General features: G+C 38.1%; 1 protein-coding gene across 1 annotated transcript; it reads right to left on the reverse strand.

The window, feature by feature from the left end:
* Positions 1–29,747: 29,747 nt before the first annotated feature.
* On the reverse strand, positions 29,748–192,799 carry KCNIP3 (potassium voltage-gated channel interacting protein 3). Its single transcript, XM_053718189.1, has 8 exons — positions 192,372–192,799; positions 92,108–92,232; positions 90,864–90,933; positions 63,382–63,452; positions 61,947–62,054; positions 50,717–50,821; positions 50,572–50,634; positions 29,748–30,336 (listed from the first exon to the last, which is right to left on the reverse strand). Exons 1-8 carry the CDS (start codon positions 192,472–192,474, stop codon positions 30,289–30,291), a joined length of 693 nt encoding a protein of 230 aa, XP_053574164.1. The 5' UTR covers positions 192,475–192,799; the 3' UTR covers positions 29,748–30,288.
* Positions 192,800–282,500: the final 89,701 nt, after the last annotated feature.

Below are 282,500 nucleotides of genomic sequence, written 5' to 3' on the forward strand. Positions count from 1 at the left end.
AAAGCAAAGAACATGTAAACATTGGGTATTTCTAAACTCAGGACAAAATTTTGAAACTATTTAGCATGGATGTTTTTTGGTGGTTGTAGATGCGTAAAAGAGATTTTGGGGGTCAAAGTTGGAAAAAGTGTGTTTTTTTCATATTTTATATATTTTTTTATAGTAAATAATTAGATATGATGAAAATATTGGTATCTTTAGAAAGTCGATTTAATGGTGATAAAAAAAATATAATATGTGTGGGTACAGTAATTGAGTAAGAGGAAAATTACAGCTAAACACAAACACCGCAGAAATATAAAAAAAAGCCCTGGTCCCTAACGGTAAGAAAATTGAAAAATGATCTGGTCACTAAGGGGTTAAAAAATAATAATAATAGTTATATATATATATATATATACACTTTATAGCTATATTTTTTGACTGTTAAGCACATAATTGACTTCACAATAATGAGCATTGTCTTGAAAGTGATATGATAACGTTTTATTATAGCATAAATCCCATTCATTATAGTATACATATCAGATATTCATAATGATATGTGTAAAACACAAAGGTAAATTTATTTTATGTGTCAAAATTCTTTTTTTATAAATATATTTTATATCTGTTAAGCACATAGTTGAATTCACAATAATAAACATTGTCTTGAAAGGGATAATATGATAATGTTGTGTCACAACATGAATTCCATTCATTAGAGCATAAATATCAATAACTTATAGGTAAAACACATACTGTAGGTCAAAAAAATTTGAACCCAATTTTTTTTTGTTATCGCTATATTTTATTTCATGTTAGGCACATAGTTAAATTGACAATAATGAGCATTTTCTTGAAAGGGATAATATGATAACATTGTGTTACAACATGAATTAATTTAATTAGAGCATACATATCAGATACTTATATTGATATGTGTTAAACACATAGGTAACATTATTTTGGTGTCCAAATTATTTTTATAGATATATTATAGTTATAGGAATGCAGAGAATTCAAATAATGTTTGGATGTATAGCATCATTTTTAATGTATTTGAATAAAATTAATTTATAGCTTTTTTTTACGGTCTGTCTATAGTGTCTTATCATTAAAAATATGATCTTTATAGGGACATTCTACTTGTAAAATAAATAAATTATAAGAGAGATAATGGCTTTATTACACATTTTAAAGTTTCACATCATCAATACTCTATTGTTATTTGATTAGGTTTTAACTAAAGTGACAGAATTGTTAAAAATAAACTTTAATGATCCAGATAGGGCAACACATTTTAATCAACTTTCAAGTGACACAGTTCTCTCGTGGCTTTAGTGTTACCTTCTCTGGCACATCCTCTGACCCTTTACCACTTTCTGTTCGGGTACCACAAGGCTCTGTCCTTGGTCCCCTTCTCTTCTCAATTTATACATCATCCTTAGGTTCCTTAATACAGTCCAATGGGTTTCAATACAATTTGTATGCTGATGATACACAAATCTACATCTCTGCACCAGATCTATCCCTTTCCTTACTAACTCATGTCACTAACTGTCTTTCTAATAGTTCATCCTGGATGTCCTCTCACTACCTTAAGCTAAATCTCTCCAAAACTGAGCTCCTTATTTTACCCCCTTTTTTCAAAATCCCTACCCAGCAAATTTCTCTAACTGGTGATAATAACATCATTACCCAAACCCACATGCCCAATGTCTTGGGGTCACACTTGACTCAGATATCTCTTTATTCCTCCCATCAAGTCTTTGGCCAATTCTTGCCGCCTCCACCTTAAAAACATCTCCATATGTTCCCACTCCCTCACACAAGACACAACTAAGACTTTAATCCACTCTCTAATAATTTCCTGCCTTTACTATTGTAACTACATCCTCTCTGCCTCCCTAGTTGCTGTCTATCTCCCTTACAATCCATAATAAATGCTTCTGCCAGGCTGATCTTCCTTACACATCACTCCTCATATTCTGCACCTCTCTGCCAGTGCTGTAATGAAAAACAGGAGACAGCACAAATCCGACTCAAGGTAGTATTTTAATAGATAGACATATCCACACGCTAAAATGTGCAACTCACAAGAGATACAGATGACATCAGCCCCAAACGAATAATACAATCATTCAAGAGATCACAGCAAGTTGCTAGCGGAAAAGTTCCTTAGACCAAACAGTCAGAGATTCAAACGCTCCCGGCTTGTAATCAGCTGTATACGTCACATGGTGAATTTTTCCTTCAGCTACGGATCCTCAGAATGACCAAGACAAACTCTACGCGTTTCGCCGGTGACACCCCGGCTTTCTCAAGAGTACTTCTCTGCCAGTCCCTTCACTGGCTTCCTCTAACCTCCAGAATAAAACATAAAATCCTGACTATAACTTTTAAATCTCTCAATAACACTGCTCCACCCTATATCTCCGACCTAGTTTACAGATACTCGCCATCCCATTCCATTCACTCTGCTGCTCATGACCTCCATCTCCCAATCTCTATCCCCTTGAACCCCATTAGCATGTAAGCTTTGAGCCTAGCTGCTTTGTAGGTCACTCTCATGAGAGATGATTTACAACAGTGAAACTCTTGGCAGAGCCCTTTATACTTTGTCTCTCATAACTGTCACCTTGCATATTAGACCCATGTCTTCAGCGTTGCAGAAACTGTTGGCACTCTACAAATAACTGATAATAATAATAATGCAATTTTATTATTAAATTTGATTTTTTTTCTCTTGGTATTCTTATTTGATATATAAACCTATGTCAGTCCATATGCTAATTCCAAAGTTCATTAGGGCCGCCTCTAATCTCGGCTATAGGACTTTAGTTCATATGAGCCATATAGATAACATTGTACTCACACACATGGAGTTACCTACGAGTCATCAATAATTGTCTAAAAACCATTTATGTAAAAATAACTCAAATAAGGGTAAAGTCTAGATACAGGGCAATTACAGAAATAAAATATATAGTAATATAACCGGTTTAGTTAAAGGGACAGTCAAGTCCAAAATAAACTTTCATGATTCAGATAGGGCATGTAATTTTTAACAACTTTCCAATTTACTTTTATCACCAATTTTGCTTTGTTCTTTTGGTATTCTTAGTTCAAAGCTAAACCTAGGAGGTTCATATGCTAATTTCTTAGACCTTGAAGGCCTCCTCTAATCTAAATGCATTTTGATAGTTTTTCACCACTAGAGGGCATTAGTTCACGTGTTTCATATAGATAACATAGAGCTCATGCACGTGAATTTACCATTGAGACAGCTCTGATTGGCTAAAATGCAAGTCTGTCAAAAGAACTGAAATAAGATGGCAGTCTGCTGATGCTTAGATACAAGGTAATTACAGAGGTAAAACAAGTATAATTATAACTGTGTTGGTTATGCAAAACTGGGAATTGGTAATTAAGGGATTATCTATCTTTTAAAAAAACAAAAATTCTGGTGTTGACTGTCCCTTTAAGCAAAACTGTGGAAAGAGTAATAAAGGGATTATCTTTCTTTTATAACTATTATAATGATTTATTTTACCTTTCACTTTAAACATCTACTAACATCAATATTATTTACATTATTTAGAAAATTATTAATTATAGACAATCATTGCTCACTGTAACAGTTCAACAATGGAGTAATAACATTTTTACTTATAATAGCACCCGTGAACTATCGCTGTGTAGCAGTGTAAAACATTCAAACATCTGTCTGCGGGGTCTTAGAAAATAGCACATGCATTTGCCAACCCTGCTTTACCTTTATGTAAATAGAACAAAATCTTTTTTTTTTTTTTTCTAAATTCTTTTAAAATTAGATTTTAAATTGCAAGCACTTTTTGAATTATTAAACTGTACCTTTGAGTTGAATGTCCCTTTATTTAAAAATTTTTATTTCAAGTTTGCTCCTTTTTGGTTTCTAGCAAGTAATTTATAATTTAAAAAAAAATTATAAATCCATAACGTGAGGCCGAAAAAAATATTAGAAATTTTGATGTGAGTTAGTGTAGGACCCAGGTAACAGAGTGGGCCATCGCAAGGCACCTGGGTTTATCAGCATTTGGCCAAAATTATCAAGTAATATTTTTTTTTTTTTATGTTTTTTTTTTTTTTAATCAACATCTTTTTTGGGTAAATATGAGAAGAGTATGTACCACATTATAAATGTATTTTATGTTTTGACCAAATGTAACTAACCCTTCTCTTTCTGAAATATAGTTTAATTAAAATAGTTGAATACATATATTTGTATTTGTTTAAAAGTGTATTAATTTTTTACTTTTAATCTGTCACACATATCTAGTTCAAGAACTTGTCATCAACAAGTGAAAAAAGAAGACACACTGTATACTATGGGCTAGATTTATTAAAGCTGAGGCGGACAGGGGCGCGTATACGCGCCCCTGTACCCTCAGTTCGCCTGTGGGGGGGCAAAATTACCCGCAGGTATTCGCCATTGCACATGAGCGCAATTTTGCACTTGCGTGCAATCCCGTCCCCTGCCCGCACACAGCCAATCACGCGCGGGCAGGAGCTGTCAATCTCCTCTGTCTGACTAGACCGAGGAGATTGAATTTCACCACATTAGAGGTGGCAAAGAGGTTAGGGAAGCGGCGGTCTGGTGACCGCTGCTTGATAAATGACGGCGAGCATGTTCTTGTTTATTGTGTTATGTTGATGTCAATGTAATACATGTTGATTTATTTTTTTAATTGTTTTTTCAGCGACTACAGACACGTTGCATATTGTAGGTTCACAAACCATATACATGGGCACCTTGGACCTAGATTAACCCTTTGAGTGCTAATGGCGGCTCTGAGCCGTCACAGAGTTTTCCACTCTGGTGCTAATGAAGGCTCAGAGCCGTCACTAGCACTCTCCTACCTTGAGGGAGATCTGGGGGCTCCCAACCGCTCCTACCCCGGCGATTGTGCCTGTAGAGTGACAGGCATCGCCGGAGCTTCCCGTTTTGCGTGGTGACGTCACGCGCAATAACGTGATGACATCACCGCACAACTTTATTTATACTTAACAATGTTAAGTATAGGAGCAGGGGGCATGCTGCTTAGAAGCCTGTATCTCAGGCATCTAAGCAGCTACAGACCCCCAAGACCCCCCATTGTAAAGGTAATGGCCTAACCTTTCCAAAAGTGTAAGTCTTGGGGGTCTAAAAAAAATTGTTAAAAAAAACTTAAAACAGCTTAGCACCCAGGTGGGAAAGTGCTTAGCACTCAAAGGGTTAAGATACATGAACACTACCCTGCGCCCAATAATTGATATGTAGGATTCGGCTATGCTGATGAAGAAGGACCTGCATCTGATTTGATATGGGACTGAATGTTAATTTACATCTTATAGAAATTATTACATTACAGCGTTAAAAAATCTATAATTGTTTGTCAAGATTGCAATCTGTTAATATTGTTAATTATATTGTTTTTTTAATATTAATACATTAGATAGCTGTAAAAGGTTAACGCTATATACACACACACACATATATTTATATATATCTATATTACAAAATTACTGATTGATACTCATTTTTTTTACATACTATTGTATTGAATTACATTTATAGACTTTTATAAAAACAATGGCTTAGTCTTTGCGAATAACCAAAATTTTGAATAACAAAAATGATAAAATCACACATTCAATAATAGAATTTAGAATGTGCTTGTGTCTACAAATATATAAGACATTAACCAAAAATATTTATATGTTTAAAATTTTCAGCAAAAGTTTACAAATCAGTAAGATGTAGATATTTTTAATACACATTTAACAATTTATTAAAAATATTATATTATGGCGAAAACTCTAGAATTCAAAGTCCTCAATTGTGTGAGAATCTTGATCTTTTACTCTGAAATAGCAATGCTTTACTTTATGTGCAATATTGTCTGGAAGTGAATCGTTCCAAGATTACCAAGTGCTATCAAGGACATCAGAAGCTAGACGTTGCACATAGCATAGCATAAGAAATATACACTCAGCGGCCACTTTATTAGGTACACCTGTTCATTTGCTTAGTAACACAAATTGCTAATCAGCCAATCACATGGCAGCAACTCAAAGCATTTAGGCATCTAGACGTGGTAAAGACGACTTGCTGAAGTTCAAACCAAGCATCAGAATGGGGAAGAAAGGAGATTTAAATGACTTTGAACGTGGCATGGTTTTTGGTGCCAGATGGGCTGGTCTGAGTATTTAAAAAAACTGCTGATCTACTGGGATTTTCAAGCACAACCATCTCTAGGGTTTACAGAGAATGGTCTGAAAAAGAGAAAATATCCAGTGAGCGGCAGTTGTGTGGACGAAAATGCCTTGTTGATGTCAGAGGTCAGAGGAGAATGGGCAGACTGGTTCAAGATGGTAGAAAGGCCACAGTAACTTAAATAACCACTTGTTGCAACCAAGGTATGCAGAATACCATCTCTGAATGCACAACACATCGAACCTTGAAGCAGATAGGCTACAGGAGCAGTAGACCACACCGGGTGCCACTCCTGTCAGTTCAGAACAAGAACCTGAGGCTACAATTTGTACAGGCTCAACAAAATTGGACAAAAGAAGAATGGAAAAACATTGCCTGGTCTGATTAGTCTCGATTTCAGCTGTGACATTCAGAGAGTAGGTTCAGAATTTAGGAGATATTTTCTTGGTACACGTTGGGTCCCTTAGTACCAATTGAGCATTGTTTAAATGCCATGGCCTACCTGAGTATTGTTGCTGACCATTTCCATCCCTTTATGACTACAGTGTACTCATCTTCTAATGGCTACTTCCAGCAGGATAATGCAACATGTCACAAAGCTCAAATCATCTCAAACTGGTTTCTTGAACATGACAATGAGTTCACTGTACTCCAATCACCTTCAAAGTCACCATATCTCAATCCAATAGAGCACCTTTGGGATTTGGTGGAAAGGGAGATGCTATCATGTCAATATGGACCAAAATCTCTGAGGAATGTTTCCAACACCTTGTTGAATCTATGCCATGAAGAATTAAGGCAGTTCTGAAGGCAAAAGGGGGTCCAACCCGGTACTAGCAAGGTGTACCTAATAAAGTGGCCGGTAAGTGTGTGTGTATATATGTGTGTGTGTGTATGTATATATATATATATATATATAAACAGTTATTGGTGGTGCAGCACTCACAGTAACAATCAGTAATCAACAATCAGTAGCTTCTGACCAGAGTGCACTTTAAATCCAATATACACAGTTAAAAAATGAAAGGAACTTACCGGGTCTTAACAGCAAACAAGATTTTACTTTATTAAGGTGACGTTTCAGGTTTTATCCTGTCCTCAAACCAACATCAAACATACACGCATTACCTACCAAACTTAAATACAAACCTAACCCCCACCCGCAGCGCTGTCCGTGGTATACCCGAAACCACAGCAACCACGTGGTGCATCTCCACGTCATCCGTTGCTATGGTGACCGGACGCCATTCGGCAGTCCTGGTGAAATTAAAATTGAATACATTAAATAATTCAAAACAAAGGAGACAATAGTAGGTTAATATCCATTATGCTATACAGCAGCGGGATGTCATAGATCTGCCACAGATACAAAAATCAAAGAAACAACATAAGGACTAGATTAAGATTCAGTTGGCTAAGCCAATCACCACACAGTATGTAGCCAATGCCCTTAAGCAAAAGACAGCTGTAAAAAGCTACGGAATATCCCAAATATACTCCAAAGGTTGCAATGGACGGATACTAGTGCATACTTGCACTCAAATCGATTCGTCCTAATGGCAACCTGGATTATGAAGTTCCCAAAGTAATATATCTAGTACAACGCTATCATAAAAAAGGCATATACAAAAACCACATATATAAAAAAGAGAGAGGGGGAGAAAGAACATGTAAGAGAATGCAGTCAAAAAAACAATCTAAAAAACAGATTGTGCAATATTAACCCTACAGGTGTGCCTCAAAATACAGAGGTACCCTCATGCAACCTATAATTAAATAATGCAGGAATGACCTATCATAAAATGAATGGTCAAAAAATTGATGGCCCAAAAAAATCAGAAAAAAAATATAAATGCTGCAAAAATAAATACTAAAAATAATAATAATAATAAATACTGAAAAAATCACATAAAAAAAATTAATTATGAGCAAAAAATGTATTTTGTAAATTATATAATAAAAAAAAAATCATCATCAGTAGCAAAATAAATCAATATCGGAAAGGCATGAAAAAAATTAAAAAAATGTATCCAATGGATCAAGTCCTCTCACAAATAACAATGCCAATCAAGGTGGACATTCAGTCCTTGGGGTGCCATGGTGCCCAGTTCAAATATCCATCTGGCTTCTCGTTGAAGCAGCATCTTGGCACGATCCCCTCCTCTAGGTGGCACAGGTATGTGGTCGATAATTATATATTTGAGGTCGGACACTTTGTGATTAGCTTGAACAAAGTGCCTGGAAAAAGGCTGATCCGATGTACCCTTCTCCAAGGCCGTTCGCTATCCTGGTGCGCAGGTCGCCCACAGGCTTTCCAACATAAAATAATCCACACACAACGTGTAGAAGATATACTATGAATTGTGTGGTGCAAATCACTCTATGCTTGATTTCATATTTTTTGTTGGAATATGGGTGTCTGAAAGTTTTTCCAGTGGAGAGCCCTCCACAGGTGGTACAGCTTAGACAGCGATAACACCCCGGTTTTGTTTTGAGACAGGTATCTTTAGTATAGCACTTTATTGGATATGTTTGAATAAGTTGGTCTTTTAGAGATCTAGCTCTGCGTATCCAATCATTGGAGGAGGTTTCCCATATAGTGGGAGCTCCCTGTCAGTAGTTATCAAAAAACAATTCTTCCTTAAGCAGTAAGCTATAATGTGTTTATCTATATCAAATGTAGTAGTGAAGGTCAATCTATCTCAATTGATTTCCTCCCTCTTTGGTTGGAGCAGGGTTTGTTGGTTGGTTTTGAGCATATCCAGCTTGATCTCTTTTAACTGCTTATGCTTATATCCCCTCTGAAGGAATTTCTTTTCCATTTCATCTAGTTGCTTGACCATAAGCGGTTTATCTGAGTTGTTTCTCACAGTGCCCTTGAATTGTGAAATCGGCAAGGTTTTTTTAAAGCTGGAGGGTGACAACGGTCTCTTTAGTAAAAAGGGTAGTATGTAAACATCCATCTTTCTTAAAAAATCCTGAGATCAAGGAAGTCAACAGTAGTCTTACTGTATGTCATTTTAAATTTGAGTGATGGATGGGCTAAATTCAGGTCCTCAAACCAATGGGTTAACTCTGCCTCTGTTCCTTTCCAAAGCAGGAACAGATCGTCAATATAACTTTTTTGAATAGGGTAACATGTTTGTCTGCTAATAGAGAATTTGCCCACCGTCTCAAATTCGACCATAAATAGATTGGCATAGGTGGGTGCCACGTTCAAGCCCATGGCCGTCCCAGCTGTTTGCAGAATGTTTTCCCTTTCAAAACAAAAATAATTCATCTCAAGGCATACCGTAAGTAACTGTATAATGGCACCCATTGGAGGGCCAACATACGGGTGCCAAGCAAGTTGTCTAGTAACTGCCCTTATTCCTTCTGCATGTGGTATGATGGTATAAAGACTGGTTACATCCAGTGTAACCAGTATAATTTCATCTCCAATCTCAGACATCTGTTTGAGTATGTTGATCATTGACCCTGAGTCGAGCAAAAATGTATCCATATTCCTCACAAGTGGTTGCAATAGATGGTCAAGAAAGGTGGCAATCGATTGAAGGAGAGGCCCTATAGTGGACACTATTGGTCTTCCCGGCAGCATATATATGACTGGTATCCTTGGATACTCCACAGTCATATACGCTTTAGCATCCTTATCCAGGTAATCCATGTCATATAGATTTTGTAGCATGGTGTCCAGTTTCTTTTTGAAAATCATAGTAGTAACACCCCTGAGCTTCTTGTATGTATCCATATCCTCTAACTGTCGCATTATTTCTCTGTGGTATTCTGTGTAGTCCTGGATAACGATTGCTCAACCTATGTTGGCCTTCCTCAATATGATCGATGGATCCTCCTGAAGATTCTTTAGGGCAGTTCTTTCACCATGTGTGAGGTTATGCCTATACTGGCCTCTTTTTTCATGAATTTTGCTGGAGTCCTGTAAGAGAAGTCTGGAGAAAGTTTTGATCGTAGGGTTGTAGCTGTTAGGGTCAAATGTGCTCTTCTTTTTAAGTGTCCTCTCAGGTTGATCATTACAATGTTTTCCTGCAGCCTTAAGGTGCTTAAGGTCCTAGTGAACTTTTGCACGTCCACAAAAAGATCAAACTCATTGCATTTTGTAGTTGGTATAAACGATAGTCCCTTATTGAGGGCACTTAGTTCATTTATGGAGAGCAAACATTGACTGAGGTTCACCACTAAGGTCTCATTGAGCGACCTCTCCTAGGTGCTCTGGGTGGTCTGTTTAAACCCCCCCCCCCCCCACCCAGCCTGGTATGGTTTCACTTCTGTCCCCGTTTTTTTTACCTTGTAACCATCCCTCTTCTATTTTCAACTTCAGATACTGTGGCATTTATATTCGGGACATCTGAGTCTGAGCTATTCCCCGAACTATTCACTGACCCCATGGGTCTGCGTCTGTTATATTGCTGCCTCCATGGTCTGTTGTTACAATATTGTATTCTCTCTGCTGGGCTCAATTGCCATTGATATACACTCTTACTCTTGTAATAATTTGTTACATCATCCAATTTTCCATTTTTAAAAGCAATTAATTCGCCCTCATACTTGTCAATATCCTCTTTTAGTTTGGTAATCCAGTTCTTTTCTGTTTCCAATTCCAATTTTGGTAAATTGATTTCTTCATACTTGGTTACCTCCACTTTATTGATTTCCAGTAATCTGGAGACTTCTTCCACAACCAGTAGAACCAAATCCAGACTACATTTTTTAATGTTACACCATTTAAGGCAAAACTCCGGATTGTTTCTGCCTATGGTGGGAACATTCCTGATCCTAAACCCACTTGGGATGTATTTTTTTTTTTTGGGTTGGTATTCCGATAGATAGGATCCATGCAGCGTTAGATCAATGTTCTTTCTTTTTAGCTTAACCAATTTCTCATAGATTTGAGTAGTTTGCTCAGTAATAATCCTTGGTGGAATTGCAGCAAATCTAATACGTGATGCATCCTCCTCTGTAAAGAAGAATTCCTCAGCACCTTTAATTATATCCTCTGATTCTGTTGTATCATCTCATTCTGCCATAATTGTAGTGTGTGTGTCACACTACAAAAATAAAAGTTTAAAAAAAACAGTAGTTGGATAGGGGAATCACAGATCCTGTATCTTTAACAATTTGTACTGGGTGCTAGTACAATAGTAATATAACAGTCATTGGTGGTGCAGCACTCACAGTAATAATCAGTAATCAACAATCTGTAGCTTCTCACCGGGTCCTAACTGCAGACAAGATTTAACTTTATTAGGGTGACATTTCAGGTTTTATTCCATCTTCATACCAACATCAAACATACATGCATTACCTACCAAACTTAAATACAAACCTAAACCCCACCCGCAGCGCTGTGGGTGGCGTACCGAAAACCACAGCAACCATGTGGTGCATCTCCACATCATCCGTTGCTATGGTGACCGGACGCCATAGCAACAGATGACATGGAGATGTACCACGTGGTTGCTGTGGTTTCCGGTATGCCACAGACAATGCTGCGGGTAGGGGTTAGGTTTGTATTTAAGTTTGGTAGGTAATGCGTGTATGTTTGGTGTTGGTTTGAGGACGGGATAAAACCTGAAACGTCACCTTAATAAAGTAAAATCTTGTCTGCAGTTAAGACCCGGTGAGTGCCTTTCATTTTTGAACTGTATGTATATATATATATATTTATATATATATATTCTAATCTAAAAACTTTTTGTTTTTTATTATTAAATTATCTATATTTTTTTCTTATTAATTTGTAGATGGTATGGAATATATAACATGCCACTTACTTCACTAATTCAGTATTTTCTTTCATACTCTTTTGCATAATAACAATAAGTATGGCATTGATTTATCTCTTTTTGTCTACACAGGTTTTACTTTGAGTTTATTTCCAATAATTGATTAAATCAACCCTAAAATGTAAACCTTGTGGAATTCCAGTCTTTAATCTAAAGATCAATAGATCTCTTGTTTACTTAGGTATTGTTCTAAATCACCTCCTTTCTGATTTAATGTAATTTTCTCTATTATATTCCAAGATTCTGTTCTTCTATTATGTTGTTCTAAAACATTTATTGCTATGGGCGAAATTCTCTCCTCTTTTTTTACTACTCTCAATGATAAAAGATTATATGATATTGGATAAATGCTCTCTGATTTTTTTTTTACTTCACGTGTTGTTTTCCCTACATACCGTAGGTTGCACTCAAAAACATGTTATGAGATACACAACAATTTAAGTTCTGCAATTAAGCTGCAATTGCAATATTTTCACCAGTAGCACTAGATGAAACATTGCTACCAGTTTTTACATATTTACAAGCTTTACAGTTGGTGAATCCACATCTATATGTACCTTTCACTTCCAACCATGAAAAGAGTGTTCTATTTCTTTTTGGTACAGTTGGTAAAACCATATTCCCTATTGTTTTTCCACTACGAAAGGAAACATTGCAGCCCTTTTTTACTATGTTCTTCAATTTCTCATCTGCTGCCAACATAGTGATATGTCTGCAAACTATATTACATATTTGTCTATATTGGGTGAAAAATGTGTAGTTAATGTTATTTAATCTGTGATGTCTTTATCTTTGTATTTCTCTTTTTTTCTATATTTAATTAGTTTTTTTCCTATCCATTGCTATACTTTATATTTGGCATTTTTTATTGTTCTTTTAGTGAAACCCCTATCTTTCAAATGTTGTTCTAATGTAGCTGCCTCCTGCAAGAAACAATAAGACATGTGCAATTCTTATAACTTATACTCCATAGCAGGTCTGATCTGGTGTAGTCAGGGATATTTGCAGAGACTAGGTAAGGTATAGGTAGCCCAAAACCAATCAATGCTTGTATTCAGCAGCTCAGAAAGTACGCCTCGGAATGATATATAATGATAAAAACAGGTATATTTAATAAAACCAGTAAAATCAATACAATAAAAAGTCTTACAACGCGTTTCTCGGATTTACCGTTTCATCAGGTGAGATGTTAAGCTTAGCTGTTCAGAGCCTTAAATATCCTTTAGCAGCATTCCTAATTGACCCATAGTGTACACCTGTACTGTACTGGCAGGATAATATTGTCTACGTGATAAACCAAAAACATATTTCTATATTTAAATAGTCTAAAACGCTAAGATATCCATACTGTCCACACTGACAGTATTTATCATTGCACAAGCAGTTCTTTGGTAGGAGTTATCAATACTAAATGTGGTGCACATGCGTAGTGGAATGCGTGTCCACAACTAAAGCTGGATCTATCAGTAACGCAGATAATGAAATAACAAATTACGGACAGATATCCCTAAATTCAAAATTTAAGAGATTGTGGTATCTTTAATTTGTCTTTGCATAAACTAACCAATGAAGAGATAGCTATTCTAGGTAGAGGCTTATCTTTTTGTCCATCGAATGAGCATACAATTTTTCAATTATTTGTAGACCTAAATAGGTTTATACGTAAACTCACATTACAGAAATATTTTTAGAATAACAAAAATCCAATAGTAATGATCTTCCCATCATTACAGACAATATGGGTAAAAAAGAGATCAGAGGACCTCTTAAATTGGGACCCTGGCTATTTAAATGAATATATGTTTGAGAGCTATATATACTCGGATCTAAAACTCCCATCAGAGTTTAATCCAATTAAATTAAATTAAGAAAAACTATTAAAGGGACAGTTTACCTGAAAATGTTTATTGTTTAAAAATATATACAGTATAAGCCCTTTATTACCCATTCCCAAGTTTTGCGCAACCAACACTGTTATATTAATATACTTTTTACCTCTGCAATTACCTTGTATCTAAGTCTCTGCAGACTGCCCCTTATTTCAGTTCTTTTGCACCAATATGTGTTTTCATACTTTGTTGATTCCCTATTATGCATTTTGAGGGTATTTTAGTTTTTTTCTTATAAATGTTTATTTAGTCTGTACAATATAAATATTTCTCTGTTCCTACATATAGTCTATTGGAAAGCTGCAACAACTAATTGATGATAATCGATTATGAAAATAATTGTCAACGAATCTCATAATTTATTAGTTGGTCTGCAATTAGTTGGTCTGTGCACCAGCTGCCTCACTCCACTGAGTTCCTGCACATGGTATTGTGTTTTATGGTTATGCCCTTAGCCTAAAGGTCTACAGCCCAATACTTTTCACTTTTTTGGGACTGTATAAGTTTACAACTACTCCTGGCTTATGAGCAACCCAGAAATAAAATCGGAGTCATAATTTGGATTGTTTATATTACTGTAAATAAGGTGATTTGGGGACTATGTTTTGCATGATATAGTGCCGAGCTTGTTATTTACACCTAGCCCTAGCTTGATGGGTTTGGTTATTTGAATTAATGTGCACTTTTATTTGCTTGCACAATTATTAGCGGGTTGCTTGCTATTGCTGATTATATGTACTGTATAGATAAATGTGTAAGGCTTTGTCCTGTTATTGATATAAAGTCCTTAATGCTTTTGACTTTTCCTGTTTTTTTAATTAACTGTAATATGTACCATATTCAACCTCTATAAGTATATAGTATATATAAGTATATTTTAAGAGCTGACTAGACATTTTCCCTAACCTTATAGCTGGTTATTTACCATTGCATATAGATATTCAAGATATTTTTATGTTAGAATGAAATCCAGGCTTACTTTAAGAGGCCCCTTGCATTGGTGGAGCTAACAAAGATATATATATATATATATATATATATATATATATATATACCTGTGTGTGTATGTATATATATATATATATATATATATATATATATATCTCGGTGAAATTGGCAAAACCCTACTTATGCATCTCAGGCATTTCAACACATTGTGATGCTTATTTGTGTATTCTTACCCAGAATTCCCTGTCCAATTGCTCAACTTCTGCCCTGAAGATGTTTCACTAAGAAATAGCAAACATTTTATTGTTAACAAATTATTTCAGAACAACCCATTATTAAATGTGTAATAAAATGTAAGAAATGTTTTTAACCTCTTTGCAATGGTCCTCATACCCTGTACATCCACTGTCACAAGGGTCTCCAGGGCTGTAGGAGCATGGGTCTTGGAGGCTTGCAGAAATAGTGTGGTCTCACCGATGTCGGGGAGATCCATGTTTCTACAGCCCTGGAAGCCCTTGCAATAGCCAATGTACAGAGCACAAAGCACATTGCAAAGGGGTTAATGACAAAAAAATTGTGATCTTTGCACGTCTACTATATACGCTATGAGAAAAAGGTGAAAATGGTTTTCAAGTGGTTAAGGTTGCTGAATTTGATCAATTTGAAAATCAGGCAAAACTTCTTTTGAAAAATGTTTTCTGATGAATTGGAATACTGCTGTTGAATTCTCTCAATGTGAAGTATTGATGAAGTTTTCACAATGCAAAGAGATAACAAAATTAGAACACTATGTGAAACTCAGGATTACTAATAGATTGTAATTAATTACCTTCCAACTGTCCTGCTTAATGCTGGACTTTCACAAGTTGGGACGTCTGCTTGTTGTTCCTCCTGCAGCTTTTCCAATTGAGGCAATTTTTTTATTTTTTAGGGACTGCCCCAGATCCCAGACTCCACACAAATCCACCCACCTCTGGTTAACCACTCACAAGTCCACCTCACCAATGGCCTTAAATTTAAAAACCCTGTGAAAAACAATGTATATTTTGCATTGCTCTGATATTTTAATGGATTGGAATGGACCCCACTGAGTTAATTTTAGACCCTGCATTAGCAGGTCTCCTTAAAGGTCTGTTTTTAAAAGAGTGTTTATTTATTTTTTATTTTTTTTAAAGTGCCATTACATTCTTTTCTGTGTAACATAGTAACATAGTAGATAAGGTTGAAAAAAGACTGAAGTCCATCGAGTTCAACCTATACAAATCTAAAATACTTACAAAAAGCTCCAGTTAAGCTTAAATAACCCCATTAAAATGTGACCCATTTAATACTAGCAATCATATCCATGAATTTTGTTTATATACAGAAATTTATCCAGACTATTTTTAAATGTATCTATGGTATTGGCATTCACTACCTCCTTTGGTAATGAGTTCCACAATTTTATTGCTCTTACAGTGAAAAAACGTTTCCGTTGCAGGAGATTAAATCTCCTTTCCTCCAACCTTAAATTATGACCTCTTGTCAGAAACAATTTTCTTGGAATAAAAACAGCTTCTGCCATCTCTGTATATGGGCCTTGAATATATTTATATAAAGTAATCATGTCACCTCTCAAGCGCCTTTTTTCTAAAGAGAACAGACCCAGTTTGGCTAGCCTCTCCTCATAGGTTAATTTCTCCAATCCCCTTATTAGCTTTGTGGCCCTTCTCTGAACTTTTTCTAGTTCTGCAATATCTTTTTTAGCAATCGGTCCCCAGAACTGCACTCCAAACTCAAGGTGAGGTCTTACCAGGGCTTTATATAATGACAGAATTATGCTTTCCTCCCTTGAATCAATGCCTCTTTTAATACATGCTAGTATCTTATTAGCCTTTGAAGCCGCTGCCCTGCATTGTGCACTCATCTTTAGCTTGTTATCTATTACTACTCCCAAATCCCTTTCCTCCTGTGTTTGGCTAAGTCTTGTCCCATTTAAAAAATACGTAGCCTGCTTATTTTTACTTCCAAAATGTAGAACCTTACATTTTTCCGTATTAAATCTCATTTTCCATTCACTTGCCCATAGTTCTAATTTTAGCAAATCCCTTTGTAAAGAGAGTTTGTCCTGCTCTGACCTAATGACCTTACTTAACTTAGTATCATCTGCAAAAATAGAGATGTCGCTATTTAATCCTTGCTCCAAGTCATTTATAAAAATATTAAAAAGAACAGGGCCCAGTACTGATCCCTGGGGGACGCCACTGATTACCTTTGTCCAATCTGAGTATGATCCATTTACTACTACTCGTTGCTCCCTATCTTTTATCCAGTTATTTATCCATGAGCTAACATTTTCAGCTATTCCCAGTCCCTTAATTTTGTGCATTAATCTCTCATGTGGCACTGTATCAAATGCCTTTGCAAAATCTAAGTATATCACATCAACTGATTCCCCTTTATCTATATTTTTACTTACTTCTTCGTAGAATCTAATTAGATTAGTTTGACATGATCTATTTCTCCTAAAGCCATGCTGATTAGAACTCATAATCTTGTTTACACGAATATGCTCATCAATATAATCCCTTATAATCCCTTCAAATATCTCCCCCACTAATTCTATTAGATTTTTTGGAGGGCTGATAGAAAACAATTTAAAGCTTGACTTACCTGTATATAATATAATTATACTTTGGCAACATCACTTTTATAATTATACATCAATTAATCAAATCTGACAAAAGGTAAAAAAAACAGTCCATACCATGGGGCTGATTTAACATGCCCCGAATGGTGCCTAATGTACCCGTTTCCGCACAAGTCTTCAGGCTCGCCAGAAACAGGAGTTAAGAAGCAGCAGTCTTAAGACCGCTGCTCCATAATTTGTCCGCTGTCTCTGAGGCTGCGGACTTCAATCCGCCTGATTAATATGCTCTGGCTGATTGATACTTGCTGCTAGCGGCCGATAGGCCATGAATCTGCATGGGGCGGCATTGCACAAGTAGTTCACCAGAACTGCTTGTGCAATGATAAATGCTGACAGCGTATGCTGTCTGTCGGCATTTAGCAATGCAGGGCGGACATGATTCGCTATAGCGAATCATGTCCGCCCAGGGTATTATAAATCTACCCCCTTGTATTATTTCTGTATAAAGGCTGCTTAAAAACAACTGATAAATATCCGTATCATACATTCATCATACCTAGAGGCTCTTTTAAAGAAATATCTTGGTAAGGGACTAATGACATAAAGCTCTCTGCTCAGATGAGCTGATAATAAATGATCCTACAGTGCTGCAAGGTCCCTCACAAGATTTTAAAATAGCAGATTTTGGTACACTTCTCTAAAGGGACATTCCCTGCATTTCTAAATGTGAAAAAGAGACAAGCCCAGTGCAATATAGCACTGCATGATATGAGAGTTCTGCTATATGTATGCTCTGTGCTTTGTATTTTATATTACTTTAGACTTCAAATTAAGTTTTATTTCATTTAAACTTTACACTTTCTATTTGATATTTTTAATGCATATAGATTCTGTATAGAGCAGGGTATTTAGGATTATGATTTTACAAATTCTGATTTTGCTTTGACATTCTCTGTGTAATGTTAACACAGTAGGGTCATACTTTTTATTTTTATGTGTATCTTTTACAAATTAAATTGCACTTTGTATTTCTTCTACTTTTCCAGAGAGCTTCATTAATTTCTATGGGCCCAATGATCAAATATTTTCTAGTTTTGAGAGAAATTATTGTGCAAACAGGGGCTGAACTCACTGAATTCTCTAAGAAGAAGGATGGACTCTGGAAGTCCCAGAGAAATGAGAGATGTCTTCCATAGAAAGTAATGAAGCTCTCTAGGATACAGAATTTTACAGGGAGAGTGAAGTTAACAGGAGAACATCTGGGACTGATATAAAGGGGCCAATTTATTAACCCCTGTATGCTGCCTTATGCAGTTGTTTCTGCATGAGCTTTCAGGCTCGCCGGAAACAGGAGTTAAGAAGCAGCGGTCTTAAGACCGCTGCTCCTCAACTCGTCCGCCAGGCGGTGAACAGCAATCAGGCCGATTGGATATGATTGGGTTGATTGATACCCCCTGCTAGAAGCCAACTGGCCGCGAATCTGCAGGGTGCGGTATTGCACAAGCATTCCACGAGAAATGCTTGTGCTATGATAAATGCAGACAGAGTATGCTGTCTGCATTTATCGATGTGCGGCGGACATAATTCGCTACTGCGGATCATGTCAATCCGTTCAATGATAATTCAGCCCCATAGGCTCAGTTTTCAGGAAATACAAATTAAAGTGAACTGTTTTCACTACAGTTAAACTTGCATTTGCCTCTATTCAGTATATGTTACTTTTCTGTCAGTTAAATAAGTGTATTGGGAATTTTGAGCATACAGCTGCTGATATAATTCAGTGAGACCAGCTTGTGTAAAATTCTTACAGCATTTTATGAGAATTGTGAGATGTGACAGACCCCTCTGTCAGTACTGGAAGGGTTAACTTTGTTCAGCTTTGAGAAACTATTTTCTGAAAACAGGTTTCCTGACATCAGCTATTGTTTACTGTAATTAAGTTTAAGTGATAAGCGTTCACATTGTTTAATCAGACTGCCAGGTGTCAATAATGCTATTGTATCCTGTAAAAGGGCGTCTTCCCTCTATCTAATGTACTATACTCTTCCAATCCCCCACCTAGGGAGTGTCAACCAGGTGGGAGACCTGCATAAATACTGGGCATATAGCCCTCAATAAAACACATTCTGTTTTACCCTCAAGATGGAGCTTGGTCTCGTGTTTGGGGGGAATTAACTGGGTTTGAGTGTTGCTGATCCTATATTCAGGGCATCTTTCATCAGGTATTAACCCTTGATATCCGGGTTATACCATAACAACTTGTGGCAAGCGATGGGATGAACCTCATCGCCCAGAAGAGCTACCCTTAAAGACCTGCTAGAACAACTGGGCCGACAAGCCAGTAACCTCAGGAAGAGGGAGATTATTACAATACTGACCGAGATGGACGGGGTACCAGGGCCCGAAGGAACCAATGAGCCCAGCATATCAGACAGAACCCCCAAAGAAGCAAGCTTTGACCGGGCGGTTAAAATAAGACTGGCACATTATGGCCCCAACCCGTCTGCCGAAATTATCGACCGGGTCATAGCAGCCGTGGAGGCCAACCTACTTCGCCAAAGCGGCGCTGCAGCAACCCAAGTCTCAGCAACCCCAGTGGAAAAGAGAAAGGTACATTTTGCAGCTTTTAAAAACTTTCTGGAAACAGAAGGAGAGATTGATGGGTACCTTGCGGATTTTGAGAGGCAATGTGCCCTACACAAGGTACCCGCAGAGGACTGGGTCACAATATTACCCGGAAAATGATCCGGCCGGACCAGCGAGGCTTTTTGGGTCATTCCGGATGAGGAAGTCAGGGATTATAATGCTGTAAAAGAGGCGCTGCTCTCCAGGTATGCAATTACACCGGAGGCATAAGGAGGCAGTTCAGAGACACTGTTAAACTAGCTGGAGATTCCTACGTTGAGTGGGCATGTAAGGTGCACCGCACAGCAGCTCACTGGATGGCGGGGTGCCAAGCCGTATCTGGGGAAGAGGTGCTGCAGCTATTCCTGTTGGAACATTGCTTTGACAAGTTATCAGCAGGAGTTAGAGGGTGGGTTCGGGACCGTAAACCCTCCACCCTGCATCAAGCTGCTCGTCTGACAGATGAGTATACGGATGCCCGCAAACTGGACACTGCTACCACTAAGCCCCCTGCCAGAGTGGAGTACCGACCCACAGTCACCCCAGCAGCTACCAGTTACCAACCCCCGGCGCACTGTTCTACCACACCACCTCCAGCCACAAACTATCCTCAGACAGCCTGGTTCAACTCACGGGACTACTCACAACCTATTCGGTGCTTTGGATGTAAGCAACTAGGGCACAAAAGACCAGAGTGTACCCTAAACACAGCGAACCAAGCACAGTCCTGGAGGAGACCCGCCGGCGGAAACCCACGTAACCCTCAGCCTGCTGCCCACTGCGTAGAGGAGGAAGAATGCTGGGGCATCCTACATGAAGCAGATCCCATGTAAGCTGCCCACTGGGATAACCGACAACAGCACCGGCAACTGGTTAAAGTGAATGGGAAGGAGGTCAGTGGTCTACGAGAAACTGGTGCTACCATGACCTTGCTCCAAAAGAACTTGGTGTCCGAGAACCAGCACACCGGAGACACTGTGGCTGTGAGGGTAGCAGGGGGCGCTGTGTTCCGCCTACCTGTTGCCCGTGTACATATGGATTGGGGAGTGGGCTCTAGACATGTGAATGTGGGGATCATGAAGGACTTACCAGCTGATGTTCTCCTTGGAAATGCCTTGGCCCCCCTTGTTTCTGCCTACTCTCCCATGGGTCCCACCGATGTTAACCCTGTGACTACCCGTGCCCAGATCCGTGCCACCGAGACGACCCACCTGCTGCTAAGCCCCAGGACGCTGAGCTCAGTAAATCTCTATCCGCTATTGATACGTGGAAGTCCCATTACAACGCGGTGATGAAGGAGAAGAGTCAAGTAGAGGATGAAATGGTCACGTCAAACAATCATGTAACAGTGCTAGCGGGAGAGAAGAGGAGCGCAGAGGAAAAAGCGCGTTTAGAACGGGAATCTCTGCTAGACAAGCTGCACCGACAGACCACAGAAAACAACCAGCTTCAGAGTGGAACATGAAACAGTAAAGACAAACTTAGCGACACTGGAGGAAAAGCTGACGCTGGCTCATAGTGAGGTGCAGCAACTCAACTTACGTCAGTATGAAGGGCTTGTGGATACCTATAAAGAGCAGGTACAAAAAACTCGTAAAGAAGCCGATGAGATTTGTCTCCAACTGGAAAGAAGCGTCTCTGAAAACAAAAACTTGAAGGACTGTTTAGCCCTGGTCTGGGCACTGAAGCAGTTGAACCCTTATTTATACGGACAGGAATTCTCTCTCATAACGGGAATGCAGATGGATTGTCCCGACAAACTGACATTCCTACCACCTCCTAGTCCGGTCATCCCCAAGTTGACCCGCCAAAGGGTCAAGCCGGGTCTGCCGGAGTGTCCCACCAGTAAGGGAGCCGTGTGACAGACCCCTCTGTCAGTACTGGAAGGGTTAACTTTGTTCAGCTTTGAGAAACTATTTTCTGAAAACAGGTTTCCTGACATCAGCTATTGTTTACTGTAATTAAGTTTAAGTGATAAGCGTTCACATTGTTTAATCAGACTGCCAGGTGTCAAGAAGGACTCCCTTGTTTTCTTGTGTTTAATTGTTTATTTGGTTAATTAATTTAATCCTATTGTATCCTGTAAAAGGGTGTCTTCCCTCTATCTAATGTACTATACTCTTCCAATCCCCCACCTAGGGAGTGTCAACCAGGTGGGAGACCTGCATAAATACTGGGCATATAGCCCTCAATAAAACACATTCTGTTTTACCCACAAGATGGAGCTTGGTCTCGTGTTTGGGGGGAATTAACTGGGTTTGTGTGTTGCTGATCCCGTATTCAGGGCATCTTTCATCTGGTATTAACCCTTGATATCCGGATTATACCATAACATGAGAGTTTCAGATATACCCTAGGAACTCCGCTGTTGAGCGCAGGGAACACCCATGCCCCTTACACTTTCTGAAGCTGACAGTTTTATTTTACAATAGAGCAAATGCAAACTGCATTGCAATTTGAAAAAGATACACAAAAATATATAAAGTATGATCCTACATTTTTAAAGTAACAAAGAAACTTTTAAAACATAATCAGAATTTGTAAAATACAAAAGAGAAAGTACGAAAGTTAAAGAGATACTAAAAGCAATTCTTTTCTTTCATGATTCAGATAGAGGATGCAATTTTAAACAAATTTCTAATTTACTCATATTATCAATTTGTCTTCATTCTCTTGCTATCTTTATTTGAAAAAGCAGGAATGAAAGTTTAGGAGCCGGCCCGTTTTTGGTTCAGAACCCTGGATAGTTCTTGCTGATTGGTGGCTAGATTTAGCCACCAATCAGCAAGCACTACCCAGGTACTGAACCAAAACTTTCATTCCTGCTTTTTCAAATAAAGATATCAAGAGAACGAAGAAAAATTGATCATATGAGTACATTAGAAATTTGCTTATTAAAATTGCACACTCTATCTCAATCATGAAAGAAACAATTTGAGTTTAGTATCCCTATAAATCTAATTATATTGAAAAGATCAAATCTGTAGTGTAAAGTAATAAAAAGTACAAAGTATAAGTGTGACAAAACTCTTATTTAATGCTTTGCTATATTACACTGGTCTCTCCTTCACTTACAGAAATGCATGGGATTAGATATCTGTCAGTGCTGGAGGTTCATTTTAGACTAACTTGTGTAAGAGAGCTTTACAGGAGGCATCTCTCATCTCTCTGGGACTTCCAGCTTCAAACGTATTCTTATAACATTTACTGAGTAGCTTTACCTGCTGCTTTTCTTTTTTTAAATGACCTAAAACCTATTATTTAGGAGATACCTTTCATTAGTCATATATATTATTTTCCATTAATTAAAGGGACATGAAACCCAATTATACTCTTTCATGATTTAGAAAGAGCATGCAATTTGAACAACTTTCCAATTTACTTCTTGTATCTAATTAACTTCATTTTCTTGGTTTAAAACCATATCTAAATAGGCTCAGTAGCTACTAATTGGTGGCTGCACATAAATACCTCATGTGATTGGCTCACCAATTTCCTTTGCTATTTCTTCAACAAAGGATATCTAAAGAATGAAGTAAATTAGATAATAGAAGTAAATTGTAATGTTAAAATGGTATTCTCTATCTGAATCATAAAAAAGGGTTTCATTCCTCTTTGATTTTTATTTGTGGCAATATACCTTTTTCATTTATGCACTCACCATTCACCGATACAAAAACACAAAATAAATTCATTGCATTTATTTTCTCCATTTATTTTATTAAAATATACAGTGATTGACCACCAGGTGCTGACACACATTCGAGTCATGTAGCTGTGTGAAGAGTGCATATAGGAGATTAATCTCTCCTTACAGCATGCATCCATTCCTATACATACCCTTAGGGGGTCTAGTGCAAATTCCCAGCAGACCTGGGGTGGGGAACAATTACCAAAACCCACAGACATGAAGAAAGATGAGAAATTGGTAAAACTGAGTAAAACTTTATATCTTTAGCAGTGTTCTTCATTTACTATAAAATGTTCCAACTCTAAAATCTTGACATGAGAAATGACTGCATTTTGACATATTAATATTGAAATGTGGCTCTGGAGTTAACCTAAATATCACCCGACAAGTGCTAATGAAGACGTACGCGTGCTCCGGAGCTGCCCATTTAAAAGGAAATTAAATTTCCGAAATTAATGTTTACTTATCTGTAGCAAAAAAACATTATTATTATTATAATTAATATTATTAAGAATTTGCTTCATTTCTCAGTAATTTGTCTTTTACATTTTTAGTTTTTTCCACTTTCATCCAGAGAAGCTGTAGTGCAACAGGCGGAATTCAGAACTATGACCCTGCAACATTTTATATAGTGATTTTTTGAATAATACAGGAGTTCATTTACATCTCATTAATTTACCTCAGCAAATGAGATAAATTAAACATTCTCAAGAGTATTTTCAAGGAGCCTGTCCCTGGACTGCAACAGAATTCAGAATTTGCTAACAAAATGACAGTTTAAAAACATGTATTTAGTATGCAGATTTTTTTTTTTTTGCAAAGTTAATTGCAGATACATACATTTATTAAAAATAACATCATTTTATATTGAGGGAGGTTTCTGTTTTTTGTCACTGCAGAGGCATGGCGCAAAAGTAGGATAATAAAACATTTATTTATATAACATGTTTCTTTGTAAGTGGGCAGTAGTGCATGGGATATCGACAGTGCGGATCAGGTCCGACAGACCTCGCTGAATGTGGAGAGCAATACGCTCTCCATATTCAGCATTGCACCAGCAGCTCTTGTGAGCGGCTGGTGCAATGCCGCCCCCTGCAGATTCGCGGCCAATGGGCCGCCAGCAGGGGGGTGTCAATCAACGTACTCGATCGGATTTAATTGCGGCGATGTCTGTCCGCCTGCTCAGAGCTTTAGACTGCCGTTTCATAACTGGTGTTTCTGGCGAGCCTGCAGGCTCGCCAGAAACACGGGCCCTCAAGCTTAATTAATACAGTTAATAAGACTTCTACACCTGTTGTGTTATTCCTTTTTCCATTTTTCTTTGGTCGAATGACTGGGGATTATGGGTAGGGGAGTGACACTTAACAGCTTTGCTGTGGTGCTCTTTGCCTCCTCCTGCTGGCCAGGAGTGATATTCCCACTAGTAATTGAATGACATTGTGGACTCTCCATATCTTAGGAAAGAAAACATGATATAACTGACTGAGATCATGAGAGGTCTGTAGCAGGCTCATATGTACAATTCCACCCACAGGATGCCTCATGCCTGCATTGAGTTTTGTGCTTCAATAAGAGAAGTCTCCCCCCTTCTTATATTGACTTTAAAACTTAATTTCCAAAAATCATCTCCTTTCTGTGCACCATAAAGAATAAACTATAATCATTCAAAATGAAGTACGTTATAAAACTATGTCAGAGATCTTATTTTACCAAAAGTGAAGGGTTCATAAGAATCTTTTACATTGGACCTCAGATCCATCACATTATGACGGTATGCAGAATTAATGGCAGAGGGAAAAAAATGAGCACTAACAAGGCATATTATTGGTTAAAATGTAACATTTGTGTACAGAATATAATTGTTTGATCCTTAATCCCATTTAGATTGAATAGGATTGAAGGCTTTCATGACATCCTAATGGTTTAAATAAACATTAAACTGCTGGGTGCAACTACAATATCATGGTTACTCCTCATCATGCTATTTGTTTTTTCTCCAGCAATCATCCTCAGAGATACTCTCATGTTTTAACCTTTTTACAGCTGTCGGTTGGTCATGCTCTACATCTTTATACTGGGAGCCGCCATCTTGTAACGTAGGTACTATACTTGCACTCTGTGACAGAAGTGGGGTGCATTAAAAAATCAGTGATGTTACAGCTGCATTGCACTTCACGATAGCATGCATGATAGAAGCAGGGGCTTTATATTTTTACAGTGGCTGCATTGCACTATATTACGTGTGTGACCTATATTTACATATATACTGTGTATAGATAAAGATACATACATTTATCTCTACCATATATACTGTGTATAGATACAGATACATATATATATATCTACACATATATACTTTGTATAGATACAGAGAGAGAGAGAGATGCAGAGAAACAGAGAGAGAGATAGATAGATAGATAGATAGATAGATAGTAGTTTGTAGTAGCCATATTAGTCCAGTAGTTGAGTATCAAAATAATTGCAGTATGCAGTAACACCTTTTTTTATTTGACTAAAATTACATAGTAAAAGATAAGCTTTCAAGATTTCTCTCTTCGTCAGGTCGGAAGATTAGTATTGCTTCAGACCTGAGGATTCGGAACAGAGAAATCTCGAAAGCTTGTCTTTTACTATGTAATGTTAGTCCAATTAAAAGGTGTTACTGCATACTGCAATACTCTTGTTATTTTGAGATATATAATGTAATGTTTAAACTTGTGTAAAAACTGAAAATATGTTAACCTCTTATTCTTTTTTTTGTGTACTCTAAACTGAAATGCTCAATGAAGCTTGAAAAAGCTGGCACCATCACTGATCTGTGCCACAGGGTGCAAGAATATGTCAGCTCCAAGATGGTGGCATCCAGTATAAAAATAAGGAGCTTCACCAATTGGCACTTCTGATGAGTTAAAACAAGAAAATGATTCTAAAGAGAGCTGTGTGATAATGTAGGATATCACTGAGGATCAGCAACATTTTCATTGTAGATGAACCTACAGTTGCAGGGCATTCCCAGAGTCTTTAAACCAACACTAACAATCTTGAAGGGACAATGTACTGTAAATTTTCTCCACTATGTGTTCCAAATGATCCATTTTACCCCACTGTATTACATTGTCAACAAATAGCTCCTTTATTTTAATACTTACCTATACATGAAATAGGAATACTGCTGTATTCTTTATAGAAAAACTATGTAAACAAGAGAAGCAATACAATTTTAATTTTCAATTGTTCTTTCTTAAAGGGACAGTCTAGTAAAAATTAAACTTTCACGATTAAGAAAGGGAATACAATTTTTAACAACTTTCCAATTCACTTTTATCATCAAATTTGTTTTCCTCTCTTGATATTCTTTGTTGAAAGCTAAACCTAGGTAGGCTCATTTGTTAATTTATAAGCCCTTGAAGGCCACCCCTTATTTCAATGCATTTGGCAGTTTTTCTCAGCTAGCGGGTGTTAGTTAATGTGTGCCATACAGATAACATTGTGACCACGCCCATGGAGTTACAAATGAGAGGGCACTAATTGGCTAAATGGAAGTCTGTCAAAAGATCTGAAATAAGGGGGGCAGTTTGCAAAGGCTTAGATACAAGGTAATCACAGAGGTAAACAGTATATTAAAATAACAGTGTTGGTTAGGCAAAACTGGGGAATGGGTAATAAAGGGATTATCTATCTTTTTAAACAATAACAATTCTGGAGTAGACTGTCCCTTTAAGTATAGGCTATTGTATATAGACAGAGAGATATGATAAGAAGGAGTTTGTTTTTAGAGAGATAATATTAGGAGGTCTGCTCTTCCTGCCCGCTCAGCCCAATTAAATGGAAAAGTTATTGAGAACAATGGATTGAGGCTTCCCTGAGAAAAAACAGCTATTTCATATGCAAAACTAAACCCATATCAGCACTATCCCATAATTTATACCCTGCACCTAGTATAACAAATCATCAGGAACACATTAAGGGGAAACCAATTTTACAACACAATATCCCTTTAAGTTAAAGGGACACTGACATAAAATGTAAAATGTTGTAGAGTGAAAATTATGCTTAATAAAACTATGAACTGCTATTATGTTATAAAAAATAAAATGTGATATTACAGTTCTCATCAAAAATCAACCTCTGGTGATTGAAAAAAACACTCAATATATAGTTTTTTAAATATAAATTTTTGCAGTTAAAAGCTGCAGATGTCATGAGTTTTGCTTTTTCGTTATATAAAGCCAGAATCTACTGCATTATTACATAGTCCCTAGAAAGAACCAATAATTATTTCAAAATACACATTTTTACAGAAAAAAATATACATTGTGTTTATGTCATATTATCGGGTAGTATTTAGTATAAAGAATAATAAAATAGTGATACAACATTTCACTTAAATTATCTAGACATGTAAATTAGCAGGTAGGGATGGTCAAATTTTACAAATTAACTTTGGGAGAATAATTCAAAACTCTGTAGTTTTTAAAATTTTCCCCCTCAAAACAAATAGATTTTGATAATGGTTTGAATATTTTTTTTTTCCCCTTGAAAGATGTGACCATAGGACCCTATAAAGACTGTAAAAGAAACATAGGTCATACAACCAAAAACTTCAGTCATGTCCACAAAGATCAACAGGGGCATTAACCCCTGTACGTCGCTGGTCTTTCTATGGGGGTGCCGTTTTCAATAGCGCGGTCTCACCGCCAGCGGCGAGTCCATGCTATTTTAACAAGCCTTCCGGAGGGAGGGTCTAATAGCACGGGCAAGACCTGCACTATTATAGCCAGACAATCCCTTAATGACCAGCGGCGTACAGGGTATGTTGCGGCCATTAAGGGGTTAAACACGTTGGCATTGTAATATAAAATGTGTAATTATGAGTAATAAATAATTTCTGCAATATACAGCACTTTCATGACTTATTCTGTCTTCTTTTCCTGTAGTTTAATTCTGAAAAGTGTGTGGTTTCTAATTCCTGTTAGAAGTGGACGTGCAAACTCCAGACACTGCTTTACTCCACACATTCATTGGCTGCAAATTCTAGTGACTCATTTATAGCTGTCTTTTATTGGCCTTAGTAGAGAACATTAGTTGCTTGACAAATTTTATTTAAAAAAAAAAAACGTAAAGAGCTCTTGCTTTTATGTAAAAATTGTGTTTGTGTGTTTGTCCCATGCTCCTTACAGAGGCAAGCAAGCAAATTCTGTAACCTGCAAATGTTGTAAATCAAATTGCTAGTTTAGGCAATTAGCAGCATTTTATAAACAATTACAAATTTTGTTTTTTAGCCTTTCTAGGTAAACATGGAGCAAAGCACACTTTTTGCACAAAAAACAAGAGGTGTCAAATGTCCCTTTAAATGCAGCAGATAAAGAGCCAACCATACATAATTTTAGAAGCCAGGTAAAGTTATTTTAAAATGAATATTGTTTCTGGCCACTATGAAATGGCTTCCAAGCTCTGCCCATTGATGACATCACGATCTGGGCTGCGTATGGCGTCCAATCACAAAAGGCTTACTAGTTGGATTCAACAGACTGTCAATGCTATTCAACAGAGTGCATAGATGCAGCCCAGATCCTGATGTCATCAGTGGGCTGACCTTGGACGCCATTTCAAAGTGGCCAGAAACAATATTCATTTTAAAATAACTTTTTTTACTGTACTGTAAAAAAAACAGGAACATGCATTGTCAAAAAGTAACACCAACATAATAAAATAAAACTGGTACAAATGTTTTTAAAAGCTGCATTGTGCCAACATTTGATGTATGGGATATAACAAAAAGGCCAAATGGTAATGGCTAGGTATGAAAGAAAGGTTGCCAATTCAAAAATGTTGGCATCTCATTCTATTTAGGTAAGTCTATAATATTGGCCCAAACAATATCTGTGTTTGCTCATTTTTCTGTTATTGGTATCTGCAAACATAACCCACCCCGGCTGCAACATGGGAATATAGACATTTATTATATAGGATATTCTGTGTGCACAGCTTTGGTGGGAAATTTGGCAGGTTACCAGGAAGACCAGACGACAGCACAACTCTGAGAACAAGATGTACAATTATTTAAAAAACCAAACAACCCCCCCCCCCAACTTCATGCTTGTTCATCCAGCCATTGGGGGGAGTGATTTTCTTCTTCCGTAAAAGGTTCTAAAGGATGGGAAATCAGGCAAGAGCGGCTTTCTGTAAAAATCCCTGATTGAGAATCCTGGCCCTTGCAGTGATAAATGTGCTTCTTTTTCTCTATGTTAATAATGATATAAAACAGTCCTTATAAAGGTGAGCTTGTTGTGGTGAGGAGCATGAATCAGTGCAAACAGGCAGGCAGTAAGAAGGATCCTCAGTTCCCTGGGAGAGCGATTACAACACCATCCGTCAATTGTTTGTGACACAAGGAAAAGGTGGTGCTTGTGATCTGTGTTTGGAGACACTGTAGTGGGTGGGTCCTTTCTAGTGCTGGCATGAGCAGATTTTCATATTCTCTTCTAAATGACGTTCTCAAATAACTGCATGGACATCATAATATTCTCATCCTGTTGAAAAAAGGTCAGATATAAGCAATAAACTGAGCTTTTATCTATACAATAACACTCTACACATTCACAGTGACAGCACGCAAAGCCAGATGATTTAAAGGTCTCTATTTCTCCAACATTGGTGTGTCCGGTCCACGGCGTCATCCTTACTTGTGGGAATATCTCTTCCCCAACAGGAAATGGCAAAGAGTCCCAGCAAAGCTGGCCATATAGTCCCTCCTAGGCTCCGCCCACCCCAGTCATTCTCTTTGCCGTTGCACAGGCAACATCTCCACGGAGATGGTTAAGAGTATGTGGTGTTTAGTTGTAGTTTTTTTTATTCTACTATCAAGAGTTTGTTATTTTAAAATAGTACTGGTATGTACTATTTACTCTGAAACAGAAAAAGATGAAGAATTCTGTTTGTGAGAGGAAGATGATTTTAGCAGACAGTAACTAAAATCGTTTGCTGTTTCCACATAGGACTGTTGAGATGAAGTAACTTCAGTTGGGGGAAACAGTTAGCAGACTTTTCTGCTTAAGGTATGACTAGCCATATTTCTAACAAGACTGTGTAATGCTGGAAGGCTGTCATTTCCCCTCATGGGGACCGGTAAGCCATTTTCTTAGTCTCAAACAGAATAAAGGGCTTAATATGGGCTATAAAACTGGTAATTCACACTTATAAACTTGGGGAACATTTTTTAACGTCAGGCACTGTGTTAGACACCTTTTCCAGTCAGGAAGGGCCTTCCCAGTTGTAGGCTGAGCCTCATTTTCGCGCCATTACTGCGCAGTTACTTTTGAGAGCAAGACATGCAGATGCATGTGTGAGGATCTGAAAGTGGTTGGAAAAGTTCCTAGAAGGCTTCATTTGGTATCGTATTCCCCCCTGGGTTTGGTAAAGTCGCAGCAAAGGCTGTAGCTGGGACTGTAGAGGGGTTAAAACTGTAACCGGCTCCGGTTTCGTTATTTTAAGGGTTAAAGCTCTGAAAATTGGTGTGCAATACTTTGAATGCTTTAAGACACTGTGGTGAATTTGGTAAATCTTGAACAATTCCTTCATATTTTTTCACATATTCAGTAATAAAGTGTGCTCTGTTTAAAATTTAAAGAGACAGTAACGGTTTTGTTTTAAAACGGTCTTTGTGCTTTATTGACAAGTTTAAGCCTGTTTAACATGTCTGTACCTTCAGATAAGCTATGTTCTATATGTATGAAAGCCAATGTGTCTCCCCCTTCAAAATTGTGTGATAATTGTGCCATAGCGTCCAAACAAAGTAAGGACAGTACTGCCACAGATAATGAAGTTGCCCAAGATGATTCATCAGATGAAGGGAGTAGACATGGTTCTACATCATCTCCTTCCGTGTCTATACCAGTTTTGCCCACGCAGGAGGCCCCTAGTACTTCTAGCGCACCAATGCTTATTACTATGCAACAATTGACGGCAGTAATGGATAACTCCATAGCAAATATTTTATCCAAAATGCTTACATATCAGAGAAAGCGCGATTGCTCTGTTTTAAACACTGAAGAGCAAGAGGGCGCTGACGATAATTGCTCTGTCATACCCTCACACCAATCTGAAGGGGCCATGAGGGAGGTTTTGTCAGATGGGGAAATTTCAGATTCAGGAAAAATTTCTCAACAGGCTGAACCTGATGTTGTGACATTTAAATTTAAATTAGAGCATCTCCGCGCACTGCTTAAGGAGGTGTTATCTACTCTGGATGATTGTGACAACCTGGTCATTCCAGAAAAATTATGCAAGATGGACAAGTTCCTAGAGGTTCCGGTGCACCCCGACGCTTTTCCTATACCCAAGCGGGTGGCGGACATAGTGAATAAGGAGTGGGAAAGCCCGGCATACCTTTTGTCCCCCCTCCTATATTTAAGAAATTATTTCCTATGGTCGACCCCAGAAAGGACTTATGGCAGACAGTCCCTAAGGTCGAGGGGGCAGTTTCTACTCTAAACAAGCGCACTACTATTCCTATCGAGGATAATTGTGCTTTCAAAGATCTTATGGATAAAAAATTGGAGGGTTTGCTTAAAAAGATTTTTGTACAGCAAGGTTAACTTCTGCAACCCATTTCGTGCATTGTTCCTGTCACTACAGCAGCGTGGTTCTGGTTCGAGGAACTGGAAAAGTCGCTCAGTAGAGAGACTCCATATGAGGAGGTTATGGACAGAGTTCACGCACTTAAGTTGGCTAATTCTTTTATTTTAGATGCCGCTTTGCAATTAGCTAGATTAGCGGCGAAAAATTCAGGGTTTGCAATTGTGGCGCGCAGAGCGCTTTGGCTAAAGTCTTGGTCAGCGGATGTATCATCCAAGACAAAATTGCTTAATATCCCCTTCAAGGGTAAAACTCTCTTTGGGCCAGAATTGAAAGAGATTATCTCAGACATCACTGGGGGAAAGGGCCACGCCCTCCCACAAGATAGGCCTTTCAAAGCCAAGAATAAGTCTAATTTTCGTTCCTTTCGTAATTTCAGGAACGGACCGGCCTCTAATTCTGCATCCTCTAAGCAAGAGGGTAATGCTTCACAGACCAAACCAGCCTGGAAACCGATGCAAGGCTGGAACAAGGGTAAGCAGGCCAAGAAACCTGCTGCTGCTAACAAAACAGCATGAAGGAGTAGCCCCCGATCCGGGACCGGATCTAGTGGGGGGCAGACTCTCTCTCTTTGCTCAGGCTTGGGCAAGAGATGTTCAGGATCCCTGGACGCTAGAAATAGTTTCTCAGGGTTATCTTCTGGAATTCAAGGAACTACCCCCAAGGGGAAGGTTTCACATATCTCATTTATCCTCAAACCAAATAAAGAGACAGGCATTCTTACATTGTGTAGAAGACCTGTTAAAGATGGGAGTGATACACCGAGTTCCAATGGCGGAACAAGGAATGGGATTTTACTCAAATCTGTTCATAGTTCCCAAAAAAGAGGGAACCTTCAGACCAATTCTGGATTTAAAAATCCTAAACAAATTTCTCAGAGTACCATCGTTCAAAATGGAAACCATTCGAATGATTCTACCTACAATCCAGGAAGGTCAATTTATGACTACCGTGGATCTAAAGGATGCGTACCTACATATTCCTATCCACAAAGAACATCATCAGTTCCTAAGGTTCGCCTTTCTGGACAAACATTACCAGTTTGTGGCCCTCCCATTCAGGTTAGCCACTGCTCCAAGGATTTTCACAAAGGTACTCGGGTCCCTTCTAGCGGTTCTAAGACCGAGGGGCATTGCAGTAGTACCATACTTGGACGACATTCTAATACAAGCGTCGTCCCTTTCAAAGGCAAAGGCTCATACAGACATCGTTCTGGCCTTTCTCAGATCTCACGGATGGAAGGTGAACATAGAAAAGAGTTCTCTGTCTTCATCGACAAGAGTTCCCTTCTTGGGAACAATAATAGATTCTTTAGAAATGAGGATTTTTCTGACAGATGTCAGAAAGTCAAAACTTCTAAGCGCTTGTCAAGTTCTTCATTCAGTTCCACGTCCTTCCATAGCTCAGTGCATGGAAGTAGTAGGGTTGATGGTTGCAGCAATGGACATAGTTCCTTTTGCGCAAATTCATCTAAGACCATTACAACTGTGCATGCTGAAACAGTGGAATGGGGACTATACAGACTTGTCTCCAGTGATTCAAGTAGATCAGAAGACCAGAGATTCACTCCGTTGGTGGCTAACCCTGGACCACCTATCCCAGGGAATGAGCTTCCGCAGACCAGAGTGGGTCATCGTCACGACCGACGCCAGTCTAGTGGGCTGGGGCGCGGTCTGGGAATCCCTGAAAGCTCAGGGACTATGGTCTCGGGAAGAGTCTCTTCTCCCGATAAACATTCTGGAACTAAGAGCGATTTTCAATGCTCTCAGAGCTTGGCCTCAGCTAGCAAAGGCCAGATTCATAAGATTCCAATCAGACAACATGACGACTGTTGCTTATATCAATCATCATGGGGGAACAAGGAGTTCCCTGGCGATGAAAGAAGTGACCAAAATAATACAATGGGCGGAGGATCACTCCTGCCACCTATCTGCGATCCACATCCCAGGAGTGGAAAACTGGGAGGCGGATTATCTGAGTCGTCAGACTTTCCATCCGGGGGAGTGGGAACTCCACCCGGAGATATTTGCCCAGTTGACCCAATTATGGGGCATTCCAGACATGGATCTGATGGCGTCTCGTCAGAACTTCAAGGTTCCTTGCTACGGGTCCAGATCCAGGGATCCCAAGGCGACTCTAGTGGATGCACTAGTAGCGCCTTGGACCTTCAACCTAGCTTATGTGTTTCCAGCATTTCCTCTCATACCCAGGCTGGTAGCCAAGATCAAGCAGGAGAGGACCTCGGTGATCTTGATAGCTCCTGCGTAGCTACGCAGGACTTGGTATGCAGACCTGGTGAATATATCGGCTCCACCATGGAAGCTACCTTTGAGACAGGACCTTCTTGTTCAGGGTCCATTCGAACATCCAAAGCTGGTTTCCCTCCAGCTGACAGCTTGGAGATTGAACGCTTGATTCTATCAAAGCGTGGGTTTTCAGATTCTGTGATAGATACTCTGGTTCAAGCCAGAAAACCGGTAACTAGAAAAATTTACCATAAAATATGGAAAAGATATATCTGCTGGTGTGAATCCAAGGGATTCCCATGGAATAAGATAAAGATTCCTAAGATCCTTTCCTTTCTACAAGAAGGTTTGGATAAAGGATTATCTGCGAGTTCTCTAAAGGGACAGATTTCTGCCTTATCTGTCTTACTACACAAACGACTGGCAGCTGTGCCAGATGTTCAAGCATTTGTTCAGGCTCTGGTTAGGATCAAGCCTGTTTACAGACCTTTGACTCCTCCCTGGAGTTTAAATCTAGTTCTTTCAGTTCTTCAAGGGGTTCCGTTTGAACCTCTACACTCCATAGATATTAAGTTGTTATCTTGGAAAGTTTTGTTTTTGGTTGCTATTTCTTCTGCTAGAAGAGTTTCAGAGTTATCTGCTCTGCAGTGTTCTCCGCCCTATCTGGTGTTCCATGCAGATAAGGTGGTTTTGCGTACTAAGCCTGGTTTTCTTCCAAAGGTTGTTTCTAACAAGAATATTAACCAGGAGATAGTTGTACCTTCTTTGTGTCCGAATCCAGTTTCAAAGAAGGAACGTTTGTTACACAATTTGGACGTAGTCCGTGCTCTAAAATTCTATTTAGAAGCTACAAAAGATTTCAGACAAACATCTTCTCTGTTTGTCGTCTATTCTGGTAAAAGGAGAGGTCAAAAAGCGACTTCTACCTCTCTTTCCTTTTGGCTTAAAAGCATCATCCGATTGGCTTACGAGACTGCCGGATGACAGCCTCCTGAAAGAATCACAGCTCACTCCACTAGGGCTGTGGCTTCCACATGGGCCTTCAAGAACGAGGCTTCTGTTGATCAGATATGTAAGGCAGCGACTTGGTCTTCACTGCACACTTTTGCCAAATTTTACAAATTTGATACTTTTGCTTCTTCGGAGGCTATTTTTGGGAGAAAGGTTTTGCAAGCCATGGTGCCTTCTGTTTAGGTAACCTGATTTGCTCCCTCCCTTCATCTGTGTCCTAAAGCTTTGGTATTGGTTCCCACAAGTAAGGATGACGTTGTGGACCGAACACACCAATGTTGGAGAAAACAGAATTTATGCTTACCTGATAAATTACTTTCTCCAACGGTGTGTCCGGTCCACGGCCCGCCCTGGTTTTTTAATCAGGTTTGATGAATTATTTTCTCTAACTACAGTCACCACGGCACTCTATGGTTTCTCCTATTTTTTCCTCCTGTCCGTCGGTCGAATGACTGGGGTGGGCGGAGCCTAGGAGGGACTATATGGCCAGCTTTGCTGGGACTCTTTGCCATTTCCTGTTGGGGAAGAGATATTCCCACAAGTAAGGATAACGCCGTGGACCGGACACACCGTTGGAGAAAGTAATTTATCAGGTAAGCATAAATTCTGTTTTCCCCTGGTGAAATGATCTGAAAGCTTAGGGGCGTATACTGCATTTTCGTATGGGGAAGAGATGCATATATTACAAAAGTGCACAATAAAATTTGTATTTTTTTAAATCTTACATACCGAATAATTGAACCATTCACACAAAAATAAACGGGAAAAGAATTGTATTGTTAAGGTGCATCAAAAATTGTAACAAAATTATTTACCAAAAAACGTATTTAATCAAAAACATAAAATTTATAGGTAAGATACAAAGAAATATATCATATAAAATATGCACAGCGTAAATCGTAATTTAAGTACACTGGATGCACAAAAAAACACTCAAAAATTTGTAGTTATAAGTACAAAATAAAAAGTTTGATTGTTGGGTTTTTTTTTCCGGAACTTGGGCTGAACATTGGCGTATATGAAATTCTCTCTAATTCTAGTGTAATTCTGTAAAGATTTTTGCACTACAGATCTCGCTGTTTTTTCTCAGCATTTAGAATGTGGCTTTTCTCAAAACACTTAAAATACTTATGACCCAATAACACATACATATAAAAATATAGGTGATTATAAGATGCTATTTGCAGAAAGCAGCGTAATGTGATTTATATTGGCTGCTATCTTCATTCTAGGGAGCAAAGTGTCTCTTTCCAGTGAGCTCTATTATTATGACAAGGAGACATCTCGCCACTCCTAGGGACTGTCCCATTTTGATGGTAAGTCTACAAGGGCAGCCCTTGCAAGGGGCAGCGTGAAAAAACGCTTCTGACCTGGCGAAGTTTAGATAATCGGGTCCTTAGTGTTACGTGCATCACTAATGTGGATAGGTCTGAAATGGTTCTTCACTCTCTCCACTTCCACCTTCCCCTATTATAATTCCATATATAGGGCTAGATTTATTAAAGCTGAGGCGGACAGGGGCGCGTATACGCGAGTGCAATTTTGCGCTCGCGTGCAATCCCGCCCCTGCCTGCGCACAGCCAATCAAGCGCTGGCAGGAGCTGTCAATCTCCTCGGTCTGACTAGATCGAGGAGATTGAATTTCGCCACCTTAGAGAAAAAAAATATTTAAATGGTAAAGTATAAATCTTGTTTTCTTTTACGTTCTATTGCAACAGCACATGATAATAAATTCATACTCAGCTTGAATGGAACAAAGGAATCAGGAGGACCAGCCTCAATGTAGACTGTAAAACCTATTTGTTTATTTTTTTACCAAATGTAGCTAGTTTTTTAAGTTTTTCAATCATATCAAAGAAGCTGCTTTACATGGTTGTTTCCTCATTCTTACTAGGGATGGGCGAATGTGTACATTTCCGAATTCGAATGTTAGAACGAATATTCTTAAAAATTCTATAATCAAATGCTATTTACAGTTTTCGAATGTCACCTTGGAATTCGAATGTTTATAATTAGATCGAATGTCCACATTCGAAATTTCAAATTTAACATTCTGTTTAACAAATACTAATCAGAAGTTTAATAGTTCATGTGGTAGGGAATCTAGTAAATTGATACATAATAGATACAAATATATCAATTTGAATGTTTCTATTTTGATTGAATATTGCATAATTTGAATATTACATTTAAATAAAGCATTATAGAAATACTATTACAAATATATACATTTTTCGAATTTGAATATTGCATAATTCGAATATTACATTTAAAGAAAGCATTAGAAATACTATTACAAATTCAAATTTTTTGAAACAAATATTTTCTAATGTAATCGTAAAATTAGAAACCGAACATTCGAAAAGCGAATGTTAGAATGTTATGTAAACATTTGAAATTCGATTAGAATGAACGAATGTGTTAAAATTAATTCATTTTTCGAATGTTGCGAAACATTCTCCCAACCCTAATTCTTACCTTGCATTGAAAAAGTCAATTTTTTTTGCCACCCATTGGCTACTTAGAAGGTTGTATTACAAGACCAAACATACTGCTAGATTACAAGTTTTGCATTATGAGTGAAAAAGCAGCGTTATGGCTCTTTTTCACTACCGCTGGTATTACGAGTCTTGCAGGTTTAGCTGCACCGCACACTTTTTTGGCCGTAATGCAACGTAACTACCACAGCTTTCAAAAAGTCATTTTTCAATGGGACTTCCATAGCGCCGGTATTACGAGTTTGCCTGTCCGGCCAAACAGTGAGAGGTACAGCCTATACCGTCAAGATCCATACCGTAAACTGAAAGTCAGTAGTTATGGGTTTTGCACTACAAAGCTGTAGCATAAAACTCATAACTAAAGTGCTAAAAAGTACACTAACACCCATAAACTACCTATTAACCCCTAAACCGAGGCCCTCTGCATCGCAAACACTAAAATAAAATTATTAACCCCTAATCTGCTGCTCCAGACATCGCCGTAACTAGAATAAACATATTAACCCCTAATCCGCTGCACTCACGCATCGCAAAGACTAGTTAAATATTATTAACCCCTAATCTGCTGTCCCTAACATCGCCGCAACCTACATTACTGTTATTAACCCCTAATCTGCTGCCCCAAAATCGCCACCACTATACTAAAGTTATAAAACCCACTAACTTTAATATAATTAAATAAATCTAAATAAAAATTACTATCATTAACTAAATAATTCCATTTAAAACTTAATAACTGTAAAATAAACCCCAAGCTAGCTACAATATAACTAATAGTTACATTGTATCTAGCTTAGGGTTTATTTTTATTTCACAGGCAAGTTTGTATTTATTTTAACTAGGTAGAATAGTTACTAAATAGTTATTAACTATTTACTAACTACCTAGCTAAAATAAAGACAAATTTACCTGTAAAATAAAACCTAACCTTACACTACAATTAAATAAATTACATTAATGAAATACAATTAACTAAATTACAAAAACAAACACTAAATTACACAAAATAAAAAAAAATGTATCAAATATTTAAACTAATTACACCTAATCTAATAGCCCTATCAAAATAAAAAAGCCCCCCCCAAAATAAAAAAAACCTAGCCTACACTAAACTAGCCCTTAAAAGGACCTTTGCGGTACATTACCCAAAAGAAATCAGCTCTTTTACCTGTAAAAAAAAATACAAACAACCCCCAACAGTAAAACCCACCACCCACACAACCAAACCCCCCAAATAAAATCCTATCTAAAAAACCTAAGCTCCCCATTGCCCTGAAAAGGGCATTTGGATGGGCATTGCCCTTAATAGGGCATTTAGCTCTTTTTCCGCCCAAACCCTAATCTAAATATAAAACCCACCCAATAAACCCTTAAAAAATCCTAACACTAAACCCCGAAGATCCACTTACAGTTTTTGAAGACCGGACATCGATCCTCATCGAAGCTGGCAGAAGTCTTCATCCAAGCGGCTGAAGTCTTCATCCAAGCTGGCGGAAGTCTTCATCCAGACGACATCTTATATCTTCATCCATCCGGCGCGGAGCGGTTCCATCTTCAAGACATCCGGCGTGGAGCATCCTCTTCTTCTGACAGCTCTTCAAGAATTAATTCTCCTTTAAATGATGTCATCCAAGATGGTGTCCCTTGAATTCCGATTGGCTGATTTTATCAGCCAATCAGAATTAAAGGTGAACAAATCCTATTGGCTGATGCAATCAGCCAATAGGATTGAGCTTCAATCCTATTTACTGATCCAATCAGCCAATAGGATTGAGCTTGCATTCTGTTGGCTGATTGGAACAGGTTAGGTTTTATTTTACAGGTAAAGTTTTATTTTACAGGTAAATTTGTATTTATTTTAACTAGGTTGCTAGTAAATAGTTAATAATTATTTAGTAACTAGTCTACCTAGTTAAAATAAATACAAACTTGCCTGTGAAATAAAAATAAAACCTAAGATAGATACAGGGTTTATTTTACAGATAAGTATTTAGTTTTAAATAGGAATTATTTAGTTAATTATAGTAATTTTTATTTAGATTTATTTTAATTATATTAAAGTTAGTGGGTGTTAGGATTAGATTTAGGGTTAGGGGATTATAACTTTAGTATAGTGGCGGCGGCAGATTAGGAGTTAATAAGTGTAGGTAGGTAGCAACGACATTGGGGCGGCAGATTAGGGGTTAATAAGTGTAATGTAGGTGGCGGCGATGTCGGGGGCGGCAGATTAGGGGTGTTTAGACTCGGGTTTATGTTAGGGTGTTAGGTGTAAACATAAATTTTCTTTCCCCATAGGAATCAATGGGGCTGCGTTACGGAGCATTACGCTCATTTATTGCAGGTGTTAGGCTTTTTTTTAGCCGGCTCTCCCCATTGATGTCTATAGGGAAATCGTGCACGAGCACGTAAAACCAGCTCAAAACAGCGCTGGCATTTGAATGCGGTATGGAGCTCAATTTTGTTCAACGCTCACATATTGCCTGCTAACTCCAGGTTTTTGCAAACCTGTAATAGCAGCGCTATAAGGAGGTGAGCGGTGACAATAACTTGCAGGTTAGCACCGAGACGCTCGTAACGCAAAACTCGTAATCTAGCCGATAAAAAAGAAACGTATTTATAGTTTTGAAGGAGAATATTAACTTGCAAAATCATGCTATGCTTCAATGCAAAAAAGCATGTTGAAATACTGAATGCACCTTTTGCATTGCATGACCAAATATATATCTGTATGTCAGGCTATAGGTATAACATTTAGTGGTAGCCCTAAGCCTTAGGCATATAGTATGAGCAAACATTGATTTTCAAATTATTCTAGCGCTATAGAGCCCTAGAATAGTTTTTTTTTACTGGTAAGCACCATTAATGCCATAGTCATTCCCTGACATCTCAGAATGGCAAATGTACTTCATATCAATTCACCACCATGAGTAATCCAAATTATCAATCAAGACAGGCAGTGGATGATACTGATAGGTCCTACATGACTATGTCATGCTATGTGATGGTTCTCCAAACCGGTCATCTTGTTAAATTCTAACACTATTTTCTCAGATTTAAGATTTATTGAGTCTATTCCTTTGCCAGTGCTTAGATGCCATGCTTACTGAGTCCACAGTACTAAGGGTTTCTCTGAGATGCTGATATGACCTGAAAGGTAGTATAGAATCTGGATGATTTAGTAACATTGATAGAAGAGAAAATGTGGAATTTTATAATATATATTCTGTTACTCTGCTTAGCCTTTTTATCTGGTTTGTACATTATCTACATATATTTGATTGACAGGCAAAAATGTGCATATTGTGGACACAACAATCAGACTCATGCACAGTTGGCTTCTGCCGGTTACCTCATAGTTATTCCTATCTGCTGTATGATACCTGGTTGATAATATACAAAAATATCACAAACAAATAGAATCAGATAAGCTTTGTATTAATCTTGATTCACCCTACACTGTATATAATGATTTAGAGTAGAAAAGTTTATATATGCCCCAGAAACCTTCTGCTACATGCATTATTTGTATAGTTAAATAAAAGACATGTGCATTAGTTTTCGGAAGAACCAAAGAAAGTAAGGAAAATGGCATTTTCGGTTGGTAAGTATGCTGTCTCTATGATGCAAGCAGGAATTATCCAATGGTTGCAAACCAGGAAGGAGCAGCAGAATAGATTGACAGTTTCTCTCAGCCTGTCAGTGGAAGCCTGTGACTTTTTCTAGCCAACCAGCTTTCTCAGAGAGGGAAGTGAAAAGGTTATTTGTAGACCAAACTCCCTGTGCTTTCTGAGACCATCAGACTGCACACAATGCGACAGATGAACAAAGAATGCCCCTAGAACAATGGACTAATGAGTTATCCACCAGGAAAGATATTGTCTTGCTCTTAAAGGGACAGTATACTATAAAATTGTTTTTCCCTTAATGTGTTTCCAATTACTTATTTTACCAGCTGCAGAGTATAAAATGTATGAGATTTGCTTTTTAAGGCTTATTTGTGTATATGAATTAGCTGATTTTGTGTTTTGAAGCCACAACCTAATAAAATGGGTTGAGCTTGTAGGTATAATCAGATTTGATTACTTTATCACATTGTGTACATATACCTGCTTCTTTATCTTATATCTGTCCATAAACCAATCACAAATACTTGGAGAGAACAATGGAAAATTAACATTTTATTACCTTATCTCTTCTATAACCCACTGGGAGTGTAATTTCTTCTACTGGCTGTGTAAACACAGCTTGGCCTCGAGACCAAAATCTTTCAGGATGGGTGGGGAACCCACAGGCTAAATAAACTAATTCACATGCCAATATAAGGTTAATGGAAATACTTGTAAATAATTTAATACACTCCAGCAGGTAAAGTGGATCATTGGGAACAAATTGAAGGGGAGAAACATTTTGAGTAAACTGTCCCTTTAAATCCAGAAAGATTTTCTTCAAAAGCAGAGTATAATCCCTGCAACACTGACGAAGCACACAAAGCTGGAGACGTGTAATGTGAAACTGAGCAAATGGAATATCATCTGATGCTGCTATTATCAAACCTAACACCTCCATGCAAAGAGCTACAAGGAGAAAAGGAACTGATAGAAGATTTTAACAAGCTGAGAGACGTTTCAGCATTCTTTGTTTTGTCAAGGAAAGCCTCATGGATAATTAATCCATTATGACACCTAGGAAAGTTACCCTTGACTGACAGAAAAAGAACTCTTTGGAAAATGAATTCTCTAACCATGCTCTTAAAGGGACAGTCTACCATAGAATTGTTATTGTTTTAAAAGATAGATAATCCCTTTATTACCCATTCCCCGGTTTTGCATAACCAACACAGTTATATTAATATACTTTTTACCTCTGTGATTACATTGTATCTAGGAACCTTCTTCCAGCCCCCTGATCACATGACTGTGACTGTTTATTATCTATTGTCTTAAATTTAGCATTGTGTTGTGCTAGATCTTAAATAATCCCCTGTGCCTGAACACAGTGTTATCTATAGGGCCCACGTGTACTTTCTGTCTCTTTGTGTTGAAAAGAGATTTAAAAAGCATGTGATAAGAGGCAGCTCTCAAAGGCTTAGAAATTAGCATATGAGCCTACCTATGTTTAGTTTAAACTAAGAATACCAAGAGAAAAAAGCAAATATGATGATAAAAGTAAATTGGAAAGTTGATTAAAATTAAAAGTTCTATCTGAATAATGAAAGTTTAATTTATACTAGACTGTCCCTTTAAAGAAACCACAAGAGTCTGTTGGTATGAGGTACTGCTAAATGTAAAGATGGAACCTTTACCAAGATATCATCCAGGTAAGGAATCTTCCCCATCAAACGTTCTGTATCGGGGGCCGCACCTTCATGCTGACTTAGAGGAGGTAGCTTTTTTAGACTGTTCAGATTTGAATTTGGCTTCCAGGAAAATCTGGAAGAGCCCTGTTTCTAGGTGGAAGAGAAGGACTTTTGGTTTCTAGATTGGACGAAAGGAATAAAAACACCCTGATCTTACCCTTAGACTTCTTGACTTGAAGAAGAAAAGTTTCTTTACCTCCAGTCACAGTAGAAATAGTAGCATCCAGACCAGGCCCAAAATAAAATTTATCCTTAAATAAGGTGAGACAAAAGTCTAGATTTAGACCATGTCAGCTGACCATGATTTCAACCACAAGGCCCTCCTGGTCAGGACTGCTAATGCCTTATTTTTGCAATAATCTAAATAATGGCAACAATAGCAGTATTCGTTTTGAAACTCTCTCTCAGCAGATTCATCTGAAAACTGCTCAGATAAGCTATCAAACCAAAGAGTAGAGGCTGCAGCTAAACAAGTGATACTAATCGCTGGCCTAAAAAGGAAATCAGCTTGCTGAAAAGCCTTCCTATGAAAGGACTCTAACTTCCTGTCTAAGGGGTCTTTGAAAGAAGTACTATCCTCAAGGGGAATAGTAGTATGTTTAGCCAAAGTAGAAATAGCACAATCCACCTTAGGAATAGTTTATCAAAGCTTTATGTAAGTAGCAGGTAAAGGAAAATGTTAAAGATAAATTTAAAGGGATACCAGAATTAGACCACTCTTTAGAAATTAATTCAGAAATAGTAACCAGAATTGGCAAAAAAAAAAACAAACAAAACAGGGACTTAGCAGTAGGTTTAAAAATACACCGACAAAATAAGCACCTCTTGAAAGTATTGAAAATCCTACCCCCTTCACAAATAAGGCAAATGTTAACGGTGGAGTGCAATGCAGCAACTAAATAACACAGCAGGGAAAATAATAAAACAAATAACACAGCAAGGAAAATAATAAAACACGCTAAAAAGTGTAAAGCGACATGCGTTAACCCGGCACAGCTTGGGAGAATGGAGGGGAATAGAAAAAAATGGCAAGGATAGATAAAAAGCTTATAAATAGTGATGTTGCAAACTTAAAATTTTCGGTTCGCGAACGGCGGACTCGAACTTCCGGTATCGTTCGCGAACTCGCGATCTGTGCGAACCGCCATTGAATTCAATAGGCAGGCGAATTTTAAAACCTACAAGGACTCTTTCTGGCCACAATAGTGATGGAAAAGTTGTTTCAAGGTTACTAACACCTGGACTGTGGCATGCTGGAGGGGGATCCCTGGCAAAACTCCCATGTAAAATTACATAGTTTATGCAGAGTCTGCTTTTAACCCATAAAGGGCCTAAATCACCTAACATTCCCAAATTGTTTGCAATAACGTGCTTTAAAACATCAGTAATTTTGTCGTATCTATCAGGTAGTGTAAGGGTTACGGCTGCATCACAGTGACAGAGCAAACTCCAAGTGTAACGCACCGCAATCAACCACAAACAGTCCACTTGCAGAACCACGAGATAGGTAGATTTGATAGATACATAGATTACATAGCTCAATCGATGCAATATACATACGATCGATACACTGTACATAGCTCAATAGATGCAATATACATTTGATAGATACGAATTACATCGATCAATAGATGCAATATACATTTGATAGATACGAATGTTATCAAATCAAAGATGCAATATACATTTTATAGATACGAATGACATCAACTAAAATATGTAATATACATTTTATAGATACGAATTACATCGATCAAAAGATGCAATGTACATTTGATCGATACGTTTGTTAGTTCGATCGATTTGATATATAAATAAATGGATTTGAAATATATATAATTTCCCTGACAGAGTATAACAATAAGACATGTGGTCTGTGACCCGTGGTGTGTAAAGTAGTACTATTCTTAACATTTTACTACAACCTGTTACTCCCCCAATCGGTTGAGGTCTATATGGCCTTCATTTTTGGAACCGGGAGATGGAAGAAGATGATTGTTCTGTCCTCCTACTTCAAATTTGTCAGAAACACAAGTGGCTGTCTCCAAACAGTCCGGACAGAAGATAGATAGATAGGATAGATAGATAGATAGATAGATAGATATACATAGATTGATAGTTAGATAGAATCGACAGAAGAAAAATAGATAGATTTTTTAGATATATAATTACCCTGATAAAGTCTAATAATTAAACATGCGGTCTTGGACCCAACTAGGTTGTGTTAAGTAGTACTATTCTTCGCACTTTCAGCCATGTAACTCCCCCTATTGGTGGAGGTCTATATGGCGGTTATGATTACCCTGACAAAGTATAACAATAAGACACGCGTTCTGGGACCCATGGTAATTTTGTTGTGTTAAGTAAAACTTTTCTTATCACTTGAATCCCTCTTACCCACCCTTTTGTTGGAGTTCTATATGGCCTGCATGATTAGCCTGACAAAGTATAATAAGAAAACATCTGGTCTGGGACCCATGGTAACTAGGTTGTGTTTAAGTAGTACTATTCTTAGAACTGTAATCCCTATTATTATCGGGGGAGGTCTATATGGCCTGCCTGATTACCCTGAAAAAATATAATAATAAGACATGTGGTCTGGGACCCATGTTAACTAGGTTGTGTTTTAAGTAGTACCATTCTTAGCACTCTAATCTCTGTAACTCCCCCTATTTGGGGAGGTCTATATGGCCTGGATGATTACCCATACAAAATATAATAATAAGACATCTGCTCTGGGTCTTGGACCCATGTTAACTATGTTGTGTTAAGTAGTAATGTCCTTAGCATTTTAATAGCTGTTACTCACCCTATCGGTGGCGGTCTATATGGCCTGCATGATTACCCTTACAAAATATAATAACAAAACATGCGGTCTGGGACCCATGGTAACTAGTTTGTGTTAAGTAGTAATTTCCTTTGCATTTTAATACCTGTTAGGGGAGGTCTATATAGCCTGCATGATTACCCTTACAAAATATAATAACAAAACATGCGGTCTGGGACCCATGGTAACTAGGCTGTGTTAAGTATTACTCTTCTTAGCATTTTAATACCTGTTACTCACCCTATCGTGGGAGGTCTATACGGCCTGCATGATTACCCATACAAAATAAAATAAGACATCTGCTCTGGGTCTGTGACCCATGGTAACTAGGTTGTGTTAAGTAGTACTGTTCTTAGCATTTTAATACCTGTTACACCCTGTCGGAGGAGGTAAATGCAATTCAAGGACACTAGGAGACTCAATACTGACAGTCAAAACAGTGATGCTTGACAATTTTTGCAATACTGTTAAAAGAAATATGATTGCTGGGAATAATTGGCTAGGTGGGCCTGGCACACAGGCTGCAAGGCAGGAGGAAAGTGCAATTCAATGGCACCAGCAAACTGAGGATTCAGAACAACACTTACCAAAAATTTTATTTTTTAATTATTAAGAATACTGTGACAACAAATATGATTGGTGTAAATATTTTTCAAGTAGGCCTGGCACACAGGCTGCCAGGCAGGAGTAAAATGCAATTCAATGGCACTAGGAGACTGAATATTTGCAGTCCAAAAAATTATGATTTTTATTTTTTTATATACTGTTACAAGAATTATGATTGGTGCCACTAATTGGCTAGTTGGGCCTGGAAAACACGCTGGCAGGCAGGAGGAAAGTGCAATTCAATGGAACGAGCAAACTGATGATTCACAAGCGATCAATGGAATTTTAAAGATTAACAATACTTTTACAACAACTAGGATTGGTGGCACTAATTGGCTAGTTTGTGCCTGGCACACAGGCTGTCAGGCAGGAGGAAACTGCAATTCAATGGCACTAGTAGACTGAATATTTGCAGTCCAAAAAATTATGATTTTTAATTTTTTTGATACTGTAACAAGAATTATGATTGGTGCCACTAATTGGCTAGTTGGGCCTGGCACACAGGCTGGCAGATATGAGTGGTGGATGGTAGGTAGGGCAGCAATTTAACACAGTATGCTGTGTAAGTGACAAAAACACAGGCCTGATAGAAAATTAAGTTAGATTACACTAGCAAAATATTTTAAAATTTTAGATTTTAATATTAAAATTATGTTAAGAAGTACAATGCACATATGAGTGGTCGCACTGGCTGGCTGCTACGTAGGGCAGCAATTAACAACAGTATGCTGTGTAAGTCAGATAGACAGTTAGACACAGGCCTGATAGAAAATAAAATTAGATTACACTAGCATAATGATTTAAAGACTTTTTTGGGGGAATTTAAAGAAAAAGGTTAAGCACATACATATGAGTCGTGGCTGATAGCCTTGGAAGGGCAGCTATTAAAAACAGTAGGCTCTGTAAGTCAGATACACACACGCCTGATAGAAAATACTATTAGATAGATTACACTAGAAAAATGATTTAAATTATTATTTTGGGGGGGAAATTAAAAAAAGGTTAAACACATATGAGTCGTGGCTCATAGACTAGGGAGGGCAGCAAGTAAACACAGTAGGCCCTGTATGTCAGCAAAACACACAGGCCTGATAGAAAATGATATTAGATTACACTATCAAAAAAATTTAAACTTTTTTTTTTTTATATTTAAATTAAGGTGAAGAAGATATGAGTTGTGGCTGCCTGGCACAGACCAATTAACCAAAAGACTGAAAAAATGAGGTATATTAATGCTGAGTGAGCCTGGCAGACACAGGCCTGATAGAAAATGTAATTAGATTACACTAGCAAAATTATTATTATATTTTTTTTTTAATTTAAAATTATGTTATAAACGGATATTAACACTGGTGGCTGGCACAGAGCAATTAACCAGAGTATATGCTGTGTGACACAGGCCTGATAGAAAATGAAAAAAAATTACACTAGCAAAATAATTAAAATTTTTGGTTAGTTAAATTTAAACTAATGTTGTTAGGGAGATATCAGTGGTGGCAGTAATCACAGCATATGCTGTGAGCCTTAAACACACAGGCTGAAAGCCAGACAAATGCTAATAAAAATACGGAGAAAAAAAAAACGGCACGAAATATAGCCCTAAAAAGGGCTTTTTGGAGTGCTGTCCTTGCAGCAGAGATGAGTGGAGTCCTTCTGGACTGTAGTGGACACTAAAAACACTAGCCTAGCTATGTATTTCCCTATAATGTCAGGAGCACAAACACAACACGTCCTCTCACTAAGTAAGCAAGGTCGTTATGAGTCTAAAATGGCGGCTTCCTTGTAGCTGGGAGGGTCTGTGAGGTGAGTGTCTGATGTTGATTGGCTCTAATGTGTCAGACGGCTGTGACATACAGGGTCAAAGTTTCCTCAATGATGACACATAGGGGCGGATCAAACATCGCCATGTGTTCGCCCGCAGCAGCGAACGCGAACAAGCTATGTTTGCTGGGAACCGTTCGCGGGCAACAGTTCGGGACATCACTACTTATAAAGTTAAATATGTGCAGACAGCCAAAGTGCCCAAACTAAATAGCCTACATGTGCAAAACCTAAACGTACTAACTAAATAGCCTACGCACACAACAACAAAGCGTCCTAATTAAATAGCCTACACGCACAAAGCTGTACCGCTCTAACTAAATAGCTTATGTGCGCAAAGCCGAAGTAAGCTAACTAAATAGCCTACACATGCTAAACCAAAAAAAGCTAACTAAATAGCCTACACACACGAAACCGAAGCGTACTAAATAAATAGCCTGTGCACCTTAAACCTAAGCACGCTAGACAGCACTCTCTAACAAAGCCACCACAAGCACATGTGAATAACGCTCCAAGACTAAACAGACGTGCGCAATACAATGCCGACATGCACGATCCAAGCAAATGCGCACAAAGCAACTAAACACTGAATGCAGCAACAGCCGAACGCGAACTAACACAAGCTAAAAAATATATAGCAATAAAAAAGAAAATGTGTATTTAATAAAACTAGGACATTGCCAATCATAATTCCCATATATAATATAAAGGGGAATTAAAATGCTTGTAATAATAGTCCCCTGGCTATGATGTACAACATTATATGTACCTATTAATAGCCTATAGGCTATGTGAGTGCCAACCCATTTAAACCAATTAGTTAGCCAACAGGTTCTCACTACCAGAACTGCAGATCAAACCGCTTCCAGTAGAAAGCCAATCGTATAATGACGATCCGAAAGGGGGAGGCTAAGACTTGTGATAGTCCTGTAACTTACACCCACTGGGTGTAATTGTGCAACTACCCAATACTCCTTAAAGTTCCCTCTGTCTAAAGAGTAGCTCTCTGAAGAGAAAATGGCCCCTTAAAATCGGCCTAAGAAACCCTCTCACAGAAGAAACATCTAGACTAGAGCACCTCCATTCTTCACCTTAATCCCGCAGAGGTAAAGATATGACTAGTTTACCAGTGAGGGAGGAGAGAAGTGCTCTTGGAGCTTTGGGCATCTTTATCTCCTCCTAGTGGCCAGGAATGGAATTCCCAAGAGTAATGGCTTGTTTACTCTCACCACCTTTATGAAATATTTTTTTTTTTTTTTAACATTTTTATATAGTGCTATTTCATACGCATGCTATAACTTTTTTGAGTTTATTGTCCCTTTAAGGGCTATTAATTGGATGATTGCCTTTAGGATTCTTACTATGGGATGTATTAAGAGACATCATATAGAGGTGAATTAGAAGGCCTTTTTAGTCAAAAAAATGATGACATGCTCTAATTCGTTAGAACATATAATTTTATGGCTATTTACCCTAAACTGAACACTACTGGTCCAGAGTGGAAAAGACCACTGATCCAATCAGCACTGCTAGTTACACATCTTAGTCGTACAACTAGCCAGCAGCAGTTTCTGCTCGGGACCAGCTGTACTCTGCGGGACCAGAGCAGCATTTCTACTGTGTGTTTAATCCCTATGCACGGGTAAAACACACAGCAGTGTAGGGTGATAATCTTAAAATGACATACAAATTAAAGCATATCATTGTTCAACTATAGCGGCCCTTTAAGATTGAAGATAAGAGATAGAAGAAAATATATTATATACCTTTTGACAGGTCTCCAGAAACTCATCAATGGTCACTACTCCATCATGATTCCGGTCCATCTTCTGTAAGAAAAAAGGAATGACAAGACGGTATAGGGGGAAATAGGGCAGTTGTCAGGTATGCAGCATAGGGAAAACGGCTCACCTGGAAGAACCTCTCCACGTGCTCTATGGGGGCATCTTCCCTAAGCATGGGATAAGTATAACGTCCCATCATATCATAAATAGATTTCATTATAGCCAGCATCTCCTGTAAGAACGAATAAGAGATCACTAAAGCTACTCACAGAGAGGAGTGTTAGTTAACAGAAATTCTAAGATGTTACTATTAGTTTATGTATTCTATTTTTTTAAGATTTTTACCAGTTTTAAAATTAACGCTGTATATACTCTGGAATGAGCACTCCATTTGTCACTGTGTTATTAAAAGGGACATAAAAGTGCAAAAAGAAAATATTCTAATGCAGGGCTCGACAAACCCAGGAGCCAGGGAGCCACTGTCTCCTAGAATTTTACCTCTGGCTCCTAAATTTTGGGGTTATTCTCCATATATCTATATAGAAATACCACTGTCTGGCTTCTAAAAGTTTGTATGTCTTCTACATATTCTTACTGGCTTCTTTATTTTAAACAGATTTGTCGACCCTTGTTCTAATGCATTAGAACATTTTATTTTTGCACTATTGCTTGCATATAACTATATGTTTAAAGGGACATTAAAGGGACATGAACCTCATTTTTTTTTCTTTCATGATTTCGAAAGAGAATGCAATTTAAACAACTTTCTAATTTACTACTATTATCTAATTTGCTTCATTCTCTTTGCTGAAAAGCATATCTAAATAGGCTTAGTAGCAGCTGATTGGTGGCTGTACATAGATGCCTTGTGTGATTGGCTCACCCATGTGCATTGCTATTTCTTTAACAAAGGATATTTACGGAATGAAGCAAATTACATAATAGAAGTTATTTGGTATGTTGTTTAAAATTGTATTCTCTATCTGAATTATGAAATAAATATTTTGTGTTTAGTGTCTCTTTAACCCCTGCAAGGGAATGGAACACATAGTTAAAGTCAGCTCCAGAGCAGCAATGTACTGCTGAGAGTTAGCTGAATATATCTGGTGATCCAATGAAAAATGGCATTTCTGTGTGTAGTCACCAATCAGAAGATAGCTCCAAGAATTGTATTGCTGCTCCTGAAGCTTTTTAGAAATGTTCTTCAACAAAGGATGCCAAGAGAATTACAAACTTTTGAAACAGAAGTCAATTGAAAAGTCTCTTTAAAGTATATTACTTTTAGGAAGGTTTTGACCGGGGCACACAAATATTTTTGTATGGAACTGGTCAGCAATGATTGCACACTAAAAAGAACTCCTCAAAATAAAATTAGATTATAATCACATTTATAAAAATTTATATAGGAAATTTGTTACTATTAACTAATTTAGTTTAACTGCATATACTACTCAAATTTACAAAATGTGCAAGAAATACACATGCTTAAAAGGACACTAAACCCAATTTTTTTCTTTCATGATTCAGATAGAGCATGCAATTTTAGGCAACTTTCTAGTTTACTACTATTATCAATTTTTCTTTGTTTTCTTGCTATCTTTATTTAAAAAGCAGGGATGTAAAGCTTAGGGGCTGGTCAATTTTTGGTTCAGAACTTGGGTCATGCTTGCTGATTGATGGCTAATGTAGCCACCAATAAGCAAGCACTATCCAGGGTGCTAAACCTAAAATGTCAAATAAAAATAGCAAGAGAACAAAGAAACATTGATAATAGGAGTAAATTAGAAAGTTGGTTAAAATTGCTTGCTCTATCTGAATAATGAAAGAAAAAAATTGGGTTTAGTGTCCCTTTAACTACCTAGGGCCCAATGATCTAAAGGTCTCTTGGCTGGCGAGATTATTTAAGAATGCTCGCCAGTACTTACCCTGGTGGAATGATCTAAATCCACTTTTTACCCTGAAAACGTGTCTCGCTAGGGGGCGAATACTGCATTTTCGTATGGGAAGGAGATTCATATATTACAAAAGTGCAACTTTCTAATTAACTTCTATTATCAATTTCTCTTTTATTCTCTTGCTATCTTTATTTAAAAACCAGGAATTTAAGGCTTAGGAGCCGGACCATTTTAGGTTCAGCACCCTGCAAGCGTAACTCAGGTGCTCCTAAGCTTTACGTTCCTGCTTTTACTATATAGATACCAAGAGAATCAAAAATAATTGATAATAGGAGTAAATTAGAAAGTTGCTTAAAACTGTGTACTCTAGTAAAAAATGGAAAATGAGAACTCTGCCAACCATTATCGAAGTCAAGAATTATCTAAATAAACAATGCATACTAGAACAAAAAGATACAAATATTGACAAAGAACCGGATATAAGAACATTTTTTAATAAATGGGCAGTTTTTATAAAAACATTTCAAGAAAGGGAAATTGATTTCTTGATTTTCCCATTTAAGAACTCAGAAATAGTTCTTCTTGGCATTTGGTAACTGGAGATAGAGAGCGGTGAATAAAAATCCCCCTCTCTCTAGTCCTTTTCCTCCCCTTTTTTTTTTTTTTTTGTTGTTGTTGTGGTTTTGTGTGGCTGCATGTTGTATGGTGTATTGTTATGGCCTGTCTTAATTAGTGGTGACTACTGCCACATCACCAGTCTAGACCTTGACTATAAAATTTGACCTTATACCTAGATTTGGATAAGGAATTCACTATGATGATAGGAAGAGTAGGGAACATCTTAGAGTATATATAAAAGTGATCCTGCTGCGAGATCTCAAAGTTCTCAGCTATCATAGATGAATCCTGGTCTGCCTCTGTTACAGAGGTGGGTACCGACTATTAGCCCTTACATTCACATAATATCAAGTCTTTTTTTCTTCTCTCTTTCTTCTTCTTTCTCCTTTTCCACTTATATATTGTAAAGGTCATAATGATTGAGAATATTATATACAGGGAGGCCATAATGATTGAGAAATTGTTAGGATAGGAAGTTACAAAAAAAAAAAGGAAAAATCCTCCTGCAGAGTATACAATGTAATTTAGAGAAACCATGTTTATATTGATAAATATTTCTGTTGGTAATTTCATTTGATTTCTCTGCTGTCTGTTTTGGGCCCTGCGTGGCGCCAATTATGTTTTTTCTTTTTCTCTCTGTATGAACTGCTGGATATAAATAAAAGTTTAAAAAAAAACAACAAAAAAAAACAAAAACAAAAACTGTGTACTCTATCTAAATCATTAAAGAAAAAATGTGGGTTTAGTGTCACTTTAAGTACACTGGATGTGCAAAAAAACACATAGAAATTCGTACTTATAAGTGCAAAATACAAAGAGTAATTGTTGTTTTATTGTAAAATGGGCTGAACATAGGCGTTCCATGGGTGTGTATGAAATTGTCTTTCCAATCCCAGCGTAATTATCCAAATATTTCCAGCCTACAGATCTCATTGTTTTTTCTTGCAAACTAAAAGGTGGGGAGGTTGTGACAAAATACTCAAAGTCAAAATTAAACTTGCATGATTCAGAAAAAGCATGACATATTAATACACTTTCAAATTCACTTCTATTTTCAAATGTGCTTCATTCTCTTGGTATCCCTTGTTGAAAAAGAATATGCACATATCTTACACTAGTGGGAGCTAGCTGCTGATTGGTGCCTGCACACATTTGTCTTTTGTGATTGGCTAACTAGATGTGTTCAGCAGCCAGTAGTGCAATGCTGTTTCTTCAGCAAAGAAAATGTATCAAATTTGATAATTGAAGTAAATTGGAAGGTTGTTAAAAATTGTATGTTCTATCCAACTCATGAAAAAAAAAAAAGTGGGGTTTCTTGTCCCTTTAATACCCTAACAGAAGAATACATGCATACACATAAACTAGCGCAATGCTCACTTCGCTCTATCCAACAAAGTTTCCCTTTCCAGTAAGTTCTATTACTTTCCTCACCACTCACAGGAACTTCGCCTTTTTTAAAGGGACAGTAAAGTCCAAAAAAAACTTTCATGATTTAAATAGGGCATGCAATTTTAAACAACTTCCCAATTTACTTTAATCACCAATTTTGCTTTGTTCTCTTGGTATTCTTAGTTGAAAGCTAAAACTAGGAGGTTCATATGCTAATTTCTTAGACATTGAAGACTGCCTCTAATCTGAATACATTTTGACCACTAGAGGGCATTAGTTCACATGTTTCGTATAGATAACATTGAGCTCATACACGTAAAGTGACCTAGGACTGAGCACTGATTGGCTAAACTGCAAGTCTGTCAAAAGAACTGAAATAAGGGGCAGTCAGCAGAAGCTTAGATACAAGATAATTACAGAGGTATAAAGAATATTAATATAACTGTGTTGGTTATGCAAAACTGGGGAATGGGTAATAAAGGTATTATCTTTCTTTTTAAACAACAAAAATTCTGGTGTTGACTGTCCCTTTAAGATAATTTGGCGAGGGCAGCTACTGCAAGGGCAGCCATGACAAAACAAGTCTGATTCAGCAAAGTTTAGATTATCAGGTCCCTAATCAGAAGTGTGGAACTACTTTTTCAATATCAAATTACTGTTTAGTTTCTGGTGCTGAGAGCCACACAGAAACATTTGTCAGGCCGGATGCAGCCCGTTGGCTGTAATTTTAATTACTATGGCCTCTATTTATCAAAGTCTGGCGGACCTGATCCGACAGTGCGGATCAGGTCCGCCAGACCTCGCTGAATACGGAGAGCAATACGCTCTCCGTATTCAGCATTGCACCAGCAGCTCACAAGAGCTGCTGGTGCAACGCCGCCCCCTGCAGACTCGCGGCCAATCGGCCGCCAGCAGGGGGGTGTCAATCAACTCGATCATACTCAATCGGGTTAAATTGAGGTCTTTAGACCGCTGCTTCATAATTGGTGTTTCTGGCGAGCCTGCAGGCTCGCCAGAAACACGGGGCCTCAAGCTCTATCCGGAGCTTGATAGATATGCCCCTATATCTTAAAGGACCATAAAATACAGCAGAATTGCATAATCAACAAATGCATTAAAAATAGACAATGCAGTAGCACTTACTCTGAATTTTAAAGGAGCAGTAGATTTTTTTTCTGGCAAATTTTAAATTGTTTTGCCCCCTGTATCATATGACAGCCATCAGCCAATCACAGACTCCTATACGATTACACTGTGAACTCTTGAACATGCTAAGTAGTAGCCATTGCCTCAGAAAGTGTGCATACAAACAGACTATTCGCAATTTGATAATGGAAAAAAATCAGAAAGTCTCCTAAAACTGCATGACCTATCTGAATCATGGAAGTTTAATTTTGACTTTAGTGTCCCTTTAAAGGGACATATAATCCAAAAATGTTCTTTCATGATTTAAGTAGAACATACCATTTTAAACAACTTTCTAGTTTACTTCTATTATCAAATTTGTTTCATTCTCTTGGTATCATTTGTTGAAGGAACAGCAATGAACTACTGGTTTCTAACTGACCACATGGGTGAGCCAATGACAATCGGTATATAAATGCAGTCACCAATCAGCAACTAGAACCTAGGTAATTTGCTGCTCCTGCGCTTACCTAGATAAACCTTTCGGCAAAGGATAACAAGAGAAGGAAGCAAATGTAATAATAGAAGTAAATTGGAAAGTTGTTTAAAATTATATTCTCTGTCTAAATCATGAAATAAATATTTGGGGTTTCATGTCCCTTTAAGTCTGTGTTTTAATCGACCTTAACATACAAGGTAAAGGTTTGTTTGTGGGTCTTGTTTATGTGATAAAGAGGATAGACAATTGTATACTAAATTTAGGTGTCAGAAATAAAGGATTTTATATATAGATTTCTGTAGAATAATTACAAAATGCTAAAAGCTATAAAGAGTTATCCTTATAGCCAATGGCTAAAAGTGTCATGCAGTCCTTTGTTATTGTTTCCACCTGTGCTAAACCCTCATTACTGTTCTGCATATATAGGCTTTCTTAAAGGGACATGAAAACCAAAAATGTTCTTTTACGATTCAGGTAGAGCATACAATTTAAAAAACTATCGGCTAGATTTAGAGTTTGGCGTTAGCCGTCAAAACCAGCGTTAGAGGCTCCTAATGCTGGTTTTGGGCTACCGCTGGTATTTAGAGTCAGTCAGGAAAGGGTCTAACGCTCACTTTCCAGCCGCAACTTTTCCATACCGCAGATCCCCCTACGCCATTTGCGTATCCTATCTTTTCAATGGGATCTTTCTAACGCCGGTATTTAGAGTCTTGGCTGAAGTGAGCGTTAGAAATCTACCGACAAAACTCCAGCCGCAGAAAAAAGTCAGGAGTTAAGAGCTTTCTGGGCTAACGCCGGTTCATAAAGCTCTTAACTACTGTGCTCTAAAGTACACTAACACCCATAAACTACCTATATACCCCTAAACCGAAGCCCCCCCACATCACCGCCACTCTATTAAAAATTTTTAACCCCTAATCTGCCGACCGCACACCGCCGCCACCTACGTTATCCCTATGTACCCCTAATCTGCTGCCCCTAACACCGCCGACCCCTATATTATATTTATTAACCCCTAATCTGCCGCCCCCAACGTCGCCTCCACCTACCTACAATTATTAACCCCTAATCTGCCGACCAGACCTCACCGCTACTATAATAAAGTTATTAACCCCTAATCCGCCTCACTCCCACCTCAATAACCCTATAATAAATAGTATTAACCCATAATCTGCCCTCCCTAACATCGCCGACACCTAACTTCAAGTATTAACCCCTAATATGCCGACCAGACCTCACCGCTACTCTAATAAATGTATTAACCCCTAAAGCTAAGTCTAACCCTAACCCTAATAAATTAACTCTTATTAAATAAATTATTCCTATTTAAAGCTAAATACTTACCTGTAAAATAAACCCTAATATAGCTACAATATAAATAATAATTATATTGTAGCTATTTTAGGATTTATTTTTATTTTACAGGCAACTTTCAATTTATTTTAACTAGGTACAATAGCTATTAAATAGTTATTAACTATTTAATAGCTACCTAGCTAAAAGAAATACAAAATTACCTGTAAAATAAATCCTAACCTAAGTTACAATTAAACCTAACACTACACTATCAATAAATTAATTAAATAAATTAACTACAAATAACTACAATTAAATACAATTACATAAACTAACTAAAGTACAAAAAATAAAAAAAGCTAAGTTACAAAAAATACAAAAAAAGAAGTTACAAACATTTTAAAAATATTACAACAATTTTAAGCTAATTACACCTAATCTAAGCCCCCTAATAAAATAACAAAGCCCCCCAAAATAAAAAAATGCCCTACCCTATTCTAAATTAAAAAAGTTCAAAGCTCTTTTACCTTACCAGCCCTTAAAAGGGCCTTTTGCGGGGCATGCCCCAAAGAATTCAGCTCTTTTGCCTGTAAAAGAAAAATACAACCCCCCCAACATTAAAACCCACCACCCACATACCCCTAATCTAACCCAAACCCCCCTTAAATAAACCTAACACTACCCCCCTAAAGATCATCCTACCTTGAGTCGTCTTCACTCAGCCGAGCCACCGATGGAACCGAAGAGGAGATCCGGAGCAGCAGAAGTGATCCTCCAAGGAGCGCTGAAGAAGTCTTCCATCCGATGAAGTGATCCTCCAGGCGGCGCAGAAGAAGTCTTCCATCCGGGCGATGTCATCTTCCAAGCGGGGTCTTCAATCTTCTTCTTCAGGATCAATCTTCATTCCGCCGACGCGGAACATCCTTCTTCCCCGACGGACTACCGACGAATGAAGGCTCCTTTAAGGGACATCATCCAAGATGGCGTCCCTCGAATTCCGATTGGCTGATAGGATTCTATCAGCCAATCGGAATTAAGGTAGGAAAACAGCCAATAAAATGCGAGCTCAATCTGATTGGCTGATTGGATCCTGAAGAAAGAAGATTGTAGACCCTGCTTGGAAGATGACATCGCCCTGATAGAAGACTTCTTCAGCACCGCTTGGAAGATGACATCGCCCGCATGGAAGACTTCTTCAGCGCCGCCTGGAGGATCACTTCATCGGATGGAAGACTTCTTCAGCGCCCCTTGGAGGATCACTTCTGCCGCTCCGGATCTCCTCTTCGGTTCCATCGGTGGCTCGGCTGAGTGAAGACGACTCAAGGTAGGATGATCTTCAGGGGGGTAGTGTTAGGTTTATTTAAGGGGGGTTTGGGTTAGATTAGGGGTATGTGGGTGGTGGGTGTATTTTTCTTTTACAGGCAAAAGAGCAGTTTTCTTTGGGGCATGCCCCACAAAAGGCCCTTTTAAGGGCTGGTAAGGTAAAAGAGCTTTGAACTTTTTTAATTTAGAATAGGGTAGGGCATTTTTTTATTTTGGGGGGCTTTGTTATTTTATTAGGGGGCTTAGATTAGGTGTAATTAGCTTAAAATTGTTGTAATATTTTTAAAATGTTTGTAACTTATTTTCTTTATTTTTTGTACCTTAGCTTTTTTTATTTTTTGTACTTTAGTTAGTTTATGTAATTGTATTTAATTGTAGTTATTTGTAGTTCATTTATTTAATTAATTTAATGATAGTGTAGTGTTAGGTTTAATTGTAACTTAGGTAAGGATTTATTTTACAGGTAATTTTGTATTTCTTTTAGCTAGGTAGTTATTAAATAGTTAATAACTATTTAATAACTATTCTAACTAGCTAAAATAAATACAAAGTTACCTGTAAAATAAATATAAATCCTAAAATAGCTACAATGTAATTATTAATTACATTGTAGCTATCTAAGGGTTTATTTTACAGGTAAGTATTTAGTTTTAAATAGGAATAATTTATTTAAGTATAGTGTAGTGTTAGGTGTAATTGTAACTTAGGTTAGTTTTTATTTTACAGGTAAATTTCTCTTTATTTTAGCTAGGTAGCTATTAAATAGTTAATAACTATTTAATAGTTATTGTACCTAGTTAAAATAAATTGAAAGTTGCCTGTAAAATAAAAAAAAATCCTAAGATAGCTACAATATAATTATTATTTATATTGTAGCTATATTAGGGTTTATTTTACAGGTAAGTATTTAGCTTTAAATAGGAATAATTTATTTAATAAGAGTTAATTTAATATTTAATATTAATATTTAACTTAGGGGGGTGTTAGTGTTAAGGTTAGACTTAGCTTTAGGGGTTAATACATTTATTAGAGTAGCGGTGAGGTCCGGTCGGCATATTAGGGGTTAATACTTGAAGTTAGGTGTCGGCGATGTTAGGGAGGGCAGATTAGGGGTTAATACTATTTATTATAGGGTTTTTGAGGCGGGAGTGAGGCGGTTTAGGGGTTAATACATTTATTATAGTAGCGGTGAGGTCCGGTCAGCAGATTAGGGGTTAATAAGTGTAGGTAGGTGGAGGCGATGTTGGGGGCGGAAGATTAGGGGTTAATAAATATAATATAGGGTCGGCGGTGTTAGGGGCAGCAGATTAGGGGTACATAGGGATAACGTAGGTTGCGGCGGTGTACGGAGTGGCAGATTAGGGGTTAATAATAAAATGCAGGTGTCAGCGATAGCGGGGGCGGCAGATTAGGGGTTAATAAGTGTAAGGTTAGGGGTGTTTAGACTCGGGGTTCATGTTAGGGTGTTAGGTGCAGACTTAGGAAGTGTTTCCCCATAGGAAACAATGGGGCTGCGTTAGGAGCTGAACGCTGCTTTTTTGCAGGTGTTAGGTTTTTTTTCAGCTCAAACTGCCCCATTGCTTCCTATGGGGGAATCGTGCACGAGCACATTTTTGAAGCTGGCCGCGTCCGTAAGCACCGCTGGTATTGAGAGTTGCAGTGGCGGTAAATATGCTCTACGCTCCCTTTTTGGAGCCTAACGCAGCCCTTCTGTGAACTCTAAATACCAGCGGTATTTAAAAGGTGCAGGGAAAAAAAAGCCAGCGTTAGATACGCGGGTCGTTACCGACAAAACTCTAAATCTAGCCGTATCTATTTTACTTCTGTTATCAATTTTGTTTTCTTGTCTTGGTATTCTTTATTGAAGGAGCAGCAATGCACTAATGGGAACTAACTGAACACATTGGTAAGCCAATGATAAGAGGTTTATATCTGTAGCCACCAATCAGCAATTAGCTTACAGCCCCTGAGCCTATCTAGATATGCTTTCAACAAAGAATACCAATAAAACAAAACAAATCAGATAATAGATATACATTAGAAACTTGTTTAAAATTGTAAGCTCTATCTGAATCTTGAAAGAAAATGTTTGTGTTTCGTGTCCCTTTAATACATTATATACAAACAGTAAAATGTCCTTCACCTGTATATGTATCATAGAGCCACTTGCCTACATTGAGGCCAATTTATTAAAGGTCTTGCGGACCTGATCCGACAGTGCGGGTCAGGTCCGCAAGACCTCGCTGAATGCGGAGAGCACTACGCTCTCAGTATTCAGCATTGCGCCAGCAGCTCACAAGAGCTGCTGGTGCAACGCTGCCCCCTGCAGGGGGGTGTCAATCAACCCGATCGTATTCTTGTCCACCTCATCAGAGCAGGCGGACAGGGTTATGGAGCAGCGGACTTTAGACCGCTGCTTCATAACTGCTGTTTCTGGCGAGTCTGAGGACTCACCAGAAACACGGCCCTTCAAGCTCCATTCGGATGTTTAGATTGGTATACACATGGCTATTGCACAAAACACATGCTTATCCTAGGCTCCCTGGAGATGCCAAAAATCTCAAAAAGTATGATGCAGTCTCCATTGATTATGGCCAGTTAGGATTAACTATAAGTGGGTTTATGTTCAGTTCTAAGCAATCACTGTGTAGTATTGGAAGATGGGTTAGACAATTAAAGGCATACAGAAGGACCGTAGAGTCCAAATTAAACTTTCTTGGTTCAAAAAGTGCATATTATTTTAAACAACTTTTCATTTTACTTCTATTATACAATTGTCTTTGTTCTCTTAGTATACTTTGTTTAAAAGCATACCTAAGTAGCTCAGGAGCATCAATGCACTGTTGGAGCTAGGTAATTGGTGGCTGTACATAAATATGCCTCTTGTCATTGCTGCTCCTGAGCCTACCTAGGGTTACTCTTCAAAGGATACCAAGAAAACAAAGCAAATTTAATCAAATAAATAAATTGATAAGTTGTTTAAAATTGCATCCTCTATCTGAATGTCCAAATAAGTTTCAAGGGAATATGGGAGAAGCACAATGGTTACAGTAGATACATAGATAAATAATGTATATTGCAATGTTGTTTTCTTGCAATGAGTTAATAGAGAATCATGGTATGACAGGATATATTAGGAATCACAAATTTACAGAAATTACAGTTGATGACCTACAACCTAAAGGCAAAAGATGCAGAATGTCTCGACTTACCTCCTTAGTAATGTACCCATCCTTATTAATATCATACAGGTTGAAGGCCCATTTTAACTTTTCGTGGACAGTCCCCCGAAGCAAGATGGACAACCCAACAACAAAATCCTGTGAAGCACAAAGAAAATGTGACTTTTTATCCTCACTCCTTATGCCAAATACTACTAGAAGAGATGGTAAAATAATGGATAGAGAAATGTATATTTTACAGAGACATTCAATTATTTTGTTACATACTTAATCACTGCATTTAACATTTTATTTTTTAGCACAATTTGTATTTATTTGCAGTCGATTGACACACCCATTGAAAAGCCTCTTGAGTCTCTCTTACATTATCTTATTTGCTGTAGTCAATTAGGGATCAGTATAAAAGAGCTACTGCTCTAATCAAGCAATCACTGTGCAGCTTGCGGGAGGGTCAGGGTTATAAATTCCACAGATTGCATTCCAGACTTTCTGGGAGGAGTGAATTTTGAATGACAGGAAAAGCAAATTGTAAAGTTGTTTCATTAAAGAGCCAGTGTACTGTAAAATAGTTTTTTCCTTAATATATTTCCAGCTGCAGAGTATAAAATGTATATGAAAATGCTCCTTTAGGTTTATTTGATTTTATAAAATAGTTGTTTTTTCTCTTTGAAACCACAAATCATTAAAATGGTCTGAGCTTGCAGGCATATCAGATTGAATTATCTTATCACTTTACATAAACACAAATGATTTCTTATGTTACATTTTGAATTTTAATATCCCTTTAGGAAAGATTCTAACCAATTGGCCCATGTAGTGCTCTAAAGAGTTTAACCGTATTTAAAGGGACAGTCAAGTCAAACTTTCATGACTCAGATAGGGCATGCCATTTTAAACAACTTTCCAATTTACTTTTATCATCAAATTTAAACCTAGGTAGGTTCATATGCTAATTTTTAAGCCCTTGAAGGCCGCCTCTTATCTCAGTGCATTTTGACAGTTTTTCCACAGTTTGACAGTGCTAGTTCATGTGTGCCAAATAGATAACATTGTGCTCAACCCTGTGGAGTTATTTATGTGTCAGCACTGATTGGCTAAAATGCAAGTCTGTCAAAAGAGCCGAGATAAGGGGGCAGTCTGAAGAGGCTTAGATACTAAGGTATACAAAGAGGTTAGTTATGGAAAACAGGGGAATAGCTAATAAAGGGGTTATCTATCTTTTTAAACAATATCAATTTTCAAGTAGAATGCTTGGGATAGCATTATGGCTGTGCTGGGCTTTACATAATTTTCTTACATAATTTATATTTTAAACATACAGACTATTTTTCTGATAAAACAAACAAACAAACAAACAATTTACTCCTGAACTTTAATAAACCCCATAATAATAGTCAGTCTGTTCTCATTTGTTGGCCCTGGGAGAACATTTTTTTTTCCTTTATCCATCTACTGTAAGGGTTACCTCAAATCGGATGGCGCCAGTCCTATCTAGGTCGAAGGCGTTAAAAAGGAAGTGTGCATACATGGAGGCATCTGAAAGAACAAAACAGAACTGAGATTATAGGATTTTAGTGTGAATGGATTGTATTCAATTTCATGATAAAAGAGAAATTTGCTTTGAAAAGAGAAGGAATAACTATATAACTCTTGAAGCACCGTCATCACATTTATAATAAAAAGACAATGCAATCACCCTTCATAGTATTGTTTAATTTCCCTGTCTCCTGTATCATGTGACAGCAATCAGCCAATCACAGACTCATAAACGTACCTCCTTTGAACTCTTGCACATGCTTAGTGTGAGTTGGTGCCTCAGAAAGTATGTATATAAAAAGACTGAATAACTTGATAAACACATTTGTTTTGTTTATTCTGTTATTTTTTACAATTTATATTTGCTTTGAATCAGTGTAACTGGGTGCTCCTACTCTTGTACTATAATAATAATAATAATCATAATAATAATATTAAAGATTGAGGATTTTTTAAATTTATAGTCAAAAAAAGATATTTCAGCATGTCATTTTAAAACCCTACACCTCTATGTTTAATCACCAGCAAAGGAGAACTTCTAGTCCTGGACAGAAACTGCCGCTGAGCTGGCTTCTGTGACTAGCAGGGGTTAAACATATAGAGGTGCAGGGTCGCTAGTCGCAAAACTCCATTTATATAGCCTATAAAGTTTTTAGTTTTTTTTAAAGTATAGTTTTTTTGTTTTTTTTTAAATAACATTGCGCTGATTTTCAGACTCTTAACCAAGCCCCAAACCTTTAGGAGAATACTGATGAATACCTACTCCAGCTTGCTCCTGTTTGTGAAAAGAGTCTTTTCATAAGCAGGGGAAGGGGGGAGGGGATGTTTGCTTTTTTTGCTATAGAACCACTTGCAGTGGGTGTTCCAGCTAACCTTTTTAACAGTGATAAACTGGAAGCTTCTATGTAAGTTTTTAAACGGTTTTATACTGGATTTTTAGATCAGTATCTGTGCATATTATTCCCTATAGTAGTGTCTATTACATGTAGTTATATGAAAATTGGTGTATACTGTCCCTTTAACCTTTCATGATTCTGATAGAATATTTAAAAAAAAAAAGATAAGGGGATTAGAGTTGGAGAATGGACACCGTTGGCCTATATTTTAAGAGCAGAGGCAGCTTTGGAGTCAGCTGCCACTTCTAGTTAAGTAGTGGTTTTAAAACCACGGATTTCTAACCTCTCTGACAGTCAGAACTCAATGATCAGGTGATTGACAGGCCCTAGTCTTGAGCAGGGGTGGAGCTGCACAAGAACTTTCTTATACAATAATAAATGTGGTCAGTGGGATGAAAGGTGTTCACTGCCCACTCGCCATAAACACAGGCTTACAGGTTCCCTAGCTGGAAACCATGTCTGTCCATACAATTATAAATATGGCCTATGAGTGAAATGTTATAGGATATTGTGCTGGAAAGTCAAGGTTAAATACAGGCTGAGAGCTGTGTATAGATCCAAAAGCTAACATATATTAAAGGGACAGTGTACTGTAAAATCGTTTTTTTCCCTTTATGGGCTAAATTACAAGTGGCTCTCAATTTTTTGATCCGTATTACAAGTTAAAAGTAAAAAAGTTAGCTTGCTAGTGAAAAACTCAGGTTACTTTAGGACATTGAATATTGCAACTGTTCTAACATCTTCTCCCCAGAGAGTTCTATAGGGTACACTAAAAAAGAAATTGATTAGTTATAGCGCCCGCTTACCCAACATAGAATTTGACGGTAGATAAGAACCAAAAAGGCCCATCAAGTCTACCCATATGTTACTTTTTCCTTAGGATAGCCTTATGCATGTCCCAGTCATTTTTTAATTCCTTTACAGTCTTTGTGTTTACCACCTCAAATGGAAGTTTATTCCATGAATCCACCACCCTTTCTGTAAAAAAATGCTTCCTCAAATTTCTCCTGAATCTGCTACCCTCTAACTTTAGATTGTGACCCCTTGTTTTTGCATTTATGTTTTTGTGAAAAATGCTTTCAGCTTCTACTTTATTAAGTCCCTTCATGTATTTGAAGGTTTCTATCATGTCACCTCTTTCCCTTCTATCCTCTAAACTATGCATATTTAGATCATAGAGTCTTTCTTTGTACATCTTTCTGAAGATATGGTCTCCAGAACTGTACACATTATTCTAGATTTGGCCTAACTAATGATCTGTAAAGTGGCATAAGAACCTTATTATTTCTGTTACTATTACCTCTCCCAATGCAACCAAGTATTTGACTGGCCTACTGCTTAACAAATTTTAAATCATCTGAAATAATAATTCCCAAGTCCCTTTCTTCTTTAGTTACAATCAGTAATGTACCATTGAGACTATAATTGGCCTTTGTGTTTTTGGATCCTATATGCATAATTTTGCTCTTGGTAATATTAAATTTCTGATCCCATTTATTTGACCAGTCCCCTAGTTTTTTAATATCACTGTTCATTTGATCAACCCCTCCTGGAACATCAACTCTGTTACAAATTTTTGTATCATCAGCAAACAAGCAAACCTTCCCATTAAAGTGATGGTAAATTCTCACAAACTGCTAAACATATTTGGAAAGGTCTTCTCCTAACTAGCATATCGACATGCTTATTTATTACCCAAGTCATCTGTACACTAAATAAATCTCTTTTTATTCATGCTACATTACGTCATGGAATGCAGCCTCTCTCTCCGATCTTTGATTTGGGTTGAGTGACAGCACTTCTATCCAATCGGAGCATCACCATGCGCCCCATGTTAATTGATCACAGCACGCTCCCGTACTTGTGACTCTGCGATCAACTTGAAATGCGCACGCACAGCTCCTTAGGCTATTTGTGCAACAGAAGCAGTGATGCAGTTGAGCAAATAGGGTAAGGAGTTGCGCACGCGCATTTCAAGTTGATCGCAGAGTTCCAAGCACGGGAGCGTGCTGTGACCAATTAACATGCAGCGCATGGTGACGCTCCGATTGGCTAGAAGAGCTGCCACTCAAATAACCCAAATAAAAAATAGGCGAGAGAGGCTGCATTCAATGACGTAATGTAGCATGAATCAAAAGAGATTTATTTAGTGTACAGATGACTTGGGTAATAAAAAAGCATGTCGATATGATAGTTAGGAGAAGACCTTTCCAAATATATTTAGCAGTTTGGGAAAATTTACCATTACTTTAAAGGGACATGAAACCAAAAAAAAAAAATTCATGATTCAGATAGAGAATATAATTTCAAACAACTTTCCAATTTACGTATATTATTTAATTTGCTTCTTTCTCTTGTTATCCTTTGCTGAAATGTTTATTTTGGCCAAGTTCATGTGCAGCAGAGAACCTAGGTTCTAGCTGTTGATTGGTTGCTGCATATATAAACTGATTGTCATTGGCTCACCCATGTGTTCAGTTAGAAACCAGTAGTGCATTGCTGCTCCTTCAGCAAATGATACCAAGAGAATAAAACAGATTAGATAATAGAAGTAAATTAGAAAGTTGTTTAAAATTGTATTCTCTATCTGAATCATGAAAGAAAATGTTTGGGTTTCACGTCCCTTTAAGCCCACTTCCAATATCACTTATGAACATGTTAAACAAAACAGGCCCAAGAACTGACCATTGAGGAATGCCACTAGTAACTGACGCCTCATTTGAATGTACTCCATTAATTGAAACCCTCTGCCGTCTATCTTTAAACCAGCATTCTACCCACTTAACAATCTTAGCCTCTACTCCAAGGTAATACAATTTGTGAAAAGTTTGTTGTGTGGGACAATGTGAAATGCTTTGCTAAAGTCTAGATAAGCAACATCTACGGCTCCTCCTTTGTCTATTTATTTAGTTACATGATCAAACAAATCAATTATATTAGTCTGACATGATCTTCCGGCAGTGAAACCATGCTGTCCTTTGTCTTCTAAGTTATTTGTCTGAAGGAAAGACACAAGTCTTTTCATTAAAAGAGTTTCCATTAATTTTCTGCAATTGAGGTCAGACTGACTGGCCTATAGTTAGCCGAATCTTCCCTACTAACCTTTTTATGAAAAGGGACTACATTGGCAAACTTACAGTCTTTTGGAACAACTCCTGTTAGAAGTTACTGATTAAATAAATCAGCTAATGATCGAAGTTCTCTTAGAACCCTTGGATGAATATTATCTGGACCCACAGACTTATTTACTTTTATTTTTTTAAAAGCCCTCGAAACCTCTTCCTCTGTAAAAAGAAAAGTAATACTCACATTATCATTTACAGTAACATGCCTTAATATAATCTCACTAGCTTTACCATCTGTTGTAAAGACTGAACAAAAGTAATCATTTAAACAGTTTGCTATTTGTTTATCTTCTTCCACTACTCTATCATCATTCTTGAGTCTTACTATCCCTCTGTTAGTTTTTCTCTTTTCACTGATATATCTAATGAAGGATTTATCACTGTTTTTTTTTTACAGATTTTTCTATTTTCTCTTCTGCATCAGCTTTAGCCTTTCTGATTAACTGCTTTGTCATCTTTTGATGGGTTCTCCATTTTTCCTTATCCTCTTCTGAGCCAGTGAGTTTGAGTTTTTAAAGACTGTCTTTCTTGTCTTAACTGCTTGTGCTACTTCTCTTGAAATCAGAAAAATAAAAGGAGAACAGCACACCTGATTATGGGACATGGAGTAAGATTTGACAAATCTTAGTTATCTAAATAGACATATATATAAAAGTACTCCAGCCACCTTGTTAAAAGACCTTTATTCTCATCAGTGGGGTCAAAAAATTACAGTTTCAACGTTTCAAGCCTGCAATAGGCTCTTAGTCATGTACACTGATTACATGTAGGTTTGTACCTTTTATACCCTCACCTGTTTACTACAGAGTTATAGGTAACATCATAGTGAAATCTATTGGTAACATATTGCTATTGCATCTTCATTCAGCTTCAATGTGAACCCTTGATGTACTATACTCAAAAGTTAAAAACACAAGTAAAGTAAAACTATTATGTACAATTTAAAAAAACTAAAATATAACACAACAAAGTATATGCTTTTTACCAAAATAAATTCCAATCAAAATCTCTATTGAGACCTTTGGGTGTCATTGTGTCCAATTTATTTATCCAGTACATCTCCCTCATTTTAAGAAGGTGTTCCCTGTCACCTCCCCTCCTGGGTACAGCTACATGTTCGATCATTTGGAACCGCAGCTGACTGATGTTATGTCCCCTGGAGAGGAAGTGAGAGGAAACAGGTGCTTCTTTATCCTTCCTTCTGATTTTTGACTTATGCTCTGTAAGTCTCTCTCTATCCTCTCTACAGGTCTCACCAATGTAAATTAGGCCACATGGGCACTTAGATATATGACAAAAGTTGATCTGCAAGTAAGGTATTCTCTAATAGTGATGTCGCGAACCTAAAATTTTGCGTTCGCAAATGTCTGCGAGACAGCGAACCGGGCGAACCGCCATTGACTTCAATGGGCAGGCGAATTTTAAAACCCACAGGGACTCTTTCTGGCCACAATAGTGATGGAAAAGTTGTTTCAAGGGGACTAACACCTGGACTGTGGCATGCCGGAGGGGGATCCATGGCAAAACTCCCATGGAAAATTAAATAGTTGATGCAGAGTCTGGTTTTAAGCCATAAAGGGCCTAAATCACCTAACATTCCTAAATTGTTTGGAATAACGTGCTTTAAAACATCAGGCTGGAACTAGTGGCACGCTGGCCTGGCAACTAAAATTAAATAACAATAGCAGACTGATGTAGAAGTTTTTATTTTTTAAATTTACACTAATGTTCCCTTAGGCCCTTACACAGGCTGGCACTAGTGGCACGCTGGCCTGGCAACTAAAATTAAATAACAATAGCAGACTGATGTAAAAGTTTTTTTTTTTTTAAATTTACACTAATGTTCCCTTAGGCCCTTACACAGGCTGGCACTAGTGGCACGCTGGCCTGGCAACTAAAATTAAATAACAATAGCAGACTGATGTAAAAGTTTTGTTTTTTTAAATTTACACTAATGTTCCCTTAGGCCCTTACACAGGCTGGCACTAGTGGCACGCTGGCCTGGCAACTAAAATTAAATAACAATAGCAGACTGATGTAAAAGTTTTTTTTTTTTAATTTACACGACTGTTCCCTTAGGCCCTTACACAGGCTGGCAGTAGTGGCACGCTGGCCTGGCAACTAAAATTAAATAACAATAGCAGACTGATGTAAAAAAAATTTTTTTTAAATTTACACTAATGTTCCCTTAGGCCCTTACATAGGCTGGCACTAGTGGCACGCTGGCCTGGCAACTAAAATTAAATAACAATAGCAGACTGATGTAAAATTTTTTTTTTTTACAAAAATTACACTAATGTTACACCAGATATAAGTGGTGGAAAACAGAGCTATTAATCACAGTATATTATGTGGGCCTGACACACAGGCCTGATGGAAAAAAATTTACACTAATGTTAAGCAGATATCAGTAGTGGCACAGAAGAATTAATCACAGTATATGCTGTGAGCCTCACACACAGGCTGACAGGCAGGCAAATGCAAATAAAATTAAAAAAACACAAAAAAAAAAAAAAACGACTGAAGTTCTAGCCGTAAAAAGGGCTTTTTGGGGTGCTGTCCTTACAGCAGAGATTATATGAGTCCTTCAGGACTGTAGTGGACACTGAATACACTAGCCTAGCTAACTATTTCCCTATAAAATCAGCAGCAGCAGGACTAAATGTCCTCTCACTAAGAATGCAGGATCGTAATGAATCTAAAATGGCTGCTGCCCAGGAGCTGGGAGGGTCTGTGAGGGAGTGTCTGCTGCTGATTGGCTGAAATGTGTCTGCAGACTGTGAGATACAGGGTCAAAGTTTACTCAATGATGACGAATAGGGGGCGGATCGAACATCGCATATGTTCGCCCGCAGAGGGTCTGTGAGGGAGTGTCATATGCGGGCGAACATATGCGATGTTCGATCCGCCCGCTATTCGTCATCATTGAGGAAACTTTGACCCTGTATCTCACAGTCTGCAGACACATTTCAGCCAATCAGCAGCAGACACTCCCTCACAGACCCTCTGCGGTCGAACGCGAACAAGCTAAGATCGCTGGGAACTGTTCTCCGGCGAACAGTTCGCGACATCACTATTCTCTAATCTTAAATTTGTTACCATTGGTTAGATGGAAGAAAAATTCACCTTTTATCATTGATCCACAGTGGCTACAATTGAGGCATGGATAACAACCAGTCTTGGTATTACCTATTGTTTTTTGTATGGTCTTTTGTTACTCCCAATATCTGCATATACCAATTGGTCCTTAAGGCTTGTATTCCTTTTTATGGCTGTCATTGCATATTCTTAAAGGCCCCTATTTGTGGGTTGCATTCTCTGATTATGTGCCAATATTTTCTTACAACCTGGTTAATCTTACGACTGAGTCCATTGTATTGGGTAATGAAAATTAATCTCTCTTGTTCATTCTCCCTATTTTTCTTTGTATATGTTTTAGTGTCAGTTTGAATCACATTTTTTAATTGATCCTCTATAAGTTCTGGTGGGTAACCTCTTTCTGTAAATGTATTTGCCATTTCTTTTAGCCTGAGCTTACATTTTGTTTCATCAGTCACTATGCGCTTTACCCTTAGAAACTGGCTTTTTGGTATAGCTTTAAAAGTGTGGATGAAAGCTGCCATATTCTAGTAGATTGTTTTGTCTGTGGGTTTGACATGTAGATCAGAGTATAAAAAAACTATTAACTGTGTATATATGTGTCCAAAAAGTTGATCCCTATTTCATTCATTTCTAAAGTGAATTTGAGACCCTGTACTGCATTATTAAGATCTTCAACAAATTCTACTAGGGTACCAATGTCGCCCAACCACGCACAAAATATGTCATCTATGTACCTCCACCAGGAGGCACCATAGAGTAAGAACAACTTATTGGAGTAAACAAAATGCTCCTCAAAGTTGCTCATGAAAATATTTGCCTATGTGGGGGCGACGTTGGAACCCTTGGCAGTTCCCTGTCTCTGCAGATAAAAAAGTGTCCATAAAGAGAAAATAATTGTTGTGTATTATAATAATTAAAAGGTCTGTCAAAAATTGGATCTCTCCTGATGTGTATTGACTATTTGATTTTAAAAGGCTCTCCACTGAAGAAAACATAATTTATGCTTACCTGATAAATTTATTTCTCTTGTAGTGTATCCAGTCCACGGATCATCCATTACTTGTGGGATATTCTCCTTCCCAACAGGAAGTTGCAAGAGGATCACCCACAGCAGAGCTGCTATATAGCTCCTCCCCTCACTGCCATATCCAGTCATTCGACCGAAACAAGACGAGAAAGGAGAAACCATAGGGTGCAGTGGTGACTGTAGTTTAATTAAAGTTTAGACCTGCCTTAAAAGGACAGGGCGGGCCGTGGACTGGATACACTACAAGAGAAATACATTTATCAGGTAAGCATAAATTATGTTTTCTCTTGTTAAGTGTATCCAGTCCACGGATCATCCATTACTTGTGTGATACCAATACCAAAGCTAAAGTACACGGATGATGGGAGGGACAAGGCAGGAACTTAAACGGAAGGAACCACTGCCTGTAGAACCTTTCTCCCAAAAACAGCCTCCGATGAAGCAAAAGTGTCAAATTTGTAAAATTTTGAAAAGGTGTGAAGCGAAGACCAAGTCGCAGCCTTGCAAATCTGTTCAACAGAGGCCTCATTTTTAAAGGCCCAGGTGGAAGCCACAGCTCTAGTAGAATGAGCTGTAATCCTTTCAGGGGGCTGCTGTCCAGCAGTCTCATAGGCTAAGCGTATTATGCTCCGAAGCCAAAAGGAGAGAGAGGTTGTCGAAGCTTTTTGACCTCTCCTCTGTCCAGAGTAAACGACAAACAGGGCAGATGTTTGACGAAAATCTTTAGTAGCCTGTAAGTAAAACTTCAAGGCACGGACTACGTCCAGATTATGCAAAAGACGTTCCTTCTTTGAAGAAGGATTAGGACACAATGATGGAACAACAATCTCTTGTTTGATATTCCTGTTAGAAACCACCTTAGGTAAAAACCCAGGTTTGGTACGCAGAACTACCTTGTCTGAATGAAAAATCAGATAAGGAGAATCACAATGTAAGGCAGATAACTCAGAGACTCTTTGAGCCGAGGAAATAGCCATCAAAAACAGAACTTTCCAAGATAAAAGTTTAATATCAATGGAATGAAGGGGTTCAAACGGAACTCCTTGAAGAACTTTAAGAACCAAGTTTAAGCTCCACGGGGGAGCAACAGTTTTAAACACAGGCTTAATCCTAACCAAAGCCTGACAAAATGCCTGGACGTCTGGAACTTCTGCCAGACGCTTGTGCAAAAGAATAGACAGAGCAGAGATCTGTCCTTTTAAAGAACTAGCTGATAAGCCTTTGTCCAAACCCTCTTGGAGAAAGGACAATATCCTAGGAATCCTAACCTTACTCCATGAGTAACTCTTGGATTCACACCAATAAAGATATTTACGCCATATCTTATGGTAGATTTTCCTGGTGACAGGCTTCCGAGCCTGTATTAAGGTATCAATGACTGACTCTGAGAAGCCACGCCTTGATAGAATCAAGCGTTCAATCTCCATGCAGTCAGTCTCAGAGAAATTAGATTTGGATGATTGAAAGGACCTTGTATTAGAAGGTCCTGCCTCAGAGGCAGAGTCCATGGTGGAAGAGATGACATGTCCACTAGGTCTGCATACCAGGTCCTGCGTGGCCACGCAGGCGCTATCAGAATCACCGATGCTCTCTCCTGTTTGATTTTGGCAATCAGTCGAGGGAGCAGAGGAAATGGTGGAAACACATAGGCCAGGTTGAAGAACCAAGGAGCTGCTAGAGCATCTATCAGCGTTGCTCCCGGGTCCCTGGACCTGGATCCGTAACAAGGAAGCTTGGCATTCTGGCGATACGCCATGAGATCCAGTTCTGGTTTGCCCCAACGATGGACCAGTTGAGCAAACACCTCCGGATGGAGTTCCCACTCCCCCGGATGAAAAGTCTGACGACTTAGAAAATCCGCCTCCCAGTTCTCTACGCCTGGGATGTGGATCGCTGACAGGTGGCAAGAGTGAGACTCTGCCCAGCGAATTATCTTTGAGACTTCTAACATCGCTAGGGAACTCCTGGTTCCCACTTGATGGTTGATGTAAGCCACAGTCGTGATGTTGTCCGACTGAAATCTGATGAACCTCAGTGTTGCTAACTGAGGCCAAGCTAGAAGAGCATTGAATATTGCTCTTAACTCCAGAATATTTATTGGGAGGAGTTTCTCCTCCTGAGTCCACGATCCCTGAGCCTTCAGGGAGTTCCAGACTGCGCCCCAACCTAGAAGGCTGGCATCTGTTGTTACAATCGTCCAATCTGGCCTGTGAAAGGTCATACCCTTGGACAGATGGACCCGAGAAAGCCACCAGAGAAGAGAATCTCTGGTCTCTTGATTCAGATTTAGTAGAGGGGACAAATCTGAGTAATCCCCATTCCACTGACTTAGCATGCATAATTGCAGCGGTCTGAGATGCAGGCGCGCAAATGGCCCTATGTCCATTGCCGCTACCATTAAGCCGATTACTTCCATGCACTGAGCCACTGACGGGCGTGGAATGGAATGAAGGACACGGCAAGCATTTAGAAGTTTTGATAACCTGGACTCCGTCAGGTAAATTTTCATCTCTACAGAATCTATAAGAGTCCCTAGGAAGGAGACTCTTGTGAGTAGTGATAGAGAACTCTTTTCCACATTCACTTTCCACCCATGCGACCTCAGAAATGCCAGAACTATCTCTGTATGAGACTTGGCAATTTGAAAGCTTGACGCCTGTATCAGGATGTCGTCTAGATACGGAGCCACCGCTATGCCTCGCGGTCTTAGAACCGCCAGAAGTGAGCCCAGAACCTTTGTAAAAATTCTCGGGGCAGTGGCCAACCCGAAGGGAAGAGCTACAAATTGGTAATGCCTGTCTAGAAAGGCAAACCTTAGGAACCGATGATGATCTTTGTGAATCGGTATGTGAAGGTAGGCATCCTTTAAGTCCACTGTGGTCATGTACTGACCCTCTTGGATCATGGGTAGGATGGTCCGAATAGTTTCCATTTTGAATGATGGAACTCTGAGGAATTTGTTTAAGATCTTTAGATCCAAGATTGGTCTGAAGGTTCCCTCTTTCTTGGGAACCACAAACAGATTTGAATAAAATCCCTGTCCTTGTTCCGTCCGCGGAACTGGATGGATCACTCCCATTACTAGGAGGTCTTGCACACAGCTTAGGAATGCCTCTTTCTTTATCTGGTTTGCTGATAACCTTGAAAGATGAAATCTCCCTTGTGGAGGAGAAGCTTTGAAGTCCAGAAGATATCCCTGAGATATGATCTCCAACGCCCAGGGATCCTGAACATCTCTTGCCCACGCCTGGGCGAAGAGAGAAAGTCTGCCCCCCACTAGATCCGTTTCCTGATAGGGGGCCGTTCCTTCATGCTGTCTTGGGGGCAGCAGCAGGCTTTCTGGCCTGCTTGCCCTTGTTCCAGGCCTTTGATTTGGCCCTGTCCTGAGGAAGGGTATGACCCTTGCCTCCAGTAATGTCAGCAATAATTTCCTTCAAGCCAGGCCCGAATAAGGTCTGCCCCTTGAAAGGAATGTTGAGTAATTTAGACTTTGAAGTCACGTCAGCTGACCAGGATTTAAGCCATAGCGCCCTACGCGCCTGGATGGCGAATCCGGAATTCTTAGCCGTTAGTTTAGTCAAATGAACAATGGCATCAGAAACAAATGAGTTAGCTAGCTTAAGCGTTCTAAGCTTGTCAATAATTTCATTCAATGGAGCTGTCTGGATGGCCTCTTCCAGGGCCTCAAACCAGAATGCCGCTGCAGCAGTGACAGGCGCAATGCATGCAAGGGGCTGTAAAATAAAACCTTGTTGAATAAACATTTTCTTAAGGTAACCCTCCAATTTTTTATCCATTGGATCTGAAAAAGCACAACTGTCCTCAACCGGGATAGTGGTACGCTTTGCTAAAGTAGAAACTGCTCCCTCCACCTTAGGGACCGTCTGCCATAAGTCCCGTGTAGTGGCGTCTATTGGAAACATTTTTCTAAATATGGGAGGTGGGGAAAAGGGCACACAGGTCTATCCCACTCCTTATTAATAATTTCGTAAGCCTTTTAGGTATAGGAAAAACGTCAGTACACACCGGCACCGCATAGTATCTATCCAGCCTACACAATTTCTCTGGAATTGCAACTGTGTTACAGTCATTCAGAGCAGCTAATACCTCCCCAAGCAATACACGGAGGTTCTCAAGCTTAAATTTAAAATTAGAAATCTCTGAATCAGGTTTCCCCGAGTCAGAGATGTCACCCACAGACTGAAGCTCTCCGTCCTCATGTTCTGCATACTGTGACGCAGTATCAGACATGGCTCTAACAGCATTTGCGCGCTCTGTATCTCTCCTAACCCCAGAGCTATCGCGCTTGCCTCTTAATTCAGGCAATCTAGATAATACCTCTGACAGGGTATTATTTATGATTGCAGCCATGTCCTGCAAGGTAATCGCTATGGGCGTCCCTGATGTAATTGGCGCCATATTAGCATGCGTCCCCTGAGCGGGAGGCGAAGGGTCTGACACGTGGGGAGAGTTAGTCGGCATAACTTCCCCCTCGACAGAACCCTCTGGTGATAATTCTTTTATAGATAAAGACTGATCTTTACTGTTTAAGGTGAAATCAATACATTTAGTCAGTGATGTGCGCTGACTTCAGAGGCTGGTGAGGCAGTGGCTAGGAATCGGATACGCCTTCATTCTTTAGATATCCTTTGTTGAAGAAATAGCAATGCACATGGGCGAGCCAATCGCATGAGGTATCTATATGCAGCCACCAATCAGTAGCTACTGAGCATATTTAGATATGATTTTCAACAAAGGATATCTGGTTTTCTTCATTCTTTTGATATCCTTTGTTGAAAATCATATCTAAATATGCTCAGTAGCTACTGAGCATATTTAGATATGATTTTCAACAAAGGATATCAAAAGAATGAAGAAAGCCAGCTATTAGATGTAAATTGGAAAGTTATTTAAAATTGCATGCTCTTTCTAAATCATGAAAGAAAACATATGGGTTTCATGTCCCTTTAAATGGTGTCTTGGAAAACTGGTCAACTTAGTAAACATGATGATTTTAGTCTAAAGGATTGTAACAGAAACTCTTACCAGATAACACAATGCTTGCTCTGATTAGGAGATCTAGAAATCCAGGCCCATTAAAATATGTTTAAAACATACTTTTTACTTTAATGCTGCAAATTATACTTATAGATTCCTTCATTATCATGGATCTACTTTTTTTGTGTGACTGTTGCAATGTAATTTCAAACATGTGAGAAATATCAGGGAATATAAATAGGCACCAAAGTATGGTGCCTACTGCCTAATCCAATTTATATTCCCTGATATTTCTCACACATGCTGCCTTGAAATTACATTGCAACAGTCACACAAAAAAGTAGATCCATGTCTGATCTCATAGAAGAATCATGGGATGGGAATCGTGAATATAGATTTAATACTAACAATATATACTCTGTCTCTGGATGAGCATTTTTGTCTTAGTATCATGATGAGACACAGGTAATTGGTGGAGTGCAAAAACACATTTTATTTGTAGCTTGAGCAAGTTGAGCTTCAGGTTCAACTCTAGTATATATATATATATATATATATATATATATATATATGGTACATGACTGTTCATATCTTGTTATTATTTGACATGACTATGCCTACTTATGCTATCTGGAAATTTAAAGGGACATGAAACTCAGTTTTTCTTTTGTGATTCTGATAGAGCATACAAGTTTAAGTAATTTTAAAATTGACTTCTTCTATTAAATTTGCTACATTCTTTTGGTATCGTTTGTTGAAGGAGCAGCAATGCACCATTGAGATCTCGCTGATGACATGTGGTAAACCAATGTCAAGAGATATATATCTTCAACCACCAATCAGCCGCTAGCTTCAGTAATGCATTTCTGCTCCTGAACCTATCTAGGTATGCTGTTCAACAAAGGACTACAATAGAGTAAAGCAAATTAAATAATAGAAGTAAAGTGGAAAGTTGTTTAAAATTCCATGCTCTGTCTCAATCATAAAAGAAAATATTTGAATTTACTTTAACCTTTAAATTTAAAATTTCTATCATGCATATAAAAATTAATTTTATTAAAATATTGTTTTGCATAAATATAGGTTGATACAGACAGACAACCATACACACATATATTTATATTTCCTCAGTATAGAAACATGTCTTACAGAAAGAAAATACAAAACATGTATTACATTTTAAAATAACCCCTCTAAGATTCATAACAGGAAAAAAAAATGACTTTAATGCCCTCTAATAGTACAGCCTATATTGTAAATAATTGTTATACTACATAATTCACAAGATATGTCATGTGCTGTGCCCTTGTCTTGCTGAACTGGTTTTCTTTGGTATATTTCATAACACACAGACATAAAGACACTTACACACACACACACACAGACATAAAGACACACACACACACACACACACAGACATAAAGACACTTACACACACACACACAGACATAAATACACTTACACACACACATACATAAAGACACTTACACACACAGACATAAAGACACTTACACACACAGACATAAAGACACTTACACACACAGACATAAAGACACTTACACACACAGACATAAAGACACTTACACACACACAGACATAAAGACACTTACACACACACAGACATAAAGACACTTACACACACACAGACATAAAGACACTTACACACACAGACATAAAGACACTTACACACACACATAAAGACATAGACACTTACACACAGACATAAAGACACTTACACACACACACACAGACATAAAGACACTTACACACACACACACACACACACAGACATAAAGACACTTACACACACACACACATAAAGACACTTACACACACACACATAAAGACACTTACACACACACACACACACAGACATAAAGACACTTACACACACAAAGACACAAACTCTCCCCACACACTGGTCATTACCCCAGTGGCACCATCACAGTTCAACTTGTTTAATAGAGCAAAGACCAAAGTACTATTTATTCTATTTATTTATTTTTTAAGAAAGGAGCACATTTAGCTGACCTTTTAGCTTCCTGGTGCAATTAAACTTAGTACTAAGTCCTAAGTATGCTCCCCTTTCCCCGGTCTTTTAAAACACACATTCTCATTATCTGCAGTGGAAAAAGGCCATAAAACAGCAGAAAGAAAGAAAAAAACACAACAGAGCATTTTTTTAAGTAATTAACATACCTCCTCTGTCTTCTCCGTGCTGAAAGCCCAACCCCCTGCTGCTGTCTTCACAGCTACGTTCTGGCAGGAAGTTAGCATTAAAAGCAAACAAGCTCCACACAGTCCAGCTGTCAAAGGCTCTACCGGGAGAAGTGTAGCAGCTGTAATCCCTGCACTTCTCCCCAGCCATAGTGCCTAAAGTTTTATCACAGCTCAGGATGACTCACACAAACTGGGCTCATTAAAAAGGCTCTATTTTTCATCTGGCCAGGATTTTCTTACCGCTAACTAACTGCTCCATACTAATACTTTCCTCTGCAGGTTTTACAGTAGTTGTCACCTATGCAGACCGAGTGACTGAGTCCCACTACTAAGAACCACTTGCTGGCCCCCCAAGCAGCGTTTTCTTATCCGGTGCAGCAGCAAGCAGAGCAGCTCCCTACCATCATGAATAGAAAGCTGGCCAGCAAGATGCACAGTCTGAATGGAGTATTTGGACACAGCTTTCTATTTATGATGGTAGGGAGCTGCTCTGCTTGCTGCTGCACCGGATAAGAAAACGCTGCACAACACCAGCTTAGTAGCACTCAAGAACTCACTGTCTGTGACTGTTGATTATTCATGACCCACCCGCCGTCCATCACCTACCTCTGGCTACTACGCCGGCTGACCACTCCTCTCCTAGTCTCCCCCTGAGAGTCCTGACTCCTGACCTGACTGAGGCTGACATTCCAGACAACTCACAGTGTCACACAGTGCACGTCTCACACAGCCACTGACTCTGACTGAGAGCACTCACTGACTGACTGCAGCACTTGTCTTCAATGATCCTCTCTGCTGCTCTGAAGACAACGGACATGCATAAACACCTGACCTGCGCATTGCGGCTGCGCAACTATTTCCCGCCCGGCAACTCAGCCTAGAGACTCAGACATAGTGATGTCTGATTGGCTGAGGGGCGGGCAGGCAGGGCTCCCGAGGCTAGCCTCCGGTGTGAGCAGTTATGGGCAGCAATAGAGACTGCTGCATTAGCTATTATTCCCCACTGGGTGGCAGTCTCTAAAGCAGCCCATAACATAAGACAGTATTACATTCACATTGCGCAATGGAAGGATAGCTGGCCTCTACCTTCTTGTACAATATGAATGTATTACTTAATATTACGTAGTTTTCTTTTTAAAACAATAAATTGCAATAAAATAATGAATTTGGTGGAGGGGTGGGGGGTAGGGGGGTCACCTTTTCAGATGGAAAAAAAAATGAAAAAAAAAAAAAAAAATTCTTTTTTTTATTTTTTTATTTGTTTATAAAAAAGGCTGTAATTCCCACATTGGCCAGGGGAAGCACTGCCTCACCTGCCTCCAATGAATGCACGTCACTGCATTTAGTACACATTCTCCTATGGGGCTCCACCATGGCTTTCAAACATAATGAACAAGTAGGTTCCTCTGTGTCAGACATGTTTAAACAGACTAGCAATGAGACTAGCAAGCTTGGAAAACACTTTAAAACAAGTTTACAAGCAATATAAAAAACGTTACTGCGCCTTTAAGAAACACAAATTTTCCCAAATTATTAAATAACAGTGAAAAAATGCAGTTACACTAACGAAATTTTTACAGTGTATGTAATAAGTTAGCAGAGCATTGCACCCACTTGCAAATGGATGATTAACCCCTTAATACCAAAAACAGAATAACAAATGACAAAAACGTTTCTTAAACAGTCACAACAACTGCCACAGCTCTACTGTGGCTTTTTACTTCCCTCAATACTACTTTTGAAGCCTTTTGAGCCCTTCAGAGAAGTCCTGGATCATGCAGGAAGAAGCTGGATGTCTGTGTCTGTAATTTTTGCTGTGCAAAAAAACGCCAAAATAGGCCCCTCCCACTCATATTACAACAGTGGGAAGCCTCAGGGAACTGTTTCTAGGCAAAATTCAAGCCAGCCATGTGGAAAAAGGCCCCAATAAGTTTTATCACCAAACATATGTAAAAAACGATTAAACATGCCAGCAAACGTTTTAAAATACACTTTTATAAGAGTATGTATCTCTATTAATAAGCCTGATACCAGTCGCTATCTCTGCATTTAAGGCTTTACTTACATTACTTCGGTATCAGCAGCATTTTCTAGCAAATTCCATCCTTAGAAAAATATTTTAACTGCACATACCTTATTACAGGAAAACCTGCACGCTATTCCCCCTGTGAAGTTACCTCACTCCTCAGAATATGTGAGAACAGCAAAGGATCTTAGTTACTTCTGCTAAGATCATAGAAAACGCAGGCAGATTCTTCTTCTAAATACTGCCTGAGATAAACAGTACACTCCGGCACCATTTAAAAATAACAAACTTTTGATTGAAGAAATAAACTAAGTATAAAACACCACAGTCCTCTTACGACCTCCATCTTAGTTGAGAGTTGCAAGAGAATGACTGGATATGGCAGTGAGGGGAGGAGCTATATAGCAGCTCTGCTGTGGGTGATCCTCTTGCAACTTCCTGTTGGGAAGGAGAATATCCCACAAGTAATGGATGATCCGTGGACTGGATACACTTAACAAGAGAAATACCACTTGTATGTTTTATGGAAGTATAAAGACTACATACACCCAGTAAGAATAATATACACTTATTACCAATATGGCCTAGACCTTTCATTTTGGTTACAAAATCATTAGTGTCTCTTATGTAGGAAGTAGTTTTTATCACCAAGGGTTGTAATACTTGATCTAAAAAAATAGCAATTTGTGCATAAATATACCCCATAACTGCCACTATGGGGCTTCCTGGGGGTTTATTTGGATTTTTGTGAATTTTTGGGAGCACGTATGTTACTGGTCTTATTGGATTTTTTTACTATCAATGAATTTCTAAAGTTATCTGTAATGATACCAATTTTAACAGCTCTGTTAATAACAAATTAAATCTCTTTATTGATTTGGATGGTTGAATATCTTGGTAGGTCTTGATATACCTGCTTATCTGCCAACTGTTTTTTAATCTTGTCTATATAATATTTTCTGTTCTGTACAGCCACTGCTACACCGTTGTCCGCCTTTTTAATGGTGATATTTTTATTGTTTTTTAAAGAGTTTATTACTGGTTGGGCCTTTTTCTTTTTTGTCACACATCTCTTTTTTTTTCTTTTTTAAACAAATTGTCAATTTCTCTCTGTACTAAGTCCATGTATGTTTATTTTGACCCGCAATACCATATTTTTTCATGTCCTAAAATTTAATATTTTAGGACTCCAGACTGAGTCTCGTGTATTAGAAAAGTATATTTTGGGTTTCAATTTTCTAAAAAATTTTTGCAAATCCAGTTGAGTTTAAAAAAAAATCACAATAATCACCAAAACAAAATGATAAACCCGTATTCAATATATCAATTTCTTGTTTACTCAAATTGTGCTCAGAAATATTATGTATTAAACTAACTTATTTTTTCTGCATCGCCTCATTAGAATGTGTACTAAATCCAAATACAGTATTGCTCTTATGTGTATCAACATCAATATTCACATCAGTAATATCAGTTGTTGTCATAGTCCCATTATTTAGAGACATCTTGTGACAAATAATAAGAAAGCCCAATTAGCAATATACTCCTCGAAAAATAATAAGAATATCATTATAAAGGAAGCAGACAAGGGCGGGGCGGTAGTTGTGCAACATAAAAAAGATTACATTGATGAAATTAAAAAACAATTGGCTGATAAACAAATATATCAAGAACTATTAGGATATCCAACTATTCAAATTAATAAGGAGATTGAATCTGTTGTTACCAGAGCTGTTAAAATGGGTATCATTACGGAAAATTTTAAAAATGCATTACTAGTAAAACATCCAATTAGACCGGTAATTTATGTACTTCCCAAAATACATAAAAATCCCAATAAACCTCCAGGACGCCCCATAGGGGCAGACATAAGGTCCATTTTTGCACAAATTGCTATCTTTTTAGACAAAGTATTACAAACTTTGGTGGTAAAAACTACTTCCTATATAAGAGACACTAAGGATTTTCTAGCAAAGATTAAAGAATTGGGCCATATTGGTAATAAATGCATATTATTCTCTCTTGATGTATGTAGCCTTTATACCTCAATAAAACACACAAGTGGTATCTCTTCAGTAGAGAATCTTTTAAAATCAGAAGGTGAATATACATCGGGAGAGATCCAATTTTTGGTAGATTTGTTAACTATTATATTACACTGCAATTATTTTCTTTTAATGGATACTTTTTATTTGCAGAAACAGGAAACTGCCATGGGTTCCTACGTCGCCCCCACATATGCTAATATTTTCATGGGCAACTTTGAGGAGCACTTTGTTTACTCCAATAAGTTGTTCTTGCTCTATGGTGCCTCCTGGTGGAGGTACATAGATGATATTTTTGGTGTGTGGTTGGGCGACGTTGGAACCCTGGTAGAGTTTGTTGAGGATCTGAATAACACAGTACAAGGCCTTAAATTCACTCTGGAAATGAGTGAAACAGGAATTAATTTTCTAGATACTCATATATATATATGGAGAATGTTATTTTACATTCAGACTTATATGTTAAACCCACAGATAAAAACAACTTATTAGAGTTTGGCAGCTTCCATCCCAATAACACCTTAAAAGCTATTATTAAAAACCAATTTCTGAGGGTTAAGCGCATAGTGACTGACGAGATCAAATACAAATTGAGATTAAAAGAAATGTCTGATAAATTTAAAGAAAGAGTATATCCATCAAAAATAATAGAGGGACAATTACAAAATGTAATTCAAACTGAAATTATAACACATGATAAAAAAATAACAAAAGAAATAAAGTTGATGAACAAGAGAGGCTAATTTTTATTACTCAGTATAATAGACTTAGTCCCAAAATTAATCAGATTGTGAGAAAATATTGGCATATAATTAGGGACTGCAATCCACAAATAGAAGCCTTTAAGAATATGCCAATGACAGCATTTAAGAGAAACAAAAGTCTCAAAGACCAATTGGTCTATTAAGATATTGGAAGTAATAAGAAAATTACACAAAAAACAATAGTAAGTACCAAAACTGGTTGTTACCCATGCCTGAATTGTAGCCACTGTAGATCAATGATCAGAGGAGAATGTTTTTATCATCCGATCAATGGTAACAAATTCAAGATTAGAGAGTTTCTCACTTGTAGATCAACATTTGTTATCTATCTAATCAAATGTCCATGTGGTTTTATTTATATTGGCGAGACCTGTAGAGAGGCCAGAGATAGACTTACAGAACATAAGTCAAACATTAGACGTAAAAATAAAGAAGCGCCTGTTTCCTCTCACTTCCTCTCCAGGGGACATAACATCAGCCAACTTCAGTTTCAGGTTATTGAACAAGTGGCTGTCCCCAGGAGAGGAGGTGATAGGGAACACCTTATAAAAATAAGGGAGATGTATTGAATAAATAAATTGGACACTATGATACCTAAAGGTCTTAATAAAGACTTTGATTGGAATCTATTTTTGTAAAATGGCATATATTTGTTGTGTTATATTCTGTTTTTTTAAACAAATTGTATATAATGGTTTTACTTTACCTATGTTTTTAACTTTAGGAGTTTGGTACATTAAGGGTTAATATTGGAGTTGAAAGATGTAATACCAATATGTTACCAGTAGATGTCACTATAATGTTACCTAGAACTTTGTATTATCCAGGTGAGGTTACAAAAGGCACAAATCTGTATGCAATTAGTGTACATAACTTAGAGCCTATTGTAGGTTCGAAAAGTTGTTCCTGTAAACTTTTGGACCCAACTAAATGAGACTAAAGGTCTTTTAAACAAATGTGGTGGGTGGCTGAAGTGCTTGGATGTATGATCACTTGGATTGAAAAGATTTGGCAAATCTAACTTCGTGCCCCACAAACAGGTGTGCTGTTCTCCTTCCTCCTTGATTCCCTTTCTCAGTGTCTGCTTATCTGGAATTTCTTCTTGGATGGCCTCTCACCACATAAAAATCAACATGTCCAAGACTGAGCTTCTTCTAATCCCCCCCTCTAATTCTACCCCGGTTTCTAACTTTTCAATCACTGTTGGTGACACCACTATCTCCCTATCACCCCAAGTCCGCTGCCTAGGAGTTACACTTGACTCCAACCTGTCCTTCATACCCCACATCCAATTGCTCTTTTCATCCTGTTGCAACTACCAACGCAATATCTCCAAAATTCGTCAGTTTCTGATTGCTGAAACTTCTAAGCAACTAATCCACTCCCTAGTAATTTCCTGAGTTGACTACTGTAATAACCTACTAACTGGCCTCCCTCTCTCCCGCCTCTCCTCTCTTTAATCCATCCTAAATGCCTCTGCTAGGCTAATCCACCACTCTCGACATTCTGTATCTACTGCACCTCTCTGTGAGTCCCTTCACTGGCTCCCCATTCACAGCAGAATTAAATTCAAAATTCTCACCCTGACCTACAAAGCCCTTATCAACGCAGCCCCCCCCCCCACCTGTCCTCACTCATCAACAAATATACTCCAGCCTGCTCCCTAAGACCAACAATTACCTGCTCCTTGCATCTTCTACCATCACCACTAGACTACAGGACTTCTCTCGTGCGGCACCAATCATCTGGAACACACTTCCTCGAGCTGTCAGACTTTCCCCTAACCTTTTCTCCTTTAAATGCTCCCTAAAGACCTTTTTGTTCAGGGAAGCCTATCTCCAAATCAGTAACAAATCAATTTCACTTGCCTAATAGCTGCCCTCATCTAACTCCACACTAACATAATTCTCACTATTGCAGTCCCCATCTCCTGTTTTTCACCCTCCTACCCATCTAGATTGTTCCCACAGGAACAGGGCCCTCAATTCTCCCTGTATTTGTTTGTTAAACTTTGTCTGCTGTCTTTTATATTGTACTGTACTTTTAAATTTGTACCCATGGACAGCGCTGCAGAATCTGATGGCGCTTTATAAATAAAGAATAATAATAATAATAATGAGTTGTTATATAAGTTAGTGTTTGCCTTTCTATCATCTGGAACCAGTCTTCCCATTCTCCTCCAACCTCTGACATCAACAAGGCACTTTCGTCCACACAACTTCCGCTCACTGGATATTTTCTCTTTTTCGGACCATTCACTGCAAACCCTAGAGATGTTTGTGCATGAAAATCCCAGTTGTTAAGCAGTTTTTGAAATACTTAGACCAGCCCGTCTGGCACCCACAACCATAAAACTTTCAAAGTCACTTAAATCCCCTTTCTTCCCCATTCTGATGCTTGATTTGAACTTCAGCAAGTCGTCTTCACCACATCTAGATGCCTAAATGCATTGAGTTGCTGCCATGTGATTGGCTGATTAGCAATTTGTGTTACCAAGCAATTGAACAGGTATACCTAATAAAGTGGCTGCTGAGTGTGTGTGTGTATATATATATATATATATATATATATATATATAAATATCTATTTAAAAATAAAAAGATTTTTTTTTTTGTATGTGAAGATCATAGGAATTTAAAGTATTTATATTCAAAACACATTAGAATTTGACTAAAAATGAAATTGCATGTTAAAGGGTATTTGATTGGAAAGGGCTCAAAAGTGTAATGAGTGTAATACTTTATTTTAATAAGGAAAAAATGGAAGCAGGCACTGCAGGTTAGAAAAAATGATAAAACTTACCTTTATTGGGACAGATTAAAATATACAGGGTTTCCAGACAGAGGGCAGACACATAGACAAGGTCAGTCTGACACGTTTCACGCCCCCTAGTGGCGCTTATTCATATACTGGCATGAGATAGTAAAGGCAACCAATTTATACCTAAGATGCAAATCAATTAACCCTTATTACTCCAGCTTGTTAAATGAAAACATATCACAAAATTGTTAAAAACAGCAACAATAAAAATATGATTGCATTGAAGAGGTGTAATAATACCCATAATTTACTACTCATGTTACACGTATCTGTAAGTGAACTAGTAAAATAGCTGTAAATTTCAAATATTGGAACTGCATACATTAAGACTGTTTAGAGATATGAGTTGTTTAGGGAGTCAAGTAACTAATAAATAATAACTAATGTGGTACATTAGTGTATTTTAGGAGAAGATAGCTAATATAATGTAGCTACAACAGTCAGTCTATAAAAATACACATGTAAAATTGTTACAAAACTACAATCGCTAAATGACTCAATTAAAGAATGCCAAATGCCAGACTTAATTGTGGAGGCCACATGTGGAACATGTTGTAAAGAAAGGACACACTATACAAAAAATACAATAAATATATACAAAAAAAACAAAAACATTGTTAAATAGAGGCCTTGGTCTCTGTCTGTTTGCATGTTTGCAATTTGTATACACTCATTCTCATGTTGAAGTCTGTTGAACTCAGTACCGGGTATCCTACATATAGTATTCAGAATGGTGTACAGAACATTTGTTATGAATGTTTGTTTTTGTTTTTTGTATATATTTATTGTATTTTTTTGTATAGTGTGTCCTTTCTTTACAACATGTTCCACATGTGGGCTCCACAATTAAGTCTGGCATTTGGCATTCTTTAATTGAGTAATTTAGCGATTGTAGTTTTATAACAATGTTACATGTGTATTGTTATAGACTGACTGTTGTAGCTACATTATATTAGCTATCTTCTCCTGAAATACACTAATGTACCACATTAGTTATTATTTATTAGTTACTTGACTCCCTAAACAACTTATATCTCTAAACAGTCTTAATGTATGCAGTTCCAATATTTGAAATTTACAGCTATTTTACTAGTTCACTTACAGATACGTGTAACATGAGTAGTAAATTATGGGTATTATTACACCTCTTCAATGCAATCATATTTTTATTGTTGCTGTTTTTAACAATTTTGTGATATGTTTTCATTTAACAAGCTGGAGTAATAAGGGTTAATTGATTTGCACCTTAGGTATAAATTGGTTGCCTTTACTATCTCATGCCAGTATATGAATAAGCGCCACTAGGGGGCGTGAAACGCGTCAGACTGACCTTGTCTATGTGTCTGCCCTCTGTCTGGGAACCCTGTATATTTTAATCTGTCCCAATAAAGGTAAGTTTTATCATTTTTTCTAACCTGCAGTGCCTGCTTCCATTTTTTCCTTATCATTACCCACGGCCTGATCTGCCGTTATGCTATGACACTCCAAGTTGCAGTAGTAGCAGAATGTATTTTTGATGAGTAGCTCCTTTGCATGCATGGATCGATGGTCTGACTGTGTTCCGGATACCCCTGTCTTCTACTTTATTTTAATGTGTTTTTAATGTGTTTTGTTTTTTTATTTTGACTCTCAGACTTTACTTCAGGTCTCAAGTGGCGCTAAATGCCAGCGCTATTTAGTGCGATTAAAACTTTAGGTTGTACTAGAGCAGTGTCAGCTGCGCTAACCCATCTCTGGTAAAGGGGATTTACCATGGACTTGTAATATCAAGTTGCAAAAAAAGTGCGGCCCAGTGGTACTGCTTATCGCAACCTGCACTATCATTGGTGTGTATCTTGTAATCTGGGCCTTGTGTTTCCAATGACTTGTTATACCAGCTGCAGAGTATAAAATGTATGAGAAATTGCATCTTTAGGTTTATTTTTGTGTATTAAATAGCTGGTTTTGTTCTTTGAAACCACAACTCATTAAAATGGGTTGAGATTGCAGGGAAATCAGATTTCCTAACTTTATCATATTCTGTACACAGACATGCATTGTTTTATTAGTTCTTTGTGTATACCATAGCCTAATACTCCTGATGCCTGATGATCAAAATCTCTCTACTTCACATCCAGAACTGTACATAGCTCTCAAGCTAAAATTATTTGACTGACAAGACATCTTAGATCATCTCACCAGAGAGGAGAGATTTAGATCAATAAGCCCCTTAGAGAGAACAATTAAAAATGAACATTTTATTACTTATCTCTCCTACCTCCCACTGGGAGTGTCATTTCTTCTGCTGGTTACGTTTACACAGCTTTTCTATACCCAATACATAAAAGGGACAGTAAATTCATAATTAGACATTCATGATTTATATTGAACATACAATTTTAAACAACTTTCCAATTTACTTCTACTATTTATTTTGGTTCCTTCTCTTGTTATCATTTGCTGAAAGATTTAGGTAAGCTCAGACGCAGCAAAAAACCTAGGTTCTAGCTGCTTGCATATATATATACCGATAATCATTGGCTCACCCTATGTGTTCAGTTAGAAACCAGTAGTGCATTGCTGCTCTTTCAACAAATTATACCAAGAGAATGAAGCAAATTTGATCATAGAAATGTTGGGTTTCATGTCCCTTTAAGTTTAGAGACTTTCAGTATACGTAGGGACACCACAGACAAGAGCAGCTATTACAAATGCTGATATAAAGCTAAATGATCTATTTGTCTACAATGTAATACACTCCAACAGGTAAAAATGGATCATTGGAAACAAATAAAAGAGAGACAAATTTGGGTTAACTGTCCCTTTAACATATTTCAATGAGCCAGCAGCTCTGCGGAGAGGATGTGGTAACGTAAAATGCAATTATTATTATTATTATTATTATTATTATTATTATTATTATTATTATTATTATTATTATTATTATTATCAGTTATATGTAGAGCGCCAATAGCTAAAGACATGGGTCTAATATGCAAGGTGACAATTATGGGAGACAAGGGGATAGAGGGCCCTGCCAAGAGTTTCACTGTTCTAAATCTTCTCTCATGAAGGTGATCTACAAAGCATCTAGGCTCACATGCCAAGGGGGTTCAAGGGGAATGCTAAAAAATGAGAGAAACTAAAATAGGAAAATGTTAGTGTATATTATATGCATCCCTAAACAGTAGAGTCTTTAAGGATCGCTTGAAAGTTTGAAAACTAGGGGAGAGTCTTGTAGAGCGAGGCAGAGAGTTCCACAAAATAGGGGCCAGTCTGGAGAAGTCCTTTAGATGGGAATGTGAGGAGGTAACAAGAGAGGAGGAGAGAAGGAGGTCATGAGCAGAGCAAAGTGGATGGGCGGGAGAGTATCTGAAGACTAGGTTAGAGATATAGGGGCCTATCTATCAAGCTCCGAATGGAGCTTGATGCCCCGTGTTTCTGGCGAACCTGCCGGCTCGCCAGAAACACCAGTTATGAAGCAGCGGTCTAAAGACCGCTGCTCCATAACCTGTCCACCTGCTCTGAGCAGGCGGACAGACATCACCGCAATTCAACCCGATTGAGTACTATCGGATCAGGTCCGCCAGACTTTGATAAATAGCGGCCATAGGGTGGAGCAGTGTTATTAAGAGCTTTAAACGTTAGCGTGAGGATTTTAAGTTTCATTCTGGAGATTAGAGGAAGCCAGTGAAGGGATTGGCAGAGAGGTGCAGAAGATGAGGAGTGACGTGTAAGGAAGATCAGCCTGGCAGAGGCATTTATTATGAATTGTAAGGGAGATAGGCGGCAGCTAGGGAGGCCGGAGAGGATGGAGTTGCAAAACTCAAGGCTGGAAATGATGAGAGAGTGGATAAAAGTCTTAGTTGTGTCTTGTGTGAGTAAGTGGCACATTTTAAAGATATTTTTGAGGTGGAGGTGTCCGGAAGTGAAAGAGAGATCTGATTCAAGTGTGACCCCGAAACATCAGGCATGCGGGTTGGGGTAATGATGTTATTATCAACAGTTAGAGAAAGTTGGAGGGGGGGGGGTAGGGATTTTGGAAGAAGGGGGGAAAGTAAGAAGCTCAGTTTGGAGAGATTTATAATAATTAATAGTATTTGTATATTTCTGCATATCTTTTTATACATCGATACAGAAAGTCAGCTACGGAGCACCATTGCACTTATACTAAATAGATGAACACAACTGGTAACGAGCTGCTACACACATGCTACCTCTGATTGGCTGACCAGCCATGTTTAGCAGTTGCAGTGCTCCCTTTATGGGGGTTAAAGACATTGATGCATATTTGATTGAGCTTTATCTTTCTTTAGATTAAGTGTAGCCTAGGGTGATTATTATTGCCATATATGGGTTAAATATACAATATATGCAATGTTCTGGCCTTTTTTTTATTTATTACATACCTCCCTGTGGAAAGAACTGTGCGTAAATTAGCTTGAATGTGTCTTCATCAACCAAACCACTAGGGCACTCCTGGAAAAAAATCAGACTGTTAAATAAGTTGCATTACAGACAAAATGGAATGTTTTATAGGCAGATAATGGAACTGGCAGATTAATTTGGCTGAATCACAAATCTATATGAAACATGGTCCCTGTCACATTATAGAAACAGCAAAACTAGCTGTCAGGACATGAAAAAGAGAAAAAAACTCAACCAGAACATAAGAAGAGAAATTCTGAAGCAAATACACCAATAACAGTAATGACTTGCAGTGTTTACTTAATATATATGTCATACTGACAGATATTGAGACAGACAGAGATTTACAGACAGAGAGTTAGGTGGATAGATAGATAGATAGATAGATAGATGATTGATGGAGTAGATAGATAGCCATATAAAGACAGGCAGGTGGGGGGATTATATATACATCTATCTCACTCACTCACTCTATCTATCTATCTATCTATCTATCTATCTATCTATCTATCTATCTATCTATATGTCTATATATATCTCTATATATCTCTCTATCTATCTCTCTAACTATCTCTCTCTCTATTTCTCTCTCTCTCTCTCTCTCTCTCTCTCTCTCTCTCTCTCTCTCTCTATCTATCTATCTATCTCTCTATCTCTCTCTCTATCTATCTCTCTATCTCTCTCTATATATCTCTCTCTATCTCTCTCTCTCTATCTATATCTCTCTCTCTATATATATATCTCTCTCTCTTATAATGCAGGTTGAGGGCACTCACAGGTGTGACAAGTAGATACAAAGTTTAATTTATGAAAACCACATAATATCATATAAACAATTGTAATTTACTGAACTTTTGGAGGTAGCACCCGGGCATATACTTGGAAGGTATTAAGTGAGCGCATGGCAACTAGGATTTATATATATATAAGTCCAGGAGGGCCCACACTCTCACTACAAAAATGCCAATGACCAGGGTTTAGTCCAATGGTTGTAGATATTGCAAAAAATGGACAGCACTCACTGGATTTCAAAGAAGTGAAAGACTTATTTATTTTGTGACGTTTCGGGGACTTGCTCCCCTTCCTCACATACACATACATACTATATTATATATATATATTGGTGAGTAGATAGACAGACAGATTGACAAATAGAAACACAGGTTAATAGATAGGTAGATAGATAGGTAAACAGACAGTCACAAAGACAGACAGGCCTGCTTACATTTTTGAAACCTCTGTACAAGGACTGTAGCTCCTTCTTCGTGAATTTGGTGACAGACTGGAGTTGTTCTAGTCCTTCTGGCTGGTGACGTACAGTGGAGAGCTCCAAGTCACACTCACTGCTATCTGTAAGAAAAAAGACGCAGTCTTCAAACAGTCCAAAAGCACCAACATCTAGACCTCTGTCCTGTGTATCACTATTTATGCAAAACACAAGTACTTTATAATCTCACATCTAGACCTCTTATTATTTTATTATTTTTTTCAGGTATTTGAAAAGCGCCAACAGATTCTGCAGAGCTATAAACATAGGCGGTATACAAGATAACATTTATAGGGATCAAATGGGTAGAGGGCCCTGCCAAGAGCTGCACTGTTGTAGTCGGCTCTTATGAAGGTGATCTATAAACAGCTGGGCTAATAAGCTTACATGTTTCAGGGTTTCAAGGCGATAGAAATGGAGTTAGGAAATGTTAGTGTTGGTTGTAAGCATCCCTGAACAGTAGAGTCTTTAGGGAGCGCTTGAAGCTTTCAAAACAAGGGGAGAGTCTTGTGGAGCGAGGCAGAGAGTTCCACAAGATGGGAGCCAGTCTGGAGAAGTCCTGTAAACGGGAATGTGAGGAGGTAACAAGAGAGGAGAGGAGGAGGTTGTGAGCAGAGTGAAGGGGATGGGAGGGAGAGTATCTGGAGACAAAGGTCTGAGATATAGGGGGGAGCAGTGCAGTTGAGGGCTTTAGATCTCAGAGTCAGGATTGTGCGTTTTATCCTAGAGGCAAGAGGAAGCCAGTGAAGGGATTAGCAGAGAGGTGCAAGCAGATGAAGAGCGACGTGTAAGGAAGATGAGCCTGGCAAAGGCATTCATTATGGATTGTAAAGGTGCTAGGCGGCAGGTAGGAAGACCAGAGAGGATAAAGTTGCAGTAGTTGAGGCGGCAAAGGATGAGAGAGTGGATTAAAATCTTAGTTGTGTCTTATGTAAGGAAATATCTAATTTTAGATTTTTTTTATGGTGGAAGCGGCAGGCTTTAGCCAAGGACTGAATGTGAGGAGTGAAAGAAAGATCTGAGCTAAATATGACCCCAAGACATCGGGCATGTGGGGTAGGGGTAATGATGGAGTTATCGACAGTTATAGAGAAATGGGGGAAGGAGATTTTGGAAGAAGGGGAGAAAATAAGGAGCTCAGTTTTGGAGAGATTTAGTTTAAGGTAGTAAGATGACATCGAAGATGAGATATGAGAAAGGCAGTTAGTGACACAGGTTAGCAAGGAAGGAGATAAGTCTGATGCAGAGAGGTAGATTTGGGTGTCATCAGCATACAAATTATATTGAAACCCGTGGGACGGTATTAAAGGGACACTGTACCCAAAAATTTTCTATTTTAATTCATAAAGAGCATGCAATTTTAAGCAACTGTCTAATTTACTCCTATTATCAATTTTTCTTCGTTCTCTTGCTATCATTATTTGAAAAAGAAGGCATCTAATCTTTTTTTTGGTTCAGTACTCTGGACAGCACTTTTGTATTGGTGGATGAATTTATCCACCAATCAGCAAGGACAACCCAGGTTGTTCACAAAAATGGGCCGGCATCTAAACTTACATTCTTGCATTTCAAATAAAGATACCAAGAGAATGAAGAAAATTTGATAATAGGAGTAAATTAGAAAGTTGCTTAAAATTTCATGCTCAATCTGAATCACGAAAGAAATTTTTTGGGTACAGTGTCCCTTTAAGGAACCTAATGGTGACGTATAGATTGAGAAGAGAAAGGGACCGGGGAAAGAGCCTTGCGGTACCCCAACAGAAAGTGGTAACAGGGCAGAGGATGCCCCAGAGAAGGCTACACTAAAGGTACGGTTAGACAGGTAGTAAAAGAACCACGAGAGAGCTGTGTCACAAATGCCAAAGGTTTGGAGCAAGAGAGGGTGGTCAACAGTATCAAAGGCTGCAGACAGATCAAGGAGGATAAGCAGAGAGAAGTGGCCTTTGGATTTTGCTGTAAGTAGGTTGTTGGTAACCTTAACCCCTTAAAGAGACACTGAACCCAAATTTTTTCTTTCATGATTCAGATAGAGCATGACATTTTAAGCAACTTTCTAATTTACTCCTATTATCAAATTTTCTTCATTATCTTGGTATCTTTATTTGAAATGCAAGAATGTAAGTTTAGATGCCGGCCCATTTTTGGTGAACAACTTGGGTTGTTCTTGCGGATTGGTGGATAAATTCATCCACCAATAAAAAAGTGCTGTCCAGAGTCCTCAACCAAAAAAAAAGCTTAGAAGCCTTCTTTTTCAAATAAAGATAGCAAGAGAACGAAGAAAAATTGATAATAGGAGTAAATTAGAAAGTTGCTTAAAATTGCATGCTCAATTTGAATCACAAAAGAAATTTTTTTGGGTTCAGTGTCCCTTTAAGGACCACAGCACTTTTCCATTTTCTGACCGTTTGAGACCAAGGCTATTTTTGCATTTCTACAGTGTTTGTGTTTAGCTGTAATTTTCCTCTTACTCATTAACTGTACCCACACATATTATATACAGTATTTCTCACCATATTTTCTTACCATTAAATGGACTTTCTAAAGATACCATTATTTTCATCATATCTTATAATTTACTAGAATTTGTTTTATAAAATATGATGAAAAAAACACACTTTTTCTAACTTTGACTCCCAAAATCTGTTACACATCTACAACCACCAAAAAACAACCATACTAAATAGTTTCTAAATTTTGTCCTGAGTTTTGAAATACCCACATGTTCTTTGCTTTTTTTGCAAGTTATAGGGCAATAAATACAAGTAGCACTTTGCTATTTCAAAATTACAGATAGTTACATTGAACACTGATATCTGTCAAGAATCCCTGAATATCCCTTGACATGCATTTTTAGAAGACAACTCAAAGTATTGATCTAGGCCCATTTTGGTATATTTCATGCCACCATTTCACTGCCAAATGCAATCAAAAAAAAAAAAAAAATTGTTCACTTTTTCACAAACTTTAGGTTTCTCACTGAAATTATTTACAAACAGCTTGTGCAATTATGGCACAAATGGTTGTAAAAGCTTCTCTGGGATCCCCTTTGTTTAGAAATAGCAGACATATATGGCTTTGGCGTTGCTTTTTGGCAATTAGAAGGCCGCTAAATGCTGCTGTGCACCACACTTGTATTATGCCCAGCAGTGAAGAGGTTAATTAGGTAGCTTGTAGGGAACTTGCAGGATTATTTTAGCTTTAGTGTAGAGATCAGCCTCCCACCTGACACATCCCAACCCCTGATCCCTCCCAAACAGCTCTCTTTCCTCCCCCACCCCACAATTGTCCCCGCCATCTTAAGTACTGTCAGTAAGTCTGCCAGTACTAAAATAAAAGGTATTTTTAAATTTAAAAAAAAAAACATATTCTGCTGTGTAGGATCCCCCCTTAGCCCCCCACCTCCCTGATCCCCCCCCCAAAAAACAGCTCTCTAACCCTCCCCCTCTGCCTTATTGTGTGCCATCTTGGGTACTGGCAGCTGTCTGCCAGTACCCATTTTGCCATAAAATGTTTTATTTTTTTATTTTTACATATTTTTCCATAGCGTAGTTGCCCCCCCTCAATAACCAACCCCCCACCCCCTCCCAGATCCCTTAGATAAATATTTCCTCCCTCCCGTCTCCCACTTTATCGTACAATTGTGCCATAGTGTAGCATGCCTACCTGCTTCCGCCCCCGCCTCCCGTGCACACTCCCGGCATCCCCGAACATGATCCCGCCCCCCTCTATCGCACAACCTTCGTTGATGGCCGCTAGGGTTGAAACCCATTCCTTAAAATACAGAACACTTATAAGTTACACATGCTGCAGGGTGGAATATAAATTGTGCTGTCCAGAAATACAATACATGTTCCTCCCTGCACGCCTTGCAGCATGTGTAACTCATAAGTGTCCAGAAAAACATGGCTGAGGTGGCAACCCTAATGGCCGCCCACTTGCCTCCCTGAAACGGTTCCCACCCACCAGCGATTGTGGCCATTGATGTACGATGCAGAGAGGGCCACAGAGTGGCTCTCTCTGCATCGGATTGCTAAAAAACGTTATTGCAGGATGCCTCAATATCGAGGCATCACTGCAATAACATGAAAGCGGCTGGAAGCGATCAGGATTGCTTTCCCCGCTTGAAAACACTAACGACGTACAGGGTGCATCCATGGCCATTAACGACCGTTTTTTTGTAGGACGTACCCTGTACGTCATTGGTTGTTAAGGGGTTAACGATTACTGTCTCTGTGGAGTGATGGGGGAAAAATCCAGATTGCAGTGGGTCAAGGAGGGAGTTTAATGCAAGAAAATGGGATAGGCGTGCAAATATTAACTTTTCAGGAAGCTTTGAGGTAAGAGGGAGTAAGGAAATAGGGTGGTTGTTGGATGGGGAGGATAAATCGAGAGAAGGATTTTGAGGACAGGTGTGGCCAGTGCATGTTTTAGAGATGAGGGAAATCTACTGGTGCTGAGGGAGAGGTTGAAGATGTGTGTGAGTATAGGGGTAAGGGTAGAAGAGAGGGAGGGGAGTAGCTGTGAGGTGATGGGGTCAAGGGGACAGGTAGTGAGATGAGAAGTCAATGTAAGGGCAGAAACTTCTTCCTCAGTAACAGGACCGAAAGAGCTAGATTTATGGCTAAGTTGTCTTTGGATAATTGCAAGCTTTTGAGAGGGTGGGAGACTGGTAGTATGTAGAGAGGTTTTCAGTGGTGATATTTTAATATACATATGCATAATTTGAAGTATTACTACACATAAATCTTTTTTCATTTTTGCGAACACACAGTGTATTTTGTGTAAACACGCTTTAAAGACAGGGAAGTTGCAATCCCCATTATATCCTATGGGAGACACATTGCTATTCGTCAGCACAACAAGGTTCAGCTCACATTTTTAGAATATAGCGACAGACTGCGAGCCTGGCAAACCCAAACAGGCCATTTCTAATCGGTCTGTCAATGTTTTGAGCATCGGGGGCTTTGAGAGAACAATGGAAAATGAACATTTTTGTATCTCTCTGTCACATCCGAATTGGGAGCATGATTTAATCTAAACCTTCTAGTTTTTCTATAAGCAGTACGGACATTTTAAGTATAGATGGGGATACAGCAGGTAAAATCAGCTATTTAAAATGGTAAAATAAAGGTAAAGGAGTTGTTTGTAAATAAAGTAGCACGTTTTACCAGATAAAATAGATTATTGGGAACACATTGAAGGAGAGAAAAAAAATTGCAGTACACTGTCCCTTTAAAATGCAATTTGCACTAATTTTCCAACCATTGACTTTCTACAACTTCGGAAAAGCCAGGTGATTTGTTTCCTGCTGTTTAACATCATATTATACTAACTAATAATAAGTGTTCTGGATTCACAAATGAATCATGTTAGAACACATGGGGGCCGCTGTAGCGGATCATGTTTCCCGCACATCGATAAATGCTGACAGCAAATGTGCAATGCAACCCCCTGCACATTCACAGCCAATTGGCCGCTAGCAGGAGGTGTCAATTATCCCGATGACATCCAATCGGAATGATTGCTGTCCGTCACCTCAGAGGTGGCAGACGAGTTAAAGTGAAAGTAAATACTAGCGTTTTACAAAAAATTTTTTTGCTAAGAGGTGACGTTGTCACCTCTTAGCCAATAGCCGTGCGGTAAATCCGGCTCCCATGGGCGCCAAGCTGGATTTACCGCATGGCTATTGGCTAAGAGGTGAAAACGTCACCTCTTAGCAAAAAATATTTTTAGCCGTGGGCTGCTGTAGCAGCTAAGAAGGACAATCAGTTAAAACAAATAAAGGAGCTTTCTACATGAAGTATCTTATACTTCATGAATGAAAGTCCCCTTTATTTGTTTCAAAAGTCAATCCTAGTGTTTCACTTTATGGAGCAGCGGTCTTAAGAGGAACCTGAAACTCCGGGGGTAGATTGCAGCATCGGCTGCTTGATAAATCTACCCCATGATATCACTTGCACGGTGCTTTTAGGGGCCCAATGAGTTAAAGGTCTATGGGCTGGCGAGATTATTAAAGAATGCTCGCCAGTCCTTCTATTTCCCTGGTGAAATGATCTAAAGACATTTTTTACCCTGAAAACAGGGTGTCTCACTAAGGGGCGTATACTGCATTTTCATATGAAAGTGCACATTAACATTTATATTTTAAACATCTTACAGACAAATAATTGAACCATTCACACAAAAATAAGCAGGAAAAATTGTATTGTTAAGGTGCAAAAAAAAAAATTGTAACAAAATTGTTTACCAAAAATCATATTTTATCAAAATCATTAAATTTGTATGTAAATTACACAGGAATAAATTATATTAACTATACACAGCGTAAATCATAATTTAAGTACACTGGATGTGCAAAAAAAACCCCAAGAAATTCATACTTAAAAGTATAAACTACAAAGTGTAATTGTTGTTTTGTCGTAAAATGGGCTGAACATGCGCGTATATGAAAATGTCTCTCTAATCCCAACGTAATTCTGTAAAGATTTTCACACTGCAGATCTCAGTTTTTTGTCAAAATACTTTTAATTCTAATAGATAAACACATGCATAAAAAATATAGGCGATTATAAAATGCTTTACACAGAAAGCAGCGTAATGCGATTTATATTGGCTGCAGGATTTAGTTTTTCAAGCGCGCCCCCTGCTCACTGCTAACTTCGCTCCCTTTCCAGCGAGTTCCACTTCTTTCAAAGAAGACATCTCAAAATTAGTAAGTAAGCTTCCCTCTGCTACATATTCTGTTATCAAAGTCTCATGGTCCAGATAGGCTTTTTTTAAACCTACGATTAAAGGGACACTGTACCCAAATTTTTTCTTTTGTGATTCAGATAGAGCATGCACTTTTAAGCAACTTTCTAATGTACTCCTATTATCAAATTTTCTTCATTCTCTTGGTATGTTTATTTGAAAAAACAAGAATTTAAGTTTAGATGCCGGCCCATTTTTGGTGAACAACCTGGGTTGTCCTTGCTGATTGGACAGCACCAATAAACAAATGCTGTCCATGGTTCTGAACCACAAATTTGCTGCCTCCTTAGCTTAGATGCCTTCTTTTTCAAATAAAGATATCAAGAGAACGAAGAAAAATTTATAACAGAAGTAAATTAGAAAGTTGCTTAAAATTGCATGCTCTATCCGAATCATGAAATAAAAAATTTGCGTTTAGTATCCCTTTAAGGCAGTTATGGGCCAAAACGTGTAGATGCACCCCTAAAATGTCTGCCATCTATTTGTTGTTTTTTTAATCCATCTGTTTTATGTACACCATGTTAACCCTTTTAATGATACCAATAAATAGGATTTTTAGCAGCTCTGTTTTTTTCTTTTGACTTTGTTTTTTTTTTAAACCTTGTCCACATACCCAGAATATGGCTACAAAACAGGAAATAAAGCACATTTGTTTCTTTTCCTTTAAGAACAGTTTATCTTAAATACAAAATAAATTTATAAATCATCCAACATTTTTTACAGCTTTTGTTTTTGTTTAACATCTTTGTTGCCTTCTGATATAACAAAAAGCAGTTTCAAGACCTGCAGGAGTTAAAGGGACAATCAGGTTAAATTAAATTTTCATGATTCATATACAGCATATAATTTTAAACAACTTTCCAATTTACTTCCATTGAAAAAAATGTGCAGTCTTTTATATTTACAATTTTTGAGTCACCAGATCCTACTGAGCATGTGCAAGAATTCACAGACTATACGTATATGCATTTGTGATTGGCTGATTGCTATCACATGGTACAAGGGGAGTGGAAATATACATAACTTTGAAATTTGTTATAAAAAATCTACTACTCATTTGAAGTTCAGACTAAGTGCTATTGCATTGTCTTGTTATCTTGCATTTGTTGATTATGCAAATCTAATGTGTTTACTGGTCCTTTAAAGGAGCATGAAAAATAACATATTTCTTTCATATAGAGAATATAATTTTAAACAATTCCCAAATGTGCAGCCACCAACAAACAGCTTACTACTCAGAATACTTAGGTATGTTTTTCAATAAAGATTGACTGAAGAAAATCAGATAATAGAAGTAAATTGGAAAGTTGTTTAATGCCGCTTTAAAGGGACACTGAACCCAAATTTGTTATTTTGTGATTCAGATAGAGCATGAAATTTTAAGCAACTTTCTAATTTACTCCTATTATCACATTTTCTTTATTCTCTTGTTATCTTTATTTGAAATGCAAGAATGTAAGATTAGATGCCGGCCCATTTTTGGTGAACAACCTTGGTTGTCCTTGGTGATTGGTGGATACATTCATACACCAATAAGAAAGTGCTGTCCAGAATCTGAACCAATAAAAAAAGCTTAGATGCCTTCTTTTTCAAATAAAGATAGCAAGAGAACGAAGAAAAAATAATAATAATAGGAGTAAATTAGAAAGTTGCTTAAAATTGCATGCTCTATCGGAATCACAAAAGAAAAAAAAAATTGGATTCAGTGTCCCTTTAAGTTTCTCACCTACTTTACCACCAACCCTGACTATATATAGGCAGTAAAACCTCTGGGCTGGCAGAATCTCCTAAAAAAAGCTTGTAGTTTGCATAGACATTGCTGAGAAATGTTTTTACTAAAATGTAGTAAGGCACAGCAACAGTACCTCTTGTTTCTGATAAGGGGCCATATATGCATGTGTACATCTGTTTAAAGGTTTAAAAAGCTTGCATGATATTATAATAATTCTCATTATTTATTTAATATAGTTTTCGCATGTGAGTGAATAGATATCTGTGTGCTGCATCTGTGTACAATCTGATGTATGCAGCAATGTATGGGTTAATATGAAAACCCTATGAAAGGTTAAACACACATGTATTGAATGAGCATGATTAAAATGATACTAAAACAATTTTTTTTCTCCCATGATTCAGATAGAAAATGCAATTTTAAGTAACTTTCTAATTTACACCTACTATAATTTTTTCTTTGTTTTTCTTGCTATCTTTATTTAAAAAGCAGGAATTTAAAGCTTAGGAGCCGGCTTATTTTAGGTTCAGCACCATGGATAGCGCTTGCTTATTGGTGGCTACATTTAGCAAACCAATAAGCATGCATAACTCTGGTTCTGAACCAAAAAGGGGACGGCTCTTAAAGGGACATGAAACCCAAATTTCTTCTTTCATGATTCAGAAAGAGCATGCAATTTTAAACAAATTTCTAATTTACTTCTATTATTTAATTTGCTTCCTTTTCTTGTTATCCTTTGCTAAAAGGTTTATCTAGGAAATCTCTGTAGCAGCAAAGAACCTAGGTTCTAGCTGCTGATTTAGTGGGTGCATATGTATACCGATTCTCATTGATTCACCTATGTGTTCATTTAGTAACCAGTATTACACTGCTGCTTCTTCAACAAAGCATACCAACAGAATGAAGCAAATTTGATAATAGAAGTAAATTGCAAAGTTGTTTAAAACTGTATGTTCTACCTAAATCATGAAATAAAAAAATTGGGTTTTATGTCCCTTTAAGTTTAAGAAAAAAAGTATAATAGGAGCAAATTAGAAAGTTGCTTAAAATTGCCTGTCTGAATCATTAAAGAAAAAAATTGGGTTTAGTGTCCCTTTAAGGGAGAATATCCCAAAACGTTGCTTGATTTTTGCTGTACCTGTTAAAGGGACATTAAACACTAAATACATGTTAGATAGAAAGATGAATTCACAGGAAATATTAGTCTGAGAATAATATGTAGATGTATTTTTTAAAGATTAATTACCATTTTAAATATTGACAAAATAAGTATAAAGTGTAAGGGGCCTATTTATCAAGCCGTCAACTTACTTGCATTCGACGGCACCAATATGCTCGCCTAAGATCGCCAAACATCGCTGCTGCGGACCTGAATACGCTCTCCAAAGTTACCAAAAAAGCTGTCAAAAAGCCGCGCACCAAGAACGGGGCGATGAGCAGCGGACTGTTGTTAACTAACATTCATCGATCTCGCTGCTCTTTGGCTTTTTCCCAGCTTTATTGGTATACTGTCACTAAACACCCACACTATACTACACAGTTTTACCCCTATCCCGCTGCTCCCGGACCCCGCCACACCTAAATAAAGTTATTAACCCCTAAACTGCTGCTCCCGGAGCCCACCGCCACACTAATAAATTTATTAACCCCTATCCTGCTGCTCCCGGAGCCCACCATTATGTTATTAACCCCTAATCTGCCGCCCCCTACACCGCCACCACCTACATTATGTTATTAACCCCTAATCTGCCGTCCCCCCCGACACCGTCGCCACCTACATTATACTTATTAACCCCTAATCTGCTGTCCCCAACATCGCCGCCACTATATTAAATTTATTAACCCCTAAACCTAAGTCTAACCCTAACACCCCTAACTTTAATCTAATTTAAATAAATCTAAATAAAATTCCTATCATTACCTAAATAATTCCTATTTAAAACTAAATACTTACCTATAAAATAAACTCTAAGCTAGCTACAATATAACTAAATAAATAAATAATAAATTTTTATTTTGCAGGCAAGTTTGTATTTATTTTAACTAGGTAGAATAGTTATTAAATAGTTATTAACTATTTACTAACTACCTAGCTAAAATAAAGACACAAGTACCTGTAAAATAAAACCTAACCTAAGTTACAATAAAACCTAACACTACACTATAATTAAATAAATTAACTAAATTAAATACAATTACCTAAATTAAATTAAATTAAAGTTTGAGCTGAAAAAAAACCTAACACCTGCAAAAAAGCAGCGTTCAGCTCCTAACGCAGCCCCATTGTTTCCTATGGGGAAAAACTTCCTAAGTCTGCACCTAACACCCTAACATGTACCCGAGTCTAAACACCCCTAACCTTACACTTATTAACCCCTAATCTGCCGACCCCACTATCGCTGACCCCTGCATATTATTTTTAACCCCTAATCTGCCGCTCCGTACACCGCCGCAACCTACGTTATCCCTATGTACCCCTAATCTGCTGCCCCTAACACCGCCGACCCCTATATTATATTTATTAACCCCTAATTCCGATCAGCCAATAGAATGCAAGCTCAATCTGATTGGCTGATTGGATCTGCCAATCGGATTGAACTTCAATCTGATTGGCTGATTCAATCAGCCAATCAGATTTTTCCTACCTTAATTCCGATTGGCTGATAGAATCCTATCAGCCAATCGGAATTCGAGGGACGCCATCTTGGATGACGTCCCTTAAAGGAACCTTCATTCGTCGTTAGTCCGTCGGTGAAGAAGGATGGCTCCGCGTCGGCTGCTTGAAGATGGTCCCGCTCCGTGCCGGATGGAAGAAGATAGAAGATGCCGTCTGTATGAAGATGTCTGCCAGTCCAGATGTCCTCTTCTGCCCGGATAGGATGAAGACTTTGGACCCTCTGGAGGAGCTCTTCTTGCCGGATAGGATGAAGACTTCAGACCCTCTTCTGGACGGATCGGTGATACCCGGCGTGGTGAAGATAAGGTAGGGAGATCTTCAGGGGCTTAGTGTTAGGTTTATTTAAGGGGGGTTTGGGTTAATTAGGGGTATGTGGGTGGTGGGTTGTAATGTTGGGGGGGGGGTATTGTATGTTTTTTTTTACAGGCAAAAGAGCAGAATTCTTTGGGGCATGCCCCGCAAAAGGCCCTTTTAAGGGCTGGTAAGGTAAAAGCGCTTTACAATTTTTATTTTAGAATAGGGTAGGGCATTTTTTTATTTTGGGGGGTTTTGTTATTTTTTTAGGGGGCTAAGTAGGTGTAATTAGTTTAAAATTCTTGTAATCTTTTTTTATTTTTTGTAATTTAGTGGGGTTTTTTTTTGTAATTTAGTGTTTGTTTTGTTTTGTAATTTAGTTTAGTTGATATAATTGTAGACAATTGTAGATAGTTTATTTAATTTATTTATTGATAGTGTAGTGTTAGGTTAATTGTAACTTAGGTTAGGATTTATTTTACAGGTAATTTTGTAATTATTTGAACTAGGTAACTATTAAATAGTTCTTAACTATTTAATAGCTATTGTACCTAGTTAAAATAAATACAAAGTTGCCTGTAAAATAAATATTAATCCTAAAATAGCTACAATATAATTATTATTTATATTGTAGCTATATTAGGGTTTATTTTACAGGTAAGTATTTAGCTTTTAATAGGAATAATTTATTTAATAAGATTTATTTTATTTCGTTAGATTTAAATTATATTTAATTTAGGGGGGTGTTAGGGTTAGACTTAGCTTTAGGGGTTAATACATTTATTAGAGTAGCGGCGAGGTCCGGTCGGCAGATTAGGGGTTAATAATTGTAGGTAGGTAGCGGCGACGTTGGGGGGGCAGATTAGGGGTTAATAAATATTATGTAGGGGTCGGCGATGTTAGGGGCAGCAGATTAGGGGTACATAGGGATAATGTAGGTGGCGGCGGTGTGCGGTCGGCAGATTAGGGGTTAAAAAAAATTAATAGAGCGGCGGCGATGTGGGGGGGCCTCGGTTTAGGGGTACATAGGTAGTTTATGGGTGTTAGTGTACTTTAGAGAACAGTAGTTAAGAGCTTTATGAACAGGCGTTAGCCCAGAAAGCTCTTAACTCCTGGCTTTTCTCTGCGGCTGGAGTCTTGTCGTTAGATTTCTAATGCTCACTTCAGCCAAGACTCTAAATACCAGCATTAGGAAGATCCCATTGAAAAGATAGGATACGCAATTGGCGTAGGGGGATCTGCGGTATGGAAAAGTCGCGGCTGGAAAGTGAGCGTTAGACCCTTTCCTGACTGACTCTAAATACCAGCGGGCGGTAAAAACCAGCGTTAGGACCCCCTAACGCTGGTTTGGACGGCTAACGCAGAACTCTAAATCTAGGCGTTAGTTTTTTTATTTTGACAGGAAAGTTTTAATTTAATTTAAGATAGGGAAATAGTCATTTTAATCTAAAGTTAGGGGGGCATTAGGTTTAGGGGTTACTAGTTTAAATTAGTTTATTGCAATGTAGGGGGCTTTTGGTTTAGGGGTTAATAGTTTAATTTAATATACTTCGTTGTGGGGGGCTTTCGGTTTAGGGGTTAATAGGTTTATTATAGTGGCGGAGGTGTAGGGCTTAATAACTTTATTATAGTGGGGCGATGTGGGCGGACGGCAGATTAGGGATTAATAATATTTAAATAGTGTTTGCGATGCGTGAGGGCGGCGGTTTAGGGGTTAATAAGTTTATTATAGTGGTGACGATGGGGAGCGGTGGAGTAGGGGTTAATAATTTTTTTTAAGTGGCAGCGATATCGGGAGCTGCAGATTAGGGATTAATACATTTATTATAATGTTTGCGATGCGGGAGGGCCTCGGTTTAGAGGTTAATAGGTAGTTTATTGGTGTTTAGTGTACTTTGTAGCAGTTTAGTTATGAGCTTTATGTTACAGCTTTGTAGCGTAAAACTCATAACTACTGACTTTAGATGGCGGTACAGATCTTGTCATTTTAGGCTGTAACGCTCGCTTTTTAGCCTCACCGCAAAACTCGTAATACCGACACTATGGGAATCCCATTGAAAAACGTCATTTTTAGGAGTGCGGGACTGATGTTGCGGTACAGGCTAAAAGGCTTGCGGTACGGCTATACCGACAAGACTTGTAATGGCGGCGGAGCTGTTTTAGCGCTGAAAATACCATATTTTCAGTATTAAAAGACGAACGCACAAACTTGTAATCTAGGTGAATAACAGCTATAACTATTAAAACTAAATGTTACAGGAGATATCCTAATCATTAACAATACATAAAATAGCCATTAAACATAGATATAGCACCAATCACTTTCCTTTAGTGAGCTCCCACACTGATTAAAGCATCTGACAGCTTTGTATAACGTGGGAGTGCGCTACAGTAAAATAAATGGCGCATTGTAAAACAAATGCTGCAGCTGGCAGCTTTATATAACGTGGGAGTGCGCTACAGTAAAATAAATGGCGCATTGTAAAACAAATGCTGCATCTGGCGGGCAGACATTTAAGGGTGAACAGAGGTCTTTCTTAGGGGGCCAAAATCTGGTTAAAATGTTGTACACAAAAGTTGAGTGCCACAATGCTTTCTTTCATTTTAAAAACACTGCTCAATAATGTAAAAAACAAATTTACTGTTACTACAATGATTATTACAGCAGTAATAATGTTAGTTATTAATATGGAAAGTCCACCTTTTAGGGGAACACAATCAATTAGCAAACAAATGAAATCTTTGTCAGAAAGCAGAAATGCATAACTCCATAGAATCTATAGGCTAAAGTGGGTTTCCATATCCCTTTAAAGGGCCATTATAGTGGACACATTACATGCTCTAATTCATTATAGCATGCAATTGTAACACTAGGGACCCTGCAATGCTATGGGGCAACAACCGCAAAGAGGTAAAACACATAGTTAAAGGGACAGTCTACTCCAGATTTGTTATTGTTTAAAACGATAGATAATCCCTTTATTACCCATCCCCAGTTTTGCAGAACCAACACAGTTATATTAATACACTTTTTAATTCTGTCATTATCTTGTATCTAAGCCTCTGCAGACTGCCCCTTATTTTAGTTATTTTGACAGACTTGCATTTTAGCCAATTAGTGCTGACTCCTAGGTATCTCCACGTGCGTGAGCACAATGTTATCTATATGGCACACATGAACTAACACCCTCAAGCTGTGAAAAAAAGGCGACCTTCAAGGGTTTAAAAATTAGCATATGATAAACATTGCAAGTAGGCGCGATGGTGTGGGTTAGTGGACATAGCTGCACTTTATAATGGCGGCCCGGCTTACAGTTGCTGGAGCTGTGCTGCTGTTCATATACTGCGGCTGCTGCAACTCACATCTCTGCTTTAGCTCTTTAAGCCCTCAGTAGCTGTACCAATGTATAACACCAATTCCTTGAGGTTTTAAGATGTTTCAAAAGTGTATTGTTATAAGTTTGCATATGTATACTAATAGGGTTGTACTCTATCCTGTCTATAAGGTCTAACTGTTCTTAGCTCAGCTCTCTGTTATCTTATGTGTTCACTGTGGGGCTATTGTTTGGTATAGATTAACATGTTAGACAGTATTGTTCATGTAAGCGCTGTTCCCTTTGCCCAATTATGTTCTAGGTTTCCTATGATTACTAGTATGGGAACTTTTTCCATAGCAGGTGGAGCCTAGGCTCACACTAATTGTTTCTTGTTTATTCTTCCCACTCTTCCTACTACTAAAGTATAGAATAAGGCACACATATATTTACTTAAAGGTATGCTATGTTAAGTTCCAGTGTTTTGCATGAAGGATGTTAATGTACATAGCGATCAATTATGATATCAATGAGGATCCAGCTATCCATGTAGAGATCACACCCTTTACAGTTCAGGGACACTATAGAGTCTGATTTGCTGATCCCTACCACTCTGAATCCTCCTAAGGCTTGGGTGTCTGCAGCCGAGATACTTGAACCTTTCCATGTTTACCCCCATAGTCGGGATTGGCAACTTATATACAGATAGGAGACCAAATAAATAGAAGGGTAAAACCAATATTCACCAACAGCTATCTGTATAAGCCCCTGCAATTAGCCCCAGATTTTTGCTCATCATCAAGATCTATATACCGTTATGTGTAATCTCGTATTTGAGTAATCAATATGTGTATTAAGGCAGGCTGGTCCTGTATTCTGCACAGTTGCCCTACTCATGGTACCAGAGCTAAGCTACATAACTCTCGCCAAATTTAGTCATCAAGATTTATTGGGCTCTGGTATGTTGGGTTCTGCACTGGCCCAATGTGCATTTAGTCCTCTTTACGCATACCCTAGCGACCCATATGTTTAGAGGACTCATTACATAGATACGGTGCCTTGCTTTATCTAAGCATGCTTTCCTTGAATTTTAATATTGCAGTTACTCTTGCCTTTTTTGGAAGGTATGGCTTCTGAACATATTTGGCTTATCTTACTAAATTTACCACCTCCTCCTCCCCCCCTCATAATACACTTCCTTGATTGGGAGAATTAACTACGCGGTCTCTCTTACTTATACCGCACCCTAACCACCTTGTTTATGAGCATATCTTGCAGCATAATATTCCAGTGACATTATTTCCCCCTTTCCAATTTTAGCTATGTGATAAAATAACAAAAATTCTGAGGTTACATCATTGAGATCCATAAGTGGTCTCCTCTACATCAAATAGCCCTCTGTAAATCTTATTGTACTACCTGATATGGGGTCCTGGAGAGGCCTCCTTAATGGAATAGACGGCTTTGTTCTTTTTATTGGCATGTCCTTTTTAAATTGTTTCATCTTCTGCTGTGAACCTATAACACACTAACCTTTTTCCATATAGTTAGTAGATATTGCTCATTGTATGTGTAACTATAATATTTAACTTAGGGTTTGCATTTCTGTTATAATTATAAGATATAACTTGTTATGAGCATGATTGGAATGCAACTGTATGATGCTGTAATGCTTATTATGTATGTCATTTTTCCTCAATAAAAATATTTAAGAATGAAAAAAATAAAAAATTAGCATATGAACCTACCTAGGTTTAGTTTTCACCAAAGAATACCAATAGAACAAAGCAAATTTGATGATAAAGTAAATTGTAAAGTTGTTTAAAATTGCATGCCCTGTCTGTTCCTTTAAAGTTCCCCTTAAGGGAATCAGAGAACTGCTTAGTCAAAGTAAATGGATGCTGACCAACTCAGCAGTGCTTGCTGCACAACTGAGGGGTTAAACACATATCATTTCAGAGTTGCCAGCGTTAAAATGACTAGCTAGCCTGGATTATCATAGTCCTACTGTATAAGAATACCCATCCAGTGACAGGGTCTTACTGAGTCGATGCAGCTTCACTTAAAGAGTCAGTTACAAAATAATCTTGTTAAGACTTAAAGGGACATGAAACCTAAAGCTTTTCTTACATGATTCAGAAAGAATGTACAATTTTAAACAACATTCCGATTTGCTTCTGTTATTAAGTGTGCTTCAGTCTTTTGGTATCCTTTGTTGAAATAGCAGCAATGTACTACTGGGAGCTAGCTGAACACTTCAAGTGAGCCAGTGACAAGAAGCAATTATGTGCAGCCACTTATCAGCATCTATCTCCCAGTAGTACATTGCTGTGCCTTTAATATGATACAGAGAGAATTAAGCATATTAGATAATATAAGTCAATTAGAATGTCTTGCTTTATCTGAATCATGAAAGGCTAGTTTTTACTTTACTGACCATTTAACCTTAACCTTTAAGTGAGCACAATTCAAATGTTTGTTTTTTTTATGAGCTGATTCATTAACCCCTTAAGAACCGGACTGCTTTGGCTATGTTGTACGTTAAAGGGACAGTCTAGGCCAAAATAAACTTTCATGATTCAGATAGAACATGTAATTTTAAACAATTTTCCAATTTACTTTTATCACCAATTTTGAATTGTTCTCTTGGTATTCTTAGTTGAAAGCTTAACCTAGGAGGTTCATATGCTAATTTCTTAGACCTTGAAGCCCACCTCTTTCAGATTGCATTTTAACAGTTTTTCACCACTAGAGGGTGTTAGTTCACATATTTCATATATATAACACTGTGCTCGTGCACGTGAAGTAATCTGGGAGCAGGCACTGATTGGCTAGACTGCAAGTCTGTCAAAAGAACTGAAAAAAAGGGGCAGTTTGCAGAGGCTTAGATACAAGATAATCACAGAGGTTAAAAGTATATTATTATAACTGTGTTGGTTATGCAAAACTAGGAAATGGGTAATAAAGGGATTATCTACCTTTTAAAACAATAAAAATTCCGGTGTAGACTGTCCCTTTAAGTACAAGTAGGACATTGCTGTTTCAAAATATATATTTTTAAAATGTATCAATAGTGTAACACTGTTATCTGTTATAGATCTCTGAATCACACCCCACTTGTACATATTTTTTTTAAAGTATACAACCCATATTTTGACACTTTCTATGTAGCCATTTTACCACCAATCTTTGCCAAACTTCACATAGGTCATTTCTTTGTTTGATTTTTTTTCCACATACATTGCCATTAAGGTATAATTCACAGATCCTCTTATGTGTTGCTGCCAAAAAATACACTAATATGAGTCCAGCAAGCAACAGCAATATCTCCTGAGTACAGTGATACCACCCATGCATAGGTTTGTCGGGTTGTTTGGGGGCTAAAAGGCCACTTTTGGCAGGTGCGCATATCCTTTTTCCAACTTGGAATTTTGACATGTAGTCAACCTGCGCCCATGTCCTATTTGGGACATTTTTGAAGCCGGCCAATGTATTTTACCACCATCAAACTATATATTTTTGAAAAGTAGAGAACCCAGGGTATTTCAAATGGTGGTATTTTAACACTTTTCATGCACTGAATTTACCACCAGCCTTTATCAAACTTTTGGGTAGTATTTTTTTGTGTGTTTTGTTTCACACACATTTTTGCATCCCCCAGTTAAAGGATTACTTTCTGTTATAATTTTTAAGCTAAACAACTAACATATTAAAGTTAATAAACATTAATTAAAACCTACTGACCTATATTTTCTCCAAAACGAAGTTTCATAACGTTCTAAAAGTTATATCTTTTATTCGCCGATGATGTCACGTTATCCTGCCCACTATTTTCAGCACTGCATGTTCAAAATACTTAAACCAATAACTTTGTGTTTAAAGCGCCATTTTGAAACCTAGGTATTGTAAACGGATTGGTACAGAGCAAAGGATACCCACGGAGTGGGTTTGGAAAACAATTAAATTTGCAGACAAGATTTCTGACATACGGTAGAGATATGTTCATGAAATGCTATTGATAAAAAGCGTATTTGGGGTAGTTAGTTAGTAACAGGCATAGAAAATATTTACTTATATTTACTTACAGTGGCCCTTTAATGTTACCATCATGAAAGTATATATTTTTAGAAAGTAGACATGCCAGAGTATTGTATATGTGGTGTTTTAACTTCCTTCCCCCAACCATTGTGCTAATAACATTTCAGAGAATGGTAATTTTTTAATTCTGCTTTTTGATTTTAGCCAGCCGGTTATATGTTACTGACAGAAAACATTTTAACTTTTTAAAGAACAAATGCTCAGGTATCAAATGCACCTTTAGCAGCAAGCTCTAAACTAACTCCTGCAAAAAGGATTTAACTGGACATTTGGGGGAAGGAAACTGACTAACTAAAATTTGCAGATTTCAAAAGACACAAAGTAAAAAAATGAGAAACAATTATTATAAAAAGGTATACTCTGTGTGGTAGAGCTTAAAACAAGTTCCAATACACAGTCCAGGTTTTGAAGGGCAATCAGGACAGTAAAAGGGGGTGTCTGTCCTGTTCCTTTTTTTTGTAACAGACTCTGCAACGTTTCTGGGGATTGTCTTTTTTTTTTAGCTGGCAGTATCTTTCTGGTTAGGGCTGACTGTAGGCGCATGCAGCAGAAAGCTGGAGCGGCAGGCACAAGAGGATTTGAGCATCGGTGCAGCTGCATACACTGCTCTCTTCAGTCTTGAGGCTGTGTGATTCATCTCACAATGTATCCATGCAGCCTTGGGCAGACAGCATCACATCCAGTCTGCTGGTCCCCTTAACCCTACTCTTTCTGCTGTGGCCCTAAGATCAACTAACTGATGTTTGTTAGGGGAACAGTGCTTTGCAGAAAGGTGTCAGTGGGAAGAATAAGTAAGTGCACACACGCCCCTCCCCCATGCAGCATTGTCTACTGCAGGGTGAGAGGGAACTTGTTCCTAGCAAAGAAGTGACATGTGCTGCTGTGGCTGATGTATAGTGTCATGCTGATACTTCACACATTAAGGTAAGGTTTATTTTTATAGGTTTTTTTTCTCTCTGTCTCAGATTTTACAGTTACCATAGTAGTTCTGCTGTTCCAGTCAGTTGGGTAAACTCATATTTGTCTGCACCTCCATGCTTCCTCTTCAGTCTTTACCTTGCTTGCTCATGTTGGCTGCCCTAAATCTCTTTAATCAGCTAACCTCACACCAGAATCACATTCAAAAGCATATTAAATTAATCCACAGTGGAGGAATTTATATATTTATTTACTTATTAGTACTGCATAGGTCCAGTTTCACATATTGCAATTTATTTCATTTTTTTAAAATGATAAGCCCAGCAGTGGATGATCCACTGCTGGGCTAATACTTTAAAAAAATAAAAAAATAAAATAAAATTGATTTAGTTGTTTTTTGGGATGTTGGGGTGGAGAGCAAAATTGCATGGGGGTGGGGGTGGGGGGGCAAGAAAATGTTTGCCCAGGGTCCAGTCAATATTAAAGACAGCCCTGGCTCCATGCGTTCCACTCAATCCCCCATGCAGTTTAATAACCCCCACCAGTTCTGCATCCCCCCTTTAGTGATACCGCATAAAGCTAGAAAGAACAAAATAAAACTATTTATCAAAGTTATATAAAAAAGCACTTGCTGCAAATGTCCAGGGTTAGCTCTCAGGGGCATTATATCAAGTATCTCTTAATTATCACTGCATTATCTAATCGCCCAATTAACTCTTTAGGGTATATTTAACATTGTGCGAGCGCACATGATACAATGTAGCGTGTCATGTCTGCTGCACATCGATAAATGCCGACAGCATATGCTGTCGGCATTTATCATTGCACCAGCAGTTTTTGTGAAACAGGGGCATCATGCTTTGAGGACGGGTAATCATAGAAACATAGATATTGACGGCAGATAAGAGCCATAGGCCCAGCAAGTCTGCCCGACCTTACCTAACAGTATAAACTTATCTAGTTCGTAGGATAGCCTTATGCTTGTCCCATGCATTTTTAAAGTCCCCCACAGTGTTTGTTGCTACTGAGGAAGTTTATTCCATTAATCATTCTAATGTAAATCGTAATAGCGCTCAAATGATCACATTTACTTTCAACTTGTAATATGAGCGGAAAACCTGATGCAAACAAACTGCCGCGATAAACCCCTTATAGCTTGCGCATAACTGTTAACGTGCCACCTGCATCTTTAAATAAAGTAATTATGTTATAGATATAATAGTGTGTGATTCAGGCCATGTGCCACAAGCTTCTTGCAATCTACCCTCAATGAGGTAGTAGCAACAAGAGGTAGTAGCAACAAACACTGTGGGGGACTTTAAAAATGCATGGGACAAGCATAGGGCTATCCTACGAACTAGATAAGTTTATACTGTTAGGTAAGGTCGGGCAGACTTGCTGGGCCTATGGCTCTTATCTGCCGTCAATATCTATGTTTCTATGTTTCTATGAGAACTGAAGTTGTATCTAGTAAGGCCTACAAATGCCTGCTGTGGCACAATAGAAAGGAGAGCATCTGAAAAAGGCTTTGAACTTTCTAATTTACTTCTATTATCTAATTTGCTTAGTTTTCTTAGTATCTTTTGTTGAAAAGCATACCTAAGTAGACTCAGAAGCTGGGAGATAGCTGCTGATTTGTGGCTACACATATATACCTCTTGTCATTGGCTTACCGATGCTCCCAGTATTGCATTGCTTCTCCTTCAATAAAGGATGAATAAGATTGAAGCAAAACTGACAACAGAAGTACTTTTGAAAGTTGCTTAAAGATGCATACTCTATTTGGCCCTGCTTTAAGAAGTTTGAAAGCCTTTCTTATGACACACTTTCCAGCAGGCTCTATAAAAGGAATCACTAACATTCTCTTAGCATTTAAATGACCCGGTGTTACCATCAGTAGCTCACCTTTGGTTCTGGTCTGCTTGTATTGTGTATCTACCTACAGAACCAGCTGACCTAACCCACTTGTTGCATCGACTTGCCTATAATGTGGCTCTAAAGTGTATTTTTGTTCTTTGGGCATAGGGGTCAAGTCCTACAAAAAAAGTGTGGGAACTCACCAAGACTTCCACCCCCTCACAATTAATATTGTTTTACACACACATTTACATACACACTCACAAACACACACCGTATTTATATGTTTATAATCTATACACTTTGATTAATGAAAGGAAATTAAAACCAATGAAGGGTTGAATGGTTGTCTTTGGGCCTGAGACTTCTCCTCTGTCACAGAGTCTCACCTACTTAAGGTGCAATAGTCCTCTTTCTGCTGAGGGGAGCTAAATAACCCCAGAGCAAGCCACACAGAAATGTAAGTACTATATGTTACACACAGTGCGGGGTGATCACACAGCAGGACCATGGACAGGCTTGCATTTAGTGTATTGTAGGAAGTGTTACTGCTCATTACTAGAGAATCTCACTATCCCTCTAACCAGACTGTGCTCCAGCTACTCCCACCAGCAGCAGCAGTATTTACTGAAGTGCTTTTGTTCTCTTTCTAGGGGGAACTTAGTTCCACCTGCAAAAATAGTGCAGGATCTCCGTTCCCATGCGTTCCTGCTTGACTTGACCCCTGGGTTTAACAATACATTTTGGAGTATTTACTGCTTATATGTAGGATTGTACTCCCTCGGGACTGCAAACATTTATTTTTAGGACTAAAAGATGTACTTAATATGACAATTTATTGTATGAAACACAATTAGTTCTTTATTAAAAGCTGTTGATTTGTTTGTATTTTAAATAATGATGTTTTATTAGCATTATACTCTTAAACATAGTATCTAGATAATTAATTCATCAAATAGTATCTAATACATTTACAACAGTATATAATAGCATAGAAAAGTTCTCCATCTTACCTTTTTAGCTTTTTTATTACATCTGATTGCTATTGTGACTGGTTAGTTTTCATCCTTGTGATTTCATATCATTTGATTTGATTATAAGTAGCTTTTTTCATGTATGTTAAATAAAGTCATGTTTAAAGGGACAGTTCACCCAAACATTTTCTCCCCTTTAAATTATTCCCAATGATCCTTTTAACCTGCTAGAGTGTATTAAATTGGTTACAAGTAGCTCCTTTACTCCTATTTCAGCATTTGAAATAGCTAATTTAGCCTGTGGTATCGCCACCTATACTGAACAAATTAATACTGGAGTATAGGCTATTGAATAGCCTAAGTATTCACAGCCAGCAGAAGAGATTACACTCTCAGTGGGATGCACGATAGTTAACTAAATAAATGATCATTTTCCATTGTTCTCTCTATGTATTGAGCTTTGGTGTTCCAGCCAAATAAAAGATAAGGAAGCAAGTCTGCTTACACAAATTTAGAACATAATGAGATCTGATATCACCTTTAAAGGGACAGTCTACACCAGAATTTTTATTGTTTTAAAAGATAGATAATCCCTTTATTACCCATTCCACAGTTTTGCATAACCAACACAGTTATAATAATACACTTTTAACCTCTGTGATTATCTTGTATCTAAGCCTCTGCAAACTGCCCCTTTTTTCAGTTCTTTAGACAGACTTGCAGTCTAGCCAATCAGTGCCTGCTCCCAGATAACTTCACGTGCACTAGCACAGTGTTATCTATATGAAATACGTGAACTAACACCCTCTAGTGGTGAAAAACTGTTAAAATGCAATCTGAAAAGAGGTGGGCTTCAATGTCTAAGAAATTAGCATATGAACCTCCTAGGTTAAGCTTTCAACTAAGAATACCAAGAGAACAAAGCAAAATTGGTGATAAAAGTAAATTGGAAAATTGTTTAAAATTACATGGTCTATCTGAATCATGAAAGTTAATTTTGGCCTACACTGTCCCTTTAAGTTCAACCCATTGTAATAGGCTGTGGTTTCAAAGCACAAAATCAGCTACTTCATATACACAAATAAGCATGAAAATTGAATTTCTCAAATATTTTATACTCTGCAGTTGGTATAACAAGTCATTTAAAATACATTAATGGAAAAACAATTTTACAGTGTACTGTCCCTTTAAGGCTGCAGCTATTGGTTCATTCAAACATCACCATTTAAAGGGACATGGAACCAAAATGTGTCTTTCATGATTCTGATTTTTTAAATTTTAATTTTTTTCCCCAACTTACTTGTATTAGCAAATTTGCTTTGTTCTCTTGGCATTCTTTGTTGAAGAGTAAATCTAGGTTTAGGAGAAGCAATGCACTACTGGGACCTTGCTCATGACTGGTGGCTGCACATATATGCCTCTAGTCATTGGCTAACCCAATGTGTTCAGCTAGCTCTCAGTAGTGCATTGCTGCTCATGTGCCCTACTTAGATTTATTGCTCAACAAAGTATACCATGAGCACAAAGTCAATTTATTTTGTTCTCTTTACATCCTTTGTTAGACAGCATACCTAGGAGAGTGTTTGGGTCTACCCCACTGAATCAGCAGCATTTGCAACAATGTTTGTAGCAATATGTCAACACTGGTGCCATAAAATGCTACATTCATGCTCCTGGCCTACATAGCTTTACTCTTCAACAAAGGATACAATGAGATCAAATGAATTGCATGCAGTATCTGTTTAATAAACGTTTACTTGTGACTTGCCCCTTTTGCATCAACACCTTTGGAATCTCTGAAATTGTTCAAGGGGGGCGAAAAAATAAAATACCCAGAGCATAATAATTTTAGTAGCAGCATGTACAGCAGGAGATATTTGTTTGCTGTACACATTAATAAGTACAGAATGACAGTTCTATGTTGTGCTGAGAAAAATAGCCCCTCCCAGTCACACCCACGATGATGGTCCAGACATGCGCCTAACTACCCAGTAAAGCTCTTGGCCAATGGAACTCCACTCAGCCCCAAACAAGATGACTCCACCCATATATCACTCAAGACTCCTTCCATGAGCACAGAATGACTTCACCAATTCTCATCAATTCTCAAAAGCATGACTTAAAGGGACAGTGAACACCTTGTAATAACAAAACATGTCTGTTGTGCTGCTAAAGATAAAGAATAGCCAGGTCTAATTCAATTGCCAAACTCCACCCAACATTTGTCTAATTTGGAGGAGCCAATTTGGGCTTTAGTTTACATTCAACCAGGCTAACCACTGTCATAAAGTTAGTATAAAATGTATTTATTTGCAGTTGTTATCTGGTAAAGCAAATTAAGGACCGATATGTAGCAGGGTTAGGCATGAGACCTCAGCAGGATGCATTTCAATTTGTGAATATTAGAAATTCCTCAATTTTCAGAGCTAAATTGCACATAATGAGGGCTAAATAAATAATGAAAATATATTGCAAAGTTGTTTCATTATGCACAAATAAACATAATACGTCTCAATGGGGTATATTTATCAATGTGCGAGCGGACATGATACGAAGTAACGTATCATGTCTGCTGCACATCGCTCCACATTGATAAATGCCGATAGCATACGCTGTCAGCATTTATCATTGCACCAGCAGTTCTTGTCAACTGCTGGGCAATGCCGCCCCCTGCCGATTCCCGGCCGCTAGCAGGGGGTGTCAATCAACCCGATCATATTCGACCGGGTTGATTTCTGTCCGCCGCCTCAGAGCAGACGGACAAGTTATGGAGCAGCGGACTTTAGACTGAAGGCTCGCCGGCAACAAGGGGCCTCAAGCTCCATACAGAGCTTGATAAATATGCCCCAATATGTTTACTGTTCCTTTAAAGAGACAACACCCATTTTCATATAATAGACACTACTATAAATGAGAATATGCACAGATACTGATATAAAAAATCCAGTATAAAACCTTTTAAAAACTTGCTTAGAAGCTCCTAATTTAGAACTGTTGATGAGGTTAGGCTGGGACACCCACTGAAAGGGGCTGGGTAATTAGGAACAGCAGGCCCTCCCCCCTCCCCTGCATATGAAAAGACCCATTACACAACCAGGAGTCACTAGACTTCAATATACATCGAAAACTTTGGGACTTGGTTAGGAGTCTGAAAATCAGCACAATGTTATTTCAAAAAGCAAAACTATACATTGTTACAAAAACATTCCCAGATAGGCTTTATAAATGGATCATCTACAAAACATGTATGCAAAGAAAAACGAGTGTACACTTATATCATAAATGTATATAATAAATGTATATAATAAATGTATATAATAAATGTAGAAGTGTTTTTTTGATTTTTTTAAATCTTCATAAAATGACCATGCTGTTATAAGGAAATTGAGATAGAGAAAGGTTATACTTTGGAGAGGAGTTAGGTAATATTAGCTACATATTCTAAAGCAAAAAAAAAATAAAAAAAAAATAAAGACTGCACACAAATTTTAATCTTAAAGGGAAATGAAACCCCAAATTTTTCTTTTGTGATTCAGATGGAGCATACCATTTTAAATAAAGTTTCCAATTGACTTCCATTATCAAATTTTGCTTCGTTCACATCATATTCTATGTTGAAGAGATACCTGCTGCCATATTGTGCTCTTGCAGATGGATAACATTCTTGCAAAACTGCTGCTATATAGTGTTTCAGAATTGGGCAGGCGCCTAAGCATATTTTCCTGCTTTTCCACAAAAGATACCAAAAGAATGAAGATACATTGATAACAGAAGTAAATTAGAAAGTTGTTTAATATTGTGTGCTCTATCTGATTAATGAAAAAAAAAACATTTTGGATTTGATATCCCTTAAATTGGTTTCTTCACGGATACAATTCAGTCACAGAAACTTGCACACTATCCCCAACATTATAAGAAAAAAAATAGGTCCCATTGTCTATGATCATGAATTAACTACAATAAAGTTGTGGCCGATCTATATCCTGCTAGCAAACTGTTTATTACTTCAATACCCAAAGAGAGTAGGGGTCTCTATCAACGGCTATGAGTAAGGCTTAGGCCGAAACGCGTAAGCCGCGTGCTACAAGCTCCAGCACCAATCTTTATTTTCTTTCTCTGCTTTTTACCCGGGTAATGTGTACCCTTCACTTTGGTGATATTGTGATTGTCCGCTTTTGGATTTACAAATAAAAACACATTCAACTGCTGCTGCTCGTGTGCTTCTCACTTCCTTTGTATGATTGCTCTCTATCAACGGACCACACCAGCAAGAACCACAAATTTCTCAGCGGTGAAGAGCCACATAGGTGATGATACAGCAAATGACTTACATTTGCTTTAAAAACATGACAATAATATCTGGGGGAATAGGATGCACAGATAATTTCTTAGTTCTGTAAACATATTAATTGCCTGTCCAGACATACTTCTGTTGATAGAATTAAAAAAAACAACAGCAGCACTCCAAAGGGTAATAATTACCAATCCTTTATTGCAGCCAAAAGAACAAAAGAAGCAGCAGCGACGTTTCGGACTACATGTCCTTAATCATGCTATAGCATATGCATAGCATGATTAAGGACATGTAGTTCGAAACGTCGCTGCTGCAGTGCTGCTTCTTTTGTTCTTTTGGCTGCAATAAAGGATTGGTAATTATTACCCTTTGGAGTGCTGCTGTTGTTTTTTGAATTCTTGGATATTGTGCAGTGCCCTGTTACAGCTTGCACCCAATATTACTACAGTGTGTGCTGGACTTTCTGTGTACTTTGGATACTTCTGTTGATAAACATGGTTATGTTTATTTCATTATGTAACTTCCATTGCCCCCCCCCCCCTCTTTTTTTGGAGATTTTCTTTGCCAATACAGGTTATTCCAGGTCTTGTCAGGCAATTTTGAGTAGAATTTAACTCTTGATCATCCTATCCAAGGCCGATTCACTGCTTCTATGTCTCACTCCCAATATTTCCCAGAGGACTTCTGGGACTGGAAGGCCTACAATTTGTGAGGTTGCCATGGAGCCATGACATATAAGGTGGAGTTGTGGATGTTCCATTTGTGGGTTGATTGTTTAATGGATGGGATTGGGTGGTCGTCGGCTGAGTTGGCATGGGATGTCGGTGGTCCCTAGTTTTACTATGGAAACTGGGAAGTTCAAAACAAAAGGAAAGCGGTAGAGTTCCTAAACCACCACAATAGGGTCACACTTTAAAAATTAAATCCTACAGCCAATATAAATCAGATTACTCTCTTTTTAGAGTACAGTATCTTAACAATCCCCTCTATTTTCATATGCAGTTTTTTTTAATGAGGATAATACATGTTTTGAGTATAATGACACAGTCACGTAACCTTTTAGTTTTCAAGAAAAAAACAGCGAGAACTACAGGGGGAAATGTTTAGAGAATACTCCAGACCTGGAGGAGAAATTTCACCTACTACCATGGAACGTCCCTTTTCAGCACACTAGCAGAGATAAGGGGACTCATTTTACAATAGCAAAAATAATATGCTTTGAATTTTGTGTTATAAATAAGAATTTCACAACATTTTTTGCATGTGCAGTGTATTTTTATTATGATTTCTACTGTGCACCTTAAATATTTTTTTCCTACGTAATTTCAATACAAATTTAAGTTTTTCCATAAAAACAAAATGTATGCTTACCTGATAAATTTCTTTCCGGACATGGAGAGTCCACAACGTCATTCCAATTACTAGTGGGAATATCACTCCTGGCTAGCAGGAGGAGGCAAAGAGCACCACTGTCTTAAATAAGGGTGGGGTAGTGGACTCTCCATGTTTGGAAAGAACGAAATTTATCAAATAAGCATTCATTATGATTTCTTTCCTAAGACATGGAGAGTCCACAACGTCATTCCAATTACTAGTGGGAACCAATACCGAAGCTAGAGGACACAACATGAATAGGGAGGGAGAACAAGACAGGCCGACCTAAATAGAAAGCACCACCGCTTGCAGAACCTTTCTCCCAAAAGAGGCCTTAGCCGAGGCAAAAGTATCAAATTTGTAAGATTTGGGAAAAGTATGCAGAGAGGACCAAGTTACAGCCTTGCAAATCTGCAAGATTTTATTTTTGAAAGCCCAAAAAGAGGAGAAAGCCCTAGTGGAATGAGCTGTAATTCTGTCAGGAGGCTGCTGACCAGCAGTCTCATAAGCAAAACGAATTATACTTCTCAACCAGAGGGAAAGAGAAGTAGCGGTATAATTCTGATCCTTTCTGACTGGGCAAAATCCTTAGTCGCCTGTAGGTAGAATTTTAGAGCATGCACAACATCCAAGTTGTGCAACAGACGTTCTTTATGAGAATAAGGATTAGGACAGAGAGAAGGAACAACAATTTCCTGATTAATATTTCTATCCAAAATCACTTTAGGGAAACCCCAATTTAGTATGAAGAACTGCCTTATCTGCATGAAAGATAAGATAAGGCGAATCACACTGCAAAGTTGAGAGTTCCCGAAACTCTCAGAGCAGAAGAGATAGCAATAAGAAACAAAACCTTCCAAGGTAACAACTTAATATCTATGGAATGCATTGCCTCAAACAGAGCCTGTTGCAAAACTTTAATAACAAGGTTAAAGGGACACTGAACCCAAATTTTTTCTTTTGTGATTCAGGTAGAGCATGCAATTTTAAGCAACTTTCTTATTTACTCCTATTATCAAATGTTCCTCATTCTCTTGGTATTTTTATTTGAAAAGCAAGAATGTATGTTTAGATGCCGGCCCATTTTTGATGATCAACCTGGGTTGTCCTTGCTGATTGGTGGATAAATTCATCCACCAATACACAGGTGCTGCTCAGGGTCTGAACTTTCTTTTTCAAATAAAGATAGCAAGAGAATGAAGAAAAATTGATAATATGAGTAAATTAGAAAGTTGCTTAAAATTGCATGCTCTATTTGAATCACAAAAGAAAAAAAACTGGGTTCAGTATCCCTTTAAGGCTACAAGGGGGAGCAACAGGCCTGATTCTGACCAGGGCCTAACACATCCTCCAGACGCTTATGTAAAAGAATAGATAATGCAGAAATCTGACCTTTCAGAGAACTGACTGACAACCCTTTCTCCAGACCTTCCTGGAGAAAGGACAAAATTCTAGGAATCCTGACCCTACTCCAAGAGAACAATTGTGAGCTTCCACCTCCTTCATGGATAAGGAACTCCCTGGTGGTTGATGTAAGCCACTGAGGTGATGTTGTCCTACTGGAACCAGATAAACTGGGCTAAGGACATTTGAGGCCAAGCCATCAGAGCATTGTAAATGGCTCTCAACTCTAAGATGTTTATGGGGAGAGCAGACTCCTCCCAAATCCATAGTCCCTGCGCCTTTAACGAGTCCCAGGCTGCTTCCCAGCCTAGCAGGCTGGTGTCCGTGGTCAAAATCACCCAGGAAGGTCTCCGGAAGCATGTGCCCTGAGATAGATGCTCCTGAGAATGCCACCATGGGAGAGAATCTCTTGTCGACTGGTCTAGATCTATCCTTTGAGTCAGATCCGAATGGTCTCCTTTCCATTGTCTGAATATGCATAATTGCAGAGCTCTCAAACGTATTCAAGCAAAGGGAATGATGCCCATGGAAGCGACCATCAGACCAATTACCTCCATACATTGAGCCCCTGATGGCCGAACAGTAGACTGTAGAGAGAGGCAAGAAGAGAGAATTTGGGATTTCCTGACCTCTGTCAGAAAAAAATTCATAGATAGGGAATCTATTATGGTCCCTAAGAAAATCACACTTGTAGCTGGAACAAGGGAACTTTTCTCCAGATTCACTTTCCATCCGTGGGAATGTAGAAAAGACAACAAGATCTCTGTATGAGAGTTTGCTTGTTGAAAAGATGGCGCCTGAACCAATATGTCATCCAGGTAGGGTGCCACTGCAATTCCCGAGACCTGTCCACTGCCAAGAGAGCCCCCAGAATCTTTGAGAAAATTCTGGGAGCTATGGCAACTGGCAAGGCCAAACGGAAGAGCCACAAACTGAAAGTGCTTGTCTAGAAAAGCGAACCTCAGGAATTTGTGATGATCCATGTGGATGGGACAAGGAAGATACGCGTCCTTCAGGTCTATGGTCGTCATGAACTGACCCTCTAGACCAAAGGAAGAATGGAATGAATGGTTTCCATTTTGAAGGACGGTACCCTGACAAATTTGTTGAGATACTTCAGATCTAAAATGAGACGAAAAGTTCCCTCTTTTTTGGAAACCACAAACAGATTTGAGTAAAATCCTAGACCCTGTTCTCTTAGTGGAAGTGGAACAATCCTCCTGAATGCAGTCCAATAATGCCTCTCTTTTTACCTGATCTGCAGATAATCTTGAGAAGTGGAATCTGCCCCTGGGAGGAAGATATTTGAATTCTAGTTTGTATTCCTGAGATACTATGTTCACAGCCCAAGGATCTGGAACATCTCATATCCATTGTTGACAAAACAGGGAAAATCTGCCCCCCACCTGATCTGATCCTGGACCAGGGGCCGACCCTTCATGCTGACTTAGACTCAGCTGCAGGTTTCTTTGATTGCTTCCCCTTGTTCCAAGACTGATTGGGTTTTCAAAAATACTGCTCCTGCTTGGAAGAGGGAGAGGAAGATTTTTTGACCTTTGAAGTTAGGAAAGAACGAAAATTACTTTGACGTCCTTTAAGTCTGTTCTTCTTGTCTTGTGGTAGAAAAGACCCTTTTCCACCTGTAATATCAGAAATTATTTGTGCTAGACCAGGTCCAAACAAGGTTTTACCCTTGTATGGAAGTGCCAGAAGCTTGGACTTGGAGGTTGCATCAGCTGACCAAGATTTTAGCTACGGGCTAGGACAGTGAAGTCAGACATCTTGGCTCCCAGTCTAATAACTTGCATGTTAGCATCAGAAATAAAGGAATTGGCTAGTTTGAGAGCCTTAATCCTATCTTGGATCTCCTCTAACGGAGTCTCAAATAAAATTGATTTAGACAAGGCATTGCACCAATAAGATGCAGCACTTTCTACTGTGGCAATACGAACTGCAGGTTGCCATTGAAGACCCTGATGAACATACATCTTTTTCAAATAAGCCTCCAGCTTCTTGTCCATTGGATCCTTAAAAGAGCAGCTATCCTCTATAGGGATCGTAGTCCTCTTCTACTTTAGGCACCGTGCACCATGAATCTTTAATGGTGTCAGCAACAAGAAACATCTTTTTAAAAACGGGAGACGGGGAGAAAGGTATACCTGGCTTCCCCCATTCCTGTGAAATAATCTCCGTCACACGGTCTGGAACAGGAAATACTTCCACAGAGGAAGGAACATCATAGTATTTATTAAGTTTACTAGATTTCTTAGGGTTGACAACGACAGAAGTATCGGAGTCGTCAAAAGTAGCCAATACCTCCTTTAACAGTACACGAAGGTGTTCAAGCTTAAATCTGAAGTTTACTTCTTCAGTATCAGATGAAGGAATTATACTGTCCAAAACTGAGATTTCACCCTCAGAGGCTACCGAGGTATCCTTCCAAACAGACTTAGGAGGGAGGACAACCTGCATTGCTGCAGACGAAACAGACACCTTACACTCTGAAAACATTTTAGATTTCCTCTTGCGCTTCCCCAACATGGGAAAAGCAGATAATGCAGCAAATATCAGAGCAGCAAAATCTGATAGCACATAAACTCCTCCAGGAGGCTGGGAGGAACAGCAGGGGACTGTATGTGACGCCATTGAGGCTTGGGATGTTTGAGGAGAAAGCTGTGGTATTGCCTGAACAGCATCATCCTGAGAGACATTGGGCTCAGAGGGCAACAATCTATCTTTATATTCAAGAGTTCTAGCTAAGCATGCAGCACACAATTACATAGGCAAAACAATCTGTGCCTCAAGGCATAGTCAGTATTTGTCAAAAGACACAGAGTCTTGCTCCATGTCCATAATAATCAATAAGAAACCCCCAAAATTAATTGAGAAATTTTATTAAATAATTTTAAATTGGTACTGTCACTTTAAGTACCTCAGAGCATTTAACACTACTTATCGCAAGCTAACAAAAACTAAATCAGGACCTCCACACCTCAGCCTGACAGAGGTGTCTTACCTGACCTCCATTTTGAAATATGCCAAAAAGAAACAGAGAGCTCTCCTGACGAACGAGAGAACCCCAGAGATGCCGGCAACAGAGAAGACGGTGCTCTGCTTAACATACTGAAGCAGAAAAGCTGGTCACATGACCTTCCGGCTAGAAACTGCGCAGCTAAAATAATAAGTGAGCTTTTCTAAGAGACAGTTTCACCACAACAGTCCCTGGCACATAAACTCCTCCTACTATTCATAAATCCATATGAATATAAAATATATGAGCCACAAAAAGGAACACAATGAGGGAAATGCCTTATTACAAAATAAAGACATAACCCCTTAGTCCCCACTTCCACAGAGGAAGCATTAGTCACAATACAGTGTCTGCACCCTGCCTATAAATATGCTGTATAAAGGATACAACAGCATGTCCCAATAAAAGTTGCAGATATTCTTCATTAAGTGCAAGTCTCTACCTAAAACTGCTTAAAAGTCACCACTACTCTACTGAAGATATTGACGTGGACTCAGCTAAACCCAAATCCTTGCTTGCAGGGAAAAGTACCCCAAAAAGGAATACATTTGTTCAGACACCAAACTTCACCTTCTCCATTGGCAGAGGCAAAGAGAATGACTGGGGATTATGGGTAGGGGAGTGACACTTAACAGCTTTGCTGTGGTGCTCTTTGCCTCCTGCTGCTGGCCAGGAGTGATATTTCCACTAGTAATTGGAATGACGTTGTGGACTCTCCATGTCTTAGGAAAGAAATTAAAGTTTTACAGAACAATAGTGTTACAGTTTTTAATGAGATTAAACGCTGGTTTTGGGCTACCGCTGGTATTTAGAGTCAGTCATTAAAGGGTCTAACCCTCACTTTGCAGCCGCGACTTTTCCATACCGCAGATCCCCTTACGTCAATTGCATATCCTATCTTTTCAATGGGATCTTTCTAACGCCGGTATTTAGAGTCGTGTCTGAAGTGAGCGTTAGAATTCTAACGACAAAACTCCAGCCGCAGAAAAAAGTCAGGAGTTAAGAGCTTTCTGGGCTAACGCCGGTTTATAAAGCTCTTAACTACTGTGCTCTAAAGTACACTAACACCCATAAACTACCTATGTACCCCTAAACCGAGGTCCCCCCACATCGCCGCCACTCTATTAACATTTTTAACCCCTAATCTGCCGACCGCACGACGCTGCCACCTACATTATCCCTATGAACCCCTAATCTGCTGCCCCTAATACCGCCGACCCCTATATTATATTTATTAACCCCTAATCTGCCCCCCTCACCGTCGCCTCCACCTGCCTACACTTATTAACCCCTAATCTGCCGAGCGGACCGCACCGCTACTATAATAAAGTTATTAACCCCTAATCCGCCTCACTCCCGCATCAATAACCCTATAATAAATAGAATTAACCCCTAATCTGCCCTCCCTAACATCGCCGACACCTAACTTCAAGTATTAACCCCTAATCTGCCGATCGGAGCTCACCGCTATTCTAATAAATGTATTAACCCCTAAAGCTAAGTCTAACCCTAACCATAACACCCCCCTAAGTTAAATATAATTTAAATCTAACGAAATAAATTAACTATTATTAAATAAATTATTCCTATTTAATGCTAAATACTTACCTGTAAAATAAACCCTAATATAGTTACAATATAAATTATAATTATATTGTAGCTATTTTAGGATTAATATTTATTTTACAGGTAACTTTGTAATTATTTTAACCAGGTACAATAGCTATTAAATAGTTAATAACTTTTTAATAGTTACCTAGTTAAAATAATTACAAAATTACCTGTAAAATAAATCCTAACCTAAGTTACAATTAAACCTAACACTACACTATCAATAAATAAAATAAATAAACTACCTACAATTATCTACAATTAAACCTAACACTACACTATCAATAAATAAATTAAATAAAATTCCTACAAATAAATACAATTAAATAAACTAACTAAAGTACAAAAAATAAAAAAGAACTAAGTTACAAAAAAATAAAAAAATATTTACAAACATTAGAAAAATATTACAACAATTTTAAACTAATTACACCTACTCTAAGCCCCCTAATAAAATAACAAAGACCCCCAAAATAAAAAAATGCCCTACCCTATTCTAAATTACAAAAGTTCAAAGCTCTTTTACCTTACCAGCCCTTAAAAGGGCCCTTTGCGGGGCATGCCCCAAAGAATTCAGCTCTTTTGCCTGTAAAAAAAAAACATACAATACCCCCCCAACATTACAACCCACCACCCACATACCCCTAATCTAACCCAAACCCCCCTTAAATAAACCTAACACTAAGCCCCTGAAGATCTTCCTACCTTGTCTTCACCATGCCAGGTATCACCGATCGTTCCAGGCTCCAAAATCTTCATCCAAGCCCAAGCGGGGGCTGGCGATCCATAATCTGGCGGCTGAAGAGGTCCAGAAGAGGCTCCGAAGTCTTCATCCTATCCGGGAAGAAGAGGCGATCCGGACCGGCAACCATCTTGATCCAAGCGGCATCTTCTATCTTCATCCGATGACGACCGGCTCCATCTTGAAGACCTCCACCGCGGACCCATCTTCTTCTTCCGACGACTTTCCGACGAATGACGGTTCCTTTAAGGGACGTCATCCAAGATGGCGTCCCTCGAATTCTGATTGGCTGATAGGATTCTATCAGCCAATCGGAATTAAGGTAGGAAAATTCTGATTGGCTGATGGAATCAGCCAATCAGAATCAAGTTCAATCCGATTGGCTGATCCGATCAGCCAATCAGAATTTTCCTACCTTAATTCCGATTGGCTGATAGAATCCTATCAGCCAATCGGAATTCGAAGGAACGCCATCTTGGATGATGTCCCATAAAGGAACCGTCATTCATCGGGAAGTCGTCGGAAGAAGAAGATGGGTCAGCGGTGGAGGTCTTCAAGATGGAGCCGGTCGTCATTGGATGAAGATAGAAGATGCTGCTTGGATCAAGATGGTTGCCAGTCCGGATCGCCTCTTCTTCCCGGATAGGATGAAGACTTCGGAGCCTCTTCTGGACCTCTTCAGCCGCCAGATTATGGATCGCCAGCCCCCGCTTGGGCTTGGATGAAGATTTTGGAGCCTGGAACGATCGGTGATACCTGACATGGTGAAGACAAGGTAGGAAGATCTTCAGAGGCTTAGTGTTAGGTTTATTTAAGGGGGTTTGGGTTAGATTAGGGGTATGTGGGTGGTGGGTTGTAATGTTGGGGGGGTATTGTATGTTTTTTTTTACAGGCAAAAGAGCTGAATTCTTTGGGGCATGCCCCGCAAAGGGCCCTTTTAAGGGCTGGTAAGGTAAAAGAGCTTTGAACTTTTGTAATTTAGAATAGGGTAGGGCATTTTTTTATTTTGGGGGTCTTTGTTATTTTATTAGGGGGCTTAGAGTAGGTGTAATTAGTTTAAAATTGTTGTAATATTTTTCTTATGTTTGTAAATATTTTTTTATTTTTTGTAACTTAGTTCTTTTTTATTTTTTGTACTTTAGTTTGTTTATTTAATTGTATTTATTTGTAGGAATTTTATTTAATTTATTTATTGATAGTGTAGTGTTAGGTTTAATTGTAGATAATTGTAGGTAGTTTATTAATTAATTAATTTATTGATAGTGTAGCGTTAGGTTTAATTGTAACTTAGGTTAGGATTTATTTTACAGGTAATTTTGTAATTATTTTAACTAGGTAGCTATTAAATAGTTCTTAACTATTTAATAGCTATTGTACCTGGTTAAAATAAATACAAAATTGACTGTAAAATAAATATTAATCCTAAAATAGCTACAATATAATTATAATTTATATTGTAGCTATATTAGGGTTTATTTTACAGGTAAGTATTTAGATTTAAATAGGAATAATTTATTTAATAAGAGTTAATTTATTTCGTTAGATTTAAATTATATTTAACTTAGGGGGGTGTTAGTGTTAGGGTTAGACTTAGCTTTAGGGGTTAATACATTTATTATAGTAGCGGTGAGCTCTGATCGGCAGATTAGAGGTTAATTATTGTAGGTAGCTGGCGGCGACGTTGTGGGGGGCAGATTAGGGGTTAATAAATATAATATAGGGGTCGGCGGTGTTAGGGGCAGCAGATTAGGGGTACATAGGTATAATGTAGGTAGCGGCGGTATACGGAGCGGCAGATTAGGGGTTAAAAAATATATGCAGGTGTCAGCGATAGCGGGGGCGGCAGATTAGGGGTTAATAAGTGTAAGGTTAGGGGTGTTTAGACTCGGGGTACATGTTAGGGTGTTAGGTGCAGACATAGGAAGTGTTTCCCCATAGAAAACAATGGGGCTGCGTTAAGAGCTGAACGCTGCTTTTTTTTCAGCTCAAACTGCCCCATTGTTTTCTATGGGGATATCGTGCACGAGCATGTTTTTGAAGCTGGCCGCGTCTGTAAGCACCGCTGGTATCTACAGTTGCAGTTGCGTTAAATTATGCTCTACGCTCCCTTTTTGGAGCCTAACGCACTGAAAACCCAGCCCTTCTGTGAACTCTAAATACCAGCGGTATTTAAAAGGTGCGGGAGAAAAAAAGCAAGTTTAGCTAACGCACTCCTTTGGCCGCCAAACTCTAAATCTAGGCGGTAGTGTGCACATGCCTGCAGCACTACATGACAAGAAGTAGTGCTGCCATCTAGTGCTTTTGCTAATGTATAGCATTCTTGCAAAACTGCTGCCATATAGTGCTGCAGCCATGTGCACACTCCTGAACTCACCTTCTTGCTTTACAACAAAGGGTAACAAGAAAAGAGAAGTAAATTGGAAAGTTGTTTAAAATTGTATGTTTTATCTGAATCATGGAAAACAAAATTAGGTTTTATGTCCCTTTAAAAGCAGGAAAACACCCCCTTGCAAGACACACTGTTTTCAAGGTAAACATTAGTTACAACAGGGACTGGCGAGATTTCTTAGAGAATCTTACAAGCCCAGTGAGCTTAAATTGACACTTACCCCGATTTTTTTTCTTTCATGATTCAAATAGAGCATGTCGCCATTTTAAGCAACTTTCTAATTTATTCCTATTATTCATTTTTCTTTGTTCTTTTGCTTTCTTTATTTGAAAAGCAAGAATGCAAGCTTAGGAGCCGGCCCATTTTGGGTTCAGCACCTAGGTTCCGCTTGCTGATTGGTGGATAAATGTAGCCACCCATCAGCAAACGCTATCCAGGGTTCTGAACCAAAAATGGGCTGGCTCCTTAGCATAGATTCCTGCTTTTTCAAATAAAGTTAGCAAGAGAACAAATATGATAATAGGAGTAAATTAGAAAGTTGCTTAAAATTGCATGCTCTATCTGAATCATGAAAGAAAAAAAACAGAATTTATTCTTACCTGATAAATTACTTTCTCTTGTGGTGTATCCAGTCCACGGATTCATCCTTTACTTGTGGGATATTCTCCTTCCCTACAGGAAGTGGCAAAGAGAGCACACAGCAGAGCTGTCCATATAGCTCCCCCTCTAGCTCCACCCCCCAGTCATTCAACTGAAGGTTAGGAAGAAAAAGGAGAAACCATAGGGTGCAGTGGTGACTGTAGTTTAAACAAAAAATGATTACCTGACTTAATCGCCAGGGCGGGCCGTGGACTGGATACACCACAAGAGAAAGTAATTTATCAGGTAAGCATAAATTCTGTTTTCTCTTGTAAGGTGTATCCAGTCCACGGATTCATCCTTTACTTGTGGGATACCAATACCAAAGCTTTAGGACACAGATGAAGGGAGGGAACAAGACAGGTACCTTAAACGGAAGGCACCACTGCTTGTAAAACCTTTCTCCCAAAAATAGCCTCAGAAGAAGCATAAGTATCGAATTTGGAAAATTTGGAAAAAGTATGCAACGAAGACCAAGTCGCTGCCTTACAAATCTGTTCAACAGAAGCCTCATTTTTAAAAGCCCATGTGGAAGCCACTGCTCTGGTAGAATGAACAGTAATCAGTCTCATAGGCCAAACGGATGATGCTTTTCAGCCAAAAGGAAAGAGAGGTAGCAGTCGCTTTCTGACCTCTCCTCTTACCAGAATAGATAACAAACAAGGAAGATGTTTGTCTGAAATCCTTAGTTGCTTGTAAATAGAACTTTAAAGCACGAACCACATCAAGATTGTGTAACAGACGTTCCTTCTTCGAAGAAGGATTAGGACACAGAGAAGGAACAACAATTTCCTGGTTAATATTCTTGTTAGAAACAACTTTAGGAAGGAAACCAGGTTTGGTACGCAAAACTACCTTATCTGCGTGGAACACCAAGTAAGGTGAATCACACTGTAAGGCAGATAACTCTGAGACTCTTCAAGCAGAACAGATAGCTACCAAAAACAAAACTTTCCAAGATAACAACTTAATATCTATGGGATGTAAAGGTTCAAACGGAACCCCTTGAAGAACTGAAAGAACTAGATTTAGACTCCATGGCGGAGCCACAGGCTTATAGACAGGCTTGATTCTGACTAAAGCCTGAGTAAACACTTGAACGTCTGGTACCTCTGCCAGACGCTTGTGTAAAAGAATAGACAGAGCAGATACCTGTCCTTTTAAGGAACTAATCCTTTCTCCAATACTTCTTGGAGGAAAGACAGTATTCTGGGAATCCTAATCTTACTCCATGAGTAACCCTTGGATTCACACCAACAGAGATATTTCCGCCATATCTTATGGTAGATTTTCCTGGTGACAGGCTTTCTAGCCTGAATCAGGGTATCTATAACTGACTCAGAGAAACCACGCTTTGATAGAATTAAGCGTTCAATCTCCAAGCAGTCAGACGCAGAGAAATTAGATTTGGATGCTTGAACGGACCCTGTATTAGAAGATCCTGCCTCATTGGCAGTGTCCATGGTGGGACAGATGACATGTCCACTAGGTCTGCATACCAAGTCCTGCGTGGCCACGCAGGCGCTATCAGAATCACTGAAGCCTTCTCCTGCTTGATTCTGGCGACCAGACGAGGGAGAAGGGGAAACGGTGGAAAAACATAAGCCAGATTGAAGGACCAAGGCGCTGCTAGAGCACCTATCAATACCGCCTTGGGATCCCGGGACCTGGACCCGTAGAGAAGAAGTTTGGTGTTCTGACGTGATGCCATCAGATCCAACTCTGGAATGCCCCATAGCTGAGTCAGCTGGGCAAACACCTCCGGATGGAGTTCCCACTCCCCCGGGTGAAAAGTCTGGCGACTTAGAAAATCTGCCTCCCAGTTGTCTACTCCTGGGATGTGAATTGCTGAGAGATGGCAGGAGTGATTCTCCGCCCACCTGATTATCTTGGTTACTTCCGTCATCGCTAGGGAACTCTTTGTTCCCTCCTGATGATTGACGTAAGCTACAGTCATGATGTTGACCGACTGAAATCTGATGAATTTGGCTGCAGCTAGTTGAGGCCATGCCTGAAGAGCATTGAATATCGCCCTCAGTTCCAGAATGTTTATCGGGAGAAGAGTTTCTTCCCGAGACCATAAGCCCTGAGCTTTCAGGGAGTCCCAGACCGCACCCCAGCCTACCCGACTGGCATCGGTCGTTACAATGATCCACTCTGGCCTGCGGAAACATATTCCCTGAGACAGGTGATCCTGAGACAACCACCAGAGAAGAGAATCTCTGGTCTCCTGGTCCAACTGAATTTGAGGAGACAAATCTGCATAATCCCCATTCCACTGTTTGAGCATGCATAGTTGCAGTGGTCTGAGGTGTATCCGAGCAAAAGGGACTATGTCCATTGCTGCTACCATTAATCCGATCCATGCACTGAGCTACAAATGGCCGGGGAATGGAATGAAGAACTCGGCAAGTAGTTAAGAGTTCTAACTTTCTGACCTCCATCAGAAATATTTTCATTTCTACCGAGTCTATTAGAGTCCCTAGGAAGGGAACCCTTGTGAGAGGAGAAAGAGAACTCTTTTTGATGTTCACCTTCCACCCATGAGACCTCAGAAAGGCCAATACAATCTCTGTGTGAGACTTGGCTCTTTGGAAAGACGACGCCTGAATTAAGATGTCATCTAGGTAAGGCACCACTGCTATGCCCGCGGTCTTAGAACCGCCAGGAGGGACCCTAGCACCTTTGTGAAAATTCTGGGAGCAGTGGCTAAGCCGAAGGGAAGAGCCACAAACTGGTAATGCTTGTCCAGAAAAGCGAACCTGAGAAACTGGTGATGATCTTTGTGGATAGGAATGTGTAGGTATGCATCCTTTAGATCCACGGTAGTCATATATTGACCTTCCTGGATCATTGGTAAGATTGTGCGAATGGTCTCCATTTTGAATGCTGGGACTCTGAGGAATCTGTTTAGAATTTTTAGATCCAGGATGGGTCTGAAAGTTCCCTCTTTTTTGGGAACCACAAACAGGTTTGAGTAAAAACCCAATCCTTGTTCCGCGATTGGAACTGGGTGGATCACTCCCATCGTATGTAGATCTTCTACACAGCGTAAAAATGCCTCTTTCTTTGTCTGATCTGCAGACAGACGAGAAATGTGGAACCTTCCCCTTGGAGGAGAGTCCTTGAATTCTAGAAGATATCCCTGGGATACAATCTCTAATGCCCAAGGATCGTGTATATCTCTTGCCCAGGCCTGAGCAAAGAGAGAGAGTCTGCCCCCTACTAGATCCGGTCCCGGATCGGGGGCTACCCCTTCATGCTGTCTTGGTGGCAGCTGCAGGCTTTTTGCCCTGTTTACCCTTATTCCAGCCCTGGTAAGGTTTCCAGGTTGCCTTGGGCTGTGAAGCGTTACCCTCTTGCTTTGCAGCCGGAGAGGATGAAGCGGGGCCGCTCCTGAAATTACGAAAGGAACGAAAATTAGCTTTGTTCTTTGTCTTAAAGTACTTGTCCTGAGGGAGAGCATGGCCTTTTCCCCCGGTGATTTCTGAAATAATCTCTTTCAATTCAGGCCCGAAGAGGGTCTTTCCTTTGAAAGGGATGTTCAAAAGCTTGGATTTTGACGACACATCAGCCGACCAGGACTTTAGCCATAGCGCCCTGCGCGCCAAAATGGCGAAACCTGAATTTTTTACCGCTAACTTAGCTATTTGGAAAGCGGCGTCTGTGATAAAAGAATTAGCTAGCTTTAGAGCCTTAATTCTATCCATAATTTCCTCATATGAGGTCTGCGTCTGGAGCGAGTCTTCCAGCGCATCAAACCAGAAAGCAGCTGCAGTAGTTACAGGAATAATGCAGGCAATAGGTTGGAGAAGAAAACCTTGTTGAACAAAAAATTTCTTAAGTAAACCCTCTAACTTTTTATCCATAGGGTCTTTAAAAGCACAACTGTCTTCAATTGGTATGGTTGTGCGCTTAGCAAGTGAAGAAACAGCCCCCTCCACCTTAGGGACCATCTTCCCGAGAGAGACCCTAGTGCTTAGAGCCGGCAAAGAGAATGACTGGGGGGTGGAGCTAGAGGGGGAGCTATATGGACAGCTCTGCTGTGTGCTCTCTTTGCCACTTCCTGTAGGGAAGGAGAATATCCCACAAGTAAAGGATGAATCCATGGACTGGATACACCTTACAAGAGAAAATGGGTTTAGTATCCCTTTAAATCATTGGGCCCTTTGTGCAAGTTCATCTCAGAAGAATATTTATAACTGAAGCAAAATAAGAGATGACAATTACTGGAAACCAAATATTTTTAACTCAGTTAAATGTTCAGATTTTATTTGTTTTTTAATTTAATGAGAAGAAAAGGAGCATGAGTCTTAACTAGGTAGAATCATTTTCCCCTATTTAAGAAAGTCTGGCGGACCTGACCTGACAGTGCGGATCAGGTCCGCCAGACTTCGCTGGTGCTGCTGGTGCAAAGCCGCCCCCTACAGACTCACGGCCAATGGGCCGCCAGCAGGGGGGTGTCAATCAACCCGATCGTACTCGATCTCTGGCGATGTCTGTCCGCCTGCTCAGAGCAGGCGGACAGGTTATGGAGCAGCGGTCTTTGTGACCGCTGCTTCATAACTGCTGTTTCTGGCGAGCCTGCAGGCTCGCCAGAAACACAGGGCCTCAAGCTCCATTCGGAGCTTGATAGATAGGCCCCACTGTGTTTTGATGGGTGAGCAGAAAAGAGGTGGGTACTAAATAAGGAATAATCTAAAGCTCTAGCAGATGGAATAGGTGGTAAGAGAGAGCTTCTGATAGGTCTTCGTTAAATGACCTGTGAGTGGAAGGTGAGAGGTGAGAGAGCAAAGTTAGTAAGAAAAGAGTAAAATGAGAGGTCATTTGGGATTGGCTGACCATGAGGATTTGCAGGAAGTACATACATGATACAGCTTATTAACAGCTACATTTAAATAGCTTTTAACTCACATTTAACCATCTAGGCAATATTTCCAAGATTTGTACTTTTCTGAGCGCTGACATCACAAATCAAATAATCCACTCCCTTGTTATTTCCCGACTTGACTACTGCAATAACCTACTCGCTGGCCTTCCTCTTTCCCGCCTTTCTCCCCTTCAATCCATCTTAAATGCCTCGGCCACCTTTCCCGTCGCTCTGTATCTGCTGCACCTCTCTGCGAGTCCCTTCATTGGCTCCCTATTCACAGCAGAATTAAATTCAAAATTCTCACCCTTACATACAAAGCTCTCACCAACGCCGCTCCCCTCTACCTATCCTCTCTAATACACAAGTATACTCCAGCCCGCCCACTAAGATCCAACAAAGACCTGCTCCTTGCATCCACGACTATCACCTCCTCTCATGCTAGAATGCAGGACTTCTGTCGTGCATTACCTACCCTCTGGAACACTCTCCCTCGTGTTGTCAGACTTTGCCCTAATCTTTCTTCCTTTAAATGTTCCCTGAAGATTTTTCTGTTCAGGGAAGCCTACCACCCAACTAAATAATAAATTAATTTCACTTACCTAACATTTCCCTCATCTAACTCTGTATTAACATCTTTCTCAATCTTGCAGTCCTCACCTCCTGTTTCTCAACCTCCTACCCTTCTAGATTGTAAATTCCCATGGGAATAGGGCCCTCATACCCTCCTGTATGTGTTTGTAAATTTTGTCCTGTCTCTTACAAGTCTTATACTATTTTATTTATATGAATTGAATCCATGGACAGCGCTGCAGAATATATTGGCACTTCATAAATAAAGTATAATAATAATATTTTTTTTCAGGAAAAAAACAAAACTTCACAATGTCTAAATGCTGCTCTTTAAACACAGTTCAATAATTCTAAAGCTGAGGTCAAAGAATTGCTTGTTCAGGACTCCCAACCGCATAATGCAACAGAATGCTCCTCATTCATTCTCCATACTAAAACCCACAAAGGATGAGCTTCTGAGGTGACACTGCACTTTGTGCAGCTTTATGTAAAGGACAACCCTCTGCTTACATTATTAATAATAATAGCATTAATGCACAATGCAGGGCAGCGGCTTCTAAGGCTAATAAGATACTAGCATGATGCAAGGGAGGAAAGCATAATTCTGTCACTATATAAATCTCTGGTAAGACCTCACCTTGAGTATGGAGTGCAGTTCAGGGGACCGATCTCAAAAAAAGACGTTGCAGACTTAAAAAAAAAGTTCAGAGAAGGGCCACAAAACTAATAAGGGGAATGTAGAATTTAAGCTATGAGAAGAGGTTTGCCAAACTGGCGGCTAGATTACGAGTTCTGTGCTAGCCTTAAAAAGCAGCGATGAGAGGTCCCAACGCTGCTTTTTAACGCCCGCTGGTATTACGAGTCTGACAGGTACAGGTGTACCACTCACTTTTCTTCCGTGACTCGAGGCTACCGCAAATCCCCTTACGTCAATTGCGTATCCTATCTTTTCAATGGGATTTGCCTAACGCCGGTATTACGAGTCTTGGAAGAAGTGAGTGGTAGACCCTCTCCTGTCAAGACTCCTACAGCATTTAAAAGTCAGTAGTTAAGAGTTTTATGGGCTAACGCCGTAACATAAAACTCTTAACTAAAGTGCCAAAAAGTACACTAACACCCATAAACTACCTACTAACCCCTAAACCGAGGCCCCCCACATCGCAAACACTATAATAATTTTTTTTAACCCCTAATCTGCCGACCAGACATCGCCGCCACTTTAATAAATGTATTAACCCCTAAACCGTCGCACTCCCGCCTCGCAAACACTAGTTAAATTTTATTAACCCCTAATCTGCCGTCCCTAACATAGCCGACACCTACCTACATTTATTAACCCTTATTCTGCCACCCACAACGTCGCTGCTACTATATTAAATGTATTAACCCCTAAACCTAAGTCTAACCCTTAACCTAACCCCCCCTAATTTAAATATAATTTAAATAAATCTAAATTAAATTACTAATATTAACTAAATTATTCCTATTTAAAACTAAATACATACCTATAAAATAAACCCTAATATAGCTACACTATAACTAATAGTTACATTGTAGCTATTTTAGGATTTATTTTTATTTTACAGGCAACTTTGTATTTATTTTAACTAGGTAGAATAGTTATTAAATAGTTATTAACTATTTAATAACTACCTAGCTAAAATAAATACAAATATACCTGTAAAATAAACCCTAACCTAAGTTACAATTACACCTAACACTACTCTATAATTAAATAAATTACCTAAACTACCTACAATTAAATACAATTAAATTAAATAATCTAAATTACAAAAAAAAACACACTAAATTACTGAAAATAAAAAAGAAATTACACATTTTTAAAGAGAAAAGACGTGCTGCTACAGGGAAGAGAATGGATAAGGGGAACAGACCAACTCCAAAAATATGGGTGTGTGGAGCCAACCAAAAGGCGGAGGACTACCGCAAAGACTGAGGCAAAAAAGGAAGGATGGCTACTGAGCAACAGATAAAAAATCAGTTTATTCCGCTAAAAAGAGAAAGACACAAGTCAAACAAGGGTATTAGCTATTTAACATGTTTCGCGCAAACAAGCGCTTACTCATAGATGCTAAATGCAAGTAAAGACAGCTGTTGCATTTAAAGGGCAAGGCACCAATGAAAAAATTGTCTGTTTGGTGACGTAATTAGTAGATGTCACACAGGCTCCTAATCATGATTTAAAGTGCCCACCCTCTATAAATGCAAAAGCTTGCATATTAAAAACATACACATATTACTTGTGAAGGAATGGCAATACTTGGCACATAAAAAAACAGTTGTATATATGTATATAAATGCAAATATAAATACACATAATTCAAAAGCAGTATACAGGATATTAAAGATTGTTCTCATAACAATACATAGAGTATTTAAATACAATACATTTAATAACGCATGCAACCATCTGTGTATAACAAAGTCATATTGAAGTATGTATACATGTTAATCAAAATGGCACTGATGGTGATGGTGATGAATAACAGTTCATAGAGTACACGTGTATATATATATCTATATGAGATAGGTAAACTTTGGGAGTAGGATATTATTTATACATCCATATGTGCCATATTTGCCAATTGTACTGTATTTTCTATTACTATGTTTTCTATAACCTGATTACACCATTTACTTTGCTGTCCTCTATGAACTGTTATTCATCACCATCAGTGTCATTTTGATTAACATGTATACATACTTCAATATGACTTTGTTATACACAGATAGTTGCATGCGTTATTAAATGTATTGTATTTAAATACTCTATGTATTGTTATGAGAACAATCTTTAATATCCTGTATACTGCTTTTGAATTATGTGTATTTATATTTGCATTTATATACATATATACAACTGTTTTTTTATGTGCCAAGTATTGCCATTCCTTCACAAGTAATATGTGTATGTTTTTAATATGCAAGCTTTTGCATTTATAGAGGGTGGGCACTTTAAATCATGATTAGGAGCCTGTGTGACATCTACTAATTACGTCACCAAACAAACAATTTTTTTTCATTGGTGCCTTGCCCTTTAAATGTAACAGCTGTCTTTACTTGCATTTAGCATCAATGAGTAAGCGCTTGTTTGCGCGAAACATGTTAGATAGCTAATACCCTTGTTTGACTTGTGTCTTTATCTTTTTAGCGGAATAAACTGATTTTTTTTATCTGTTGCTCAGTAGCCATCCTTCCTTTTTTACAAATTTTTAAACTAATTAGACCTAATCTAATCCTCCTAATAAAATAAAAAATCCCCCCAAAATAAAAAAAATTCCCTACCCTATACCTATAGGATTGAGCTTGCATTCTATTGACTGTTCCAATCAGCCAATAGAATGCGAGCTCAATCCTATTGGCTGATTGGAACAGCCAATCGGATTAAACTTCAATCCGATTGGCTGATTGCATCAGCCCATAGGATTTTTCCTACCTTAATTCCGATTGGCTGATAGAATCCTATCAGCCAATCGGAATTCAAGGGACGCCATCTTTGATGACGTCACTTAAAGGAACCTTCATTCAGTCGTCGGCCGTGGACAGAAGAGGATGCTCCGTGTCGGATGTTTTCAAGATGGACCCGCTCCGCTCCGGAAGGATGCCACATGGATGAAGACTTTTGCCGTCTGGAAGACCACTTGTGTCTGGCTGGGTGAAGACGGCTAGGTAGTGTGATCTTCAGGGGGTTAGTGTTAGGTTTTTTTAAGGGGGGTTTGGGTGGGTTTTAAAGTAGGGTTGGGTGGTGGGATGTAATGTTGGGGGTGGTATTGTATTTCTTTTTTACAGGTAAAAGAGCTGATTACTTTAGGGCAATGCCCTGCAAAAGGCCCTTTTAAGGGCTATTTGTAATTTAGTATAGGGTAGGATTTTTTTTTTATTTTGGGAGGATTTTTTATTTTATTAGGGGGATTAGATTAGGTGTAATTAGTTTAAAAAGTTGTAATTTCTTTTTTATTTTCAGTAATTTAGTGTTTTTTTCATAATTTAGTTTATTTAATTTAATTGTATTTAATTGTAGGTAGTTGAGGTAATTCATTTAATTATAGAGTAGTGTTGTTAGGTGTAATTGTAACTTAGGTTAGGGTTTATTTTACAGGTATATTTGTATTTATTTTAGCTAGGTAGTTATTAAATAGTTAATAACTATTTAATAACTATTGTACCTAGTTAAAATAAATACAAAGTTGCTTGTAAAATAAAAATAAATCCTAAAATAGCTACAATGTAACTATTAGTTATGTTGTAGCTATATTAGGGTTTATTTTATAGGTAAGTACAGGTGGCCCTCGTTTTACAACGGTTCAATTTACACCATTTCAGAATAACAACCTTTTTTCCAGTCATGTGACTGCTATTGAAAAGCATTGAGAAGCAGTGCATTGATTAAAATAGCCAGTAGGTGGAACTGTCCGCTTGTGTTGCAGTAAAGACAAGCAAGCTGAAATTAATCAGTTTAACCAGACCTGAGCCATCGAGCAGATTTCAAAGGAACAAGAACTTCCTGTCTATAAATCAGTCCAGATTGGATTGCATAGAAAGAACTGTTTGCAGAAAAATGCAAGTGAAGTCTGTGTTGTGTGATTATTTTATTAGGTTTATAATGCTATTTAGCAAATGTTTTTGTTCATTTAACTTAGTTTAATTATATATTCTGTGTTGTGTAATTATTTTATTAGGTTTATAATGCTGTTTAGCATTTAAAGTCTTCATTTCAAAGCTTTAAAAATAATGTTTTAGGTGTTACTTATGACAATTTTGAGAGGGGCCTGGAACCTATCTCCCTCACTTCCCATTGACTTACATTATAAACTGGGTTTCAATTTACAACGGTTTCGATTTACAACCATTCCTTCTGGAACCTAACCCCGGCGTAAACTGAGGGCTACCTGTATTTAGTTTTAAAAAGGAATAATTTAGTTAATATTAGTAATTTAATTTAGATTTATTTAAATTATATTTAAATTAGGGGGGGTTAGATTTAGGGTTAGACTTAGATTTAGGGGTTAATAGCTTTATTATAGTGGCGGTGACATTGGGGGCAGCAGATTAGGGGTTAATAAATATAATGTAGGTTGCAGCGGTGTCCGGAGCGGCAGATTAGGGGTTAATAATATAATGTAGGGTTCGGCGATGTTGGGGGCAGTAGATTAGGGGTTAATAAGTATAATGTAGGGTGCGGCAGTGTCCGGAGTGGCAGATTAGGGGTTAATAGTATAATGTAGGTGTCGGCGATGTCGGGGGCGGCAGATTAGGGGTTAATATGTGCTGGTATCGAGGTGAGATGTGGAGCTAAATTTTGCTCAATGCTCACTTTTCTGAGGCTAACGCAGCCATTCAGAAAACTCGTAATACCAGCGTTGTTTTAAGTGAGCGCTGAAAAATAAAGGCTCGTTAGCACTGCACGGCTTTACCGACAAAACTCGTAATCTAGCCGTGGGTTTCTTTAATCTAGAAAAAAGGTGCTTGAGAGGTGACCTGATAACTTTATATAAATATATTCAAGGCCCATATACAGAGATGGCAGAAGCTCAGTTTATTCCAAGAAAATTGTTTGTGACAAGAGGTCACAATTTAAGGCTGGAGGAAATTAAATTTAATTTCCTGCAACGTAAACTTTTTTTCACTGTAAGAGCAATCGAATTGTGGAACTCATTACCTAAGGAGGTAGTAAATGCCAATTCCTTTGATACACTTAAAAATGGTTTAGATACATTTCTGTCTAGAAACAGAATTCAGGGATATGATTGCTTGCGTTAAATGGGTCACATTTTTTAATGGGATCAATTTAAGCTAAACTGGAGCTTTTTTTATAAATATATTAAGATTTGTATAGGCTGAACTCGATGGCCTTTTTTATTTTTTTTTACTATGTTATTTTATATTTGTCTATATATATTAACACACACATATATATGTATATTACAGTATATATATATATATATATATATATATATATATATATATATATATATATATATATATATGGGGTGTGTGCCTTGGTGCATCATTGACAATATGCTTTAAATTTACTTCATGAGATTTTAAAGGAAATTATATATAATTTTTGTTTGTTTCATCTCAAAACAAAATTAATGCTTACCAGATAAATTCATTTCTTTCCTGGCAGGGAGAGTCCACGGCTTCATTCTTTACTGTTGGGAAATACAACACCTGGCCACTAGGAGGAGGCAAAGACACCCCAGCCAAAGGCTTAAATATCTCTCCCACTTCCCCTATCCCCCCAGTCATTCAGCCGAGGGAACAAGGAAAAGTAGGAAAAAACATCAGGGTATAAAGGTGCTAGAAGAAAAACAAAAAGGGAGCCACCCAAACAAAGAATAACTTACGGGCTAGGGGCGGGGACTCTCCCTGCCAGAAAAGAAAGGAATTTATCTGTAAGCATATATTTTGTTTTCTTTCCATAAGGCAGGGAGAGTCCATAAGGCCTCTGGAACTTCTAGCATAGACAGGACCTCCTTCAGTAAAAAACATAGATGTTCAATTTTAAATCTAAAGGAGGGTTCTTCCACCAGAGGAGATTTAATAATAGAAGTCTCCAACTCAGATAGTTCACCCTCTGATGCCACAGAGGTTAACTCATCGTCGGATAGCTGGGACATATAAGCTAGATCCGATTGGAAATTAGATGAATCTAAAACAGGAGAACTGTTTAACTTTTCTCTTATGTTTCCCAGAGATAGGTAGGGCACTCAGGGCCACGAACACTGCCAGTTGTAACTGCGTGGTAAAGTCCGCAGGAAAAAGGCCCCCTCCAGATGGAGAAATAGCAGTGCCGTGAGGAACTGCATGTGAAGCGGTTAGGGTATAAAGGGTAGTAATCTCTCGGTTCACAGAATCCTGACTGGTTGATGGCTCAGAGGGACTAACAGTGGTAGGGTTAATAGCAGATTTAGCTCCCTTCTTAGACTTTAAATCATTACCCAGGCAATTGGAACAAAATTGAACAGGCGGGCAAACCACGACCTCCCCACAATTTAAGCAATATAAGCAGGAATTATTAAGCACCTCCATAGTAGGTATGTAATCCCACAGTAGAAAGAGAAAAGCAATACAAAAATAAGTATAGAAATGCACCTTTACAAAACCAATGGCTGGGACACTCACTACCTCCTAAACCCAGACAAGTTATCAAGAAACACTCCTCAGGAGTGCATCAGGATCATAAGGAAGTGAATGAAGCCGCAGCCAGTCACATGGTGCACACGGCAGGACCTCCCCTGCTATGAAAAAGTGCGCAAAGCTATTAGGAGCTGCGCAACTCACAAAACTGAAAGTGAAACCTGCCTGTTCCAGCCAAAAGTACACAGTCTAAATGAGCCCTGAAAACGTTCTTTACAAATGTTAAAGCAGTATATAAACTCCCCAAACTGTTCCCAATAAACTCCCACTGAGGAGACATTAACCCTCGATCCTACTGAGATATAGAGGAGTCACATTGTGACCCTATATAAGGCGTCCCTGCTATATGAATAACACAGACTTACCCTCCAAGATCCATGCTGTGGAACAGATACAGCCTCTCAAGTGTGACAGCCTTGTAGCGATGCTCTGACAGGGACCTGAGTGGAAAAGCAAGCAGTGTAACTCGTTAACACTGATTTCTCTGGAGTTGTTAGATAGACAGTCTGGATGGCTTCGCAGAAAAACTTTCCCTGCATCTCCAGACTCACTAACGTTCATCAATAATCTCACTGAGAGGTTTATATGATTACTTAAAACGCCAGTCCTCTCTTGAAGGGAACATACCCATTAAGGACTATCCGAATCTTCTGACACTTCTCTAGTGAAGAAAGGCAAAGAATGACTGGGGGGATAGGGGAAGTGGGAGGGATATTTAAGCCTTTGGTTGGGGTGTATTTGCCTTCTCCTGGTGACCAGGTGTTGTATTTCCCAACAGTAAGGAATGAGGTTGTGGACTCTCCCTGCCTTATAGGCTATTCCTACTGTTTATAAATATTCTTTTAGTCTTGTCATCTTTATGGAGGCTAAAATACCTAGGTATGCACTATTAAAGGAACACAAAAGCAATGTATTAAGTTTATCATATCTTTTCCATTATTGTTATACTTTACAGGACGCCCTTAAGTTTTAAATATTCATGTCTTGCACGCACATGTACAATACTACCTCAGTATCTCTCTTTTTCTCTCTTTTGACAACTAGCACCCAATAGCACTTGACTGATACAGCCTTTGATCGGGTGTATTGGCCACAGCTTGCACTTATAAAAAATATCCAAGAGGTGAATGCCATTTAAAGGCTGCACAAAGTGGTTATGCTCCACTTTTAAGCATGTACATCATCGGGCAATTGGTCACTGATTGTGGACCCACAGTCTGGGGGGCCCTGCTACAGCCCATCCTAACCGGGACTGGTGCTCTTGCAGCTGGTAGCGATGGCTTGGTTTGCATAGCCTGCTAAACCATTTATGCACAGCTGGAGTGCTTCCACACAGCAGGGATGGGGGATTAGGATGCAGACCATTATTAGCTGTAGCTACACAAATCCATTTTGATCACGCAGGGTCAGGGTCGCTATCAGCGGGTAAAAAGGGGTCACTCATTTCAGAGGCCCCGGGCCCTGCCTGTTGGCACTGTTCCATCATGATTTCGATGCAGCCCACTTCATGATTTTGTATATGCACAGCTGTTTCCCGCTACGCAATGTGAGAAACTGCTGTGCACATTCAAACTCTTGACACCTGGTTGGCCTGCTATTAGTACTATTGGGTGGAATCCATGGAGAACATTCACACCCTGCATATCTGTAAGAGCCGCCATTCCATAGTTTTGCGCCACATCCTACTATTCCGCCTGTCCCTTTTAAACTGTTTTTGGGTGTGGTTTAATGGGACATAAACCCCCAAATTTCTCTCATGATTCAGATAGAGCATAGAATTTACCTTTAATATCATTTTTTCTTGTTACCCTTTGTTGAAAAGCATGAAGGTAAGTTCAGGAGTGTGCACGTGTCTGCAGTACTATAAGGCAGCAGTTTTGCAACAATGTTATTCATTAGCAAGAGCACTAGATGGCAGCACTGGTTCCTGTCATGTTGTGCTCCAGACTTGTGCACGCTACCTACCTAGATTTCTCTTCAACAAATAATAAAATGAGAACAACGCAAATTTGATAATAGAAGTAAATTGGAAACTTTTTTTAAAATTGCATCGGAATCATGAAAGGAAAAAAAATGTGTTTCATATACCTTTAAGACTGTGTGCATTGTTTGACTTTGCCAGGCCTTTCAAAACTGTGTGTGAGCTTTTCTTTTAAAGCTGTGTGCACTCTGTGTGTGCCTGTTCCATTAAGACAGCGTGCATGTGGTGTGAGCTGTCCCTTTAATGCTAAGTGCACTGTATGTGTTTGTGCATGCTATGATTTTTCCCTTTAAGACTGTATTTGGGTGTGTTTTAAGGCTCTGTGTATTGTGTTAGTGTGTCTGTGCCTTTATGGCTGTGTGTGCTGTGTTTGTATGCCTGTATTATTAAGACTGTGTGAGTGTATTGTAAGCTGTTTCTTTAAATACTGTGTGTGTTTGTCACTTTAAGACTGAATGCCCCTTTATTTAGGTGTGCTTATAAGACCATGTCCCTGTCCCTTAAATACTGTGCAAATTGTGAGCTGTTCCTTTAAGGCTGTGAACCTTGGGTGTTTGTGGATCTGTACCTTTAAGACAGCGTGCATGTGGTGCAAGCTGTCTCTTTAAAAGCTGTGTGTGTGCACCTCTGTCCCTTTAAGACCGATCGACCCTTTAAGGCTGCGTGTGTTGTGTGCGGATGGACACTATGATCTGTCCCCTTAAGACTGTTTGTGTGGTGTGAGTTGATCCTTTAAAGATTGTGTGTGTGCGCCTGTCCCTTTTAGACTGTGTGGGCATGTGGCAAGCTACACTGTGTAAACATTCCTGGGACTTGCCCCTTTAAGACTGTGTGACCAGGCAGCGATCTGCCCTTTTAGGCTGTGCTGTGTGAACATTATTTCCTCAGCAGTTTATATAGTTAAGGCTGCTTAAAGACTTTTTGTACAGTAAAACCATTCTCCAAGAATGTACTCACTGGATATTTTTCCACAAAACACAATGTTTATTCCTTCAAATTTAAAATATTATGACCGTATAGGCATAATGTTTTCATGCCGCACTCGCATCTTTCTCTAATGCCATACATATTGTTTTTCACCAGGTAAAAACCAATCTGTATGGCATTTGAGAAAGGTGCCTGTGTGGCATCAAAACGTTTTATGGGAAAATATCCAGTGAGCGCTTTCTTGGAGAATGGTTTTGTATTTGAAGTGTTGGAACTATTTATAATAATAATAATAATAATAATATAATAACTAGTATTTATATAGTGCCTTTCTCCCAGTGGGACTCATTGCGCTTTTTCAGCTCTCGTTCTCGGAATTAACCAAATCGGCAGCTGAAAAGTAATAGTTGTTATTATAGTGGATAGTGCAGGTGTATAATTTAATTTAGGTAATAGATTTCATGTTGGATAACGCTCAAGTGCAAAGCTGGAGTGCAAATTTGTAACATCCGTTCATGAGTTATTGATTGTAAAAGGCAGAGCTCAAAATAACACATCTTGCTTTATCAGTTGTGGTCTATTTGTTTTCTTAGCCATAGTGAGCCAATCAAATGACAAGAGATGGCCGGTTCTAGAATTTGAGTTCCCAGTGTGCTAACCTAGATTATTTATTTATTTAGATTTTAACGTTTTTAATTAAAGGGCCACTGTAAGTAAATATTTTCTATGCCTGTTACTAACTAACTACCCCAAATTCGCTTTTTATCAATAGCATTTCATTAACATATCTCTACCATATATCAGAAATCTTGTCTGCAAATTTAATTGTTTTCCAAACCCACTCCGTGGGTATCCTTTGCTCTGTACCAATCCGTTTACAATACAGAGGTTTCAAAATGGTGCTTTAAACACAAAGTTATTGGTTTAAGTATTTTGAACACTCAGTGCTGAAAATAGTGGGCAGGATAACGTGACATCATCGGCGAATAAAATATATAACTTTTAGAACGTTATGAAACTTCGTTTTGGAGAAAATATAGGTCAGTAGGTTTTAATTAATGTTTATTAACTTTAATATGTTAGTTGTTTAGCTTAAAAATTATAACAGAAAGTAATCCTTTAACCAGCATTTTGCTGGTTTCCCTTAAAATTATGAAATTATATTCAACAAATCACCACTAGAACTTCAGTTAGCTTTTAAAGGGACATTGAACACTAAATACATTTAACACACTTCCCTTTATTAATTTATTATGGGTGCTGCCATTTTGGAACCTAAGTTTCACTGCAGGTATCTGAAGGATTATTACACATGTGCAAACATACCAGCTCTAGAATGCAGTGAAAGCCAGTTTGCATCATGGCGGGACTCATGACTAAAGGGAAGAGGGGAATAAACTTAATACTGTGCTTATAAAATGTACTTAATGGTTAATATTCCTTTAAAATGTCAGTTTCTGGATCAGTTACAAGTCATTACAACACAAACATCATGCTAAATACTACAATAAATTGTATTTTACAAATCTGAAACATCTGCATCATTAACATCCATTCAAGGGGCAGATTTTAATAAATAAATAAAATATTTAATTATGTGTAGTAAAACAACTTTGCAATATACTTTTATTAGTTATTTCCCACCTTTTCCTGTAATTCTGACAACTGAAAGTCTACATGACAGGCTTCAGAAGCTTAAAGGGACTCTGAACCAAAATGTTCTCTTTCATGATTCAGATAGAGCATGACATTTTAAGCAATCTTTCTAATTTACTCCTATTACCAATTTTTATTCGTTCTCTTGCTATCTTTATTTGAAAAAGAAGGCATCTAAGCTAAGGAACCAGTCAATTTTAGGTTCAGACCCTGGACAGCACTTGTTTATTGGTGGTGGCTAAATGTCAGCCAATCAGCAAGAAAAACCCAGGTGTGAACCAAAAATGGGTCGTCTTCTAAACATACATTCTTGCTTTTCAAATAAAGATAGCAAGATAATGAAGAAAAATTGATAATAGTAGTAAATTAGAAAGTTGCTTAAAATTGCATGCTATATCTGAATCAAAAAAATTTGGGTTTAGTGTCCCTTTAACCCTTTGAGTGCTAGCGACGGCTCTGAGCCGTCGCAAATTTTCCCAGTCAGGTGCTGACGACGACTCAGAGCCGTCACTAGCATTCACCCACCTTGAGGGCAATCTGGGGGCTCCCATCGACTCCAACCCCGGCGATCAGCCTGTATAGTGACAGGAATCGCCGGGGCTTCACGTTTTGCGTGGTGACGTCACGCGCAATGACGTGATGACGTCACCACACAACTTTATTGAAAAGGTACAATGAACAGTATAGGGAAATGGGGCATGCTGTTTAGAAGCCTGTATCTCAGGCGTCTAAGCAGCTACAGACCCCCAAGACCCACTGTTAGAAAGGTAATCGCTGAACCTTTACAATGGTATAAGTATTGGGGTTCTCAAGAAAAAAATACAAAAGTTAAAAAAATATATTTAAGAAAATAAAATATAAAAAACCCTCAAATCCAGTTTAGCACCCAGGTGGGAAATTGCTTAGCACTCAAAGGCCTAGATTTGGAGTTCGGCGGTAGCCGTCAAAACCAGCGTTAGAGGCTCCTAACGCTGGTTTTGGCCGCCCGCTGGTATTTGGAGTCAGTGATTAAAGGGTCTAACGCTCACTTTTCAGCCGCGACTTTTCCATACCGCAGATCCCCCTACGCCATTTGCGTATCCTATCTTTTCAATGGGATCTTTCTAACACCGGTATTTAGAGTCGTTTCTGAAGTGAGCGTTAGAGCTCTAACGACAAAACTCCAGCCGCCTGAAAATAGCAGGAGTTAAGAGCTTTCTGGCTAACGCCGGTTCATAAAGCTCTTAACTACTGTACCCTAAAGTACACTAACACCCATAAACTACCTATGTACCCCTAAACCGAGCTCCCCCCACATCGCCGACACTCGATTAAAATTTTTTAACCCCTAATCTGCCGACCGCCACCTACGTTATACTTATGTACCCCTAATCTGCTGCCCCTAACCCCGCCGACCCCTGTATTACATTTATTAACCCCTAACCTGCCCCCCACAACGTCGCCGCCAGCTACTTAAAATAATTAACCCCTAATCTTCCGACCGCAAAGCGCCGCCACCTACGTTATCCCTATGTACCCCTAATCTGCTGCCCCTAACACCGCCGACCCCTATATTATATTTATTAACCCCTAATCTGCCCCCCTCAATGTCGCCGACACCTGCCTACACTTATTAACCCCTAATCTGCCGAGCGGACCTGAGCGCTACTATAATAAAGTTATTAACCCCTAACCCGCCTCACTAACCCTATCATAAATATTATTAACCCCCTAATCTGCCCTCCCTAACATCGCCGACACCTACCTTCAATTATTAACCCCTAATCTGCCGACCGGAGCTCACCGCTATTCTAATAAATGGATTAACCCCTAAAGCTAAGTCTAACCCTAACACTAACACCCCCCTAACTTAAATATAATTTACATCTAACGAAATAAATTAACTCTTATTAAATAAATGATTCCTATTTAAAGCTAAATACTTACCTGTAAAATAAATCCTAATATAGCTACAATATAAATTATAATTATATTATAGCTATTTTAGGATTAATATTTATTTTACAGGCAACTTTGTAATTATTTTAACCAGGTACAATAGCTATTAAATAGTTAAGAACTATTTAATAGTTACCTAGTTAAAATAATAACAAATTTACCTGTAAAATAAATCCTAACTTAAGATATAATTAAACCTAACACTACCCTATCAATAAAATAATTAAATAAACTACCTACAATTACCTACAATTAACCTAACACTACACTATCAATAAATTAATTAAACACAATTCCTACAAATAAATACAATTAAATAAACTAGCTAAAGTACAAAAAATAAAAAAGAACTAAGTTACAAAAAATAAAAAAATATTTACAAACATAAGAAAAATATTACAACAATTTTAAACTAATTACACCTACTCTAAGCCCCCTAATAAAATAACAAAGACCCCCAAAATAAAAAATTCCCTACCCTATTCTAAATTAAAAAAGTTACAAGCTCTTTTACCTTACCAGCCCTGAACAGGGCCCTTTGCGGGGCATGCCCCAAGAATTTCAGCTCTTTTGCCTGTAAAAGAATAAATACAATACCCCCCCCCAACATTACAACCCACCACCCACATACCCCTAATCTAACCCAAACCCCCCTTAAATAAACCTAACACTAAGCCCCTGAAGATCTTCCTACCTTGTCTTCACCATCCAGGTTCACCGATCCGTCCTGAAGAGCTCCTCCGATGTCCTGATCCAAGCCCAAGCGGGGGGCTGAAGAGGTCCATGATCCGGTCAAAGTCTTCATCCAAGCGGGGCAGAAGAGGATCTTCCATCCGATTGAAGTCATCATCCAGGCGGCATCTTCTATGGTCTTCCATCCGGAGCGAAGCGGCAGGATCCTGAAGACCTCCAGCGCGGAACATCCATCCGGACCGACGACTGAACGACGAATGACTGTTCCTTTAAGGGACGTCATCCAAGATGGCGTCCCTCGAATTCCGATTGGCTGATAGGATTCTATCAGCCAATCGGAATTAAGGTAGGAATTTTCTGATTGGCTGATGGAATCAGCCAATCAGAATCAAGTTCAATCCGATTGGCTGATCCAATCAGCCAATCAGATTGAGCTCGCATTCTATTGGCTGATCAGAACAGCCAATAGAATGCGAGCTCAATCTGATTGGCTGATTGGATCAGCCAATCGGATTGAACTTGATTCTGATTGGCTGATTCCATCAGCCAATCAGAAAATTCCTACCTTAATTCCGATTGGCTGATAGAATCCTATCAGCCAATCGGAATTCGAGGGACGCCATCTTGGATGACGTCCCTTAAAGGAACAGTCATTCGTCGTTCAGTCGTCGGTCTGGATGGATGTTCCGCGCTGGAGGTCTTCAGGATCCTGCCGCTTCGCTCCGGATGGAAGACCATAGAAGATGCCGCCTGGATGATGACTTCAATCGGATGGAAGATCCTCTTCTGCCCCGCTTGGATGAAGACTTTGACCGGATCATGGACCTCTTCAGCCCCCCGCTTGGGCTTGGATCAGGACATCGGAGAAGCTCTTCAGGACGGATCGGTGAACCTGGATGGTGAAGACAAGGTAGGAAGATCTTCAGGGGCTTAGTGTTAGGTTTATTTAAGGGGGGTTTGGGTAAGATTAGGGGTATGTGGGTGGTGGGTTGTAATGTTGGGGGGGGGGTATTGTATTTATTCTTTTACAGGCAAAAGAGCTGAAATTCTTGGGGCATGCCCCGCAAAGGGCCCTGTTCAGGGCTGGTAAGGTAAAAGAGCTTGTAACTTTTTTAATTTAGAATAGGGTAGGGAATTTTTTATTTTGGGGGTCTTTGTTATTTTATTAGGGGGCTTAGAGTAGGTGTAATTAGTTTAAAATTGTTGTAATATTTTTCTTATGTTTGTAAATATTTTTTTATTTTTTGTAACTTAGTTCTTTTTTATTTTTTGTACTTTAGCTAGTTTATTTAATTGTATTTATTTGTAGGAATTGTGTTTAATTAATTAATTTATTGATAGTGTAGTGTTATGTTAATTGTAGGTAGTTTATTTAATTATTTTATTGATAGGGTAGTGTTAGGTTTAATTATAGCTTAGGTTAGGATTTATTTTACAGGTAAATTTGTTATTATTTTAACTAGGTAACTATTAAATAGTTCTTAACTATTTAATAGCTATTGTACCTGGTTAAAATAATTACAAAGTTGCCTGTAAAATAAATATTAATCCTAAAATAGCTATAATATAATTATAATTTATATTGTAGCTATATTAGGATTTATTTTACAGGTAAGTATTTAGCTTTAAATAGGAATCATTTATTTAATAAGAGTTAATTTATTTCGTTAGATGTAAATTATATTTAACTTAGGGGGGTGTTAGTGTTAGGGTTAGACTTAGCTTTAGGGGTTAATCCATTTATTAGAATAGCGGTGAGCTCCGGTCGGCAGATTAGGGGTTAATAATTGAAGGTAGGTGTCGACGATGTTAGGGAGGGCAGATTAGGGGTTAATACTATTTATGATAGGGTTAGTGAGGCGGATTAGGGGTTAAAAACTTTATTATAGTAGCGCTCAGGTCCGCTCGGCAGATTAGGGGTTAATAAGTGTAGGCAGGTGTCGGCGACGTTGAGGGGGGCAGATTAGGGGTTAATAAATATAATATAGGGGTGGGCGATGTTAGGGCAGCAGATTAGGGGTACATAGGGATAACGTAGGTTGCGGCGGTTTACGGAGCGGCAGATTAGGGGTTAAAAAAAATATGCAGGGGTCAGCGATAGCGGGGGCGGCAGATTAGGGGTTAATAAGTGTAAGGTTAGGGGTGTTTAGACTCGGGGTACATGTTAGAGTGTTAGGTGCAGACGTAGGAAGTGTTTCCCCATAGGAAACAATGGGGCTGCGTTAGGAGCTGAACGCTGCTTTTTTGCAGGTGTTAGGTTTTTTTTCAGCTCAAACAGCCCCATTGTTTCCTATGGGGATATCGTGCACGAGCACGTTTTTGAGGCCGGCCGCGTCGGTAAGCAACTCTGGTATCGAGAGTTGCATTTGCGGTAAAAATGCTCTACGCTCCTTTTTTGGAGCCTAACGCAGCATTTGTTTGAACTCTCGATACCAGAGTTAAATTTATGGTGCGGCCAGAAAAAAGCCCGCGGAGCGTTAACAGCCCTTTTACCGCCAAACTCCAAATCTAGGCCAAAGGATTCTTAAAGGGATATGAAACCCAAACATTTTCTTTCATGATTCATATAGCACATGTCATTTTAAACAACTTTTTAATTTAAAACGACTATTTTGAAATATTCTCTTGATATCTTTTGTTGAAAAGCAGGGATATAAGCTCCGGAGTATGCACATGCCTGGAGCACAATATGGTAATAGTTTGCAAGAATGTTATCTATTTACTTGAGCACTAGATGACAGCACGGTTTCCTGCCTACCTAGGTATCTATTCAACAAAAAATATCATGGGAACGAAGCAAATTTCATAATAGAACTAAATTGGAAACTTTTTAAAATTTTTATTCTCTGTCTAAATCACAAAGGAAAATGTTTCGGTTTCATATCCCTTTAACCCTGCCACATATATTTTGGCTTCAGCAGAGATTATCAAACAATGAACTGCAAAACAATTTATATTTTGATGACATATTAATGACTGAGGTTAGTTTTGTCTACTCCAAATAAGGCAAGCGATTGATGGAGTTTGGCTATTGAAAAACAATTGCAGCATTCAAGATGGTAATGCATTCAAAACATTTTTACAACTCATATAGTATGTTAAAGGGATAGTAAACACCAAAAATGTTATTGTTTAAAAATAAAGATAATCCCTTTATTTACCATTCCCTAGTTATACATAACCAACACCGTTATATTAATGCACTTTTTACCTCTGTAATTATCTTGTATCTAAGCCTCTGCAGACTGTCCCCTTATCTCAGATCTTTTGGCAGACTTGCATTTAAGGTAATTCGTGCTCACTCTTACATAACTCCACGTGAATGAGCACAGTGTTATTTATATAAAACACATGCACTAATGCCCTCTAGCTGTGAAAAACTGTAAAATGCATTCAGATAAGAGGCGGCATTCAAGGGCTTAGAAATTAGCATATGTGTCTTCATAGGTTTAGCTTTCAACTAAGAATACCAAGAGAATGAATCTAATTTGATGATAAAAGTAAATTAGAAAGTTTTTTAAAATTAAATACCCTATCTGAATCATGAAAGTTTAATTTGGACTTTGCTATCCCTTTATTTCAGTGTTTCTCCATTCTGATTCTCAGGGCTCACTAACAGGCCAGATTTCCAGGATTGCCTTGGAGAGAACAGGTATCTTGAAAATTTGGACTGTTGGTGTACCTTGAGTATGACCAAACACTTGGAGAGCCATTGTCAAATGGCAAATATGTGTACCCACCAATATATTAATTATTTAATTTTCTATGGTGACTTACAAGGGACAGTACAGTCAAAATGAAACTGTAATAAATCAGATACATCATACAATTTGGTCTAAACTTTATTAAGACCCAAAATTTACACAGGTGCAGACAATGCTCTAAAGTTCTGTTTCTGCCACTATATTAACATGGTCTGGGGTTCTGCGTTTTATTTCAGCCTTATACAATTGCTTACTATGCTGTAAAGGTTTACCACACACTCTCTCTAAACAGCAGCAGTAATGGATGTCTGCAAGATCATTTTGTGCAGGAAATGATTGTGCTAAGGTGGGAGGAGGAGGGTTATTGAAAGCTTGCAGGTTTGGAAGGCTTATCCTGTCTGAAGAACAAATCTGAGTTTTGAAATCTCTTTAACTTGAACAGAAACACTTGCAGATTGGAATTACTTTATATATATATGGAGCATACAGTATCTGTAAAGGTATTACTAATTTACAAACACATAGGGATTGATCATAATCTTGCACTTGTTTTTGTAGATTTCAAATCCTCAAACGGTATTGTCAGTGATCACAATCCCAAAATGTCTGTGCTGTTAATACCGATCATGCTCAAAATGATTACCTCACAAACCAACTCAGTATCTGTGTTGTCAGTCTCCCTAATGCAAATGCATAAGGTTAAAGGGACAGTCTACTTGAAAATGTTAATTGTTTAAAAAGATAAATATTCCCTTTATTACCCATTCCCCAGTTTTGCATAATCAATATTAATATACGTTACCTCTGTGATTACCTTGTGTCTAAGCCTCTACAGACTGCCCCCTTATCTCAGTTCTTTTGACAGACTTGCATGTTAGCCAATCTGTTCAATGTTAACTATATGGCACACATGAAGTAGCACTGACTAGCTGTGAAAAACTTAAAATGCAATGAGATAAGAGGCAGCCTTTAAGAGCTTAGGCATTAGCATATGAGCCTACCCAGGTTTAGCTTCCAACAAATAATACCAAGAGAACAAAGCAAATTTGACTATAAAAGTAAATCGGAAAATATTAAAAATTGCATGTCCTATCTAAATTATGATCATTTTGACTAGACTGTCCCTTTAATGACAAACACAATGGCAATTTCAGGGGTTTAGTGACTACATAAAAGGTAGGAGATACTGTATGTTGATTAGTCCCTTTTAATAGTGTGTAGTGATACTAATAGGTACAATAAACCTTTTGTGTCCCAAAACTAAAGAGGTATGTGTGAATTTATTTTTAAAGGGTTTGAACAGGGGCATTATCATTGTAGTCATTAGTGGACATGTGTGTTTGGTTATTGATTTAGCTAATTATTATTATTTGTATTTTTTTATTTTTAATTAACTTATCAGGTAGAATTTGTTTGGTGACATTGCTTTCAAATGTCATCCTATATCTATGGTGTAATGTCAGTGTTTTGCCCATGTGCAAGTAAAAATTGAACTTTTTAATAAACTGTAAAGTGGTGTCTGGGAGTTTATCAAGTCCCTTTAGCTGGTAAAGAGTCCTGTAAATGTCCTGTAAAAGGGATGTGAAACCCAACATTTTTCTCTCATGATTCAGATAGCGCCTTCATTTTTAAATTGACATAAAACCCAAATTTGTTCTTTCATGATTCAAATTGATCATGCAATATTAAACAACTTTCCAACATACTTCTATTGTTTCCTTTGCTTCATTCTCTTGGTATCCTTTGTTGAAGGAGCAGCAATGCACTACTGGGAACTAGTTGAAAACCAATGATTAAAGGCATGTGTATGCAGCCACCAATCAGCAGTTTTGTGACTCTATCCAAGTATACTTTTCAAGAAAGGATACAAAGAAAGTTAAACAAATTAGATAATAGATGTAAATTAGAAAGTTATATAACATTGCCTGTTCTATCTTAATCATGGAAGGAAAAAAATTGGGCTTTATGTTCTTATGTCCCTTTAAACCTCTAGTGTCGGGGTTAACGTGTCTACATCGGAACAACTGTTCCGATGTAAACAAATTGAAATCTTGCGATCGTGCACGTGATCACGAGATTTGAATGATGGGATCACGTCAGGGGGCGTCCCTATGATGCTAGGCGCGCCCTCCAGACTGTGATCCCATCAGGGAAGTGCCAGTGGCTTTAGGAAAGCCAAGCGGTTAGGACATTATATTCCGTCCAACGGCGCTAAAGCCCAGCAAAATTCGGATGGAATACAACGTCCTAACGGTGTTAAAAGGTTAAACAACATTCCAATTTGCTTCTGTTATCAATGTTGCTTCATTCTCTTGGTATACTTTATTGAAGGAGCAGCAAAGCACCACTGGGAGCTAGCTGAACACATCAGTAAGCCAATGTAGAAAAGGTATGATCAGTCAGTGGTTTGGTAAGATCTAACATAATTACTAAGATAGTAGGTATTAAATTAGGGAGATAGCCCCCCACTTAAAAATTCCAGGCAATAAATCACACAGGCTAAAAGACTTTTTTTACATCAGGTTAGATCATGTGCTTATTATGTTAGATCTAACATGCAAAAGGTGGTATTAAAGGGACATAATACTTATATGCTAAATCTCTTGAAACTGATGCTGCATAACTAAAAATCTGACAAGAAAATATCACCTAAACATCTCTATGTAAAAACGGAAGATATTTTACCTCAGTTTACAAATGTAAGTGCTCTGTAAACAGTTATTCTTCAGCTGCTGTCAGCTGCATTTTGAATAAAATAAATAAAACAGCCAATCAGCTTCATCATTGCTCATGTCACACTTTGCTTTACTGTGATCTTATGAGATTTCATAGTAAACGTGAATGACTGCTGCACATGCAAGATGCAAGATCCCTTGCAAGTCTCTAGTCCTGGGACTAGCATCCAGATTGGCTGCTTAAAGTACTTTTGCAATAGGATGTGGCTGCTGAGGAAATGTTGAGGTACAATATCTTCCTTTTTAACATAGAGATATTCAGGTGATATTTTCTAGTCAGAATTTTATAACTATGCTGCATCACTTTCAAGTGCTTCAACATTTGGGTATCATGTCTTTTTTTAATAGGGAGTCTATATGTATTCAAATATAGTGCCAGCCCCTCATAACAGACAATTAGACAAAAAATTTGGTCAGGTATGATCATTCAGTTGTTTTGTTAAATCTAATAGGTATTAAATTAGGGGGGCTAGCCTCCACTTCAGGCTAATTTATATATATTTTTACATCAGTTTAGATTAAGTTTTTATCACACACAAAAGCTGGCATTAGTAATCATATTGTAGGAGCCTCTATGTATTGACTATGGGGTGCCCATTAGGGCTCTGGCAAATGGATAACATTCTTGCAAAACTGCTGCCATCTTGTACTCTTATAGATTTAAAAGGCTCCCAATTCAATACCTAATATCTCTGTAATTATATTAAATCTAACAAAACAACAGACTGATTATACCTGATCTAACAAATATCTATCAAATGATATAACTTTTTTTATGGGGGCTAGAACCCCATATATAAAAGCTTCATGATATGATTATTAATAATTAATCCCATTTTAATACCTAATATCTCTGTAATTATGTTAGATCTAACAAAACAACTGACTGATCATACCTGATATAAGAAATATCTAGCAAATTAAATAACTTTTCATCCAAAAGTTAAGACGTTAGCCTCCCTCCAAATTAAAGGTAATACCCGCTTTTGCTTATTAGATCTAACATAATAAACATTTAATCCTAACCTGATCTATCAAAGATCTATCAAATTATATAACTTTTTGTCCATTTTTTTGTTAAGGTGGCTAATTATTAATACCGCGTCTTGTATGCTAGATCTAACAAAAACAATTGATCTGGCCTGATCTAACAAAGATCTAACCAACTGAATGAAGTTTGTTTTAAAATTTTCATTTGGGCGGGCTAGGCGAACCCGGCTGAGGTTAAAAAAAAGCCCCCAAAGATTTGGAGAGATTTCTTTTTGAACCAGTGAGTTTTTGATCATCAGACCATAGTGAGATACAGTGTAGGAGGATTTTTCCTATTTACAATTGCTGTGAAAAGTGTGTTTTCAAGAAGAATTTGCAGGCAGAGACTTGCCTTCCTCTCTTTGGTCAGGATGGTAAAGGATAAAACCTTTGAATGTTTGTAATTATCCCTACCTTTATGTGATCAAGTGTGCTTTATTTTCAAAATTATGACAAGACATATTTACCCTAAACGTTATTAGATTTGCTGAAGTAAGACCATGTTATTGTTGGTCACTAGGTTATGGGATATCCCGTATTACAACAATATTAGAAAACTGCATGATACGCAAGCATACAGAATCTCCCAGTACAACCTAGCACCGATGACTGCAGAGTGTCATCTTTCATTGTGCCCTCCCAGAGGGATCTTTACCTTTCTGCAATTCTGCATCCCCCTGCCTAAATATAGCCCAAGCAGCAGACTGGGGGCTAGATATATGCAGCTGAGTACGTGGGACCCAGATAGAGTTTCCCTCGTAAAGTGACGCATTGATACAAGAGAAGATATGAGAGGGAGACCCTCTCTGGAACTTAAAGAAACAGTGTTCTGCAGAAATGTATAACCTTTAATGTTTTCCCAATGATCTATTTTACAAATAAATCCTTTACAGTTATTTTGTCATTTGAAACTACTAGAAATTTCAATACTGCAGTAAAAACTAGAGACATCAGAAGAAATCCACCTACCATGGGAGAGGGGAGATAGAAAAAGTCCAACCCTTTTATAGAGAGTTCTTGTATCAGCTTTAAAATATATTTAAAATATATAAAATATTAAATAAATATATTAATAATTATTTTAATTTTTAGAGCATACAGAGGAGTTCTCAGTAGTGTTCATATGTCTTAACCTCGTTATGGCAGCAGTGTTTGTAACTATAGTTATACATATAGTGCTTAAGACACGTGCACGCTCCTAAGCCTTCCTCAGTATGCTCTGGTGTAAAAGAGATAGTAAAGAATAAACATAAATATAGAATCATAGAATAAAGGGTCTCAAAATTAAGGTAATAAAATGTTTAGAAAATAAAGAACGTCCAGACAGTTCGTTTCTTAAAAAACAACAAAACACTACTCCAAGTTAAAAAATGTGAACAAGCAGTATCCTCACAGAGAGAGCGTAACGCCAAGAAACAGCAGTTATGAAGCAGCCTCTGAGGCTGCGGTCTGCAATCCGCCCCGATCCTATACGGTCGGGCTGATTGACACCCCCTGCTAGCTCTGCAGGAGGTGGCATTGCACAAACAGTTCACCAGAACTGCTTGTGCAATGTTAAAGGCCAACAGCGTATGCTGTCGGCATTCAGCGATGTCTGTTGGACATGATACAGCGTATCATGTCGGACAGACATTGATAAATCGGCCCCACTGCCTTTTCCTCACACACTCTAGTGCACTAACACACTCACACACACTTTCTATTTCTCTCTCTCTCACACACACACTTCTCTCTTTCTCACACACACACAAAGACACACACTCACACTCTCACACACTCTCTCACACACACACTCCTCTCTCACACACACACACACTCTTACACACTAACACAGACTCTCTCACACACACACATATACACTCACTCTTTCACACACAGACTCACAGACACACACAGACTCACATACACACACAGACTCACACACACACACTCACACACACACACACACACACACAGAAAGACACTGTTTGGGTCATTCCCAAACAGGTGGCAACCCTAGGAGTGCTGCATAGTGATTCACAGGCACTGGTCAAAAGAGAGAACACTTCTGATTGGTCACAGCAAAGTAGACTAGTCATGCATATTCAAGAGCCTTTTATTTTGTATAAAGATATTTTGCAATATGATGCTTAATTGCTGACCTAAGAAGTCTATATACAAATTATTTTAAAGGGACAGATTAGACAGTAGTATTGTTGGGGTTGTACAGACCCTGCATACTAATGTGGGACAGCTACTACTAAGCAAATGCTGCATTAATGTTTTTCTTTAATGCTAAGATCAGCAACACTTGTTACACCAAACTCTGTGCCATTATGGGACCTGAGCTAATCAGTGACTGTGTGCATGTATCAGGTGTGTGCATGGCACTGATATAAGACTAAAAAAACATTTACGGGGACAATAAAGTCAACATTAAACTGTTATGATTCAAATAGAGCATGCAATTTTAAACAACTGGTAGCCTTTGATGAAAAACATACATAGGTAGGCTCAGGAGCAGTAATACAGTACTGGTAACCAGCTGCTGATTGGTGGCTGCACATAAATCCCTTTTGCTATTGGCTCTGCCAGTGTGATCAGCTAGCTCCAGTAGTGAATTGCTGCTCCTTCAACAAAGGATACTAAGGGTCTGATAATCTAAACTTTGACAGATCAGTCATGCTTTTTCATGCCGACCCTCGCAGGGGCTGCCCTGGTTGAATTATCATAAAAAAGGGGCAGTCCCTGCAAGTAGCAAGATGTTTCCTATTGATAGTAACAGGGCTCACTGGAAAAGGACACTTCCCTCCGTGTAGCGAAGTTAGCAGCGAGCAGAGGGCGCACTTTAAAAATTAAAGCCTGTAGCCAATATAAATCACATTACGCTGCTTTCTGCGTATAGCATCTAATCACCTATATTTTCATATGCATGTGTTTTTCTATTAGGGTTAAGTATTTTGAGTTTTTCTAATTAAAAACAAATTTAGCTCTGACTTAGAAAGGGCTCAGTCGGTGGAATTTTTCCTCACAGATTTAAGTTACCTATTCCTATTTGTAAATCTATTTACAATTACTTGTTAGTTGTACTTTGCTTTTAACTATAAATCTGTGGCAGGAGGTATTAGCGGTTAGGAGATTACTTAAACTCAAATTGGGCTATCTGCCTTTAACCACTAACCTCTTGTATATAGTATACTTTGCCCTACCCCCACCTATTCTTACTTTAAATTGTTCCTAACAAGGAGAATATACCCAGATCTCTTTTTCTGGGTTTAGCCTTTTTCTAGGGGGTTTCTTACACAAACTATGAATATTCAAGGTGATATAGCTAATCGCCAGCAAAAAAGATTACAGGAATTAAATTCACTTTTTAACACACCTAATAGTGAAAATATAAAAATCAATGAAGAAGAGTTGAATAATGTATTGTGCAAATTACATCAGACCTTACATAAGCAGTCTAAAAGGTGGTGGAATTGGCATTTTTTCGAAAAATATGCAGAAAAAAACCTAATACCTAGAGGGTTAAGAATGAAAGTATTCCCTGCCTTTACCCTAAACAATGAAGATCTAGTGAAACAATGGGAAACTGCCTTAACTGAATGTTCGCTAAAACTAATCCAAATTCTAATAAAACATGACAAATTAGAGCTCACCAAACTAGACACTGAAATAGAGGAATATAACACCCAATTGTCTAAATTTGATGAAAAATTTGATTACAAAGCAAAATATGATAAATATCAACATGAGCTAGACAAATTAGAATTGGAATTAGTAGCAAATAAAAAACAGAAACTCCAACGAGACATAGAGGATTTTCAAAATCAGAGAATATACCGTTGGCGTAACAATCATACATCCAGATACAGATCCAATAGATACATAGTACAACAAACTGATAGCAGTGCTGAGAGTGAATCTGACATTTCGGATAATGAGGTAGAGATAAGTAATCCCAACCAGCACAGTAACAGCACTGATAATGTCTCCCAATCCACTAGACCCAAGACACACAGTGCAGCACAATCATTAAATACATCTTCCTCTTCTTTTTTAGTCCAAACCCCACACAATCCAACTCCTCCTATATCGCAGACCAATCACACAATACCCAATTCACGGGGGAACAAAAGGAAATTCACAGGTCCGACACGTCAATCCACCAGGAGGAGGGAATTGAGTCCCTTCTCCAAAATCAGGATGACAAATTGAGGGTCATCAATCTATCAGATCACATACTGAATCAAGATCATATAGCTGTACTATCAAAGGGATTATCTTTTTGTCCAGTGAATTCCCTTAATAAGTTTGAATTAATAAAAGACATACACTTATTTTCACGTAAGCTGATGTTAAAAAAGATATATGCCTATAATCCCAACGTTTTAGATACAGCAGATTTGAGTACAGTTGAAATTTTAGAACAACTCAGTGATGAGGATATGATTAACTCTAATGATGTAACCGTGCCTGACTCTAATACGTGGAAAACCGCACTTAAACCAAAATCCAAATATGTTCCCTCCATGTCCAATTCACCTGAAATTCAGGTATTTTGTAAAATGGTCTGCAACCAAATTGAACAATTGCCTGTTATTCGAAAGAATCACAATTTGACAACATCAGAATTCAAAGCTCTGAATGAGATTGAATCGTGGAAAGATGTCACCATAAAACCGTCTGATAAGGGTGGAAATGTGGTATTATGGCCATCTAAAATGTACACAGATGAAGCCTCAAGACAGCTTTCTAATTCCACATGCTACAAACAATTGATTTTTAACCCTCAAAGCTCATACCTGGTGCAATACAATAACTTAGTCAAACAAGCTTGGGCAAATAACATCATTACAAATACTGAGAAAAAGTACTATAGATCATCCGAAAGTCGCCACACTATACTTCTTGCCAAAGGTGCATAAGAATTCCCAGATACCCCCAGGTAGACCTATCGTTTCTGGGAATGACAATCTAACAGAAAATGCCAGCAGATATGTTGATCAAAGGTTAAGAGAGTACCTAACTACATTACCTTCATATGTACGTGATACTATGGAGGTACTACAAATATTACAGAACATACAGCTATCTGACGATATGTGGTTAGTCACTGCAGATGTCGAGTCACTTTACACAAACATAAGACATACTGATGGAATAGCAGCCATCAAGTATTTTCTTTCATCTAATACTAATGACAATGAAGACCACAATACATTTGTAATCCAACTACTGCAGTTTGTCTTGACACATAATTTCTTCACCTTCAACGATAGGTACTACCTACAGACGCAAGGTACCGCGATGGGTACAGCTTGTGCACCTACGTATGCCAACCTGTTCCTGGGGCATTGGGAACTATTTGATGTCTTTTCAACCGAATTACAACAGTACACTGATCACATCCCGCTATGGATAAGATATATAGATGATGTCTTATTCATATGGGAAGGGACATCACAGGAATTGGATCAGTTCATGATGAAAGTAAACATGAATAATAAAAACATCAAATTAACATATTCAGCAGATCAGCACAAAATTTCCTTTTTGGACATAACCATATTCAAAAAGGAAGATGGTTTTGTAAACACCACTATCTATCGTAAAGAAACAGCGACTAACACACTGTTACATAGATCTAGTGCTCATCCACCATGCACCCTTAAGGCTATCCCCTTTGGGGAATTTCTGCGTCTAAGACGCAACTGTTCCAGTATCGACATATATCTCACAGAAAGCAAAGCCCTAATGGACAGACTAATAGCACGAGGCTATAGTAAGAAAGCAGTCAAACGAGCCAAATACAAGGCCCTAAACATTCACAGAGATAATTTACTCGTCCCAAAGATCAAAAATACGAGTGAGTCCAATCCAAGACTAATCACCACATATAACCCACAAATGTCAGAAGTAACCAAAATAATCAATCAACACTGGAAAATATTACAAAATGACCCCTCTTTGAGAGAAACTATTGGTGACAGAATCTCTATTGGGTACAAAAGACCCACAAATTTAAGGGATAGACTCGTATCCAGCCACTATGTGAGATCCTTCAAGAAAAAGGATACTGACCCAGGGATGTATCCCTGTGGTACTTGCTCTGCTTGTCCATATGTAAGGAAGTCCAAAACCATCCAAGATAAAAATGGTCATTCATACAATCTAGCCTCCCATTTCTCATGTAGAACTATTGCGGTTGTATATGCTCTCTTCTGCCAATGCAAAATGATCTATGTTGGCATGACAACCCGTGAGATTAGGGTGCGTATCCTTGAACATGCTAATAATATAAAAAATGCTAATAAGGATGAAGCACGTGGCAGGAAATTAACATCAGTCGCGAAACACTTCCAAATACATCATAAGTGTTCCACTGCCAACCTAAAATACATGGTAATTCAAAAAGCCTCACTAGGAATACGAGGAGGCAATCTGGAAAAAACATTACTTAAACTCGAATGTAAATGGATTTATCGTTTAAATTCTGTAAAACCAAATGGCATGAATGATTTCAATAATTATTTTGTATATCTGTAAGCAAGGCACTGCAGCACTTATACTTTAAATCGTTTCTTTTATCATTTGCCATAGATCTATGGCTCACTCTATGACCCTCGTATAATCACTTAGGGCTAATTTAATTCACAGATCCCACTCCAAGGTAAATACATCCCTCACTTCATTATTTAATTCACAATGTTGTATATATAAAAATTATTATATATTTGTAAACCTTTAAAGCTATTTTCTATATACACTAAGACATGTTTGTTTCACATTTTTTGTTTCTCCTTCAATTCACTTTCCACAGTATTATTTTGATTCTTCATGAGTACACCATCTATTTATTTCACCACCTTCACCACAATACCACCAGATTATATAATTCAAACCAATATACATAATATACAAGTGATTACTCAACCAAGTTGCCATTCAAAGCACTTATAGTATCCAGTGTGAGCACAATCCATCATATTGCCTGCAAAAAATACACGCAGAACATACCTGAAAAACTAATACCCAATAGTAATAAAATATGGTCATTCTCTACACATATATTTTAATGAATATATATTACATCACACCAGTGTAGAAAGTAATATCTTCAATATCATCTCTAATATCAATGCACTTCCTAACCAATAGTGGTAATATTATTGAAACTCCTACGGAGGTAATTTTGATCTCTGTATAATCGCTCATAGGACGGTTTGATTTCATAAGCCGCCTATTTGGCATAAATCTGGGGGGTATACTATGCGTCCTCACTAACATGTATATAATAAAACATATGATAAGCAGTAGTGCCCAATGATAGCGTTATACATCACGTTCTGGCACACCTCCCATAACTAATATAAACATATGGGAAGTCTATCATCCAATAGAGAAGATAAAAGGTCTAATACTCTGACACTCCCCGTGTGACCTAACGCTCTGACACTCCCCCTGTGACCGAATATAAATATATGGGAAGTTCAGCATTTAATCAAGTTGATCATTCTCGTTCTTTCATAACAATGATAGATTGCCAGCTGTTGATAAATCCTATAAGGGCTATCCTGTATTCTAGCATAGGTTGTTGTTCCGCCATATATTAATCTCTTAATTTTTGAATGTAAAAGGCTGACAATGAACCGGTATTCAGCAGATGCTTGGCGCAACTTCTTTGACATTATACAGTGGAGATGTATCGAATTTATCCGCCCATGAAATGCGGTCTTGCTCGGCAGTAACTGTTCTATGTAATCTATCAATATGTTTAGATACCCGGCTCAGTACAAATATGGAACATATGTTCAAGGCCATCATCCAATGAGGGCTGCAGCAGTGATGTATATGTAAACAAACACGCCCGCTTCTGACATCACGCTGACGTCACGAACCACTACCTCCCATTCTACCCTATCGCTAGTCATTTTTGTGATTGACATTCTCATAAGCCAATAATAAACTGACTATTGGCAATCAGGCATATCCACTCAATAATCGAGGAGGGTCTTAAAGACTCATAAATATGCCATTTTGCAGCGGCTCCACACCCCTCTGAGGAAGCGTTTTTTGTGAAACGTACGTCAGGGGTCCTCTGGGATAAGCTTTGTCTTTCCCTTTTTTAATTTGCTCACCTTTGTTGGTCTGGTTAATTGCAGCTTTATAAACTTGGTAAAACTTAAACTTAAAATAGCCCTCGGATTGTAAGGGCTTAGCCTATATTTATTATTTTGCTGCAGATACCTTTGATGCTGATTTCAGAATAATTTAATAATCCTAGCTCAACTTAGGTGCAGTGTTTTTAAATCGTAGCTCTTGCTAAATGTATGTGTGGTTAAATATATTTTCTTAATAAAGTTTAGTGTATGAATGGACAAGAAAAACATTTTTTCTAATTAAAAACAAATTTAGCTCTGACTTAGAAAGGGCTCAGTCGGTGGAATTTTTCCTCACAGATTTAAGTTACCTATTCCTATTTGTAAATCTATTTACAATTACTTGTTAGTTGTACTTTGCTTTTAACTATAAATCTGTGGCAGGAGGTATTAGCGGTTAGGAGATTACTTAAACTCAAATTGGGCTATCTGCCTTTAACCACTAACCTCTTGTATATAGTATACTTTGCCCTACCCCCACCTATTCTTACTTTAAAGGATACTAAGGGTCTGATAATCTAAACTTTGACAGATCAGTCATGCTTTTTCATGCCGACCCTCGCAGGGGCTGCCCTGGTTGAATTATCATAAAAAAGGGGCAGTCCCTGCAAGTAGCAAGATGTTTCCTATTGATAGTAACAGGGCTCACTGGAAAAGGACACTTCCCTCCGTGTAGCGAAGTTAGCAGCGAGCAGAGGGCGCACTTTAAAAATTAAAGCCTGTAGCCAATATAAATCACATTACGCTGCTTTCTGCGTATAGCATCTAATCACCTATATTTTCATATGCATGTGTTTTTCTATTAGGGTTAAGTATTTTGAGTGTTTCGAGAAAAAGCTCTCCACCTTTTAGTTTGCGAGAAAAAACTGAGATCTGTAGTGCGAAAATCTTTACAGAATTATACTGGGATTAGAGAGACAATTTAATATACGCCCATGTAACGTCCATGTTCAGCCCATTTTACGAAAAATCAACAATTACGCTTTGTATTTTGTACAAATTTGTAAGTGATTTTTGCGCATCCGGTGTACTTAAACTTCGATTTATGCTATGCATATTTTATCCGATTTATTACTGTGTAATTAACGTACAAATTAAAATTTTTGAAAAAATATGGTTTTTGATGAAGAAAGTTGTGACGATTTTTGATGCACCTTAACAATACAAATCATTCTTGTGTATTTTTGTGTGAATGGTTCAATGATTTGTTTTGTAAAATTTTTAAAGTACAGATTTTTGTTGTGCACTTTTGTAATCTATGCATCTCCTCCCCATACCAAAATGCAGTATACACCCCTTAGCGAGACGCCCTGTTTTCAGGGTAAAAAGTGGCTTTAGATCATTCCACTAGGAAAATAGAAGTAATGGCGAGCATTCTTTAATAATCTCGCCAGCCCAGAGACCTTTAGATTATTGGGCCCTAAGTGAATGAAGCAAATTTGATAATAGAAATAAATTGGAAAGTTGTTTAAAATTATATGCTCCATCTGAATCATGATATAATTTTTTTTTGTTTCTTGTCCCTTTAATGCAGCTTTTATGAAAATACAGTTTACATTTCTATGTTCACTGCAATAGAAAACAATTGACTTCAATGGCCAGTTTGTGTATATATGCACAAATCTCAGAATGTATCATATGGTTCCAGCATAAAATCCCAAATAAGTCACTCTTAAACAGAACCCCACACTCTCAGAACTAGGGTTGCACCGATACCATTTTTTTATGACTGAGTACAAGTACCGATACTTGTTTTCAATTACTCGCCGATACCAATTACCGATACTTTTTTTTTAATGTCATGTGACAGTTTACCAAGCACAATACAGACTAATTATTTAAGATTCCTTCTTTATAATTATAAAGGGCTGATATTATGAAATAATAAAAAAGTTCACTGAACATGTTTATAAATAAAAAATATTACAATAAAATATTAAATTTAAAGGGGTGATACAATGGGGTTGTAGGGCTGTTATATAATATCAATCTGACATTTGTATGGAGGTTCGACTCTAAGTTGAACAGTCTTTCACTTTCCACACTACTGCATGGGGCAGAAAGATATTTTTGGGCCATTTTTGCCAGAGCTGGAAATCTGTTTATTAACTGCCCAGTACTTCAGGGGGTTGTCTGAATCAGGTACAGTGATCTCTACTACAATAATACAAATAAGAGCAATTTGTATTGTCAGAACAGTAGTAAACAATTTTTACTTTAGTGTCCACTCCAGTTTAAAATGCAATGGGAACATGCAGTTTGAAAAAACGCCACAAGATAGCATATGGGTAGGAAGTAGAGGTATCGGTTTAAGTATCGGTGCATTTGCACGAGTACAAGTACTCATGCAAATACTTGGTATCGGTACCGATACCGATACTAGTATCGGTATCGGTGCATCCCTACTCAGAACCCCACACTGTTATCTCTGAAATTCATAAATTCTGCCCTAGTAGTGGACCTACTCAACAGGGAGATCTGGTGCAAACATTGTTTGGGGCCACCCAAAAGGTAACTCTGTATAACGATTTTGAGGATAGATAAATAGGTAGCTACTCCTAATATTAAGAACTATAATCTGGCATGTCTGGCTAAAATCACTATGGATTGGTTAACTGAAGCCAACCATGTTACAAATTATAAAATTGAAGAAGCCATAATTGCTCCATATTCCCTTAAAGCCATATTACACACAAGCTGTTCTAAAAATCTCAGAAATTTCACTCTTAAACATACTATCTATAATGTTATATTAGCATGGAGCAAGGTATGTAAGCTTCTGGAGGTAAACAATATGTTTTCTAAATGTCTACCCATTAGAGGAAACCCTGACTTTGAATCTTGGCACACGTTTTTGGTTTTTAGATCATGGTCCACCAATAATCTGAATTTACTTATACAGCTACTAGACCCAGTAACTAAACATATTAGAACATTTGAGACATTGTCTAAAGAATACAACTTGGACAAGAGATTGTTTTTTGCCTATTTACAAATTAGACACTACATATATGATCAGAAATTTAATGAAGAAAATGCATGGATGCTGGGTCCGCTTGATACAATTATTGATAGATATCATACAGGTAATCATGCATTAACATATATTTATAGAGTTTTAGCCTTTATAGAGGCAGATAGTAGAGTGGAGAAGCTCTATATGTCATGGAAGCGAGACATCCCAGGAATTAACCTTGATTTCCTCCAAAAAAGCTTCAGCAGGGTCATGCAATATTCATCTAATATAGTGATAAGAGAAGCACACTATAAACTTCTGAATAGAGCTTATCTTACATCTAAAAGAATTGGAAAATGGAATACCCAGGATATGGGTTGCTATAGATGTAGCTTTCCATCAGCGGATTTATTTCATGTTTTATGTCTGTCCGAAAATCCAAAAACTATGGAAGCAAATAGAATATTGGCAAAATAGATTTCTCCCGCTTAGACTAATTCTTGAACCCATACATATTTTATTTTTATCTCTAGAGGATAAGGCACAAAATAAATCATTGATTATCACAGCAATATTATTAACCATACAGATGATATTAAGAGCCTGGAAAGATAAGCAGGCCCCTAGTATTGCCTCCTTTGTTCATAATATAAGATATCAAATGTTATTGGATCAGCATGATCCTCTGATCTTTGAAGAGAACAAGTTAAAAAGGTTTATGACAAAATGGGACAATGTAATTCTTGACCAACCAAGGGAGGCTCAATTACAGCTCTTAGGCCACTTTCGTAAGTCACCGATGTTCTTGCAACTGATATTAACAGACAAATATCCTGCATTTTGGGGGCGGCATCTATATTAAGGGGGGAGGAGGAGGGAAGGGGGGGAAAATGTCCTTTTTTAAATTTTTTATTCTTCTTTCTTCTTTTTTTTTCTTTTCTTTATATTTTATTTTGCTCTCATAAAAGATAATGTGTGGTTAGAGAATTTACAGAAATGTGAACAATCATTTGATTTGGCTTTGAGCTGATAACTGAAAAAATCTTTCTTTACTTGCGCTATTTTTTTTTTCCTCCCAGTTAGTTATTAAGCTTATTATACAGATGTAAAAAGAACAACTGTATTGACTATTTATAGTTGTTTTTTATTTATTTTTTGTTTTTCCCCTCTGTTCTCAAATTTATAGTTAAAAAATTCTTAAATGTTTAATTGTAAAAGTGTATATGATAATTGATTGGAGACTATACAGTAGTATGAAAAAACAAACAAAAACATCTGCTTTGGTTTGACTTGATAACTGAAATAATTTCTTTTTTTGTGTTATTATTTCTCTTGTTAAGTGTATCCAGTCCACGGATCATCCATTACTTATGGAATATATTCTCCTTCCCAACAGGAAGCTGCAAGAGTCCACTCACAGCAAAGCTGCTATATAGCTCCTCCCCTAACTGCCATATTCAGTCATTCTCTTGCAAGCCTCAACATAGATAGGAGGTTGTGAGAGTCTGTGGTGCTTTCTACTTAGTTTATTCTTCAATCAAAAGTTTGTTATTTTTAAATGGCACCGGAGTGTGCTGTTTATCTCAGGCAGTATTTGGAAGAAGAATCTGCCTGCGTTTTTCTATGATCTTAGCAGACGTAACTAAGATCCATTTGCTGTTCTCACACATTCTGAGGAGTGAGGTACTTCAGAGGGGGAATGGCGTGCAGGTTTTCCTGCAGATAAGGTATGTGCAGTAAAATATTTTTCTAGGAATGGAATTGACTAAGAAAATACTGCTGATACCGAAGTAATGTAAGTAAAGCCTTAAATGCAGCGATAGCGACTGGTATCAGGCTTATTAATAGAGATACATACTCTTGTAAAAATGTGTTTTAAAACGTTTGCTGGCATGTTTAATCGTTTTTTAACAAATGTTTGGTGATAAAACTTATTGGGGCCTAAGTTTTTTCCACATGGCTGGCTTAAATTTTGCATAGAAACAGTTTCCTGAGGCTTTCCACTGTTATAGTATAAAAGTTACAGTTGGTGCAGTTAAAATTACAAACAGTGACATTCAGCTTCCCTCAGCAGTCCCCTGCATGCTATAGGACATCTCTGAAGGGCTCAAAAGGGCTTCAAAAGTAGGAGCTGTTATGACTGTTTAAAACATATTTTTCGTTTTGTTAATCTGTTTTTTGTATTAAGGGGTTAATCATCCATTTGCAAGTGGGTGCAATGCTCTGCTAACTTGTTACATACACTGTAAAATTTTTGTTAGTTTAACTGCCTTTTTTTCACTGTTATTTCAAATTTTGGCAAAATTTGTTTCTCTTAAAGGCACAGTAACGTTTTATATATTTGCTTGTTAACTTGATTTAAAGTGTTTTCCAAGCTTACTAGTCTCATTATTAGTCTGTTCTAACATGTCTGACATAGAGGAAGCTCTGTGTTCATTATGTTTTAAAGCCATGGTGGAACCCCATCTTAGAATGTGTACCAGATGTACTGATTTCATGTTAAACAATAAAGATAATTTTTTGTCTTTAAAAACATTATCACCAGAGGATTCTGTCATGGGGGTAGTTATGCCGACTAACTCTCCCCACGTGTCAGACCTTTTGACTCCCGCTTTAGGGACTCACGCTCAAATGGCGCCAAGTACATCAAGGGCACCCATAGCGTTTCTTTACCAGGGGATTCTGTCGAGGGGAAAGTTATGCCGACTAACTCTCCCCACGTGTCAGACCCTTCGACTCCCGCTTCAGGGACTCACGCTCAAATGGCGCCAAGTACATCAAGGGCGCCCATAGCGTTTATTTTACAAGACATCGCAAAGGTGGTGAATAATATTCTGGCAGCAGTATTAGTCAGACTACCTGAAATTAAAGGAAAGCAGTTAGCTCTGGGGGTAGATACAGAACATACAGACGCTTTAAGAACCATGTATGATACTACCTCACAATATGCTTAGTCTGTGGGTGATTTTTTTTTTTTTTTGACTCAGGGAAGATGATTTAACCTGATTCTGATATTTCTACATTTAAAATGTATGCTTGAGAACCTCCACTTGTTGCTCAGGGAGGCTTTGGCTGCTCTGAATGAATGTGTACAATCGCAGGGCCAGAGAAATTGTGTAGACTGGATAAATAATATGCAGTGCCGGTGTGTACTGATGTTTTTCCAATACCTAAAGAGGTTTACTAAAAATTTTTTTAATAAGGAATGGGATAGACCAGGTGTGCCGTTCTCTTCCCCTCCTATTTTTTAGAAGAATGTTTTCTAATAGTTACCACCACACGGGACTTCTGGCAGACAGTTCCTAAGGTGGAGAGAAGAGTTTCTACTCTAGCTAAGCGTACCACTACCTCTGACGAGGACAGTTGTGCTTTTTAGATCCAATGGATAAAAAATGTTTATTCAACAGGGTTTTATCCTGCAGCCCCTTGCATACATTGCTTCTGTCACTGCTGCTGCGGCGTTCTGGGTTGAGTCTCTTGATGAGGCTTTACAGTTAAGCGACTCCATTGGATGAATATATTTGACAAGCTTATGCTAGCCAATTCCTTTGTTTTCTGATGCCTTGTTCATTTGACTAGACTAACGGCTAAGAATTCTGTTTTTTTACTATACTGGCGCGCAGAGCGCTATGGCTTATATCTTGGTCAGCTGTCGTGACTTTAATAAATAAGCTACTTAACTTCCCTTCAAGGGGCAGACCCTATTCGGGCCTGGTTTGAAGGAGATTATTGCTTATATCACTGGAGGAAAAGGTCATGCCCTTCCTCAGGATAGGTCTAAATCAAGGGCAAAAAAAAAAAAAAAGTCTAATTTTCGTACCTTTTAAAAACTTCAGGGCAGGTGTGGCATCCTCTTCCTCTAAGGCAAAACAAGAGGGAATTTTTGCTCAGTCCAAGGCGGTCTGGAGACAATCGGACCTGGAACAAAGATAAGCAGGCCAAGGAGCCTGCTGCTGCCTCTAAGGCAGCATGAAGGAACGGACCCCTATCCGGTAACGGATCCTATAGGGGGCAGACTTTCATTCTTTGCCCAGGCGTGGGCAAGAGATGCCCAGGATCCCTAGGCATTGGAATTTATATCCCAGAGATATCTTCTGGATTTCAAAGATTCCCCCCCCAAAAAAGGGGAGATTTCGCCTTTCACAATTATCTGCAAACCAGATAAAGAAGGAGGCATTCTTACATTGTGTACGAGATCCATCCAGTTCCAAGAGAGGAACAGGGACAGAGTTTTTACTCAAATCTGTTTGTGGTTCCCAAGGAGAGGGAATCTTAAACAAATTCCTCAGAATTCTGTCATTTAAGATGGAAACTATTCGTACCATCTTAACTATGATCCAGGAGAGTCAATAGAGGACTACAATGGATTTGAAGGATGCTTATCCTCACATTGTGATGCATAAAGATCACCATCGTTTTTCAGGTTTGCCTTTCTAGTCAGGCATTACCAGTTTGTAGCTCTTTCCTTTGGGATATCTACAGCCCCAAGAATCTTTATGGAGGTTCTGGGGTCGATTTGGCGGTCCTTAGACCGCGGGGCATAGAAGTGGCCCCTTATTTAGACGACATCCTGATACAGGCGTCAAACATCCAAATTGCCCAGTCTCATACGGACGTAGTACTGGCATTTCTGAGATCACATGGGTGGAAAGTGAACAAGGAAAGAGTTCTCTATCCCCAATCTCAAGGGTTTCCCTCCTAGGGACTCTGATAGATTCTGTAGAAATGAAAATTTATCTGATGGAGTCAAGGTTGTCAAAGTTTCTAAATTTCTGCCATGTTTTTTTCATCCCATCCGCGCCCTTCGGTGGCTCAGTACATGAATGAAATCGGCTTAATGGTAGCGGCAAGGGACATAGTACCGTTTGCACGTCTACATTTCAGACCGCTGCAACTATGCATGCTCAGTCAGAGGAACGGGGATTACACAGATTTGTCCCCCTGTTAAACCTGGACCAAGAGACCAGAGATTCTCTTCTCTGGTGACTATGTCGGGTCCATCTGTCCAAGGGTATGACCTTCCGCAGGTCAGATGGGACAATTGTTACAATAGATGCCAGCCTTTTAGGTTGGGATGCAGTCTGGAACTCCCTGAAGGCTCAGGGATAGTGGACTTAGGAGGAGACCCTCCTTCTAATAAATATTCTGGAACTGGGAGTGATATTCCATGCTCTTCAGACTTGGCCTCAGTTAGCAACTCTGAGGTACATCATACTCAGTCGGACAATATACACGACTGTGGCTTACATCAGCCATCAAGGGGGAACAGAAGTTCCCTAGCGATGTTAGAAGTCTTACAATAATTCACTGGACAGAGACTCACTCTTGTCTATCAGCTATCCATATCCCAGGTGTTGAGAACTGGGAGGTGGATTTTCTAAGTTGTCAGACTTTTCTTCCGGGGGAGTGGGATTTCCTCCGGAGGTCAAGACCAAGCAGGAGAGGGCTTTGGTGTTTTTGACAGCGCCTGCGTAGCCACGCAGGACCTGGTATGCAGATCTGGTGGACATGTCATCCTTTCCATCACGGTCTCTGCTTCAGAGACAGGTCCCTCTACCTCAGGGTCCTTTCAACCATCTAAATAGAATCAATCTGAGATGGACTGCCTGGAGACTGAACGCTTGATGTTATCAAAGCATGGCTTCTCCGAGTCAGTCATTGATACCTTAATACAGACATGAAAGCCTGTCTCTAGGAAAATTGAACATAGATATGGTGTAAATATCTGATTGTTATGAATCCAAGGGTTACTCATGGAGTAAAGTCTGGATTCCCAGGATATTATCTTTTCTCCAAGATGTTTTTGAGAAAAAGGGTTGTCAGCTAATTCCTTAAAAGGGGGCAGATTTTTACTCTGTCTATTTTTTTTGCACAAGCGTCTGGCAGGTATTCTAGACGTTCAGGCATTTGGTCAGGCTTTGGTTAGATCCAAGCCTGTGTTTAAAACTGTTGCTCCGCCATGGAGCTTAAACCTGATTCTTAAGGTTCTTCAAGAAGTTCCGTTTGAACCTTTTTTGTTCCATAGATATCAATCTTTATCTTGGAAAGTTCCTTTTGGGTAGCTTATTCCTCGACTCGTAGAGTCTCCAAGTTATCTGTGTTACAATGTGATTCTCCTTATCTGGTCCTTCGTACGGATAAGGTAGTCCTGCGTACCAACCTGGGTTTTTTCCTAAGGTGGTATCTAACAAGTACATCACTCAAGAGATAGTTGTTCCATGCTTGTATCCTAATCCTTCCTCAAAGAAGGAACGTCTATTACACATTATTGGACGTGGTTTGTGCTTTAAAGTTTTACTTACAAGCTACTACAGTTTTCATCAAACGTTCACCTTGTTTGTTGTCTATTCTGGACAGAGGAGAGGTCAAAAGACTTCAGCAGCCTCTCTGTCTTTTTGGTTAAAAAGCATAATTCATTTAGCTTATGAGACTGCTGGACAGCAGCCTCCTGAAGGGATTACAGCTCATTCTACTAGAGCTGTGGTTTTCACTTGGGCCTTTTTTAAATGTGGCTTCTGTTGAACAGATTTACAAGACGGAGTCTTGGTCTGCGCTTCATACTTTTCAAATTTAACAAATTTGATACCTTGCTTCTTCGGAGGCTATTTTTGGGAGAAAGGGTTTTTTACAGGCAGTGGTAACTTCCGTTTAAGTACCTGCCTTGTCCCTCCCATCATCCGTGTACTTTAGCTTTGGTATTGGTATTCCATAAGTAATGGATGATCCGTGGACTGGATACACTTAACAAGAGAAAACATAATTTATTCTTACCTGATAAATTTATTTCTCTTGTAGTGTATCCAGTCCACGGCCCGCCCTGTCACTTTAAGGCAGGTAATTTTTTCATTTGAACTACAGTCACCACTGCACCCTATGTTTTTTCCTTTCTCTGCATGTTTTCGGTCGAATGACTGAATATGGCAGTTAGGGGAGGAGCTATATAGCAGCTTTGCTGTGGGTGGACTCTTGCAGCTTCCTGTTGGGAAGGAGAATATATTCCATAAGTAATGGATGATCCGTGGACTGGATACACTACAAGAGAAATAAATTTATCAGGTAAGCATATATTATGTTTTTCCTGAGAGTTAGTTATTGAGCTTATTATACAGATGTGAAAAGAATAACTGTATTGAAAATTGGAATATATATTTAAGTTATAAGTGGGTTTTTCTTGCTTTCAAATTTATGGTTAAAAAAAAATAAAAAAAATAAAAAAAATAGGTAGCTACTCCTGCAACCTGCACTAATAAAATGCTCACCTGTATTAGGATTGTACACATTCTGCACAATCCTATTTATAGACTGACTGCTATGGGGCCCCCCAGCCCTTGGGCCCTGGTGCAACTGCACCTGCTGCACCATGGTAGTTCCGCCCCTGTTTTGCCCCATTAAAATAGTTCATGATGAACTACAATACCTAGGAATCACTATCAAACCCCAGATCAGGGACCTTGTTGAGGCTAACTAGGGACAACATTATTAGTCTATATCTTCGCTAGGATGCATCAATGTGGTTAAAATTAATGTTCTACCTAGAGTTCTCTATATCTTGCAGACTCTTCCCTTGACACCTCAAATAGAATCCTACATCTGGCAGGGTCTGAAACCCAGAGTCAACAGGCAGACCCTTTACAAATCATGCAATGCAGGGGGGCTTAGACATCCAAAACTTGCACAGCTACAAACAAGCCACCCTGCTCCATTGCATAGCCGTGATATTAAAAAAGACCAAACATTCCATGTCTTCAGGAGTGGAAGACACATGTCACTAAGCTCTTGCACCTGGAAAGATATCATTACCTCAAACTGGGTAAACCTGATATCCATGAAGTTATGAGACTAACATGGGAGGGTTTGCCAATTTAAACCCCTCCCTCAACATGAGACAACTCTTTAAATTGGGGCACTGGGCTCACCCATGCCCTAGATAAATGCCCCTCCACACACTTGTCCTCTACCGCCCGCATCCTCCGCATCCCCCCCCCCCCCATACCCTCCTATTGATATTCCTTTTTTTCTCTATGTTTCCAGGCAGTTGCAGCCTGGCTGTTTTATAGACAACAGTTATTTATAGTTGAATGTAATTTTCTTCCTTAGCATACAGATTGTATTGTTTACAAAATGTTTAAAATTATTGCAAGCTACTTACAAGGCCCCTATACTCCATGAAGGTCCCCACCTCCGCTTCCTTGACCCCTCACCGGGGCGAAGACAATCATCCACTTCTCATGAGTGTATAAGAAGCGGGATCTCAATAGACTTACAATATTCTCCATGTACCCACCTCCGATGTTTTATAATTTTGCAACCATATCTCATGTTTCTTGAGTATTACTGGCTTGATCACTATGTATTGCAGACTTAATTAGCTTGCATTTAAAAAAAAAATATTCAAAGTTAGAGGAGCCTATAACAAATGTCTGTCCGACATGATCCGATCAGCGGATCATGTCCGACAGACATCGCTGAATGCGGAGAGGAATACGATCTCCGCATTCAGCATTGCACCAGCAGCTCTTGTGAACTGCTGGTGCAATGCCGCCCCCTGTAGATTTGTGGCCAATCGGCCGCTAGAAGGGGATGTCAATCAACACGATCGTATTGGATCGGGTTGATTTCATGTGATCTCTGTCCACCTCCTCAGGCGGACAGGTTATGGAGCAGCGGTCTTTATCAAGGTTTGCTAGAAACACGGCCCTTCAAGCTCCATAAGGAACTTGATAAATGGGCCCCAGTGTCTCCATTGTCAACCAGAAACTCTGGACAGAAATACAAGCATAAGAATGCAAATTAAAGACAGATTTTTTTTTTAATGTAATTAATTACACAATTTATTTTAAAACTTCAAGTCTTTTTTTGAAGAGTAATTAAAGGGATCAAGCAAGTGTAGGGCAAGGGAAAGCACTGAAGATAGAAGTGTCGTTAAAGGGACAGTCTACACCATCATTTTTATTGTTTATAAAGATAGATAATCCTATTATTTCCCATTCCTCAGTTTTGCATAACCAACACGGTTACATTAAAGGGACACTGTACCTAATTTTTTTCTTTCATGATTCAGATAGAGAATGCAATTTTAACTTTCTAATTTACTCCTATTATCAATTTTTCTTCATTCTCTTGGTATCTTTATTTCAAAATCAAGAATTTAAGTTTAGATGCCGGCCCATTTTTTGTGAACAACCTGGGTTGTCCTTGCTGATTGGACAGCACCAATAAACAACTGCTGTCCATGGTTCTGAACCACAAATTGGCTGGCTCCTTAGCTTAGATGCCTTCTTTTTCAAATAAAGAAAGCAAGAGAACAAAGAAAAATTGATAATAGGAGTAAATTAGAAAGTTGCTTAAAATTGCTTGCTCTATATGAATCACAAAAGAAAAAAATTGGGTTCAGTGTCCCTTTAATACACTTTTTACCTCTGAGATTACCTTGTATCTAAGCCTCTGCCCCCTTATTTCAGTTCTTTTGACAGACTTGTGTTTTAGCCAACCAGTGCTGACTCATGAATAACTTGACGGTAGTGAGCACAATGTTATCTATATTGCACACAGGAACTAGCGCTGTCTAGCTTTGAAAAACTGTGAAAATGCAAAAGAGGCGGCCTTCAAAGGCTTAGAAATCAGCATATGAGCCTACCTAGGTTTAGCATTCAACAAACACCTAGAGAACAAAGCAAATTTGATGATAAAAGTAAATTGGAAAGTTGACCTTCAGTACAATAGGGATGTTTATGTCCCTTTTATGAATACACCTGCTTTTAAAGCACAGATCTGTGGCACATCCGATGGTAGAAATAAATGCATAAGCTAAAGGGTTTGCCCATTGCAGAGAACTATACAATAATGTATTTTAATCAAAAATGTATATGCATTGTGCTGTCATTTATAAATATTACAGTATTTAAACTAATTTATGTTATAGCATCTGGCTAAAAATTATCAAGCTTTTGCACTGGAAACAAGAAGCTTTACAGGAATGTAAAAAATAATAGAATCTCCTAATGTGTTAAAGAAATTTTAGGATTACACTGTTGCTTGCAAAGAACTATGGGCAAGATTACAAATCGCACGTTATGATTTTTCTGTGTGCGATATGGTCTTTTCGCAATCAATTTTCATTGCGCAGGTATTGCAAGTCTTGAAAAATCATGATTGCGCGTGTGCATTTGCCTTTACTGCAACAATCCTTTCCGCGCTTGAAGAGCTGTAGTTAGAGGGACATGAAACCCAATTTTTTTCTTTCATGGCTTAGAAAGAGCATGCAATTTTAAACAACTTTCTAATTTACTTCTATTATCTAATTTGCTTCATTCTCTTGATATCCTCTGCTGAAAAAGCATATCTAGATAGGCTCAGTAGCTGCTGATTGGTGGCTGCACATAGATGCTTTGTGTGATTGGCTCACCCATGTGCATTGCTATTTCTTCAACAAAGGATATCTAAAGAATGAAGCAAATTAGATAATAGAAGTAAATTGGAATATTGTTTAAAATTGTATTCTCTACCTGAATCATGAAAGAAATTTTTTGGGGTTTAGTGTCCCTTGAATGGTTTTGCGCAACATAAAAGTTTTATGAAACACTTCAAAGTACATTGCAAAGTACACTTACACTCATATTAACACTGTCTAATAAAAATTATTTTAAAAAAATATTGCACACAAAAGGGGTCAAAGATATGCGATCTCGGGTGTTAGAAAAAAAAAGCAGACGCAGGGATTTTACATTGACATACAGTACATACACATACACACAGAAACATGGATTTATATGTATACAGATATGTTTAACTATGGAGATAATGAAAATATTTCACATTACAATGTTATGCACATCAAACAAGATCTCAGAGGGATTTTCGAAGAGATATTCACATATAGATCTCGAGATATCTAGACATATATATATATATATATATATATATATATATATATAGTGATGTCGCGAACCTAAAATTTTGCATTCGCGAACGGCGAACGCGAACTTCCGCAACTGTTCGCGAACGGGGCGAACCGGGCGAATCGCCATAGACTTCAATAGGCAGGCGAATTTTAAAACCCACAGGGACTCTTTCTGGCCACAATAGTGATGGAAAAGTTGTTTCAAGGGTACTAACACCTGGACTGTGGCATGCCGGAGGGGGATCCATGGCAAAACGCTTATGGAAAATTACATAGTTGATGCAGAGTCTGGTTTTAATCCATAAAGGGCATAAATCACCTAACATTCCTAAATTGTTTGGAATAACGTGCTTTAAAACATCAGGTATGATGTTGTATCGATCAGGTAGTGTAAGGGTTACGCCCGCTTCACAGTGACAGAGCAAACTCCCCGTTTAAAGGGACAGTCTACACCAGAATTTTTATTGTTTTAAAAGATAGATAATGCCTTTATTAACCATTTCCCAGTTTTGCATAGCTAACACATTTATAATAATATACTTTTAACCTCTGTGATTATCTTGTATCTAAGCCTCTGCAAACTGCACCTTTTTTCAGTTCTTTTGACAGACTTGCAGTCTAGCCAATCAGTGCCTGCTCCCAGATAACTTCTCATGCACGAGCACAGTGTTATCTATATGAAATACGTGAACTAACACCCTCTAGTGGTGAAAAACTGTTAAAATGCAATCTGAAAGAGGTGGGCTTCAAGGTCTAAGAAATTAGCATATGAACCTCCTAGGTTAAGCTTTCAACTGAAACGCACACGTGTGAAGGAAACTGACTGCTATTATTTAACACAGTCAAAAAAGTGTTGTTTTTTTTAACTCTACACTACTGTTACACCAGATATGAGTTGCACTGGGGTGACACTGTGCCCTGGCAGGCAGGCAGGCACTGAAACGCACACGTGTGAAGGAAACTGACTGCTATTATTTAACACAGTCAAAAAAGTGTTGTTTTTTTTTTAAATCTACACTACTGTTACACCAGATATGAGTTGCACTGGGGTAACACTGTGCCCTGGCAGGCTGGCACTGAAACGCACACGTGTGAAGGAAACTGACTGCTATTATTTAACACAGTCAAAAAAGTGTTGTTTTTTTTTTTTAAATCTACACTACTGTTACACCAGATATGAGTTGCACTGGGGTGACACTGTGCCCTGGCAGGCAGGCACTGAAACGCACACGTGTGAAGGAAACTGACTGCTATTATTTAACACAGTCAAAAAAGTGTTGTTTTTAAATCTACACTACTGTTACACCAGATATGAGTGGTGGCACTGGGCAAGTGGGCACAGTATACGCTGTGAGCCTGACACACACGCTGGCAGGCAGGAAACTGCAATTAGATTACACAGGAAAAAAAAAAAGCAGACTGATGTTCTAGCCCAAAAAAGGGCTTTTTGGGGTGCTGTCCTTACAGCAGAGATCAGATGAGTCCTTCAGGACTGTAGTGGACACTGAATACACTAGCCTAGCTATCGATTTCCCTATTAAATCAGCAGCAGCTACACTGTCCCTCCACTCACTAAGAATGCAGCTTCCAAATGAATCTAAAATGAATGCTGTCCAGGAGGTAGGAGGGTCTGGGAGGGTGGGTCTACTTCTGATTGGCTGGAATGTGTCTTCTGACTGTAAGGTACAGGGTCAAAGTATTACTCAATGATGATGAATAGGGGACGGATCGAACATTTCATATGTTTGCCCGCCGCGGCGAATGCTGGGAACTATTCGCCGGCGAACTATTCGTGACATCACTATATATATATATATAACTATTCATAAATATCTCGCTATAAATAGATATATCAGTCCAAAAATCATCACATATATAGAGAGATATTTATTTATAAATAAATAGAACATATTTCATTACGAAAACATTTTTGCAATATGAAATGTTCGCATTTTCACATACACTTTCTGAGGAGATAACATCATGGGCTATGCGCAACAGATTGGGGTTTTAGTGGGGTTTTTTTCCTATTGTCTTCTCTATTGACTTCTATGGGGAATATCTGAACGTGCACGTGATTTGGCTGTTTAGATTACGCTGCTTAACACGCGTGCAAAATATGTTATTTTGCAACTAGTAATAGCTGCACAACCCCAAATGCGAAAAAGCCATAATGTGCGCAGAGTTTTCGCAACTGATTTGCAGTGCGACTTGTAATCTTGCCCTATATGTTTAACCACACAAAGGGTTAAATGAAACATCAAACTCAGCTCCAGAGCAGCAATGCAATGCCAAGTTGAACACGGTCAGTGAGCCAATCAGGAGGCAGTATATAAGCATAGCTGCGAGTCACTGGCTGTGTTCTGCTCTAGAGCAAAAGTGCATTATCACTAAACTAAAACCAAGTACAGAAATAAAGTGGTTAGTACTTTAGCATAGGCTCTTAGCAATGTGGTGAAACTACAAAAAGCTAAGCTTCAGCAATAAATTACTGAGCACTGATGAAGTTTTAACAAGCTAAATGGAACTACTCAAGTAACCCAATAGTGTAGATATTAGCATAAATAATAAGCACAAACATATTACTAATAATGTGATTTTTTTTAAATAAAAGTATAGTGATATAGTCATGGTCAATATTATTTTTCACTGCAGTTGTGTGTTTTGATTTTGTGCACCTGGAAATGTGCTGCCTCTAGGCCAGTGTTATTCAACTCCAGTCCACATATAACAGGCCAGATTTTCATATGTTAAAGGGACATGAAACCCACATTTTTCTTTCATGATTTAGGTAGAACATACAATTTTAAACAACTTTCCAGTTTACTTCTATTATCAAATTTTCTTCAAAATGTTATGCTCTGTCTAAATCATGAATGTCTAATTATGACTTTGCTGTCCCTTTAACTAGAGCACAGGTTAAATAATCAGCTGATTGGTGAGGGCATGTTAGTAACCATGGTTACTGATCAGCTGATAACCTGTGCCTAGTTCAGATATAATAAAAATCTGGTATTTGAGGACTGGAGTTGAGAAACACTGCTCTAGTCTAGACCTCTCCCCCCCAACAATTTTAACTCATATTTGCTTCATTTATTTCTCACAATCGGACACCAGAGACACATGGGGGTACTAGGCACTCCCCACTAGACAACAAGAGATTAAATAAATGTAACATCTCAGTGCTTTCAAATGGAAAGACATTACACTAAAAAGCTGCTCCTCAAAATATGCTGCCCGCCTATATCCTGATGCCCTAAACACACCCTAGTTTACCTAGAGTCAACTGTAACCCCGGTACAGTGAAATAATGTTTTTTTTTTTCTCATTATTTCATAAACTGATGCAAGATCAGCCAGGATTCAGTAAAGGGTAATGATACACTACAGCTCACTATGGGCTGGATTCTCAAAAAATTGCCGCCATCATAAGCGTATTTTCTGGGCCCTATATTGTAATGTAAGTGTCTTTCCGTCACATGAAGAATAATAGTGAAATTCCTTTAGTGAGATACACAGTTCCTAAAGGTGTCTTTAAAACCATCCCTGAGGGGCCTCGTAATACTGACAAGACATATTGTAGAATCTTACCAGACCAGAGAGCTTTAGAGAATTGGGTCCTATGAGGCTTCTGTAAAAGGAGAGACACACTCAAATAATGTAAGTTTCATGCAATGATGGATTTGAATTTTGAATTCTGAGCAATGTAATGCATTTAGGAGTATCGTTTTTAAAATATATGATTAGTTTTTTCTGTGTATTATTAATTTCACAATGTTGATGAGTAAGTTGATAAAAAGCATTCCTTGAGTCTGATTCAAATGTTATCATAGCCATGACCATATTCATTATGTCTTTCACTTCTCTACGGAACTGATTCTCAAAAACTCTCCACAATGGTGAGGAACCATCAGATTATTTTACTGAACTTTATACAGGAAATAAGTGTCTCTCCTTCACTTAAAGAATATTAGTGAATTCCCCTTAATGAGATACACAGTTTCCAAGGGTAGAAATTACCTTTAAGAAAAGTTACAGAATTTGCTTTTCAGCACCTTTAGGGAGTGTAGAACAAGCAGGAGTGTTTACTATCCATAAAAAAGCTTATAGTAATATGCGTTTTCCAAAGTTAATTCCCAAATATATTGAGCAATATGTTAAAAAATAGTTTCCACTGAATAAAAAAAATGAGTTACCACTTAGTATATTATAGATCTCTTTGACAGCACCATATAAGCAAATTAATGTACATTACATGTGTATGTGTGTGTTTTTTTTCTTTTAATTCCCCTGAATGAAAATCCGTTTTAGAGGAAGAAGCACAGTACTCTGGGAGTTACATAGAATTCTATCATTTGTAATGTACTATTTCCCTCTCAGTATTGTGCCACTGCAGTTCTGGACTCTAATTCCCAGCATGCATTATATAATGGTGGGGAGTGAGCCTCCTGGAAGGCAGAAAGACCACTCCCACCACTGTATTATGCATGATGGGAATTAGAGTCCAGAACTGCAGTGGCACAATACTGAGAGGGAAATAGTGAACTACAAATTCACTATTTCCCTCTCAGTATTGTGCCACTGAAGTTCTGGACTCTAATTCCCAGCATGCATTATACAGTGGTGGGGAATGAGCTTCCTGGAAGACAGAAAGCCCACTCCCATTACCTTTTTTAGCAGCAGCAAAGAATAAGGTATTGCATTAATGGCAATGTGATCTGATTCCTTATACTCATATACTGGAATAGTTTGTTAAAAGTTTTGCCAATAGCACAAAATGTACATTTTGCATATCTTAGGTAATGTACTGTTAGTAATTTTAGGCTTTATATATACAGGTAACTTGTGTTGGTTCCTCTTTTGTACAATGTTGATGATGTTTTTCTTCTTTATAACTTTATAATGCAACAGATCAAATAAACAAAGCACTAAATAATATATAAAAAATATGCTCTTTCTATTTTAATTTTTAAGTTAGGAGTCTGGATAAAGACAATTATTTTCTTACACCAAAAAAATAAAAAAAATGTGTAAACATATTAAAGTTTAGCATATAGTGACTCCAAAATTTATAATTTTGTAAACTAGGACTAGTAGCATTTTGAGATTTTCAACTCCTGAGATATATAACAAATAAAGTCCACAGCACCCAATCTCCAGAATATTCCTAATAATTTATTCCAGCATCATGGCAAAAGACAGCAACCAGCAACGTTTCGGGTTATTCACGCTTAATCATGCTAATACAGAGTACCTGTGTGTTGCTCCTTATATACCGCCTACATTAACTCTTTAATTACTTACACATTACATATACAATTAATACTGCCACCTAGTGGTCAACTTTACAAAACACTTTTATACAACAATGTTAAAAAAGTTTTTTATATAAAAAACTAAATGTTTGCCCAACAAGATAGAATTTATTACACATAATTTATGTTTTTCTTAAACAAAATTCAGGGGTATCTTTTCAAAGAATTTATTTAATTTATAGAAATACAGACATGTATATTTCCCTATTGAGTCCCTTGGGGTGTAAGGTCTCCAATTTATCAATCCAAAATGATTCCTTTCTTTTTAACAATAGTTCCCTGTTACCACCTCTTCTTAAAGGGCCCATGCTATCTATAACCTGCCATCTTAATTGAGATACATTATGCCTTGCTTCTAGGAAATATATATATGTTACGGGTAAAGTCAGATAAAAGTGTAGATGGGCGAATTACAGTACATCGGGCTTTACCCACAGTCACTTGGTTAATGTCCATTTTACCCGAGTAATCCTAGGATTACCCGGGTATAACGGACATTACCCAAGTGGTTTTGGGAAAAGCCTGATTAACTGTAATTCCCTCATCTACACAATTTTTTTTGCCTCTGCCTGGGGGATTAAAGGGGTGCGCCCACCGATCCTATGGCATCCACCCCAAGTGAACCTTGGGGAATGAGGTTTACAAGGGGGCTTTGCCCCACCTTGAACCCCCCCAGGCGGAGGCAAAAAAGATAGTAAAGATGGGGGAATTACAGTGCATGGTATATATGTTTGATGCAGTGACTCGATCACTCTGAGGAGATTTATGATCTTACATAAGGCTTTACCCACAACCGCTTGGGTAATGTCCGTTTTATGCGGGTAATCCTAGGATTAACCAATATCTGACTTTACCCATAACATATATATATATATATATATATATATATATATATATATATATATATATATATCTTTCTATATGAATATATCTCCTTGTTGTCTAAGCTAAATACATAAGTATTTAACAATCAAAAAATAATTTCCGTCTTTCAGGGTAAGTAAGCATTTTCTTTCTCAAAGATCTCTGGTTGCTGTGTAAATGGTTATTTAGCTATGTTGGAAATGCATTATATTGATTACCTTCCTTAGCAAGCATCTTGATAGTATTTACCTTGAGAGTTTAAACCTTTTGAACATATATTAATGAAAATAAGGGATTATCACATTTCTTCATGGGGACATTACTCTGTAGAAGATACAGTATACTTTTATTTAAAATATGCGCTAGTTATAAAATCTAGTAACTGCTTTACCAACAATGAGAACTAAAAAACATATCGCTCTGCAACTGTAAGCAGCCAGCTTATTTGGATATGAAGCAAATAATTTTTTTTCCCTATGGATAAGGGATTTTTCCTGTGACACAGCCTCAAGGGCTGAGAATGGCGCAATTTTTATTTAAAGGGACAGACAACACCATAATTTTTGTTGTTTAAAAAGAAAGATAATCCCTTTATTACCCATTCCTCAGTTTTGCATAATTAACACGGTTATATTAATTCACTTTTTACCTCTGTGATTACCTTGTATCTAAGCCTCTGCAAACTGCCCCCTTATTTTAGGCTTTTTGACAGACTTGCATTTTAGCCAATCAGTGATCACTCCAGGGTAACTTCATGTGCATGAGCACAATGTTATCTATATTAAACACATTAACTAATGCCCTCTAGTGGTCAAAATGCATTCAGATTAGAGGCAGTCTTCAAGGTCTAAGAAATTAGCATATGAACCGCCTAGAATTAGATTTTAACTAAGAATACCAAGAGAACAAAGCAAAATTGGTGATAAAAGTAAATTGGAAAGTTGTTTAAAATTACATTCCTTATTTAAATCATGAAAGTTTTTTTGGGACTTGACTGTCCCTTTAAGAGAAAAAATAAGAAAAGGAATAATTAAATAAAAATATGAATTTTAGCAGTTTGGCAGTAGATACGTTGAATATGTTTCCAGTAGAGATAGTACAGTAAAATTAAAAAAAGGATATGCAAAAGGTTATTCTGACTTCAGAGTTTAGCATTTTTTTAGGGACTGAGGCAGATTGTAAAATCGATAGGCCTGTTGGTCTATATATGCCATCATTTTGTTATGTTTTAATAGAATTCAAGTATTTTAGATACACCTTAAAGGGACAGTCTACACTGTCTAAAGATAGATAATCCCTTTATTACCTATTCCCCCGTTTTGCATAACCAACACAGTTATATTAATGCACTGATTACCTTGTATCTAAGCCTCTGCAAACTGCCCCCTTATTTCAGTTCTTTTGACAGACTTGCAATTTAGCCAATCAGTGCTGGCTCCTAGGCAACTCCACGAGCGTGAGCACAGTGTTATCTATATGACACACATGAACTAACGCCCTCTAGTGGTGAAAAACTGTCAAATTGCATTTAGAAAAGAGGCGACCTTCAAGGTCTAAGAAATTGACATATGAGCCTACCTAGGTTTAGCTTTCGACTAAGAATACCAAGAGAACAAAGCAAAATTGGTGATAAAAGTAAATTGGAAAGTTGTTTAAAATGACATGCCCTATCTGAATCATGAAAGTTTATTTTTTACTAGACTGTCCCTTTAAGAGGTATTTTTCTAAAAATGGTTATTTGTTCCATAGCTTTATGGAAACTTATCTCCTGTACCCTGAAATGAACCCACCTCTCTATTCAATTTCCAGCACTTCAAAGTAATAACTGTACTCATTTCACTTTATTATAAAGTCCTGCTCACTTTATTTTTTTACTAATTTCACTTTTTCTGTTTATTTAACCCTATACACAGTGGTTTGTTAAGTGGGCTGGATAATCAAAGATCAATGATTGTGTAAATAAAAAGGTTACAGTCTTAAAGGGACATTTTAAGGCAGACAGAGTATTGTATTACCAACTCTAACTTATTCTGTGTTGAACTCCCACAAAGGAAGCGTTGCAGCTTCCAAGGAGTACATTGATAGTGATTGGTTTGCTATGTGCTAATTGTAATTGGTTGACAAACCATGCTTGCGGCTCCTGACTTTACCTATGTGTTTAAAAACATATTTAAAACCTTTGCCAGGGTTACACAAATACTGAATTACAGTCATTAATGGACAGATTACATGCTCTAAGAGTAAGAACGTCTTTTTTTCACAAGCATGCTTAAGAATGCTTAAGATAGAACTTTCTTAAACACATTTTCGATGTACTTTTCTTTGTTTTCTTGTTATGCTTTGTTGAAAAGCAGGAAGGGGAGTTCAGGAGTGGGCACGCATCTCCAGTACTATATGGCAGCAGTTTTGCAACAATGTTATACATTAGCAAGAGCACTAGATGGGAGCACTATTTCCTGTCATGTAGTGCTCCAGGCATGTGCACGATACCTATCCAGATATCTCTTCAACAAAGAATAACATGAAAACAAAACATTTGATAATAGAAGTAAATTGGAAACGTTTTTAAAACTATATACTCTATCTGAAAAATGAAAGAACAAAATGGGGGTTTCATGTCCCTTTAAACAGTAAATACATGCTAGACATAATGATGGTTTCAAAGCAAAGATTAGCTTTAGAATTGCATGCAGATATATGTTTTACAATTATATTAGTTGATTAAATATTGCAAATATTAAAAGGTTTAGTTTCTATAAAGTAATGTCCATCGCCATGTTTGAAATAGTTTTCTATTTATCTCTGTTTGTGCAAACAAGGCCGCGTGGAAACACTTTTAGCTAACCCTATGTACCACATGGCCTTGCTTGGACAGTGTCTTCTATTGCCTGTTTTATATCTGTAGCTTATTGTCCTCAGCAGGAAAGATAGACTAGGGGTAACTTAAAGGGACATGAAACCCATTTTTTTCCGTTCATGATATAGAAAGAGCATGCAATTTTAAACAACTTTCTAATTTACTCCTGTTATCTAATTTGTTTTATTTTCTTGATATTCTTTGCTGAAAAGCATATCTAGATAGGCTCAGTAGCTGCTGATTGGTTGCTGCACTTAGAAGCCTCATGTGATTGGCTCACCCATGTGCATTGCTTTTTCTTCAACTAAGGATATCTAAAATATGAAGCAAAATAAATAATAGAAGTAAATTGGATTGTCGTTTAAATTTGCATTCTCTTTTTGAATCATGAAAGAACATTTTTGGGTTTAGTGTCCCTTTAAAAAGGGACATTCCAGCCAAAATTGGAATCCACATAGATGCAGTTCATTTTTGTAATATAAATGTATTAGAAAAAATGCTTCTAATAAAAGTTATAGCTGTTTGAAATGTGTATTTAAGTATGCACCGTGCACCAGCATTTTAAACGCAGCATTTGCTCAGAGATCTTGAGGTGCTTGAACTATCTGGTAATGAGTCAATTTGTCAATTGCTGAGCAGCTTCGGTATTTAAAATGCTGGTGCACTGAGAATATCTAGCTATGCTTCACATGCACGTGCAGAGAAAAATGTTAACACTAAAACATTGATAGCTTTTACCAGAAGCATTTTTTGCCAATACATTTATATTGCAACAAATATGTTTCTGTTCAAAGATGAACTTCATCTAGGTGCATTTATACTTTGGCCCCAGTTACTTTATCAAAATTTAAGGGACACTGAACCCAAAATTTTTCTTTAGTGATTCAGAAAGAGCATCAATTTTAAGCAACTCCTATTATCATTCTTTCTTCATTCTCTTGCAATCTTTATTTGAAAAAGAAGGCATCTAAGCTAAATTTTTTGTTTCAGTACCCTGGACAGCACTTGTTTATTGGTGGGTGAATGTATCCACCAATCAGCAAGAACAACCCAGGTAGTTCACCAAAAATGGGCCGGCATCTAAACTTACATTCTTGCTTTTCAAATAAAAATACCAAGTAAATTTGAAAGTTGCTTAAAATTGCATGCTGTATCTGAATTACGAAAGACAACAATTGGGTTCAGTGTCCCTTTAAGTGGAATTGAAAAAAATAAAAATAAAAAAATTCACAGTTAAATTAGAGGAAAAGGTGCAAAATAAATAAAGATTTTATATTACATTCTTATACTATTTAATATCTCTTAATGTAACAAGAAATGGAACATATTGCTTTTCCCTTTAGAATACCTTCCAACCTAGTGAAACTATTCCTGACTTCTATCAAGGGCTTGATTTATCAAGCCTTCTTCTGCTCTTCGACTGTGGGTTCTCACAAGTGAACCTGCAGTCCTTATTTATGAAGCAGCAGTCATCAGAGCGTTGATTCCGATTCTCTTCTCCAACTCTTAGGTAGAGAATTTCAATCTCCCCAGTCTCGTCTGACCGGGGAGATTAACAGCTCCTGCCCGCGCGTGATTGGCTGTATACAGGCAGGGCGCGTTGTTGCACAAGAGAGCAAAATAGCGCTCTTGTGCAATGCTGAATTCCGCCAATGGAATCCTGTCCACCAGAGGCGAGCTGCGATGGACAGGGGCGCATATGTACGCCCCTGTCCTCTGACGCTTGAAAAATCAAGCCCCAAGAGGCATCATATACAGGCTATCAGGCTCTCAATTCATTTGATACAACTGAAGCATGTCAATTAAACATTAACTTTTAATGTTAGGTTATTTAGAGGGATATAAAAGCCAACATTTTTATTTTATGATTCAAATAGAGCATGCAGTTTTAATCAACTTATCAATTGATATCTGTTATCTGATTTTCTCCTTTCTGGTGCTATCCTTTATTGGAAAGAATAGGTAGGCTCAGGAGCAGGAAAGCACTACTGATTGTTGCTGATTGGTGGCTGCACATATATGCCTCTTGTTATTGGCTTCCCTGATATGTTCAGCTAGCTCCAAGTAGTGCATTGCTGCTTCTTCAACAAAGGATACCAAAAGAACAAAGCTAATTTGATAATAAGTAAATTAGGAAATAGTTTAAAATGTTATGATCTATCTGAATCGTGAAAGAAAAATGATGGGTTTTATGTCCCTTTATCTAAAATGGTAACCTACCTGTTTTTTTAGTCATTATGTTCTTTAAAGGGACATGAAACCCGAAAAATTTCTATTGTGATTTAGGTAGAACATACCATTTTAAACAACTTTCCAGTTTACTTATATTATCAAATTTGCTTCATTCTCTTGGTATCATTTGTTGAAGGAATAGCTATGCACTACTGGTTTCTAACTAAACACATGGGTGAGCCAATGACAATCGGTATATATATATGCAGCCACTAATCAGCAGCTAGAACCTAGGTTCTTTGCTGCTCCTGAGCTTTCCTAGACAAACATTTCAGCAAAGGATAACAAGAGAAGGAAGAATATTAAATAATAGAATTACATTGGAAAGTTGTTTAAAATTGCATGTTCTGTCTAAATCATAAATGTCTAATTATGACTTTACTGTCCCTTTAATATGTATTTTTTTTATCTGTTGACTATGTCCATTTTAACCTCTCTCTCCCACTGTTTTAAATCTAAGTACATCTACTTATTAATATTTGTATATTTTATGAACTGCAGCTGACAAGGTCATTACTAGAACAATCAGGCATCAGAGCAGGAAGGAAAATAGATTTATGAGTTTTCACTGTTTATATAGAGGTGCACAATTAGTAATGCACTGAATACTTTAGTGACCTAAACAGATAAATCATGGTAAATCCTGCAATTGAAAACCAGAAATACTGAGTATCGTAAATGATCTAAGATTATTTTCTGTATATCTTCAAAAGGGTCAGGTTTGCAAGGACAAAACTCTGTTTCCTGCCTTATGAACAAGGTGTATTTAAGTGTAAAGTGGACATATAAAAGTATTGATCACGGAATAAAAATGAGTGTAGAGTTCATGATAAATTAATGCTGTATAAATGTATTTACTGTGATTAACTTCTTAAATCTACCCAGATCTCTGCAGCTTTTTATTTACTCTTTTTTAAAAACACTCAAAGACTTTAGCAATCTAAAATCACAAAGCAATTCGTAACAAATAATTGTTCTAAGTCTGCTATTGACAACCCATTTCTATATTCTATTTAAAAAGATATCAATAATTGACATTAATTTCCCTCTCGTGTTTGCCTTGGTTTTTAGGGAGTTAAATACTCTTATAATAAATTTGTATTTTTTAGGATATACAGATGTATTTCTGTTATTTAGCTAAGGTTTATAACTATATTTACACAAACCTGTAAATCCCTCTGCAACTTACATCCTATGCTGAAATCTGAAGATATATTTAACCTGCATCATACACAGGAAATTATCAATTCCTCCTCCTGCATTAAATTGCTATTTTATATTTTAAAAAGATATCAATATGATTATGCTTTACTAAGCAACTATTTAAAAACAGTATGAGGTCAAGGTTATTTTGTTGTAACAAACTGGACTAGGTTATATCAAGGTAAACAATATTCATATTCAATTTGCAAGGGATATGTACTTAACTTTTTTCTCCCAAATAAAATATCCCATCCATCTATCTATCTATCTATCTATCTATTTATCTGCCTGTCTGTCTGTCTGTCTCTGTCTGTCAATTCATCCTGCCATTCATCTGGAGCTACAAGAGAATGCAAATATGGGCTTAATATATTGCAAATATATTACCTTCCATGGACATAGGTTCCAGTATCCCAAACTGTTTGAGAACAGTTACAAAAAGTACAATAACCACTGCAATTGCACACAGTTCCATGCCCTGGATCCCCATGGTAGGCCAGTGTCGCCCCAAGTGGGGCACTGATCTCTGGGCATGCAAATCACCCGAGGCTCCAGCTCCAATTATCTCTGAGCCCAAATCCTACAAAAATAGATATGCCTCCCCAAAACTGTCCACTGACAAAAAAATAAAAATCCACCAGCAAAGATAGATGGTCCAGGGTGGGCACTGCAATCCATAAACTCTAGTAGGAAGGTTCTCTGGTACACAAGTCTATAACTTGGCAAAAGTGCAAAGCTTATTTCAGGTAAACGTCATTGTGCAAAAAGATACTTGGGACATCTGCAAAGAAGCATTTCAAGTAACCAGAAGTGGCCACTTCTGCTTGGTCACAGAGAGGCAATGAGGCATCTCTACCAACTTTGATAAGCACTGATGGGTTTCCGCCCTGCAAGGTCCCATTGGATGCTGACAAACTATCCAGCTATAATCAACTTCACCCTCCCTTTTCTCTCTATCCCTCTCTTCTGTGTGGGATAGGGAGGAGCAAAGGAGGAAAGTACCACTCTCTCATTACATACATTGATTGAGATAACAGTTGTCATGGAGATGGCGAACTGATGGTCTTCAAGAAAAAAAAAGACTTACATCAGCAAGCCCGCGGTTTTGAAAAATGAGCTGGAAGGATTTTTCACTTGCACATATGAAGTAATCTGTGTTAGCAGAGGTGAGAGAGAGACATAGATAAAGAGCAAGCAAGAGATGAAGAGAAGATAGAAAGGAAGGAAGGAGGGAGAATGGATAGAAGCCAAGAAAGGAAAGTGCAGAGACATAGCTAAACACTTTCCATTAAGGTCAGATGCAGCCACAAATGGGTATATTTGTACAGCAGCAGTATAAGGATTCTATCATCTATCATCTATCTATCTATCTATCTATCTATCTATCTGTCTGTCTGTCTGTCTGTCTGTCTATCTATCTATCTATCTATATATCTATAGTCTGTCATTCACTCACATTATCTGTCTGTCTGTCTATGTAGCAATGCCAAGTTGTAGACACTAAAAATGTCAGCTACTTTAAAGGGACAATCTAGTCAAAATAAAACTTTCATGATTCAGATAAACTATGCAATTTTAAACAACTTTCCAATTTACTTTTATCATCAAATTTGCTTTATTCTATTGCTATTCGTTGTTGGAAGTTAAACCAAGGTAGGCTCATATGCTAATTTCTAAGCCCTTTAAGGTCACCTCTTTTCTCAGCGCATTTTGACAGTTTTTCACATTTAGACAGTGCTAGTTCATGTATGTCATATAGATAACATTGTGCTCATGCTCATGCAGTTACCTAGCACTAATGGACTAAAATGCAAGTCTGTCAAAAGAACTGAAATAAGGGGGAAGTCTGCAGAGGCTTAGATACAAGGTAATCACAGAGGTAAAAAGTGCATTAATATAACAGTGTTGGTTATGCAAAACTGGGGAATGGGTAATAAAGGGATTATCTATCTTTTTAAACAATAAACATTTGGAGTAGACTGTCCCTTTAAATCTTTGACAAAAAAGCAAAGTTCTGTACATAAAGATGGAATGTGTACTGCTGCTTACTAGACATGTGCATGGCGAAAAAATTTGGTTTGGTTCGGATCGATTCGGATTTTTTCGAATTTCGGTTCGGAGCGATTAGAATTCGGAAAAATTTGAATCAATTCGGTTCGGATTTGTTTCGGATTCATTCGGATTCAAATAAATTCGGTTCGGATTTGTTTCGGATTCATTCGGATTCGAATAAATTCGGTTCGGATTTGTTTCGGATTCATTCGGATTCGAATAAATTCGGCTGGATTCGGTTCGATACGGTTCGGAAATTCAGAATTTCAGTAAGTGTTAGGTGGGATTAGACTACTATTATGTACTAAATTCGGCTGGATTCGGTTCGATTCGGTTCGGTTTGGTTCGGAATTTTGGTAAGTGTTAGGTGGGATTAGACTTATACTGTACAATAGTAGTGTAATCCATGGCCATCCAAATTTACCGAATAAATCCGAAGTAATTCGGATTTATTCGGTAAATTCGGCAGTATTTTAATTTGGAAATTCTGTTCGATCCGAATCGCCGAATTTGCAGAATTTTCCGAATTTCCGAATCGATACGAAACGAATCGCACATATCTAATGCTTACACACTTTTCTGAATAACACAAACTATACAGTGCTCAATATACAATAATGTGCATATTGCTGTCAGTATGTACCAGCTGTGGATAACTGACTAATACAGTGTGTATGGGGGTTTCATGAATCTCTGCCAATGTATATATTGTTCTGCACAAAAGTGGGTAGTAAACTTTGAATATTATGTTTTGAATGACACAAGTTGTTGTTTGTAAACTGATGTAATGAAGCAGCCTCAGTATTATCCTTGATTACCTATAATAGTTTTTATGATAGAACTGTGCTGGTGGTATACAGAGTACTGCGCACGTGTGTAAAACATCACCATTGTTTTATAGAATTGGCTCCATTTTTTCATTGAGCAGCAAGTGTACAACAATGTGGTTATTATAAGTAACAAGAGAGTTATGGTAAAAGATGTAGGTAAATTTAGATCATTGGATACAAATAGGGGATAAACCAAGAATGGAGTTGGAGATAGATATAAGGAAAGAGTGACAAGATAGATAAGAAACAAAAATGGGATTGCCGCTTTAAGCACGGACACATATGAAAAATACATATGTCAGGGTTCTTATACAAAACATTGCCCTGAAAACAACTCTGACATATGTATTTTTCATATGTGTCCCTGTTTAACGCAGCAATATGGTAACCCTAAATTTAAAGGGACATTTACACACAGAAACTTAAAGGGACACTGAATCCAATTTTTTTCTTTTGTGATTCAGATAGAGCATGACATTTTAAGCCACTTTCTAATTTACTCCTATTATCAAATTTTCTTCATTCTCTTGGTATCTTTATTTGAAATGCAAGAATGTAAGTTTAGATGGCGGCCCATTTTTGGTGAACAAACTGGGTTGTTCTTGCTGATTGGTGGATAAATTCATCCACCAATAAAAAAGTGCTATCCAGAGTGTTGAACCCCCCCAAAAAAGCGTAGATGCCTTCTTTTTAAAATAAAGATAGCAAGAGAACGAAGAAAAATTGATAATAGGAGTAAATTAGAAATCACAAAAGAAAAAAATTGGGTTCAGTGTCTCTTTAATCTTTTCAGATTTATATGAGGAATTTGAAAGATCAGCAATCTAACCAGCTACATTATTCCCCAGGGGAATGTTCACCAAACCTGACAAAAAAAGTTTGTTTATTCAGCACATAAGAATCACTTTAAAAAAGCAAACATAAAAAAGCACAAAACGCGTTAGCACTACATTGTTTTAATTGAAATAAATTTTTATTAATCACACTCCTCCATCAATAACATCACAAAAAAAAAGGAATGAAAAGGTACAGACTTTCAATCATTAGAGAACATCAGATCTTAGGGAACAGTAATCACATTTCAAAAAGAATGTCTTTCAATAGCACTTCTGATTTCAAAAAGTCTCTTCTTTACTTGAAAATACACCTAAGCTGCTATATAAAGCTACTTCAGAGGTCAGCAAACAGGTTTCCACATGTTTGTTTTGATGAGATTAGTCCCTTTCACTGTGTGCAGTGTGCTGTACAATTTCAGACAGGAGTGTGTATTTTAAACATAAACACATGATCCCCCAAACATTTTCTCAATGAAGCCCATCATATATTATTTGCTTGGGGAGCATGTAATGTACAGGAGGCATAGTCTACGTAGATTCCCAGCCTCAATAACAATAACTTAAAACTAAAACTATGTAAACATAAAAACAATAATCAATGCACGATTCCAACTTACACCTTAACATTTCAGCGTTGTATTTTGTAATTTTAAGATTTTAATTAATTGTTTACTCATCTTGTCTTGCTCCTAAATTTAGCAGCTAGCTCTGTTCCTCACCACCTCTACTCTCCCCTTGAACACTACCTCTCACTTCTCTCCGCTCCACCTCCCCTTCCGCTACCACCGAAGTCAGGCTATTCTCCCCTGCCAGCATCCAATAAAACCAGACTTTCTGAAATTGGGCCTCTGTGTCTTGAATTTGTGCTGCTGATTCATACATCGAGTACACCAATTTAATTCTAGCTGTTACCTCTAACCATGACGGTACCTCCGTCTTCCAGTATTTGGCGATCACTATCCTGGTTGTGGTGCACAGTATTCTAATAAACGTATTAATGTGTTTGTTCAGTGTAGGAATGTGCTCATGCAACAGAGCCTGAGCGGGGGTGAGATTAATCCGCTCGCCCAACACTCTTTCCAGTAGTGAAGACAACTCTTGCCATACTTGATATACTTTGGGACATTCCCACCACATGTGTAGATATGACCCTACTTCTCTGCACCCTCTGTAACAGAATTTAGAACTCCCTTTTCCCATATGGGTCGTCTTAGTTGGTGTTAAGTACCATCTGAAAGACGTCTTTAGTGCATTTTCTCTCAAATCAGCACCAATGAGGCCCTTACAGGTTTGGTGCAATATCCCTTGCCATCTATCCCATTCTAATTCTTTATCTATGTCTACTTCCCATTTTGTCATTATTGTTGTTTTAGAATCACTTTTAGATTCCTGGATTGAAATGTATAACCTAGATATTGCTCTCTTGGGACGAGTGGACGCCGTGCAGAGGTGTTCAAGCTCAGATTGTTTAGTGTGTGTCGGGGATTTGTCCATGTATGTACGTGTAGCTGATACTACTTGGAGGTATAAAAACCATGGCAATGGAAGAGGCTCAAGTTTCTGCTGAAGTTGGGTGAAAGTCAATAGAGTACCCTGGGAATATATGTCTGCTACCCTATATAGCCCTTTGTTTTCCCACTTTCTAATGTGATATTTAAATTCTCCATTAACAATGTATTTCAAGGGTAGTACCTTTGAGCGCAAGGGGAGAATTCTTTCCATATTTCGTGAGGTTGGCCACTGTCGTCTAGATAGTAGTGTGATTTTGTTTTGGTATATGGCGTGTCCACTAAGCAGCTCTTTACACCAAAGGATGCCATCCGGAGTCTCCTGTCCCATCATCTCCGCCTCTAAAAGAGGCCATATTACGTCCTCCTGTCTCCTGCTTAAGAGGGAATCTTGGGCCAGTCTTGCTGCCCTATAGTAATCAAGTAGATTGGGGACACCTATCCCTCCCAGTTGCCTGTGTCTGTTTAAGATAGTGTGGGGTATTCTCGGGTGCTTGTTATCTCTTAGGAAGTTATGTATGTCTCTCTGAAGGCTAGCTATTTCTGCAGTATTAATTTTGATCGGGAGCACCCTGAATAAGTATAGTATTCTAGGCAAAATCGTCATTTTTATCGCAGATAGTCTCCCATACCAAGAAAAACCCATTTTCTTCCATTTTCCCAGATCAGATCTAATCACTTTAAATAAAGGGGTATAGTTTGCTTCATAAAGCTTCGAGGAGTGTGGCATTAACTTGATGCCTAGATATTTCAACCCATCTGGAGCCCAATTAAAGTCAAAGTTTGCTTCTATCGATTTGATAGTATGTTTAGGGATAGAAAGGGGAAGCGCCTCACATTTGTCTATATTAATTTTATATCCTGATATTTGAGAAAACCGCTGTATTGCTTGATATACATATGGTAGTGAATGTAGAGGTTTAGAAATAGTCAGCAGCACATCATCCGCAAATAAGGTGATTTTATGATGGAATTTTCCTACCTCTAGGCCGGTTATATCAGGGCAGTTGCGTATATATGCTGCCAATGGTTCAATGCATATGGCAAAGATCAGAGGTGAGAGCGGACAGCCTTGCCTAGTGCCATTAAGTATTTGGAAATTGTCTGATTGGTGCCCTATTGCCCGAACAAATGCCGTGGGCCTGGAATATAACCCTTGAATCGCCTTCAGGAAATTGCCCTCAAACCCCAAGCGTGACAAAAGATCTATCATGTATTTCCAGTCGACCCTATCAAATGCCTTCTCCGCATCCAGTGAGAGGACCAGAGAAGGCATTTTTCTATCTCGTAAAAAATCTATTATCGAAACCATTCTGCGAATATTATCAGGAGCTTCCCTATCTTTAATGAATCCCACTTGGTCAGGGTGAATAATACTGGGTAGAATATGTTTAAGTCGGTTGGCCAGGATTTTTGTCACTATCTTAACATCTTGATTGATGAGGGAGATGGGCCTATAGCTGCTACATAAGTTAGGTTTTTTTCCTTGTTTTGGTATAACTACAATTTTGGCTCTAAGGAGTTCCTCTGGTATTTGTCCCCCTTTCATAATGTGATTTGCAAACGTTATCAAATGCGGCACTAGGACTTCCCTAAACGCCTTATAGTACTCCCCCGGGAATCCATCAGGTCCCGGGGCCTTCCCAGGCTTAAGATCTTTTATAGCTGCTATCACTTCAGCCCTTGTGATCTCAGCATTTAGATTAGTTCTGTCTTCTTCAGTTATCCCTGGCAAGTTCGCCTTGTCCACAAAAGAGTTAAAAGCCTCCTTTGTCTCTGGGTTATGTTGCACTTTCGTGCCATCATATAACAACTGGTAGAACTTGGCAAACGTGTCAACGATGTCTTGTGGGTGGGTGGTAGTCTGGCCAGTCGGTGTCTGGATGCATGGAATAGAAAGGGATTGGTAGTTGTCTCTAAGTTTTTTTGCTAAATATTTGTCAGGTTTATTGGCAAAAATAAAATAATTTGTTTTCAGTCTATGTGCAGCTTTTATGGAATGCTCGTTCAATATAGATTGTAGGGTTTGCTTTTTTTTAACTAGCTTAGTAAGTGTGGCTCTAGAGTGGTTCAATTTATGCAACGTTTCTAATGTGGCAATTTCAGTGTTCAGTTGGTTAATAAGGTCGTTGTTCTTTTTTTTATATAGTGTCTTTTCTTTGATTAGGACCCCTCTGATCACCGCCTTATGTGCTGCCCAGGGCATAGCCGTGTTTTCTGTGGTCCCAACATTAATTTTCCAGTACTCTTGTATGCTATGTAAAATCCTGCTCTTAACGGGTGGATGTTTGGTGCTTGATGCATCATATGTCCATATCCTAGTTCTCTTGGGGTCTGTGAAATTTCCCAAAGTAAGCACAGTCAGAGAATGGTCTGACCAGACACATGGGTGAATATCTAAGGAGTGTATTGCTGGCTGTAATATCTGACTAGTAAATACGTAGTCTATTTTTGAGTAGCTGTCGTGCGATGCAGAGTAAAAAGTAGTGTCTCCCAACCCTTCATGCATTACCCGCCAAGTGTCTTGTAGTGTATGTTGAGCCAGGGTGTCTAGAATGTGTTTAGCAGTACTTTTCTGTCTCTTTTTTTTCTTAGACTGTTGGGTACTTGTTTGTCCAGTCAGTGATTGCAGGTCAATGTTAAAGTCCCCCGCCAGAATTATTCTTAATCTAGACCAGTCAGTCAACAAATTTGAAATAACAGCAAAGAATTTATCTTGTTGTTCATTTGGGGCGTATATGTTGCATAGAAGAATCTCTGTGTTCCCCAAACTCCCAAAGACCAAAAGGTATCTACCTTCCCTATCTGAAATAGTCTCTCTATGTTTAAAGGGCAATGATGAGTGTATTAAGATAGAGACCCCTCTTTTTTTGGAGTCTAAGGCAGAGTGATACTGCTTTGAGTAGTCTCTCGCCCAATATTTTGGGATAGTATTTTTCAGGAAATGTGTCTCCTGAAGATAAATAACGTTGGCCCTCAGTCGTCTATAATGTGACATGGCTGTCCTCCTTTTGACATCAGTGTTTAGACCTCTCGCATTATGCGAGATCAAAACTATCTTAGGGACAGTCATCGCAATTTTTGTACCAACATTTCCTCTCAATCCTACCTTTGGCATCAGGGACCCCGGACGGCATATCTCTCTCTAAGCCTCGGAATCTAAATTTGTACCTTGAAAGTAGAAGTCTGTAAACTTCTCTATTCCTCCTCTGCCCCTCTAACTGTTTCTTTTTGGTCCTATAACCCTGTAGAGTATTTCCACAAGATGAGCATAGTAATTTTGTACAACAATGCGTGCATTTAGGTAATAACAGTATAAACAAACAAATATAACAACACAACAGTAAATAACAACTAAACAATTGATTGCAATTATATCGAAACCAGCACATAAAATTTGTACTGTGCAATTCCGACATGGAATTTCAAATTTGCATCACTTACACTAAGTGAGGAGTCCCAGTCCCCATCTGTGAATTCAAGGCTTATTCAGCTTTCTGGCCACATTCAGTGACCTCTAGGTCCAAGGGCAGACCCCAAAATGCAAGAAAAAGGATAGGTGTTCTTGTCCAAGACATTCACTGATTACCTGGATGTCTCATGTTTTAGACTTCTTTTTATTTGTCACCCTCTTCCATTTTGATCTTTGGGGTTTTGCCTTCAATGACGGCATGGCAGAAGAAGCAGATGTCGAATCCTCTCTTGAGATGTCTGGAGGTTCCAAGTCCAGGAGCTTACAGATTTCCGGGATCTCATCAGTGGTTTTAATAATAAGCATTTTGCCATTTCGCATCACTTGCAGCTCGAAAGGGAAGCCCCATCTGTAGGGGATGTTGTTTTTCCTTAGCAGAAGAGTGAGAGGTTTCAGCGCATATCTTCTCTGTAATGTTTTAATGCAAAGGTCTTGAAAAAACTGGATAATGTTGCCCTGGAACTTGAATGTGGGGTTGTTTCTTGCAGCCAATAGAATCCTTTCTCTATCAGGGAACCGTAGAAGTTTAATTATGACATCCCTTGGTGGTTGGTCTGGTTTGGGCTTTGCTTTGAGGGCCCTATGCGCTCTTTCTATTGGGCACTCAGAGTCCATCGGTCCTCCCAATATAGCATGGAATAATTGCTGGAGATAACTGTGTAAATCTTCTGCTCCAATGGACTCAGGGATACCTTTGAGTCTAATGTTAGAGCGCCTGCTTCGATTCTCCAGATCTTCAATTTTTTCTTCTAGATCTTGTATGTGTTGGTTGTGGGAGTCAAGAGTCTGTGAGACTGTTGTAATTTCCTCTCCCATTTCCTCTGTGACTGTTTCCAGGGAGTCTACTCGGGATCCCAACTCTAGTATTTCTGTTTTGATATCCGTGAGACTATTAGTGACTGTAGTTTGGAAGCTATCCATCTTTTCCCACAGTTTCTCAAAGTTAGAAGCTATGTCCTGTTTGGACACTAGACCCTGCAGATCTGCTTTAGTAACGGGAGTGTGTTCTGCAGATTCCTCCTCATTTTCAGACTCCATATCTTCCTCAATTTCCGCCTGGGCAGTTTCCTGAGATTTGGCGATTTTGGAGGCTTTAAAAAAAGTGTCCACTGATAAGGGTTTTAGACCCTTGTCTCCCTTAGGTCCTTTTCTTGTAGCCATAGTATGTACGGTGATAAATCAGCTGTTTTTAACTACTTTTATTATTTATTTATTTTTTTTTATTTTTTTTTCCCTTTAAGTTTCCAACAGGTGCTTCCAACTTTCTTTTTTCCTACTTTGGAGAAGTTCCAGTTTCCCCAAACCTCTACTGGATATTGGGGTGTGCTAAGTCACTTCTGCGCCCTCTCTATCTCCTCTCACTCTCTCCAGAGATATTTAGTAGATAATGGGTGTCACGCCTCTCACAACTTGTATGAGCATTTCTGCAAATATATCATCTTTATGGTAGAAATATGTGAAAAGCGATGACACTGCAAGTGATGCAATAATGGGTATAGGGTTAGTTATAGTCGTCCATGTCAGATTGTCCCAGCACAGTGTGCCTTTGGCAGCTACATCTTCTTTATTGACTTTCTCTAGATCTTTGTCAAGCACTCAGAAGAATAGCTGAGATGGTTTTTAGACGTTCTCTCTCCCCCAGGGAAGCTGTCCTCACTGGACGTAGTCGGTAAAGGGAGTTGGGATATGACCTGCTGATTTTTCAGTCAGCAGGAAATGGAGGGGAGAGAAAACCATTCAGCAGCCCACACACACAAAAGATGTATAGAATGGTGAGCAGAGAGAGAGTTGTTGCAGGTGACTCTCCTTTCCTTATTATTGCATCCCTTCTCCCCCTCTCTGCAGTATCAGCAGCTTGTTGCAGCAAATTAAATATTTTCAACATGGGTAGTGCATTGCCTTGCAAGCTTCAATTTATGTGTCGAGTGACTTAGTTTATTTATTGTAGATCAGCTGAGGTTTGCTCAATATGCAGGAATGTTTTTTGGTGTACACAGCTGTGATAAAGATATTGGGTGGATAGCTATGAAGCAATCATACTGCATATAAAACCCACGTGGAGATGCTGCTACTGTGGTTTGTGTTTTGCTGGCTGGTAGAAATCAAGGTAAACTAAGTGTGGTCGGCAAGATGATGCATACACAAGTGTAGGAATAAATGACTGCACTGTATTGCTCCGTGTGGGGGACAAACTAGGGTTACAGGTTGTAAGGGAAATAGAAAAGTCTAAATCTGCAGGCTGATTTATGTGAGTAAAGAGTCAAGTAATCTTCTGTGTCTGCTCCTCTCTGAGTCCCAAGTATATCTCAGTATTCTTTTATATAGATGAATCTGGAGTCTTGGGTGTGAGTGTCCTACTGTAGACTTATATGATATATGTGTTATTGGTCAGCTCCTTATCTCTGGTAACCCTATACCCAGCCAACTTCGGTGTGTAAATCAGTGTTAGGTGAGGCTGTACTTCAAACAAATACTGTCTTGCAGCGTTGTCTGGTAGCTCCTGTAGGTACTGGAAGTAAGGAGGAGATTTAACTGATAGGAGGTCAGTAGGCATGCAAAGAAGATCCTTCAGCTAATCAATATGGTGCAATCCACATAATTATAAAGCCTCTAGACAGGACTAATGTCACAAGGTTCAAGAATTCTCTGATCCTATGTGCGGTAGTGTTTAGTCGCTATGTAGGATAAGCTGTAGTTCATAGCCTCAAATTATATATAGAGTTTTCCGTGTAGTGAGCTGAATGGTGTCGTGTACAGATGAAGGGATCACTTACATGCGCACTTGAGGTTTCACTCCTGAACCTCCGTAGCCGTGATGAAAGGGAGCCAGATAGATCGCGACCGGGCTGTCCAGTAGAGTCCCGGTAACTGATGTCCCACAGTGAAGTTGCTTCAGCCCGGAATGCTAAGAAGGTAAGGCTGCTCCCGACTAAGACATGCTGTCAGTGTTGTTGATGACAGGAGGCCTTCTCGCGCTCTCTTCCTCTGCGGCTGAACCAGCCTAAGATCGCACTACATTGTTTTAAAGGGACATTGAACAAATTTAAATCAAACATATAAAAAGTATTCAGATATTTTTCAACAATAATTCGTTGTTAGGTGTATGCGCCAGGTTTCAGTCTCTGACCTTACTCAGGCATTAACTGGTAAACATGCTCTGTGCATGTCAGTTAGGGTCGATGATGTAGGGTACCTACCAATCAGCAACTGTACAATCAGAGGAAAAAGTAGCTTTTATTTATTAAAGGGATATGATCCCCACATTTTTTCTTACATGATTCAGATACAGCATGTAACTACTTCCTGCCATGTAGTTCTCCAGATGCCTACCTAGGTATCTCTTTAACATGGGACATCATGGGAACAAAGCAAATTTGATAATGGAAGTAAATTGGAAACTTTTTTTTTTTTTTTTTAAATTGTATACTTTGTCTGAATCACAAAAGAAAACTTTTAGTTTCATAACCCTTTCATTTTTTACTGTTCCTCTAAGAACACGAGAGCAAGCATTCTGGGTCATTCATTTTTATATCTTTTTAAATTAAGACTTATACTTTTCCTCAATAGTATTTTTCTCAATCCATTTTCATTTCCTTGCTTGCACTACCCGATATCAGTGTTTCTCAAGTACTCTTAACAGGCCAAGTTTTCATTATAGCTGAACCAGTGAAATCAGTTTATGGGTGAGACCAGGTTAGTAACCATTGTGTTACTGATCAGCTGATTACTTCACCTATGCACTGGACCTGGTTCATGACTTACACCCTGGGCACGATTACATATACGGTGTAGGCTTCAGCACAAGCCGTGCCTGCCCGTAATTTCACCTCGCACATCGGGCTATTACATACACGACGGCAGCAGTTCATAAAGTGTCGTAAGTCGGATAAACTAGCGATGTCCAGAAATGAGCGTAAATACAAATTACTGGAGTCGCCAGTGACTTACTAAGAAAAGTAAAGAAAATAACAAATCTCCCGTAAAAGTCTTAACATGCCTCCCAAAAATAAGTCCGACACGTAAAATCCCCTATATCCGCAATCCCCCCTCTCACTACTACTAATAAATGTATTAACCCATAAACCGCCAAAGCCCACAACGCAATAAACCTATTAAACTATTAACCCCTAAAACCGCCAAAGCCAAAAACACAATAAACCTAACCCCTAACCTAACCCCTCCCAACCTAACACCCACTAAATTAACCCAAATTACCTAATTTACAAAATACTAAAGTTTACTATTAAATTAAAGAAACCTAACACTACTTTAAAAATACAAATAAACAAAGTATAAATTAAAGGGATTCTAATTCAATTCTGGAGTAGACTGTCCCTTTAAGCTACAATTACAGAAAATAAAAAAATCTAAGATTACAGAAAATAATAAAGAAAATTACCAAATTTTACAAGTTTAATAGGTTTATTGTGTTGTGGGCTTTGGCGGTTTAGGGGTTAATAGTTTAATAGGTTTATTGCGATGTGGGCTTTGGCGGTCTAGGGGTTAATACTTTAATAGGTTTATTGCCTTGTGGGCTTTGGCAGTTTAAGGGTTAATACTTTAATATGTCCTTGCTGTAAATATTGGATACAGATTTGCGACGCGGGCCCATGTTAGTTTATGGGAGTAAAAATTGCGGACGATGGGTGAAATATACGTGCCGCATTTATATATATATATATATATATATATATATATATATATATATATATATATTTTCATTAATCTTTCAGAAAAAAAAACAATAACGAACTGCTGGAACCCTTCACACTGTGAACCCATAAGTACTCATCTTTGTGTATACAAACAAATATACTGTATGATAAAGTGTTTGAGTATATATATCAAGAGAGAGAGAGAAAAAAGTCTGTTCTCCCTGTTAGTTCAGCCCATTGATCAGAGAACAAAAACTATTGCATATACAAAAATAAACATAAAGGAACACTTTCCATAAATTTTATATTCTGCAGCTAGTATAACAAGTCATTGGAAACACATTAAGGAGAAAACCATTTTACAGTGCACTGTCCCTTTAAGGTCTTGGTTTTCTGTTCTTAAAGAGTCATTTAAAGTAATGTTTTTCTTTGTTGTATATAGCAGAGGGCAATTTAACCCCTTAATGACCGAGGACGTGCAGGGTACGTCCTCAAAAAAAAGGCAGTTAATGCCTGAGAACGTACCCTGCACGTCCTCGGTTTGGAAAGCAGCTGGAAGCGATCCTTTCCGGTTATTGCAGTGATGCCTCGATATCGAGGCATCCTGCAATAACCATTTGTAGCCATCCGGTGCAGAGAGAGCCACTCTGTGGCCCTCTCTGCACCGGACATTAACGGCTACCTTCGTTGGTGGGTGGGAGCCGGTGTGGGAGGTGGGTGGCGGCCATCGATGGCCTTTGTGATGCGGAGGGGGGCGGGATCGGGGGCGGGGACGACCGGGGGGACGCGCACGGACGCGCGCGCGTGCACGGGGAGGCCGGGCGGGCGCGTGCACGGGGAGGGAGCAGGTGGGAACCACTAAGCTACAGAAAATGTTTTTCTTAGAAGTGGGGATCAAAGGGGTTAATATGTTTTTTTTAGTGATCGGTTTGGCTGGTGGGGTATTGGACTGTGGGGGGGAAGCTACACTACAGAAACAAATAGTAAAACATAAAAAAAACAACATTTTTATTTGCAAACTGGGTACTGGCAGACAGCTGCCAGTACCCAAGATGGCCCCAATAAGGCAGAGGGGGAGGGTTAGGGAGCTATTTTGGGGGGATCAGGGAGGTTGGGGGCTAAGGGGGGACCCTACATAGCAGCATATGTAAATATGCTTTAAAAATTTTTTTTTTTTTTTTTTTTTTATACCTTTTATTTTAGTACTGGCAGACTTTCTGCCAGTACTTAAGATGGCGGGGACAATTGTGGGGTGGGGGAGGGAAGAGTGCTGTTTGGGAGGGATCAGGGGGTGGGATGTGTCAGGTGGGAGTCTGATCTCTACACTAAAGCTAAAATTAACCCTGCAAGCTCCCTACAAACTACCTAATTAACCCCTTCACTGCTGGCCATAATACACATGTGATGCGCAGCAGCATTTAGCGGCCTTATAATTACCAAAAAGCAACTCCAAAGCCATATATGTCTGCTATTTATGAACAAAGGGGATCCCAGAGAAGCATTTAAAACCATTTGTGCCATAATTGCACAAGCTGTTTGTAAATAATTTTAGTGAAAAACCTAAAGTTTGAAAAAGTTAACAATTTTTTTTTATTTGATTGCTTTTGGCGGTGAAATGGTGGCATGAAATATACCAAAATGGGCCTAGATCAATACTTGGGGTTGTCTACTACACTACACTAGAGCTAAAATTAACCCTAGAAGCTCCCTACATGCTCCCTAATTAACCCATTCACTGCTGGGCATAATACACGGTTGGTGTGCAGTGGCATTTAGCAGCCTTCTAATTACCAAAAAGCAAAGCCAAAGCCATATATGTCTGCTATTTATGAACAAAGGGGATCCCAGAGAAGCATTTACAACCATTTATTCCATAATTTCATGAGTTGTTTGTAAATAATTTCAGTGAGAAACCTAAAGTTTGTGAAAAAATTTGTGAAAAAGTAAAATAATTTTTTTATTTGATCGCATTCGGCGGTGAAATGGTGCCATGAAATATACCAAAATGGGCCTAGATCAATACTTTGGGATGTCTTCTAAAAAAAAATATATACATGTCAATGGATATTCTGAGATTCCTGAAAGATATTAGTGTCCCAATGTAACTAGCGCTAATTTTGAAAAAAAGTGGTTTGGAAATGGCAAAGTGCTACTTGTACTTATAGCCCTATAACTTGCAAAAAAAGTAAAGAACATGTAAACATTGGGTATTTCTAAACTCAGGACAAAATTTAGAAACTATTTAGCATGGGTGTTTTTTGGTGGTTGTAGATGTGTAACAGATTTTGGGGGTCAAAGTTAGAAAAAGTGTGTTTTTTTCCATTTTTTCCTCATATTTTATAATATTTTTTATAGTAAATTATAAGATATGATGAAAATAATGGTATATTTTGAAAGTCCATTTAATGGCGAGAAAAACAGTATATAATATGTGTGGGTACAGTAAACGAGTAAGAGGAAAATTACAGCTAAACGCAAACACCACAAAAATGTAAAAATAGCCTTGGTCCCAAACGGACAGAAAATGGAAAAGTGCTGTGGTCATTAAGGGGTTAATAAAAGTATTTTTGTTGTTGTTGTTTAGAAAACAGAGGTTTCTGAGTTAAAAAACAAAACATATTCTTATGTTTGTGGGGCTCGTCACTATCCACCAATATAGCTTGGGGGGTGTCTTTCTTATCCGTCAGTAAGTTTTTATGCCATGGCCCAGCTGTATACAGACGTGCACTTCCTGTTAATCTCTGTATCAAAGTAACCAGTTTTATTTTTAAGGGACATAGTTGCCCCAGCATACAATTGCACAGCATTTCACAATTAACCCCTTAGCTGCCAGACCTTCCAGCTCTTTTAACATCCTAACTGCTGAGTCTTAGAGGTTAGGTTGTCTTAGCAGTCTTTTCTCTGATGGGGTCTTTCAGTTATAAAGTTAATAGCAGTTAGAGTTTATTAGTAGTGGGGGGGGGCTGTGATGGGGTCTCTGGCAGTTTTTGGTTATAGGGACTTAAAAGTTCAAAAAGAAAAACTCTAAAGCAAGGATTTTGTTATTGCATAAAACTTTGTTTAACCCAACAAACAGGTTAAAGTTATAGTTAATGTCAGCAACAGTACAATAATGCACAGCATCTGGTGAGCCACTGACAAGAAGCATATGTATGTAGGCACCAATCACTCTCTAGCTCCCAGTAGTGCATTGCTGCACCTGAGCGTACCCAGGTATGCTTTGCATCAAAGAAGCTAAGAGGATGTAGTATATTTGATAAGAGAAGCAAATTGCATGCTGTCTGTTCCATGAATGTTTATTTAATAGCCTTTAATAACAGTTACAGGGTCTTATCAGTGTTCTTTTGTGATGGAGTTATGGCAGTTCAAGGGTTAATAATGATGGGGGGTTATTGCATTTGGGAGAGTTTGGTAGTTAGGGGATTAATAGTAGTAGGGGTTTTTAGCAGTTTTTTTATGATAGGGATATGATGGTTAGTGGATTAATAGAAGTGTGTGTGAGGGGTCTGGAGATTAGGGGCTTTATTGCTTTGGGGAAGTCTGGTTATTGGAGGGTTTATTCTTTTGAGGGGGTCTGGTTGTTAGGTGGTTAATAGTGATGGAGGTTCTGGCAGGTTTGGGGTTAATGGAATGCAGTTATGGTGGATAAAAAGTGGGAACTGCTTGCAGGACAATTTACACCAGTTTTTAAAAAGTGGTATTAAATGCTGAATATTGCATGCATTCAAATATTTAGCTGTGAACATGAGACAAACCTTTGTTAATCTTTTGGTAATATGAAATGTAGAGCTAATAACTGTGAGGCAGACGCAATCAGTAGCGCTAAAAGGGCCACTAAACCCAAAATCTTTCTTTCATGATTCAGATAGAGAATAGAAATTTAAACAACATTACAATTTACTTCCATTATTTATTTTGCTTCATTTCTTAAATATCCTTAGTTGAAGAAAAGACAATGTACATGGTGAGCCAATCACACGAGGCTTTTATGTGCTGCAACCAATCAGCAGCTAGTGAGCATATCTAGATATGCTTTTCATCAAAGAATATCAAGAGAATAAAACAAATTAGATAATATAAGTAAATTAGAAAGATGTTTAAAATTGCATTCTCTTTCTAAATCATAAAAGAAAAAATGTGGGTTGCATGTCCCTTTAACTTGTAATCTAGCGCTATAACTTTACGTTACTTTATCGTCGCTCTAGCATTTACCATTTCTGTCTTTATCTTCTTTCCACTCTTCCTCTTTTACTTTATTATGATACATTTGATTGTTCTTTTCTTTCTCTCTAATTTATTTTTCCAAATTGCTATTTTCCTGTCTGTTTCTAATTCACTTCTTCAACCACACCTTATTTTTATTGTATCTCCTTCATTCAATGTACCTGCAACCCCTGTCACTTTCCCAGCATTAAAAGGGGACACTAAATTCAAAATTTAACTTTCACAACTCAGAGCGTGCAGTTTTATAAAACTTTACAATTTACTTTCATTATCAGAATGTGAACAATCTTTTTATACGCACACTGAGCATGTGCAAGAGTTCAGACTATATAAGTATAATCATATGTGATTGGCTGATGGCTGTCACATGATAAAAGGAGAGGGGAAAATGGAAGAAACTTTGAAATTTGTACGAAAAAAATGACTACTCTAAAATTCAGAGTAAGTGTTGTTTTATTATGAATTTGTTGACTATTAAATTTTACTGTATTTAATGATCCTTTAAATTATCATTCATTTTCACTTTGTTTACTATATTCTAATACATGTTCATTAAGTGGCTATAAAAGTGAAAAAAAATAAAATCTCTTATATATTACAGTATTTTAATATTGTAATGTTAAATATGTATTTAACTCCTTCAAATGGATTCCACTTATAGTTAAAGTCAGCTATAGAGCAGCAATGCATTATTTGAAGCTAGCTGGTGATTGCTGGCTATACACATATGCCTCTTGTCATTGGTCAATACCAGATGTGTTCAGCTAGGTCCCAGTAGTGCATTGCTGCTTTGAAACTGACTTTAATTCACTCATTCCCACTCTTCCATCTCTTTTACTTTACCCTATTACTTTATCTCATTTACTTTCCTTGCATTGCACCTTTTAAATTTAATTTTTCTCTTTTTCTATATTAAATTTCCTCTCACCTATTACCTTTTTAGCATTACTTTCCAGTATTCACCTTCCTAGTTTCATCTGCCATTCACTTCCCTTCATTCCCTCTGCCACTCACTTCCTTTTATTCCCTCTGCCATTCACTAATTTTCATTCCCTCTGCCATTCACTTCCTCTCAATACCTCTGCCATTCACTTCCATTCAATCCCTCTACCATTTACTTAGTTTCATTACCTCTGAAATTCACTTCCTTTCATTCCCTCTGCCATTCACTTCCTCTCAATCCCTCTGCCATTCACTTCATTTCAAAACCCTCTACCATTCACTTAGTTTCGTTACCTCTGAAATTCACTTCCTTTCATTTCCTCTGCCACTCACTTCCTTTCATTCCCTCTGCCACCACTTCCTTTTAATCTTTCTGCAATTCACTTCCTTTCAATCCCTCTTCCATTCACTTCCATTCATTCCCTCTGCCACTCACTTCCTTTCATTCCCTCTGCCACCACTTCCTTTTAATCTTTCTGCAATTCACTTCCTTTCAATCCCTCTTCCATTCACTTCCATTCATTCCCTCTGCCACTCACTTCCTTTCATTCCCTCGGCCACTCACTTCCTTTCATTCCCTCTGCAACTCACTTCCTTTCAATCCCTCTGCCATTCACATCCTTTCATTACCTCTGCCATTCACTTTCTTTCATTCCCTCTGCCATTCACTTCTTTTCATTCCCTCTTCCTAGATCATTTTCTTAATTCTCTCTGCTTTCACTTTTGAAACAATCTCATTTCTCCCTCATTCCCTCTTCAGTCCATCTCCACCTATATCTCCATTTCAGTCACCCCTCCCTGTTCCCCTCCTCAGTGCGATGATATATTTTGCTTCCTCTGATTTTCACTCTCAGCATTTCTGCCAGCTCTGATATTTGAGCCCCAGAATGCGAGCGCAGATGAAGCAAAGATTGATTCCTCTTTCTTTCAATGTAAAATATTAAAGATGTTTAAATGGATAAAAGCTTTACGCTGTGGAATCTATTCTGCATTATCCAGATAGGATCCCTGTTCCATTAAAAGCAAAGCCTTAAGTTTAAATGCTGAGCCAGGAAAAGCTTTTGTAGGGGGGAATGTCTGATTAAACATAATACAGGATTAGAACTTTCTGAGGATTTACCTGAGAAAGCAAATAACAAAAAGAACACGGGGGAAAGAGGGGAAGAAGGAAGAGATGACGGATACAAATAGGAAGTTAGTACTTAAGGAGATATTATGATAGCGGGAGAGAAAACAAAAAGAAAGACTAGAAGAATAGGTAGAAGAGGAGAGAGGAAATAGAGTAGAAAAATAAGAACAAAATAACATGAAATAATGGAGAGAAAAATAATGGTAGAGATAGCAAGAATTTAGAAAGTAAATCTACCTCTAGAGTGGATTTAAGGGACATGAAACCCAAAATGCTTCTTTCATTATTCAGATAGAGAATACAATTTAAAAAAAGTTTCCAATTTACTTATATTATCAGATTTTCATTGTTCTCATTTTGTTCTTTGTTGAAGAGATATCTAGATAGATAACATGCACGTCTGCAGCCCTACATGACAGGACATAGTGCTGCCATCTAGTGCTCTTGCTAATGTATTACATTGTTGCAAAACTGCTGACATATAGTGCTGCAGACACGTGCACGCTCCTGAGCGTACGCCACTGCTTTTTAAGAAAGGAAAACAAGAAAAAAATGTGATAATAGGAGTAAATTGGAAAGTTGTTTTAAATGGTATGTTCTACCTAAATCATGAAAAAAATAAATTGGGTTTTAACTCTAATCACCACCTCCCCACAGCATTCAATCTTATTTGTGACTCAGGTGCCACAATTAATCCTAACTTTGACCCTGTGCCTCAAGTAACCCCAACTGTACTGGACCTGTTATGTTACCCGACCCCCTAAACACAAACCCCCACACTAAACACCAAAGGGATCGTCCTACTGTAAGTACACCTAAACACCTTAAAAACCTATATGATCTCTTCCCCATATAAGACTCCCATTAATATCCAAGAAAATCTCTAAATGATCCCCCATGCAATACTACATTAAAATCTAAGAATCCTGCAAAAACCTTAAAGGAACATGAAATCTAAAATGTTTCTTTCATGATTCAATTAGTACATACATTTTTAAACAGCATTCCAATTTACTTCTGCTTTCAATTTTGCTTCATTTTCTTGGTATCCTTTATTGAAGAAGGGGCAATGCACGACTGGAAACTAGCTGAACATATTGGTAAGCCAATGACAAGAGGCATATATGTGAAGCTACTAATCAGCGGCTAGCTCCCAGGTCATGAGCCTACCTAGGAATGCTTTTTAACAAAGGACACCAAAAGAACAAAACAAATTAGATCATAGAACTAAATTGGAAAGTTATTTAAAATTGCATGCTCTTTCTGAATCATAAAAGAAAATGTTTGGGTTTCACGTCCCTTTAAGTCCACTCCAAACACAAACCCACCCAAAGTTAAAGCTATGCCGGAGGGGTCACAGTTAGGGTTAATTGTGGAGGAGGTGCAGTTAGGGGTAATTGTAGAAGTGTAGCACAGTTAGAGTTTATTGTAGAAAGGGGTCATACTTAGTTTTAATTGTTGAGTGAGAGTTGTGGTAAGGATTAAATGCAGACAAGGTTAGGGTTATATAGTTAAAGGACCAGTAAATACAGAAGATTTGCATAATCAACAAATGCACGATAAAAAGACAATGCAATAGCACTTAGTCTGAACTTCAAATGAGTAGTAGATATTTTTGTGACAAATTTCAGTTATGTCTATTTCTACTCATCTTGTATCATGTGACAGCCATCAGCCAATCACAAATGCATATACGTATAGTCTGTGAATTCTTGCACATGCTCAGTAGCAGCTGGTGACTCAAAAAGTGTAAATATAAAAAGCCTGTGCACATTTTGTTAATGGAAGTAAATTGAAAAGTTGTTTACAATTGCTGCTCTATCTGAATCATGAAAGTTTAATTTTGACTTGAGTGTCCATTTGTTAATAATAATTTGTTTGTGATCCTATCAATGAAATGGAGATACAAGGAAAATAATAACTGTTTCAGAAATGGAGATAGAATTGGATAAAAGCTTTAACTGCATTGGGATTTAGGGCCATATTCTCTAAAGCTCTTTAGGTTTGTGAGATTCTATAAAAAATTTCCTTCAGTACTATGAAGCCCATCTCCTAATTCTACAAAGGCAGTTTTTACCTTGAGAACAGTCTCCCTTTAAAGGGACAGTCTACTCCTGAATTTTTGTTTAAAAAGATAGATAATCCCTTTATTACCCATTCCCCAGTTTTGCATAACCAACACGGTTATATTAATATACTTTTTACCTCTGTGATTACCTTGTATCTAAGTCTCTGCAGACTGCCCCTTATTTCAGTTCTTCTGACAGACTTGCAGTTTAGCCAATCAGTGCTGAATCATAAAAACCTCCATGGGAGTGAGCACAATGTTATCTATATGGAACACATCACCTAGCACTCTCTAACTGTGAAAAACTGTCAAGGTGCACTGAGATAAGAGGCGGCATTAAATCACTTAGAAATTAGCCTATGAGTCGACCTAGGTTTAGATTTCAACAAAGAATACCAAGAGAACAAAGCAAATTGGATGATGAAAGCAAATTGGAAAGTTGTTTAAAATTGCATGCCCAGATGCCCTGTCTGAATCATGAAAGATTAATTTTGACTAGACTGTCCCTTTAAGTATGTGAAGATGATACATACATTACAGTAGGTCTCACAAAAGAATTGTAATTTAAAAATGTTATAAAGGGAATTACATGAAGTACTGAAATGAAAATACTCTGAAAAAATATGTAATTTAATCACATTCAAAATCATAACGAAAATGTTCTGCAAAAATCCAGTTTTATGGAAAACATAAAAATTGTAGTGAAATTAAGCAGGAAAAAAACTATTTCAAGGGACACTGAACCCAAAATTTTTCATTTGTGATTCTGATAGAGCATGCAATTTTAAGCAACTTTCTAATTTACTCCTATTATCAAATTTACTTCATTCTCTTGGTATCTTTATTTGAAATGCAAGAATTTAAGTTTAGATGCCGGCCCATTTTTGGTGAAAAAATGCTGTCCACAGTCTGAACCAAAAAAAAGCTTAGATGCCTTCTTTTTCAAATAAAGCTAGCAAGAGAACAAAGAAAAATTGATAATAGGAGTAAATTAGAAAGTTGCTTAAAATTGCATGCTCTATCTGAATCACAAAAGAAAAAATTTGGGTTCAATGTCCCTTTAAGATGCATTGTAGATTTCATAAAACTACACTGTGCATGCAAAAAAAACAATGTAAAATTTATAATACAAAATTCAGCCTATTGTATTCCCTACTGTGCACATGTTTAAACACTTATTGAAGGAAGTCCTCGACTATATGCAAAACCCCATTTAATGTAGGATATTGAAAGTGGAGCTTTGCATATAGCGGGGGAATTCCTTCAACGAGTGCTAATATTTCCAGAGCCCCAGGCATTTTTAACTCATTTGGTCTAACATTGTAATATAGCTGTAGGGACAGCAGCATGTTTCCTACCATACACGTGAGCCACTATTTGTGTGAAATATTTTATGGAGACAACTGTTTATAGATATTGTGTACATGCATACAAAATAGAGGCAATTGTAAGGCACTATACATTGAAAGTAATCTGATCTGTATTGTTTGCAGGATTCATTTTTAAAGCACGCTCCACTGTAACTTTTTTCTCCTCTAGGGAAGATTCTCTTTCCAGTAAGCTTAATTACTTTCTATGGGAGGAATTTTGCAACTTGCAGGGACAGCCCCATACAGATAATTCTGTGAGTGTAGCCCCTGCAAGTATTCACATTGTTTTTCACATCTGGCCTGACAAAGTTTAGATTCTAGTATTATGGGGTCTATTTAACAAGGGCCGAATGGCCCCTGTTCCCGTGTTGTTTCCATGCGAGCCTTCAGGCTCACCGGAAAAAGGAGTTAAGAAGCAGCAGTCTTAAGACCGCTGCTCCTAAACTCATACGCCGCCTCTAAGACGGCGTATAGCAATCCGCCCGATCATGTACGATCGGGCTGATTGACACCCCCTGCTAGCGGCCAATTGGCCGCAAATCTGCAGGTGGCGGTATTGCTGGTGCAATGGTAAATGCCGACAGCGTATACTGTCGCCATTTATCGCTATGCAGCGGACATGGTTCGCTATAGCGTATCATGTCTGTCCGCACATATATAAATAGACCCCTATGACTTTTGTGGGTCATAACCACATTTGCTTTTGTGGACCACTTTCTCCATTAAAAATAAATAAATAATATTAAGCATTACTAAAGATGGGGGAGGGGCAGGAGTGGGCACCAACCCTTCCTTGTACAATGTCTTGTCTCCCCAAAATGTAAACCTCACTCCATGATCTAAGCCTGAGCTATGGTGCTTTGCGCTCAGACACCGTGATCATAAAATGACGGATGTGTCACTGATAAATGCAGGCACGGAGGGAAGCTGAGACAGACTTTGAGAGAACAGACAACCCCCTCCCCAGAGTGGAGCAATAGGACTTCTGCAATATAGTCAGTAAGTTATCATCTATTTAAACTAGGGATTTTGATGTGAGAAAAAAAACATTAAACATTTTCTTCAACCCAAAGTTCTTTTTTTTTTCTTCTTCTGATTTTAAGAGAAATGAAAACACTTGACTACAATGCCTAATGGATGTTAGCACTGATCCCGAGAGTGCAGTGATCAAGAAAGAGGACAGAATAAATGAATGTTAGAGTAAAGATACGCCTATTACACTGGGGTGCCACTAAATGAGTAGAACATCAGCCAATATTGTAATGAAAGAACATAATAATGCAATATTAAAATTCTCTAATGCACCAGCATGTTTTATCATTTGAATTGTGTGTGTTACTATATATATTTAACCCCTACAAAGGATTTATACATGTTGTTAATCTCCTCCTGCTGTTGAGCTGCTGCCAAGATAGTCTTGACCAGGACATGGCATGTGATTGGCGGCTACACGTGTATGCTGCTCATTATTGCACTATTGTACGCCTTTACAATTCATTACTCTTTACTTGAAACATCTTTGTTATTTAGTTACAGCTGAACTGGGTACGAATTGCTCAAATTTATATTTGTATTTTAGACACAGATATGTTACTTTAACCACACTTAAAGGGACACTGAATCCAATTTTTTTCTTTCATGATTCAGATAGAGCATGCAACTTTCTAATTTACTCCTATTATAATTTTTTTTCATTCTCTTGCTATCTTTATTTGAAAAGCAAGAATGTAAGTTTAGAAGTCGGCCCATTTTTGGTTCACAACCTGGGTTGTGCTTGCTGATTGGTGGCTAAATGCACCCACCAATAAACAAGTGCTGTCCAGGGTCTGAACCAAAAATAGGCTGGTTCCTTAGCTTAGATGCCTTCTTTTTCAAATAAAGATAGCAAGAGAACGAAGAAAAATTGATAATAGGAGTAAAATAGAAAATTGCTTAAAATTGCATGCTCTATATGAATCATGAAAGAAAAAAATTTGGGTTTAGTGTCCATTTAAACACCAGGTGCTGCGGAATACCTAAATATACAAAAAACACAAATTAATAGTCTTTGCACCAATAAGTTAAATTGACATAAAAACGCAACACAAAAATGCTAGGTGATATAATTTTTCATTCTTGCAATGTTGCTTGCATATAACTATGTTCTTAAAGAAACATTAAAATCAATATTAAAGGGACATGGAACACAAAAATTTTCTTTCATGATTCAGATAGAGAATACAATTTTAAGCAACTTTCTTACTTCTATTATCTAATCTGTTTCAATCTCTTGGTATCATTTGTTGAATGAGCAGCAGTGCACTACTGGTTTCTAACTGAACAAATGGGTGAGCCAATCACATTCAATATATATATGCAGCCACCAATCAACAGCTAGAACATAGGTTCTCTGCTGCTCATGAACTTGCCTAGATAAACCTTTCAGCAAATGATAACAAGAGAAGGAAGCAAATTAAATAATAGATGTAAATTGGAAAGTTGTTTAGAATTGTATTCTCTATCTGAATCAAGAAAGAAAAATTTTGGGTTTCATGTCCCTTTAAACTTTCATGATTCAGATAGAGCACAACATTTTAAACAACTTTCCAGTTCACTTCTATTATCTAATTTGTTTCATTCTTTTGTTATCTTTGAAAAAGAGCATCACTTGGCTTTTTAAATTTAAAGGGACAGTCTACTTGAAAATTGTTTAAAAGATAGATAAATCTTTTATTACCCATTCCCCAATTTTGCATAAACAACACTGTTAGATTAATATACATTTTACCTTTATGTTACCTGTGTCCACGTCACTGCAGACTGCCCCTTATATCAGCACTTTTTACAATCTTGCATTTTAGTCAATCAGTGCTGGTTTTTGTATAACCATTATCATTCTCTACGTTAGTGAGCACAATGTTATCTATATTGCACACATGAACTCGCACTGTCTGGCTGTTGTATTTAAAAAGCACTAAGATAAGGGCGGCCTTCTGGGGATTATAAATAAGCAAACTTAGTGGTTATAAAGTATATTAATATAACAGTGATGTTTATGCAAAGATGGAGAATGGGTAGTAAAGGTGTTATCTATCTTTTTAAACAATAAAAAAATCAAGTAGACTATCCCTTTAAGTCCACTCCAAATCTTTTTAAAAAAACCAACAAATAACCACATTCATTGTATTATTTTACAATGCATTTAAGCCAAAGAAAACAATGTTCATATTCTGTTCAATTTCCTGCAGCTTTTTTTGGACTTTGCAAATTTGCAAATTCAGCACCTTGGACAACGACATAATTTGCTTTTTTTTGAGTGGCATTTCTTGGCTATTTGAACTACTTTTTTAATGATAAAGTTTTATTTTTTAGTACTTTTTAATAAATGCATTAAAAAAAATATAAATGTTGCTCAAATCAGACTCTTAAACTACACAACTTGTCAACAAATTAAATATGTTCAGCTAAACTCCCAATTATAATTCATACATTGGAGGCTTAAAGGGACACTGAACCCAATGTTTTTCTTTTGTGATTCAGATAGAGAATGATATTTTAAGCAACTTTCTAATTTATTCCTATTATCAATTTTTCTTCATTCTCTTGCTATCTTTATTTGGAAAAGAAGGCATCTAAGCTTTTTTTTTTTGGTTCAGAACTCTGGATAGGACTTTTTTATTGATGGATGAATTTATCCACCAATCAACAAGGACAACACAGGTTGTTCACCAAAAATGGGCCAGCATCTAATCTTACATTCTTGCATTTCAAATAAAGATACCAAGAGAATGAAGAAAATTTGATAATAGGAGTAAATTAGAATGTTGCTTAAAATATCATTCTCTATCTGAATCATGAAAGGAAAAATTGGGTTCAGTGTCCCTTTAATATTTACAAAATGGAAATCCCCTGACACCCCAAGAATGGCTGAATTTGTTAATCTCATGAAACTACAGATGACTATTGAACGGCAAGACTTAAAGGGACAGTATACTATAAAATTGTTTTTCCCTTAATGTGTTTCCAATTACTTTTTTTACCAGCTGCAGAGTATAACATGTAAGAGATTTGCATTTTTAAGGCTTATTTGTGTATATGAATTAGCTGATTTTGTGTTTTGAAGCCACAGCATAATAAAATGGGTTGAGCTTGTAGGTATAATCAGATATCATTACTTTATCACATTGTGCAAATATACCTGATTCTTTATCTTATATCTGTCCATAAACCAATCACTTGGAGAGAACAATGGAAAATTAACATTTTATTACCTTATCTCTTCTATAACCCACTGGGAGTATAATTTCTTCTACTGGCTGTGTTAACACAGTTTGGCCTTGAGGCCAAAATCTTTAAGGATAGGTGTGGATACCACAGGCTACATAAACTATTTCAAATGCCAGTATAAAGGTAATGGAAATACTTGAAAACAATTTAATACACTCCAGCAGGTAAAGTGGATCATTGGGAACAAACTAAAGGGGAGAAAAAAAATTGAGTAAACTGTCCCTTTAATACTAACCTCTGAAAAACTATTTAGAGCAATTTTTCATAAATGGAAGAGAGTAATTCTATCACGGTCCTTATCTATTCAGACTCATTTCATTTCCCATTTGAAAAATGTGTTGCTTTTTTTAACACTTATTTTGGAAGAGTATCTCCCACAGCACTGAATACGAGAGGACTTTGTCGATTTTGTTGTTAGGTAAGGCTTGAGGGCAAGGGGTTTTGAGTAAGAGTTCAAGGCTAAAGGATCAAGGGGACTGGGGAATTCTTATTATTAATTTTTGTATTTATTTTATTGAGAGTTACCTCCAATTGAATGTAATCAATCATATAATTAATCATGAATCAGTTATAAAGCTGCTGGTTCAGAGAGGGGGAAAAGGGAAAAAAGATAAGATACTGGAATTCATCCTATGTAAGAATGTGTATATATATATATATATATATATATATATATATATATATATATATATATATATATATATATATATATATATATATATATATATATGTGTAATTTGAACTATGTTAGTGAGCAATATGATACATGTATGGAATAGAATCATCATGGAGAAATTATGAAAAGGGAAGAGATAAGATAGAATATGATTTAGAGCTGATGTTAATTACTAGGAGGTTTAAATAACACTCCTTGATTACGTTATGGGTATGTTTTTTCTTTTTTTTTCTTTTTTTTCCTTTTCAACACGTTGTGATGTATCAATACCTTGAATGCATAAATTAAATATTCAATAAAAAAAAAAAAATTTAGTTAAAACATTAAAAGCACATCAAAATTGTAAAATAAATCAAATAAAAAAACAGGCAGATGGGTTAACAAATACACAAAACAAACAAACAATACACACATGCACACAAAAGACAATGCATTTTTAGATATCACTGAATTTTAAATGGGAAGTAGAATATTGTCTGTCAAATTTCAAAATTAATCACATTTTTCCTCCACCTGTTTCATGTGACAGCCATCAGCCAATCACAAAATGCATATACATATATACTGTGTACTTTTGCACATGCTCAGTGGGAGATAGAGGTTCAACAATTGTGCAAATAAAATGATTGTGCATCTTTTAAAAATGGAAGTATATTTTTGGAAAGTAAATTGAATGCTTTATCTGAGTCATGAAATTTTAATTTTGACTTTAGTGTCCCTTTGACTACTACTACAAAACATGTATTAGTGAAAAAATGGTTTTATACATGGGCAAAACACTGTAATTACTCACTGCTATATTGAATGACATGAGGAAGAAACCTAACTAAAAAATATACTAAAGCTTCCTGCTTAATAAATTATAGCTCAAACAGTATTTAAAAGTACTTTTACATTAATACAAATTGTATAAAAATCCATACCACAACAAATGCACATACCCTTCAAGAGAAATACACAGATCTTTATTATTGTGGAACAGGTTAATTGCACACATCTCAGCTATTAGCATCACTGTTCACAATAAAAAGCAATCAAGCAACATTCCTGTTATTTTTATTATGAAATTGCTAGATAACCAGTGCAAAAAATGATTCAGTGTTTTTTGGGAAGTAACATTTTTTTGGGGATTCTGATCACTGGAAAAACAAACTGACAATATCAGCAGACATTCAGAAATCATAATCCCCTGAACACAAGTGCAAAATTGTGATCAACCCCTATGTTTTTTACCCCTTAAAAAGGTTATAGTTATAGTTAAAGTCAGCCACAGAGCAGCAATGCACTACTGGAACTAAAGCTGAACACATCAGTTGAGCCAATGACAAGAGATATGTGTTCGTAGCCATCAATCCCTAGCTAGTTCCCAGTAATCCATCACTGCTCCTAAGCCCACATAGGTATCATTTTTAACAAAGAATTACTAAAAGAACTAAGTAAACTTGGTAATAAAATTGAAAATTCCCTTAAAGGGACAGTCTACACCAGAATTTTTATTGTTTAAAAAGATAATCCCTTTATTACCCATTCCCCAGTTTTGCATAATAAGCATGGATATATTAATATACTTTCTACCTCTGTGATTACCTTGTATTTAAGCCTCTGCAGACTGCCCTCTTATTTCAGTTCTTTTGACAGACTTGCATTTTAGCCAATCAGTGCTGACTCCTAGGTAACTCCAGGGGCATAAGCACAATGTTATCTATAAAGCACACATGAACTAACACCCTCTAGTTGTGAAATACTGTCAAAATGCATTCAGATAAGAGGTGGCCTTTAAGGGCTAAGCAATTAGCATATGAGTCTATCTAGGTTTAACTTTCAACTAAGAATACCAAGAGAACAAAGCAAATTTGATGATAAACGTAAACTGGAAAGTTGTTTAAAATGACATGCCCTATCTGAATCATGAAAGTTTGTTTTTGACTAGACTGTTCCTTTAATGTGTATGCTCTATTTAAATCATAAAAGTTTAATTTTAATGTCCATTTCCTTTTAATTCATTATTGATGATGATGAATGTGTTTAAATGGAGAGGTTTTTTTTTTTAATAACCCATTAACATCAATTCATGACGTGCAGTTCAAAATTTTAAATCATTTTAAGTCAATTTGATGAAGATATTTAAAGGGACACTGTACCCAAAAAAATTCTTTCGTGATTCAGATTGAGCATGAAATTTTAAGCAACTTTCTAATTTACTCCTATTATCAAATTTTCTTCATTCTCTTGGTATCTTTATTTGAAATGCAAAAATGTAAGTTTAGATGCCGCCCATTTTTGGTGAACAACCTGGGTTGTCCTTGCTGATTGGTGGATAAATTCATCCACCAATAAAAAAGTGCTGTCCAGAGTACTGAAACAAAAAAAAAGCTTAGATGCCTTCTTTTTCAAATAATGATAGCAAGAGAACGAAGAAAAATTGATAATAGGAGTAAATTAGAAAGTTGCTTAAAATTGCATGCTCTTTCTGAATTACAAAAGAAAAAATTTGGGTACAGTGTCCCTTTAATTCATTTATGTGATTTTGTCCTGATTTTATCAGTAAGGTTTTTATACCAATATGAAATTGAACGTATACCAGCCTTATATATTTTAAGTCCTGTATCAATTCCCTACTGATTTTTGTCAAATCTGAATATTTGCAGGTGCTTTAATAAATAACTCCTTACCTATAGACATGCAAAGAAGTTCTTTGCCGGAAGCAAGAATTTTCCTGAAAATTGTTCATACGTTTGAATTGATCTCATATCTTCTTGCATTAAAGGATTACTTTCTGTTATAATTTTTAAGCTAAACAACTAACATATTAAAGTTAATAAACATTAATTAAAACCTACTGACCTTTATTTTCTCCAAAACGAAGTTTCATAACGTTCTAAAAGTTATATCTTTTATTCGCCGATGATGTCACGTTATCCTGCCCACTATTTTCAGCACTGCATGTTCAAAATACTTAAACCAATAACTTTGTGTTTAAAGCGCCATTTTGAAACCTAGGTATTGTAAACGGATTGGTACAGAGCAAAGGATACCCACGGAGTGGGTTTGGAAAACAATTAAATTTGCAGACAAGATTTCTGATATACGGTAGAGATATGTTAATGAAATGCTATTGATAAAAAGCGTATTTGGGGTAGTTAGTTAGTAACAGGCATAGAAAATATTTACTTACAGTGGCCCTTTAACTGTGAAAAATCATCGAGTTAGCCAATCACAGGATGCAAATGAGTGCAGGCACCAATCAGCAGCTATCTCCCACTAGTGTAGAATATGTACCAAGTCTAGAGAATGAAGCACATTTAAAAGTAGAAGTGAATTTAAAAGACTAAAACTTCCCCAAAAGACCAGAGCATTTTTAGCATTTTTGCCATCACTCCATTGTTTTTGTTTTTTTATTTACCCATGAAAACTATTTTTTTTTCTAGTAGAAAATTTAAAGTATTGATCTAGGCCCATATTGATCATATTTTATAAATTGTTAATTTTTTCACAAACTTTGAGTTTCTCACTGAAATTATTTACATACCGCTTGTGCAATCATGGCACAAATTGATGTAAAATCTTCTCTGGGATCCCCTTTGTTCAGAAATAGCAGACATCATGACTTTGCCATTGCTTTCTGGTGTAGAAATTACCCTCCCACCTGGCACTTCCCACCCCCTGATCCCTTTTCACTTTTTAGTGCTGCATCTTTAGCCCCCAAAAACTTCTAAGTGCAGTTAATTTATTAAAATATAAATATGCTGGGGGGTATGTCTTAGCAGCGATCCTGGTCAGTCGCACACTCCTAGAGCTCCAGCTGATACGCTATAAACCCGCTGATTTAGGAAACCTTTTACAGCAAAAATCACATACCTTGACCGCTACTGGGCTTTTGCACATGGTGGTGCATTATATATCTTCATCTAAGCTGTATTCTTGACACTGGAGCATGGGATAAGACAAAAGAGGCCTAGAGCAGCGGCTCACAGTAGGTGACGTTACCCCCTCGGTACTCCGAGGTATTTTGCCAACACCAAACATCTCGGCACAGAATCTGCCTATAAGGCTTACCAATAAGAGGGGACATAAATACAAAGACGAAAACAACAGTGAACAATAAAGGGGTTCACCGCAAAAAGCCCGTATTACCCTACAGTTAAGATGGCAACCGTAAGAGACACAGCCCTATTAAGCAACATAGAAAATCACATGGCCAGATTTGAAGAACAATGTCTTCGCCTTCTGGCTAGCGCTCCATTTGACTATCTAATGAATCGCCTAAGAGCCACAAACACAGTAGTAGCAACTAGAGAGGACGAGATGGTAATAGAGCCACCTGATTTGGACCCATGGCAGGGGAACCTCGTTATCCAAAGTCCACCTCAGTGATATTGCATAAGCGATTAGACAGAGGGGCAGAACCGAAAACTTTGTGTAAGCTTTCTGCAGATATTCCAGACTCAAGACATCTACTGAAAACAAGGATAATCTTAAAGAATACAGCTGGTAACTGGAGAAACTTTTTACAAGCGGAAGGACACTCATCACTAAGCGTGGCAGAAGGGGAGTTTGTGGAGGGCTCCCAAGAAGCCATGGCAGTAACTCAGGAGCACTCTCTAACACATACCAACACTCCAGAAGACAGCTGTAAGGAAATAGATACACAACCCGAAGTCTACCGCAAACGGCTTAACCTCATAAAGCCCTCATTTTTCCTTGGAGAGATATCAGAAGAGCCAGAGTATTATCGCGATTCGCAAATGGCTTGACTATACCAGGCCCTTTTGTTTCCCTGATGGGTCATCAGAAAAGGATGAAATGAACCTCCGATCAAGCTTGACTCATTGCAGCAGTCTCTTTCAGAGAGTTTTCTATATAGCTGGAGGAACTCAGCCTCACTGAAAGACTATAAACTTGGGCCTTACATAACAGAATAAAAGCAACTTGTCTTTATCGCTGTCTACCTTATAGAAATGGCGAAGACAAATTTTTGGGACACTCCCATATGTTATCCCAGTTTTGAGTTTGATATATGTTATAGTAATAAATACCATAGATACCATAGAGGGGTAATAAGTTAAACAATGTCTTCAGGATAGACAGTATTGAAAAAGGGAAATATCTATACAATAGTATAAAAGCAACTCACTCTCATAGCACGCTGCTCTACTATCATGACCAAGACGCTGTTAAAACCTACAAGTATGTTGTGTTATCTTGAGATTTATCTTTAGTCCAGATTGTACTATTCAACTCATTGATATTTCATATTTTTATGTATGTAATTGTTATATATATATATATATATATATATATATATATATATATATATATATATATACACCTTAGCGAGGAAACAAGCTAGATACTATCACCGGGATAAACTGTATTGTATGTGTGTCATTCACTTATACACTGCATCAATACCAGCATGATTTATTTATTCTTCAAATGTGTCATTGTCCCTTTTCTAAAATTGTACAACATCATAATGCCCCCCTCCACATGGCTTGCGGCCACGAGCCGCGGGAGAGGATAAAAATGGAGTAAGGTACAGGACAGGAGATAACTTAGCTGAAGCACTGGGTTAAAAATCTTCATTAGGCAATTTAAACTCACACATGTATACTATAAACCTCCTGCGGGGTTAGAAAATTATTTTATTTGTAACTACTTAGCCTCGCAGTTAACACTGACTACCACAGTTTACCGACCATGTACCCTAAGTGGGGAACCTCTTTCAAACTTTAACTTAGTCTTTATCCCCATATATCACAAAATTTAATATGGTATATACCCTTATCTTTATATTTTTCTACCCCTCCTAGAATAGTAGATATATCCCCTCTCCCGTATCAAAATATGTGTGAGTGGGGTGCCACATGTATCAGCTACGCAGTAATGTCAATAGGTTTGGTTTTGGCCCTTAAGTTGAAAAGTTTATAACACTTGGTTCATATAGTATTGTTATGTTTATACTTTTAAAATATCCCTATATTCCTACTCATACAAACGTCAAGGACCCAAAAGTGGTCTGAACTGTTGCTACCAGGGACAAAAAACGAGGGACATTGCCTAAGACGTACAAAAATGTTTTCTGAACAATGTTTGTAATTTCCTTTTGCTTTTCTTACGACAGCATACTAGTTGTATTGTGCAATACCTCAAAAAAAAATATTTTAAAAAATAAATAAATATGCTACTATCGTTCAGCTAGATTACGAGTTTTGTGAGTGAAAAAGCATCGTTATGCTTCATAACTCAGCTTTTTCCCTAACGCCGCTATTACAAGTCTTTTTTTTAGGTATAGGTGTACCGCACACCTTTTTGGCCGTCACGCAACATCGGTACCGCACTTTAAAAAAAATCCTTTTTTAATGGGACTCCCATAATGCCGATATTACGAGTTTGCCTGGGAGGCCAAAAATTGAGCAGTAGACCCTATACTGACAAGATCTGTACCGCCCTCTAAAGTCAGTAGTTATGAGTTTTACGTTACAAATCTGTAAAATAAAACTCATAACTAAACTGCTACAAAGTACACTAAACACCCATAAACTACCTATTAACCCCTAAACCGAGGACCTCCCGCATCGCAAACACTAAAATAAAATTATTAACCCCTAATCTGCCACTCCGGACAACACTGCCACTAATTTTTTTTTATTAACCCCTATTGGCGGTGTTGGCATCTTACTCTCCCCCTCCTGCTCCTATCAGTACCTATCGCCATTTCCATCTCTCTCATTTTCTTCCTTTGAAGTCCACTGCATTCGCCTGTTCTCCCCTCTCTCTCTCAGAGTGGCAGTTATCTATCGCCCCACTGGACCAACTTCCCAATTCCTTGACAACTTTGCTGCCTGGCTTCCTTACTTTCTCTCCACAAATACACCTGCTCTAATTCTAGGGGACTTCAACATCCCCATTGACAACCCATCTGCCCCTGCTGCCTCTAAACTTCTCTCACTCACTAACGCCTTCGGCCTGTCACAATCCACCCTATCCCCTACCCACCGCGAAGGACACTCAATTGATCTGGTATTCTCCTATCTCTGCTCTCTCTCTAATGTTGCATGTCACCCATTTCCCATCTCAGACCACCATCTGCTCACCTTTAATCCTAATATAGATACTAAACCTACTTCCCCCTCTCGCCCCCGCACCAGCAGAAATCTGCAGACTGTGGACGCTCCCCAACTCTCCAATCTTATTCAACTATGCCTCCCCCACACTTCCACGATATCCTGCCCTGACCTTGCTATTACCCACTATAACAATACTCTCTCTGCTGCACTTGACACTCTCGCTCCACCCCAACCTCGCAAAGCCCCATGTCGTCAGATCCAACCCTGGCACTCCCAACAAACGCGTCACCTACAAAAATGCTCCCGCACTGCTGAGCGAGCCTGGAGGAAATCCCGCTCTGAACATGATTTCATGCACTATAAGTTCATTCTCTACTCTTACACCTCTGCCCTTCGCTTAGCTAAGCAAACCTACTTCTCCTTTCTTATATCCACTCACTCCTCAAACCCTAAAAGACTCTTCTCTATTTTCAACTCTCTCCTCTACCCACCTGCACCACCCCCCTCATCTGCATTCAGTGCTCAAGACCTCGCTGACTATTTTCTCAATAAAACACTTGCAATCCGAAGAAACATCCCAACACAAACCTGCAATCTCCAAACTCCGCTCCCAGTCACCCCCTCTGCCACTCTCTGCACCCTCCTCCCAACCACTGAGAGTGAAGTGGCTTCCCTTTTGTCTTCCGCACACCTCACTACCTGCCCACTTGACCCTATTCCTTCACATCTAATCCCTCCTCTGTCTACCACCCTCACTCCGGCTCTTACTCACATATTTCTATCAGCCGGTTTAGGGGTTCTATCAGCCAATCGGAATTAAGGTAGAAAAAATCATATTGGCTGATGCAATCAGCCAATAGGATTGAAGTTCAATCCTATTGGCTGATCCAATATTTTCTACCTTAATTCCAATTGGCTGATAGAATTCTATCAGCCAATTGGAATCTAAGGGACACCATCTTGGATGACGTTACTTAAAGGTACCTTCATTCTGTTTTAGTCGTCGCCAGAAGAGGATGCTCCGCGTCGGATGTCTTGAAGATGGACCCGCTCCGTGCCGGATGGATGAAGATAGAAGATGCCGTCTGGATGAAGACTCCTGCCCATCTGGAGGACCACTTCTGCCTGGCTTGGATGAAGACTTCTGCTTGTCTGGAGGACCACTTCTGCCCGGCTTGGATGAAAACTCCTGCCCGTCTGGAGGACCACTTCTGCCCGGCTTGGATGAAGACTTCTGCCCATCTGGAGGACCACTTCGCCCGGCTTGGATGAAGATGTCTCCCGGTAAGTCGATCTTCAGGGGGTTATGTATTGGGTGGGTTTTATTTTTTAGATTAGGGACTTTGGGCCGCAAAAGAGCTAACTGCCCTTTAAAGGGCAATGCCCATCCAAATGCCCTTTTCAGGGCAATGGGGAGCTTAGTTTTTTTAGATAGTATTTTATTTGGGGGGTTGGTTGTGTGGGTGGTGGGTTTTACTGTTGGGGGGGTGTTTGTATTTTTTTTTACAGGTAAAAGAGCTGATTACTTTGGAGCAATGCCCCGCAAAAGGCCCTTTTAAGGGCTATTGGTAGTTTAGGCTAGGGTTTTTTTTATTTTGGGGGGGGGGGTATTTTGATAGTGCTATTAGATTAGGTGTAATTAGTTTAAATTTCTGTAATTTGTTTACTATTTTCTGTAATTTAGTGGGGGTTTATTTTGTACTTTAGCTAATTTTATTTAATTTAGGTCATTGTATTTAATTTATTTAATTATAGTCTAGTGTTAGGTGTTAGTGTAACTTAGGTTAGGTTTTATTTTAAAGGTACTTTTGTATTTATTTTAACTAGGTAGTTATTAAATAGTTAATAACTATTTAGTAACTATTCTAAATAGTTAAAATAAATACAAACTTGCCTGTAAAATACAAATAAACCCTAAGCTAGATACAATGTAAGTAATAGTTATATTGTAGCTAGCTTAGGGTTTATTTTATAGGTATTTAGTTTTAAATAGGAATAATTTAGTTAATAATAGTAATTTTATTTAGATTTATTTAAATTACATTTAAATTAGGGGGTGTTAGGGTTAGATTTAGGTTTAGACTTAGGTTTAGGGGTTAATAAATTTAGAATAGTGGCGGCGACGTTGGGGGCGGCAGATTAGAGGTAAAGTGTAGGTAGGTTGTGGCGACATTGGGGGTTGCAGATTAGGGGTTAATAAAAATAATCTAGGTGTCAGCGATGTTGGGGGCAGCAGATTAGGGGTTTATAAGTATAATGTAGGTTGCGGCGATGTCCGGAGCGGCAGATTAGGGGTTAATAAGTATAATGTAGGTGGCGGCGATGTTAGGGACGGCAGATTAGGGATGGCAGATTAGGGGTTAATAATATTTAACTAGTGTTTGCGAGGCAAGAGTGCAGCGGTTTAGGGGTTAATATGTTTATTATAGTGGCGGCGATGTCCGGAGCGGCAGATTAGCGGTTAAAATTTAATTTTAGTGTTTGCGATGTGGGAGGGCCTCGGTTTAGGGGTTAATATGTAGTTTATGGGTGTTAGTGTACTTTTTAGCACTTTAGTTATGAGTTTTATGTTACGGCGTTGTACCATAAAACTCATAACTACTGACTTTAAAATGAGGTACAAAACTTGACGGGGTAGGGTGTACCGCTCACTTTTTGGCCTCCCAGGACAGACTCATAATACCGGTGCTATGGAAGTCCCATAGAAAAAAGACTTTACGAAGTTTACGTAAGTCGTTAGCAGTAAGGCCAAAGAAGTGTGCGGTGCCCCTAAACCTGCAAGACTCGTAATAGCAGCGGTAGTGAAAAAGCAGCGTTAGGACCTCTTAACGCTGCTTTCTCGGCCTAACGCAAAACTCGTAATCTAGCCGTAAGTTTCCAATTAAAAGTTACAAACATGGAAATTTCAAAATTAAACTACAGTGTTACACTGAATTTAATAATAAAATACAATATGATATATTCTTTGATAAAGAACTTCCATGGCCATCTATGTTTGACCGGTAACTTAAAGGGCCATTAGTAAAATAAAAAATTATATGTTCTCATTCATTAGAGCTTGTAATTTTATCACCTCTGCAAATATATGTACTTAACCCTAGTTAATGGGTTAAACACATAGTAAAAGTACTACAAACACTGCAGCTTTGCCAATCAGCAGCGATAGTTGCACAGCTGGGTTGTGTAACTTTCACTGTTGATTAGGTCAGTGGCAGTTTCCTCTGCAGCTCTCAAACAGTACTTTACCCTTTGCAGAGGATAAACACATAGATTTGCAGGGTCTATAGTGATAAAATTATATGCGGTAACAAATGAGAACATGTAATTTTGTTCACTATAATGGCCATTTAAACTCTGCCATTAAATATATTTGCACATTCAGTTGTCATATATTTGATTGGCGCTAACAATTTAAATAATCCTGAGCAATCAATTGGAAACAATGCATTGGTATTAAGCAGCAGCAGAACCACAGATCAATAAGAAAGGATTGGTAACTAAAGTTAGTGAACTGGAAGAAGACTGATAGGAATTAATTGGGTTAGATGCTCTTGTGTGATAAGCAGATTAGTCACAGAAGGGATTCCCGGATGTGAGATAATAACAGGAATTCCATCAATATGACTACGCTATGATTCTATAAAAATCTATTAGGTGTATTCTCATACTATAATCTTATTATTTTCATTAACAAATTTGTGCTCTAAATTATATCTATAGGGATGAAATCCATTTATTGAAAACCATGACATGACAGCACACGGAAAGGAATTATTTATATTATATACACACACATGAATATATTTTAAGAGTGTGATGACTAACTTCTATACATTAAGGGGTCAATTTATCAAAGTGTGAGCGGACATGATACGATGTAGCATGTCATGTCTGCCGCACATAGATAAATGCCGACAGCATACTCTGTCTGCATTTATCATTGCTTAAAGGGACAGACAACACCCGAAAGAACTTTATCCCATACCTTTGATCCGCCAACGACAATGCGCCTGCACCGCATCCCATTTTCAACACCTCTAACGTTATACTAGTAATCGTCCGAATCATATACGTTTTTCTAATAAAGATATGGCAGCTAAGCTCCTCCCCCTCCTCCTTCGTCCCCTTCTTTACTAAATGCCATGCTCGTTCATGTATGAACTGTTGACGCATGCGCATTTTAAGTTCTGTCAGTTTTCAAGCCGAAATCAGAAGTGCAAGCGTGAACGTGTATTAAGAATCCAGCCGAGGATTTGATTCTGATTGGCTGATTCAATTAAACTGAAACCTACTACGTCACGGTGGTGGAAGTTTGGCTGCCATATCTCTATTAGAAAAATGCATGTGCTTTGGACGATTACTCGTATAACACTAGAGGTGTTGAAAATGGGATGTGGTGCAGGCGCATCGTCTTTGGCCGATCGAAGGTATGGGATAAAGTTCTTTCGGGTGTTGACTGTCCCTTTAAGCAGTTCTTGTGAACTGCTTGTGCAATGCCGCCCCCTGCAGATTCGCGTCTATTAGGCCGCTAGCAAGGAGTGTTAATCAGCCCAATCGTATTGGATCGGGTGGATTGAAGACCGCAGCCTCAAAGGCAGCGGATCAGTAATGGAGCAGCTGTCTTTAGACCGCTGCTTCATAACTACTGTTTCCAGCTCGCCTAAAGGCTCGCCCGGAAACAGGGACATCACGCTTCATTCGGAGCTTGATAATTTGGCCCCTTTGCCTTTTCAGCGCAGCCATTTTAATTTAACAAAACTCTATATTCAAATTGGCTCAAATTACAATACATAGAGTGAGTGGATAATAGAACTGTTTTAATGCCATGAAAGTTGAGACATTGTTCCCAACTTAAGATATTATTTTTAACATTCTCACATTGAACATTAGTCCAATATGTGTGTTTTTTTTTTTGTAAGAGCTTTATTGAGAAATTCAACATATTTCAGAATACAATAAACTGACCAGTGTTTCAGATCATAGAAATCTCACATGCTAACGGTCAATGACACTTTGTAGAATATCCATCTTTTGTAGATCTCTGTTTATGAATACTAAGAGTCCAAAGCATAAAGTCCTGTAGTTTATAGATCCTAAATCCTAATATAAGCTTAATTTTTCTTTTTCTATCGGAAGTACATTTTTATAACAAGTTTTAAACTTAAAGGGACACTGAACCCAAATTTTTTTCTTTCGTGATTCAGATAGAGCATGACATTTTAAGCAACTTTCTAATTTACTCCTATTATCAAATTTTCATAATTCTCTTGGTATCTTTATTTGAAATGCAAGAATGTAAGCTTAAATGCCGGCCCATTTTTGGTGAACAACCTAGGTTGTCCTTGCTAATTGGTGGATAAATTCATCCACCAATCAAAAACTGCTGTCCAGAGTTCTGAGCCAAGAAAAGAGCTTAGATGCCTTTTTTTCAAATAAAGATATCCAGAGAATGAAGAAACATTGATAATAGGAGTAACTTAGAAAGGTGCTTAAAATGGCATGCTCTATCTGAATCACAAAAGAAAAAATTTGGGTTCAGTGTCCCTTTAATCAAATCCAACTAAAGTTACAAATTGTAAAAAGGAAAAAAGGTAACACACAATGTGTTGGAAGATAAAGGTATGTTGAACACATATTCATAGATGTATTGGAACGGGTTAACAGTATAGTAATTTGGTCAATGAACAATTCTTTATGTGTGTGTATTTTTGATACAGTAAAGCCACATCCTGGGTATCTTTTTATAGCTTTATGTAAATGGTACGTTCTAACCAGCCAAGCCTGGCAGAATATTTTCAAATAACTGCTTTGTAACCCTTTAATTAAATGATATTCCTTAATTTGTTAGCGTCATAAGGAATTTTAGAGTGTGAACCCAGTCTTTGGGCACAAAAAGAAAAAAATAATGGCTGGATATGGGACCGGACAGGTGGTAAAGACAAAATGCCTGCTTTGCTATTTCAAACTCTGTATTTGAAGACAATTAGTGTTGTGAATTATTAAAGATAAAAGAGGCATGCTTATAATAAAGTATGAGTAAGCAAGTGCCTTATCGCTGTGGTAAGCAGGAACCAAATCAATAAATCCACCTGATTTAGGCCCCTTTATAATGGCTGTAAATATTTTTATTTTATTGTTGTGTTTTTGGCTCTCATGCTGGGTCTGGGCCAGCCCTGTACTTAGCTATCTGATCAATAATCATGGCAGCTCAGAATAGGGGAAGTCTCGTACATCTACAACATGTAAACAAGCCCCTGCTACTTGGTATCATTTTTATAATGAGGATAATGATTTACCTCAGCATTTAACCCTGTATGAGAAGCCTGCAACAGAATATAAATCCGCCTACTGTACTTATCAATGTTTAAATAAGCAGTTGCAGGGCAACTTTACCACTTGGGTCACATTCCTGAGTATTACTGGATGACCTCAGTACCACATACAATAGATCTGTAATACTATAATACTGTATTTATTAATAATACACTTAGAAAAACGAATACAAATGTAGCTGGAGAAGCCATTAAAAGGACATTAAAGGGACATTAAACACTTTGAGATAGTAATATAAAATGATTAATCATATATATATAAAAAAAAGTTTGCCATATAATTTAATTATATATTTAGTCCCCTTTTCCTGTAATTCCATTCTGAAATTGTGAGATTTTCAGTTCCTGGTAGAAATGGAAGTGCAGAATACTGTTGTAATCCACACAGCCATTGGCTGCACACTCTAGAGACCTAGTTATAACTGTCCCTAATTGGTCACAGCAGAGAAGGTAACCTAAGTTACAACATGGCAGCTCCCATTGTTTTATAGACACTAAAACTTTACACACATTTTGTCAATATTTAAACCAGTGATTTTTAACCTTTTTTTTGCTGTGGCACACTTTTTTACATTAAAAAATCCTGTGGCACACCACCATCCCAAAATTTAAATAAAATCACACATTGTAGCCTAATACAGCATGTATATATACACATACACACAAACACACACATACTGTATGCATTGTGCTGTTATGCCATGCCTCCTACAAACTACCCCTGCACTGGGAGTAAAAAACAAGCAAAGTTTAAAAAATATGTCACACTGTTGTCAGTCTGCCGTGGCACACCTGAGGATCTCTCACGGCACACTGGTTGAAAAACACTGATTTAAACAACTAATGAAACTTTAAAAAAACATCTACATGTTATTCTCAGACTAATCTTTAATTGGAAGGCATCATTCTATCTAGCATTTATTTAGTGTTTAATGTTCCTTTAAAAACATCCTGCTTTTATGTAAAAATTGTGCTTGACCCAAAGTCCCTAAGGAGGTGATAAAGCAAATTCTGTAATCTATTTTTTTTCTCTTTTTTTAATGCTGCAAATCATGTAGTTATTGCATGCAATTTGCGGCATTTGCTGCAGTTTTTTTTCTACTATAGGGACCCTGGGACTGCCATAATATTTATATAAAAACAACAGGTGTTTAGCGTCCCTTTAAAATATTTATAACCAGCATCACCCACAAAAAAAGCACAGGAGGACATGGAACTAAACCAGATCATCATTAAACAAGGTTACAGACAACATTCCCAAATACATCATAACCATATAGCAAGATATGTCTATAGAAGGAGTAAAAAATATAAATCAGTATGTAGCATTAACTTTATATTTAAAAAAAATCACATAAAAGGGACAGTAGAGTCAAAAATTAAACTTTTATAATTCAGGTAGAGCATGTGATTTTAAACCACTTCCCAATGTACCTCTATTATCTAATTTGCTTTGATCCCTTGGTATCCTATGTTGAAAAGTATAATTTATACTTACCTGATAAATTCATTTCTTTCATGGTGGTGAGAGTCCATGATCCATTACTCCTGGGAATTACTCTTCCTTACCACAAGGAGGAGGCAAAGATTCCCAAACGTCAAGGGCTCTATAAAACCTTCCCCACCTCACATGCACCTCAGTCTAACATATAGCCAAGCAAAATGAGGTAAGAAAAAGGAATAAAAGCCATAAAAGGAGCAGTGAAAAAGATGTGCTTTAGAAATTACTAAACCCAAAAATAAAGGTGGGGTCTCACCACCATGAAATAAATTAATTTATCAGGTAAGCATAAATTATCTTTTCTTTCATGCAAGTGGTGAGAGTCCATGATCTATTACTCCTGGTAACTAATACCCAAGCAGTGGAGTACACAAATAATAACATAAAGGGAGGGATTTAAAAAACACTGAGAAAATGAAATCCACAACCCCACAAAAACCCAACAAGGGAAATTTATTTTTTATTTTCATGAATATCAGGAAGATTAGCAATCTTCCTATGAAACATAAGGGAAATATTAGAAATTAGCCCCTTCAGAGAACTGGCCGATAGGCCTTATCCAGACCATCAGTAAGAATGGCAAAATCCTAGAAATTCTGAAAGAACACCAGGAAAACCCATGATCTATACACCAAGAAATAAAGGCCTTCCAGACCTTATGATAGATTTTCCGAGTTACAGGCTTATGAGCCTGAATTAAGGTTTCAAACACAGAATCAGAGAAAACTCTATGTCTAAGAACTAACCATTCAATGTCCATTCCATCAAGTTCAAAGACTTGAGATCCGGATGGAAAAATGGACCTTAATACAAAAGGTCTGACCACAGCGGAAGAGGCCAAGGAGGGCAACTGGACATCTGAACCAGATCTGTAAACCAAATTCTGCGAGGCCAAGCTGGAGCAATCAGGATTACTGAAGATCTCTGTAAGTTTATCTTGGAGATCAATCTGGGAAGAAATACCAGAGGAGGAAACAGATAAGCAAGCTGAAATGACCACAGAGTTATTAGAGTATCCACAAACTCTGCTTGAGGGTCCCTGGAGCTCATAAAGTACCTGGGAAGTTTGCTGTTCAAATGAGAAGCCATCAGATTTATCTCTGTGAGACCCCAAAGACCCACAATCTGATTGAACACATCCTGGTGAAGACACAATTCCCCTGGATGTAAAAGTGGGTGACTGAGAAAGTCTGCTTCCCAGTTGCCCACTCCTGGAATATGAATCACAGAGATTAGACAGGAATTGATTTCAGCCCATGAGAGTATTCAAGATACTTCCCTCATGGCTATAGAACTGTGAGTTCCCCCCTGATGGTTGACATAAGCCACTGCAGTGACATTGTCTGAGACTCCTTTTTCATCAGGGACCAAGCCTGAAGAACCCTGAAAATAGCACAGAGTTCTAGAATATTTAGTGCAAACTCACCACCCAAGGATCAACTACCTGAGCTCTCAGAGACCCCCAAACAGCTCCTTAACCTAAAAGACATGCATCTGTAGTGATTATAGTCCAGGTAGGACAAGCAAAAAAAAACCTGAATAATTAACTGATGATTCAGCCACCAAGACAGATAGTGACTTGTACTGGAATCCAGATATATCCTTTGAGACAGCTGAGTATGATCCCTGCACCATTGACAAAGCATACAAAGCTGAAGAGCTCTCATGTGAAAATGAGCAAATGGTCTTGACTCTGAAGCTGCGATCAAGAGGCCTAAAACTTCCATGCAAAAGCAACAGAGGGGAAAGATAGAGACTGAAGATTCAGACAAGCTGAAGCCAATTTTTACCTTCTCTTTAGTTAAATAAAGACTAATGTAGACTGAATCTATTTGAAATCCCCAAAAAGTTAAATTTTAAAGAACCTTTGGGAAATTGATCCTCCAACCATGTTGTAGAAGAAACAACTACAGTTGGTTGGTGGGAGATTCTGCTAAAGGAAAATATGACCCAAGATACTTTTTAGGCATGGAAACACTGCAATACCCTGAGCTCTGATCACTCACAATAGGGCACCCAGAACCTTTGTGAAAATTCTAAGAGCTGTAGCCAGACCAAATGGTAGAGCAACAAACTGAAAATACTTGTCTAGAAAGGCAAACCTCAGAAACTGGTAATGTTCCCTGTGTATTGGAACATGAAGATAAGCTACCTTTAAATCTATTGTGGACATAAACTGATCTTGCTGAACAAAAGGCAGAATAGTTGGAATAGTTTCAATTTTGAGAGAAGGAATTCTTACAAACTTGTTCAAAACTTTCAAATCTAGGACTGGTCTGAAAGTACCTTCATTTTTGGAACAATGAGGAGATTTTAATAAAATCCCATCCCCTGTTCCTGAAAAAGAGCCGGAATAATCACTCCCACGTTTTCCAGATCGAAAACATTCTAGAAAAAAGCTTGAGCCTTTACAGAATTCCTTGGAACATTGGACAGAAAAAAACCTCTCTCTGGGAGGTCTTGTTCTGAAACATATCCAAAAACCCTGGGAAACTATATTCAGAACCCAGGGACCTGGAACAGACTGAAACCAAGGCTCCTGAAAAAAGCTTAACGTTCCCCTACCAGAACCTCTGGATCGGGGGGATGGTTGCCACCTCGGTCATGTTTTCCTGGACACTTATGAGTTACACATGCTGCAGAGTGGAACATGAATAATGTTGTTCAGGGTCACTATTAGTGTGTTGTCAAGGTGCGCAGTGCATGTTTTCCTCTGCAAACCCTGCAGCATGTGTAACTCATAAGTGTGCAGGAAAACATGGCCGAGGTGGCAACCCTAATCGGGGGGCCACACCTTAATGCAGATTTGGTAGTAGGGATAGATTTCTTAGCATGCCTTGACCTGTTCCAATTAGTATTAAGCCTCCAGACTGGAGCAGAGGTGCCTTGCTTCTGAGCAGAGGAATCAACCTTTTGTTCCTTATTCTGAAAAAAGGAGCGAAAATGATTAGACGCTTTAGATTTCACCACCAGTAGCAGTAGATATAGAATCTAAATCAGCACCAAATAATTTCTTTCCCTGAAAAGAGAGAAAATAATCTGGTTTTGACACCATGTCTGCAGACCAGGATTTAAGCGACAAGGCTCTTCTTGAAATGACTGCCAAGGACATGCTTTTGATATTGCTCTTCATAATATCAAATACAGCATCACTAATAAAAGAATTGGCCTCTATGAGCAAACTAAAAAGATTCTGACTAGCATAGTCATTAGAACATTGCTCTGAAAGACTAGAAGATAACCAGTAAGATGAAGCAGCAGCCACATAAGCAATAGAAATAGCAGGCCTAAGCAAATACCCTGCTTGTAAAAAGGCCCTTTTGTGAAAAGACTCTAAATTTCTATCCAAATGGTCTAAAATAAGAACTGTCTCCCAAAGGGACAGTAGTACATTTAGCCAGAGAGGAAAATCAACCTTGGTAACAGTTTCCCATAATTTAACATTGGCAGCAGATAAAGGATATAACTTTTTAAACCTTGCAGAGGGTTCAAAAGAATTACTTGGTTTAGACCATTCCCTAGGAACCATATCAGAGACAGCATCAGGGATAAGAAAAAACTTTGTTTAGTAACAGTTTTAAACACTGAATTTAAATGGTTACAAGGCTTATCATCAGAATCCTTAACCCCTAAACTAATTAAAACCTCATTTAAAATAGAAAGAATATGTTCAATTTTATACAAAAAAGAGGAAATATCAGGTTCAACATTAGAGGCCGAAGTATCATCACCAGAGGAAACCTCAACTTCTAAAACATAACAGTATCCCTGACTTCAGGAGACATAGTACTAGTAAAAGGTAAAATCTGGAGTGACCTTTTATGCTTATTTGAAAGCGGGAGAACAGCCAACGCTTCAGAAAAAGCAGCTTTAATTATTTTTTTCACACTGGGTGAAACATCAGTAGCATTCTCCTGTAATGTGCAAACAGAAGGAGCAGTAATACACAAGGAAGCAACATCAGGTTAGTTTGATAGCAATAACATAGGCAAATAAGAGTCACATAAATAAACTGGAGGAAAAACATCAGTTACAGCAAACGCACTTAATTATGATAGGAAGGTGTTCGGAGACTTGGCTTCTAGGGTAGATTTAGGGAAAGAATCAGATAGCTCCATTATAGTATTTGGCAAAGCAACAAAATAAAAAACACGATACCCCTTAAAAAGTTCTTGCGGAATGGTAACTTACCCCCTCCTAAAGTAACTTTCAAAAACTTACAGGTACAATGAATGCTAAGCCAAACTGAAAAACAAACAGAGGCCATATAACTTCACATCTGAATTCTGGGTAACCCACAGCAAACTAAGATAAAGAACGCAAAAATAAACCCGTTTAAAAGGCAATTAACCAAACGTGCGTAATCTAGCCAAACAGCAAAAAAGAACTGTATGGATTTCCGCGGTTTCCGACAAACGTTTAAACCAACATGCGCTAGCCTGGCATGCGAAAACACGAAGCTAACGCCCAAAATGTAAAGTAAGTGTGCAAAAAAAAAAACAAAAAAACACGCACAAACAGCAAGGGGAATAATGTGAGAGATTTCCATTAAGGGGAAAAAGGAGCCCCAAACCATACTCCACATCCATCTATCTGAAAAGAACTGTACTCTGAAGGCCTCAACATCAACTGTGAACCCCTCTCTCTGAAGAATCAAATGCACCTCTTTATTCTTTGACCATCTCCAGGGGAGACAAAGTAAAGACTGCGATACATGTGAGGAGGGAGGGATTTTATAGAGCTCTTGGGGTTTGGCAACCTTTGCCTTCTCCTAGTGGTAAGGAAGAGTAATTCCCAGGAGTAATGGATCATAGACTCTCACCACCTGTATGAAAGAAAGTATTCATAGGTATGTTCAGAAGCAGCAATGCACTACTGGGAGATAGCTGCACATATATGCCTCTTGATATTGGCTCGGCTCATCTGATATGTTCAGCAAACTGTTAGAAGTGTATTGCTGCTCCTTCAAGAATACAAAGAGAATGAAGCAAATGTTATATTAGAAGTAAACTGGAAAATTGTTTAAAATTGTATATCTGAAAAAATGTGGGGTCCCTTTATAATGGAGTATATGAAAAAATATGTCATGATTCAGACAGAGCATACCATTTTTTTTTAAACCTTTATTTATAATCCAACCAAATGTCAAAAACAAATAAAACAGCATTAAACACATAACATAAACCACAGTTTCATGAACCACAATTTATACAAAAATCCATTCATGTAACACTATGTTTAACTATAGATGCAGATATACATTAAGTAATCTGCGTATTGGTATAGTCTAATCAATTTATTCATTGACATTGCTTGGGGTTTTACTTTTCAACCCCCCCTAAACCTTCCCCTCCCTCCCCGCATATATCCCCCCCGGTGCAAAGAGGTGATCCAACTAAACAAAAATCATAAAAATAACAACAGAGAGAACAAAGAGAAAAAAAAAAAAAAAAAAAAAAAAAAAAAAAAAAACCCATTATAATGCTACCTCGCCTAGTTTTTACCAATTCCCTAGCAAAACAATTTCTGTATTCCTGAAAGGAAAGATTATGTGATTCATTTCTGCCTCAGGAAATATTTTTAGAAAGACTGCCCATTTATCAAAGAATCTTTTGATGTCTTGGTCATTATTTAAGTCTGCACCTCTCTGCTCTAAAATACATTGTTTTTTCATGCAATTTTTAATCTCAGAGATGCTTGGAGTTACACGACTTTTCCACTTTTTACAGATTAAGTATCTGGTGGCAAGGATGGTAGAAATTACTATTTTTTCATTAATTTGCCTGCCAGGATCTTTCTTAAGACAGAATATTATCTGATATAGTGTTAGCGAAAAACTTGCTATCTTTAGCACATTCTTAAGCCAATACTCAACCTTGGCCCAAAGATTTTTGATCTTTGGGCAGAGCCAAAACATGTGAATTAAATCAGCCGCCTGTAGCGAACACTTAGGACATTTATCAAACCCCACACTAGTACATTTAAAGCCTCTCTTAGGGGTAAAATATGCCCCGTGTAGGAGTTTAATGTGTGCCTCTCTCCAGGTTGCAGATAGTGTTACTTGAGCAATTTTCTTAATTGATAATTGAATAGTATTTTTTCCAATATTACTACACGGGATTAACATGTTCCAGTGAGCTATCATATTTGTCAATACTGAAGCTGCTTTATTTATGCTCAGAAGATGGTAACACGGTGCAATCGACATGTGACCATTCCTTGTTAAAATGAGCCACTTTTCCAATGTGCCCAATCCCCACTCCCAGCCCACTATTCTAACTAGATCTTGAACAAAGTGTCTTAATTGTAGGTATGCAAAAAAATCCTTATTGGATAAGTCAAATTCCGTTTTTAATGTCTGAAATGTTTTAATACACTTCCTTTCGTTATCTATAATTTGAATAACCTTTAATAGTCCAGCAGTATGCCATTTTCTAAAAACTTCCGAATCCAAACCTGCTTGGAAAGTAGGGTTACCTATTATAGGTAAGATATAGGAAAGTCTATTATTAATTGACAGAAAATACATTATTTTACGCCAGGCTTTGAGTGGATTAAGGATAGTTTTGAACCTTTTAATTTCTGCTGGAATTTCTTTAGGTTCTAAATGTATTAACGCATCTAGAGAGTACGGATAGCAGATACTGGATTCAAGATCGTTATTCAATACATAATTATTATGTGAGATCCAGTCTGCTACGTTTCGAGCTAGAAAGGAGAAATTATAGAACCTTATGTCAGGTAAGGCAAGACCTCCACATTCTATTGGTAATGAGAGTTTCATGAGAGAAATTTTTGACCTTTTATTTTGCCACAGGAATTGAATAAGAGAGGTGTTAATTGATCGAATGTCCTTTCCTAAGAGAATTATTGGTGTATTTTGAAGTATATACAGTAGTTTTGGGAGGAGGGCCATCTTAAAGAGAGCAATCCTTCCAGAGAGTGATAAAGGGAGTTTTTGCCAAATCAAAAGCTTTTCTTTAATTATTTTTATTACCGGAGGGATATTCAAAGCATATAGATCTGAGGTTCTTGTCGGGATGTGAATCCCTAAGTATTTAAAGGAGTCTGTTACTTGGTGAAAAGGAGTTTTCAGTATGGAGGTATTATTTTTCCTAAGCCAAAATATCTCTGATTTGGCCATGTTTACTTTATATCCAGAGAATGACCCAAATTGTTCCAATATCTGAAAAAGTTTTGGCAAATTCAATTTAGTATTTGCCAAATAAAGCAGCAGGTCGTCAGCATATAAGCCAATTTTTATTTCAGTACTACGGATTTTTATACCATCCAAGAGATGACGAATTTTAATTGCTAGGGGCTCAATAGAGATATTAAATAGAAGTGGAGAGAGAGGACACCCCTGCCTTGTCCCTCTACCTAAAAGGATAGAAGACGAGATGGTGTTATTTACTATCAGTTTCGTTGAAGGCTGTTTATAAAGATTCCCAATAAATTCAAGAAAATTGCCCCTGAAACCAAACTGTCTTAGTGATGTTTTAATATGTTCGTAGTATATTGAATCAAAGGCTTTTTCGGCATCGATGGAAATAATGGCAAGGTCAGGTGTGTCCCCCCCCCCATCCCCCAGCTTAGACATAGCCTCGAAGTATTCTGTCACTAGTAGTGCTTCTCTAATTTTTGCAGCTGAGTTACGATTATTCAGAAAGCCTGCTTGATCCGTGTGTATAATTTCTGAGAGGATCCCTTGAAGCCTGGATGCTAAAATCGCAGTAAGAATTTTGTAATCAGAATTTAACAGAGCAATTGGTCTATAAGATTCTTTATAGTGGGGATCCTTTCCACCCTTTAATAACAATGTTGTATATGAACTGGAGAATAGAGAGGGAATCAAGTTGCCCTTTGTGAAAAAACTATTAAAAAGAATAGAAAGATGTGAGGTAGCTTCACTTGACAAGATCTTATAAAATTCATTGGGTAGGCCATCCGGACCTGCTGCTTTATTTAAAGAAAGTTCAGATATTATTTTCTCTATTTCTTCAACGGAGATGGGAGCATTTAAACTGTTAGACATTTCTAATGTAATTGTAGGATGTTTGATATCCCTCCAGAAATCCAAAGATTTCTGTGAGTCACTTATTTTAAATGAATACAATTCCTGATAATATTCGTAGAATGTTTTTAAGATGTCATCCGGTTTAGAGATCTGTAGCCCTCTATCCTGCAGTTTATCTATTACAGGTTGTTTTTTCTCATTTTTAATTAGTTTGGCCAACATCTTACCCGATTTATTCCCATATCTATGTAGCTTAGCCTCTATTCTTAATTCTCTTTGTGTTTCCTGCAACAAAACAAAGGTATCCCTCTCGTTTTTTGCCCTGACATATTTTGCCCAATTCAATGACGATTTATCAAGCAAATACTGATTGTAAGTGTTGGTCAGACATTGACATGTCTCTCTTTCTCTGAATCTGAATTTCTTTTGTAGGGCAATATTGTACGATAGTATTTCCCCTCGCATGACTGCCTTCGCAGTCTCCCAGAATAATTCAGGGCGGTTCAAAAATTCTTTATTAAAATGTACATATTCCTTATATTTGTTAACAAGCCAATTCTTAAATTTTATTTCTGACATCAGATAATAGGGAAAGAAAAAACGCGATGAAACAGGGCGTGAATGTGAAAGCTGAAACTCAAGCACAATTGGTGCATGATCTGAGAGGAGGATTGGTAGTATGTCCGATTTTACCCCGTGCATTAACATGCGTTCATCAATTAAGAATATATCAATTCTAGAGAGTGTTTTATGCGCCTTCGAGAGACACGTGAAACTCTGGATAGAAGGATTTTGATGTCTCCAAACGTCTCGCAATGCTAGATTTTGTGTAATTCTTTTAAACATTTTACATTCTAAGTTGTCTTTTTTTTGTTTCAGCCGTTTAGAATCTCGTCTTAATCTGTCGATTGGGCTTTGCGGAGCCATGTTGAAATCTCCGCCTAAAACCAAACACCCTTCTGTGTACGCTAACAGTTTGGACTGAAGAGAAGTCCAAAAATTTGGATCAAATGCATTAGGGCCATATGTATTACATAACGTATACATCTTCTGAAAGATCTTGAGCTTCAACATGACATATCTCCCCCCTGGATCAGCTTCAAACTGTATCACTTCAGTGTTAATTTTTTTCCCAATTAGTATTGCTACCCCTCTCTTTCTCTTAATGCTAGGTGCGAAATATATTTCTTTTACCCAGGCCGTCTTAAGTTTTAAAGATTCTTCTGCAGATAAATGAGTTTCTTGAATAAAACCAATGTCAGTCTGAATTTTTCGAAGCTGAGTAAGAATTGCCTTTCTCTTGATAGGAGTGGATATGCCACCCACATTCCATGATACTATTTTACATTCACTAAGTGTATTCATTTATATATAAAAGGAAAAAAAGAATGAAAGGAGAGAGAGAAAAAAAACAACACAAAAAAAAAAAAAAAAAACCCATGAATAATTACCCTAAAAAAATGAGCCCTCTCCGCACCGAGAGAAGATAGACACTGAATCCTGCGTCTAAGCAAAAAAAATCTTTCTACCTTGAGAAAAAAACAGAGAACCCACATATTGTGCAATATCTGAGGTCTTGCTATTTAAACTTGTTGTCATCGGACCGGGGAGTTCAATGTTTTGTAGAGGCTCTCAGCTAAGTGAGCCTCCTCAAAAAAACGAACTGTATCATTAACTTTAACTTTTAGTTTGTAAGGGAATATTATAGTTGCTTGATATCCTTTTTGTATAAACTTGGTACAAATAGGAGCAAGTTCCCTTCTTTTTGCTGCGGTGTCTGCTGAGAAATCCTGAAACATAAGGATTGTAATGCCTCCAATTTTAACTGGTTGTTGTTTACGATAATACTGAAATAATGTGAGTTTGTCTTGGAAGTTTAACAGTTTGGCTATAACAGGTCTAGGCTTAGTTCTAGTTTTGTCCTCTGGGCGTAAAGAGCCTACTCTGTGCGCTCTCTCCACAGGTATAGGATATAAGGTAGATGGCAATTTTAGAATTTTAGGTAGAGTCTCTGATACAAAATTAACAAGATTATCGTATTGTTGTTCTTCTGGGAGCCCTATGATTCTTATATTATTTCTCCTAGAGCGATTTTCTAGGTCCTCTAGCCTGTTTTGTATTTTTTGTAGGTTAGTATTCACAGCTTCTAAGTTGGATCTGTGTACTGTTGTTAGGTCTTCCAGGTCCGAGACTCTCTGCTCGGCTTCCTGTAACCTATTGGAAAATTGGCGGACTTCTTGTGTTAGAGAACAGAAGTCTTGTTTAATTTCAGCTCTAAGAGCTTCAAATTTGGGAGAGAGCGCATCAGATATGCTAGCAACAAGACTATGTATGTTAGTAAATTCTTGTATCGCTGACATATTTAACGCAACTGAATGTGTGTCCATGACTGTCTCTTGATTGCCTTTCGTTTTCCTATCTCTCTGCCTCGCTGCCATGGCCGGAGGAGTCTTGGGTGAAACGTGAAGAAATTTGTCCATGTGCCAGTAAGTGAGAATTTACGAGCGAGATAAAAAAAAAAAAAAAAAAAAAAAGAGTGAATGAGCCGAGATTACGTGAGAAATAGTGCTTAAAAAGTGACTATGTGTTAAATTTGAGAGCAAGAGAATGCCCTTGCATAGACCAGTGAGGATAGGTATGTGTAAGTGATGATCAAGTGAGGGGAAAAAAAAAAAAAAAAAAAAAAAAAAAAACCCCACCACGAGGCCCAGTACCAAGGGGAAAAAATGGGGGTGAAAAAGACTAGTGATGTGAGTAAAGAAGTCCAGCCACGAATGCGAGAACTAGAGGGTAGCAAAATGTATGAGACTACGTCAACACGATTTACCAGAACTAGTGGCGATCGCCAATCTCAGAAATCACAGTGTCAGTGACTACGTCACAGTATATCAACAAGACAATACTTAGTAACCCCAGCAAGGATAACCTAATTAGGCTAATTTTAAGAAAAACTCTAGTATTTTGTGGAGGAAAGGAGAGTAAACCCTATAACATACAAGTCTCCAGCTTCTTTATACTATTCTCTAACCCTAAGGGGTAATCCCCTCAGTGGATATAATTTACTCAATATATTTTCAAGGATACAGAAGCCTCCCCTGTGCTTATGTTTATTAAAGAACCATAGATAAGAGACCAAATGTCAACTTTTTTTTTTTTATATTAGGAAGGAGCCAGATGTATATATATGGCTCTTGTTACCAAAACATATATGCAGGGAAAATATACATTAAAAAGTGAAAAGAAAGATGAACTATGCAATGCTTTTCAGAAAACAATTATCTTTCTTTTTTTTTTTTTTTTTTCTTACTCTACCCTTCCCCTCCCTTCCCTCCCCTCAACTTCCCTCACAGATCCAACTAGTTAATCGGTCAGATTTCCTCAAAACAAGTAGGCATATAAACAGTGAAAAAGAAAGAGAGGTATCAAACAATATCAATCTTCCTCCCTGACAACACACAGTATTACAAAGATTGGCCTGCTATCTATATAGGAAGATACAAATGTTAACAATGTCTCTTTGTTTCCTTCTGTGTTCACTATATCCTTTTCCTACTAGTTATGCAGCCAGAGAAGTAAATCTTTAACTAAAACATTGTAATACCCCAAGTTATGTTATTTTCCTTCCCCTTCAGTACCCCTTCTTTTTTCCTTTCCCCCTCCCCTCTCCAGCCAAGTCTAGGTCTTAGGTCAGATAATATTCTTTAGGTGTATAGGCCAGGAAAAGACTGTCAAGGTAGTCCATATAGATAAAGTAATGTTTCCCAGCTCTTATAAAGTTCTTTAATTATAAGAGTATATATTCTTTCTTTCTTCCTTCCAGGGAGTATCAATTTATACCCAGTGTCCAAACATGTTGAGAGGACAAATCTTTGCTGCTTGTCACTGAAAAGTTACAACACTTTTTCTTCTCTATTTCTTCCTTTCCTCTCCCTTCCACAACCCCTCTCTGTAATCTTTCCAGATTCCTTTACAAGTCTAAGGGACTCACCTCCTTCTCTTGTCCCCAAATGCCGTTAAAGAGTCCCCTGCAGAGGGCCCACGCCAGCACCGATAAGGAGCACAGCCTCTCCAATAACCGCCTCTCACGGCTCGAAGTCTCAGTCTAATCCTCTAGTGCGGCCCGCAATGCCTCCATCTCCACTCACACAACCAGCGGTGTACAGGAGAGGACAGAGGGTAATAATCCCCAGAGAGACAAACAAAAGCCTGCGCCGCGTCTTTCCGCAGCCACACCAGTTCCAGGGTAGCGCCCGCCCCCTCTCACGCAGCACCGGTGGGAGAGGGGGTAGAGTCAACAGCGGGTAGAGCCGAGAAAGAAGACACGGCAAGATGACCCCCGCCTTCCGCGCAGCACCGGTGGGGAAGGGGGGAGGAGAGAAGAGCCCCAGACGATCCTCGGACAGCGTTCCAGGGTCAGGACTCTGCAGGGGGAGAGGTAAGCCTTGCGTTTCAGGTGTTCCGATTAACTGAAGAGAGGGGAGGGGGTGAGAGTTACCGCACAAGTCTCCTGAAAGCAAAGGGAGATGGTGAGGAAAAAAAGACAATACGCTGATATTTATCCCGGTATGTAGTGTTTTGCCTTTCCAACCTCTCAAGTGACTTTAATGATGGGGGTATACTCAGTACAACTTGATAGCATACATGTAGTGCTCACCTCCTCTCACGCAGCACAGGTGGGAGAGGAGGGAGAGATAAATACCGGCTTTCTGTGGGAGCTGTCTCAGAGTAATATTATAAGGGCAACAGCTGTAGAAAAGAAACTTTTTTCAAATTATTCTGCCATCACAGTGGGTTGTTATTCCACTGCCCAGGTTCCGATAGCGATGTTAAAGGCTGTCCATTAAGCTAGCCCAGTATCCAGGCTCGGCGCGAGAGATCTCCACCAGCTGCAGTAGGACTAGAGTGCAAAACGCTCAGCACCTGCGTTAAGCTCCTCCTCCGGAACCACCTCTACAGTTGATAGATTTCAGAGCATACCATTTTAAACAACTTTCCAATTTACTTCTAATATCAACTTTTCTTCATTTTGTTGTTATCCTTTGTTGAAATACAGGGATGTAAGTTAAGGAGTGTGCACGTGTCTTCAACACTATAGGGCTGAATTATCAAGCTCTGATTGGAGCTTGATGCCCCTTGTTTCCGGCGAGCCTTCAGGCTCACCGAAAACAGAAGTTATGAAGCAGCGGTCTGAAGACCGCAGCTCCATAACTTGTCCGCCTGCTCTGAGGCGGCGGGCAAAAATCAACCCGATCGAATACAATCAGGTTGATTGACACCCCCTGCTAGCAGGCCCATTGGCTGCAAATCTGCAGGGGGCGGTATTGCACAAGCAATTCTGGTGAATGCCTTTATAATGCAGATATATAAATGCTGTGCAAGAAAAGGGGGAAAAGGAGCATAATATTGTGAGTGACAAGATATCAAGCATGTATATAAGATGAGAATGGTTTGGTCCAGGTCACACATTGGAAAGTATTACTTATTTCTTGTTGTAGCAGCCTATATGTGCCGTGTCACCAGTTCTGGTTGAATTGGGAGTGGTATTTGCAGCAGAAATAGTAATGCTCTTATACCACTTTACAGATCACTAGCCTCAATTTGGATATTGCATACAGAAGGGGAACCTTGGCATTCCTGATGTTTCAGAACTACATTACCCATGATGCTTAGGCACTCTGAAGTCCAGTTGAGCATCATGGGAAATGTGGTTCTGAAACATCTGGAGGGCCAAGGTTCCCCATCCATGATATAAATAAACTAGAAACTGTCTAAAGAGGGCTACTAAAATGGTACATTAGTCTAAAACAGTGGTTCCCAAAGTGGGCGGTACTGCCCCATGGTAGGGCGGTGGGATGACTAAAGGGGGCACTGAGAGATGGAAGGGGGAGCTGGGATTATCATAGGTAACATTAGTAGGTAAGGAGTGGAAGAGGATACTTGTGGGTGCCCTCAAGCTCAATAATCATAATTAGTTGCACTTTAGTTTAGATGTCTAAAGCAAAACAACTTTCTTGCTTCATATTTGACATTTTAACCCTCTCTGCTTTTAAGACTTTTCCTTTTATGATAATTTAGGTTTATCCTCAAATTATGTTTCGGACTGCAATAGATTTCAGCCACTTGTTTGGACGGCCTGCATTCTTTGGTTTACCAGTGCTGTACATTAACACCTTTTGTTAACATTAAAGGGACATTGTACATGATTTTGATTTGCATATATGATTTGTAGGTGATCCCTTTAATAGCCCATCTGGAAGTGTTTTGTAACAATGTATAGTTTTGCTTATTTTTATTAATAACAGTGTGCTGATTTTCAGACTCCTAACCAAGCCCCAAAGTTTTAGATGTAGACCCAGGTCTACTGATTCCTGCTGCTATTGTTTGTGTAATCTGTCTTTTCATATGCAAGGAAGGTGGAAGGAGGAGTATCTGCTCTTTCTGCTTTTCCAGCCCCTTTCACTGGGTGTCCCAGCCTAATCTCATCAACAGTGCTAAACTGTGAGCTTCTAAGTAAGTTTTAAAAGGTTTTATATTGGATTTTTAGATCAGTATCTGTGCCTATTCTTCTTTATAGTAGTGTCTATTACATGCACTTATATGAAAATTGGTGTATACTGTCCCTTTATCTGCACAGTTCTGAATTACTGTGTAATAGCAGGAACCATAGCAAATGTGCCTGTCTGAGTATATTTGCACACAGCTATCTGATGATGATTTTCTCTTATCACCAGAAATAAACTGTGCAGTGTGCACTACATAACACCTTGGTAAGTAGAATACATTTCTTCTATAAAGGTAAGACGAGTCCACGGATTCATCCTTACTTGTGGGATATTATCCTTCCTAACAGGAAGTGGCAAAGAGCACCACTGCAGAGCTATCTATATAGCTCCTTCCTTAGCTCCACCCCCCAGTCATTCTCTTTGCCTACTCTAAGTACTAGCAAGGGTAAAGTGAAAGAGGCAATAAATTGTAAAGAACATATTTTAGCTAATTAAAGTATGTCGCAGGATGATTCTCAGTCAGAAGAGAATCAGGTTTTGCCATCTAATTCTCCCCAAGTGTCACAACCGTTAACGCCCGCACAAGCGACGTCAAGTTCTTCTAGTGCGTCTAATTCTTTCACCCTGCAAGATATGGCCGCAGTTATGAATACTACCCTCACAGAGGTTTTATCTAAGCTGCCTGGATGATTGTGACCCTATTGTAGTTCCAGAGAAATTGTGTAAAATGGACAGATTCCTAGAGGTTCCTGCCTATACTGATGTTTTTCCGGTCCCTAAGAGGATTTCGGAAATTGTTACTAAGGAGTGGGATAGACCAGGTATTCCGTTCGCTCCCCCTCCTACTTTTAAGAAAATGTTTCCCATATCTGATGCCATGCGGGACTCGTGGCAGACGGTCCCTAAGGTGGAGGGAGCTATTTCTACCCTGGCTAAGCGTACAACTATACCTATCGAGGACAGTTGTGCTTTCAAAGATCCTATGGATAAAAAATTAGAGGGACTTCTGAAGAAAATATTTGTTCACCAAGGTTTTCTTCTCCAACCTATAGCGTGCATTGTTCCTGTAACTACTGCAGCGTCCTTTTGGTTCGAGGCTCTGGAAGAGGCTCTTCAGGTTGAGACCCCATTAGATGATATTCTGGATAGAATTAGGGCTCTCAAGCTAGCTAATTCTTTCATTACAGATGCCGCTTTTCAAATGGATAAATTAGCGGGCGAAGAATTGAGGTTTTGCCATTTTAGCGCGTAGAGCGTTATGGCTTAAATCCTGGTCTGTTGATGTGTCATCAAAAGCTAAGCTTTTAGCCATCCCTTTCAAGGGTAAGACCCTATTCGGGCCTGAACTGAAAGAGATCATCTCAGACATCACTGGAGGGAAAGGCCATGCCCTTCCTCAGGATTAGACGAATAAGATGAGGAACTTCAGAGGTGGTTCCTCTTCCCCTGCCGCAAAGCAAGAGGGGAATTTTGCTCAATCCAAGTCAGTCTGGAGGCCTAATCAGACTTGGAACAAGGGTAAACAGGCTAAGAAGCCCGCTGCTGCCACCAAGACAGTATGACGGGGTGGCCCCCGATCCGGGAACGGATCTAGTAGGGGGCAGACTTTCTCTCTTCGCTCAGGCTTGGGCAAGAGACGTTCAGGACTCCTGGGCTTTAGAAATAGTAACCCAGGGGTATCTTCTAGATTTCAAAGATTCTCCCCCAAGGGGGAGATTCTATCTTTCTCAATTGTCTGTAAACCAGACAAAAAGAGAGGCATTCTTACGCTGTGTAGAAGACCTATATACCATGGGAGTGATCTGCCCAGTTCCGAAAACAGAACAGGGGCAGGGGTTCTACTCCAATCTGTTTGTGGTTTCCAAAAAAGAGGGAACCTTCAGACCAATTTTGGATCTCAAGATCCTAAACAAATTCCTCAGAGTCCTATCCTTCAAGATGGAAACCATTCGGACTATTTTGCCAATGATGCAGGAGGGTCAATATATGACCACCGTGGACTTAAAGCATGCGTATCTACACATTTCTATCCACAAAGATCATCACCAGTTCCTCAGGTTGGCGTTTCTGGACAAGCATTACCAGTATGTGGCTCTTCCCTTCGGGTTGGCCACAGCTCCCAGAATTTTCACAAAGGTGCTAGGGTCCCTTCTGGCGGTTCTAAGGCCGTGGGGCATAGCTGTGGCGCCTTAGCTGGAAGGTCAGGAAATCAAAAATTCTATCCATCTGCCGAGCTCTTCATTCCATTCCTCACCCGTCAGAGGCTCAGTGTATGGAGGTAATTGGCTTAAGGGTAGCGGCAATGTACATAGTTACGTTTGCTCGCTTGCATCTCAGACCACTGCAACTTTGCATGCTCAAACAGTGGAATGGGGATTATGCAGATTTATCTCCTCAGATAAATCTGGACCAAGAGACCAGAGACTCTCTTCTTTGGTGGTTGTCACAGGATCATCTGTCCAAGGGAATGTGTTTCCGCAGGCCAGCGTGGGTCATAGTGACGACGGACACCAGCCTATTGGGCTGGGGTGCAGTCTGGAATTCCCTGAAAGCACAGGCTCTCCTCCCGATAAATATTCTAGAACTGAGAGCGATATTCAACGCACTTCAGGTGTGGCCTCAGCTGGCGTCGGCCAGATTCATAAGATTCCAGTCGGACAATATCACGACTGTAGCATATATCAATCATCAGGGGGGAACAAAGAGTTCTCTAGCGATGATAGAGGTTACCAAAATAATTTGATGGGCAGAGACTCACTCTTGCCATCTATCAGCAATCTTTATCCCAGGAGTGGAGAACTAGGAAGCGGATTTTCTAAGTCGTCAAACTTTTTCATCCGGGGGAGTGGGAACTCCATCCGGAGGTGTTTGCACAATTGATTCAGCAATGGGGCACACCAGAATTGGATCTGATGGCATCTCATCAGAACGCCAAACTTCCTCGTTACGGATCCAGGTCAAGGGATCCTCAGGCAGTACTGATAGATGCTCTAGCAGTACCCTGGTCGTTCAACCTGGCTTATTTGTTTCCACCATTTCCTCTCCTTCCTCGTTTGATTGCCAGAATCAAACAGGAGAGAGCTTTGGTGATTTTGATAGCACCTGCGTGGCCACGCAGGACTTGGTATGCAGACCTGGTGGACATGTCATCTCTTCCACCATGGATTCTGCCACTGAGACAGGACCTTCTGACTCAAGGTCCGTTCCAGCATCCAAATCTAGTTTTTCTGTGGCTGACTGCTTGGAGATTGAACGCTTGATCTTATCCAAGCGGGGTTTCTTGGAGTCGGTCATAGATACCTTGATTCAGGCTCGAAAGCCTGTCACCAGGAAAATTTATCATAAGATATGGCGTAAATATCTTTATTGGTGCGAATCCAAAGGCTACTCATGGAGTAAGATCAGGATACCTAGGATTTTGTCCTTTCTCCAAGAAGGATTGGAGGAGGGGCTATCAGCTAGTTCCTTAAAGGGACAGATATCTGCTTTATCAATTCTACTGCACAAACGTCTGGCAGACATTCCAGACGTTCAGTCATTCTGTCAGGCTTTAGTTAGAATCAAGCCTGTGTTTAGACCTGTTGCTCCGCCATGGAGTTTGAATTTAGTTCTTAAAGTTCTTCAAGGGGTTCCGTTTGAACCTATGCAGTCCATAGATATTAAGCTTCTATCTTGGAAAGTTCTGTTTTTAGTTGCGATCTCAAAGAGTTTCTGAACTATCTGCATTGCAATGCGACTCGCCTTATCTTGTTTTCCATGCTGATAAGGTGGTTTTGCGTACCAAACCTGGATTCCTTTCTAAGGTTGTTACCAATAGGAATATCAATCAGGAAATTGTTGTTCCTTCTCTGTGTCCTAATCCTTCTTCTCAGAAGGAGCGTCTGTTGCACAACTTGGATGTGGTTCGTGTTTTGAAGTTTTATTTGCAAGCGACCAAAGATTTCCATCAAACATCTTCTTTGTTTGTTGTCTAATCTGGAAAATGTAGAGGTCAAAAAGCTACGGCTACCTCTCTTGCTTTTTGGCTGAAAAGCATCATCCGTTTGGCACACAAGACTGCTGGACAGCAGCCTCCTGAAAGAATTACAGCTCACTCTACTAGAGCGGTGGCTTCCACATGGGCTTTTAAAAATGATGCTTCTGTTGAACAGATTTGTAAGGCTGCGACTTGGTCTTCGCTTCATACCTTTTCCAAATTTTACAAATTTGATACCTTTGTTTCTTCGGAGGCTATTTTTGGGAGAAAAGTTCTACAAGCAGTGGTGCCTTCTGTTTAACCATCTGTCTTGTCCCTCCCGTTCATCCGTGTCCTGTAGCTTTGGTATTGTATCCCACAAGTAAGGATGAATCTGTGTACTCGTCTTACCTTTATAGAAGAAAAGTACATTTATGCTTACCTGATAAATTAATTTCTTCTATGGTAAGACAAGTCCACGGCCCGCCCTGTCATTTTAAGACAGATTATATTTTTTTTATTTAAACTCAGTCACCTCTGCACCTTGTAGTTTCTTCTTTTTCTTCCTGTACCTTCGGTCGAATTAATGGGGGGTGGAGCTAAGGGAGGAGCTATATAGACAGCTCTGCTGTGGTGCTCTTTGCCACTTCCTGTTAGGAAGGATAATATCCCACAAGTAAGGATGAATCCGTGGACTTGTCTTACCATAGAAGAAATTAATTTATCAGGTAAGCATAAATTTACTTTTTTTATCAATTTGATAGGTAAAGTTGTACAACTGTGCTCCAAGCAAAGAAATTAAAGGGACAGCATACACCAATTTTCATATAACTGCATGCAATAGACACCACTATAAAAAAGAATATGCACAGATACAGATTTAAAAATCCAGTATAAAACCTTTAAAACGTACTCAAAAGCTCCAAGTTTAACACAGTTGATGAGGTTAGGCTGGGACACCCATTGAAAGGGGCTGGGGAAACAGGAACAAAAGACCCCCCCCTTCCCTGCATATGAAAAGACAGATTACACAAACAAGAGTCAGCAGGAGTCTGTAAAAGCATGTATACATCTGACACTGTGGGGCTTGGTAAGTGGTCTAAAAATCAGCACAATGTTATTAAAAAATAAGTAAAACTATACATTTTATAAAAAAAAACACTTCCAGATGGGCAATATAAATGCATCATCACAAAACAATGGGGCAGTGGTTGGAAAATGTTCGGGAACCAATGGTCTAAAATATAAAACATACAAAGAAAGACCCTATGATCTAAATATGTATAGTCTGGAGAAGAAAAGGGAAAAAGGTGATAGAAACATTCACATATATGAAGTGACTTAAAAGGGAACATTTAAGTAAAAATTAAACTTTCATGATTCAGACAAAGCATGCAATTTTGTCATATTTGATTGTTCTCTTGCTGTCCTTTTTTGACGAGTAAACATAGGTAAACTGATAGGAGCTTAGCTTAGGATCCCCTGGACAATGTAAATAAGATGCATGAGCATAAATCAATCTCCCAGTGGGATGTTGGAGAGAGAGACCAGTCAGTCTGAAACTATTTTCCTGCAGCAGCTTTGAATACAATAAATTCTTATCCTCTACTTGCCTGAGTCAATTTTCCTTTAATGTACTGTATCTCAGTGATGCCAACTTCCTAACACATGGGGGCACATATCATTCTTTTAGAAGGAATAGAAAGAAGAAAATACTTTTTTCCAATATACTTTCATTAGCAAAAATGAATCTATTAAAAGTTATTATTGTTTTTCAGCGGCATACACACATATGCCGTGAGGGTCTATGCACCAGCAATTGGGAGGTTGATTCAATTTATAATTGAAATACAACCATGCGCATTTCAATTGTGACATTTTTATCTCTTTAAGGACCGCATATACATTTATGACTATGAAAAACCCAAATAGTATATATATATATATTTTTTTTCTAACAATATACACATTTTAGTTCCTTGGGCCACTAAAACAAGGGCAGAGGACTGTCACTTGGCTATCGTTGGTCTATGCCATTATCTATAACTATCTTTAGCATATCTTTTATCCAGCACACCAACCACTGAGCCTAACCACAAGAAAAGCATTTAATTAATTAGTTTAGTGTGTACTTTGCTAAAATTGAGTCAGCTGATCCACATATGGACACATAGTGAAAGAATTGAGTTACATATTCATATTGCCTCATATCTTGTTTGTAGTTTGATTTCTGATATATTTTTTTAGAACTCTCCTTCAAAAGCGTCTCGGTTTCCCACTGCAGATGTCACCCTGCAAGGCATACGGTGAGCAAAGGCTTTCCTGCTGTCATGGAAAGCAGTATTACCTTACATTAGTAATTCTCCCTTCATCTGGAACTATGCCTGACTAGTTAAAAAGTCAAGCTAATGGAATTTTTGTGCACTTCTACAAATATGCGGATATGCAATGATGCTGACTAAAGCTGTATACTGATAATGAATATGTTATTATGGATAGTTATGAGAGTACCTATAAACATAAATAATAAACAATGCAATCAGTACATGTGGCTTACTGGTATTTGCACACTACCACACTGAGACAAATCCCTGATACTACACAGAAAACCCAGCACGAGCCCCAAGCCAAATTGCACCAACCAAAGATTCCTGGCTGATAACCAGGACTTCAACATCAGGTTGGAGACATCTAGACACAGTGACAGAGGTAATTAGATCAGCCAGCTGATACACATTGAAAAAAGGCCCTTATGTAGAGTCGCTACCACAACCATGTTTTCCTGGACAATTATGAGAGAGGGAGGAACATGTATTGTGTTTCTGGATAGTACTATTTATATGCACTATTCATATTCCTCCCTGCACACCATGTGTAACTTAGAAGTGTCCAGGTAAACATGGCTGAGGTGGCAACCCTACCCATATGTGGACTGAGACCCCCAATCTGATGTTGTGGTTCCAGTACACCAATCAGGAAGAAAAGTTACTAGCCTCTCAGTGTTAAAGGGACATGAAGGGACATATCTATCAAGCTCCGGATAGAGCTTGAGGCCCCGTGTTTCTGGCGAGCCTGCTGGCTCGCCAGAAACACCAGTTATAAAGCAGCGGTCTAAAGACCGCTGCTCCATAAACCTGTTCACCTGCTCTGAGCAGGCGGACAGACATCTCCGCAATTCAACCCGATCGAGTACGATCGAGTTGATTGACACCCCCCTGCTGGCGATTCTGCAGGGGGTTGCGTTGCACCAGCAGCTCTTGTGAGCTGCTGGTGCAATGCTGAATACGGAGAGCGTATTGCTTTCCGTATACAGCAAGGTCTGGCGGACCTGATCCGTACTGTCGGATCAGGTCCGCCAGACTTTGATAAATAGAGGCCGAAGTCTCTAATTTTTCTTTCATGATTTACAAAGAGCATAGATTTTTAAGCAACTTTCCAATTTACTTTTATTATCAAATGGCTTGAGTGCCATTGAATTTAACGTGCGTCGGGATAGCGCGACCTCAGTGCTCTGGTTAACTGTTATGCTTTAATAAAAAAGCGTAACAAAACACTTCAAAAATACATCTAAAAGTACAGTTACATTCATAATAACACTATCCAATAAAAAATATTTCAAAAAAGTATTGCAAAAAAAAATTTATAAGGGCTCAAAGATATGAGATCTCGAGTGTTAGAGAAAAAAAAGGGCTTTAACATAGAGATACATAGAGATACATGTCCAAATATATATATATATATATATATATATATATATATACATACATACAGTATATATATATATATATATATATATATATATATATATATATATATATATATATATATATATATATATATAACAAAATAAAAAGTTGCGTGGTATGGGTTTTCAGTGCCCGATATGGTCTTTTTGCAATCAATTTCCATTGCGCAGATATTACAAATCATTAAAAGGCATGCAATTGCCTTTTTATCCAACAATCCTTTGCGCGTTCGAAGAGCTGTAGTTAACAGTTTTCTGCAACATAAAAGTTTCACATAATACTTCAAAAATACATTACAAAGTACAGTTATACTCATATTAACACTGTCTAAGAAAAAATATTAAAAACGAATATTGCACACAAAAGTTATAAGGGCTAAAAGATAGGAGATCTCGAGTGTTAGAAAAAAAAGCAGACGCAGGTATTTTACATTGACATACATACATAGGCCTCTAGTTATCAAGCCGTCAACCGCAAATACGCTGGAATTCCGCAGCGTATTTGTGGCAAGGCTGATTCGCCGTAGTTATCAAGCCCTACAGCCCGGCAAAAGTAGAATCTAGTGACGTAACATACGATCCGCCGGACTCAGTCCGACACAGATCGATGGTTACATCACTACAGATGTTCCGAACGCAAGTTCGGCACAATCTGACTACTTTTGGTAGTTATCAAATACCTACCAGGTACGCTTGCCACTATTCCGTCCCAGCGTACCTGGTTTTCAATCCGCCGCCCTGGAGGCGGCGGATCCCATAGGAATCAATGGGAGTCTGACAGCAGCGAGAGCTCATGTTCGCTGCTGCCAGATACCCCATTGATTCCTATGGGAAGTGTCTGCACCTAACACTCGAACATGTACCCCGAGTCTAAACACCCCTAATCTGCCCCCCGGACCCCGCCGCACCTAAATAAACTTATTACCCCCTAAACCACCGCTCCCGGACCCTGCCGCCACCTACATTATACCTATTAACCCCTAATCTGCCGCCCCCTATACCGCCGCCACCTACATAAAGTTATTAACCCCTATCCTGCCGATCCCGGACCCCGCCGCAAATAAATTAATTGTTTAACCCCTAAACTGCCACACCTGGAGCCCTCCGCCACTTACATTTATTAACCCCTATCCGGTTTCCCCCTACACCACCGCCACCTACAGTACATTAATTAACCCCTAATCTACCCCCCTACACCGCCACCACTATATTAAATGAATTAACCCCAAAACCTAAGTCTAACCCTAACCCTAACACCCCCCTAACTTAAATATTATTTAAATTAATCTAAATAAATATTCCTATCATTAAATAAATTAATCCTATTTAAAACTGAATACTTACCTATAAAATAAACCCTAAGATAGCTACAATATAATTAATAATTACATTGTAGCTATTTTAGGATTTATTTTTATTTTACAGGCAACTTTGTATTTATTTTAACTAGGTACAATAGCTATTAAATAGTTAATAACTATTTAATAGCTACCTAGTTAAAATAATTACAAAATTACCTGTAAAATAAATCCTAACCTAAGTTACAAATAAACCTAACACCACACTATCAATAAATTAATTAAATTAATAAACTACAATGATCTAAAATAAAATACAATTAAATAAACTAAACTATATTACAAAAAACAAACAAACACTAAATTACAAAAAATAAAAAAATATTACAAGAATTTTAATCTAATTACACCTAATCTAAGCCCCCTAATAAAATAAAAAAAACCCTCAAAAAAATAAAATCCCCTACCCTGAACTAAATTACAAAAGTAATCAGCTCTTTTACCAGCCCTAAAAAGGGCTTTTTGCGGGGCATTGCCCCAAATTAATCAGCTCTTTTACCTGTAAAAAAAAAAGACAATACCCCCCCCAACATTACAACCCACCACCCACACACCCCTACTCTAAAACCCACCCAATCCCCCCTTAAATAAACCTACCACCCACACACCCCTACTCTAAAACCCACCCGGTCCCCCCTTAAATAAACCTAACACTACCCCATTGAAGATCACCCTACCTTGAGCCGTCTTCACCCAACTGGGCCGAACTCTTCATCCGATGCGGGCACAAGTGGTCCTCCAGCCGGGCAGAAGTCTTCATCCTATTCGGGCAGAAGAGGACATCCGGACCGGCAGACATCTTCATCCAAGCGGCATCTTCTATCTTTATCCTTCCGGCGATGATCGGCTCCATCTAGAATCCTATCAGCCAATCGGAATTCGAGGGATGCCATCTTGGATGACGTCATGTAAAGGACCAGTCATTCGTCGGGTAGTCGTTGGCAGAGATAGATGTTCCGCGCCGGAGGTCTTCAAGATGGAGCCGATCATCGCCGGAAGGATGAAGATAGAAGATGCCGCTTGGATGAAGATGTCTGCCTGTCCGGATGTCCTCTTCTGCCCGGATAGGATGAAGACTTCTGCCCGGCTGTAGGACCACTTGTGCCCGCATCGGATGAAGAGTTCGGCCCGGTTGGGTGAAGACGGCTCAAGGTAGGGTGATCTTCAATGGGGTAGTGTTAGGTTTATTTAAGGGGGGATCAGGTGGGTTTTAGAGTAGGGGTGTATGGGTGGTGGGTTGTAATGTTGGGGGGGGTATTGTCTTTTTTTTTTTACAGGTAAAAGAGCTGATTACTTTGGGGCAATGCCCCACAAAAAGCCCTTTTAAGGGCTGGTAAAAGAGCTGATTACTTTTGTAATTTAGTTTAGGGTAAGGAATTTTATTTTTTTGGGGGGGGTTATTTTATTAGGGGGCTTAGATTAAGTGTAATTAGATTAAAATTCTTGTAATTTTTTATTTTTTGTAATTTAGTGTTTGTTTTTTTGTAATATAGTTTAGTTTATTTAATTGTATTTTATTTTAGATCATTGTAGTTTATTAATTTTAAATTTATTTAATGATAGGAATATTTATTTAGATTAATTTAAATAATATTTAAGTTAAGGGGGTATTAGGGTTAGGGTTAGACTTAGTTTTTGGGGTTAATTCATTTAATATAGTGGCGGCGGTGTAGGGGGGTAGATTAGGGGTTAATCAATGTAATGTAATGTAGGTGGCGGAGGGCTCCGGGTGCGGCGGTTTAGGGGTTAAACAATTAATTTATTTGTGGCGGGGTCCGGGATCGGCAGGATAGGGGTTAATAACTTTATGTAGGTGGTGGCGGTATAGGGGGCGGCAGATTAGGGGTTAATAGGTATAATGTAGGTGGCGGCGGGGTCTGGGAGCGGCGGTTTAGGGGTTAATAAGTTTATTATAGTTGCGGCGGGGTCCGGGAGTGGCGGTTTAGGGGGTAATAAGTTTATTTAGGTGCGGGTGGCTCCGGGAGCGGCGGTTTAAGGGGAAAAACTGTATAGTATAGTGTGGGTGCTTAGTGACAGGCTAGCAAGAAAGCTGCGAAGAAGACGATGAGCAGCGAGATTGATGACTGTCAATTAACAACAGTCCGCTGCTCATCGCACCGTACTTGGTGCGCTGCTTCTTGACAGCTTTCTTGATAACTTTGGCGAACGTATTCAGGTCCGCGACGGCGATGTAAGGCGAGCTTAGGCGAGCGTATTGGGCCGGCGAATGCAGGTAAGTAGACATCTTGATAACTAGAGGCCATAGGCTTTCCATAATTTTTAGAGGTGAAACTGGGACTACTTGGCGCGGTGTCGGTGGGAGTGTGGTCAGGGGCGTGGTCAAGGGGGTGTGGCGATTACCGGTCCATTTAAAGTAGTAGCTTTTATGTGCGTAATGTTTCGTGGATACTCTACCCTTCCTCAGTCAAACAACAAGTGAATCACACAGTTTAAATAGACCATAAAACCACCCCCTAGTGAAAAAGGCACCATTACTTTGCCAAGGCAACCGATACACAACATGAGCAAATAAATCATTCATCTAAATCTCAGATTCTAAATAGTACCATCAAGCATAATTATCAAGTTAATAAAATAGCAAAAAGCGTATACATCACACAATTTAACATCTGTAGTGTAATATGTGTTTTATGTGTCTAATTAAGGAGCAGAACCTGAAACTGATAAGCCATTACTACAACATTGAATGAAACATGTCAAAAAGAAACACGTACCTGCTAAAGCTGTTTAAGAGGCTATGCTATACCATAATGCAGGAAGCTTACAGACAAAATGCTATTCTGTATGAAGTAAAGCATGATCCACGCCAAAAAATCCTGCCTGTCTGCACTTCCTGGTCATACCCACATGATTCCCCTAAACGTGTATCACCGGTGATGTCACCAGGAGTTGGGGGTGTTAAATTCCTTGAAAAATAAACCAAGTAGTACTACAAAATTTAAAAACCCTGTGCTGCTCACTCAGCTTGTATTACTAAATGTGAACTTTGAAGGACACAAAAGTTAAGCTAAGCAGGGCTGTATGTAACAAAGTATCAGCATCTAACTATGCTAGAGAGCCACAGCCACAGACTCACAGTCCGGTCATTTTGAATAATGTGTCCGGGTTTCAGGCGGTCTGAAACCCGGACAGATGATTTGAAACCCGGAGGTGGCAACCCTACTGGGACAGAATGAACAACCGGGTGGGGCACTGGGACAGAATGAACAACCGGGTGGGGCACTGGGACAGAATGAACAACCGGGTGGGGCACTGGGACAGAATGAACAACCAGGTGGGGCACTGGGACAGTGCCTCCAAACAGGGACAATCCCAGTCAAAGTGGGACTTCTGGTAAGCCGAGACATACACATACATAGAGAAACATGGATTTATATATATAGAGAGATATGTTTAACTATGGAGATAATGAAAATATTTCACATAACAATCTTATGCACATTAAGCAATATCTCAGAGGGATTTTCAATGAAATATCTTGAGATACCTAGACATATATATATATTCATATACATATCTTGCTATAAATAGATATATCTGTCCATAAATCATATCATCAAATATATGGAGAAATATACAACAAGGAAAGTGGCCAACACAAAGTGCTCTGAGTAACTTGTTTTTTCCTCACTTTTGAATTTCACTTTTGTAATGGGACTTTTCCTCATCTGCTCCATGAATACAAGTTGATGTGAATTAATAAATGCTGATTGTGAGATTGGTTCCCTAGGGCTATATGGAACTTTAAACCGGTATGAGTTAGTGGATGAAGCAGCAATTGCTACAGTATTTTCAATGATGTTTTCTGGAATGTCAGCAACTTTTTGAAGCATACATGGATTGGATTTAGGGGCCGATTTACCAAGCAGTCAATCTGCCCCAATGCTTCTAACTCCGCACGAGCCTTAGGGCTCGCTGGAATTAGGAATTAAGAAGCAGCACCGTAACTCGTCCGCTGCCTCTGAGGCTGCGGACATCAACCTGCTGGATCATATACGATCAAGTTGATTGACACACCATGCTAAGGGGCAATCTGCAGGGGGCGGTATTGCACAAGCAGTTCACCAGAACTGCTTGTGCAATGTTAAATGCCGACAGTGTGTGCTGTCTGAATTCAGCGATGTCTGGCGAGCATGATCCGCTAAAGTGGATCATGTCCGCCACACATTGATAAATTGGCCCCATAGTGTCTGTACCTTATGCTCTAACAAGCAGGTTTACTCCTTTGTGATCTATAACATTCATTCACCATTTACAATGTGCTGATTATCTCAGGAGCTATGCTTATGAGCTGATATCTATACAGTATTTTCCTTTCTGTTTTTGTATTTAGGATGAGAATTTGCTTGTTATATATGCTCATCAGGTGTTTGATTTTAATAAATAAATATTTTCAGTATAAATGGTAATTTCTTGAGTGATGCGTGTTCCATTCTTATATACTTTTTTGAATGTATCATTGGCTGTTTCAGAGTTCTGAAATCCCTCTTTCAGGATTAGGCTGATTTATCTGGGTTTCCTCTTTTTATAATTGGCTTTGGGAATCCTGTTTGCCATACTGACTTGCTCTGGGTACAGCATGCTTCTGTTGATTTATCGAGTATCAAATTTTGCACAAATGTTTTATGTACACATTTTCTGGGGAACAAGATCGTACTGAGCATGTGCACAAGGTCACAGGGTATACATTTTATAGTCTGTGATGTCTGTCACATGATACAAGGGGCTAGGAAATTGGAGAAAAAATTAATTTGTCAGAAAAAAATCTACTGCTTATTTGAAATTCAGAGAATACGGATTTTTGAGTAAAGACAACAGCAAGGTTCCATAGCTACTATCTACATCCGTGGAAGTCGGACCAAGACTCTGCTAACACTGTGCAACACTTATCTCATATCGATTGGGGTAAGGAGTGTAAGTAGATACTCAGCGGGGCTTTCCTTCTCTTGGCACTGTGGATTTTTATCTTTTATATATTGTACTACACATCACTCATTGGGCTCCAATTTGGTGTTATTTTATGAACTTTTATGAACTGCTATACCCATTACACATTTTTTTTATGAACTTTTACGATCTGTTATACCCACTACAGATCTTGCTGTTACTGTTTTTGGCATTGCAATATTTTAGTTTGTTTACAACTATTTTAAAAATATTTTTACACTTTTTTACTTTCTGTATATTTTTCTTTGGTCTGCTGTATCGATACATCTATACCATAGGGTCTATACTAATATGTATCACATGTAATACTCTTACTGACCCGTCTGTGAGCCAACAATATTATGTGTATAATCCTTTTTTACATGTAACTAGATACTTTTGATTTTCTATTGTGTTACCAGTTCAGTGCACCCTTTATTGTCTATCAATCCTCTTTTCTTTGCATATATATGTATATATATACACACACACAGTATATATAGATGTTTATATGTGTGTACATATGAATTTATGTTTGTATAGGTGTTTATATGTATTTACAGATAATACACATATAAACACATAAATACATATGCACACACACATAGGCATATATATAAGTGCATTGGAGCCCTTTGCAGTCAAGTAGATGAAAACAATATTCATGTTTAATAAAGTTTTAACTATGTATTTACATGTATTAACTATGTATTTACATGTATTAACTATGTATTTACCGTAATATTGCACATTCCAATGTGCTGCACATAGCAGAATATGTTCTATGTATTTTTAAATAGATATTCCTATATATATATATATATATCTGAATATATCTATACCAATATATAAACATCTATATATAGGTATAGATATATATTTTACCAAAATACCATCAGCTATATGTAAAAATATGTGCTTATGAATAAATAGAACATATTCTTTTATATGAAGAACATTGAAATGTGAAAAGTTCATATTTTAATGTTGGGTTAGTGCACTTGAGAATATTTAATTAGGTTTGTGCACAAGTAGGGTGTTTTTTTTTCCTCCATTGACTTCTATGGGGAAATATGTTAAAGTAGTCGCAATATTCTAACATCGGCTTTTTGCGCAGGTCGGGTTAGCGCGCAAGTGAAAACTTTTTACTTTCAACTTGTAATGCGAGCACTACACAACATGCGCAAAAATATTACTTCTATTGGAGATAGAGTGTGAGCAGGAGCGATAAATAGCTCTCCATTCAAGTGTATTATTCATTTTGCTCCCTTTCTTCCTGTAATTTTTCTGTGAAAAATGTGGAAATTTTAAGTGTACACAGAAGACTTTACAAGCATAACCCTGCTATGTCCCTAAATGGCATCAGCAGAGGTGATGAGATAACATACTGCAAAACAATTCCAGTTTTACTAAGAAAATTACTATAGCTATGTTTTGTATTCCTATAAAGGGACAATTAACACATTGGACACCATTTATCAAGCAGCGAATGCTGCTTCGGAGGCCCATCAAGTTAAGAAGCAGCGGTTAAAAGATTGTGTCCATTAGTTGTGGTCACAGCCCAACCTGGAGGATTGGGGCCTTTACATGATAGCTTAGCTAACTTGATGTCATACATCTTCTAGAGCAGACATCCCAAACTTGGCCCTCCAGAGGTTGGGAAATGTAGTTCCAAAACCACTGGAGGACCAAGATTGAGGATGTCTGTTTTAGAGTAAGATAATCTGGTTTACTATTAAGTGAATTCTAGATAAACAGAGAGTCAGATTTGCCCATGCTCAGAAGAGGCAGAATGCAGCCTAATTTGCCAGTATGACGGCTTTCTTATTTCCCTGAGGGCAGTGGTTACACTATGAATTTCTAAGTGATCATTTTGCAGGAAAACAAATAAGTTTTGAGTGACAAGTTAAAGTTTTTGTGCTTGTTCAGTTCATAGTAATAAACCAGCTATAAAACAATGTAGTATACATGCACATCAGTATTACTAGTGTGTAAACTCAATAAATATATGAGGGACATTAAACACTTTGAGCTGGTAATATGAAATTACAAACTGTATATATATATATATATATATATATATATATATATATATATATATATATATATATATATATATACTGTATATATATATAAAACTTTGCAATGTACTTTTATTATTTATTTTGTCCCCTTTTCCTGTAATTTCATTCTGACAATTGTGTGTTTTATAGTTTCTGTTAACCGTTGAATTGCAGAAAACTGTTATATTTCACACAGTCATTAACTGCACACTCTAGTGACCTATTTATAACTGTCCCTAATTGGCCACAGCAGAGAATGAAACCTAAGTTACAACATGGCAGTTCCCATTGCTTTATAGATACTAAAACTTTACACTTATTTTGTTAATATTTTAACAGCTATTTAGACTTTAAAAAATACATCTAAATGTTATTCTCAAACTAATCTTTTCTTTAAATGCTTCATTCTATCTAGCATTTATTTAGGGCCAGATTACAAGTGGAGCGCTAATTTATGCTCCTGCTCGAACGTTAATTGCACTAGAAGTAAGCTGTTTGCGCTCATCAGGTTGCGCTCATATTATGAGTTGAAAGTAAACTGTTTTCACTCTTGTGCTAAACCAATGAGAGCTTCTAATTATTCATAAATACATATTTCTACATATATCTGATGGTATTTTGGTACAATATATATCTATACCTATATATATATATCTATACCTATATATATATATATATATATATATATATACATGAGTATATACAGTATAGGTATATATATATATATATATATATATATATATATATATATATATATATATATATATATATATATATATATATATATATATATATATATGAATATCTATTTAAAAATACTAAGAACATATTCTGCTATGTGCAGAACATTGGAATGTGAAAAATTTGCAGTAACTACATAGTTAAAACCTTTATTAAAAATGAATATAGCATAAATATGTTTTTTCATGTTTTCTTCTACTTAACTGCAAAGGACTCCAATGCACTTATATATATATTAGGGATGCACCGAAATGAAAATTCTGGACCGAAACCGATACCGAAAATTCAGGATGCCCCTGGCCGAAAACCGAAACAAAACCGAAATTGTTTTTTCTTTTTTTAACTACAGTGTGTGTGTGTAGTTGAGATAGCTTGTAGGCGGGAAAGCTCCAACAAATGGGCGTGGTCACTTGTACCGTAGGGTGTGATCTGCAGTGAAACTGGTGGAGCTCTACAAGGGAGAGCGTGGTTATCCATGCGATGGGCGTGGCTGCACCTGATCATCTCTCATAGTATCTCCGCCTAGTTCCTGGTTCGGGTCTCACACTGACTCATCAGATTATATGTCCGGAGCCCCAAATGGAGTCTGCCTATCACCAGGACCACTGGACTTAGCTACGACCTTATGTGCAAGGTGGTTATAGAAAGCTACTGTGCTTTTTTGTATACACTGTCTGGGGGGTGCTAATTTGTACCAACTGTGTGCGAGCTTGGGGCTTATGCATATATAGTGTGCACACATATTTGCCTCAGGTGAATAGAATGTCTATGCACAAGAGGCTGATGCATGATCACTGTACATAAGGCTTATACTTATTCACTGTGTGTGCTTAGGGCTGTGTCTGATAATATCAAGTGTTTATAAACATGTTACTTATCCTCCTTTGAATACGGTATACAGAACTTTTGGTTTCCTTCTAAAAAAAAAGGGCACTGCTGGTTTCAAATATCATGATGTCATGGTACTTATGTGTGTGCTCTGTGTACCATGCCAGTGTTGTGCTGCTCACTTTATGCTAAGGATAGACATGTAACTCAATAGAACAGGGGAGGTACATTTTTAGCCATTTTGTTCCTCTTGGGGCCGAAATTGGAGTTGCACATTTTCAGCGGCCCAAATTTTGGTGCATTGCTAGTATTATTCTTTATTTAGTTCTGTGTAACAGAATCAGATTTAACCATTTTGTTTTTTTTACCAATTATCAAAATAAAGTATAGTCCTAGAAAAGTATTATATGCAAAACAGTAAGTCAAGTAATGAACTCAAACAGCAGCTCTAGGCTGGCATCAAATTTGAAATATGCTACACAATAATTTTACCGAAAAAAAAAGGCAAAAAAAACAAAAAAACGAAATAACCAAAAATGCCATTTTCGGCCGAAACTTTCTGCGGCCGAAATTTCGCTGCATCCCTAATATATATATATATATATATATATATATATATATATATATACAGGGAGTGCAGAATTATTAGGCAAATGAGTATTTTGACCACATCATCCTCTTTATGCATGTTGTCTTACTCCAAGCTGTATAGGCTCGAAAGCCTACTACCAATTAAGCATATTAGGTGATGTGCATCTCTGTAATGAGAAGGGGTGTGGTCTAATGACATCAACACCCTATATCAGGTGGAGTACTGGTTTGGGCTGGTATCATCAAAGATGAGCTTGTGGGGCCTTTTCGGGTTGAGGATGGAGTCAAGCTCAACTCCCAGTCCTACTGCCAGTTTCTGGAAGACACCTTCTTCAAGCAGTGGTACAGGAAGAAGTCTGCATCCTTCAAGAAAAACATGATTTTCATGCAGGACAATGCTCCATCACAAGCGTCCAAGTACTCCACAGCGTGGCTGGCAAGAAATGGTATAAAAGAAGAAAATCTAATGACATGGCCTCCTTGTTCACCTTATCTGAACCCCATTGAGAACCTGTGGTCCATCATCAAATGTGAGATTTACAAGGAGGGAAAACAGTACACCTCTCTGAACAGTGTCTGGGAGGCTGTGGTTGCTGCTGCATGGAATGTTGATGGTGAACAGATCAAACCACTGACAGAATCCATGGATGGCAGGCTTTTGAGTGTCCTTGCAAAGAAAGGTGGCTATATTGGTCACTGATTTGTTTTTGTTTTGTTTTTGAATGTCAGAAATGTATATTTCTGAATGTTGAGATGTTATATTGGTTTCACTGGTAAAAATAAATAATTGAAATGGGTATATATTTGTTTTTTGTTAAGTTGCCTAATAATTATGCACAGTAATAGTCACCTGCACACACAGATATCCCCCTAAAATAGCTAAAACTAAAAACAAACTAAAAACTACTTCCAAAAATATTCAGCTTTGATATTAATGAGTTTTTTGGGTTCATTGAGAACATGGTTGTTGTTCAATAATAAAATTAATCCTCAAAAATACAACTTGCCTAATAATTCTGCACTCCCTGTATATATATATATATATATATATATATATATATATATATATATATATATATATATATATATATATATATATATATATATATATATACATATATATATATATATATATATATATATATATATATATATATATATATATATGTCTATATACATATGTATTCATGTATTTATATGTGTATATATGTGTGTAAATACATAAATACACATATAAATACATAAATACATATGTACACATATTTTTATATACACACATGCATATTTATATAGGATATGTTTAAATATAGCTTGAGAGTCCTCAAGTATCTATTGGGTTAATACACTACTTATACTGATGTGCATGTAAATACTACAATCGTATGAAACTCTTTGTTGTTGATTTGTGATACATGCAGCTGCTTTTTATTGTGTTAATGGTGAATGTGGCCCTTGAATCATGCCATAGCTGCCCAGTTAGGGTCTGAATAACATATGTTGCACATTACTATACTATGATCAGTGGAAAAATGTATTTCTGTCATTAATAAACCAGATATGTTTTTATGTAATAAAAAGCACAGTGGCACTGTGGGAGTATAGGAAGTTTTAATAATTTAGCTGCCACTCAGGGGGAGTTAAGATTTTACTGGACAGCCTACTGAAATACTGGACATCTGACAACTCATATATAACATATAATATTCTTTTGGACACATATCTTGAAGGTCTCTGAAACTTCTTGCAGACAATTACTGCCAATTATTCATGCTTCTTATGTCAATCATTCATGCTTAGAGGATAATTGCAATAAGAACACAAAATGATTTATGAACATCCTGCACTGCATTAAAACTTCCACTACAACTCTTTAATAACAAATGATCTGCATTGTATAATGAAGCTGAGTATCTAGAGGCTGATATTGAACACAATACATGACACAGCATTGGTTGCATTATTTAAGTGATTAGTTTATTATTCTCATGCTGACTTTCTCTTTAACTTATGAGTACCTATATGCTGTCAGTGATGTATACTAATGCAGTTTCCTTCAGTTAATCATCAGTAAACTACAATATATTTTCAGGATGAGTGTCCAGTGATGATATGCAGTCTGAATGGACATCTTTCCGCTGTTAACCCAAGCTAAAAACAACAGCACAATGACGCATGGGCGCCCAAATAAATAAAATAGGAAGCATTGAGAAGAATGCTATTAACACAGACACAATATATATATTGTAAATATTATGTAGATATAGATAAAAATGTAGATAGAATATATCAAAATTCTAGGGAGGGGGCACTTACCTCCTTTTGCTCTCAGGACACCCATGCAAGTCGTCATAGTGAGTCTTATCTTTTGCATGGTCCCTGCTATAAGTCTGGTTTAATTTTATTAATAACGATTATCTTAATTTACAAAAGTGCAATTTATTTAAATATTTATTTGTCATATAAAGTACTATACAGACATATTCTAATCCCTTTCCTCCCTGGAAGGGAGACTTCACAAAGAATACATTTAAGATTCAATAAGACCACAGACACATGTTGTCACCTGTCACACGGCGTATCCTTTTTTTTGCACTGCACGGGAGACAACTCTCTCTTCCTCTTGCCCTCCGCAGTTTCAACAGACACATTACCACCCCCATAATATACAATAACTTTAGAAGTTAAGAGCAGCTCCTATTTCTTCTGATGGATATTCTCTATGCTATACAAGAGGGATCTCCCATTTATAGATGTTAATCCTCAAAGACACTAATCCCCCCCCACCACCACCATCATCACACAGAGATCTGAAAACACCTTGTGTTTATATTCTCTCTCTTGGAACATCAAAGTCAGTGCAACTTCAAACAAAGAGATCTGCCTCACATAGACTAACCCAACAGCTTGGTCTTATTATTAAACATATTGAAATTAGTTTCTTCTTGTATTGCATTATATTTGTAATTTCATTTTAATTGGTACCACAAGTATAGATGTTTGGTAAATGATAGTTAAAAATGAAATTATTTTAAATGATTTCAAACATATTTCAGGTAATCATATCTGTAAATGTATTGTTTTGTTTTCTGACAGCAGATAAAGAAACTGCTGAAATATTAGGTTTCTCTTGGTAATCGGATAAAACAACTATACATCAGGCTTGACGCCTCACCTTTGACAACCTCACTCATTGGGGTTGAATCTAATCTTGTTGATAGTGTTTGTTATCTGTTTTTTTCAGTTCCTGATATCCTTTTTTGGCATTGGAGTGATCACAATGTAAATGATAAAACTATTTTTGTATTAGAAAAATATTGTATTGCATACCTGAAAAGTCAGCCATAAGATGCATTGACAACATCAGCTTTGGCATCTGACCACAAGTTATTGACTAAATATTGACATCAAAATGGACACATTACATTCAACAGCCAAATGCACTTGATAAATGCTCAGCACCCACAGGTCAATCAATAATACACATCAGCCATTAATCTGCATACGCTCTGACTCGAAAAACAAGATGGTACGGGCCATTTTTTATACCAATCTATGCATAGGTTAATAGCAACCTATAAGTTTGCCCCTGCCTATGCCAACCTGTTTATAGGTTGGTGGGAGTGGTCCCACGTCTTTGGAGACAGAAATACCTTTAAGGACTGTATTAAGTCATATAAGAGGTATATAGACGACCTCTTGATTGTCTGGACCGGCGGTGAAGATACTATGGAACATTTGATCAATTATCTAAATGATAATGAAATTAATCTTCAATTTACCTTCACTTCTGATCATAAACAGATACCGTATTTAGACGTCACTCTAATAGGTGATCCCTTATTAAGTAAAGTTTCTACAACTCTGTATAGAAAATCTATAACATCCAATACTATCCTGCATGCTAAATCTTGCCATCCAAAACACACTGGCTTTGGAGTTGCAAAAGGGCAGTTCATTAGAATAAAATGTAATTGTTCTAATGAATCAGGGTCCCAGAGGGAGGGGGATACCCTGAATGCACAATTGATTGAACGAGGTTACTCCAAAAAAACAATTAATAGAGATTTTTTTTAGCAGTAAGTAGATTGGATAGGTCAATTCTGTTGCAGGGCCATAAATCTTACTCAAGACTATCCAAATTTGAGAGTAACAAACCTAAATTTGTCACCACATACAGTCCACAATTTCATGAGAGATGTGCTATCATTGATAAGCACCTACCCATACTAACAGGGGACGATAGCCTGAAAGATCACGTGTCATGGGGTTGTAACTATATTTCCAAATGTGGACGAACATTGGGTAATATTTTGGCACCCATTATGCTCATAAAAATCGAGTAATACAAGCAATAGCTAGCTCAATATTAAGGGACATTATAAATGATACTTTGCCAAATGCATTGCATGCAGCCATGCTAGGGTCACCAACACATTCCAGTCACAAGTAACACAAAGAGACTTCAGCCTTACAGATTGTACTAATTATCGTACAAGGTTCATTGTTTATTTGGCAGAGTGTTCCCTTTGTGAACTACAGTATGCGGGGTGTACTTCCAGGGAAGTCCGCTCACGTATTAGGGAGCGCATGAACAACATTGAGCAAGGAGCAGAATGCTCAGACCTGGCACGACACTTCATATTTGAACATAGGGAAAATGTTTCCACGTTCCATTGGCAAGTTATTGAACAAGTGCGTGGAAATCCCAGGGGTGGAGACAGGGTAATTAAACTCTATCATAGACAGGCCTTTTGGATATTCCATCTTAAAATGAGAAGACCTTTAGGGTTTAATATAGAAGGGGATATTATTAATTAATGGAGACGTAATTAAGTATCTTATGGGCCATAATGATGGGTACCTCTGTGGTAGTTAATAATTTTATTCTACACCTCACTATGAGGAAAATAATGCGAATCTCTTATTGTGAATTTCTAGAGAATGAGGGTTATATGAATCCTATATGTAATTTACTAAATTAATTCCACTAATAATACATTTACAGTATATCTTAAATTATATGACTAAGGCACTTAAGCTGAAACGCGTCAGATTGACAGTGCTGCTAGTCCTGTGCAATTTTTATGATGTTGTTCTGTTTCAACAATAAATGATTTCTCAAGTTTGCAAAATATGTCAAAAATATGGAGGCTCGCTGGGTTCTTTCTGTGATTCGACCAACTGAAAGATAAAAAGATACTATATATCGACAGCTGCAAAATAGATACCAATCAATGTATCAGTATCTTACATAAAAATACTGTTTATTAATAAAACAAAAAACAAAAGTAATACTATTTAATTGCTACACACATGGGGGCATATTTATCAAGCTCCGAATGGAGCTTGATGCCCCGTGTTTCTGACTAGCCTGCAGGCTCGCCAGAAACAGCAGTTATGAAGCAGTGGTCACAAAGACTGCTGCTCCATAACCTGTCCGCCTGCTCTATGAGCAGGCGGACAGACATCGCCGGAAATCAACCCGATCGAGTACGATTGGGTTGATTGACACCCCTTGCTGGCGGCCTGTTGGCCGCGAGTCTGCAGGGGGCGGCGTTGCAGCAGCAGCTCTTGTGAGCTGCTGGTGCAATGCTGAGTACGGCGAGCGTATTGCTCATCGTATTCAGCGAGGTCTGTCTGACCTGATCCGCACTGTCGGATCAGGTCCGACAGACCTTGATAAATAGGGGCCATGGACTCCAATAACCTATTTTTTATGATTGACAGCCATTATCAGCTGTTAAAAGGGACATAAAACCCTTTTTTCTTACATGATTCAACTAGAGCATGTGATTTTAAACAACGTTCCAAATTACTACTATTATCCTATTTGTTTTGTTCACTTGGTATCCTTTGCTGAAAAGGATGCCTAAGTAGGCTCAGGAGCTGTTGATTGGTGGTTGCACCTAAATGCCTCATGTTATTGGCTCATCCAATGCACCCAGCAAGCTCCCAATAGTGCATTGCTGCTTCTTCAACAAAGGATACCATGAGAATGAATCAAATTATATAATAGAAGTAATATGGAAAATTGTTTAAAAATATATGTTCTATTTGAATTATGAAAGAAAATTTGGGTTTCTTGTCCCTTTAATAGTGTGGTTGTGAGGAAATGAAATATTATGGGTGTTATTAATCTCAGCTGTGTTTGAATCAGATTGTGATTTTTTTAAATTAAACAAGAATTTTAGTTTGGAGTCAACCCCTTAGTTATATGCAAGCAATAGGTTAATAATAAAATGATCTACAAGATTTAGAACTCTCATCCTGAATATGCAATTATAAGTCTAATTTCTTGATCACTGCAGGAGCTTATTTATAAAAGCTATTAGAACATATTCTGTCTAGAAATCATTGTCATTCCAGTATGTTATTGGTTAAAGGGACACTAAACCCAAATTTCTTTCATGTAATTAGCAAGAGTCCATGAGCTAGTGACGTATGGGATATACATTCCTACCAGGAGGGGCAAAGTTTCCCAAACCTTAAAATGCCTATAAATACACCCCTCACCACACCCACAATTCAGTTTTACAAACTTTGCCTCCCGTGGAGGTGGTGAAGTAAGTTTGTGCTAGATTCTACGTTGATATGCGCTCCGCAGCAGGCTGGAGCCCGGTTTTCCTCTCAGAGTGCAGTGAATGTCAGAGGGATGTGAAGAGAGTATTGCCTATTTGAATTCAATGGTCTCCTTCTACGGGATCTATTTCATAGGTTCTCTGTTATCGGTCGTAGAGATTCATCTCTTACCTCCCTTTTCAGATCGACGATATACTCTTATATACCATTACCTCTACTGATTCTCGTTTCAGTACTGGTTTGGCTGTCTGCTATATGTAGATGAGTGTCCTGGGGTAAGTAAGTCTTATTTTTTGTGACACTCTAAGCTATGGTTGGGCACTTTATACGTAAAGTTCTAAATATATGTCTTTAAACTTATATTTGCCATGATTCAGGATAATCAGTATTCCTTCTTTCAGACTGTCAGTTTCATTATTTGGGAAATGCATATGAATAAAATATTTTTTCTTACCTTAAAGAAATTTTCTAATTGACTTTTTTTCCTTGCGGGCTGTTAGGCTCGCGGGGGCAGAATATGCTTCAATTTATTGCGTCATTCTTGGCGCAAACTTTTTTGGCGCAAAATTTTGTCATTTCCGGCGCCATAGTTGACGCCGGAAGTTTACACGTGGTTGCGTCATTTTTGACGCATGTGTGTTACAGACTTTTTTTTTTGCGCCAAAAAGTGTGGGCGTCATACTTGGCGCAAAAAAATGTGGGCGTCATACTTGGCGCCAAAAAATGTGGGTGTCATACTTAGCGCCAAAAAATGTGGGCGTCATACTTGGCGCCACTTTTTTTCACATTATTTAAGTCTCACTTTTTTGTTGCTTCTGGTTGCTAGAGGCTTGTTTGTTTTGCATTTTTTCCCATTCCTGAAACTGTCATTTAAGGAATTTGATAATTTTGCTTTATATGTTGTTTTTTTCTATTACATATTGCAAGATTTTCCATAAATTATTCCTGGATCAGAACATGCTGAGGGATTCCTGTTGACTAAGAAGTCCTACCAAAGCTAAGTTCATTTATTTTAAATGTTATGAATGTTTATCTTTAGCTATGGTTTATATTAAGTTATCATTATAAACTTTTTCATGCAGAATCCATTAGTATTTATGCTTTATGTATTGCCATTCTTTTTACATCTTATGTACAAAATATACTTAGAAAATGTATAAGAATATTTTTCTGATTCTAGGTTAAGGCTTTGTCTGACTTTGTGCCTTCTATTAAAAAATTTTTTAGGTCTTTTTCAAACTTCTTTTTGATGAAGTTTCAAATGACCAACAACATACTGAATTATCCTTCTCTGATGATGTTTTTTCTCTTTCAGAACTTTTCTTCATCAGATATTGACACTAACAAATCTACTTTTTTATTTTTTATTAGAGTACATTTGTTTTTTGTTGAAAAGGTGTTGATTATTTTGGATATTGAGGTAACTAGTTCTTTTTCAAAACTAGCTAACATTTTATTTCTGCTTATTTTATCTTCTGTGTCTTCAGAGGTTTTTTTCCATTCCTTCATACTAGGGAATGGAATAGGCTGACAATTTTTTTCAAAGGTTTTAAATTATATTCTTTGCCGGCAGTTAAATTCAATTTTGAGGGTTCTCCAATTTAATGGGGCTATCTCTACTCCTGCTAAATTTTGCTATTGTTTCTATAGCAAAATAGTATTTATTTTCTTTTTAAATGGTTGTATCCTATTTAAGGAAAAAAAAATATTTTCAGGTACTTTTCTTGGACCTGTAATTTATTTGGATGATGTTGCTTTTGCTCCATTTTTTCTGTTTACTTTAAAGATCAAGTATCAGATTATGTATTATTTAGCATTGTTAAGGGACAAAGTCTACTGCTCATTTGAGGTTCAGACTGGGTGCTGTTGCATTTGTCTTGTTGTCTTGCATTTTTGTTTATGCAAGTCCGGTGTGTTCTGGTCCCTTAACTGGATTAACATGCTAATAATTTTATTTGTTTCTTCATTTTTATTGAATATTTTCACAAATGAGGTTTAATCTATGTCTTTAGCTGTTTTTAGCTAGAAGAAATTTAGGCCTAGATTTGGAGTTTGGCGGTAGAAGGGCTGTTAACGCTCCGCAGGCTTTTTTCTTGCCGCACCATAAATTTAACTCTGGTATCGAGAGTTCAAACAAATGCTGCGTTAGGCTCCAAAAAAGGAGCGTAGAGCATTTTTACCGCAAATGCAACTCTCGATACCAGAGTTGCTTACGGACGCGGCCAGCCTCAAAAACGTGCTCGTGCACGATTCTCCCATAGGAAACAATGGGGCTGTTTGAGCTGAAAAAAAACCTAACACCTGCAAAAAAGCAGCGTTCAGCTCCTAACGCAGCCCCATTGTTTCCTATGGGGAAACACTTCCTACGTCTGCACCTAACACTCTAACATGTACCCCGAGTCTAAACACCCCTAACCTTACACTTATTAACCCCTAATCTGCCGCTCCCGCTATCGCTGACCCCTGCATATTTTTTTAACCCCTAATCTTCCGCTCCGTAAACCGCCGCAACCTACGTTATCCCTATGTACCCCTAATCTGCTGCCCCTAACACCGCCGACCCCTAGATTATATTTATTAACCCCTAATCTGCCCCCCACAACGTCGCCGACACCTGCCTACACTTATTAACCCCTAATCTGCCGAGCGGACCTGAGCGCTACTATAATAAAGTTATTAACCCCTAATCCGCCTCACTAACCCGATAATAAATAGTATTAACCCCTAATCTGCCCTCCCTAACATCGCCGACACCTAACTTCAATTATTAACCCCTAATCTGACGACCGGAGCTCACCGCTACTATAATAAATGGATTAACCCCTAAAGCTAAATCTAAACCTAACACTAACACCCCCCCTAGCTTAAATATAATTTACATCTAACAAAATAAATTAACTCTTATTAAATTAATTATTCCTATTTAAAGCTAAATACTTACCTGTAAAATACATCCTAATATAGCTACAATATAAATTATAATTATATTGTAGCTATTTTAGGATTAATATTTATTTTACAGGCAACTTGGTAATTATTTTAACCAGGTACAATAGCTATTAAATAGTTAATAACTATTTAATAGTTACCTAGTTAAAATAATAACAAATTTACCTGTAAAATAAATCCTAACCTAAGATATAATTAAACCTAACACTACCCTATCAATAAATTAATTAAATAAACTACCTACAATTACCTACAATTAACCTAACACTACACTATCAATAAATTAATTAAACACAATTCCTACAAATAAATACAATTAAATAAACTAGCTAAAGTACAAAAAATAAAAAAGAACTAAGTTACAAAAAATAAAAAAATATTTACAAACATAAGAAAAATATTACAACAATTTTAAACTAATTACACCTACTCTAAGCCCCCTAATAAAATAACAAAGCCCCCCAAAATAAAAAATTCCCTACCCTATTCTAAATTAAAAAAGTTAAAAGCTCTTTTACCTTACCAGCCCTGAACAGGGCCCTTTGCGGGGCATGCCCCAAGAATTTCAGCTCTTTTGCCTGTAAAAAAAAACATACAATACCCCCCCAACATTACAACCCACCACCCACATACCCCTAATCTAACCCAAACCCCCCTTAAATAAACCTAACACTAAGCCCCTGAAGATCTTCCTACCTTGTCTTCACCATCCAGGTTCACCGATCCGTCCTGAAGAGCTCCTCCGATGTCCTGATCCAAGCCCAAGCGGGGGGCTGAAGAGGTCCATGATCCGGTCAAAGTCTTCATCCAAGCGGGGCAGAAGAGGATCTTCCATCCGATTGAAGAATTCATCCAGGCGGCATCTTCTATGGTCTTCCATCCGGAGCGAAGCGGCAGGATCCTGAAGACCTCCAGCGCGGAACATCCATCCGGCCCGACGACTGAACGACGAATGACTGTTCCTTTAAGGGACGTCATCCAAGATGGCGTCCCTCGAATTCCGATTGGCTGATAGGATTCTATCAGCCAATCGGAATTAAGGTAGGAATTTTCTGATTGGCTGATGGAATCAGCCAATCAGAATCAAGTTCAATCCGATTGGCTGATCCAATCAGCCAATCAGATTGAGCTCGCATTCTATTGGCTGTTCAGATCAGCCAATAGAATGCGAGCTCAATCTGATTGGCTGATCGGATCAACCAATCGGATTGAACTTGATTCTGATTGGCTGATTCCATCAGCCAATCAGAATATTCCTACCTTAATTCCGATTGGCTGATAGAATCCTATCAGCCAATCGGAATTCGAGGGACGCCATCTTGGATGACGTCCCTTAAAGGAACAGTCATTCGTCGTTCAGTCGTCGGGCCGGATGGATGTTCCGCGCTGGAGGTCTTCAGGATCCTGCCGCTTCGCTCCGGATGGAAGACCATAGAAGATGCCGCCTGGATGAACTCTTCAATCGGATGGAAGATCCTCTTCTGCCCCGCTTGGATGAAGACTTTGACCGGATCATGGACCTCTTCAGCCCCCCGCTTGGGCTTGGATCAGGACATCGGAGGAGCTCTTCAGGACGGATCGGTGAACCTGGATGGTGAAGACAAGGTAGGAAGATCTTCAGGGGCTTAGTGTTAGGTTTATTTAAGGGGAGTTTGGGTTAGATTAGGGGTATGTGGGTTGTAATGTTGGGGGGGGGGTATTGTATGTTTTTTTTACAGGCAAAAGAGCTGAAATTCTTGGGGCATGCCCCGCAAAGGGCCCTTTTCAGGGCTGGTAAGGTAAAAGAGCTTTTAACTTTTTTAATTTAGAATAGGGTAGGGAATTTTTTATTTTGGGGGGCTTTGTTATTTTATTAGGGGGCTTAGAGTAGGTGTAATTAGTTTAAAATTGTTGTAATATTTTTCTTATGTTTGTAAATATTTTTTTATTTTTTGTAACTTAGTTCTTTTTTATTTTTTGTACTTTAGCTAGTTTATTTAATTGTATTTATTTGTAGGAATTGTGTTTAGTTAATTTATTGATAGTGTAGTGTTAGGTTAATTGTAGGTAATTGTAGGTAGTTTATTCAATTAATTTATTGATAGGGTAGTGTTAGGTTTAATTATATCTTAGGTTAGGATTTATTTTACAGGTAAATTTGTTATTATTTTAACTAGGTAACTATTAAATAGTTATTAACTATTTAATAGATATTGTACCTGGTTAAAATAATTACAAAGTTGCCTGTAAAATAAATATTAATCCTAAAATAGCTATAATGTAATTATAATTTATATTGTAGCTATATTAGGATCTATTTTACAGGTAAGTATTTAGCTTTAAATAGGAATAATTTATTTAATAAGAGTTAATTAATTTCGTTAGATTTAAATTATATTTAAGTTAGGGGGGTGTTAGGGTTAGACTTAGCTTTAGGGGTTAATCCATTTATTATAGTAGCGATGAGCTCCGGTCGGCAGATTAGGGGTTAATAATTGAAGTTAGGTGTCGGCGATGTTAGGGAGGGCAGATTAGGGGTTAATACTATTTATTATAGGGTTAGTGAGGCGGGTTAGGGGTTAATAACTTTATTATAGTAGCGGTGCGGTCCGCTCGGCAGATTAGGGGTTAATAAGTGTAGGCAGGTGTCGGCGACGTTGAGGGGGGCAGATTAGGGGTTAATAAATATAATATAGGGGTCGGCGGTGTTAGGGGCAGCAGATTAGGGGTACATAGGGATAACGTAGGTGGCGGCGCTTTGCGGTCGGAAGATTAGGGGTTAATTATTGTAAGTAGCTGGCGGCGACGTTGTGGGGGGCAGGTTAGGGGTTAATAAATGTAATACAGGGGTCGGCGGGGTTAGGGGCAGCAGATTAGGGGTACATAAGTATAACGTAGGTGGCGGTCGGCAGATTAGGGGTTAAAAAATTTTAATCGAGTGGCGGCGATGTGGGGGGAGCTCGGTTTAGGGGTACATAGGTAGTTTATGGGTGTTAGTGTACTTTAGGGTACAGTAGTTAAGAGCTTTATGAACCGGCGTTAGCCCAGAAAGCTCTTAACTCCTGCTATTTTCAGGCGGCTGGAGTTTTGTCGTTAGAGCTCTAACGCTCACTTCAGAAACGACTCTAAATACCGGCGTTAGAAAGATCCCATTGAAAAGATAGGATACGCAATTGACGTAAGGGGATCTGCGGTATGGAAAAGTCGCGGCTGAAAAGTGAGCGTTAGACCCTTTAATCACTGACTCCAAATACCGGTGGGCGGCCAAAACCAGCGTTAGGAGCCTCTAACGCTGGTTTTCACGGCTACCGCCGAACTCTAAATCTAGGCCTTAGTGATTTCTAAAAAAATCCTTATTTCTTTTTTTCCAAGATAATCAATTATTTGATTCATATTGGATTCAATTCTTAAACTGTTACTCTGGGCTTCAAGATTAAGTTCTTAGACTAAACTTTAAGCTTATTTTAGTTTGGTTGTTCTTACTCCCAGAGTTCTTCAGTTGGTTTCTTTTGAAGAAGAGACGTTTATTGTTTTTTTCAGACATTATCACATCTGTGGTGTATGTCAATCATCAGGGTGTGACTATCAGTCTTTAGACTGTGACAAAAGTATCTTGGATATTTGCTTGGGCTTAATCCAGCTCCTATCTAAATTCTGGGGTCCTTTTCCCAGGTATAGACGTTTGGGAAGCGGATTATCTCTGTTAATCAAGCTTTACATCCGGGAGAATGGTCTTTTACCCAGATATGTTTTTCAATTTTTCAGATGTGAGGGCTTCCAGAAATAGATCTGTTGGCCTCTCGTCTTAACAAGGAGTTTCCCAGGGGCCTATTTCAGGTCCGGGGATCCTCAGGCGGAAGTAGCGTATGCATTGACACTTCCTTGGAATTATCATTCTTTCTATATCTTCCGCCTCTAGTTCTTCAAAAATTCTAATGGAGCGTTCGTTTGTACTGCTGGTGGTTCCAGCATGGCCTCACAGGTTTTGGTATGTGGATCTCATTCGGATGGCCAGTTGCCAACCTTGGACATTTCCGTTAAGACCAGACCTTTTATCTCAAGGCCCATTTTTCCATCAGGATCTCAAATCATTTAATTTGAAGATATGGAGATTGAACGTTTGATTCTTAGTCATAGAGGTTTCTCAGACTCAGTGATTAATACTATGTTACAGGTTTGTAAATCTGTCTCTAGAAAGATTTATTATCGAGTTTGTAAGACTTTCATTTCTTGGTGTTCTTTTCATAAATTCTTTTGGCATTCTTTTAGAATTCCTAGAATTTTCCAATTTTTCAGGTTGGTTTTGTCTGCAAGTTATTTGAAAGGACAAATCTCTACTCATTCTGTTCTTTTTCACAGAAAGATTGCTATTCATTCTGATATTCATTGTTTTGTACAGGCTTTGGTTTGTATCAAGCCTGTCATTAAGTCAATATCTCCTCCTTGGAGTCTCAATTTGGTACTGAGGGCTTTACAGGCTTCTCCGTTTGAACTTTTGCTTTCTCTGGACATTAAAATTACTTTCTTGGAAAGTATTGTTCTTTTTGGTTATCTCTTCTGCTAGAAGAGTTTCTGAGTTTTTCTGCTCTTTCTTGTGGATCTCCTTTTCTGATTTTTCATCAGGGTAAGGCAGTGTTCCTTCCTGTTATTCATTATTTTGTTCAGGCTTTGGTTCTTATCAAACCTGTCATTAAGCCAATTTCTCCTCCTTGGAGTTTTAATTTGGTTCTAAAGGCTTTACAGGCTCTTCTATTTGAGCATATGTTTTCTCTAGACATTATTTACTTTCATGGAAAGTATTGTTCTTTTTAGACATCTCTTCAGCTAGAACAATTTTTAATTATCTGTTCTTTCTTGTGAGTCTCCTTTTTCTGATTTGTTCATCAGGATAAGGTGGTTTTTGCTATCCTCATTTAAATTTTTACCTAAAGTTGTGATTTCTATCAACATTAGGGAGGAATTATTGTCTTTTACTAAGACTTCTTTGGTAAGATTCTTACATTCTTTGGATATGGTAAGAGTTTTGAAATCTTATGTTGAAGCTATTCAGATTTCAGATAGTCTTCTAGTCTATTTGTTATCTTTTCTGGTGTTAGGAAGGTCAAAAGGCTTCTGCCATTTATTTGGCATCTTGCTTAAACTTTTGATTCATCATGCTTATTTGGAGTCGGGTGGATTCCTGCCTCGGAGGATTATGGCTCATTCTACTAGGTAAGTTTCTACTTCCTGGGCTTTTTAAGAATGAAGCTTCTGTTGATCAGATTTGCAAAGCAATGACTTGGTCTTCTTTGCATACTTTTACTATGTTCTACCATTTTGATGTTTTCTCT

This window comes from Bombina bombina, chromosome 6 (assembly GCF_027579735.1).
Source record: "Bombina bombina isolate aBomBom1 chromosome 6, aBomBom1.pri, whole genome shotgun sequence".
Taxonomy (NCBI): domain Eukaryota; kingdom Metazoa; phylum Chordata; class Amphibia; order Anura; family Bombinatoridae; genus Bombina; species Bombina bombina.

What these genes read in the sequence shown, in the direction of transcription:
- KCNIP3 (XM_053718189.1), bottom strand. Translation starts at nt 192,474, where the DNA reads ATGGGGATCCAGGGCATGGAACTGTGTGCAATTGCAGTGGTTATTGTA. An exon ending in ACGTGGAGAGGTTCTTCCAG is followed by an intron (nt 50,635 to 50,716) that starts GTGAGCCGTTTT and finishes TTTTTCTTACAG; the next exon opens with AAGATGGACCGGAATCATGA. An exon ending in TTCTGGAGACCTGTCAAAAG is followed by an intron (nt 30,337 to 50,571) that starts GTATATAATATA and finishes TTTTTTCAACAG; the next exon opens with GATGAGAATATTATGATGTC.